This window comes from Zootoca vivipara, chromosome 4 (genome assembly GCF_965207765.1).
Source record: "Zootoca vivipara chromosome 4, rZooViv2.hap1.1, whole genome shotgun sequence".
NCBI classification, from domain to species: domain Eukaryota; kingdom Metazoa; phylum Chordata; class Lepidosauria; order Squamata; family Lacertidae; genus Zootoca; species Zootoca vivipara.
The window spans coordinates 48,469,441-48,747,778 of NC_142587.1; the positions used below are offsets into that span (position 1 = coordinate 48,469,441).

Genomic DNA, 278,338 nt, shown 5'->3' on the forward strand with positions numbered 1-278,338 from the left:
TCTCTCTCTCCTCCCAGGTGGGGACTCACTTAATAGCAATCTGCTACACTGGAGCTTCTTAAATTTAAACCAGTACAGTATAATGGAATCTATCTGTGTGATGCAGTACGTATAGCAAATAAGGATCTCTACCAGCCAGCCCAAGACTTAAGAGCGAAAGTTCCAACAATGTAGCACTTTGTAGCACTGATAGCAAAGAGGCTACCGGCTGATAAGAGATACTGTAGAAAACAAGGCAGTTGAGCAGCAATTAAAATGGTAAATGGTAGCAATTGTAGCAATTGAGCCAGCAGGAAAGCGGGGTGAGATAATCTGCTGGTCCTAACTGCTTCTCTTACCCACAAAATGTTAACTTTTAGCAGCTCCTAAACAGCGAGAAGCCACCGGCAGCGATCCCGGTACCAGTAAAAATCCTTAAAGGGGCAGCTCTACAGACAAGCAATAGAAAGAAAAAGAATCCTCACTTTTTAAAAGGTTTTTAAAAGGGGGGAAGGTGGGGGGAAGCGAGAGGTGGGCTCTGTGTGTGTGTGTGTGTGTGTGTGTGTGTGAGAGAGAGAGAGAGAGAGAGAGAGACACGCAGGGGAGAGAGAGAGAGAGAGAGACGCGCACACAGAGTCTCTCCCTAAAGGGGAAGGCAGCGTCTTCAATCGCCCCTCTTTTCTTCCTCCTGTTTCATCTCCTCCCCACCGCAAATGCCACTTTTCTCCTCTTCACTCACACAGCCTAGCTAAAAAAAAAAAAAATCGAACGGGAGGGGAAATCACGAGTCTGCAGCAACCAGCAGCTATGGCTCTTCGGTGCATTTTTACAAGCTTTTAAAAGAAATACGTGTCTTTGGAGCGACAGCAAAATGGGGAGAGATTTTTAGGGGGGGAGTTTGCTGGCGGGAGGGGGGAAGGGTCTATCACTATGTCTTATTTTCGGGTTATGGCTTATATCGCACAATTGCTTAGAAATCCTGCTATGTCTTATATTATGCCTACGTCTTAAAAAAGGAGAAACACGGTATTTGCAATGGGACCAATTGGAGCTTCCCTCCATTTTGAATAGAAGGCATTGTGGAGTGATTACAACTGGGAGCATGGTGGGGCCAAAAGTTTAGAGGCTCCTTCCTTCATGCCACAGTCTAGGACAGCCTCACCTGCTCCACTCTGCAAGGCCAACTACATGACAAACCAAGGTCATGAGGCAAGCTCATTTCTCCCTCTTCCAGGCAATCTGGGCAAACCCAGTCACAGAAAAGGGGCAAATGTTAACTAGATAACTCAAGGAAAGGGCATGGCGTGAGGTTTGCAGTTAAAATATGAACATGCTTAGCAGGTAGAAGCAGATTTTAAGCAAGTTAGCCTACATTTTTCCTGTGAAGTAAAAAATGAAAGAGTCATTGCTGCCTTGTCGCCTGGCATTTATTGACCATTCTAAACTGTGGACTGACGTGTAATTCCACGGTGTACAAAATGTTAAAATGTTGTGGCGGAATGGCAGGCTATTCTGAAGAGGATAAATGCCAGTGCATTTGTGATGTGCCCACCTGCATCTTGCCTCATCCCTTGCTGCTCAGTAAGCAACAGTGACCCAGCTGCCAGTAACCGACCATAGCAGCTCCATGCCACCCATTGAGCCACTTCCATTCCCCACCCCCACCCCGATAAAATGAGGATAGTAAAACCCACTTCTTAATCAGGGCGCTTATATAGATTATATGGGTAAATAATGGAGATAAGATAAAGCAAATTTGGACATGTTTGGCAAGGGTTTAGGGAACTATGGAATAGTAAACAAGGGACAATTAACTATAGACCTACACTAGGCTTCCTCAACCTTGGCCCTCCAGATGTTTTGAGACTACAGTTCCCATCATCCCTGACCACTGGTCCTGCTACCTAGGGATCATGGGGGTTGTAGGCCAAAAACATCTGGAGGGCCGAGGTTGAGGAAGTCTGTCCTACACTTTTATGAGAAAGTACTATTTGACTCAAAATGGCACTCCTATTATTAATCATCAGAGGCTCATTTTTCGTTATTTTATGTCATTATTGTTTAGAATAAATATTATTAACTGTCAAAAATGTACTTACATTAAATTTAAGAAGCTTTCTTATATAAATAGAGAGGACCCCAGCTGTTAGAATGCAAATTGTAAATGCTTTCTGCTCACATAATATGGAATATAAAAACTATTTTGACAATAAATAATGCTATAATAAAAGACCCACTGGCAATAAATTAGAAAGGGCTCTTAGCTCCTCCCAGCTGTTCAGGTTTATGGGTTTTCCCTTTGTTGTGACATTATAAATAGCATACCTTCCAGTTGAACAGCTACTGAGGAAATATCACTACCTGGGCACCAAACCACTTGCAACACCCACACCTGAAGCCTATCCAGGTAAACTAAAGCTATTTCCCCCTTTTCATAGGCCAGCTAAGCATTTGACCCAATGCATTCCCCTTTATTATCATGGAATAAAAGTTAGAAATGTGTTTGCTGTTTTTAAGAAATAGAAAGAGCTGCACAAGATCCTTCCTTCCTACCTTCTGTAGTAATAGGTTTTTATCAGAATGTTACCGATTTTTAGCACTCCTCAAATTTTATGAAGCTAAGGCTTGGAAATTTTATACATTTTAAAACTGCACTAATATATAAATACACACACACACACACCCCAGCAGGAACAAGGCCCATCGCCATGTGCTATGTAATCAGTGTTTGTGCCCCTGGTGTGAGAAAATGCTATGTAAATTGGTGTTCTACTGAGAGAGGGCATTAGCTCTGTATTTAAAAAGGCAAAGTTGGGCGAGATAATAGAAAGCAATGAATGAGCAAAAATTGCTATGCTGCTAAAAGGGCCTCTTTGCATTTGATCCAGAGTAATGAAGCCTAAGCACTTCCTCTGCCTGCTGCTGAGCTGCTGCTTCCTACAAAATGGTGACTGCGAGCGTCACAGGCCAGACTGTAGTGCTATTAGCTGCCGAGCTTGTCCTGACAATCACAAAGTCGTGACCCGTAAGGACCAGTGCTGTCCACGCTGCATCCCTCAGTGCAAGTGCCCTGCGTTTCTGAAGGAAGCTTGTATCCGGGAAGGCTACAAAGATGGCATCCTTCTCCTGGGACAGTCTGTGATTATTGACTTCGGGACGCGAAAGTGTACCTGTGGAGAAGATCATAACATTGCCTGCGTTTCCACTTGCCCGAAGATTTCTCCAGCTTGCAAGCATATAGGAAGACCCCAGGATGGCTGTGGAATGTGCGCTTGTCCAATTGATGGTGATAATTTTGTACCTGCTGGTGAAGTCATTGAAAGAGAATGTAAAATTTGTAAGTGTCCCCCAAATGGGGGGCAGCTTCAGTGCACCTTAACCCCTAAATGCTCACTAGGGTAAAAAGTGCTCTGTATCGTGGGAGCTGGGTGGTGGTAGTTCCATAGCATTCCTAAATAAGCATCCTGGTCTTTTAGGGAATACAGTAGTAGAATTTTAGCTTTGAGAGGGACCTTGGGGGACATCTAGTTCAGTGCCAGAATCTTAAAGCTACATCAGCTCTCATGAATGTCACTGAACTCTTCCTAACAATTTAACAGTTACATGTTTATGGTATTACAGGTATTTTAATAAAAATAATAATAAAGATTGGAGTTGAAATATGTTTGGATCCTTACTTAAATCATTATTTGGTTGAGGCAAATATGGGAAATGCTTGGAATTTTGGAAAATAACTGTGATAATAATGGTTAATAACATATTATATACAGAAATGAGGAAACCTTGTCATACCCAAATGGGATGCAATTGCTAAGTGGTGCCATTAATTGGTTTTCTGTAAAAACAAAAATGGCAAGGTTTTACGGTTTGGCATATTTTGATTATTGTTTTTTGCAATTGTTGTTATGGTAGCATGCTCCAACCCAGTGAGGGGGGTCATAACTAGCATGTATTCTTGCTCCATTCTCTTCACATTATCAACAAAAGTACAGTGTATGAATTGCTTGGGTATAATGGATAAAGGGAAGTTCTTCTCCGTCTGTCAAAAATACTAGAACTTGGCATCAAATGAAATTTCATTGTCTGGGGATTCTGAAGCAGCAAAAATATGTCTCCACACAACACAGAATTCATTTATGCAGTAGTAGTGATTATCATTAGGTGAAAGGGCATTAGAAGCGGATTCAACAAATTCATGGAAGACTTATCAACAGCTGTTTTGCATAATGCTAAATGGGGCCCTTACGTCAGGGATGGGGCATCTGTGGGCCTCCCCAGATGCTATAGAGTCCATTACCTAGTGGCCAGGACACTCAAGAGTTTGTTGCATTTCACATATGCTAAACTGAACAGCAAAGCAATCAGCACTTTAGTGGCACCTAGTGACAGTAAGCAAGTATGAATTCACTGACAAAGGGGGAAAGCACATCACCATCCATGCATTCCATACAATGAGAAAATGCCAGGAAGAGAACCCCCAAATGCTTGTGGGCAATATATCCAAGTACAAAACCACAAAAGTAGCTGCAGATATTGAATGCATGCACTCATCTTAAAGCTGCTGCTTATGCATCCTGCTTCTGAGTTAACAAAATGGGTTCATAGCAACACGAAAGACTACAATCCTTCCCCCCCACCTTCTATTGGTTTCCAATATGGACTGCTCTTGGCTAACTGGATTGTTTTTCCCAGTAGCACCTTAGAGACCAACTAAGTTTGTCATTAGTATGAGCTTTCGTGTGCATGCACACTTCTTCAGATGCACACGAATAAGTGTGCATGCACACGAAAGCTCATACCAATGACAAACTTAGTTGGTCTCAAAGCTGCTACTAGAAGGATTTTTTATTATTTTGTTTCGACTACGGCAGACCAACATGGCTACCTACCTGTAACTGGATTGTTTTTATTACAATACAAGGACTCTGCCACCCTGCTCTCTCTTTTCCCCTACTTGACAATCCCTCCACAAGACACTTGCTTGCTGAATCAATAAATCATCCCAGTGTCTCCCTTCTGTTCTGAAGTCTGGTCTGCAAGTGTTTTCAACCTCACCCCCAAGTCCATGCCTTCTTCTTCCCTTTCCTTTTGTGCAACCTCCACCTTGTACACAGACCTACCCCAGGGTCATCTCCTGCATCTACTAAGCACCATTGCAACTACTAAGCACCCTCTTCCTGCTCCACCCAATTATGAAGCCACCCCTGCTCCTTTATCTTCACCCCATGCCTCCTTATCCCCTTTCTTAGCAACCCTCCTTTGCACTCTCCCATTTTCACCTTCACCCTTTTCCCTCCCTCGGACTACCCCTTCCACACAGAGCACCCCCATTTCCATACCAACCTCCTATTCTGCAGCTCCCTTTGCGCAGACACACAATTTTCACCACCACCCTTACAAACTCCTCTTTGCATAGAGACAACCCCCATTTCCATGCCTCTTCCCTCCTATATCACACTTCTGCATGTGTATGTTACTGTATGTTTAAGATGAATAGACTCTTAAAAGCAAGGCTGTTCGTTTGTTCAGCTGCAGAAAGTTAAGTGATGGATGTTGCACCTGTATGGATGTTTGCTTGATAATAAAATGCCTATCCTAGATTACTGCATTGAATTTGGAACTTTGGGCTTATCCACACTTCCTCTTGCGGAGAAAACCGTTCTTTAGTGCTCAATTAGCGCAAACAACAATTTGGGTTTTCCCTGGGTTGCTAAGGAGTGGGTTTTCCCTTGGGAAGAAGCAGGGCAAGGGGGAAACTGCTTGGACCTGTGCTTTCTAGGCACAGCACAAGCAGAAGTGTGGATGAGCCTTTTGTGTAGTAGACAACACATGGTACCAGAAATGAAATGAAATTTGAGGACTCTTACCTCTCACTATGAGGCAGCTGAGTGGAAGAAGGGAAGGATTGAGTAAAACAGGGACGCAGTGGCACTGAAGGGGAAACAAACAATGGCAAATGTCTGAGTAGGGGAAGCTGAGAGGAAAGAAACGGTGGTCTAAAACAAGGTTTGAGTACAGCTAGAAGCAAGTTGAGAATGACTTTGCTGTGCTGGCTTTCTGACGTTGGCTTCTGTATCATAACCATCTCTACTATTTCTCCTTGGTAAAGTTTTTTTAAAACAAACAAAAGAACAAACAAACAGATCCCCCAGTTGGGTCAGCACGTTGATGGACTAGTGCAAATATAGTATTACAATGTTAGATAAGCTATCTATGACAAAGAAATAATTTTTTAATTTTTTTAAAAAGCAAGGGCATTTGATTCTCAGTGATGTATCTGCACGAATGTTCAGTAAGCAGTGACTCTCAAGTATCTTAGTAACATGCCCCATAAGAGTATTTTGTTTCAATATTTTATCCACATGGCTACTACCATTTCTCTTGGGAGTCAGTATTCTACAAATATTGTGCCTGAAATCATACACAGTTACCTAGTGGTGTCATTAAACTCACTGGGGCTTAACTTCTGAGTAGATATGCATAAGATTGCCCTATTATGATCCTAACTCGAAATTAAAAAAAAATAGCTTGGGATGGGGTAGGATCTTCTAAATGGTCTTTTGAAAGGACTTAAAAGTTTGATATCCCTTTCACTTTTATTTCATAACAACAAAAAGAGGAAATATTTTGAACTACTGGTAATTCATTGCATAGCTTTTCATTAAGCTTGTCTACAATTAAAAACACAACATTCCCAGATCAGTAAGAATGTTGCAGTTTTGCTCCTATAATCTAAATAATGATGTGTAAAGAAACATGCAAAATATTTTCCAACTTAAAGACCTGGGGAAGCATTTTCAAACGAAACTGATGTACAAAAGAAAAACAAAATTGATATCTGCATTATAGAGTATTGAAACAGGAACACAGTAATGTGACAATTGACCTTAATTAAAGCAATGTGAAACTTTACTTTTAAAACACAAAGTGAAGAAATCATGCTTTGAGTTCAGAGGTTTCATGAAAAACACACTGATGAATCATAATTATTTTGCCATGCTGGTTCAAATATTTCATTAAATGACAAAACAAACTGAACAACTAAGTTAATCAGAGTTTAGATTTTAAAGATTGTCAGTTATGAAGATAAAATATTTCCTGATACAACTGAAGACGCTTTTTCTTTCTCTGCCAAAATACACACTCTACTAACAAATGGCAAGTACCCAAAACAGAAGGATTAGATACTATAACTTTTTTAGAAATGGGGCTCCAATGACTTATTTTGCAGACAAAACCCATAATCATTCATCCCATGTAGGTTATGGACCTCAAAGTCTGGCGTGCTTGCCTTTATATTTCCTGCATCAACAAATCAATACTTAAATATATGCTGTAAAGAGTTTACTTTATATAATGCTGTTATCACAGGCAGATAAGTACTTGTAACAGCAGTTGTCATTGACCTATATAATAGCCACAATCCGAAGGAGTTGGAACCACACACAGTCAAAAGCCTTTTCTAGTTGTCACTGAAGCAAATGTCTCCTCAAAAGGTTAAACAAGTTTAGGAAAATGTAATTTGGGTTTGGTAAACACAATATACTTCCACTTGTAATGACATTCCAATCATCAGTAACATCCAATATGTTTCAAAGAGAAAGTAAAGCACATTAAGTATTGAGAAGTGGATGCTTAGCACATTTCTACCAAATGTGATACATATAACTGAACACACCATGATTGGCTGATGCAGCCTGAATCTCATCATGAATCCTGGATTAGTGGTCCACTTCTGGGTTCCTTTGTAGAGATAAAAAGGTAAAGGGACCCTGACCCTACCTCATTAAAGTGATACTAACTTTCCTACAGTTGAACTGGAAATCCCAAAACATCTTTTGTACCTTTCTCTTGTACTACAAGAATTTTAAAAACATGCCCTTTTGACCATACATGGCCGGGCTACAGTGCTATCCCAAAAACACATCTCAAGCCTTCTGCCCTGTTTTTGCACATTAATGGCATAGCAGGCATACAGCTAGTTCTGGACACCTACTGCAGAGTTTATTTTTCTTAACCGTGTGTGGCATTCAACTGAGTTTTACTCAGAGGAGACCTGTTGAAGGTAAGGACATGATGACTAAGGTAGGTTCATTCGTTTCATAAAGTTAGACTCTGAGTGAAACTAGAATACCATTCTGTTTTGGTGGATCAGTTTACCATCTCAGGAGAAGGATGCCAAAACATACACCAGTCATAAATAATAGCACCATTATAAGACACATCAAAGTAAACTACACTCATACATCTAATGCGATGATTGAAAATGATTACTTAGCTCGCATGTATTTGGATACCAAGTTCTTCCTAAGTCCAGCAATGCTTTTCCAAACACTTCTGTGGATAAGAGAAAGTTTCAAGGTATCTGGGCAGAGCTTCAATTTCTAGCTAAGTGCTGTTATAACTGTTCCAACCAACTGGAATGAAACTAAACAAAAACACAACTCAGCAAGGAAAGGCAGAGCATTTGCCACCTCCCAGTTTCAGGTATATCAAGAATTTGCTTGTGCTGAAGGGTGGAAGACCCATGTCCAGAACTCAGCAGAAAGTTGGAGTTCAAACCCAGAATCATCAAACTGATACCCATCCCCATGATACTGATGATTTGCTTAATGTGGGATTGTTTTGTCTTCACAGAAGTCACTGCATATTAGTTAGTAACTCGCATGCTCCAAATTTGACATTTCTAGATCTGTTAACCATGGCTGTGAGAACAGACATGTGCAAATGAATTTGACATTAATATATATATATTTCAGAGGCTATGAAATAAATGAAGAATGGTTTGGTTTCCTTTTGTTAAATAAGCCTGCATACAGGGGAGGCCTCTCTTTGAAATTCAACAGCATTTGGCTGATTTGTATTTTAAAAGGGCATACAGTAGCCAATATAAACTCATGTCATGTGGAAAATGCTTTGCGCAGTAAACTGTTTGCAGGCAGGTAGCCCATCACAGTAGTTTTAATCCCTACAGCCCAAACTGAGGGGGGAAACCCCAAAAGGGTGAGAGCAGATCCAAGTGTGAGCTGCAACTGCACTCTGTCTTGTACTTAAAATTGCAACAGTCTACCACCTGCAAATATGTCTTGGGTACTCCATTCTGCATACCTTTGCCCCAAATCCCCTTTACACTTTCAGAAAGCCAACTTTTGCTCTGAATTACATTACAAGCATTTCAAGTCTAGGCGTTTTACAAATGAAAAGAAAATGTTGCTTTGGGTCTTTCTCTTGCTAAAACTTTTTAATATCTGGAAGAGAGTGGAAATATGCAGATAAAACAGGGCAACGTTTTTGTATAAGGGGGGAAAAGGGGGAGTTGTATGAAGTGCTACTGAAAAAAGTCAAGAAAGGGTGCTATCCTAGGTAACTATTTTAAAGCCAATAAAACACAATGAACAAACTACCATTGAGCTATGGTACGTTCAGATGCACAAATGTTCATTGCATTTCATTAGTTCTTTCAGTGGTGGTGTTTAAATGTTGTGGTTTTAACGAGGCTTGGTATTATTCCTACATTATACTAACGTTTCCCCAAACAAACCTCTTGTAAACATTTTTTCACATCTTAACACTGTTCAGAAAATTTCAAAAAGCCTGAAAGAGAAATTATGGGTTAGCCCAATTTTCACACAACTGTAAAAGTGAGTGTGGTGTCTATCTAGGCTTTTTGCGAAGAGCTTCAGAACATTCTTGATCTAAGGTTGTCATCTCTCGGCTGTCTGCTTGCTTTGTATTCGTAGCTTTCTAAGGCTGTATTTTTCCTCCCCTTGTGAGCCTATGGAGATCACAGCACTCTTGTCAAGCCCTGTCTGCTGCCTTGCTTATCTGGTGATCAGGAGAGTACCTATGGAATATGAGATAAAAATAAGACATATACTTTGTAAAGTGGGTCTATTTGAGCATTAATTGTAGTAGTGTGGTTGTCAATGAAAAAAAACCAACACTTCTGTATAGTAGGGGCTGGTTAACATAACATCTCAGATCTTGTGCTGTCTATACCAGTGCTAAGCTACCTGGAGAGGCAAATAATGATGGCGTAGAGACATCACTCACCCAGGCCATGCTTGTGGGGAATTGATTATGGGTCATAAAAGAACCTCTATCAAGTAGATAGAGCCATGCTGTCACCATAACATTTGGATTGGGTCTGATATAGCCTGGTGGTAACAGAATAAAAATGTAATTTGTTCTTCCCAACGTCAGACTTACCTATACAGGAAAATAGGGCTTGTTGAGAGGTGCCAACTCTTTTTAAAGCCCACCCAAAAACCCCAGGGAAACAAATTCTTTGAAGGGTTTGTTGAATCAGGACTTCCAACCAAGTTAATTTATCACATTCAGCTGGATATAAATCTGGATTTTGTTGGTGCAGATAACGTCACCCAGTTCCTCCAAATAACTAACCAAGCCCCCAGGGCCTGTTATCTAAAGCAAGCAACGGGAAAATACCAACTCCCAGTAGTGTCAGGGCAGTACACACAAGACTATAAACAAACTCAAGAGGTATGGGGTGGGGAGCTAATGACATTTATGATGAAGGCTAATTTATCATCACTATTTTTGAGTGTTGAATAATATAGTTAGTATGTTGAAGCATTGTTGAGATTGTGCAAGTAAGGTTGTGCTTCAGAAATTCATTTTTATCTTAACCTTATCACATACTTTGGCTATAAAAACAACAAAACAATTGAGAAGTGGCAATAGTGGGGGGGGGGAAAGATATATCACAGTTCAGAGGCTAATATCCACATTCTGTCAACAGATGCGAAGTGTGTACTGCTATAGATTTTATCTTGATTATAATGCAAGATTGTGGGTTTTTACTCCCTATGGATACCGATTTATCAAATCGCTTGAGAAACAGGTTTCGATGTAGACTGAAATGTAACATTAATTTATACGGAATACAAATCAATGCTTAACAATAACCAACACCCCATTAAAGACTAGGTCCTTCGCACATCACCACTTTATGCCACAATAGGCTGTACCACTATGGGATAGCAGAGATCCATAGAATATGACATAGGCATGTTTATTTAATTTGGACTGTTTTCATAACCTTCCAAATAGGAGTACTAAACATTTTTCTCATGCTCAATACAGTCATCATCCCAATTCTTAGAGAATTTATAAAAATATTTTACTCCAATAACCTGATAAGGTAAAAATAAGTGTTTTATAGCAAATTATGAACAGACTCACTAGCTATGAGTAGAGATGCTAAGTTGCAATCCAGAAATCCCTCTGGTACCATTAAATCTACCACTGAATTGGGACGCTCACTGCTTCTTTTGCCCATTCCACTTCCTTTGTTCCCCTCCCTGCCATCTCAACCCCACATATTTCAAGTAGGATTCCAGCATGCCACAGGGCAGGTGGATAAAACGACAAGTAGCAGCCGTGTCAGTGGCAAATTGCAAAGGTACAGGGGGACTCTAGGGTTTCCACTGACCAACTAATACAGAAATTGAGTTCATTTTAAATGCCATACATTCATTACTGACTCACACGCTTCCACTTTCTTTTATGTGTTTTGTTGCCCATTTCATACTGGCAGGTTTTTTTTTAAGGTGCAGAAGCATCTTTCAAATCTACATGGCTAACTTCATAAACAAATCCCAAACACTAGTCTGACATGCTTTACATTTACATTGTTAAACCACCTAGAGTAATCGTAAAATGACAGGACTAATTGCATAACTCTCCAGGAGACTGAAGTACTTTCAAATTCTCCCACCAGGGCAATTTCATATGTCACAAAACTGCAGCAGAGATGATGATAGACAATAGCAACCATTGAGTAAGATGATGATTGTGTGATGGGTATATATTTAAACCCATGCTAATGTAAAATTAACTCACCCGCGAGGCATCCATCATCTTTTCCCCAGGACTGCAGTTCCATGACCCCCCATTCCCTAATTAGGGGAATCTGGGATCAATTTTGTGAGTGAAAAAATTACCCTGAGAAAATAATGGGGTGATTATGTTTTCTCTCTCTCTCTCGCTTAAATTACTAGAATTTCAAAAGCAAAACCAAAAACAACACATTTGAAAGAAGTTGCTGCACCTGTAAAGACACTCTTTAAGCCGACTATGAAATACAAAAAGTGCACTCTTCTATATCTACATATAAAACATATTAGAAATAAAACTTGTGTAAAATGTTTGCTGTGCAAACTATAAAAAGTCAGTCAGTCTATTGTTTTTCCTATATATTTAGGCCAGATTCTCTTGCTTCCTATTGCAGAGAATCACTGTTATCCAAGACCAGCCCACTGATGTTTGTGGTTGAGAGGTCTGCGCCGTCATCTTCAGTGCTGTCCACAGATTCATCCTCACTTTGCCCTGCCATCATGACTTGTTGAACAGCCAAAGTAGTACCATCAGACGAAAGAGATTGCAGACTGTCTACATTCATGTTGACTGGGGCTGTAATTGTTACAACGGCTCCTGAGAATGGAAAGGAAAAACAAGGGTCCAGTTGGAACAACAATTCAATTCTTTTACAAAATCCACACTTCTTATTCTGAAAAACCTATTAATGAAAAGCCAACAATCTGAAAATTAAGAGTGAATGAAAGTTGAATAAGCTATTTGAATTATCTTTCTCCATACAAGGAATTTTGAAACAGAGATGTCAGTTTTAGTCTATTGAGATTTCTGAGTTTTGAACATCTTGGAACACATTTCTCATTTATCTTAATAAACAGTGGGTTTGTACTTTTAAAATTGGGCTGCCAATGAAAAGCAATTCCAAAGCTGTTAACTTTTAAGGCTACAATTCTACCGTGTTTCTCATATTATAAGACATGTCTTATATTTATTTTTTCCTCAAAAAAACACACTATGGCTTATTTTCAAGGGATGTCTTATTTTTTTCCTTCTCCTCCTGCCGCGGCTATCATTGCTGCTGCGCCTATCACTATGTCTTATTTTCGGGGTATGTCTTATATTCCTTGAATGCTTAGAAATCCTGCTATGGCTTATTTTATGGGTATGTCTTAAAATATGAGAAACAGGGTATATACAATTACTTGAGGACAAGCCCCAATGAACAAAGTGGAACTTGCTTCTGAATAAACATGTGTGAGGCTGAAAGTGTGTACCAGACACAGGCATGTTTAACCACATTGAGCCATTACAGACCTCTGTTTATATGAATGGTGCCGATACATAGGAGGGCAAAATAATCCAATTTGGCACATGGATTATGTGATCCACGAAGAACTGCTGCTATGCTAAGGGCATGTTCCTAATTGCCTGATCAGTGCTGATGGAGGGAGCTACAGCTGGGTAGAGGTGTCCCTCTACTAGGCTCTGGTGAGCTCCACTGGCTGCAGAGGCCCATGCTGAAAGCACAGCTGATTGGGCAGTTACCACTGGTGGTAACTAGTGTAGATCCTCCCCAAACAGGGTGCTACAGTGCTGAAGCAGGGCTGGGGATGAATCTGGTGGATCCTCAGCAGGCCGACTGCCGGAAAAGAGGCCCAATTCAGACCCACCCCCTGCTGCACCAGCCTGGAGCTGGCATGGCAGAAAAGGAAACTGCCCCCAAGTCTGCCTTCGACAGTGTGAGCAGCAGCGCTTCAAGTTGGGGGTTAGAATTGCTCTGAAATCCATTTACTTCAAGGGTTTATTTTTACTAGAGAGATTGCACCCCTTTCATTGATACAAACTACTTGCAAAATTGTCTGACTCAGGAGAGTCTCTAAAACATCCAGTTTGCAAAGAGTAAATAAAGTAGCTGAGGAATCTGCTCACCATCTGACATTGTAAGTTCATTTGATTGATGCTGAGCTACTCCTGATGCAATGGAGTCTGGCCAGAACCTTTGAACTGGTCGGTTTTGAGCTGTTTTCTTCTTTGTTTTTGGAGTTTCAGAACAGCTGGAGTCCAACATTGGCTGAAGAATTCGTCTTCTAGCATTGATAAACCTAAAATGACCAAAAATGAATCTTATGAACACATCCGTAAAATTAGACTCTCTATACCTAAGTCCAGTGGTAAGCAGGAACACAAACACACACACTTGGCTGATACAAAGGAAATATGATTCTGCTGCCTTTGGGTGTGGTAGAGAGTTCCCTGCAGGGAGCTTTCTGGTATACTGAAATTTAGTGCTTAGCAGGATCACCTCCATACATTAGTCAATGTGAAGGGAGGGTGATTCTGCTTGGCCCAGGTGCTCCTTGTTTCTCCCGTCCTGTCAATGGAGAGGAGTGGGGAAACAATCACTTTGCCAATCCTTTGTTCAGATCTTCCCAAAGCACAGAACATGGGCCTGATAAAGTGGTACCAAAATGCAAATCCTGCACAAGGGATTCTCACAGCTGGGCAGGACAATACACCTGTCAATCATGTGGCATACTCACTTGTCAAGGATGATTCCAGTAAGGATCTGGCCCATGAGCACCTCTGCCCTACATCAATCACGTCCAGTTTTAGTGTTGCATAGAAGCCCAAAGGAAAATGCTGTATATTTCTATGTGACTTTTCAATATACAGTGGTACCCCGCAAGACGAATGCCTTGCACAACGAAAAAATTGCAAAACGAAAGCGTTTTACGATTTTTTGGACGACTTGCAAAATGAAGCCGTCTATGGCCGTGCTTCGCAAGACGAAGCAGCCTCATGAGTGGAAGGGAAGCCGCCGCCGCTGCCACTGCTGACCTTTAGGACTCCGCGAGTGACGTCCACGGCCGCCGCTTCTGCCTCCTGTGGCGGCGCGGCGCTCATGGCGGCCTCCGCGGCTCCGGCCTTGCCCTCCTCGGCGGCCTCCGTGGCTCCGGCAGGAGCAGCAGCGGGGATCGCCAGGCGGCCCTTGGCGGGAACAGCAGCACCACCTGAAGGAGCGGATGCTGCGGCGGGAGGAGACCCCGCGACTCTGGCCTTGCTTTCTCCCATCTCTGTAAATGGCTTCCGGACTCCTTCCAGACCCCTGGCCCTCCTCCTGCTTCCCCCTTCCCAGAGCCTTGAAGACTTCTGGCCGTGGCGGGTGAGTCGGCGCCTTTTTTTTTTTGCACTTCTTTTTTCCCCATAGGAATGCATTAATTAAATTCTCACTGCATTTCTATGGGAAACTGCGCTTCGCAAGACGAAATTATCGCAACACGAAACGACTCGTGGAACGAATTAATTTCGTCTTGCAAGGTACCACTGTAGGTGAATTACGTAACACAAAAAAGTGGCATATTCGTTGTATCTTACCAGTTGTTAACCTGAAGTAATGTCAGATTGGTTTGTGCTGCTATCTGTTTTTTCTCATCCTCTGTTGGATATGGATGCTACAGGCAGGAAAGGGGGTGGAAAAGGTATAAGAACTTGCTTTTTGACTCTTTAAAGATATGCAATAAGCACAATACAAAAATCTGCAACCATAAAGCAAAATGAATACAATTTAGTGCAGGATTAATTCTATGCTAATTAGATCATTTCTGACCAGATAAACTAATTTTTGACAACACACATCACAATGATTTCATATGTGTAGATTGAAATTTTCATTGTTTTATGTAATATGCTGATTTTATGACACCAATTACAGATAATGATTTATTACTCCAATAATGAAAGGAACATTATTATTTAGACTGCTACTTCTGTGAACTTGAAATACTCACTGCTATTACAAAAATCAACGCATTCTCATCCCTAGTACTCCAAATTCTATAGTCTCTGGTGCTAGTTCCCATAAAAAATTATTCACAGGAAAGGAATTGAAAAAGACTGCAAGGGAAAGGAAATCTACAATAACTTCAAGGATTCTGTCACCTGCAGGGATCTCCATACTCTTTTTACTCTGTATGTTTTAAGAAACCCTTTAGTCTCAATTTTTGTTGCTATATTAACTTTTATGAAATCATAAAATGAACTAGCCAGTTTTCCCCAGATGTAATGAATTCCCCCCCCCCCCGATTTCTCACAGAAAATTTAAATTCCCTATCTTTTCAGCATATTAGCTGGCAGACCAATCTTTGCTGATATCCCTGATCCATTCACAGTTACTGGCCCAGTTTAGGCATAACTGATAAAACAATTAGCAATTGGGTGCAATATAAACTGAGATTATCAAAATGCTTAGCACAGTAATAGAAGTAGACAGTAAACTGTCAAGCATTTATAATGGGTACATTAAAAAACATTCCCTCCCAGGAAAAAAAGAAGGCAAGTGAACATCTTTAACCTAGCTCTGTGCAAATCTAATATCCAGAGAAGTCATGAAACTTAAAAGAAAGCCAGAAAGGGCTTCAACATCAACCTTCAAATGATAACCATGTTGACCACCACATGATTTTTTTTAAAAAAGAATTAACAATATAACTTTATCCTTAAATGTCCATATGGGGGAGGGGATTATTCTCCCAGCTGTCCTTGCTAGACAGCATGATCCCTGGGGAACACAGCATGTGATAAAGCTGGATTTATCACATTGTGTCATATGGTAGGGATGAAATACTGTGCGGAGGTAAATAAAAGCATTACCAATTAAAAATCTACAAGAAATGTAGCTATTTCTAGTACTATCTATAATATACTTAGCATAGTAATTCTAGTAATTTATCAGGAACTGTTAAGAATTAATACAGACCCAATTTTTTCTCCTTTTAGTATCATAAGATGTTACGCAGTACAGTTCAAAAGAGAATAGTGGACCACATATTACATTTAGCCATGTAGAAAATTCAAGCTATTTTAATACCTTTGGATGAAGCCACCATCACTGGTAGCTTGATACATATATTGCTCTATCTGCTAGAGCTGAAAACACCGCTTCCCAAACCGTACAATTTGAGGGGATTGAGTATAATAAATTTGATCACAAGTACATGGACTGTGGAGCATTCCTGTTGAGCGTTCCTCCCCTACCTCCAAAAACATACAGCCAAAGGAACTGAATTCTTTACAAATGTACAAATAACATGTGAATTAAGAATAAAACCTGTAAAAACTTTTGTCTGATCTTTCAGATCATAATGTAACTGACTATGCATGTAGGTATTACAGGAAACATGTGTGACCCTAAGCTAACAAGGCCCCTTTTGAGAGTGTGGAGTGTATTTAGTAAGGCAATCTGCACAAAGAAACATGCTGCTGCATTCTAGCCCCCTAGGAACTGTACAGATTAACAGAGATATAAATACATCCCTCAAAGGACTACTGTTCAAGGGAGCACAGGATTAAAAAAAAAATCCTCAGCATGATGTAATAAAACCAAAAATATCTCTAAAATTTAAGATCACAAGTTTATATAATAGACATCTAATGAATTTGGGCATGGTTCAACTCTAATATACCAAGTTAATATATTCTGAGTAGGTCTATAGCAGGCACGTCCAACAGGTAGATCACTGGACGGCTATGGTAGATCTCAACAACTTTGGCTCCCCTAAAAAAAGCTCAACATTTTTTACTTGAACCCCCAAAAAGGGGGTAGATCACTGCCAGTTTATAACTCTGTGAGTAGATCGCAGTCTCTTGGAAGTTGGCCACCCCTGATCTATAGAAACTGGATAGTTAAAAGCTTCAGATTTCCCAAAACATTTCCCTCTCATGCGGATACTAGCAGAAATTATCAGAACAGTAGTGGTTCCCAAATCACTGTGATCAACCTTACCCCTATGTGCTGAAAAAGCCAAGACCTCATCACATTTGTAGCATGCTTTGGAAGAACTCCTCTTTTATTTTTTGATGACCCGTCATCTTGATGCAAGATGCTTAAATCTTGGTTTAATTGTAACTGGAGCTGCACAGAGATTCAGAAGTAGCAGGCAGTTACTAACACACCATAATATTATCATTTTTAAAAAAATAGTTCACTAAAATAATGCTTATAATATAAAACAAACCTGTGAATTCTGGATCCTGATGGTTCCAGGTGACAAAGCTTGTGTCACTACTTGACCTTGAGGCGTGACCACAGTCACTGGCTGATACACCGTACCACCTTCAAAGAATATTATAGCAATATTACACTACAGCAAAGGCACAGCTTGATGATAACATTTTCATGTAGATGTCATTAAACAAAGAAAATGATAATTTACACAACACACAAAACTTTAAAACTTTGCTATAATTTTAACTTCGCTATAATTTTATAAAAGCGTTGTTGTTGTTGTTGTTGTTTAAAAAAGAACAGACAATTGCATTTGATTCACCTTTCCATACAGTCATTATTGTGAAGAGGCTAGGCCAGCTGGTTGCATAATAATTTGTATTTAAATAATATAAAATAATGTATTCATCAGCAGCCATTATTATTATTATTTATTAAATTTGCATACTGCCCTTCATCCAAAGATCCCAGGGCAATTCAAAACAGAAAAATAGAAAATGAGGATACAAAACACTTAATAAAACAAACATACCACATGGCTGCTTCAATAGGAGAGCCATAAACCTGGTCCATTTCATTGGCTTGGCCCCCTCCCTCTCATAACTACAGTCATACCTCGGTTTAAGTACGCTTCGGTTTGAGTACTTTCAGTTTAAGTACTCCGCAGACCCGTCTGGAACAGATTAATCCACTTCCCATTACTTTCAATGGTAAAGTTCGCTTCAGGTTAAGTACGCTTCAGGTTAAGTACGGACTTCCAGAACCAATTACACTCATACGCTTAAGTACGCTTCAGGTTGAGTACTCTGTGGACCCGCCTGGAACGGATTAATCCACTTTCCATTACTTTCAATGGGAAAGTTCGCTTCAGGTTAAGTACACTTCAGTTTAAGTACTCTACGGACTGTCTGGAACGGATTAATCCACTTTCCATTACTTTCAATGGGAAAGATAGCTTCAGGTTAAGTACAGACGTCCAGAACCAATTGTGTACTTAAACTGAGGTACCACTGTATCTGCTTCAGTCAACCTGGTCATTTTATCAGTTATTTTGTATGCATTTGTACAGAATGTTCTCCTTTTCCTCATCCTTCCCCATCCCCCCCTTTTTATACCATGTCTACCTGCTTATATGCCATTATTTTAAATTGTAAATGACCTTGACTGCATAGGCAGAAAGGTGGCATATAAACATAGTACGTAATCAAAAAATCATCTCAAGAATTCCTTTTCTTAGCCACTTAACAGACACAAATTACATCTGCAATGAGTGCAGTGTTTGAATTTTTATTCAGCGCTTCCTACCTGCAACGGTTGCCATAGTTACATTCCCCTGCTGCAAGGCTGATGCAGGTACCATAATCCCCTGGGGACTGAGTGTACCTGTGATGGCACTTTGAATTGGCTAGAAATAGTAAACAACAAAAATTACATGAACTTATAACAAAGGATGCTCCTATCACTTTTAAGTTGAAATGGTACTGTACCAAATATGAGATGTTCAAAACATAAACCCGATGAGGATAATGATGATGTCATCACTACCAACCAGTATGATCAAAAACAGTGATGAAACTAATATGAGAAGGAAATTCAATGAAAGGAGGTGGTAAATAACCTAGATATTTCAGTTTGACAGTATGTTGTGTTTATATTTGGTTTTCCAAATGTGGGTTTTCTTCTCCACATTGAACCACCTATCAGAATATAGAACAGATATGAAAATTCTGGATCAGAAGTAATCCAGCTGACAGTGCTTATCCCATTTAATATTAGGCTAGTCACATGCTACTGTAATCAAACTGTTTGTAAAAGAGACAATTGATAAATTTTAGTCAATTGCCTACATATTTAGGAATTGTTATTCTACAATAATTTAGAATATCCCAACATTTCTATTAAAATGGTTATGCAAATATGCTTATGGCTGCAACCTGGAAGTACGTCTTACTGAACTCATTGGGACTTCAGAATAGACTTGTTTAGAATTGTGTTATAAGTAAAAAAAAATATGGCAACCACATGTACATTCAGAATATATATAACACTGTATTGTTGGGGATGAAATTCTAGCCCTTCTAAAGTTAATGGCATGAATCCTCACAATTAAACATGGTCAATATTTCATTCTTTCCACAAAAAATGTAAAGTTTCAAGCACTTAAAATTTGAACTTTTCAGATCTTTTACAAACTTAAAATTTATCTAATAAATTCAGCCAAATCCACAGGTAAGTCTAGATGACAATGCAATTTACAATTAGTACACTGACATGGGGCTGGCATGATGGATGCAATGAAACACAATGAACAAGTTCAAAAACATACACCAGTATCTTAATATTAATCGTGATTAACTTAATTTATGCCATGGAACTTGTGAGCAGATGTTGTCTGACTGGCTTCTAGGAGAGCTCTCACGGTATGAATGGTGCTAAAGTTTTGAGAGGTGTGCTCTGAAATTATAGCGGTACTGATAGCATTTTATGTTCAAGGAAAAGAGGGGGAATGAACAAGATATGAAATTATCTACCAACTTCTGTTCCTCCAGTTACTAGCAATTCAGTTTCAAAAATATAATACTTCTGTGTAGCAGTTGTTGGTTTTTTACACTTTCCAATAAATTAAACAAAGCAGAGTATGGACACATTTTTCATTATAGGTGTTATGTATAGGAGGGCTCATAGCTCAATGATAGAGCAAATATTTTCCAAATGGTTCCAGGCTTAAAGTCTGGTATCTCCATAAAAGGATGTAAAGTATCAGGTACTTGAGGCCTTATAACAGACTCTGCCAAACAGAGCAAACAATTCTGAGTCCAAGAGATCTGAATTCGTCCCCCTCCCCAGCAAGACAGATAGGAAATGGAGCATTCCGTGACTGACGTAGCAGGTGAACAGCTACTGCTGGGTCCTTATGAGCATGGAATGCAGGCTGTGGGATGTGAGGAGCTTTATTTTATGTCCTGAAGCCTTGTGTATGTGATGAGAGAGCAATCACAGAACCCTATTTCTACATACAGATCACCCCTTGCTTGGATTATCTACAATGAGATGAACAAAGGCAACCCCAAAATTAGGCTAAGGAGGTAGTGGCAAAGAGGTGCAATGATAATTGTGTCATTTTTGCTCTACTGCTCACATTTTCTGGTGACTCTTTCCATGAAGACAGCTGCTCCAGCAAATCCAAGCTATCTCTATCATGTTTAAAGTTGCTGGACTGCAGACAAAGAGTTGATAGATTATGATCATTCTTTAAGAATTACATTTCCATGTACGTGACTACTAAGAAAAAGGGAGATCTTATAATCTTAACAATATCACAAATCCTTAAAAACTTCTAGCTTGCCAGTCACAGATCATCTATTTGTAAATTGCATGGTTTATAAATTCAACCAATATTAACATAGTAATTTATATTTTATCTACTCTTTCTTTCTTTGTTTTTAAAACTAATCTTACCTATCCTGAGTCTTTGGGATAACGTAGATTATAAATCAAATAAAGAAAATATATTTCAGTTAGCATGAAAGGTACCTGGGGTTGTAGAGGTGAATAAGGACTCCCAGATTCTCCACTTAGCAGAGTTTCACTGTTCATTTTCGTTTTCAGACAGGCAATATAGCGACTACAGAAATCCTTACAGAGCTCATTAACTTTTTCTAGCTCAAGCAGATGAATTCGTAGAACCTGAATTGCCTTTACCATCTAAAAGAGGGAAAAGAGAAAGAATTCAGAGATAAGTAAAAATTCAGAGATAAGTAAAAAATGAAAACAAATATTTGCATATGTCGTTTACAGTTGCTCAATATATGTTTGAGCTACTTTTTTTGCTTATTTTCAAGAGGGCTGTTTATAATTATTGTTGCTTTCTCCTACCCAGGGAATGTGGGAAACTGTGTACTGTACACTGTTAATTGGTTGCACAAAACTGGGGACTGCCCACAGCATGTATAGGCTATATAAATGCATTTTTCTACACAGATCTGATTTGTGCAGATTATAATGTATTTAGTCCATCTTTTCCAGTTTTTTTCTTGTACAAGGCTACAAGTTTCCAATGAACAACATGCAGAGATTTTCACATACCCATCTTCCTTATAATAAGTAGGTGAGCTTATCAGAGATAGCAATATGCATTATCTTCAAGTGTCAACTCAAGTACAATCAGATGTGCATTTGGCACAAAGCCAACCACTCAATTTATTTTACTTGTTAAGAAAATGCAGCCTCAGAATGGCTTACACTTACGGAATAAAAAAATACAATAATTAAAACATAAAATTACAAGATGATGCAATCTACAATCAATGGCAGACGAAAATGTGGGAAAGAGTCAGGAGTAATCAACACTAAAAGCAGAAAAGGCATAAAAGAATAAAAGCTCTGAGTAAAAAGGAATCACAAAGAGCACAATGAAAATCCACTTGCACAACAGGACTTCTGGTTTCTCATCTTTATCCACTGCAGCTGCCCACACGCCCCAAGAATCTTGGGTGGATTTTGAGGCTGGGTGGAAGGATAGAGGAAAGTAGAAGCCAGGTGCATAGCTAGCTGCTCCGGCACCTGGAGCGGCAGGGGTGGGGCGATCCTCCCACAGGGGCGGCGTGGAAAGCTGCCCACGGAGTCCGCCTGGCGGACGCAAGCCCCCATTTTGGGCAGCACGGGGCCCCGTGCCACTCCCAGGAGAGACACGTGGCTTGGGTGTGATGCAGGCCAAGCTCTGCAGTAAGTGCCACACCCCGCAGTGTGCCATTTTATCACCCCCTCAGGGATGACACCCGGGGTAGTCCCCCCCCCCACTTTCTCCACCCCTGGTAGAAATATTCCACAAATGGATGTTCACACAAAGGAGAGAGTTCAATAAGCAGACTGAATCTCTGAATGGGTTCTTTGCCTGGTCACTACCTGCCTCATATCAGATGGCAGTGGCACCAGGAGAAGGGGCTCTGGAGATCAGCTCAATATTCAGGCAGGACCTCAGTTATCAGAATCAGCAGGCACAAAATATCATGAAGTTTCCACTTAAGGAACTACATGCACAGCAAAGAGCCAATCAGGGTTCTTTCAAGCAACATATTAAATCAAATGGTTTGTTGAGATGTAAGCCACAAATCCCAGCTGGGTGGGAGGGGAGAGAGAATGGAAGGAATTGAGGAGAGTAGTGGAGGAGGACGAGATGGTTGGACAGTGATGCTTGGACAGTGTTCTCGAAGCTACGAACATGAGTTGGACCAAGCTGCAGGAGGCAGTGGAAGACAGAAGTGCCTGGCGTGCTCTGGTCCAACCAGACTAAATGACTAAACAACAACAACAACAAGTGGAGGAGGACAGCAAATTAAATGCAAACAACCAAAACCCTACAAACAAGAACATCTGACTCACTGGAAAACGTATAGCTATATCAAAAGAGTCTCATGAAGCAGACAGATTAACTACAATCAAACAACTATGTAAAAAAAGAAGGTAGCCGAGTTGATAATTTGCTATGTGATGGAGGAGCTTCTGTCAGTAATACTGACAGGGAATGTCTGCTGCTACTGAGGGCTGTAAATTTCAACTTCTTTTAGTTGACATTTCACAATCCAGTTTTCTCAGTATCAATTTACTTTTTTCAAATATAAAGATTTTATAAATAAATTGAAATCTTCTCTAAAATGTTTTTACTTACTAGATTATCTGTTTCTGGATCTTCACAAAAAAATGGTTTTCCTTCCTTCTCCTGCTTCCTAACAAAGTTTTCAATATCTACATCAAAACTTGCAGACGTTGTGCCTTCTGATCCTTGTGTGGATTGTTCACATTTTTCAAATAATAGTGCTAATAAGGGGAACAGCGGATGTCTAGGAATAAAAAGACAAGCAAATTGTAGGTCTGTGGAAATGTCTATGTGCAAGTCAGTTTGATGAAAAATTCTGAGCGATCTGCACATTGCATACATACAATCCTATTATTTTAGATTATTACATTATTATTACATTTAATATAATAAAATTACATTAGCAATTGCTATGCTAGGATTCGAACTGAATATACTGTGATCTCCCTTATTTGCTCTTCTTATTAGCATGGATCAAATACTGCTAAGTATAGAATCATTTAAATATCAATGTCATCACACAGTTTGACGTAAATGATACTGATGGGTAGCTTGAACTATTGGGTCTCACGTTTTTATTAAGCTTAGTTCAAATAAAGACCCTAAAAGGCCTGAAATTTAATACAATTGTATGTTTTAGAATAAAAATTATCTAGTAGGGATGCCATACTTTATTTTCTTAGATTGTAATGATGTAGCTCTAACAGAAAGAAAGTTTAGACAAATATATAAAACTAAATAAAAGGACTATAAAAAGCTTTGGCGTGATATACGCAACAAACTTTGGACTAGGCACTAATTCAATACTGGTATTAGGAAGGGAAAACTGAGCAAGTTCTATTTGACACCTCCTAAAACCACAAATAGGAAAACAGCATTAGTACAAAGTAGCACCTTTTCCCAAGTCAATGAATGGGGGAGCAGTTGCCCCTACAAATCTAAAGAGAATATTCTAGAGGACTCTAATCCCACCCATGGCTTGGCTGGTGAGGAGGAAAAGATGCATCAGCCTCAAGATCTTATCATGTCTAGAAGAGTGTATGCCCCCTTCCACATGTTCCATGTCTCCTACACACACAAGCATCACCCCATGATTTGAGAACCACCCCATGACCTACTAAAGAGAATGATACATTTTACTACTAGGAACAGCTCATCTTGTGAATACTGCTACCTGTAAATAGCCTGCTTATCTGCATCCATCGGAGTCTGGGACTCTACCGGGGAAGGACTCAGTCCTCCTGCATCTGCTTCCAAGCAGTTTGGATCCTGCTCAGTTTTTAATTCTGTTACTACTTGCATCTGCTGGAAAAGAAAGATGCTTTATATTGCCAACAGCATAGATTCACAACTAAATGGTTCATTTTCTAAGCAAAGAGAAAGCCAAAGGCCTAGTAAGTTGCCAGAAGGTTGGTATGACTTGGCAACCATACAAAAAGAACAAGCATTTAACAAATAACTCATTTAATCCTTGCAACATTTGGAGGCAGGAAGATAGTAGAAAGGTCACTAGAAGTTTGACTCCCATTAGTAGGTTTCTTTTAGTCAATTGTCTGTTACAGAATCCTGCGTTTCATAAGCCAGCTATTTTTGGATAAAGCTGCATATACACTGCTTCAACAAAAATCACTAAGAAATCAGACCTTGAAAACATCTGCAATAGGCAAAATGTCATTTGCAAACAGAAATTATCATTAGAAATAATTCTGTATGCTACACATTTACTTGAAAACTCAATAGAGCTCATTTCCAATTAAGAATGTTTAAGATTTCAGGCTTTATTTTAGCCTCTGGGGTGCATATAATTCTTCAGAGATATTGCAAAGGAAGAACCATTTCACAATTATTGAATGAAAACCATATAGCTTGATTTTTAGGTGTTTCAATATTAAATATTAAATGTTTCACAGTTTGTTCTGTACTGAATACATGTATAAATAAGGACTTTTGTATATATGTTAAAGAGTTTGTGGAAAAAACACGAGAAAGATCCAATATATCTAGTTTTTGATAGGAAGTTGCAGTTTATTATGAATTAGTCTAGTCTTCAGTAAGGTCAATAAAACAATCTAACTGTAGGACTACGGTCACAATATTGTCTTCTATCCATGAAATCTGGGGAGATACTAACTCCTAGCTGCAGCTCTGCACTATCCCCTCGTACTGCTGTGGAAGACCTGGATAGGTTAAAGGACTACTGCTTCACAATTCACAAAGTGAACATTAATGTTCAAATGCTATTACCCATCTTGCAACAAGCTGAATGATTTGAAAAATTAAGAGATAGCTAAGTAAGTCATGAAACCATTAAGAGTAATGCCAAATGAATGCAAGAAGGAGCTATTTGGGCGCTTTTTCTGGAGTTGCTGAACAAACCCAAGCATATATAAAATCAAAAGTAAACTAAGGATGGAATCCTATGCATTCTTACCTCAATAGGACTTACAACTGAACATACATAATATATATGATTGCATTGTAAGTAGTTTACAAATTTCAGGGGATAGTACTATAGTCACTTCCGCTGTAAAATCAGAAATACTGTATATATTTTTTAAAAAGGCATTCTAGAATCACCTAGAAATTTGCTGTGATATGGTGGCTACCATAAACATATTTTCCCTAAAGTCAACTGATACAACTAAGCAAGTAAAAAAAAGACAACATAACCTCATCAGGTGCCTAGACACTTCTCCCCACCCTCACCCCTCATTTATTCAACAAAATAACTGCTAACTGTCAAAATACCACATAGATAAGTACAACATTACCGTGTTTCCCACATTTTAAGACACCGTCTTATTGCTTTTTTTCTCAAAAAACCACAGGGTGGCTTATTTTTGGTGGCATGTCTTATTTTTTTACGGTATTACGGTTTTTACAGCACCTTAAGGTCTTCTTGGCTGGGCCAGGCTGCTGGCTCGGGGCACTGCTGGGCACTGCGCGCCATGCTGCTGGGCTGTCTGAGCGCTGCTGGGCGCTTTGAGCAGCTGGGCGCTCCGCGCGCTCCAGCAGCCATTTCCGGGTGGCGGGACGGCGGCGGCCGGGTGGAGGTGAGGCCGCTGGCTCTGGCGCTCAGCTCCGGGGCTGCTGGGAGCTCCGCGCGCTCCAGCAGCCGTTTCCGGGCGGCGGGACGGCGGCGGCCGGGTGGAGGCGAGGCCGCTGGCTCTGGCGCTCAGCTCCGGGGCTCCTGGGCACTCCGCACGCTCCAGCAGCCGTTTCCGGGCAGCGGGACGGCGGCGGGCAGGTGGAGGCGAGGCCGCTGGCTCTGGCGCTCAGCTCCGGGGCTGCTGGGCGCTCCGCACGCTCCAGCAGCCGTTTCCGGGCGGCGGGGCGGCGGCGGCCGGGTGGAGGCGAGGCCGCTGGCTCCGGCGCTGCTGGGCGCTCCAGCAGCCGGTTCCGGGCGGCGGAACAGCAGGTCTCCTCCGGGCGGCAGAACAGCAGGTGCGGGTGGAGGACGCTGAAGGCGACGTGGCTATTGGTGGCTCGTGTGCTCCATGGGGGGAAGGGAGTGTGCGCCGCCTGGCCAGCCGCGTCTTGTTACTGGTGATGCCGCGCGCTCCGGGCTGCGGGTTGGTAGGCCTCCTCGGCCGGTCCAAGCAGAGACCCGACTGCTGGCTCGGCGCTCTGCCTGGCGCTGCTGCGCGCTGCGAGCGCTCGGTGTTGCAGCAGCCGCCGGGAGGCTTTAGAGTAAATGCCCTGAGCAGCATGAATTAATGCTACTGGCAATCAAGCAAGGGAGGGGAACTTTTTTTGGCTTGACAGACCCGATCTTTCTTCCCACCCCACACAGTGTTTGCAAAGCAACAGAGGCCCGGCCGCTGGCTCAGCACTCCGCCCGCGCTGCTGCAGGCATGGAGATACACTATGTCTTATTTTCGGGGTATGTCTTATCTTTTGCAAATGCTTAAAATTGCTGCCCTGGCTTACTTTATGACTACGTATTAAAAAGGGGGAAACACGGTATATGGTTGACAACCCAAGTGGCTAAACAAGTTCAAGTTCGATAGCAACATTTAGGCAATATTTCACAAAATAATTGTTTGTGTACATGTGTGTGTGGGAGAGAGGCTAAATGACAAAACAATATAAAACCTGGTTCAGCAAGTTTAGAGCAGAAGCTCAGAGGCTGAACACATGCACTGTATGCAGAAGATCCCAGCACTGCCAGTTAAAAGCATCAGGTAACAAATGATGGGAGCTATCTTTGTCTGACACCCTGGAGAGTTGTCTCAGTCATAATAGGCTGCACTGGGCCTATTCTGGCATGCTCTGTGGTATGCTCTCCCCAGGAATAGATGCCTACAGTCTTCCTCATTAATCTTTAGGCACCATGCTAAGACCTTTTTCTTTATCCAGGTCTTTGCTTAATTAATGTTATCTCCTATGGTGATGCTTAGCTTTGAGTGGGGTAGGTAGGACTTGTCCTTATTAATATAATGCTAGATAAGCAATTTATGTACACTTTGTATTGTTCATAGTTTTATATTTTTTCTGGTTTTGAATTGCTTTCATGTATTTTACACTGGCAAGTCACTTTGAGAATTTTTACCGTATAGAGCAACTGATAAATAATTTTTGCTTCTGAAAATTCCGTTGTTTCTTACCTTACTAGGAAGCAGCTTAAGAGCACTATAAAATGGGCAAAGGGCAAGCCAGTGGCATGACTTAGGTACCATATCAAAATAACAGCAGAGGAAAAGTAATATAGATCGGACAGTAGTTTCATGTCTTGGGCACCATAATTATTTAACATATTATTTTTACCTGCTATGATGCACTTCACATTTTTCATTTTTTTATTTAAAAATGTTCTTACTTGTTGCCCATCTTGATAGTTGTCTATACTTAATGTCTGCGTTGCCATCATGGTTACTTAGGGTTCTTATAAAGTCAAATCATCATACCTTAGGGGGAAATCCAAAAAGGTTAGTATTTTTACAGGATGTTATCAAATACAAAATACATAAGTAACATCTGCATGTGCAGCAGCAGAATAGGGGGCAGAGGGGATTGAGAATGCAATCACATGTATTTGCTATGCCAACCTAGAAGATCTCAGGAATGCTCTCAAACCCTTTTTGACAAAAGCAGTCAAGATGACTATTTAAATCATATTTGCCAGAAAAAGTAATAAATACAATAAGGTTAGCCACTTGCTCTTGCTCTTTATCGTAATGAAGAGTTGCACAACAAACGCGCAACTAAAATCACAAGTTAGTGGCACGAAATAAATGATCAAACTTTTATATATGAATTTCATATAGTGGTTTCACTAGCAAAAATAAAAATGTCAAAAGGGACAAATGAAAGCAAATGCGACAAATGAAAGCAGGACAATGAACAATGCAAACCCATTGTGAAAAATTTTGTTTTTCAAAATATTCCCTCTTAAGGAATATTTGATACTGGTCGCAGTCACAAGACCAGATGGCACATACCCTGAAGTTAGATCTCTTTTTACATTTGGAGGTTATAAATAAAGTTGAAAATCATCTAGTAGCTGCGCTAAGGAACAATTACGATAATTTTAAAAACACATGGAATCTCTCACAAAGGACACATATTTTTTTCAGTGGCTGCAACAAGGAATAGCAACTATAAAACTCCAGGCATTTCTCACATAGAACACATATAGCTTTCTTCTTGTGTATATGCTATCTGGAGGTGGTGTCTCTTTGTATGCCAAAGAGAACATTGAGTCCAGCAAGCCAGAAATCCCAAAAGGGGCAGACTCCTCCACATCATCATTGTGGATATTACTACGGTAGGCCCCATTAGGAATTTGGTACAGTGAGCTGCTTCTTTTCTTTCATACACATGTCAAGCAACTTTCCCTAATGTGATGCCCTACAATGTTTTGGAGTACAACTGCTATCAGTCCCAGCCATCATGACCAATGGTGAGGGATGATGGATGGGTGTTATAGTCTAAAGCAGGCATGCCCAAACTCGACCCTCCAGCTGTTTTGGGACTACAACTCCCATTGTCCCTAGCTAACAGGACCAGTGGTTGGGGATGATGGGAACTGTAGTCCCAAAACAGCTGGAGGGCCGAGTTTGGGGATGCCTGGTCTGCAGGAACAGGTTTGGAAAAGTTAATGTAGCACAACCTGTGTAAACTGGGCTGTACAAAAATACAGCCTGTCATCAGTCGTTTCTCCTTCTACAGGGACACTTTTTCTCCTGCTACATATATCTGTGTACAATGTAAAGCTTGGTGTACAACCTGGTTCACAGAGTCCCTATGGATGAAATAAGCAGCCAGTTTAAATGTGTGAATCAGCACACAGATGCAGGCATACATAGCCCTTGAGGATATACATGTGAAGATATATAATCTGTGCACTAAAAATGGGACGATCACTCACATGATGCATCAGATACTGCAGAAAACATGCAGGAGATGCAACATGGAGACATTTTACATTAGAAGAGCATAATTTGTTCCCAAATTACTAACTGCAACTATGCTGGGAGAAGTTTCACCTGAAGAATTTCTGATGGTCAGGTTTATCTTCCTTTGCTTATTTTCATATGCATTTTCAGCAACAAGCAGAGAAGCCTCCATTTTTCTTCCCTAGGCAAGCAAAATAGCATAGAAAGCAAGCAAAAACTTATCATTCCTTTGAAAACTCACTCCCAACCCTGCACACACACACATTCAATGCAGATAGGAGTGGGCAACAAGCAGAAAGTTGTCAAATTAGGAGCTACAAAGAGTCTCATATGGAAACAATCTACATAAAATACAGGTTGTCAACAACAAACAGTTCTTGTAACAGGGGCTCTCAAGCTTTACAAACACCAGGAAGTTTCATTGTATCAGGCTGCTTTCATTGTATCTATCAATGTGTAAAACATAATCTGTGGCTCTCATGAGCTTGTTTCTCAACCTGTTGATTAAGCATGGTCCTGAAAGTTCTCAAACTTTAGAGATAGAAAGTAGCTATCAGAACTACTGTGTCTACCCATGTATCGTATTCATGCTGTTAGCTCATTCACCAGAAATATATGTGAACCAAATGCCCCAGTTCTTTGAGTTTTGTTGTGGAAATGTACTTCCAACAAATCAATTTTGGGGCAGATAGGGCTCTGTTTAAAAATATATATACACGCCTAAATTCTCAGGAAGTAGCCTTTCATTTACTACCTTATTCTGGATTAAAGAATGTAATGGAAATACGTAAGATCATGAGAGAAGAGATTCCCAAAGGAATTGCAATCTATTTTGTTAGTAGCTCTTCTATTTTCGGCAGTCTACCCTGGGGACAACTTTGGAAGAAATCTTGCCATCCTTAGTGTACAGTTTCAAATGGTAGTTTCAAAATGTTACTGGCTACCATAACCAGTGTTTTTAATGGGGGTACAAGGGGATACACATACCCCTAATCATTTTGTGAATCTAAGTTTGGCCTCATTGAGAGGCAGTATTTCAATGAGTAGGAAAATGAGAGTACTCCTAAACATTTTTTTAGAAAAAAAGCACTGACCATAAAAGATGAAAACCCCTGGGCTGGTTCCAGGGTGAGGAATTTCCTCAGTGATTGAGCTGTTTTTTTTAAATAATTTGCCAGCAAGGAATGGGTAACTGATTTCATATTTACTCTATAAGAGTTACGGTACTTCAATCACAATTTACTAAAAGCAAATGAAGTCTCAACTGATACATTAAACTGGTTCCATAACTATATTTTTTCCTAATTTTCTGTTCACTTGGAGTTTTTTTCTGATGACAGTCCCTTACCTTGATAGCAAACAGACATGTTCACACCAAAATGATTTCCACAGTAAAAAGCTGATTGCACAAAACAACACAATACTATGGCATTCAAACACTAAATTAGGAATTTGAACAACTCCTTACTACTAAGTATTTTGCCCCTTAACATTATTCTAGGAGACTTATAATAGCTTTGACTTTTCAGTGGGGTTGCTCTAGGATATATGACCTGCAAAATGCACTTTAGAAAAACTGTTAAGCGTTTTGCCACTTTATATTTCACTAGGGGTTGCACCCCTGCTGACTCCACTTGCCAACCCCTTAGAGCATCCCCTTCCTATCCCATGCAATTACTACGGTATGATCACTTTCCACCTTCCCAAACCCATTTCTGAAGCCACTTTCCCCTTCATTTTGAGGTTCCCTTTTGCATCCATTTTCACCTTCATCTCCCCACTGCCTTTGTGCACCCTCTTGCACACAAACCGCCACCATGGTAACCTCCTGCATCTTCCTCTTCCCACTTTTACCTTCCATCCCATTATGAAGCTACCACCCCCTTCTATTCTTCAGACCCTTTCATGTCCCTGCTTTAATCTTCAACAGCTTTACCATACCTCTCACTCCCTTGTTTTTACAACCTTTTACACCTCCATTTTCACCTTCACCCCCTTCTGCCATGGTCACTGCTATTTTGCAAACTGCCTTCTTTTGCTCCCCACCTCATTCTGCATGCAAATCCAGGATTGTAATGCAGTACTACTAATTCTCCAAATGGGCACGATGACAGCCTTACAGTAACACAAATTATTAGAACCGCTCCCCAAATGCGAGCTTTTTGGTGATGTTGGATGTATATGTACTCTCTTTTCACTATGCAGAGGTGTAGCTAGGGGAGCACTGGGCGCCACACTGCGGGGGCAGCACTTACCATGGGGCCTGCAGCATACCTGAGCCAAGCATCTCTCCTGTGAGTGACACAGTGGCTTGGGCACCTGCAATCTGACCACAAATCTTGAATGAAGAGATCAATAATAGCAGAGTGTAGAAATTTAGATATGGGAACCAAGCTGTGCACACATTATTGCTGAATCATTTCAGATATCATAATTGGCATCAGCTTGGCCAATCAGCTTGGCCATCCACATATACTTGCTGAACAAAGCAGTAGCAATCCAAATTAAAATTACTTCTTTCCAAGATCTAATCTTGCAAGTCTGAAATTCATCAGAACTTAAAGGTCTAGTACAATCATCTAGTACAATGCAGGAATCTCAACTAGATCACACATGAAAAGATGGCCATCCAACCTCTGCTTAAAAACCTCCAAGGAAGAAGAGTCCACCACCTCTTGTGAGAGTCTATTCCACTGTCCAATAGCTCTTACTATCAGAAAGTTATAACTGATGTTTGGTTGGAATATCCTTTCTTATAACATGAATGCATTGGTTCAGGTCCTAGCCTGCAGAACAGGAGAAAACAAGCTTGCTCCATCTTCCATGTGATAGCCCTTTCTATATATTATGTTGGAAGCCACCCAGAGTAGCTGGGGCAACCCAGTCGAATGGGTGGGGTACAAAACTATTGTTGTTGTTGTTGAAGATGGCTATCATATCTCCAACACTACAATTCTGTGATTCCTCTCAAATCTTCTCTTTACCTGACTAAACATATCCAATTCCCTCAACTGTTCCTCATAAGGCTTGGTTTCCAGACCCTTTATCATGTTGGTTACCCTCCTCTGCACACATTCCATCTTGTAAATATATTTCTTAAATTGTGCTGCCCAGAACTTGACACACTATTCCAGGCATGGTTAGGACTATTACTTCCCTTGATCTGGACACTATACTTCTGTTGATGCAGCCTAGAACAGCATTAGCTTTCTTTGCTACTACATCACACCGTTGACTCATGTTAAGTTTGTGGTCTACTGGGACCCCTAGAGCCTTTTCACATATAGTAATCCTGGTGGCCTCCATCTTAAATTTGTACAGCTGGTTCTTCCTACCTATGTGTCCACTCACCGTTATGGAGGGAATCCTGTTTAGTTTATTTTTTATTATATGCTTAAATTCAGCATGTTGCCACATCTGATCTGAGATCTACCTAAGTGTAGAACCTTACATTTGTCCCTAATGAAATTCATTCTTTTAGTTTGGGCCCAGTTCATGAATCTGTTAAAGTACGGTAATCATGAATCCAGATTTTATATTCAGCTGTATTGCCTACCCCTCCCAGTTTGATGTCATCTGCAAATTTGATGAGCACCCCCTCAACACCTTCATCCAAGTCATTTATAAAGATATTGAATAATGGACCTAGAGAGAACCCTGCGGCCCCTTCCTTGTCCCTTTTTTTTCATGAAGAGGAATCGCTAGTGAGCAGCTACAAATTCACCCAACAGTTACCACGTCCAGCCCACTTTTTAATAGCATTTTTTACAAGATAACAAGCTGGCAACCAAGGTAATTGGTACAGATTTGGTGCAATCTGATCTGACCTCCCTAGCCGCAACTAGTAACAGGGTAGCCATATTTTGCACTGCTGAAGTTTCTGAACCATCTTCAAATGCTGCCTCGTGTAAAGTCCATAAACATAATCTGTACTGGGTGGTACAAGAACATGGATAGTGAGTCAAGTTCTGACCTCTCTAGATAAGGTCACAGTTTGTATACCAGCCTAACTGGTACTAAGGTTATGTGCATACTGGCAACAGCAACACCAGTCTCATTTCCCAGTACTGTACAGGAACATCTTTTGCAAGTATTTCACTTGGCTCAATTTATATGCAAATCTGAGCTAGTTTTGCATACCAATCTTTCAGAATCTAGTGTCCTTGAGAATGACTTTATTCTCTTTATTTATGTGACCAAATGTCAATGTTTACTTATTAAACTCTGTAAATATTTTTGTAATTTGATTCACAAGTCCAGAATTAAATATCCTGAGAATCTTAGTTTCCCTCAAAAATAGGACATTTCTGTTAGGTTTGCAAATATAGGCTTGAAAGTATACAGTATAGACAATTCTTGCTGACATTGATGGAACAGCTGAACAAGACTGCCAGAGTGCATTTCAAATGGATTTCTTAATGTGTCTACCACACTCCCCCCCCCCAAAAGTGACCAAGAAAATTACGCAAAATTAGCAAATCTGTTACATTTGTTTGATTTATACATGTAAAGAGATCAGCCCTTTTTTGACACAGAATATACATTTATTTATATACAGAACTCTTGTATGTATGTTGGTTTAGAACAAAACATGCATACTTCCACTTATACCACAGAACTAGTAAGAATTGTAGACAAGGGCAACACAGTCAGTTACAGATCATCAGGTTGGTGAGGAAATTTCTCCTAGCCCCTGAATTTGAGTGCCTGCAAATCAGCATTTATCCTTTAAAATGTGGTGCTTTTCTTAAATCCCAGCACTGTAGTGTTACATATACTGCTTCCTCCTGGTTTTTCAAAAATGAATTGAAGGTCTGCCCAAGAGGGGCTCTGAAGCAAATTTTTCTTCAATGTGTTTTTAAAAGACAGCTGTTACCATTTAAATTTAAATCATTTTATTTCTTGGTTTCTTGCCTAATGCATTTGAACACTGGAACCTGAACAGGGTTATAAGCAATGACCTAGTGCAATAATAGTGAACTGGCACTTCATGATGTTTACCAACATCATAATCAAGCTGAGCCTGGAGAACATGATCTCACACACTTTTTTTAAAAAGTGGTACTTGCATCAAGGAAAATGTCATACTTTCCCAGTTCTGTCAGAAGTTGGCACTTGCACTTTCAATGCCAGTTCCAAAGATATCTTCTCCCATATACAGCCAAGTAAAAAACTGCTAACATTTACTCAGGGGACAGGTGGATGATCTGTTGTTTTAGTCCTTTCCAAAGGGTGTATGGGTGTATTTACGTCTCCACCACTATTTTTTTTATGTGAAATACATATTCCCGGCTTTCGTTAGGATTGAAGGCAGGTCACTAAGCAAACATCTGGGGGAAAAGGCTCAGAAACCAGGAGGCGGCAAAACGCCTCACGTTTATTAGCAACAACCGGATTACACATAGCGACAATTCCCATGGATTTTCCCAACACTTAACAACGCCGCGTACCCGCCCGCCCCCCTCCGCCCCGGTTTGTGAGGTGAGGAAAAGGAGGGTTGTTTGAAACGACGACGAAAGGCTCTTCCCTCACGGAAAGGGAGCCCGAACCGCACTCGAGGAAGCAAACGGACGCGCGGAGCGACCACCAAGCAGCTGCCACAACCCCCCGGCTCTCCCCGCCGCTTCCAAGTCCACAGCGCAGGAATGTCCCCGAAAATGGCCCCCTTTTAAATACCGCCCTCCGCGCCGCCTCGCGCCACAAACAGCTGTTGCCCTTTCCCTCCCCCCCCATACCTACTCCACCCCCTGAGGCGCGCGACACCTTCCCTTTCCACGGAGCGCGCGCGCGCACGCGCCGCCTCCTACAAAAGCCAACGGCCAGTCGGCGGCTGTTCCAGAAATTTCCTCACTCCCCCCTCCCTTTCCTCGCGCCTGCCTGCCGACGCCCCTAACACCCCCCCCCTCCGGGTAGGTTACGGTGCGGATGCCCCCGCCCCGCTATTCCGTATGGCGGGCTCGCCTCCCCCCCACTCTGCCCACATCCCCGGGCCTGTTTGCGCGGCGGAGCCAAGACGGCCGACAGCGGCGGCGGGCGCGCCGTGATGGATGGCTGGCTGGCTAGGAGCAGGTTTGAGTGACAGCGCTTACCTGGGTGCCAATCTTCGTCACACTGACAAGCGGCTGCAGCAATCGGGACCCGCACCGCCGCGACGCGCGTCACCACGCACATACGGCCTCATCCAATCGCCTGCCGCGCCGCGCCGAACGCCACCGCGCTCCACCAGGCGTCTCATCAATATTCAGCGAGGGAGCGGGGCACGTCGTGTTTTTAGATACGCCCACCGCGACGCACGCCTCGGTGAAGGGGCGGAGCGGTGGCAAAGGTGCCGCCCTCTCGGGCCTCTGCGCGCGGCCGCAGCATGCTCATGAATACTCATGAAGTGGGCGGGGGGTGCCACGCACCTCTTTTCGGACGCCCTTTCCCGCTTCCTTTAGTTTGGCCTGGAGGGACTCGGAGGTGGAAGGGGCGCCGCGGGTGGGGCGTCGTCGGCAAAAGGCTCCGTCCCTTGGGAGCCATTTAGCCCACAGGCCGAAGCCGCGCGTGACGTCAGCTGCCTTTCCCTCAATGGCCGAGGCGAGCCCCGTGGGCCGGGAACGAGATGCGAGGAGAGCCCTTGGCTGACCAGTGCCTTTAGGAAGCCGGGATGAACTCTTCACAAGGAACCCGCGGCTTGCTTCGTGTTATTATCTCACTTACCCCCTACGTAAGAGGTGGATGAGCTCTAAAACAGTAAATTTTTAGTAAAAATGGGAGAAGCAAATCAGGCGCACATCTCTTTCCCCCCCCCCCTTTCCAGTATTTTTCACTTTCGGCTTCACTTATTGGGAAGAAAGCAGCCTCGCACTGTCGGTTGTGACTTTGCCATTCTTTATTCGGATCGTGTTGCTCATTCGGAAGCAAGACCACTGAAAATGGCAGAAGCGTGGAAGGATTGCGGCCCATCTCCTGAAAACGCTACTCTTCCTTTAAACAGATAAGAGGTAGCTAAAGGGCTGGGGAGCTATACATAAACTTTTAGGGAGCTTAAGTGAGAACAGGCATACTAGTTTCTGCTTCTGATGGGGATTTTTATATTTTAACATTTTTGCATCTTGGCCTTCCCCTATAAAAACTTGTTAGAGAGAAAGGTTACAAACGTAAGAGTGAGTGAAAGCGAACCATGGGAAACATCTCTGGAAGCCAACCCTTTGCTACTTTCGCTTCCAGCCTTCTCTGGCTTGAAAGAAGGTGGGGATAAAAGAAAATGCACATCCTTGACATGTTGTATACCTGGCCTCTTCAGTTGCTGGTTTACTTTCCACTGAATTCTACAAAGTGAGCACCCCCTCCTTAATCTGTGCTCATATGAAAAAATAGGCTGTTGCCCACAAAAGCTCAATCACAACTAGTTATTCACAGAGATGTGTAAACTACAAACATTTGGGACAAGTGAATAGGGATCTACCCACTTATATAAACATTTAGTTACTTGTTTGCAGGGTCAACAGACTGTTGCCTACCTTGAGCCTTCAGGCATAATTTGGGTAGATTAATAAATAAATCATCTAATTTCCTTTCACAATGGCTGCCGTTTCATAAACGTTGGGACTTGAGAGTATATATTAGTAGGCTTGGGCTGCTGTGCCCAGCTGTTTATTCCCATTAAAAACAATGCAACTGTGTTGGATGTTTAAGGCTGTGGGCTAGCAATCAGGCAAACTTTTCAAAATAAAATTGATAACAAAACTTATATGTTATGTATTAAGAAATCTAAACATTTGTAAAAGAAAAAAAATACTGTTGCACCTTCAAGACTAGACAACTTATTGTGCCACAAGCTGTCCACAAGACTCTTTCGTCAGATAGAAAAATTAGTGCCAAACGTTTTACCACTTGGCTTGGAATAGGCCCGGTAGCTTTACAATGAGTCTAGTGGTGCTCATGCTTGCACATGAACAAAGCCCCTTAAAGGGAACAGGTAAATCTTTAAACAGGCAGAATTAGAGAATTGCATCCAATGATAGCTTCCAGCTTGCAAACGTGCTTCCTGTGTTAGGCAAGGCAGTTGGGTTTTACTCACAATTTTTACCTGGTGCAGCCCTTTGGCTCTCCCAAAACCTGCTCCTGGGGGTTGGGAGACCCTTTGGAGCAGTAAGGGATCCGATAAGGCATAAACAGAAGGCTACAATTGGTAGTGAGAATGAGTGAAAATGGAGTTCCTCTCCTTGCATCAGTTGAACCGTTTTATTATCACAAAGCCACTATTGGAAACAACCAAGAGTATTTCTCCACAAATTATTGTTGAGCATTTATTTACTGTTTTATATGTTCAAGGGCATTACCCCCAAAAGTATGCAGATGATTGCAGACTTTGTGATAGATGAAAAATTATAAATGTGTAGGTACATGGGAGTAACAGTTGTTCAGCTAATCATCTTTAGACTAAGGTAGGCAAAACCAGCTGGGTCTTTAGACTCAAGGAAAACTTCAGTATGGCAGTCAGCAACCAGCCCTTGAGAAAATGTTGGGACTAGAGTCAATATTCAAAAAAAACATTCTTATTTTAATTTTTGTGATGACTTATGGATATAACAATTCTATTGTAATGTTTCTAGGTATCGCACAGTGTTGTAAAGTATCAGAGCAGGTAGCATTTCTACAACAGAGACAGAAAAAATAAGGACATAAAATAAAAACATAGCCACTTTTAAAATAACTCCCTGTTGGCTTAACTCCCAGCCACCAAACACCCGTCCAAATAAAAAAGGACTGGCATTGCTTTTGGAAAATGCTTGAGCATTGGCGAAACTCCAAAGGAGAGGAGAAGCAGTTGCTGTGATTGCCTCTCCAGGTGTCCTTGACCTTCATAGGTTTTGTACAGCTGATATTGCAATAAAGGCCATCTTAGTAGGTCTGAATGATCAAGTAAAAAAAAGGGGGGGGCGAAAGAGTTAAGTGCAGTTTCTACTTAGCTAATGGTCGCAAATTTTCGCATTTAAGTCCTGTTTTAAAGCTTTTGAGCCTCCCTGAACTATTGGGATATTAATATAAAGTGCTATACAATCAAATATCTACTGGGAGTAGATACATTAATCTCAGTTGGTCTACTATGAGTAAGACTTAGTTGGATGTCACCCATAATAATTCACACATTTCCTCTTTATTTCAAGTCTCTTGGTCACTCATGTTTAACAGGTGGTGCTAACAGCTGTTCACCAGTGCCACCTTGGTCATACAGTAAATCCGGTACTTGCAATACCTTCTTCCAAATTTAGAAGGAAACCACCGTGTCTTTTGATGAGGGCTGGGGAGAAAATAGTTCCACCAAAAACTTTGTGAAACAGATCCAGTGTCATGACCCCACCACCACCAAAAAAAAGTATACTGCTAATTAGTTAATGCATTTTCTTAGGGGCAAGTTCCCTTTAACTCAATTGTTAACCTCTGACTCCCCTACAAATTATAGCATGGGGCACCTTTTAAGCCTTTGGGTTTGCATTTTTGCAATACATTCCCTTTTTAAAAAGAAAGAGTAAAAAAATCAAGTGTAAAAAAGGTTTCTCGTAGTATTTCAGGTTTAAAAACAGGATTGCATGGAATGGTACATTGTGTCTTTTATTCTTTTTTTAAAGTCTTCAATCACTGCCCTTTGTTTGGAAGGTATTTAACTGCACTTCTCAAGTGAACAGTTGTAAGGACAGTCTAAAAGAATTTTCCTTTAGATATTCAGTGGCTGTCCATTATATGTTACTTATTCTGCTTTAGATTCTTTTCTCTAAGCATGTCTGCCTACTTCTTCATGTTCTGGTAATAACACAAGTGACTAAGGATTTAGCTGAAAGTACTAAGGGAAACTTTCCCACTGTAATTCTGGTTCTATTCTGGAGAACAAGCTGCTGTCTTGTCTGGTAGAGCAGTCAGAATAGCATATTTTTAACTAAAGCACGAAAGAGCCAAGTGTGAATAATGGGGTTACTATGTAGTCATGACAGCAGAATGCTGACATGATACTCGAGAGCAATGGACATGGGGCCAGAGTTTCACTAGAAATCATGTATTTTACTTGTTAATTACTGAAGGATTCCCATGAAGGAAGGGAGAAAGAAAAGGAAGGATTAAGACACAGTTGATCAGCAAACTTCAGTTTCTAAGGAAGAGAAAGGAAGTTTGCAGCAAGGCAGAGAAAGATTTAGACTGAGTAAATTATTTAAAGAGAAGCAAAAAGTTATTAGCCATTCTTTATTCTGTCTGAATCTCAGAAAGGAGGCTGTTTCAGGGAGGCGAGGATGAACATAGCATGTGGTTTACTGCCATTTAACAACAAAAAATCATGATGAATTGAAACAACCCATTTCAAAGTGAGTGATGTGTATTATAAATGATCAGCCTCATTCTGAGCCAGCACAGTTTTGATTGGCTTAAAAGACTGTGTGACAATTGCCTTCCTCCCATGCAATAAACATAATGGCTGCAAGGTCCACATTTTAAATTGGGCCAGATTAAAGCTGGTAGGAGTCCTGGGGTACAAATTAAGTCCTTGTGACATACAACAACAAAACTTCATTTGCAGTAGAGAAATATACTGGAATGCTGGATCTAGATCAGAGATGGGGAAGCTGTGCCTCCACAGATATTGCTGGGCTACAGCTCTCATCACACCTGACTGTTGGTCATGGTAGTTGGGCCTGAAGAGCGTGAAAGGATCAGACTTGGAGGATCACAAGCTCCCCATTCCTGGATAAAAAGCTTTATTCTGCTTCCAGTTTCCTCCTAGCTCCACACCAGCTCAAAGCCTCTTCACCAGCTACGTTTAAAAAAAAATCACTGAAAAATGCTGTAGTGAAAAGAAAATATTTTATGGCAGATTCTTTCACTCTCATTAATATATATCTCTTTCTCAAATTTTCTGTATTGCAATTTCAAATACTCACTTTACAGCCTTAAAATATCAATGATTCTTTCACTCTTCTGGGCTACGGCATTGCTATGCTTAATTCTGCTAGAAGGTATTCTATGGATAGAGGAACAGCAGCTTTTCTATGGCCCATAAAGAGCCAGAGAAAGGTTTGCTGCATGGTTGCCTTGGTATGCGCTACAAAGTGCTTAATCTAGCCCTTAACTTGTCTAAATTGAGGGTCATTTGGGCAATCTTTTTTTGCAGGCTTCTTGATTACAAAGGAACTTTTCCCTACGCCATGTGAGCTTCCTTTCTTCCTGTTCCTTTGATCTTCTCCAGGGTTGAATAGGAGAGTGAACACTTCCAGATGAACAGTGGGCTTTGTTTCCTTAAGGTTACATTTAGGAAAGTTTGAAAGTTGCTTCCTGGATTGAGGGAAACTCGTTGTGGCACAGCTTTAGGAAAGTTGGGCCAAATTTTTAGATACACATCGCATACACCGCAACATACTGGCAGCACAATGACTTTGCTTCTACACAATAGGGGAGCAAAGATATACCGCAAGAACTCCCTTTTAGCCATAATCGTTCTTCTGGAAATCCACTGATTTCATTCTACCAGGTTTTGTGGGGGGGGGGGAGACCACTCCAAGACCCTGTCCAGGAAGCTGACAAGAATTATTTACTTTTCATGTGGATCCCGTGATAATAGTTGTAACATGTTGAGTGGGCAATTTAATGGCCACATAACGCCTATGGCAGGCCTTTGTACAAACTTATTGGAACTGTGGGAATTCTGATCACAAAATGGGCCTTCCTATCCATTCCCTTTTCCCTTTGGTGTTGTGTGTTTTAGATTGTAAACCTGTGGGCAGAGACTCTCTTGTTTTAACTGAATGTATGTAAGCGCTGTAGGAAAGCCTTTTTGGCTGAAGTGTAGGGCACAAATGCTAAAAACAAATTAAAAGGGGCCTCTGCTGAGCAAAGTTTTCCTCTATAGTCACTTTCTCAGTCAAGCTGTTAAAATAACAAGAAAGAGTTAACTGTCTTGCTGGTCTGATACAATGTAACACAAACAAAGCATTTTGTCAGGTCAATACTAATATTTTCTGGCTCTTACAATTCTGTGCACTGTAACATAGAAATACACATGGGGAACATGTTTGGCTTTTCCTTTGAAGTCAATGGATGATTATGATAATGATTTTAATTGAACCGGAACTATAATAAAAGGGCTTTTACAAGTTTGTAAATAAAAATGGAGACATGTTCCCATCGTGTATGACATTAAACAATTCTCTTTCCTTTGGATTAATTCTTTTGTGGGTGAAATGTTTTGGTTTGAACTGTTTGTCTTCTATAATTTTATTAATTTCATTCATTTATGAAAAAACAACCTCAAAACTGTTTACAAAAAGAATAAAACGACATTATCAGCAAAAATAGTTTAAAACTATTTAAAACATTCAGAAAATGATTAAAACCAACAAGCTGAAAACAGGTAAAAACACATGTCAGTATTTTGCATATATGGGTAGGTTTAGGCGAATAAATTGTATCATTGTTTTGCAACATACCATGCGTCCATATAGTGAAGGGTGTGCACGAGTGCTTGTGAATGAAAAAAATATAAAAAATTCATCCTCAAATATTTGAAGGGCTGTCACATAGATTATGGGAAACAGGGTTTTCTGTTGCTTCAGGAGGTAGGCTTCAAATTGCCAGAAAAGTGTTTTTAGAATAACTGTTAGTATGAGTTGTTTGTCAGTGAAGCAGACTCTTGGAACATGGTAGACTCTCTTTTGTTAAACATTTTAAATCAGAGCTTAGATGGCCACTTGAATGGCATATTGGAATAGTGGGGTATTTCCTGCAGTGATAGAGGATTGGGCTAGCCCAGACATAGGCAAACTCAACCCTCCAGGTGTCTTGGGACTACAACTCCCATCATCCCTAGCTAACAGGACCAGTGGTCAGGGCTGATGGGAATTGTAGTCTCAAAACATCTGGAGGGCCAAGTTTGCCTATGTCTGGGCTAGATGAGCTTCAAGGGCCTTCCCTCTCTTATTCTGAACCTATGAGAATCATTTATATTGACACCATTGGTACGTGAAATTCCAGTGGCTGCTTTCTTCATGCCTGGAAGACACAATTTCCCCTGCCACAAACCTGCACCAAAACGAGTTACTGTAGATAATGCATCCTGAGCCCATCCCATAATCCTCTTTCGCTATGCTACACAGTAAGTACCATATACACACTCCATCTCAACCAAGTAATGCTCCAATGTGCTGTCAAATTCCTTCGTGCTATAGGAAAACCCTTGCATTGGAGTTAAAAGCATTTCCCGCTAGAAATACTTTTCTGCTTGAGACTATATTGAAATGTGTGGTGGATGCCTCTATTCATTTTGATGGGGAAAGCTTAACAGTATGTAAATTATTTTTGACAAACACTTTATTTACACAGTCACTAATGTTCTATTACATTAGTGTGGAAGTGATGTAATTAATTTTTATGTTATCTATGTAAAACTGTCCATTAGGTTCAGGAACCTAATTATGTTGGGAATTACGTTTGGTCTTGATAAATGTTCTCGAAAGAATAAAGAACAGAATCTTAAGACCAGAGTTCTCATGCATTGCAGTGCCTGGTAAGGGGAGCTGGGAAAGCTAAAATTTCCACTCTGAATTCCAAGTGGCATTGGGGAAGATATTCGTTCAGCCCTGGCACCTCCAAGCAAAGGCTCATCCATTTCTGGAAGGCATGGCTAGATCAGGCATCCCCAGACTTTGGCCCTCCAGATGTTTTGGACGATAATTCCCATCATCCCTGACCACTGGTCCTGTTAGCTAGGGATCATGGGAGTTGTAGGCCAAAACATCTGGAGGGGCGCAGTTTGGGGCTGCCTGGGCTAGATGGATCAATGGTCTGCTTACTTTAAGCCAGCTTCCTATGATCTACCTCCTGGTCTCTGTTGGCTATAAGTGTGGAACCAGAAGTAGTGTGCTTGCATTTGAAAGATCAAAGTACCATTTTTTTTTGTCCAGGGGGGGGTTGTGGGGGGGACTATTACGCCCTAAATCCTGAAAGAACTTTCTCTACCCACAGCAGCCATGTAAGAAAAACTGGGCTACAAAAACCAGGAGAGTAAAGGAAGTAGGCCAAGTCATGCATTCAGTGAAAGTTGTGAACCACTTTGGAGCTCTAAGAAAACAAAGGCACATATAATACAAAGCAAGTGATAAAAAGCTTGATTTAAAATAATTAATGGGTATTACACTTGTCTTTTTGGTTCTGGGGTTGGCAAGTTGTTAAATATAAAATCTTGAGAATTCCTAATGGACAGGGTTGCAAATGGGTTTTTTAGTTGATAAAGCTGGAATCAAGTATGCAGCATAAAATTTATTCTTTTTATCAAAATGTAATATGTTAACTTACTTGGGTGGCATTTAATATGTAGTAGAGATGTGAATGAAGTACTAGTGTCAGAATAATCAACTCGGGGGGTGGGGGGTGGCCAGAAAGCCTTTATTTACCGTTAATATGATTTTGTAATGGTTGCCCAGATAGCACAAATTATCTGAGCAGCTGTGAACTTGGTTTATTTTGTCAATTGTAACCAGTAAGTTCCATAAATATTACAAAATATCTGGAGTTGTAGTAATAAAAGTCATATTCTGCATGCGCTGTCTTGTGCTAATCGCAGCAGAGAATTCAGTTGTATTATACTGCTTCTGTCTCTAGGGTTTATTTCACATAATCCTGCTTTATGAGCAATATAAGTGAAAACAGTCCAACTCTCCCACTCCCCCTTTCTGCTATGCTGCTCCTTGTAACTGGAATGTCTCTGCTCATAAAAATAAATGTGCTTCTGCTTCCTGATATATTTTATATATGAGAAGATTGAAACAAGCCCACTCACAGTGTGTAATGTTTAATATTAAATCATTCTTATTGATAACCCCCCCCTCACTTTTTTGGTAGGAAGGTTTCCTTTAAACACATTCCCCCCCCCCAAAAAAAATATATATGCTAGAGGTAGTATTCTTGGTAGTGACTTTGGAGACTACAAGTACTCAGGTGCTCAAAACAATACTTTGATAAATAACCTTGAGCCCCGTTCAATAAAGCTGCAGAATACCTTTCTCATAATGCTATATGCCAAATTTTAATGTTACAAACCCTTTCCTATTAACCTTGTGCATGGTGTAATGTGGTTTTAAGTGCCTCATGTTTTCACAGAGTTTGAAATAAGAGTGAAAAATATTTCATGAGCCAAGTGTGCCCTTCAAGTGTGTCCTTCAAAGGTAGATTCCGTAAATATGGGTTAATAAGCCTCTTCTCCCAGGAGGAGGAAATATAGCTTTAAAAAACTTGGTGGGATGAAAGCTTCCTTATCATTTCTTGTTTTAGTTTCTCCTCATTAGCCCGTTATTGACTGTGGTTCCCTTCTTGGGAATATCAAAACACGTTACGCTGCCAAAATTCATTGGCACCAACCGACTGAGTCAGAGCCTAATGCTATTACAAGGCCTGCAACAGCTGCAACAGCCATACATCTGCAAGTCATTTAGAAATGGGATAGAAACTATCCATTACATGGAATTGTACCTTATATATTAGTGTATTACCGCTAGCAGTCTTTCAATGACAATATGAGTGAGCCTCTCACTTTTCTAATTTAATTATATGCAGTTGAATAAATATCTGATACTTCCAATAGGCAATATATCCTTAATAGTTCCAGTTAACAGACCTTGGATATTGCCCAAGCTTCTGGGAACTTTACAATTTATTATGTAACCCCGGGCGTTCTATAAAAGGGGTCACCAAAGGAAATACATTTTCCTGCAGGTTTTCTTGGGCCAATCCCCTTCTTTGGCCGAGAACAGTAAGCAAACTCCTCGCCTCTTCTCTAATTTAATCCTTCCTTGTGCCACATTCAAGTTGCTTGCCAAAGAAATTAATCAAGGGTGTGCGGATTTCAGTCAATTTAGCTACACAAAAGCCAACATGAACTATTAAAATTGAATTATCCCTTCTACAAAATGGATGCTAGGCAAGGGAGCTCCATACAACCCCAATGTTTGGCACGCAGTTTCTCTCTTCTAACCTGAGGAATGAACTAGAAATCTACATGCTACAATGCAGTTAGTGCCACTTCCTATGAAGCAGTTGAGAGGCCATTAAAAAAGGCACTGTGAGCCAAAATGAGGCTCACTTTCCCTCACAGAACTGCTTTGCAGCTGTTTTTCTACTAGCAGGGCTGAAGTAACCCTTTCAATGGGGGGGGGGGGTGGACACTAGGTGAGAAACAGTTTCAGGGGTACAAGTATGGGAAAGGCTCAGCAGCTCCTCTCCTCCTCTCCTCTTGGCATGCTGTGCTCTAAACCTTCCCCTGCAGTGTTGCATCCTGCTGTAAGAAATCAACAAAACCCAGATTGTAAATTGTCATGATGCTGTACTGTCTGATTCAGCCCATACCAAATCTCAGCTGTGTGTCACTGGAAAATCTCCTGCTGCGTGCTCTCTGAAGAGCTGCTCCACCGCTTGCACTGACTGACTTGCTCCTTGCTGAAGCATTGCATGCTATTAAGAGACAACCTTTTGCTTACAAGTATCTAACTATTCTGCATCACTGGGACACTCATGTTTTTGCACAGAATCCTGGCAATTACATCTTGGTATAATTCTGAATGATAGATCTCTAAGCCCCCACTAGGCTCCCAGAAATATTGTCGTTCTGGGGGGAATTACTGGGCAACCGGCCTAAGTCAGGAATAGGGAAGCTGTGGCCTTGCAGATGTCATTGGACTCCACCTCACATCAGCCACAGGCACCACGGCAAATGGTCAGGAACAATGGCGATGTGGCCCCCCAAAACATCTGGAGGGCCACAGGTTCCTCATCCCTGGCATAAGTTTATAATGTAGCTTCAACCTTTGCTTTCCAAGATTGGGCAGAGGAGGGTAGACAGAACTCATTTTCAGACTTCTCTAATCATGTTTTGACTTGAGCGTGTATCATGTTTTGGCAATCTATCTGTTACAGAAAAACTTTAGTTTTAATATCCTCATGAAGTGCAAGCACATCTCTGTCTCTGTATAATTGCACTAATCTTTAAAAGTCCCAAACATTACATTGATTGTAATGGGACTAAAGATGTAAGAAAAAGTTTCCTACCTCAAAAGAGCTTCTATTTTGTGGGTATGGCAATAGACAACAGATGGGGAGAGAAAGAGGAGTGGAAACCCAGGCAGTCAATTCAACAGCTGCAAAACCATTCCTAATTTCTTTTGTAATTTTGATTAATTTTGAATTAAGTATGAAAATAGGGAAGCTTTTAGTTTTTATCTTAATTACTGCATTTCAATAATGCTCTCACTACCACTCAAAACATCAGACTCTGTTCATCAACTGCCTACGCAAGATTGCAAGACATTTTAAAGTCTACTTTGAACAGAAGGCAATTAAAGACCGCTTGCAATTGGAAAGTCTAGGAAATTGTTTTCCTACTCAGTAAGCTTCCTGTGTGCATATAGAGCCCAAATTGCTTGCTTTTACTGGCAATTTATTTTCCTTGGTGTGATATAAAACCAAAGCATGCATATATATATATATATATATATATATATATATATATATATATATTCTAATCCTAAAACAAGTGGCAGAATGTATGTAATAAAAATGAAAAGCACATTAACATTATGTATGGCTTACTCGAGCAGCAAGGAAGTCCTCTAATAGGACTTTGGACCAATGCATCACTTTAGAAATTAAGCTACATAATTGAAAAATTTCAGAGAGAGGAACAAAAAGGGTGCCTGTTTTATAGATAATTTTAAAAGGCACAAAGATACCCAGCCAAACTTCTATTTAAAATGCCATCTATTTTTAGTTTAAGTCCAGAACTCCAACAGGTGCTTACAGAGTGTAAATTTAAAAAAAAAACCAAGGGGATTTTAAAGACTTAAGGACCAATGGTCCAGGAACATTCCCGAGCCTTGGAAAGAAGCTGAACAGCCCTCAGTTTGCTTAACCATTAATCATAACTTGCCACATTATTCAGACAAAGTACTGTGGTTAATCTGAAATATGGGAAATTTAAAACAAACCAACTTAGTAACTATGGTTTGAAGTTGGCTGATTTGAACAGAACTATTGTTAATGTTAACCACATTTTGTTGGTCCAAATGAAGCAATAAACCAGTGTTAGACAAAACTGGAAGCTTCTAATCTCTTCCCAATTGTGCAGAATTGGAGCATGCAAGCTAATTCCGGTTTTAACAATAGTTTGTACAACATGGAACAATGAGACACAAACAAACATGGCCGTTGTGTAAGTTACCTCAGGCATGGTTGGGGAGGGGAACAGAAGAAAGGCAAAGTAGAGATATAAAATTTAAATGCTAAAGGAACACAGCTCTAAAATCATGTCCATCTCTCTCAACACATAATGCATCTTATTCACTTGCTGACACATGAACAGTTGTAGACACATGCATGCAAGTTGGATCCAGAGGTAGCCATGCTTAATGTAGACCTGCTTTTTCATGCAGATGTGGTATATGTTGTTGCTGTTAACGTTGCTGTCTGATCTTTGACCACAGTAAAGATAAATTGATTGATTGACCCTCTAAAATCAATTGGACTTCAGTTAGTCACAACCAACTTATCCCACATATTTCAACAGGTCTACTCTAAGCTCGAATAAAGCTGCAGTCCTAACCCCACTGAATTCTATGGGATGTATATCAGAGTATGCCTAGTTAGGATTGCAACCTAAGCCTGGAGTCAACTCACATATGGCATCTGCTTTGCTTTCAACTAATAATGAAACACTTCAAATTAGTCCCACTAGGCCAGAGTTATAGCTACCTAAAGCTATATGTGGCTAGCAGAGTCAACTAGCTAACTTCATATTCTTCTTCATCTTGGTCTACATATTTCTAAACACAAGCAAAAGAAGTTTCATTATATTAATTTTTTAAAAAGAAAAAATGAAAGTGGAGTTTTTAAAGAGGTTTTTCAAGGGTTTCCAGAGGTTTAAAGCAGGCATCCCCAAACTGCGGCCCTACAGATGTTTTGGCCTACAACTCCCATGATCCCTAGCTAACAGGACCAGTGGTCAGGGATGATGGGAATTGTAGTCCAAAACATCTGGAGGGCCGAAGTTTGGGGATGCCTGGTTTAGAGGGTGTTTGCAGGCTTTTTAGACAGTGTTTCAAATATATGCATTTCACATAAATGCACGATGCCTCAGAACACAACTCCCCACATAAACTGGGAGTTGCCTGTATTGAGAATGCAGTATTATTTGCCTTATCTATTTGAGTTTAGTCTCAATTGATAGGTGATCTGAATGGATTTCCTAAGCAGGGATTTTCTAGATAATTTAAGCAATGCAAGTGTGCCACTGAGAATACACAGTGGGATATTATTGTTAGAACTAAAACCTGATTTTGTAACTTCTCAAAGGGGCTCCGTGTGTTTAAAAAACTGACAGCCAGCAAACTCATTTGCAGCACTTTAATTGTAGCATGGATGTTCCTTCATTGTCAGAATTAATTTGTTTGTGCATTTCCACATTTGATTCAATGTCGTGGAGATACTCTCCCAGATGATGGCTGAGGCAGCCTGAATTTTGCAAGCTGAACGTCATAATCCACAAAGGTATATGATGTATAATCATGGTGCTGCAGATTCTTGTAGGTAGACGTGTCAAATGTTTCTGGAGCAGTTTCAACTGGCGGCTCGGCCTCTATGAGGAGAAAATATACTTGTGAAATCAGAGATAAAATAAACACGACATTATTTCTGACCGAGTCAGATTTCATGGAGATTTCTCAGACTGTCACTGGAAACAGCAGCTAACCACTGATATTTTATGAGAAATAAAAAATATACTTGAATTTTAGCATGTAGCAATCAATGCCTTAAGTTACATAAAATAAAAAGTACACATCTAGCTGCAACTGATTTTGCGAAGGTTAGTTTCTTTCTTTTAATATTCTCAGTCAGGAAAACTAATGCCAAGATTCAAAACAGGAGCATGTGCGTGTGAGACTATCCCACACATGCAATTCAAGCTTCATTGTTGATTTGTATCACAACCATTCTCACTGTTAAGAGTGTCTTTCTCTGGCAGCAGAAGTGCTGCTGTGAAAAACAAGAAAGCACAGCTCATACTACTACTAATTAATAATAATAATAATAATAATAATAATAATAATAATAATAATACCTTGCCCATCTGGCTGGGTTTCCCCAGCCATTCTGGGCAGCTCACAGCACTGGTCTCCTCTGCACATCATGTTCGGTTTTGGGATCAAGGGCTCAATGGTTGAATTTTTGCAGATTTTGAAACTACTCCACCATTTTCTACTTACAATGGAGTATTCAAAATCAAAGAGTTTGCTTTTGAACCTAAATCTAATTAAAACTTTATGAAATTTATATTAAAAAGATGCTTGCCTTTCGCCTCCCTCAGAGGAGTATTTAGCTCTCTATTAAGTTCACAAAATCCATAAGATGTTCGTCCTTCAATAAACTTCTACAAAAACATTACACCATGAAACACAAGACTGGTGCTCCTTTAGCTGTAACATAAAAATTCCTAAGGAAGGACCTCCCAAATTGAGAAATTGAAGACTATTAGGACCACAACTAGTTTATATGACTTGATATTTTACTCAACGTTGCATTCTCAGTCATCTGCCTTTAACAATGAGCAATGTATATTTTTAGATCATTATTTTTATTTTTATTTTAAGATATACAGAGTCCCCTCTATGCTCTGTATTATGCCTTGGTCGGTAGGTGGAGGACATAGAAAATAGAAACAGCAGAAAAGCTTGCACCTAGTGTTAGAGAGGCAAAAGATTTTGTGCATAGCCAAGCACTTGATTGACAATGGGAAAACTCAGCATATGTTGCAGCCTCTTCCTCTGAAATCAATAGGACTTTAAAATGTTTATGCCCTGTATAGAAACCCACACCATATTTGGCTTTTAGTTACACTGACATCAGCATGAAGTGGTTCCACTAACTTCCACTGAATTACAACTTGACAATTAAATACGGCCTGCTTTAAGGTTTCATGTTTCACCAACCTCCCCTTCCTCCACGCTTAATTGCAGTTATCTCAATTTTTCCTGGGCTACAACCAAGTAGAAATGAAAGGCTCAAAGCATTCTCAGTGTATCGTCTCGACAATGCTTCTTCTATGTCACCACTGCCCTCTGCTGGATACACAGAAGCCCAAGCATGTGGGAAGCTTCACAATAATGGTGTGTGAAGGATGTGAGGGCTGTGACATCGGTCACCCCATTGATCGCCAGGGTTGATTCGGCTGATCTGGTTGGCTAGGAGGGTGTCCCCTCCCTCCCAAAACTGTGCGCTCGGTGGAAGAGGACGACCATCCCAGATAGGAGTGTACCGTTCTTCGGTCAAGGGTATACGATAGCTGCGCTCCCCTGCTACAACCTCCAAACAAGCTCAAAGTCCACAATAATGGTGTGTGTAAAATTAGCACTCAATTAAATAGTTTCTTCCAGTAGGCTTCCTTACTTTTCATGCCATGTAGAAGTCACCTTTCAACTGGCTTGAGTATTATTTTCTCTGCCTTGTAGAGTGACAAATTATTGGGGAGAAATTGTTTTAGTTAAAAAAAAGATTTTTAAAGAACAAGATGAGTGTTCTACAGAATACAAGACAGAGAGAGAGAGAGGAAGGACATAATGAAGAACATGGTTTGAATGGGTGAATTTATCCAGTCTTGAACATATTTGGGGGGGGGGAGGGGAGAGAGAGAGAAGAACCGATTTCTTGTTAGGTTTCGGTGTGTTTTGAGACCAAAGGGACTTCCTCCTAGTCTACAAACACTACAAGACCAAATGTGTACGGGAGTTCCGATAGCAGAGATATATTACTAGGGGAGAACATGTGAGAAAGGCATGTGCTGTGAATGTCCCTTGTTGCTAATGCTGGTTTCCAAAGCAATATCTTTGGTAGCCTGAAGGCAAGAGCGTCTCCATCATTCCTCTAGTGCCAAAGCTAACTTTTGTTCCTTGTGATCGCATCAGCACAGCAGAGCCGGCTTATGCATCTTCTACAAGAGAACTGTGAAAGAAGGAAATAGACAAGAGTCAAGAGTACTGGAGGAACAGACAGTCCCAGCAGAAAATCAGCTGTTAAGCCTGAGGGCAAGCGCTGGGCAGAAAGAGAAAGAGACTGCAAAATAGATTGCTCAATAGCCTCATTGTGCTTCTAGCAAAAGGGGGCCAAAATTCCGATTTTGATAAGGCAGCCTATTTGCACTCAGCTCATTTTGGCTTTGAAGGACCTCCCTTCCTTTTATTACCTTTTAAGTATTTCAGATGGTTACAATCATTGGTACAGAAGAATGCTGTGAAAACACGTATGTACTGCTTTCTCCCACCAACAGTCTAAAAGCCAAGGAGGAGAATCAAAGAAAAGAAGAACTAGGCAAAGAACGCATCAGCAAAGCAGAAAAGTCTGCAAAAACAACGGCATTAAGCTCTAGGAAAGAGCAGAAGAGATTCCAGAATGTTTTCAATAATGTCAGTACTCAAGAGCACAAGATATTTGCTCATAAGCAGCCCTCAGCCCCAACAGCACGTCAGTGTGGAACAAACAAGATAAAGTGATACCCTGTATAGTGCTTTGTTGTTCAGTCTGAACTCCTGCTTCCAGGGCAATCTCCTCCTTCACTGTGGTTTCTGCCGCTGGCACTCTGCCATCCAAAACCTCTCCTTGTGGCACAGCAGCACTTCTTCCTTGCATGTCAGTCTTTTGTGCCTCCTTTGCCACACTTCCCCCCTGTCTTGGCAAAGTCAGATTTTGAGCTGCATTTTGTTGAGGCACTGACTGAGTTCTAGACAATATACTTGAAGTTGCTCCAGGGGGAGATGCTTCAGGGAGAGATTCCTCCAGCTGCTTAGCTTTGTCTGCCGGCCTCTGACTCTCTGCAACTTTTGTTCCAACGTTTGTGCTCTTTAAATGAGCTTCTTCGTGTCTTCGGTTTGTGGCAGACTTTGACAAATCTGACCATAACAATTTGTCACCGGCTGTTGTCTGATGCACCTCCTTTTGATGCACGGGGATTTCTGTGAATCCAGGACTATAAGGGAGCTTCTCAGCTGCTTTGCCTTTGACCTGCTCTTGGGGAAAGTGTTTTTCACTTGTTATCTTTGCTTTCTTCGTTCTATCACCAGAAGAGGGGGGATCTCGACTTGGAAATGATACTTTGGTTTTTATGGTATCTTTGAAGGCGGAATCTTCCTCATCAGAATCAGAGCTAGAATCTGACTCAGAGCTTGAGGAAGAGGATTTCTCTTCATCTCCCTTCTTCTTCTTCTCCAAGCCTGCTGTTGAGGAAACAACAGACTGTCCCTCAAGACAAGGAAGCTTTGCTCTCTGAGGAAATTTTACCACAGTTTTCTTAGCCAAGTGTTTCCTCAGATCTTCATCTTTTAATTTTACAGCAGCATCAGGCTTAGTGTTAATTATGATCTCACCTTTATCTGCAAATTGTGGAAAAGAGGAGACAGCTTTTAAACGACATTCAACTGTTGTTTTCACACACTCCTTTGGTGCCAATTACATCTACAAAATGGCAAAGAACAATATCATTTTGGAACAGACCCATTAATATGGAATTCTACTTAATAGTCGTGAAGTTATCGGGTATAAACACCAGTCTAGAAGCTCAGTTTCCATTACACACTGCATTTCATATAAAAATGTCAAAAAGTGTCCTTTGCTTGCAGAAGTCTCTCACAGGAACATGAAGATTATTTCCTCCTCTTTGTGCCACGCTGCCTGTGAACATCATTTTATCAGAAACGCTCTGTTCCAATTTCTGAAATGTGGATGAAAACACTTTCCTATCTTCTCGAGTGCATTGGGAAGAGCACACTTAGCAGTGTGAAGAGTATATTTAGCACTGCAGTATCTAAGTACCTCAACTACATTCAACACATTTTGTGAGACATTTATTCAAACAAACTTTCAACAGCAGCAATATAATCTGTTGGGAGTGCGATCTGATCCTCCTATTTTATGGTTTTACATGGAAAAGAAAACATTTGCCTTTTTCAGTATTTGTTTGTTATGCAGAATGCATATTTTGCCTTTCAGTAGTGCTTCCTAGAGTAGGACCTTCCCTTGTACTCAACATTCAGAAGCATTCTGCCTTTATACACAAGTTTAACCACCATTTATAGACCTATCCTACAGCAATTAATCTATTCTTGTTAAAAGCCACCATCAGTATTTCTTGTGGCAGCGAATAGCATACATTGGTTATATGGCAACCTCTCTTGTTCACTATTAGAAATACTCATCAATGAAAAAGATGTAGTGCTTATGCAAGACCTTAAGGAGACAGAAGGAAGATTTACTGGCCAAGGCTCCCCCGATATGTTTTGCAGACTTCATGATCTAGGAAGTGCACCCAAGATTCCTTGAAGAAAAGGGGAGGACCACATTTTCTTTTGACTCCTCTGTAATATGCTGGGTGTATTTCCTTGATTTGTTACCAGTTGTCTGAGCACCAATTAATCACAGAAGGTAGTATTTTGGAATCACTTAAGTATGTGATCATAATGCAGGGAATCAGTATGTTTGGATCTTAGGAATAGTAAAATTAATTCTATTCTAAGTTGTTCTCGCACCAAGAGCACTTAACAGAAACCTTAGCAGAGAGTGCCAAAAGACATTAAATAAGCAAGACAGCATAAAACTAAGCCATGGTAGTATACATGCTATGAAGTTCAGACAGCTAAGAAATAATGAAATCATCAACATGGAAATGAAAACTGACCATCATTAAAGACTGGGAAAAACAGGACATTACTGTATTTAAAAGCATGGTAGCAGAATTATTCATTTTCAGATTATTGATAAGTGAAGTTAGTGTTGAGAAAATTAATTAGGGACTGAACAAAACTTGTAACTTAAAAGTCAATGGCCACATTGCAGCTACTTTCTAAGTAGCAACATTGAGAGCACCACAGTTCTCCACACTTAATTCTTGCACCCACACATACTCCTCAAGTGCTACTGAATTTGCTCCAGCTGAAGAATTATCATTGTCATTGATAACCAGACTGATTTATTGTAAAGTGGTTTTCAAAGAGCTTTTAAGGATGCAAAGGATGGTATGAATAACAAAGGTGCTTACACTCCCGTCAGAGGAAAATACTAGATACCAAACTAGCATTTTCAATTCCACTAGCATCAGAAAAGCAACATCTGCGTAATTCCATGAATGACACTCACGAGAAATTGTTTTCCTTCTTCAGTGCAAAAGAACAAGTATACTGCACACTCTTCAATCTAGAATATGCAGACTACTCCACCACAGCATGAGGAGCCCCAGGGAAAAACCAGGATGTGTTTTTCCCCCTGTGTCAGTTTTTACAGGTCACTCTAACAAATTTGAGGAACCAGGAATAATAAAAGGTGTAATAATTCCTTTCAAGGAGGCAAGACAGGGAGTTTACAGCCCAAATACATGTACATTTAACAGGACAAGAGTAAATTTTTAAGAGTGTTAAAAGAAGAAAGATACATGTCAATGGTTTGTTGCACTTTCCAAACTCTAAATACTCTTTTGTATGTTAAGATACCCTAGTAATTACAAGTTAATAGTTATAACAGAGTCTGCAAGAACAGAAAGTTTAGCCAAGCACAGCTACTAAAAAAACCAAAGATTACACAAATAAGCTTGGATTGTGTGTGGACCCTGCCGTTTGTATGGAAGCAGTCTAAATTCAGTGGGCAGTAACATACAACAAGGAAAATGTGTTAAAAAGCTTAAATATACTGGGTCAAAGAGAATCAAACTAAGGTAATTGAATTTCCCTAAAGTAACATTTAAGAATGGCAGATGAGACTACAGTGGTACCAATACCCTTCTCAAATTGCAGAATAGAAAGTGATTTTGCTACTGTTGGTCAATTTGAGTTCACTATGCACGGAGAATTCCATCAGCAACTGCTAATAAACAATCAAGGAACCCAATAGTAGGGATTTTCCAACCAAATGTGTAAGTTTTATATGTATATATTCTGAAACCTATTTTAATGGTTTAAAGGTTTCACATCTTACCGTGTTCAATAAAACAAGCCCACTCATGTATTTCACAAACAACCATGTGTCATTATTCTCATACGTTGTCTCCATCTTCCCTAAGAAAAACACTGCTGAGGGACTCCCAACATTTTGACCATAACCTTACATTTATTGGAGCTGGTAATGCTGTTAAATATTCCCCTGAAATGATACAGGTGAGGCATGTGATGAAAATTTACTGCAAATAAATAAAAATCCAATGAACTCCTGGGAATGGGATTGATGTAGTGAGAAATGTGAACTTCATCGGGTTGGCTTATTTCCTTGTGCTCTGCTTTCCTGTCTTCCATTTGTTAGACATCATTAAACTCTACAACAGAGATGAACCTAGCCCTCCTGGAGCTGTTGGACTCCCAACTCCCATCCGTCTCAGCTAGCAGAGTAACCCTGTTCTAATGGCTAATTATAGAAAACGTACCCCCCCCTTAAAATATCTGCCTTCTGTCTATTATACTGAAATTGTTAAATGGAGTTTAATAGGTTGACAGCTGCAAGTATTGCTGCTTTGAATGTTTTAATCCAGGCATGGCCAAACTTGGCCCTCCAGATGTTTTGGGACTACAACTCCCATCATCCCTAGCTAAGAGGACCCGTGGTAAGGGATGATGGGAACTGTAGTCCCAAAACATCTGGAGGGCCAAGTTTGGCCATGCCTGTAAATTAATCTCTTAAAAGTTCTTAGAATAATCCAATTATTTTAGAAATAAACCTTGATATTTCAGGTGAACAACCTGTGGCATGCAATCTTTAAAAGTTGCTTTACAAGTCCTCCACAGAATACCTAGAATACAGTAATAACCACTAGATACAATTTTAAAAGTCTGAATCTTAACATTCTGCAGACTATTAAAACTAACAATAGTTGATCAATATTGTTACAAAATGTTATGCAAACCATCTTATAACTTGCATAATTAACAAAAGAGAAAAGGTACCTTACTTTTTTTGGAGACTTCCTTAGCATCCCCTGGTTTGGTGCAGAGAGAAACAGCAGGAGGTACACTTCGAAGCCCCCATGCTTGCAACTTAAAAGTCTGTAAGGATTAGAAAGAAGTAGAAAATCTGTAATACCCGGTAATTAGAAAGACACTTGATTTAATAATGTCATTTATAATTACCCAGGCTACAAAAAGTATAAAGCACGATGTAGACAAATATGACTAAAAATTAGGCATATATGTACAGCAGTTGTGATAAAACAGACCACTCACTCCCTGCAATTCCTTCCAGAGCATAAACTGTGCAAAGTAAGAAAACTATGAAATCTGAAACGTTGTCTTAACTAACAAAAGGCTATGTTGCTACATTTGTACCAACATTTGTACCAACAACTATTCACACAGAACATGCACAAACTTTTAGAAATATAAAAAGACACCCTTACTCTCAAACAAATATTTGTACTTCAGGTCCTAGGCATATATATCAAATGCTTATGCATACCTAGTTTTTTCCAGCTTCACTTAAAGGGACATAAGCTTGGTACAAGTAAATGGACTTTACTTTCAAATAAGGGTTTTGACACAGCTCTGTGCAGATGAAACAGGTACAGTGCATATAAATGTTTATTATTATTATATCTGGAAATGGTTACGGATGCCTTGCAATTAAGTGGAATGTTAAAACTTGGTGCTAGCACACTGAAGTGTGCTTCTTTCTCCTGCTCCAAATACAGAACTGATTGATAAGTGAATGTGATGTACAATTTGGGGTGCGGGTGGGAGAGAATGAAGACAACAACAATATACACCTTCTGCATCATTGTAGAATATTACATTAATGTAGGTTAACATCTAATAAAGCCACCATGCCTTTTGCCTGGGCTGTAAGCAACTTTATTATACCAGTGAAGAAATTATTGGTAGTCCAAATGTCTAAAAGTGGCAAGTATGTCACTAAAGAAATACTCACTGCAGAATTTATAGCCTTAAACAACTAGAAGATTTAAAGCTTGCATCACAACAACCTATAGTTTCTAGCACCTGTTAAACAGGAATATGAACACAGGCTAACCATGTCAGTACTTGCACTACTATTATTTGGTTTGTTGACTGCTTGTTACTCGAAGGTCTCCAAGTGACCTACAACTCTGCTATAACAAATATGTTATACCATAAAACAGAACAACCAGCAACAACCCCCATAATAGCCACAGGAAGCTTTGGCAGCATACTAATAACAAGCAATATCATCTTAGTCTGTCAAAAGCCTGGGACAAAAGCTAAGCCTTTGCCTGGTGCCAAAAAGATGTCACTTAGCCTCCCTCAGAAGGGGACCAGCAGAAGAGCCTCAAAGATCTATGGGTTTCTTGTATTGGGAGAGGCATTCCAGAAGATACTGGAGTCCAGATCAGGAAAGAGCTTTATAGATAAAAACCATCACTTTGAATTGGGTTTGGAAGGATGCAGGCAGCTAGCAAATTTGGAACAGAATTGGTGTTATATTATCTGTTCTTATAGACAAATTCATGGCTATGTTCTCTCTGAATAGCAGTTGCTTTGAATCACAAATGGGCAGAATGTTGTTGTGCTCATGTCCAACTTGCAGGCTTCCCTCAGGATTCTGGACTATAGCTGTGCCACTGGCTTGATCCAGTGGGCATGTCTTCTTGTTGTTGTTGTTTAGTCGTGTCCGACTCTTCATGACCCCATGGACCATAGCACACCAGGCACTCCTGTCTTGCACTGCCTCCCGCAGTTTGGTCAAACTCATGTTGGTAGCTTCGAGAACACTGCCCAACCATCTCGTCCTCTGTCGTCCCCTTCTCCTTGTGCCCTCAATCTTTCCCAACATCAGGGTCTTTTCCAGGGAGTCTTCTCTTCTCATGATGTGGCCAAAGTATTGTAGCCTCAGCTTCACGATCTGTCCTTCCAGTGAGCACTCAGGGCTGATTTCCTTCATGTTGCCTCAAATCCATCACCAGTTGGGCAGGCACATTCTGAACTAACTCAAGCTCTGAACATTTTCAAAGGCAGCCCCACATAAAGCATACTGCAGTAATCCAGACTTCAGGTTACCAGAGTATAGATTACTGTAGCCAAGTTATTCCTATTGGATAGGTTTGCAGATACGGCACTAGCCTAAGCTGATAGAAGGAACTCCATGTGGCGGTGTGTGTGTGCAGGTCCCACCAAGGCCTCTTGGGAAGTTTAAGATTTAAGGTTATAAAAGCAAGAGCACATAGTCACATGCTCTGGCTTTGCAACCAGAGACCCTTTACCTACATATGCCAGGCTGAATTTGAGATGTTTTGGATGCAAACGTGGATGCAAACGTCACCTCTGAGTGACAGCCTCCTCCTTTCACTATCAGTAAAAATGCATGATAGCGTGAGAAGCCAAAATCAAAGACGCAGCTAAGAGTTTCCCCATGAAGTTACAGCTAAAACCCTACTGGCATCATCTTAGGAGTAAGTCCCACTGAAATCAGCAAAACGTACTGCCAAGTAAGCATGCACTGACTCAAGCAGCACAACCCGGAAACGTCAGGTCAAATCCTGACACACACTGTTATAATAATCCACGGGCACAAACATTATAAACGCCACTGTGGCGACGGAGCGGCCAGCCCGAAAGCGCCTCTCGGATCTTCACCCTCGGTTACCTTGAGCACGGCAGTACGGCCGCAGGAGATTAGCAGAAACGTCGCCATTTCGGCGTCCCACCCAACCCCGTCCCTGCTGCAACCTCCGCCCAGGAGGACAAAGGTCCCGCCTCCGCGCTATCTTGCTCCGCCCACATTTCCTGCAGCATCCAATGAGCAGCGCCCTATGGAGGCTCTTGTGGCTGAGTAACGGCGAGGGAGAGGTGGGGCTTCTCGTACCTCAACTGGGGAGGAGGGGCCTTTGGATGTCCTTTTCAATGAGCCCCGCAGTGACGTCACCAGCCGGCGACGACTGTGTGGTTTCCCCCACGCGGGTCTGTTGTCGGGCATGGAGGCTACTGACCCCGCTGGGGTTGCGGGTTCTTCCCCGGGGCTGGCGGTCTGCGGAGACCTGATGGTGGTCACCGGTGGAGCCAAGCTCTTGGCGGCCCTTTACAAAGAGCCTGGGTGAGTGAAAGCGGGCTGAGGAGCTGCTCTTCAGCCTCTTCTAGCCTCGGTCTCCCGTCGTCTTGTCTAGATCTCTGCTGAGACTGCAGCCCTAACCGCATTTACCATTGAACTTACTCTGAGTAGGCACGGCTAAGATTCCGTTGTAAGGCAGCGACTGTGTGAGAAGGTTTGTGGTTGGTTTTTTTAACGGAGTGTGTAAAGCGGTAACCGCGTTCACCCTTTAATTCTGATCAGTTACTTCAAAGCTGCCCCCCCTTTTATACTCACAGTGGGTCAGGATCAATAACCGGTGGCAGTGTGCACACAGTATCACCAGGCAGCTGGTCAGTGTGCATAATGCTGAACAGCTTAGAAAAGTTGAGTGGAAATAGGCTGAATTGCACAAATAAAATGCTGGTCGGATGAAGAGGGTGGACAGCTTTTCCCCAGCCTTATAGGTTTAGGATGATTGAATTTACATGTTTCTTCCTGCTAAAAAGGTTCCAAAATAGGTAATGCTTTCAGGAGTAAGAGTAATCAGAGTGTGCATGTTCTCTGCTTCTTATTTTCTGCACATTATCTGCTTTGGAGAATGTATTACCCACTGCTCTTCTGAAAATATGATCACTTGGGTTTCAAGATATTATATAATTAGCTGCTTTATTTTGAATCAGCTACTCCAGGTAAACAGTGTATTGTCAGTGTTGACAATAGGTCTCCAGTCCTATTGTTTTCTACCTTCCCATGGTTACCGTACTACCTGATCCCTCTTAATACAGGGATTCTATAACTGAACCATGAAATGGGTAAACCAATTTAACTCAATGGGATATACTTCTGAGTAGACATGTATAAGGCTATGCTATAAGGAAGCTCTGTATCAGTCTCTGGCCAATAAATAATAGACCATTTAATTATACTGTACATTTACCGTACAGTATAGAGGTGCTGACATCTGTGGTAATAATGCAGAAGTTTGGAAAAAACCGTGTAAAAGATACTTTTCACAAAAGATTCTAAAACCTCTCTGCGTTTTCTGCCCTAGTATTTTCCAAGTCTATATGTTCCAAGTCTATAAAATGAAACGGAAAACCTCATTAATTTTGAAATTTTACTTTTTAAAAAGGCATGATAAGTAAGATGTGACACAATTGGTGCTATGCTTATTGGAAAATACTGATCTGACATAATTATATAATTTCCAGGAATGATGATATTTTCATTTATGACTGTTCCACAGCAAGAGAGAAGCTTCAACAGAATCAAGGGTAGGACTGTTTAAAATTCCCTTAATCTGAAGTAGAAAATCCATTTATTCAGCAACTCTGTTGAATATGACATTTACATCTCTTAGAGTTCTGGTTGTTTGTGGCTGAAAATAAATGTTGCCACTACCACCAGTGTCACGTAAAATACAAAAACAAATTGAGGAATACAAACTACTTATATGCAGTAGTGCAGCTAAGTGATTCTAGACCTTGGACTCAATAGTCAGGTATGGGATGGGGTTTTAAATGGTCATGTGTTTTTCTTCAGTTGTGAACTGCATAATTTAACATTTCTCCCTTCCACCACCATTCCACACTTTACAAGTGTTTCCACATCCCTGATCAGTTAGAGAAAAAATACCAAGCAAAAAACTCTTTGACTAACCTAATAATAAAAAGTGTGCTGGGCATGTGCAGTTTGCCATTTTTTAAAAAACTCTGTTAAATCATAGCACCTACACAGATAAAATGGTGCTGGCTTCTGCTGCCCTGATGCTCAGTGCATTTACCTGGGAATAAGTACTGGTACTGTTCTGCTATTTTAAAAGTAAAAATAGTACAGTGAATATCTGCAACCATGTATATTCCTGACTGGCTGCCTCCTAGCCATAAAATGTTTTTTAAAAATAAGAAGGAAGGTCTTTTTGCTGCTACCTTATCATCTGCCACTCTCTTAAGTGGTCGTTTGGGGGTGGGCTATAGAAATCTCTATTTCGACCGTGAGCTCTGCCTTCACCATTGTTTATAGGAAAGGATTTGGTGTGTAAAGTTAATTAAAAATCTGAACTTACTTAATTAAAAATCTGAACTTACACTAGTGGAAGGAAGGATACCCTCTGAAATAATAGAAAACATAATTCCATAAAGTATCCATTGACTTAATGGTACAGATACTCTAGTAAATAAACACATGTTGTATTGATAAAACCCACTAAATAGCAATTCCTGTTCTTAGCAGTTTGAGGTAACTGGGTGCAAAACGTCTACGTCTTGAATATTTTTTTCCCTTTCTTGTTGTTTTTAGAGATGACGGAAAGTCAGCTGGTGAAGCAAGTAACGATATCCTTGCCTGCACGTTTTCTTCATCAGGAACCTACTTTGCTCTGACTGATGACAACAAACGACTGATCCTTTTTCGTACGAAACCGTCTTGGGAATGTCTGAGTGTAAGGTATGAAAAGGAAGGCACTTCAGGAGAAATATTTGTACCCAAATATTAATAAGAGCTGTTTTAAAACAAACCTCTTTACATTTCTTGATCATTTTCTGTAACTGATCAGATATGTTTAACTTTACTGATAGAAACTTTACTGATAGAAAAGTTACCAGTTATTGGTGTCCTTCACTTCCTCTAGTGCAGGGATGGGCAACCTATGTTGTTTGGTCAAAGTCACTCAGATCTCCCTTGTCCAAGTCTAAAACTCTGTCATTACACCTCACCTAGTTCTTTTTTCAGTTCACAAAAGGCTTAAGTTAAATTGGTGGTTAAATTTTGGAATGTTTTTAAGAGAGTAAATAAAATCTGGTTTTAGCCTGCTGTGCTTTATCTTTATGCTGGTTTTAGCTGCCTTCTATTTGTTTGCTTGGTTGTAATTATTTTATTTTATGTGTTTATTGTAAGCCACTGAGAATTAAAGCTGAAGAACAGGCTCGTAACATAAGTTAGTAACTTTATTGCACTACATTGCAAGTTGTTTTTGAAACTCAGGTGATTTCACAATCACTTTGTTCTTTGTCATGAAAATCCTCACTAAAATGTGCAAGATTTCACAGGTACCCGATCATGAATTCTCTATATTGTGACTTTATACATGATATCCATTCTGTAATTCAGATAAAAGGGGCCCCCACCTCCCAACCAATTTATTTGGTGTCAGAAGTTTATTTATTTATTTTTTAAAAATGTTTCTATACTTCCTTTCAGCTCTAAAAAGAGCCCACATTATGGGTGAAGGTGTCAACTTATATTCATGTAAAAGGGACAAAGCAAAGGAGTCCTTTTTTTGCTATTCCAGTGTGTGGTGATGGGATTAAGAGTAGGGTTAAAGTGGGGTTAAGATTAAGGTCAGGTTAAGAGTGATCATAAATGAATGAATGAATGAATTTTATTCCTAGGATTTAGAACTGTGCTACACGCATACCCTTTTACCCCTTCCAGAAAAACCGAAAGGCAGGCTTTCTAAAATTCTGTAGCTGCAGTGCCTTATTTCCTCTGGCTACCAATAACCTTTTTCAGATACTTATTAGTAAGGAGTCAATTCATATAGATTTGTTCTGGTCTAAAATTTGTGACATGATCAAAACATATTGTTCATTTCTTTCAGTTTCTGCATATCTTCATGCAAATAATGTGGCCATTACATCTCTGGGAAAATGCCTTCCTGGCCCCAAATTTAGCAATCAGAATGTGATGTGCAAACATAATTTAGCTATAAAGGCTAACCTTCCAAAGAGGAAGTTTTGACCCTGTTTGTGTCGATTCTTCTTTCCAGGTCTGTCGTTAGAAGATGTACTTCCCTGATTATAACAGCAGCAGAAGATAAGATACTAGTTGCTGACAAATCAGGTGATGTCTATTCGTACTCAACAACAGAGCCTGAAAATGCAGGAACAATTGAACTTGGTCACTTGTCTCTTCTGTTGGATGTGGTGTGTATGCAATTCATGGCTCAATACCGTCTTTGTTTATTTAAAGAAGAGTCCCAAGCGTAAATATACAGCCCAGTCCTAAGCATGTTCATTTTAAATTAATTTCCCCCAGAATTCATTGGGTCTGCACAGTTACAGTGGAGAAAGCTCAGTGAACTCAACAAAACTATTTTCAACATAAACGTGTGTTCTGTGTTTGACTATTCCTTTATATTGTTTTGTGAACCACCCGGAAGACTTGGTTTGAATGGGTTTGAATAGTATAAAAATGTTTAAGATATCTAAAATAAGTTTGGGTTGTAAGCCTTTTGTTAAATATGAAGTTTCAGCTAGTTCCTTTGAAAACAATGAATGATAGTCAACTAAGTTTTACTCAGAGTAATCCCATTAAAATTAAGGGACCTAAGTTAGTTGTGTTCATTATTTTGAATGTGTCTGCTCTGAGCAAAACTAGATAGATAACCAGATTATTATCATCTTTGGTTATCACTTATTTAAAACTTATCCAGCTTTTGCTTGTGTCATAAATTTAACCAACATTTTTATGTTTTGTGTGGCAGGATTGTCAAGAACCCCTAGTTTTACTGCCTGCAGTGAGTAAGGGCATCTTCAGGGGACTCTTACTCACTTCAGGAGACCTTGTAATTTGGAAGAAAATGTAGTTCTTTCTGTGTGTCACAGTGTATTACAAATAAGCACAGACAAGTGTGACTAAACAGGCCAGCAAAATGTTCAAGACTGGTAACTTTTGTAGACTTTTTTCCAAGTCTTGTCAATCCGAAAACAAAGAGATCAGAAACCAAACTGGTAGGTGTGTACTTATTTTCCATATGTGTCTGCATGCCACAAAGCCTCATGGGCTGTTTCATGGTGACCTGTGTTGTGTCATTAGGCGCTGAGTCCCGATGACCAGTATATCCTAACCGCTGACCGTGATGAGAAGATACGAGTTAGTTTGACTAGAGCACCACATAACATTGTGTCCTTCTGCCTGGGACACAGAGAGTAAGTGCAGTTGTAGAAAGCCTGCAACGTGAGGGAAAGGGAAGAGTGCCCTGTTTATAAGGATGGGGGGAGACGGGAGGTAGGAAGACATATTTTAAGCTCAATGCTACACAGCAAGCTAGCCAATGTGCCCTGCCGATCTTGATGGACCATGACTCCCACAATCCCTATTGGCCATGTGTGCTGGGGTTCATGGGATTGGCTGGAGGGCACCACAATGGCTACTCTTAAGCCTGTCTGAGAAGATTGTAGATTCCCCCTAACCCACACTAAGAGTTTCAAGAAGAGCCTGGACAGGTCGTCGGCAATTGCTCTCTAAGCCCAAAGAGTTGGTCTGGATGAGATGCTGCATCCCTTGTAGCTCTTGATTCTGTCAGGTAAGGACAACATTAGGAGTTGAGCTCCCACTTACACAAGCTCACGCAGTGCGGCCTTTCCAACTCTCTATTAATCAAAATTCATGTCAGGTGGCTTTCATTACTGAGTACATTTGGATACTGCACTACAATCTTCCCCTGTCCCAGAAAACTCTTTATAATGCGCTGCTCTGGCACTTTTTCATCGTTTGGGTTTTCCTCTTTCTAATCTATTTTCTAAACAGTGATACTGGTAGTTAATTGGTTAGTGTACATTTTTCCTGTCCTAAAAGATAACATAGTGTAGAGCCTTCTGTTGCTAGGGTTTCACCTCACACTTTATTACTTTTTGCTTGCGTTAGAAGTGTACACCACAAACATTGAACTTTTATTTATTTTTCCCCCTCCTAGATTTGTCAGCAAAATATTTGTAATACCAAACTATCCAGAACTTCTCTTATCAGCTTCTGGGGTATGTATGTTGTGTGAGGCATTTTACATCTGGAATTTTAGTAGGCTGCTTACACATTTTCCTCCCTTGCTGGGACTAAAATACTTCCTTTTCTCAACACTTTTCTGGAACGGGAGCATCCTTTAGGGAGGTGAGGAGGAAGTTACCAACTTTTCTAAGTGCTTTCTTAGGATCATCTAATCCTAATTGCCATAGTAAGGGAATGTAAAATGTAACTACAATGAATGTTCACAGAACACTGCTGCATTTTTGTGTTGGGTGGTTTTGCCATTTAAAGTTGAATGTATTTAAGAATAGGCCTTTTTCACTTCGTAGAGTAGGACTGAGGAGCCTGTGATCTGCCACATGGGTGCCCGACTACAACTCCCATTCTTTTATTTTTATTATCACTATTGCATTTCTGTCCCATATTTTCCTCTAAGGAAGTAGCATAAATGGTTCTCTTCCCACTTTTATCTTTCCAACAATCCTGTGGCATTGACCCTGGATCAGTCATTGTCTCTCAAGTCAGTGAGCTTCATGACTGAGTGAGAATTTAAAGCCTGGCTCTTTGATCATCCCTGACCATTGATCGTGCTGATAGGAGCTGTGGCCCAACAACATCTGAGGGGCCTCAGGTTTCCTATTCTGTTAAGAATATGTGCATACATGTATGGTTGTCTTCTTGACAGAAGTGGTGTTAATCAGCCTCTCTCTCTTGAACTGTACCCCCTTCCCCAGGACTGTACATTGAGGCTCTGGGAATACAAAAGTGGGAAGGAAGTGCACTGCTGTCATCTGAATAGTTTGAGTACATCTGAGGCTCCCCCAAATGAGAAGGTAAGGTTCTGTGAACATGTGAATCTCTCCCTCTCTCTGTGTGTGTGTGTGTTTGCATCTTTCCAGGCAAACTTGCTTTCAAACTGGTATGTGTAGGTGAGGTGAGAGTAAGTTTTAAATTACAGAAAACCTAATCTCAGAATGACAAGGAGGGCTTTTTGTAGTTCTGCAACACAATGTGTAAAGCATCACAAAAACATTTTGGCCACCTTTCTCCCCAAGGTTACATTGAGAATAAAACCACTGGGCTGCTCTGAAACGCTGTTGGTCTGGAGTGAAATAGCTTTGGGAGTTTGCAGATTTACATATTTTTTAAAAACGCTTCAGAATCTATTTCATCTTCCATTTAATTGTCAACTTTTTTTTTTACTTGAATTGCTTTGAATTGATGATATGAAGTAGGCGGTTTTGTGTCTACATGAACACACATTGCAACCTTACATGCTAAAATCGCATATCTCTCTTCCTAAGGGGCATGTGGGCTGGTGCTCCAAGGGCAGCAATTACATCCAGAGGTGGAGGTGGAGTTATAATGTGGGAGGAAGGCAGGCACCCAACCCATTAGATCAAACTGTGGCTTCCTGTAGGTCATCATCCAGCATTAAGTATCCAAGAAAAGAGAACCAAACATGCAAACAAAAATCACAGGCAAAAAATAAACAGAGAACTAATTTTGAGAATATTACAGTTTTCTTTTTTTTTAACCTCACACAAGTATAAGGTTAGATTATCCCAGCATAATAATATCTAGGAAAGCCGGGCGAACCCTGAATTCCACCCTGAGAACTTCCAGTCTAGCTAAGGCAGGTAATTATTTTGGCTATAGGCTTCCCTTATTTGTTGCACTGGTGCTGGGTGTTAGAGACAACTTTTTGTTCTCCCCCCCCCCACTTTTGCACACTAGCATTTAACATATGCTCACGGGCACCTTCAGTCTTGCAGATTCATTCTTCCCTTTCACCTGCCTGCCTTTGATTCAGGACAAGAATGTGGAAGGGGGCTGGGCAGTTTGTCTGTGGTGTGCAACTCTCGCTGCGAATAGTACTGCATTCTGCTTTAGATTAAGACTTTAGTCCTCGGGCATTCAGAATAATTTTGGGGGACTCAAACCGGGGTGGGGAGCATGACTCCTGGCCTCACCTCCTCTCCCAACAGTTATTCTCTACAGGAGAACTGTACATAGTTCCTAGTTGTGGGAAGGATTCTAACCACGTTCAACTAAATCCAGTTAGAAGCGCCCCCCCCTCCCCGGATCTTCATGCTCAACTTGGAAAGGAGAAGAGAGGGCTGAGATACGCAAACTCCCTATCCAGTTTGAGTATGGACCTGGACCTTTGAACACCTGAAGAAGGCTTTTGAATTTGACATGAAGGCTTTCTCTTTGTTACCTTTGTTTCTCTCCCCCCCCCCCCCCCAGAAATTCTCTTGCCTGTGCAGTTCTAATCTCATCTCCTTTTCCCTCCTCAGAAATATGCAGTCTCCAGGACGGCCTATTGTTGTGAAGGAAATTACATTGCCATTTTATATGACTGGTAAGAGGAAAAGAATATCTAAAATTACTGTGGAAGCAACACCCAAATTACATAATTTCATTATTAGGCATGTCAGATATCTTTTGCTTTAAAATTACCGTGGAAGCAGCGTGGTCATGGCCTTCGAGAATGTGGATTTTTCTTTCTTCATGATAATGATATTTTGCTTCAATAATATTAAGCCCGTCTGAATTAACATAGTAAAATGAAGTTTGTTTTGGTAGATGCTCCCATCACTACATTACCTTTGTTGTATCCATGGCATGTTTGGAAATCTTTCCTTAGAACATGGGCAGTTCTCCTGCATCTATCTGAGATGTTTGCTGCCATGAACTGGACATTCTTGTTGGTCAGGAAGAACCACAAAGGGGACCTTAGACAATTGCTTATAGGCAATGTCTATGGCACCCCTATGACAGGGATGGGAAATCTTTGGCTCTCCAGATGTTGTTGGAATCCAGCTCCCATCAGCCCTAGATCAGAGATGATGGGAGATGTAGTCCAGCAACATCTGGAGCCCCACAGATTCCCCATCCCTGAGGTGATCATATTACATGCATTGGCCAAGACCGGAAGGAATCTGTATATTTAAGCCTTATGTGAAATTCAGGGCAAATCAACAATCATTTTACACAAGGTCTCTAAGAGTTTTGATTGACACATTATAGTTTTTACCTGCTAGGCAATCTTGGCATGCAAAATTTGCTCTGTGACAATGATAGCCCTAATCATTATTGATCATTTCTGAAAAGTCTTCCCACAGTTTCCATCTTCCAGCTTGACCCCGAGGCTCAGAAACTCATTCACAAACAGAACATCCCCTTGATCTGCAAAGGCTGGGCCATTGCATTTGAAGAAACGGGGCGGCTCTGGATTCTGCAGGAGGACATGCAAACACCTCTTCTGTTCTATCAACCTGTGAATGGACAGTGGCAGGTGAGAGGAGCTTTCTGGTTACAGCTGGGCTTCCCCTACTATAAAGGTAAAGGGGCACCTGACCATCAGGTCCAGTTGTGTCCGACTCTGGGGTTGTGGCGCTCATCTCGCTCTGTAGGCCGAGGGATCCAGCGTTTGTCCGCAGACAGCTTCCAGGGCTATGGTGTCTGGCAAATAACTTTGGGATACTCATACAGGAAAAGAGCATTGAAATGGAGCTGGCTTGGGAGTCAATTATTTAATATCTGTGCACATTAGGCTAGGTAGCACTGGCTGAATCCATTTGGCAACATCCTTTAACAGTGTTACCAGTTTTTAATAAACACACTCAAGCTTGAGAAGAACATGGTGCAGCTATGGTTGCCCAATCAAATAGCATGTAAATAGCATGTTTCTTTTTTATTTTTATTTTTCATGCTGGTCAGCAGCCTAAGGCACAGTGCCAGAGCTCAGCCTGGTGATCAAGGCAACAGTGACATAGGGCTACTTTGGTTTCTTTATCTAAAAAAAAAACCCGAGTGGAATGCCTGTTCCTTCTTTTGTTTTTCAGTTTCTCTTTGTGAAAAGATTGGGGGGGGGAACCACACACACACACTGTTTGGGGGCAAATCATAGAAGATTTTGGGAGCGCTGTGCCCAGAACATGGTTTCCTGTATGAGAATCGATGTGCTTAATATAGGGATTTCAAGAGGTTTCCTTCTTTCCTTTTTTCCAGTCTTCTACTGAAGAGAGAGGGTTGGTTAAAATGTCAAAGTGCATCCGTGACAACTGGGCAGCGTTTGAAGGTAAGGCGGTTGAGTATAAAGGCCAAGAAGACACCGTTTAAAGTGGGTGTCAGGGTAGGATTTGAGGAGGGTGCATCTCACAGCATTCATAAAAAGTAACTTTTTAGATTTAACTGCATAAGAGCCATGTCTCTTTGAAGAGGCTTGGTTCTGAGAGTGGAATTTCATGGAAGTTCACCCATCCCTGCTGTCAGCTGAGATTTGGTATGGTGGGCAAGCTTTTGGAGTAATTATGTGAGGGAGAATGGGGGGGGTGTAAAGGGTTTTAGCCAGGGTGCTATTATTATTATTATTATCATTATTATCATTATTTATTTATTTATTTATTTCTATGCCACCCTTCATCTGAGGATCACAAGCTGGTTTACAATACAGAAATACAAAAATACATATAACAGCAAAGAACAAAAACAGTAACACCCCCCCCCCCCAGTTTAAATGGCCATAGATTGTTTTAATTGGCCAAAGGCCAATTTTAACACAGTTTGAAAGTTAATCAGGAATTCCCAAGTTGAGAAAATCTGTAATGATGAGCAAGCACCCCCCAACTTGCCACCCACTACAGAAATTTGCAATTTATAGCAATTTGTCTTACACCAACTGCTTGGTCCAATAGGCCTAAGCACTTGGACTGAGTGTACATTCCCAGAATCCTTTGCAACAGGGTGGGGGTCATGTGGCAAAGATGCTAAGGTTCCTCAGCATTGTGGAAAAGATTTCCCTGAAGGTAGAAAGTACTATACTTTGGTAGCTGGCTCATTTTTGGTTTTTGTTACATGCTGCCTTGAGCTGTTAAGGTCAGGTGAGATGAAAAAAATCCAGCTAATCGATAGTACCCACAAAAGAACCATTGAATAATGTGAGAACACAGCAAAATAATTTTCCTAGATCTCAAATTATAGTTCCATGCAGAGATCCTAAGTGTATCAGCAGCTGGGGGAAAGGGGCTAATAAGATTACAGTGATTATTGCAGCTAATTAGCATAAGGGAGCTTGATAGTTGAGTCCTGTTCCAGATGCTTAATTAGTGTCTTTACCCCTATAGAAAAGGTAGTTATCTTTTTACTGTCAAAATGTTAATAGCTCTCTGCCCCCTCCCCAACTTTAATAGTCCTTCAGCAGACGATCACAATTTCTCTTCTGTTGTGAGATGGTAGAGGAATATTTAAACCTTGAATGCATTATTGTTGGGGGGGAAATCTAGCACAGCCTTAACGTTGTCCAGTGAAGTGAAAAGGCTAATAGATATGTAGATGTTTTTGATTATCTTCTCTACTGATCCAGAGCAGCTTCTCTTATAACACATTTGATATCAGTGGGGGTAATGGGCAGTGTACTAATTAATGTCATTTAAAAAAAAACAACCACGATCACAGTTCAAGGCAGAAAGCCAGGACCATGGCCTGATCTAACAAAGCAATTTTTTTTTACTTTCTTAGTATTTGTAGTTGCCTATTTTCTCCTTCTCAAAGCACCCAGTGCCACTTTAGTACTCATATTGGCTTATTGTTGGTTGTACAAATGCAGATTTTTAAGGTTTTAAGTCTCCTCTATTGACTTGCACAGAAAACAGACCCTCAGTGCGTGGAAAACATATGCCTATGAGCCTGTTCCAATTCTCTCTTCTACAGGCTCCGTTGGCAAAGAAAGTTGCTACCAAAATCTCTACAAGGCTTCTTTTGATAACATGGCCATTTACCTCCAAAAGAAAGAAGAGAGACTTCAGCAGCAGAAGAGTAAGAGAAAGGACCCACAGCATGAATCAAATGGGCAGACAAAGAAACTCAAAACATGAGCAGCATCCTTGTTCAGTGCAAAATTTGGTTGTGACTTGCAATGCATTGGAAGAAGCTGGTATGAGAACTACGGAATCACTTGGCACACTGAAGAACAAGCTGGCTTGATATTTTCCACAAAGTGCAAATATTCACACGACTAGCCTTATTATGGTGACACTTCCTAACTTGTCAGTGATAAATATGTCCTCTGCAAACTCTAGCTGCTTGCCTTGACTGTCAGCGTAGATACCATTGGGTGATGACATCGTGATGCATGGCGAGGAAGGGGACACACTGCAAAACGTGCTCCTCCAAGCTGAAAGCCTTTCTTGGTTCTGCTTTCGTACATGTGCCACATAAGCCATAGTGTGTGTCAGAACCCTCTGTCAAGTACAGGCCCCTAAAGCTCACTCAGCAATGCCTACCTTACGTCCTTCAGTCCTCCTCTGTCCAGAAAGAAGGTGGAGAGCAGGAATGGATGGAGGAGGAGGTTTCCAGTCACTTCACAAGTCAATGGTGGTCGCTCCATGCTGCCCTGTTCCCCAGCGGGGTCTGGGGAGCTCACTGCATCCCACTGTGCCACGCAACCCTGGAGTTTAGCCTCCCCTTCCTGTTGGAAGCAATCCCTTTGACTATTCTAGTTACTAGCTAAGGATGTACATTACCAAAGCCAAAATATCCTTGGGTAATTCTCAGAGGTCACCTTTCATGGGGTGACTTCATTGTGCAACAAATCATAAATGTGGAGTCCCTGCATAACCACAGTTCTGCAGTGCATTTAAACTGGTGGAAACACAATATCTTCATAGTGAAGTTAATGAATTGCATTATAGTGTTGGGACGTGGTTGGCACTGTGGTCTAAACCACTAAGCCTCTTGGGCTTGCTGATTGGAAGGTTGGCGGTTCGAATCCCCGCGACAGGGTGAGCTCCCATTGTCCCAGCTCCTGCCAACCTAGCAGTTCAAAAGCACGCTAGTGCAAGTAGATAAATAGGTACCGCTGCATCAGGAGGGTAAACTACGTTTCCAGGCGCTCTGACACTCGTCACGGTCCTCTGTGCGCCAGTAGCGGTTTATAGTCATGCTGGCCATATGACTCAGAGAACTGTCTGTGGACAAACGCTGGCTCCCTCGGCCTGAAAGCGAGCAACCCCATAGTCGCTTTTGACTGGATTTAACCATCCAGGGCTCATTTACCATTACCTTTTACCTTACTTTGTAGTGTAAGATGAGTGTAGTGACTTACTGGACCAAAAGTGGGATTCCATTGCTGGAGTTGTCCTTTGACAATGGGGCGATTTTCTCTAGAAGGAATCTGTCTGATAGCTGGATGGGTGGGTTTGTTTGTTTGTTTTTCGAACTAAATTAAGGCAACCTTTTTACTATGGGAAAAAGTATCCATACTTTTGAGATGTGATTTAGACTGCAAGTTGCCAGCTTGAGTGTCTTTTTTATATATAATAATAATACAAAGTTAAAGGATTTTATTTCATAGATTCTGTTTTAGAATGTGAGAGGCACTGAAGTGTTCTGATACAGTATATACCATATTGGCATACAAGTGGCATATCACTGAATGAATAATATACTGTAAACAAGCCGTAAAATGTGGCAGCCGCATTCTGTCGCCAAGAAGACTCTGCCTGTTCATCTCAGCTGTTTCAAGTTATTCAGAATTCCATTTCATAAAGTTGAGACAGTTACAGGTAGTGATTGCCCCAGCTACTTTTGAATGGCATTTCTCATCAGGAGGCCTGTTGAGAACGAACCTGGGAACTGCACATAGAACAATCAAGGAAAAGACGAAAGAAAAGGCTGTAGGTTTGATGAGGCTCCTACTGGCAATATCTAATGGGGCAGGGTTTCCAGACCTGGATCAAAGCAATTGCACAAGTGGTTATGTGCATGCAGCATATCATTGCGGTGCCTTTTCTCGAGCAGTAAATTATTGCCTTCCACGGTGCTTCTGAAACCAAAGGGAATTTTGATGTTTGTAATGTTCACAGAATCTAAACCCCCACAGGACATGCGCAGCTCCTGGTTTGGAGCCATCCAAGTGCTTGAGGTAGATTCTGCACTCAACTTGCAATTGTTACACAAAGCTTGTCTACACAAACAGTGTTGGACCTTAGCCTGTTAAGTTTTCCCTAAGTTTCAAGCAGCATCTTAAGCAGAGGTGAATGAGAGCTGTGGACTGCCAGCACCATTACTGAGCTGATTAATCATTGACCTCAATAGGATTATTTTCTGGTTTATGAATATTCCTGGTAATTTAATGCAGTGTTTATCAACCTGAAAGTTGACAATGATGGAGACAGATCCACTTCACTAGGGAGGGCGTTCTTCAAATGGGAAACGATTACTGAAAAGGCCCGGTCATAGGTCACTGCCAACTGGGTTGTCCTTGGTAATGGCACCACCAGCCACGCCTTACCTGCAGATCATAGAGTCTGAGTTGGCTTTTCTGGTCTTAAGTTCAGTTCTCCACATTCCCACATCAGTTTATGATTTTCTTTAAAAAGCCTCATGAAAGTCCAACATTTCAGTGTGAATTTCTCCAAATATACGCTGTTTGGGATGTGTATGTTTTGCCTCACATACACATGTTTGCAAAGCAATTTCCCCAAATATAGTGCATTTTTGTATGTTATTTTCATTAACGTATGCACGCTTCCTAAATCTGTTCTGCAGTTTCCCTCAACCCTCCAGAGGGGGTGTGGAAAATGGACAAGTTGCATTACATAAATGGAAACCCTTGAGCTAACGGAACTACCTGTACTTTGTTGAGGAACGCCCACAACAGTGATTTAACCTGTGAACTTTTAAAGTAACAGCTGGGTCTTGTCTTTCTGAAAACCATGGAAGATACGGCCAAGTAGCCCTTGTAGCCCTTGTAGTCCAGTAGCAATCTGCAATTCCTTTTATTTGCTGTGCTCCTGGCAAAAAGTAGTCTGTGTGGTATCACAATGAAATATTGGAGTGTCCCAGACTCCTTTGTTTGCCTCGTAAGAGTTTTCATCATAGCTGCCAAGTTATCCCTTTTTTACAGGGATTTTCCCATATGCTGAATAGGCTTCCTCGCGAGAAAAGCGAAAACTTGGCAGCTATGGTTTTCATCAAACCGCCTGGGAGTCCTGTTCCAGATAAAACCTATGCCCAGAACACTCACCCAAACAATTGTCACATTTTGTGCTGTACAAATTGGTGCATGTAATCAGAAGGTTCAGTTATAAGTAATTGTTCCCTTTCCTTTGTCCAAACTATTCCAAATGAGATTGTCATCATGAGGAAGGCTGTGCTCTAAAGAAACTTCAAATGGCAACTTAAAAGGGTCTATTAAAGAGTCTGTGACCATGTTTTGGTACAGCACACACACTTTTTCTGACGCTTCCTGTTTGTGTCAGAGCTGCTGCTTCACTCACTGCTTACGGTAGTTACACACCCACATTCTGTGAGGCAAATAGGTGGATTCTTTGTTGGGAAGGATAAAGGAGAATATTTCCATGCTGGTGCTCTTTGTTCTTTTCATTGTTAGGTCAGTGCTTTGTGTGCTTAAATGAATATAAAGCACATGAAATATAGTAGATGTTGCATTGTTTTGAGCACATGAGTTGTAATTTATTTACTTTTTAAGATTCCAGAATGTATTCATGAGAGAGAGAGAGAGCGCCCCAGGTGCAATATATCAGAAATATATTTCAGATGCAGTACAGTACTAAGCCAGGGAGTTTTATCTATGTAGACAGGTTCTCATTGTGTGAAGAACCCTACATGTGTAGGACAGGCTTCCTTCTACAGGTGTGCCCCCACTGCATAACTTGTGGGTGTGATAAAGTACTGTAGTTCTACTCCTGCTCCATGGGAACTGAGTGACCCAAGTAGGACTTATCCTCTGGCTGGGGGGCGGGGGAGGCTGTTGTCCCTCAGGATGCTGCTGTTCACCATTGGGGGGAAGAGGTTGAATGAGTTCTCCAATGCTACATATGCACAAACAGTATAAATGAATTTTCTTTTTAAATGGAAAGAGCAGTGGCATGGCTGCTTTTCAAGCTATGTTTTGGGGGGAGAAATACTAGTAGGCAAGCAGTTCTCAATAAAACATTCTAACCATTCACATAATGACGCAGGTTTGGGAAAGGAAGTTCACTGCCAGTGACGACACCGGCACTGTCCAATAGGGTCCTGCACTCATTTAACCATGTATGCTCCAACCGTATCTATTGTTGGTGTCTGTTTCTGTTCAGTCACTGTCCCTGCTTTATCTTAGGGGAAGATGTTGAGGAGCCCTTTCTAAAATGCTCTTAGGTGGCTTTGACCAAGTCTTTGAGGAGCTCTATGAAATGCTGAAGTAACAGGGATTTCTTTTTGCTGTGTTTTTTTTACAGGTGTCGGCTTTCCTTGAGAAAATCGTAAAAGGATTTCTTTGGGGAATTAGATTGGCTTGGAAACACTAAATAAGTTTTCATCTGGCACTGGAGTAGTGTAGTGCCAGAGTGTTCTACTCAGAGTTATGCTCACACTTCTTCGAATCAATCCATTATTATTATTATTTTAAATTTCATCTCTAGGAGAATGCAGGTGCTTCCAGACAGGGGCCTCATATTGTAAATGAGCTGCTCAGATCTGATTTTCTGCATGCACATTTGGCTTCCATGCATTACTGTTTTCCCGGCCCTCAATATTCATTAGTATTCTGCGGCTTGCTTGCCATCAACACCCCTGCCTGGCTCCCTTTCAGCACTGGAAGTGGGCTGGGGGGAAACAGCTGAAAGCACAGTATTGAGTAAGGCAGGTGCGCTCCAGTTTGTATAAAAAGTTGACCTATCCCACCCTCTCTTTATAGCCCAGCTCATGTTAAACAAACTCGCGCACGTCTGATTGGGCTCCCAAAGAGACTTCCGAGATCTGATGTGGCTCTTGTTGATTGTTCGTGTGACAAAGAAGAACCCCTGAGAGTATCCTCAGCGCGAAAGACAGCCGAAGAAATAGATTGGATATGGATTACCTTATAATAGGTTTTTAAAAGCCCGCGAAGCATAGAATTAAGCCTGATGTATTTATGCGCGAGGCATATATTAGTCTGATCTTCAGCGGCATTTCAGTTACTGTCTCTGCTTCTGCAGCTGCAATTTAGCCCTCAGAAGGATAAATGCTGGCAATTAATTGCAGGTGCAAAATTGTGCATGCTGTAATGGAACAGAAGGGAGCCGCTATCACAACAATAGCAGCAGTTGAAAAGAAAACTGCAGACCTAGTTTATTTTGACTGCTTATGTTGGTTCCATCACCTCAGTTGCTTTTTGAGCCCGGCATGCATTTATCTCCCCAAGGGCTTTGGGAGATAAATACATTTCAGGTTAGAAAGGATGCGGAGGACGAGAGGCAGCGCTGTTCACTTTCACTAGTGCAGGCACAAAACAGATAACAGGGGGAAAACTATTTTCAAAGTACATACTGTACTGTGCAGGATTCATCTAATACACCACACCAATGGAAGCATTGCGTAAGGACTTCAGCTTGCACAAAGGGATTTCTCCCCCTTGGGCCCCCCCTTAAATTGGCTCTGGGGAGGATGAGAGGACCCCCAGAACAGAGCATGGGGGAAGGAGAGGGGGGGATCATTGCATGTGGCAGATGGAACAGTTGTCATGATATGGAATTCTACTCGGTGTATTGTATTAAATGTCAATTTAAAACATAAAATGTATTAAAGCACTAAAAAGTGTGTGTGTGTTGTGTGTAATGAGGTGATTCGTAGCAGTGGATCGGTCCCATAAACAAGCTTTGCCAATCTGGCGCCCTCCAGATTGCAACTCCTATCAGCCCAAGTCTTTAGCACATTCATACTAATATTATTTATTGATATTTATGGTATCTGTGGGTCACTTCCCATGAGACATTCTCAGGCAATTTGCATTAGCAAATCTGCACTCCCAAAAAATCTGGAGGGTACCAAGTTGGAGAATGCTTCCATGTAAGAACAGAAATGTCAGACTGGGAAGATCTAGAAACATCAGATTTCATAATAATATAGGAAATCGCTGCTGCAGAGTGGGCCAGAAGTACATATAAAGCTTATTCAATGCACATTTAAAGCACATGGCACCCTGGGAACTGTAGTTTCCCCACCACAGAGCTGCAATTACCAGCACTCTTAACAAACTGCATGTCCCAGGATTCTTTGGGAATGTGCAGTGAATAAGCTTTAAATGCATAGTGTGACTCTGCCCTAGTGGGATCATGAATACAGTTATTATGCTGTGCCTTATATGTCAGTTTTCATGTCAGTGTATTTTCATCTACTATTCAAAAATAGGTGGGTGAATTTCTCATTAAAAATCTGATTCCTTTCCCTGATTACAAGCCCTTCTGCCACCATCAGGTGTGGCAGCAGGTAAAATTAGACCTTTTTAAATACAAGGACTGCTCATATTTGTTTATTCAATAGTATGAGCTGCTATATCAATTCTCTATGTCCATTGATTCTCTCTTTTTGACAATAAGAAAAAAATCACAAGAAAGAAGAGCAAGAAAAATTATATATGCCAAGGGAAAAAATAAGCAAATATATATATATGGCTGAGCATTATCCTGGAATGATGTAGTCCAGTGATTTATAAATAGGCTCCATTTAAAAATAAATAAATAAAGTGCTCGTCTTTCTTTGCTTCTTTTCATAATATGTTAAATTTTGTTAAGAATTGCCTAGATTTGATTATACCATTTTATTATACCATTGTATAATAGTTTAGAAGACTGGTTGTTTTCAGTGCTGTGCAGTGCTTCATCGGCCATGATTTTATTCCAGTCTGAACTTTAATCACACAGGTGTTACTCCTTGCAAAGAGTACTGGAAAATCCTCTTTAAAAAAACAGTCTTGAGGAAGCCCATTTTCACTTTGCTCCATGTGCTTCCTCAGCCAGCTGCACGTTTCAAAGCTTTGGCTTCAAACTGATTGGGATACTCAGCCCCACAAAAGGAGCCCTTATCAAGAAGAACACATGTTACTGTTAGTTGGCTATCATTATACACCTCAAGCATTTTTCATTTTACAAGGAATCTCCTGCTACGTGTCACTTTCCAATAACGACTTAAGGGGAAGCACAATGTTTCCCTCTGGTTCTCCTTCCCACCCACCCCTGCATTGCTTGTTGACGGATGGCTTAGCAGCTTCCTGTGTTACCCGTTTGGCATAGGAATGCAAAATCAGGGCTCAGTGGTGTGAATAAAGCAGCGACCTCTCTGTCCACATTGAAAATGGGAATCTTGTATACGGAAATCTGTCGTATTGCACAAGCCCCTTGATTGCCATTTCCTGCAGTTTGGATATGTGGGTGCTGGTGATTCCCTCTATATATGTGAATTGTGGGGCTTGGGTGCATGTAGGATGGACATCAGATCCACTTGAGGAGGAACGAGAGTCTTTTTCATACATTCACTGGGCAGCTGAGAAAAGGATCATGTCTACTATTCCTAGTAATATGTTCCACACTTTCAGCAGAGTGGTCCTCCAGATGTCGTTGGACTTCAGCTCCCATCAGACTCAGCCTGTATGCCAGTGGCCAGGGATGACTATAGTTGTAGTTGAGCTGCATCTGCAAGGCCACAGGTTACCAATGCAGCTGGAGAAGAGCCTATACATGGTAAGGCATCCTGATTTTCCAGCTGTATGGAGCCTGGGGTGAGCTCCCTGTAGGTTCAGTGAATAAGTGACTTCAGCTGAACAGTACTTATCATGGTAAAGGTAAAAAGGTAAAGGACCCCTGGATGGTTAAGTCCAATCAAAGGTGACTATGGGGCTGCAGTGCTCATCTCGCTTTCAGGCCAAGGGAGCTGGCGTTTGTCCACAGACAGCTTTCCGGGTCATGTTTACCTTCCCGCCGTAGCGGTACCTATTTATCTACTTGCACTGGTGCACTTTCGAACTGCTAGGTTGGCAGAAGCTGGGACAGAGCAGCGGGAGCTCACCCCACCATGGGGATTTGAACCGCCGACGTTCCGATCGGCAAGCCAAAGAGGCACGAGTAGATCCTGTGGGACAAGTAACTTGTCCTTTGGTGACACGGAGGGCTGCAAAGGGATAATGGAGGTGTATGCAGACTAGCTATCTACCACAATGGCATATGTGACAGCTGACAGTAGCGATGGGCAAGAAATTTAATGTTAATAAGAAACTACCCAAATCATGCTTCCCTAATTCAGACCAATATGCAAACCGAAATGCAACTATCCTTCAAAAAAATTTATTTCTCTGAATTTTGTGATAGAATTCTCCCACCCATGTGTACAAAAATGCACATATAATTTAGAAATCCATCGTATTAGGAGGAAATGATAGCAAAAATGTGTATATCAAATTTTTTTTAAGGTTTAAAAAAATACTTTATTGAAACGTTTAAAAAATCATTACAACAGAAGGCAGACAACCTTTCCTCCATTGTCATAAAATCAATGTGTATATCAAATTTAAAGCCTGCCTGTTGATAGCTTGTTGCACAACCTTTTTAAGATGCAAATATTTCAGTGAGGGGGAAAGCCATTACTGTATTACTGCTCAGCAAAAAACTATTCAACAGTTAAGATTATAAGAATCTTATAACAAGCTCACAGATTGACAGTTCTGTCTACACAACTGCACTATAATATGATATAATCAGCTTATTCATTTGGGAAGCAAATCAACCTTCTTTAAGCAGAGATGCATTATCCATTAAAAAAAAACAATGTGTGGGGAGTTAGAACTGAAATTATGGAAAGGAGAAAATATTGATGACCTCTTCATGCTACTGTGGCACTAAATTGTGTGAACATGTTTTACATGCCACCTAATGATTGCTAGGAGCACTACTGGGTCTGCTAAGGGCATTAATGGAAGAAATCCCAATTAAGCCACTTACGCAGCCTACAGCTGTCACTTCTCTCCACTTGACAGGTTCTAATGTTTCCCCATTAAGGAAAATGTCAACCAAATCCAACCAAGTCATACTGCAAACTGGAACCCACGTAAATGAGCCCTCTTGTAAGAGACTTCCATTGCTCCCTTGTGGGCACACATGCCTTTTAGCTAAGGGACAATAGTAGTTGTAGTTACTGTATTTTTTTGTGTATAACGCGCCCCTGTGTATAAGACAACCCCTATTTTGGGGGCCTCCAATTTAAGAAAATGGGGGAGATGGCCCAGAGTTGTTGAGCTTTTTTGGGGGTGGGAATGCCCAGGTTTCTCAGGGGGGATTGCCCAATTGCCACAGCAGCAGCCAATCCACAGCCGCCCTTGCCGCAGCCACCAATCACACACACAATCGCCGCTGACAAGCTCCTGCTAGTGGCTGCAACCAATAGCCCATTCCCCATCTGCACTATCCATGTATAAGACTACACACACACACCATTTTGAACATTATTTTACAGTAAAAAAAACCCAAAACCCTCGTCTTATACATGGAAAAGTACGGTAATTTTATTTCTACTGTACTAGAAGCCAATGAGAGCTACTGCCCACTGAACTGGTAGGGTGGAAGGCCTACTGCTTATTTGGAATAAGTGATATTTGTGCTTCAGCTTCTCTTTCCCTCCCTCCCTCTTTCCTTTTAGCTCTCATGCAGGTGCTCACACGGCACTGCAGTATGTAGTGTTTGCATTCGAACTCCCCTCTTTAATCAGCTCCATGCACGTCTGTCTGGCACCTTTTGTATTTCTATCTCTCTCTTTATACTTGACATTAGATCCATCCAATCTCTACCACTTCGTAGATGTAATGCCAGAACTGCTTTTTCAACCAGAATTACCAATGTCTTATTTTTGTAACAGCACAAGCAGTAACCAATCTTTCTATTTTGTAATAAACTGTGTTTTCTTTGATTCTCAGCTTTGAATGTTTGTTTGGATAGCTAATTCCCCACTGTGCACTAAGTCTGAGCTAATGATCTGAAGTCCCATGTTCCTCCTCTCCACATACATTGATTTGTATACTAGGATGGCAATAGCAGTAGGGACATTTGATTTGTATACTAGGATGGCAATAGCAGTAGGGACATTTGACAAATATCAGAAATACAACCATGCTGAAGACAATATCAGATTTATTCTACTTCTGTTTGAAAAAGAAATTACAACAGTTTTGAATAATAAATTTTGTTCACTCAATGAACAGGTGCCTTCAAACAGCATGTAATAAACTAGAGATAGTTCATCTGCAGCTTGCTTCTTCAATTGCGTGAGTCAGGAAGAAGAATGCTTAGAAAGTTACTAGCTCTGCTTAAGGATGCCTGTCCACATCCCATGTGGATTTCAGAGCAGATCGAACAGTATTTCTGGTCAACAGAAATGGATCAAAATGCAGTAATGGACCATCTCCCAAAATACATATTGGAGAGCTATCACCACCAAGAAAAAAAAACATCTACACACAAACAATACAAGAGTAAAGGTTTGCTGTTCCAAAACGTTTTGTCACACTTAAAGGTGGCACGATTATTATTCAGTCCTGGAGAGCCAGGTGTTAGTCACTGAGATCCTTTGGTAAGGGAAGCCTGAGTGTTAGCAAGATATCTCCTGTTTTGCATGGAAGAAAGTCTGAGCACCCACCTACACAATTTCTTTTAAAATCCAAACTGAGATTCAGAAAGCAGCTCTGCAGCTCACAGGCATATGGCTTGGGTACATGTGCCCTTCAAACGGAGACACAAGCTTCCTTAGATGGCAACGCCTTCCTTATGCGCTACTCTAGATTTATAAACTCACTTTAAAAGCAACCTAACAAAAGCCTATGTAGAAATTACAGTGCATACTCCATTCAAAACATATACATACATGAATAATACATAGAGGTTGTTATGTACTGAGCTGAATCCTAGAACAATAGGATTCAGAATCAGCGGGAGCTACCCAATCCAACTCCAGGTGGAAGTGAATCCGCAACCTGATTGGCCTGCTGGAGCAGCCAATCAGGCGGCTGGCAGAAGTGAATCTGCTACCTGATTGGCCTGTAGGAGCAGCCAATCAGGCTGCAAGCAAAAGTCAATCCACAATATAATTGGCCCACAGGTGTAGCCCTGAAGTAGCCAATCACGCAAGGCCCATTGTGTAAATAATGTATATAAGCAGATGGTTTTGGGAAAAGAGCCATTCGTCTTCTCTTCTCCTCCTTGATGACTATGAGCTGAATAAAGAGCATGAAATTCACTCTTGACTCCGAGTATATTTCACTGGCGACGAAGGTGGGATCCTGCTGAGCTGACCGCCACCACGCACTGCACCGCAGCACCGCCACCTGCTGCACCGCTGCATCGCACCGTGCATCCAGGCTTCAGCTCCAGGACCCAAGGAACCCAGAATGGCAACCGACAGCAGCTTCTCGCCATTCAAACCAGCATCAGGAGACTGGGAAGGGTACGCCGCCCGTTTCAACTTCCTCCTGCAAGCGAAAGAAGTCACCAACGATGCCATGAAGAGGGCGACATTCTTCAGCGTCTGTGGAGAGGAGACGTTTGAAATCGCCCGGGCTCTCCTTGCACCTAGAGATGTCGCTACCGTCTCTTACAAAACAATAATGGAACGGCTGAAGGAGCACTTCTCACCACAGCCCTCGGTGGTAGCTTGCCGAAATGCCTTCTACGCAAAACGGCAAGCCCCGGGGGAAACCATAACTGGGTTTGTGACCTCCCTCCGCCAAGCCGCCCGGTTATGCAACTTCTCAGAATTGGAGAACATGCTTCGTGACCGCCTCGTCGGTGGCCTGAGGGACGAGATGTTGCAACGACGCCTCTACGCCAAAAAAGACCTCACGTTCCAGATTGCTCTGGAGGAAGCCCTGGCAACCGAAGCCGCCGAGAGGTCAACGCAAGAGGCACGACCGGCCCCGCCATCCCAACCGAGGGTCTACCACGAAGACCTCACCGACGAATCCGAATCTGACAGGGAGGAAGTACACCGAGTACAGCGGCGCACTCAAGCAGCACACACACCACAGCAGCTTCGACGAGAAGGAGGGAACTGTGCAAGCTGCGGGGAGAACCACGAGAGGAGGACCTGTCGTTTCCGCAACGCAGAGTGCAGGCAGTGCAGAAAATTGGGACACATCGCCCGGGTGTGTCGGGCTCGACTCACCCGTCGACAAGCATCAGATGACCGACCCAGGAGCCCCAGGTCACACGGCACCATGCACCAAGGCAACTCGACGGAGATCACGGACTACCAGGTATTCCAGTTGCCCCATCCCAGCACAGAGAAAATTTATATAGAGGTACAGATAGAGGGAGCCCCATGCCGCATGGAGCTGGACACGGGTTCAACTCTATCCATAATCTCGGCCCGAACATTAAGGGAACTGTGCCCTAATGGGGGTCCCAAACTAAGGCCGGCCCCATTCACCCTCCGGGACTTCCAGAAACGTAAGGTCCCTACTATGGGGGTGGGGACCTTCAGGGTGCAATATCGAGGGCGAAAGCAACAATTGGACTTGCTGGTAGTTAAGGGCCCCTACGTTAGCTTACTGGGACTGGCATGGTTTGGACCTCTGGGGCTAGCCGTTACCGGGGTGAACCGCACTAGCTTACAAGTGGACGTGGACGCCATATGCAAAGAGTTTCCAGGGGTTTTCGATGGGGCATTGGGACGATATACAGGACCCCCCATTGCCCTACAGCTAGACCCCGCTGTACGACCCATCAGGCACAAGGCCCGCCGGGTCCCGTTCGCCCTGAAACCCCGCATAGACGAGGAATTGGACCGGCTCGTGGAGCAAGGAGTGCTGGAGCCGGTGCCCAACGCCCCCTGGGAAACTCCAATTGTCACACCCGTCAAGCCTAACGGTTCGGTCCGCATCTGTGCAGACTACAAATGCACCATAAACAAGGCTCTCACGGCCCATGCATACCCAGTGCCAGTGGTCAGCCATGTCCTCGCCACCCTGGCTGGGTCAAAAATCTTTGGCAAACTGGACTTGGCCCAAGCGTATCAACAGTTGCCTGTGGACGAAGCCACAGCAGAGGCTCAGACGATTGTGACGCACAGAGGGGCATTCAGAGTAAAGCGGCTGCAATTTGGCGTTAGCGTGGCACCAGGCATATTCCAGAATCTAATGGACTCTCTCCTTAAAGGGATTCCTGGTGTCACCCCCTTCTTCGATGATGTACTGATCGCCGGGCCCACACCAGAGGAATTTGAGGACCGCCTCCGCTCCGTCCTGCACCGTTTCCAGACGGCGGGCCTCAAGGTGAAGCGGGAAAAGTGTTTACTGGGAGTGCCGCAGGTGGACTTTCTGGGATTTAAGGTGGACGCAGAAGGGGTCCATCCAACCGGTGACAAGGTACGGGCCATTTGTGAGGCCCCAGCGCCCAAGAGCAAGCCCGAACTTCAGTCATTCTTGGGACTATTGAACTTTTACCATGCCTTCCTTCCCCATAAGGCAGCGGTAGCGGAGCCCCTACACAGACTCCTAGATAAAAGGGCCCCTTGGGTGTGGGGCCAGCGACAAAGGGCCGCATTCCAGGCAGTCAAGGACTTGCTCGTCTCGAACTCGGTCTTAGCACACTTCGATGAGAGGCTGCCAGTGGTGCTGGCATGCGACGCCTCTCCCTATGGCATCGGCGCTGTCCTGGGACACCAACTCCCGGATGGAAGAGAGGTGCCGGTGGCATACTTCTCCCAGACGCTTGCTGCAGCCGAACGAAACTACTCACAGATTGACAAGGAGGGTCTGGCAATCGTGAAGGGCGTAAAAAAATTCCATGATTTCTTGTACGGGCGGCCCTTTACCATAGTGACTGACCACAAGCCGTTGCTTGGCCTGTTTGCCCCTGAGAAGCAGACCCCCCAAGTGTTGTCTCCACGTGTCCTCAGGTGGTCAATTTTCCTTGCCGGCTACCAGTATGCACTAATCCACCGCCCTGGGAAGGCGATGGGCCACGCAGACGCCCTCAGCAGGCTACCACTACCAGAAACAGGCCCCGACCCAGCGCCTGCGCAAGAGGTTATGACCCTGGAGCTGCTTCCCGACCGACCCATTCAGGCACAAGAAGTTGCGCACCATTCCACAAAAGATAGGGTCATCTCCCGGGTCCTGGACTGGGTGTGGCGAGGATGGCCCAGCAGCAGCCCCGGGCCAGAATTCGCTGGCTACACAAACCGCAAACATGAACTGTCGGCCCACAAGGGGTGCCTGTTATGGGGAAGCAGGGTTGTTGTTCCCCAGCCCCTCCGCAAAAGGGTCCTCACAGCCCTACACGAGACACACCCAGGGGTAGTGAGGATGAAGGCCCTTGCCAGGAGTTATGTGTGGTGGCCGGGGATTGACAGAGAGATAGAGGCCTGGGTCCAACACGGCCAGACCTGCCAAGAATCCCGCCCGGATCCCCCAAGGGCCCCAGTCCAGCCCTGGGAGTCCGCCCGACATCCATGGTCACGCTTGCACGTGGACTTCGCTGGCCCCTTCCAGGGAAAAACATTCTTCATAGTGGTGGATTCCTACACCAAATGGCTGGAGGTCGCACTGGTACCATCCACTTCTACGGCGGCAGCCATCCGGGTACTACGTAAGCTGTTTGCGACCCACGGGCTCCCTGACACCCTCGTCTCGGACAATGGAACCGCATTCACGTCAGAGGAGTTCCAGACCTTCACAGCGCAGAACGCCATCCGCCACATCCGCTCAGCACCATTCCACCCTGCCACCAATGGCCAAGCGGAGCGCATGGTGCGGACCACCAAGGACAGCCTCCGCCGCATGACACAAGGGGACTGGGAATACCGCCTTGCCGCATTTCTTCTAGCACAGCACAGCACCCCAAGCACAACGACGGGCCGGAGCCCAGCTGAATTACTAATGGGCCGGCGCCTTGCAACTAGACTGGACCGACTTCACCCCGACAGAGCTCAGGATGAGGTAGTGGTGGGGAAAGGCAGGAACCCCCGGACATTTGTGGCCCAGGACCCAGTGTATGCAAAGAATTTTGGGGCAGGCCCAGCATGGGTACCCGCCACAGTCACCAAGGTGACCGGTCCCGTGTCGTACGAGGTACTAACGGAAGGGGGGCAATGTTGGCGCCGCCACTGCGACCAGATACGGCGACGATTCCCAGGAGGAACCCGGGAGGAGAGCGGGACAGAGGGGTCCCAAGGGGACAGCAGGGCAGTGAGGCCTGTAGAGCGAGAGGGGTGGGCAGAGGAAGCAGAAGCAGTAGGCACAGAGGGGCGCCCCGAGGCTGGAAGGACACCGGAACCAGAGCTACAACCTAGTGGTTCAGTGGCGCCAGACCAGACAGCCCCGGCACAGCCAGCAGCCTCGGAACACGAGCCAGAACCAGAACCCCTGACCAAGGAACACCCCAGGCCACAACGCACACGGAGGCGGCCAGCAGACCTTGGGGACTACGAATGCAACTTCCCGGGCAGGACTGGAACTTAGAGGGGAGGGGTGTTATGTACTGAGCTGAATCCTAGAACAATAGGATTCAGAATCAGCGGGAGCTACCCAATCCAACTCCAGGTGGAAGTGAATCCGCAACCTGATTGGCCTGCTGGAGCAGCCAATCAGGCGGCTGGCAGAAGTGAATCTGCTACCTGATTGGCCTGTAGGAGCAGCCAATCAGGCTGCAAGCAAAAGTCAATCCACAATATAATTGGCCCACAGGTGTAGCCCTGAAGTAGCCAATCACGCAAGGCCCATTGTGTAAATAATGTATATAAGCAGATGGTTTTGGGAAAAGAGCCATTCGTCTTCTCTTCTCCTCCTTGATGACTATGAGCTGAATAAAGAGCATGAAATTCACTCTTGACTCCGAGTATATTTCAGAGGTGCAACGGGATTTCTTACATTTCTCCCAGAGCAAATCCAAGGCATCTTTCATAAGCCACACCTTTCGTTTTGCGTCTTGTGCTTTACTTTCATGTACACTTCCAACAGGATGCTGTGGAAGGCATACATGACCATCAGTTGCAACAAAGGATATCTCCCTTGGCTCATATTTGAATACTGATGTGTCTCTAGACTTTGGGAGAACTAAGAGCATAGAAGGGGCAATTTCACCAGATGTAGAATTCCACAGTCCTTTCTTTTGTACAATCCTTCTGTGGGTCTGAATGTGGAAGCTCAGGGAACCCTAGTTACTGGCACTCAAGTCCTGTCCCTGCCAAAGGTTTTCTAGGGGACCTTGCACAAACCAATTACAGTCGTACCTTGGTTTACGAACTTAATCCGTTCTGGAAGTCCGTTCTTAAACCAAAACCATTCTTAAACAGAGGCACGCTTTCCCTAATGAGGCCTCCCGCTGCCGGTGCCCTTCCACCATTTGGATTCCGTTCTTAGACCGAGGTAAAGTTCGCAAACTGGGACACTACTTCCGGTTTTGTGGAGTTCGTAAACCGAATCGTTTGTAAGGAAGACTTCTTAAGCCGAGGTGCCACTAGTTTCTTCATACCTGACGTTCCTTTCTGTAACCTGGGAGCAACAACCCATACCCATTTCAGTTGGATACCTTGGTCCCAAACTCTCATTGTTCAGTATTAAAAGGGCACACTGTCAGAATTAACCTTAGCAATTCCCATCCAAGCGAAATGGCTGCCAGCTTTTGTCCAATAAAAGCTGCCATGTGAATTTAAGCACTGTATTAATCTGCTCAAGTAGGTCTTGAAGGCCACATGCAAAAGTTTTTCCTAGCTCCGCATCTCAAGACCCTTCTAATTGTGGAGGTTTCAGAGATTGAATCTCAAACTGTAAGCATGGAAAACACATGCTAGTAGTCCCTCACCATCACAGGCCCTCTCAGGCACTGGGTGTATGGTATATTCTCTACAGTAAAATATAATAATTACAGAGCCTTCATTAAACAAATCTCAGTTGCACATAGCATCTAGTCAAATCTAGACTAGATTCTTGCCAATGTACAGTACATACCTCAGGTTACAGCCGCTTCAGGTTGTGTCTTTTCGGGTTGCGCTCCACACCGAATCTGGAAGTACCAGAACGGGTTACTTCCGGGTTTCGGCGCACGCGCATGTGCAGAAACACTAAATCACGCTTTGCGCATGTGCAGAAGACCAAATCGTGACCCGCACGTGCGCAGATGCACGGACGCAGGTTGCGAATGCTGCAGGTTGCGAACGTGCCTCCCACACGGATCACGTTCGCAACCCGAGCGTCCACTGTATGTGTAGGCAAATATAATGCCAGTTTATCAGAGTTTTCGGTTAGCTGGTTATTTGAGATGCCCCATTCATTAAACCAGAACATGATGCAGGAAATGTAAATAAAGTAAATTTAAAAAACTTTTGAAAATATCTTCTTTGTTGAAGCATTAGCTATTTGTTACATTTATACTCCGCTCTTCCAAGAAGGAATGCAGATTAGCATAGCTCTGGTTCCTCTGAAATTTGAATTCCTATCCAAGCAGTTTACAGTGCTAGACCTGTCAAGCTTTGGCAACAGGAACTGCTTCATGTTCATAACATGCCTGGGGGCCCTTTTCAATTCTCTCAGTGCTCAGGGATAAGGTAACTGGAAACCTGTCCCTCTAGGACCATCATCTGTAGGCTACCCCTCAATTACCGACCCCAAAACAAAAGGGGGAACAGCATATGCAGAGAGGGACTAGGCCAGCAGGGCTGAGGGATTGGGCGGTCCCTTCACTCTCCCTCCTGAAGGGTTTTCTTGGCCAATAGTTGCTGACCAGAGAAGAGAACACTAAGCTTCTCAGCTTCCTACTGGTTTTGTCAAATCCCTCGGCAAGGTAACACTTCTAAATCGTACACAGACATATTGAGATACATTGTTGTTACCTTAACGGTACACAAAACTACATTTAAAAAGATTTCTAAAACAACTCGCTTAAAAAGCACAACTTTTCCCAATACATCTCCATATGACAACCTGAAGCAGTTAAAAAAAAAAGACATATAAAATCTTCAAAAGAGAATAATTACAGCAGCCATTTTTTGGTATAAGAATATATTATTTAGAAGATTACTTTTTCGTTTAAAAAATGTACAACAGCAGAGATTCCTTATTGTCTGCATCCATAAGGATAAATACTAGGGTTCTTTTTTATATATAAAAAAGGAACTTGGAAAAAGTGCTTGTGGCAGTGTCAGCTGTTCAGTCTCATCCTCCGTCAGTGCTGTGCAATCCCATGATGCTTAGCTATACTTGGCAAACCTCTAAAGGATCTTTGTGTCCATTATAATGCTGGAATTAAAATACAAACATTGTTAGGCCCAAAGAATGAGGTCTCATCCACTCGGAATAATTTTTGGCAGGGCTCAGACCTGCTGATTCAGCACACCTTTCAAGCCACACACACAGCAACTGTGGTAATCCCTATTTGGCCACATTTACACCATACATTTAAAGCACTAAGATACCACTTTAAAGAGCCATGGCTTCTCACAAGGAATTATGGAAGCTGTAGTTTGTTAAGGCTGCTGGAAGTTGTTGAGAGACCTTTATTTGCCTCACGGAGTTACAATTATCAGAGTGCTTTTAACAATCAATCCCTCTTCTTAGGGAACTCTGGAAATTGTAGTTCTGTGAGGGGACTAGGACTCTCCTAACTACTCGAGAGTGCTATCTCTCTCTCTCTCTCTCTCTCTCTCTCTCTCTCTCTCTCTCTCTCTCTCTCTCTCTCTCTCTCTCTCTCTGCTTTTCATTACTGGTTTTAATATTGTATAAATAGTTGGTAAAAATGCATTACAATTCTATTTTCTTTTCTTTTTCACAAGCATACATTCAATATATTGCAGAGATATTAGCTGGATTTTTTTTAAAAAAAATTGCTGAAAATACCTCAAGCCATAGGCAATTTTCTGTATAATGTTTTAAATGTTGTCACCATGTTTCTTAATGTGAAAGTATCCTTTAAAGAGGGATAATTACCCGGATGTGCCTTGCCTTTGCTTTTCACTTCTCCTTGCTTCCAATTGCCAAACTTTCGTTCTTCTTCTTCTGTAGCTAGTTAAGAGTAGAATGGAATAATTAACAATGGCAGCCATGAGGCATCTGATTTGTCAATATAGCAGCCACCGAGTCATTGACACAACCCAGAAAATATGATCACCAGTGCATGAAATCTGTTCGTTTCAGTGGAGTTTCCTTACAATGTCCCCCATAGGATCTGCAGCACCAGTGGCTGGTGTACAGGAACCATGTTTTCCCCCTCTCTGGTTGTTAGTTTCCTCTGGGTACCCAACACATGTAGACACCAGTGGGAATTCATGAGAGGGTGAACTGCCTTTGGAGTAGGTGAGGCAAAACGGGGAGGTGCTGCTCCTGTCTCTTGCCCCACTGCTGAAGCCTGACTGGATCTGGTAAGATCTTGTGGAGCTCTCGTGAGATGGGAAGAAATGGAACATGATTGCTATAAAAATCTAGCTTGGAATGAAGCCAGATCAATAAAGCTAAGAGAATGAAAAGCCCATAGTGAAAAGATTACGAGGGCATCGTTTTGGGCCAATGCTGAAAAACTAAAAGCAGGCTTGTCTGTCAGTGGCTAGCTTACCCTCTGTCACTCAGAAGGACTGCTCTGTCTTCATTCTTTGCCACTGCAATCCAAAGGCCATTTGACTGCCTCAGCAGGAGCCACAAGCACTTGACAAAGGAGAGGTATAATTTTCCCTGCATGTGTTCTGCTTTGCATGCATCATTTTCCTATTAGTTGCCTTATTACCAGAAGTGCTGTGCTACTATGCTTAAATGAACTAATTAATTCATGAAATTTTTACATCCCTGTTTTATTGGAATCGAAGGGAACCTGTGGTGGCTTCCTTCCAGAGGGCATTATAGCATTACACATAAGAATGTAGGAATCTTTGCTTAAGCGTGAAAATCACAAAGCCTGTTTTATCAAGCACAGTTGTAAGTGAAGTTAGAAAATCTTCTCATGTGTTCTGTGGCGTATTCACACCCAGAACCAGCTATACCCTTTGGTTCAAAAGTTCCCATTACATTAGATCTGTTCCTCAACTTACTATTAAGGCTGTACTCCTATGTACTTATTTGGAAGTAGGGATGGGAAGAAATTTGATTTGGTTAGGATTTAACATAAACCTACCAGTTTGCACAATATGTGACTAAAGCACAGCTATCCTTCAAAATTTGCACTTTTATAAGTGCACATATGAATTTTGTATTGCATTTCTTGAAACAAATAATGCACACAAAAATGCATACGGTATATTTGGGCAAGTATGTGCAAAAATGAATATATTTGTGAAAGTGGCATGTAAAAATGTGTTGTATTAGGAGAATTCTTGCAAGCAAACCCTCAAAATCCTGGTTCATGTAAGGGTGTCTGCGTGTTGCCTTTTCAGCCCAGCAGTTGTCCTTGTTAATCCCACAAACAGAAGCTTGTCTTACCTCTTTCACAGCATCATCTATTTGCTTCAGCTCCTCATAGCGATCCCTGGATTCCCAAAGTGGTTGGAGCAATACTTCTTCAACCTCTGGGAAAAGCTAAAACAAAGCAAGAAAGGTAAACTGAAATTGCTTTCCAATAACTATGTGTTTCGAAATGAGAAAAATTCAGCATGCTAACTGTTATGTACTGAGCTGAATCCTAGAACAATAGGATTCAGAATCAGCGGGAGCTACCCAATCCAACTCCAGGTGGAAGTGAATCCGCCACCTGATTGGCCTGCTGGAGCAGCCAATCAGGCGGCTGGCAGAAGTGAATCTGCTACCTGATTGGCCTGTAGGAGCAGCCAATCAGGCTGCAGGCAGAAGTCAATCCACAATATAATTGGCCCACAGGTGTAGCCCTGAAGTAGCCAATCACACAAGGCCCATTGTGTAAATAATGTATATAAGCAGATGGTTTTGGGAAAAGAGCCATTCGTCTTCTCTTCTTCTCCTTGATGAATATGAGCTGAATAAAGAGCATGAAATTCACTCTCGACTCCGAGTATATTTCACTAACATCGTATAAATGAGTTATTAAAAGCCTGGAATGTTAGTAACCACACACACACTCCTATACAGGCTAATGGCAAGTTTTTCCTTGTGGTGGATTTGCAGCTGGGACTGGAAGACATAGCCTTCCATCCCTTCAAGTTGTATTTTACTTGTAAGCACCTATGAGATGATTGCTAATCACACTGGGTGTTTCTAAACAGTTGGTTTTTTTGTGGGTGGGTTTCAGTTGCATACCAGCAAATCCAGGTTGTGCAATTAAAGTGAATTTGGGACTCTTGCACCCCTCAAAAAAAACTATGAGAAAATGCACTTGATCCAAGGGCTTTTGAACAATCAACTTCTTTGACCTTACCTTTGTTACAGTTTCAAACATTGGGATAAGAACAAACTTCAGGAAGCCTATCTGTGCTGTAGGTTTGGTCACTTTGTCTCGGTCCATGAAAGGTGCCACCGGAAGGCCTTCGGACTTTTCCCGGTCACTCTAGGACAAAGTGTAGCAATGCATTAAGTAAATTCAAACCCATGGTCAATATTTATCCAATTTGGAATGATATAATTGTGATTATGTTTTGACCTGTTTATGCTGTATTATTTTAAAGATTTTTTAAAATATATTTGAAAGATGTGGTTGAAAGATTTTCAGACCCACAGAAATTTGGGGTGTTGGAGGAAAAGTGGGAGAGCGGCAGAGACAGCTTCTGGGGGTTCTCGACAGGGAAGATGATATGCACCATAAACACACTTATCTGGAAGTAAGGCCCATTGAACACAGTGTAGGATTGCTCTGCAAATGAATGAAGGGCAAACTGAACATTCTTTCATCTTTCGCTCTTTCTGCCATTATGCAATGGCTTTCTTGGCTATATTTTAAATTTCCCACACTGGGAACATGTTAAATCAAGAAATAATAGAACTGCCTTTTTGTGCTGCCTATCACGATCAAGCCTTACTTGGTGTGATGCCAACTGCCACAGCTTGTATATACACATCGTGTTGACAGATTTGAGAGGGCAAGTGGACTGCTACTTTTTCCCTGTTACTTCCTGCAGTCATCTCCAAATGAAATCCGGTAAGAAATGATAAACGATGTGGCACCATAAGGTGCTTTTTTCCAACACTAATGAGATTGTCCTTTTGAAATGATCACAGCGCTTTCTTTCTGTTCCTTTTTGCCTTTCTCTTTTAAAAAAACCCCCAGCTTTTCAGTTCTAATAGGCTTAGTCATGAATGGTTCAAAGTCACAGATATAAATAATCCAAACTTAATCTACATGGTGCTGCTTATTTAGCTGACTTTTTTCTACAAAGTCCTTGCCCCTGTTTGGTTTCGAAATGGTTTACATGCTGAGTTAACACCTAAAAACAGCCCTGTTAGAGAAAATAGGCAGGGATCTGGTAACATTTGCATTTCTGGGCTGTGATTGCCCTTTTAGGCTACAAATTACAGTCAATTACAGTCACTTTTATTCAAAGTACATCATCAGAATGACACACTTTCAAGACCCTGCTGAGAAAGGGTCTTTCATCTTGGTGGACCTAGAAAGTCAGGCATTGTTACTGGATAACGTTTAGCTCTTGTTGTATTGAAACATGAAATACTATGGCAGTTCCACTGGGTGTACCCTTACCTGCATAAAATACTCCTCTAATAAGCAGTCTACCCAGGGCTCTGCCACTTCCATTGGGCGAACTTCATTGGAGATATCGCAGCATTTGATCAGGACCATCTTTAGCTGAAAGGAGGAGAGCATTTTACAGGGTGGTAAGAAATCTGTCATGTTTACCTGCACTTATTACCAGGCAGTGTTTCCTTCATTTCGCAGTGAGATGTCAGCACTGAAAATAAGGGCACCTCCAGCCTGGCGTTAGGCTGTGATTATACACAGCAATAAGCTGTTCTTGCTATTAAAGTGCATTTGTACTGTATTTGTGCTGAACTTTCAGCTCCTACTCCTGCTACATGACATGTCCTGTGACACGCCCACATTGGTGCCTCCACACTGGCATTGTTTGACTCAGGCTGTTGTTCCTGACCCCCCCTTTGCCCCCCCTTAACATCTGAAAACAGAGAATATTGTCTTACCTGGGTCACATGCTCCTCATTTGAATAATCAAACTTGTCCAGTATTTCTTTGAAAGCGTCCAAAATTTCAGCGTGCCTTGCCATGTCTGTTGCTAGGATTAATGTAATCATCCCCTATGCGAAAAAAAAAACCAACCAACAATATTGTAAGACATTTATATTTCTTGAGGTAGAAATGCCACTACTTCACCTATGCCCCCCCCCCACTCCAACAATTTACCCATTTAACAGTTTTGTACCAAGTTCTCACACTTCTTTTTGGACTCTGGGAAGATGCTGGGTGGGGAGCAGGAGAAAACTCTGAGATAAAAGCCAAGCTGCACAATTGTTTTGTCTTTTGGAAAGGAGAGACACACTGAGAAGCCTCAGTTCAGATGTTCTCTAGAACTGTTCTTAGCCATGCAATGGGATACCTGTGGGCTTAAATTGTCAAGCTTTTAAGTTTTATTCCCCACAGCTAATAGCTGCTGTGTGTGTTCTAGATTGGGGCCAAGGTGCAAGGAGGGAGAGATAAGGCCTTCCTTACTATGCCCCTGATTCAGAATTGGGAGTCCCAAGGTTGCTTTTACAAAAATGAAAACATTTTGTGTTTAAAACCAAGAGCTGCTGCAACATGGGCTGCAACATTGAAAAAACATATTAGTGTTCTTAGGCAATTTGATCAAGGCACATTGGTGGGGAAAGACATTTATTTTATTTATAGGTAAAAGGTAAAGGACACCTGGACAGTTAAGTCCCGTCAAAGGCAATTATAGGGTGTAGCACTCATCTTGCTTCAGGCCGAGGGAGCTGGTGTTTGTCCATAGACAGTTTTTTTGGTCATGTGGCTAACATGACTAAACCACTTCTACCGTAACGGGACACTGTGACGGAAACCAGCATGGAAATGCCGTTTACCTTCCAGCTGCAGTGGTACCTATTTATCTGCTTGCACTGGTGTGCTTTCAAATGCCTAGGTTGGTAGAAGCTGGGAGAAAGCAATGGGAAAGCACCCTGTCGCACAGATTCAAACTGCTCACCTTCCAATCAGCAAGCCGAAGAGGCTCAATGATTTAGACCACAGTGCTACCCGCGTCCTTTATTTTATTTATATCCTGCCCTTCAACAGGTTCTCAGAGCTTTACAAAAAGTTAAAGTACTTTTTTTAAAGAATCAAAACAAGAACACCAGAATACCACAATATAAAAGAGCAATTTGTGACCATGATACGGGAGATGCTTATTTCACCAGGTTTGGCTTATTTTCTCAAACCACAACCAATACTTAATTTCTAAAATAAGAGATGTTGAGGTTTAAGACTGCCTTTCAATTTGACCTAATTATAGATTTTGGGGGTCTGGTTGTAAAGGTTTTGAATGGTGGCAATCACTCTGGACAAGCTCATAGGCACTCTATACACTGTACTTCACGTTTGCTCCACATGTCTCATGATCGAACCCAGGCATTTCATTAATAATAGCAGGTGCTCTCTGACAATACTGTAATGCACATTGACAGGAACTTTGCCACAGCTTTCTGACCCATACCTGCCTAATCCGTTTGAACTGTTCCTTATCAACGTGGGACAAAATGTTGCATTCTGGCTGCGCAAGGATCTGGAAAGCCACTGCACAGTGATGGTTCTCCAGCGGGGAAATGTCATTGTAGCGCACAGCAAGCTCCGTCCGTGCATTAATTTGGTACCTAGTGTGAAGGAAACACATAGAAAGAAATACACAAGCAGCCCAAAGTGAAGGTTCTCATCTGTAGTTTGAAGGCAATTTGAAATTTGTGGGATTCTGAACTCCTAGATGTGAGAGCGTCTCCCACATCCAAATGAAGTCTTTTTTTAAAAAATGAGACAAATTCCAGAGGTATAGTCATATTAGTCTGTTCTTGTAACAAATTTTTGTGTGTGACAGGCCCAAACTCACAAATTACACTACCCTGGGGAGGACCGAACCACTTCCTGCTAGTACTGAACTTTACATTCGTAATCATTCTTTTCACACACAAAAAGGATACATACGTGTTGTTATATCCTGGGTGATCCAGATCATGACACACTGATGCAGTCATTAGTATTAAGATATCCATTTGAGAAAGCTTTACCTAAGCAGGAAGAAGAAGAAAACGCAGCTTCATAAATTCAAACAGCTTTTATAATAAAGAAATAATATCTAACATTTCAAAATGTGCGGTTCTAACTAGGGTTCAGCACACAGTTTAATAACTGCATGCATTGCAACTTAGACTAAATCTATAATGACGACAACAGTGAAGTCTTCAACCCTGCCTCTGATGAATAATTAACAACAGGATGGAATAGAAAAATGGGAGTTTGCACAATAGTGGATTAATTTAATGTCAAAGGTTTCTCATCTTGTAAGAAATTATGCCAAGATTTGTGTTAATTATAAAAAGCTATTTATTTGGGCATTTCATGCACTACTTGAGCTTGGAAGAGAAGTGTGAAGAATAATGGCTTAGGGTCTATTCTTTGCTTGGGATAACAACCAGGGCCTACTTGAATAAATAATGCCAGTTGATTTTAGCCATAGACTGCTTTTGGTTGTCTTGATTATAGTCCACTTAATCTGTCTATGAAAATTTGACCTCCACCCAGCAGAGGTAAGAACCCAAATATTGCTTATATTAGCAAGGGTCAGTTTCCTAATATTGTGTCCCATGGGGCAGGGAGGGGAAAGACTACCCACAGTCAAGCTGTTCAGGTTTGGATCGTCACTAGCTAGACACCATTGCCAGTTTTGCTGTACAGGGGAGGACGACATGAAGGCCAAAGTTCCTTGCCTTTACCTTCCTACCAACTTCAGCAAGGGCAGAAGTATCGCCTTGGTATCCCTTCCTCCGACTTAGGTGCAAGAAGAAGTTAAGGCACTTTGTCCACACTGAAGCTGGATGGAAGAGGAAGCCAAGATAGATAAGTTAAATATGCCGTATAGTATTGTCATTTCTAAAAAGCAGCTGCAGGGAGCCCTGATTCCGAGGTGGACAGTGCAATGGGATCGATTATGCTATTTGCCTTGGGAGTTAACAGCTATGGGCACAAGCAGCGGCTAGGGGGCGGTGCTCATTGGGGAAAATGGCACAGGGCAGGACTTCATCCCCCTCTCCCATGCCATGGTTCTGATCTGGATCAGGGTCCACTACTGCTGCCATTTAAAAATCTCTCTCTCTCTCTCTCTCTCTCTCTCTCTCTCTCTCTCTCCATACAATGCAATCATGCATTTGGGGTCTCATCGTTAAATCCGTGGTTCCCAAGGTGGGGCACATGCCCCACAGGGGGGCAATCTGATTTTTAAGGGGGGCGATTTGAGAACGATAGTGAATGGCCTTTTAGGTTTCCTCCACGTGAATAGGAGTTCACAGGGGATGGGCATCAGGATTTAAGAGATGCTTAAGTGGGGCATGGCCAAAAAAAGGTTGGGAACCACTGAGTTAAATGTATTTCAAACCTGGTGGGGGCTTCACTATGGGGTGGAGCCCAATCAGAATTATGCTGTGGGCCTACAACCTCTCATGGAGCATTCCATGTTTACATATTCAGGAACTCCTGCACTTGCCAAGATTTCTATCTATGTTTCAGTTTATAGAATTGTAGGGTGGAAGGGACCATGGAGGCCATCTGGTCCAACCCCTGCAATGCAGGAATCTTTTGCCCAAAGTGGGGCTCGAACCCATGACCCTGAAATTAAGAGTCCCATGCTCTACCTATCGAGCTATCCTAACTCATTTCATTCACCCTTTGGTTCTCTTCTCAAATGCAAACAGATTAAAAATGGTAGCTTCCCTGGCGCAACTACATGTCTTTCAATAATCAACAACCATCACTTCTGGATAAAATACGTTATTACAGGCAGAAGTCTATTGATTTCACAATGCGTGGGGGGGAACTCAAGAGAGAGATAGCCAATGCAGCCAGAGAAAGACACACCTGGAGACTGCAGAGAGTGATCATGCTGTACATCATCTGGGTAACACAGAAGCAATGTCGGAAATTATGGAATGGATTGTTTCTGTAATTGTCATGTATACACAGCTGAAAACAAAAAGGGAGAAATTTATAAAGAAATTTGGCATTTAATCTCAGTTTTGGACACTCCCCCTCGCATTGGCACTGTGACCTCCACCATGTAGTTAAAGAGTTAAAATATTGATGAAAAGACCAAGTTGTGTTCTCGTTTTGTTCCTTTCCATGATATTGTGTGTCAAGGCCCCAAGGTCTCCCCCATTTGCTGAATAATGAAACACATGGGCACCAGTATTTTAGGTTAATGGGTGAATTTAGGCCACAACTTTATTGGTTACAGAACAACGGGGGTGGAGACGCTCCTTCAGGTATACAGGACCGAGGCCGTTTACTGCTTTAAAGGTCAGCACCAACCCTTTGAATTGTGCTCGGAAATGTACTGGGAGCCAATGTAGGCCTTTCAGGACCGGCGTTATATGGTCTCAGCAGCCACTCCCAGTCACCAGTCTAGCTGCCACATTCTGGATTAGTTGTAGTTTCTGAGTCATCTTCAAAGGTAGCGCAATGCAGTAGTCCAAGCAGGACATAACCAGAGCATGCACCACTCTGGTGAGACAGGGCGCAGGCAAAGTTGCCCATTAGGTACTATAATTGTTGAATGATTTTTCAGCTCATTTGGATGTTGTTGTGAATGCAAGCTAATTTTAATTAATGGATACAGCTCAAAGCAAAAGTGATGCAAATTGATGTGAGAAATGGAATGGCTTATGAGACAACTCAGGTAAAGAAGTCATACTTTTGATGATAAAGTTCTTGTTGTTATTACTGTTGACACTAATGATAAATGTTGCCACTTGACACCAGGCATTTTAATTTGGATACAACTGTTTATTGGGTTGCTTATTTAAGTTTTTTGTTTAAAGAAGGAATTGACTGATGTCAGTATTGGATGGTGTTAGAATGGCAATCCTTTTATTCTAAGAATAATATGTATTCTATATACTTTATGTGTTAGACATGTGTTCGTTATACTCTGCTTACACATTTTAAAAAATCTTTGAATATATGAGACCACGTGCACATTTTTTAAAAAATCACAAATATTTTAAATCCCATACAAGTTGCTCTTTAAATCTTACCAGCCATCGCTTCAATGTGATAGGGTTGATGTTAAAGTCTTTCACTAATCCTAAATCATGATACATATGTTCTAAACAACTCAGCATCTGCAGGAGAAAAGAAAGAATTCTCCTATTATTACATTATTTTCACTAGTGTACATCACAAACACATCAGACACTTAAGTCTGTGACTTAAAAGCACTGCTGAATTCATCTAGAATGCTGAATTTAGAAATGGGATGCTTAATTTCTGAGGCCAAAAATTGAGGTTTAAAAACATAATGATACATTGTTCACCCAAAGCCTTTAGGAATGAAATCTAACCATTACAGAGGATACAATCCCATATCTATAAAAAAAACTGAGGCAAAACTATTTCTTGTTTTTAATGGAAGAGAATAATAGAATTTGGCCACCTCATGAGAAGAGAAGACTCCCTGGAAAAGACCCTGATGTTGGGAAAGATTGAGGGCACAAGGAGAAGGGGACGACAGAGGACGAGATGGTTGGACAGTGTTCTCGAAGCTACGAACATGAGTCTGACCAAACTGTGGGAGGCAATGCAAGACAGGAGTGCCTGGCGTGCTATGGTCCATGGGGTCACAAAGAGTCAGACACGACTAAACAACTAAACAACAACAACATATGGAAGGGACCATGAAAGTCAACTTGTCTAACCCCCCTGCAATGCAGAAATCTTTTGCCCAAGATGGCAAAACCCACAACCTTGAGGTTAAGAGTCTCATGCTCTGCATACTGAGCAATTCCTATTTTAGCTTCATTTGTGACTGAAGGACCAAGATTCCCAACCCAATCACTTGCTGCACGAAATAAAAACCTATAATTCATTTTGCTCATTAATCCATTGCAAATCCTATGAAGACTTTGAATCATACTCAGTAAGTCAGGCATGGTGAACCTTTGGGCCTCCAGATATTGCTGAACTACAATTCCCACCATCCCTAGGCATTGCCCATGCTTGCTAGGGCTGATGAGAGTTGTAGTTCAGCAATGTCTGGAGGGCGAAAGTTTCTCTGCAACTGCTCTAAGTACAAAGAAGAACAGTAGCAGAGATCATAGCAGTTGGCAACAAGCATTCTAAGCCAAGCATTGCCTAATACTTGGGTGTCATCCTGTCGTTTCTTTAACCTTGCATTCTCCATGCAGCAAACATAGCTGTGTAGCTGCACAGACCAGCAGATACAGAAGGAAAAAAACTATTTTAAGACAACAAACATAGGCCCTGTCTTTCTTTTTTCAGTGCTGAATTCTGGTCAGCCAGCATTTGAGCCGAAAGTACACCTCCTTCCCTGCAGTCCATCACAGGCAACACTACTATATTTTTATCCTTAGGAGGGCCAGAGGGAGGTAGAATGCAAAGGGCTAATTCTTAAGGCACTTTACGGAAGACTGTTGTGTTCTTGCTTTGCACTGTAATGATGCAACAGGGCTGTGATCTATAACACTATTAAAAATGCACCACACAAACCTGGGAAAGTGGTAATGTGAATTGAAACACCTCATATAAACTTCAGATAAACAAAAAGGTGAACCTATCTAAATGAGGCTGTGACACTGTTCACCTAATGGCTTATGCAATTGCTCCTGAGCATAAAGATGACATATGTTGTGTTACTAGCAACTTGTATCTAATTACTGTATGTGATTTGCTGTCTGTGCCACCAATAAGACAATCTAGTAAAACGGTTTTTCTGTTTTCTATGTTTGTATCTAAAAATCCACATGCAATTGTGTCCCTTCCCCCAACTATTTTGGAAAAGATGTCATAAAAAAGAGAGACAGCTTTGTTTAACTAAAATTGTCACAGGAGAATTGTCACAGCAAACTGATCCTCCTGCAAACTCATCACAATTAGAAAAACATGAACGATTATGATGAAGCTGCTACATCAGTTTTGGAGAGCTTAAAAATAAAAATATGTTGCACATTCCACTTTTCCATGAGTTGTTTGCATTCTGATGATCAACCAGCATAGCTCTTTTTGTAAATTTATCACAGAGTCATTCTGGTTAGAAACACAGCAACAAATAAGGCAAACGGCACTAATCTAGCAAGCCTTAAAAATGAAACACAGTGAAAAGAATATACAGACTTTTCATTTTCATTGATTTCCTGAAGCCAACTTTTTATTCAAATTAGTACAAATCAGATTTCCCCTTTCATTTGCAAAGTGAGTCACTTTTTTGTAGTCCATAATTAGCTAGAGAAAGGCTTTTGGGTGAAAAGACATTCTCAAAACCAAGTATACTTCAAAGTACAAATGATAATGGGAAAGACCTCTGTTATAGAATTCTTAGTTGAACCACATTAAGGTAAAAAAACCTGATTGGATTAGTAAATTGTGCTTTTTGCTTATCTGCTGTCTGAAGAAATTTCTGCTTTACCTATTTTTTATTATGTGAATGGACCTGGTTTTGAGATACAGTAGGTGTCTACTCACATTATGGTACTTTTAACATGCTCTGCTGCTCTGATTAGTTCCAGTGCTTAGCATCTTTTAGGTTGCATTTATTTATAGAATAAGCCTTCTTAGAGTTTTCATTTCTTTGAAGAGCATTTTGTATTTATCTGTACATTTTCATTCCAGTATCTGTAACAACCATGTCTTGGTTCCAGTTCTCAAATTCTCATAAGAGTTCCACAGAACAAACATTTACAGAACAAGGGGTCAGGAATCTGTCTCCATGGGGTAGCATTACCTCATTGGGCTCCCATAGCCAGACGTCAAAGGTCGGTTTCCTAAGAGCTTCTATGGTCTCCTGAGAAAGCATGTACTGCAGAGAAAATGAGGCATTGTTATGAAATACTATTCTCAACAACACCCACTTCGTATTTTCTCTTGTGGGCCACCCATCTTCATGACTCAGCTCAAGAAATTCAATAAGCAAGTAACTTACCCCCTGTGTGGGATTTCATTTGAACCAGAGCTAACTGAGAGTGCAGTTCAGGCAACAATCCCCAAATACATGAATTATAACAGTGTCTTTGCGGTTTTGCACTGTCTAGCCCAGGGGCTTTTAATTTCATGACAGCAGTCACAAAATTAAAAGACGCCTGCTTCTTGGGAGAAAAGCAATGACAAACCTAGACAGCATCTTAAAAAGCAGAGACATCACATTGCCGACAAAGGTCTGTATAGTTAAAGCTATGGTTTTCCCAGTAGTGATGTATGGAAGTGAGAGCTGGACCATAAAGAAGGCTGAACGCCGAAGAATTGATCCTTTTGAATTATGGTGCTGGAGGAGACTCTTGAGCAGGGGTCAGCAAACTTTTTCAGCAGGGGGCTGGTACACTGTCCCTCAGACCTTGTGGGGGGCCGGATTATATTTTGAAAAAAAAATATGAACAAATCCCTATGCCCCACAAATAACCCAGAGATGCATTTTAAATAAAAGGACACATTCTACTCATGTAAAAACACCAGGCAGGCCCCATAAATAATCCAGAGATGCATTTTAATAAAAGGACACATTCTACTCATGTAAAAACATGCTGATTCCCGGACCGTCCACGGGCCGGATTTAGAAGGCGATTGGGCCACATCCGGCCCCCGGGCCTTAGTTTGGGGACCCCTGCTCTTGAGAGTCCCATGGACTGCAAGAAGATCAAACCTATCCATTCTGAAGGAAATCAGCCCTGAGTGCTCACTGGAAGGACAGATCCTGAAGCTGAGGCTCCAATACTTTGGCCACCTCATGAGAAGAGAAGACTTGCTGGAAAAGACCCTGATGTTGGGAAAGATTGAGGGCACTAGGAGAAGGGGACGGCAGAGGACGAGATGGCTGGACAGTGTTCTCGAAGCTACCAACATGAGTCTGACCAAATTGCGGGAGGCAGTGGAAGACAGGAGTGCCTGGCGTACTGAGGTCCATGGGGGTCACGAAGAGTCAGACACGACTAAATGACTAAACAACAACAACAACAACAATGCCAGGGGCTTAGTGTGGGGGCCACAGGGGGTGCTATGGTTCCAGGTGCACATTTTTTGTGGGGGCATGAACCAGATGTCCAAGCACAGCCTAGTCCAGGGCTCATCTCCATCCACCAAGGGCTGTGTCAGCTGGGCAGTATGACCCCACTTTGCTCCAGTGGGGGTGGGGTTGTTCTGGTGGCAGCGAGGGTTGGGCTGGCCCCCGCACCTGGCACACAAACCGTACACACCCGCACTCACTCTAGGCACTGACAACCGACACTGCACCCTTGGTCCTTCCCCTCACCATGAAGTAACTACAAGGAGCTTGAAAAATATAGTATTAGGGCCAAGCGAGATGTGATGCTAAATGTTACTTTCAAGTTCCTCAGTTCTTAAAATAGCAAGTGTGTGTCTCCTTACCACTTTGAAGTATGGCGAAACGTACCCCATTGATCATCTATCAGCCCAGACATACTATTTGGAATAGGAACTCAACATATATTTTTTTAAAAAAAATCAATCAATCAATCAATCAATCAATCAGGGAACCTTCTTTCATAGATATGTGACTTGTAATTGATTTGTCCCTTTAAAGTGTTTGTGGGAGGGGGTGATGGGAAAGTTTTGGTTTTTTTATGTTTTATTCTGCATTTTATGCTGCGAAAAGACATAAAATCTTTGAATGGAATGAAAGGCAACATACAAATTTAATTAATAATAACAATAACAATAACAATAGAATAATAATTTGTTGATTTAAATATTTTATATAAGCATGGAAGCAATGGAATCTAACCATCACCCGTAGCAAAGTAAATGGAAACTTTAATAAGAGATTTTCTGGAGAAAATCTAGGAAGCATTTGAGTAGAAAATGTTCTCATAATAAACAAGGGATGGAAAGGATATTTTTAACTAACATGATTATCTGCTCTGTAAAACAGAATTTTGAACTTTTATGTGTTGCAGTTTACCTTGGGATAGGATGGAACATCCCTTCGGGGCACCAGCCTCTTGCTCTCATCCAGGAAGCTGTATTTACAGGGGCAGTTGGTCCTGTGTACAAAACAAAATCCCTCTTTACCTTTCCTCCCCAAGTAAATATGGATAAACTAGTTCCTTTGACGTCTACTATCACGTGAGATCAATTTTCAATACCAACCAACCAAACAGTTTTCACCTTTGGATCCACAAAGCAAAATCAGAAATGCTGCAGCCGTGCAAAATACTATTATACTGTATTTGAAACCATGGGACACAATCTAGAGAAAGCTGGCCGTTTCCACACATTACACTAAAACTCTGGATCAACCGCGTCTTCTCCTGTAATGTCGTATTTGAAGGGAATTTGCACATCCATTCATAAGGGATCAAAGCTCTTGGGAGATGTTTCTACCAGGTATTTTCAGACATGAAAATGCTCTTTAAGCATAAAAGGAAAAACATGGTCAACCCATACTGAACATGCAGGAACTCATTTTTTAATGTTGTTATGTGAAAAAAGCAAAACCATAAAATACCATAATAATCAAGAGATGTATACAATGGAGGAGCTTCAAGCTCTGGTGGGGTGGTGGTGGAGAGCAGGCAGGGGCGCGGTGTGCATCCTGGGGGTGTGGCACGTCGCCTGTAGGGGCATGGCGCTCAGCACGGGGGGGGGGGGCAGCTGTGATGGCACCCCAGCAGGATCGTGCCGCCGGGGGCTGTGCGCTCCCCCTGCACCCGTTCCTCCGCCAGTGGACATTATAGCGCATTCTGCACAAACCTATGCACTTCTACTCGAAAATAAGTTTGACTGAGTTCAGTAGGACTTATTCCCTAATATAACAACGAGGAGTCTCAGGTCAAGGGGCCAAATGTGACACTACAGGTCTCTAGCCCTTTGAACTTTTCCCAGGCCACACCCCTTCCCCTTAGGCCACACCCCTCACCAGCCCTGCTCCAGTCCCTCGTGGTGCTTTTGCCTGGCAGGAATGCACAGTATCTCTGAACGGTGACAATGCCTCTTGCAAGTCCAGATAGAGGACACAGAGATGGTGCTGTGTGTGTAGAAACCCAGAGAACAAATGATATTACTCTTACTTTTCTATAGTAGGCTACATTCCAGTAAGTAGGCTAAATTTCAGCCACTTAAAAGTTAAAGTGGCTGAAATTTAGCCTACTGGAATGTAGTTTACTATAGAAAAGTAAGAGTAATATCATTTGTTCTCTGGGTTTCCTGACTTTTTGCTGAATTATGAGACTGAAATTCTATAAGGCACAGCTTTCCAATCACCACATCTCAAACCTGAGGGACAGGGAGCTATACAGCTCAAATTTCTGCCTGTCATGTGCCCCTTGAAGGCATACTAGGCCTGTTTAGAACCTAGTTGGCAGTTGGCAACTTTGTCATCTTCTGTTGGTTAGGGCTAGGCATGGAGACAACTGTCAATTTCAGTTTCTCAAAGTTTCTCATTTTTCCACATCAGTTTCTTTTTTAAGTCCTCATTAGAATCTCAGTATTTCAGTGTGAATTTCTTCTAATATGTATGTTTTTGTATGCAATTTTGCATTAATATTCTCATGTATGCAAAGGACTTTCCCGCAATGTAATGCATTTTGTATGCTATTTACACTAATATATGCACCATATGCCCTTTAAAGTAATCATATTTTTTTTATAAAAAAACCAACAACTTTACCCTAGTATATGCATATATGGATTTTTGGCTGGAGAACTGCAATGCAAAATTTGGAGAAGTGTTGAATCCAAAGGATGGCTGTGTTTTGGTTTGAATATTGCTTCAAAAATAGTGAATTACTGTAGGTTCACCTTTAAATGCAAACTGAATCATATTTCTCTCCCTTCCCCAATTAGAGCGCAGATGCATTAAAGAAAACAGAGAGAGCATTGGAACAAGAGAATCCAAAATAGAAAAACGAATGCTCAGCATTGTGTATCGGAAGTCTTTCAGTCCAACTCTTGGTACGAGTATTTGCTTAGCAGCTCAAGGATCAAGACCCTTCTGCAGTAAGTCAACATTGGCTTATGCCGTCACTTCAAACAGCTGGAGCCATGTTGCCTAGGAAACTCAAAGCTACTTGTAATTTTAATCACTAAATTCTACGGAGGTCTTCCTTCAGGACGAAGGCCACACACACAGAGCACATGCTTTTCTTTTCATGCAACGGAATAAATGAAAGGCCCCCAGCAATCTGGAGTATACTGACAAGGTTTGTTGCAATGTCTCAGGCCCAGCTGTTAATGCAAAAGCCATCTGCTTAGGCTGGAAATGGCAGTGGGTGGGATACAGTGCAAACTTTAGAAGTTGTGATGTTTTAAGAATGTGGTCTTAGCTGTGAAGGTGGGGAGCTGAGAGGAGAATATGGCCAGTGTTTTACACTGACCTTTGTGAAACGGGAAGAAAATATGGAGTGTGGAAGTGGGTGTAAAGTGAATGCCATTTAGAGGGGCATAGGCCAACACCTTCTCCTGAAAGCAAAATTATACCTGCTGTCAGACACAGCATCATTTTTTCTTTTCTTAAGCAAAAGGCCCAGTGGGGTGAGGAAGCGAACATGCCGTACGACAAATGTGTGCACTTTGGCTTATTCATCCCCTCAAAGCTTCAAGAAGGTTGGTGGAGTACAAGTTGAACCAGTAGAATCTGAGCTGAAATTACGCTCCACTTGACAGGTAATAATTAGGGGTGAAGGAACATCAGCTGCAATCGTGTGTATCTTTGCAAAGGAAGGCTCTTCTAGCTGCTTAGAATAACCAGCTAGATTGAAACCTGTGGCTATTGATTCGGTGTTTTGAATGAAAGGGGAAAGGATGGCCCTCACTTATAGGCTAGCACAAGACTCATCTCCTGGATCAGTCTAGCAGCCCCCTTGCTTTTTCCTGTGGTGCAGCCTCTCTTATATCCCACGTTCACTTCTCAGTCACCTAGTGACCTCTTTTCTCAGGGTATTGTCCAGTGTGGGGTCCAGATTCTGTGGGGTCCATGTACAAGATGCTCGTACCGGACTCTTTCCTCCTGGTGTCGCCCCTGCCCATCCACATCCCCTCTCTTTTGAGTCCAATCTGCACCTGGAAAGAGAAGGCAAGGCAACAAGAGGCTGCTGCACTCTTTCTTCCACCACTCGCCGCTCACTTTCTCAGAGAAGGCAGGCGAAAAGGCAGTGACAACAAGGAGGAGGAGAGGGTGGCAGGGAGCTCCAGGGTGGAGGCCTCAACAGATGCTCAATGAACCTGACACTGTTCCTTTCTCATTACCAGGGGCAGCTCATCCCATTTTGCCACCTGAAACCTCTCCTACTGGGATTGTGTGGCTGGTGCTTACAGATTCCAGTAAGAGCTGGAGGTATTCTCCAAAGAGAGCATGTGGAGGCCTCTCACAATATCTTGCTGGAACCTGGAAGCTGCCACAGCTGCTTCTCCTCACTTCATGGGCGGCAGTGGTATGGGTTGGTGGGTGGGTGTTCCCACAGAGGTGCCCCTCAGATGCGGCTGCCTCATGGACCTGCTTATTACATCTCTCTTGTTTCTCCCCACCCTATCCTGCATCCTGTCAGTAATTTTCAGGAGGCACACTGCTTGTACTTTGAAGCCTCTCAGAATTACAGGCTTTGTTATTTAATAAATACAAAATGTAAGTGACTCAACTGTGTAAGCCCTGGAAATACTGATGCAAATAAAAGAAGTTGAGGAGGAAGAAGGGTTAGGTGAATTTTGAGGTAGCCAGGTTTTGGAATTCTAGAGTAGTCGAGTTTAGCTTCTGCTAAAAGGAATTAGTAGACAATATTAACAATGCAACTTCATTATTAGTTTCTTTCTTTGAAGGGAAAAGCAACAAGGGAGAAACAGGTGGTGAGAAAATGTCAGGTGTCCAAAAAGGGAAAACTGAAGACTTCTTCTCCAGATCAAACACACACACACATGCTGTACCTCTTTAGTAGGAATGATAGAAAAATATAATTTTATTTTCATTTGAATGAGGCAGTATCTAATTTGCACTTCTCAAACCAGTATGTGAACCAAAACACAGTTGCCCTGCAAAATTCTCATTATTCAAAATTTTATGACATCATTCTCCAACCAAAATGTATAAGCATGCATTTATTAAGGGAAAGTGCACATAAAATGCATAAATTAGTGAAAGTAGCGTACACAAATGCATTATATCAGTAAAAGCTGCTTGCAAAAATATTTATATTAGACATGTTTATAAATAAATCTGTACTAAAATGCTGATAGAAAAAGGCATATTGCTGCAGAAATGTGGAGAAATCAAGATTGGAGACGTAAGAAAGCAAGAGAAACTGAAATTGTCCATTCCAGCTCTATAGTGAGATATAAACAAGTAACACTTTAGCAAAAGCCACCTGCGTCACTGATGACATGAAGAACTCCTTAAGCACCCTCTGCATTGTGAGCGTGGACCACATCACAGCACTCTAATTCCCAGGTTTTCCTAGTGGAAGCTTGGACAGTTAAGCAGGCTGAAGTTTGCAGTGCTGCCATGCCTTTGCCCAGCAGTTCAGTACCAGCCTCCTGAACTGTTTCTATCTTCTTTTCTAAACAACTTTAATCCTGTATTGGCTGCCGACATGCTGGCTCTAACGTGTCAGCGACAGCGAAGCCGAAATGTCCCAGCTGATGCAGCCTGCCCTTGACAAGCTATGATTGCTTCTGCTCCTGTTTAATTGCAGCTCCAAACTAGGTAATGCATCAGATTAGCAGACTAGCTTCTTCCGCTGAAAAGGAAATACCTCATTTTGGGGTTAAAATATAGCATGCACATCCTTGCATAGCACAAGACCATAACAAGAGGAGTTGCTGTGTGTATATTGTGATATTTCCTCAGATTACATTTCATATCTGAGCAGGTCTGTTTAAAATCAGAGAGCCTCTTACCAAACAAATGTTTTTCTTGGCAGAATAAGTTTTTGTTCTACACATAAAACTAAGGCCAGAATTCTTTATTGCCGGATGGGTAAACATAGGGAAATCAAGATGTTAATCTCTCTAGGAGAGTTATTTTCCCAGTCATCTGGCATGAGCTTGTTTAACCATTAAGTCGCCATGTCTGCTTAAATAAAACAAGTATCATTCATAGATATGTATTGCTGCACACCACCTTCGGTCTCTGAGTGGTGCGAGATTCCAGGGGTTCCTGGCGCTTATCCAGGTCCTGTGGTTCCCTTTAGAAATGCGGCACAGCAGAGACTGCGGTGTCTCTTTGATAAATGGTTTATTTAAACACATATACAACCTGAGCCAACGATGGAGGGGCTCACCCCAAAAAGGTCTTGCTTCTCCAATAGGCACAGCCTTGGATTCCAGAAGATAATCAGCCATGGCTCTCTCTCTCTCTCTCTCTCTCTCTCTCTCTCTCTCTCTCTCTCTCTCTCTCTCTCTCTCTCTCTGACTTTCCAGCCTGCAGCTTTTTCATCCATTCTAGCTCACATCACTCAACTCTCCACTCTGGCTGTTTGTCTTTCCAACAAACATACCGTTGAGAGAGGGAGGCCCAACCATTTGTTCTCTAGCACAGAGACACTACCTTTGTTCCCTTAATGACTCATACTTACAGACCATTACCAGGCTTGCCTGGCTATTCCAGCAAAGGAACCCATGCTGGATCTAGGAATTAGAAGGATCTAGCATACAGCCTACCTCCCCCCCCCCCCGCAACTCATACTACTACATGCTGTTGGACTATACAGCTTTTAAAAACAACAACAACCCCAGACCATCAAGCATTACAAATTAGTTTATTAGGCTGCAATTCTATTCATACTTACCTGGGAGAGTAAACCTCACTGAACTCAATGTGATTTACTTCCAAGTAAGCTTTCTTAGGATTACTGGAAGAGTCCTAACGCAGGAATCTCTCTGAGGAGGCTGCTTTCCTCAAAGACCAAAGGAAAAGAAAAGAAAAGCAGGATTTACCTGGTGCTTCTCGCTGCCATTTCATCCCTCATCTTTTTAATATCACTCTTACACTTTTCAATCTCCGCTACTTTCAGTCCTTCCACTGTCAACAAAGTGAAACAACAGGAGGGTTACCATGGAGAAGCCCGAAGGATCTCATTTCAGGAACTGTGCAGATTTTTCAAAAGGCACCGAGCAGTGGTGTTTGCCAGTGACTCAATGGTCCTTCTGTCCGAAACCTGTTCCTTTGCAGGCATGGGTGGCAAACATCATAAATCATTAAAACTGACAAGATTTTAGGAGATTAAAAAAAAAACCTCGCAGTTATGGTACCTACTGTGAGCAGTAGTACACAGCAATATTTAGCTGTCTTGCTGTTTTTCAGAGTCTCTCTCAGAACATGAATAGATGGAAGTGCCTGACAAAGCTATTGCAATGATATGTTAACAATAAGAAGAGTTGTAATTGTATTGTGACAAACGTGCTTTGCTGGGCTTAGAGCACCCTATTAAATGAACAGGTGACATGAAAGAGGAAGCTGTGAGAATCATAACCTAATCTGGGAACTGGGAAGTAATTTCAGTTCTTGATAATTACTTGAAAATATGATGCGGTTCTTTAAATATCAACCAGGGTTTGAAAACAGCACAGGAAATCCTGTTCCTGTGTATGTATGGCATAGGGCAAAAAGTTTGACTTGTTATGTGTCCAGGTGGCAAAAAATGCATTTCATGTTGCCTTGAAAGCTTAATACTGTAGAATCTGAATACATAAGTGGCTTTTTTTCTGCTATCTGGTTGCTGAAGGACTTAAAAAATGGCACTTCATTAAGTGTACACTATACTCAGTAGGATAATTTCACAGCCTGCTTGCTTGCTGTGCTCAAGCTGATACCCAGGAAACTCAAGGAAACATATAATTGTTTAATTGGGATTGGTCATATTAAAATGGCCAATATCCCCCTACTCCCATGTGTTGTGGAACACAATATGTCGGTTTTATACATGATTCTAGGTAGTAATGACATGTTATGCAGTATTTTATACTACTGGCTTTCGTACTGTACCCATCTACCTTATGTGTGAATGGCCTATGGCCCAAGCAGTAATAAACTACTACTACTACTACTACTACTAATAATAATAATAAAGAGAGGCAAATATCCTCTTCCTCCCATGTGTTGTGTAATGCAAGTCAAATGAAACTGCTCCAGGGGTGACATTAAGCTTTCATATTTGTCTGAAAAGAAGAAGCTTCCATAATACATGCAAATGTGATTGCTGCATTTGAATAGGTGAATGGAGAAATGAGAAATGGTAGTGTGTAAAAAGGAAAACATGTCTGAATGAGTTAGGCTTGATTGAAATCAAACTTGATTGCTATCAAGGCAAGTTTGCCATCAGTATGTCAGTTCATTTTTCACAAATCCTCTGCTTTCAGGAATTATTATTACCTCTTTAATGAAGTGAAATTTATTTAACTCACCCCCCACTTTTAAAGAGGAATGCTAAAGAAGAGCAAGTTGTGAAAGACTGTGGGAGACATCAGCCCCGTTTGCCCTTATCTCTAGGTCAAACCATGGCTTTGCTCAGTGCAGGGAAGCAGCAAAACCACCAAAGTACCCACAATCTCATTTTGGGGAATCAAGTCATTATACATTTCCACATGTAAATAACAGTAGGAGAGGGCTGTATGTATGAAATATTGTCTGCTGGGTGTCCTTGCACTGGATTCTCCTATGCAAACTATATGGAAATGAACAGAGGTTATATATCAACCTATTACTGATACATTGGGTGGTATTCAACCAGGGTTTACACAGAGCAGACCCATTAAATTAATGGCAACAATTAAATTAGGTTCATTCATTTCAGTGGGATTACTCTCAGTAAAACGTAGCTGAATACCACCCAGTGATCTCCACTGTGTTTGTAAACAAAATGTTTTCAAAAGATTTTCCTTTTCATAGTGCTAAACTAATCTCTTCAATTACTTGCCTGCCTGTCCTCAGGCATATATATACTGTGTGTGTACTAGACATTTGAGGAGAGGCTTGATTTTTTAAGAAAGCTAGCTCATGGAATAGCAGGTATTAATCTGATGCTGAGATGTTCTGATACCTCAGGGGGCTAAGATGTCTGGTGCAACTCCTAGTAGAGACATAAACTTAGTGGGCAGAGACTCGGAAGACTGTGTGACTTGTTAATGTAAACTGCCAGGCTATGAACTATGCCACATTTAGCAACCAGGAGATTGTTGAGGAAGCTTTCTCCCTTTCCCCAATCTCCCTCTCTCTGTTCTGTCTGCTTATATAATGATTATATACATATAATCATCTAGTCCCCCTACTTCCCACAATGGCACTGGAAAGCAAGATGTATAAGGTTGCAAACCTGTCTGTGCTGTTTGTTTGTTTGTTTGTTTGTTTGTCTCTCTCTCTCTCCTCCTCCTCCTGCATATTCAGGGCAATAGGCTACCTAATACTTACCTGGAGTAAATAAAAAAATTGTCCAGTAGCACCTTAGAGACCAACTAAGTTTTTTCTGAGTATAAGCTTTCGTGTGCATGCCAATGGTTACCACCAGTTCACTGAGAACTTCAAAGGAAATATATAGATGCTTTGGCAGCACTTGTGGGGTGGGGTTGGAGGGAAGGCTTCAGAAAGCAGCCAGCCTATGAAAAGCAGGTAGGAGTCAGGAGGATTATATTTTTGCCCAAAACCTTCAATCTTGATCTACTGCATTTTTTATTTTATTTTTTGCCCCGAGAAGCAAAAAATTATTCCAAAAATAAAAGGTCATTACAGGTTGAATCTACACTATTACCCCACAGTGTGCCCAGTTGACAACAGGTAAAAGAGGTGTAAGAAGTCCCAGAAATAGGGCTGTTTGTGTGCATTCACACTTGACCAATGGCATGATGGCTGAGTGTATACCAAGATGGCAACCATCAGCTCCTTATGCATCCATCTGGGGGAAAGTGCAGGGAGGAAATGATGAGGATAACCTAACCAAGGTTATGAAGTATGAAGTATGGCAGGTTATAGAATAAATCTAGATCAAAAGCAGCGTGCTTTTGATAACACCTGCTCATCAATGTTGTAATCACCACTTCCTTCTGAATAGCCTAATGAAAGGGAGGATTTTCAAATGTGCATCAATTAAAATTTCTGGGTGGCAGGATGTAGTAGAGCAGGGGTGTCAAACTCAAATTCATTGGGGGCCGCATCAGCAGTTTGGTCACCCTCAAAGGGCCGGTTGTGTCTGTAGGACTATGTGCCCACTCTTTATTATCATAAATTATTGTCACTGCATTCAATTATTACTGGTTTTTGTAATAATGTAAGCTCATTCCCGCCCCCACGCGGATCACATTCCTGCTTCGTGGCGCGTGTGTGGGAGGGGATGTAAACGAGGGAAATTTGAACAAAAGGTGGGGATTGACGGCTTCCGGGGGGGGGGGGGCTCAACTAAACCTTCGGCAGGAAGGAGAAAGCCACTGCTGGGATTAAAAACCTGCAGATGGAAAGAGGGCTTCCCTCTCCCGCCCTGCGCACACCCAAACCCCGCTAGGCAGGATGCCACACGCTGCAACCCACCCCATGCTTTGGAGAGGGGCAGGAACATGCGGTGCAGCGCCAACTCCCTGCTTTGCTTTTGCATCCTCCCTCCTCAGCGCCAGAGTCCCTTCCCCTCGCGCTAAGGGAGGGCAGCGGATTTCCTGAGGAGGAAGGCGGCGGCAGCCCCAGCGGACGTGCATCTTCGCCTCAGAGCTTCTCTTCCCCCCACCCGCGCTGTTGTCGTCTTCGCCGCCGCCTCTCCCTACCGGGACTGCAGGCAGAGGAGGCTTGAAAACCTCCCCCCCCCAAAAAAATTTCCTCCCACCTACTCAAACCACGAGGCGACTCCATCTGGAGCCCTACATCACGAGGGGCTGAGAGGAGGCGGCGGCAGAGCGGGAAGAGCAGGAACCCGTGCCGTCGTCGCCGCCTCCCTCCCGGCCGCCCCCCGGGGAGCAGCTCCACCGGAACTGAGAAGCCAAAGGGCGGCTCGGGGGTGGGGGGCAGAGCAAAAGCCAGGCACCCTCCCGAGTGTCTATGAGGAGAAAACGGGGGAAGGGGGAAGAGAAACCCGGCTCCATCAAGAGAGCGGCTGTTGCACTTCGCCTACTTCCCCCTCAGGCTCACTCCGCATCCCTTTCGCCCGCTCGCTCGCCCACCTCCCGGATGCAGCCGAGGAGAGGAAGGGAAGCGGCGGGCGGCGGCTCCCCAGTGCCGCCTCACTCGCTCTCGGAGACAACAGCAAAGCCCGCGCTGCTCTGTCCCGGCACCAACTTTGCCGGCGGCGCCTGTAGGGCTTTCCTACCTCCTCGGCGGGCTTCCTCCTCCTCCTCCTGCATCTCACTTCCCCGTCTGGCCGCTGTGCCACCGCCTCCCTCAGCCTCATTCGAAATTGAAATTCCCTGGCCAAGGCGGTCAGCACGGCTCCAGCGCCCCGGCCTCCGCCTGCAGCCTCGCCCCCGGTTTTGACCCTCGGCCAATCGCAGGCTCTAGAACTACTGTCAGCGGTTATTGTCAGAGGCGGCTACGCGGGCCACATGACGAGGTCTGGCGGGCCGGATTAGGCCCCCGGGCCTTGTGTTTGACACCCGTGTAGTAGAGAATCAATCTGGACTGAAAGCAGTATGTTGAGGAGAAGCATGAACAATTCTGGACTGAGCAAAATGCATTTTTGTGCTACAAATGGGCAGTCTTAGGAGCACAGCTCCTAAGAACATCACCCCCCCAAAAAAGTAGGAAGAAGAAAGTAGAGGAGGCATAATTCAAGGAGGATGTATGCGTGTTGTAGATTGCTACATTTGCCAAGCATGCGCAGGAGCCTAAACCTGGTCTGGGGACTTGAGTCTTTCCAGTTTAATGGATTGGATTGATTTACAAACTGGGTGCAATTACAGGAGGTGGGTCTCTATATAATTCTTTCCAGATATTCCTTGTAACGGAATGATGCAAAACGTAAATTGAGACTTTTACTTTAACGAGTAATTCTATATTTTGTAGATTCACCCCTCCCTCTTCAGTATAGTTTTGTACCTCACAAAAGATAAAAGGCAGGAGGAATGGTCCTAATGAGATATATCTGTACCTCCGGGGCTCAGCACCGTCTCAAACTGACACAAAATTAATTCCAGGTTTCAATTGCCTATGGTTTTTTTTTTAAAAAAAATAAAAATAAAAATACTCACATTCAACTCTTTTCTCCAGCATTGCCAAGTGATTAGCTACGTCGGTTTTCAGATCATCAATTTTAAATACCCTGGAGAGAGAGAAAATTAAACAGGAATGTATGCACATCTTTGATAGCTGTACAATTAAGTGACTTTATAACAAACCTGAATTCTGTTGATGGGGAAAATATTAATACTGTATAAAACTCAGACTTTGAATCCATTTAAATATACATTATTATTATTACTATTATTTTTAAAAAACCTCAGTAAGTGCAGATACCCCAGTAATAAGTTGTTGCTTTGGTCTAGTAATCAGCTATAGGCAAAATTATTCCAATACACAAATAGCAGAATTCCCACTGTGCTAACAAGCTATCCCCATAAAGGGGAATCTTGATCTATGTGGAGTTGCTTACTTTAATGGGATGTAAAGCTTCCCTTCATGAGATACAGTAAATGAGGTAGCTGCTGACCTCCATTTCAGAAGCTCTGTTTTCCCTGGGTTTCACACACGGGGTGTGTGGGCTAGTGTGTCTATCTTTACATTTCTAAAGATTCTGTATGTGTAAATTAATGTTTCCTTCCTTAATATAATAACCTGATCTTTATTCCAGCAGCATTGATTATATTTTCTCTGTGGCTTCATTTATGTTACTTTACAGTATTTTATTTTGCAATCATGTAAGTGGTTTATTAAGGAGCTAAGGAGTTGAACACTCTTATTTAGTTAGAACAATGCTAGAGATTTTGCATCCCTCTTACAAAATGCAGCATAGATGAATTCTATTTCCTTTGTTACAAGATGTGGAGGGGAGGGGAGTCCAGCGAATTCATTGCATATTTAGTCACTGGAAAATCCCATTGGGTTCTGGATTGCAACCTTCAATTAATTCATCTTTCTTTGCTTGACTAGCCTGTATAAACTTTTTAATGACTCAGGCATACCCTATTCACTCTGCAGAACAATGGGAGAAAAGCTGGTGCATTTATCCCAAAGCAAACTGTTTGGGGACTGCAGTGTTGAAATGAATGCAAGAAGAAGTATCATTACACTAAACCTATTGCATAAAATTATTACCTGGAGAATTGCTCGATCACCTGCGTCAGCAAATTCTGGAACAGTTCCTCTTTTTCTATTAAAAATATAAAGTAATGGGAGACTAATGAATGTAAAATGGAGGATAGCAGACCTATTGCAGCTTCCACACCGACAGGATTTTTAAAAAATGGCATATTTAGCAAAGAAAATAAGCTTGGCTATCCTCATCCAATCCATACTTGCAAAAAGTTGCCATTGTCAGTCTAGTATCCCAGGTAAGTAGGTATAGGATTGCAGCCTAAATTGTGCTCTGAAGTATGAAGATGGATAGCCTTTATAAATGGCGTTCTCAACAATATAACCACAGGCGTTAATTTTAGACTCATAATAGTCACCTTAGGGGGGAAAACCCTTACACCATATATGAATATTGCAGGTATTCTTGGAGGGTGGGAACTGCACTAGCCTTTCTTTTTACCCCTAAAAGAAACAACTACCTTAAAGCACAATCAGCAAACCTTTATTATGCCAAACTTCCAGTTAATCTGAATTCAGCATATATTCCCCCAAACCTCTCTATACGGCAGCACTCAAGCTTATCCAAACCTCTGATTAACCAAATATAAATGGCTTATAGGTAAAAGAGGAGGTGCTCTATCAGCATGCGATGAGGGCATTTCAGAAAGTAACAGCAATTTCCAATATGCAGGGAGGGGCATCAATTTTGCTTTTCCATTCAAAAACACCCTCGTAATGTGCTTTTAAGCACTGCAGTTTGATAGTCAGTGAAATACACTTTTCATTCTCAAGTGAATACATGGCCTTATTCATTAATAGTTACACATGCTTATATTTTTAAAAAGGGTGAAGGGAGAAAGGAGAAGAAAAATGTTCCTCAAATTATTCTCTCTCTCTCTAAGTAATGTATACGTAAGCACCTGTAGGAATAAAGGTATTTAGTACTAGGCAGAGTGGGAACAAAATCTACTACACCTACCAGTTATTTGTTGAGATAAGAAAACTAGTTTAGCAGAAAAAAGAAATGCACACAGGGTTCTGTGAATACTATATTAGATTGGGACATGGGTTCAAATTATGGTACTATTTATATGATGGTTGAATCTGGTAAAGTCATTTCTCTCCTGCCCTCATTGACTTGTTCTATAAAATGAAAACAACAACAGCCTATTTCAAATTATTGCTGTGAGGCTGAATTAGATGAATGTAAAGTATAGCCATATTATGCCTGTGCTTCATTCATTTCATAGACGTATATGCCACCAAATTTTCCAAAGAACCTCAAAGCAGCTAAGAAATCAAAATTCACAACTATATTAAAACCTGACATATTCCTGGGCCGCCTCCAAACTGTTACTGTATTGCAGGAGGGGTTGAGTCGCACATTGGCAAATTTAGATTTGTGCAATTAGAGAAGATTAAAGTGGTCTGGAATTCTTAAGCACAAAAAACTACTTTTTAAAAAATGACTTTTGAAGTAAGGAAAGTGATGTGAAAATATACTAGAAAGTGTGGAATAAGAATTAATTTATGGGAAGTTGTATAACCTTCGTGCACCCAAATCAGCATTGCTGCTCAGTAAACAGTAGATACAGTGTGTCCCTTGTACAAGGCTTTGTTCAAACAAATTGGAATGCAAATTCAATAAACAGGACCTGGTTACGAACTTTAAACCACTTCATGAATTGCTTATAGGTAAAAGAGAAGGTACTATATCACCATGCTATGAGGGCATTTTAGAAAGTAACTGCAGGGTACCCGAACAATCACCCAGTTTGTATTCGACCAAGGCCTATGCAGAGTAGACCCACTGCAATGAATGAACCTTAGTCCTGTTTATTAATTTCAATAGGTCTCCTCTGAGAAGGATTAGTGTTGAATACCACCCGCTACCTGTACTCAAAGGTCTTCAGCAGAGCTCTCTTCTGAGGACCTCCACTGTCTGAACAAAATAAAAAAATTCCTTCCAGTAGCACCTTAGAGACCAACTATGTTTGTCATTTTTTATTTTGTTTCAGCTATGGCAGACCAACACGGCTACCTACCCATAACTATCCACTGTCTGAATTAGTGGTGTGCCAAAACTCGTCATCTGATTTCTCAAAAATGCCTTCCCCTGCAAAAGAGGCTTCCATTTCTCCGTTTCCATTCTCAGGAAACTTTAGAATTCCTTTATGATTTTGGTCAGTGCAGCAGGGTTAAACTTACTTTATCATTGTGAAGTGGTTGGGGATAGAACTTTCTATTAAACATTTTCCCAGCGTTCTGCAGCTTCCCCAACTTCTTGTACTTCCTGATCTGAAAAAAGACCCATGGCAGAAGGTACTGGAGGATGTTTTCCCCACTACAGTACATACATTGGAGCATGGGAGGCTGGCGAAGCTGGCTACTGAGTACCTGAGATATGTGCACTCATAGATTTTTGCCTTTAAGGGATGCTCTTCCTTTTATCTTTAAAATATATCTTTCAACCCTTAAAGGTAAAAAGACTTCACTTGAAAAACAATGAGCAGTCAGATGCACAGGAAGGAGCCTCCCCACCTTCCCATGCTTATAGGAAAGCCAGGCTGAGGCTCAGACTCCTGGAGAGAGGATTTATAGAATGAAAGAAAGGGTCCTCACAAACAGCCCTTGGCAACCTTGAAAGTATGGCAAGCACAACAAAAACCATACAGTACCTCCCACCCAGGATGATTTCACCAGAATCTTCTTTCTGATAATTTTCGAATGCAGTGTTGAATGTCAAATAATAAAAAGTGGGAGGGATTTCTAACGCAGCGTCAGTTTGAAGTACAACAGATGGCTAAGAGGAAATAAACCTCCTTGACTGTGGCACCTTGCCCATGGAGTGCTCTCTGCAAAGAAACTTATCTGGCACTTACTTCGATGCCATTTTCGTGCCAAGGTAAAGCCACACTTCATTTTTTTCACAGACTTTTTGATTTGGTTTATTTTATCTCTCAGCTGATGATTTGATGCTTCCCATTCACAGACTTTGGTGTTTCTGTTTGGTCATTTATAGGATATTGTTCATTCATTTTAGTAGCTTTTGTTTTTGTTTTTAATTTTCTTTAGCGCATGCTACCTTTGTATTTCATTTTGAAGTTAATTTGTTTTGAAGTGTAGGGTAAAAGCAGCAGCCCTAAAACAAATAAGAAAAATAATAAAGACTCTGTACCAAGGCAGTGCAATTCTATGCATGTTTGCTGATAAATAAATTCCATTGTGTTCAATGGTGTTACGTGACTGCATTCAGATTTACAGCTTATTTAGGATTTCAGTCCCAATCACTCTTGCTACACAGTAAGTTCCACTGGTGGAAAAAAGAATGGGGGCTTGCTTCTGAATAAATCTGCTTAGGGTGGCACTGTTAGAGAACCAGATAATGCATAAGAGCCATTGGCTTCATTGAAAAACATCTTTCAAAATGAAAATAATCAGGATTAGAATGGAGGTATCGGCTAGGAACATGGCAGCTCTTCAGATGTTGAACAGGACTTCTGATGTTTATACAATACTAAGGCAGAAATGGATGAGGAGAGGGGAAGATAATTAAACCTGCATATTCTGCACCCCATCCCCCAAACTCAAAAAGAAGAGAAACAGAAGAAGGAAACTTATAATGCCAACACATCAAACATATGGCAACCAAGCAACAGCACTTTAGACAATGATCTGGAGATTTTTACAGATGATAACTGACCATGTGCCAGCAGCGGTACTGCACAGATTTATCAAGAGAAGGATATTACCTTGCTTCAGATAAACTGTAACAACAGGTGCTTGTTTAGATGAAATTTAAGGGTTCCAAGGAGTACAACTCACCCTCAACATTTGCTTTATCCTTAGAGGATTAATATGTAAATCACATTGCTGTTTCTCATCAGCACTGATCCGACCTGGGCTAAGTTGCTGTTTAACAAAGTTTTGGGCAACTGCATTTGAAATACAGTGCTTTTTGTGGTGCTGAAACATGCAGACTGGACTCATGAATGTACCCAAACACATAGGTAAAAAAACAGGTCATATGAAAATGTTGCAGCTTTAATTATTATTATTACTATTATTATTATTATTATTATTATTTACTGTAGCCTTTGAGTGCTCCAAGATTATACTGCACGCGACCCCAAATGGTCCCAAATAGTGCCCTCTGCTCCCTTATAGTGCCAACACTTGAATAAAATAAAAATAAATAAAAATAAAATCTTGCAGCAAATCTCAGTCACTATTTTCTGATTTCATCTATCTCCCCATCACAGTGCCCCAAAGCAGTTCACTTCATCCTGCTGTATGGCAGCCCTGGCCTACTGACCCTCAGTTCTCCCTGCACAGTTTTTTTGGGGGGAAGTAATGGGGAAAAAACCTTTGGTTTGCTTTTGCAAATGCAAAAGAGGTACACAAAAGCCTAACTGTGTAACAATCATATTTTAAAATAAAAAGACCTAATAAGGCCTCAGAATCAAAAGTGTTCATGCAAGTTTCTTCAATGAGAGCTCTGTATTGTTGCATGTCAAAACCAATCTCTGAGTGTTGTGAAAGCCCAGGAGTTCCAGGCACTTAGGTAGGTACCCAGTGTTTCGTGTTTGCCTTTGGAATGAAGCACAGCAGAGACTGTGTGGCGCCTTTATGATCTAGGGGTTACTTACAAATATATACAACCTGAGCCTATGATGGAGGAGTTCATAGCACCAACACCCCCAAAGGGTCTTGTTTCTCCCGTAGCCACAGCCATGGATTCAAAGGGACATCGAACATTTCTCTCAAACGTTGCTCAGACTCCCCTGCTTGTTGCTTTGTTTCTCCATCCCATTACTCCCTACTCTCAGCTTCTAACTCACATTGCTCTCTTCTCTAATCTCTGGCTGTCTTAATTAGCTCTAACACTTGTTAGATCCAGGGATTACAGTGGTCTGGCACAAATTTTAACACCCTAAACTTTGATTAAATATTACACTTACTGAATCCAGGGAAATGTCCAGCAACCATAAACTCCTATCTGTATATTCATTGTCCAGTACAACCCAAAAGCAGAGACATCACCTTGCCGACAAAGGTCTGTATAGTTTTAAGCTATGGTTTTTCCAGTAGTGATGTATGGGAGTGAGAGCTGGACTATAAAGAAGGCAGATCGCCGAAGAATTGATGCTTTTGAATTATGGTGCTGGAAGAGACTATTGAGAGTCCCATGGACTGCAAGAAGATCAAACCTATCAATTCTGAAGGAAATCAGCCCTGAGTGCTCACTGGAAGGACAGATCCTGAAGCTGAGGCTCCAATACTTTGGCCACCTCATGAGAAGAGAAAACTCCCTGGAAAAGACCCTGATGTTGGGAAAGATGGAGAGCACAAGGAGAGGGGATGACAGAGGACGAGATGGTTGGACAGTGTTCTCGAAGCTACGAACATGAGTTTGACCAAGGTGTGGGAGGCAGTGGAAGACAGGAGTGCCTGGCGTGCTCTGGTCCATGGGGTCACGAAGAGTCGGACACGACTAAACGACTAAACAACAACAACAACCCAAACTTCCTTTTGCTGTTCCTTGCTATCGCAGGGGATTAGGAAACAAAGGTGTGCTGCTACTCAGGTTCTCTCAGTTGTGTTTAGCAGTCCTGAAAGCCAGAGTGCTGATGTTTTGTTTCCAATACCTTTGGTCGGAAAGTTATCTGTTAGATCTATTACCATGCCATAGAAATAGCTTGGACTGTTTTGGTTTGAAGTGCTTTCATTCAAGTTTCAAATGCTTATTCTTGCTCCATTTTCCTCACTGCATTTGCAAAGCCAGCGAAGTTTAGTGCCCCACTGCATACCTATATTATCTTTGACTGCAAGACTGCCGGTAGAATTTCTTCTTTTTAACTCAATCTTCAGACAGCACCTACGGTAGCTTTCAAGGTCCTTTATAAATAATAATTACTGTTAATCATAAATATTATGATTTTTTAAAAATTACAGTTGCTTGCTTTCTCCTTTCTGGTCCTGCAGTTGTTATGAGAATTATAAGGTCTAAGATATAAAATAAATGTTCATAAATGTACCAGGCAAACACATACATAAATATATAAATCTCATGTCTGAAACAGTACAGGAAAACAGTCCGAAAGCCATTTTGACTCTTTCAATGACCTCAAATATTCTGCTGCATTTTGGATGGAAATGGGAAAAGCCTCCCCATTGTCTCTGTGCTCAGAAATCCTGCCTTAAGGGCACATTTGTGTATGAATAGGGTCAGCCTGTGACCCGGACTCAGGAATTAAGTATTTATCATCACAAAAGAATGGTCAGGCTGTCCAGGTAAACCCATTAACAGGTTTCCTGCCAGACAGGATTCTGCTGTAGACCGCCTCTTCTGTGATGCATGTATGATGTATTGGGGAGCAGTCTTGAGCTACAGGGTGGCAATTTCAAAAGTCAATATAAGGGCTTGCACACCATTGTTCTGGGTTCCTCCTCCCTCCTGCGTGGGGGCGGGGAGTGAGCACCCTGTTGCAACAGTTTAATAAAGATCAGGCTTACTAGTTGCTTTGCTTCTCAATATTCTCTGATTGGCCTCTGTTATTTTCTCCTACCAATAGAGAATCTACATAAGGACTCTTGGGTACCCCATAAGGGAAAAGGAGCAGTTTTTTCTTATAACACAGTGCAATCTCGCTCTGTAATGTGCCCTATAGGAGGGAGCAAGGGACATCCTTGATTTGGCCTTTGCTCCAAGTGGGAAGGGTGGTGGTCTGGAAACAGGAGGGCTAGATGCTGCCCTATTGTCATGGTCAGACCACTTCCTGGTAAAGTTTGGTCTTGCATCCTGTAGCGGAAAGGGACCACTTGGGATGGTCTGCTCTTGGAGGTTGATAAATTCGAATGGATTTCTGATGGCTCTGGGGGGACATTACAGTGGCTTGACCAAGTGATCCTCTCAGTGCTTCTAATTCACTGTAGAACAGTGAGGTTCCTAGGGCCGTTGACATGATTGGGACCATGGATTCCTCCTCCCTCCTGCATGGGGGCGGGGAGTGAGCACCCTGTTGCAACAGTTTAATAAAGATCAGGCTTACTAGTTGCTTTGCTTCTCAATATTCTCTGGTTGGCCTCTGTTATTTTCTCCTACCAATAGAGAATCTACATAAGGACTCTATACAGGCTCTTGGGTACCCCATAAGGGAAAAGGAGCAGTTTTTTTCCTCATAACGCAGTGCAATCTTGCTCTGTAATGTGCCCTATAGGAGGGAGCAAGGGACATCCTTGATTTGGCCTTTGCTCCAAGTGGGAAGGGTGGTGGTCTGGAAACAGGAAGGCTAGATGCTGCCCTATTGTCATGGTCTGACCACTTCCTGGTAAAGTTTGGTCTTGCATCCTGTAGCGGAAAGGGACCACTTGGGATGGTCTGCTCTTGGAGGTTGATAAATTCTAATGGATTTCTGATGGCTCTGGGGGGACATTACAGTGGCTTGACCAAGTGATCCTCTCAGTGCTTCTAATTCACTGTAGAACAGTGAGGTTCCTAGGGCCGTTGACATGATTGGGACCATGGATTCCTCCTCCCTCCTGCATGGGGGCGGGGAGTGAGCACCCTGTTGCAACAGTTTAATAAAGATCAGGCTTACTAGTTGCTTTGCTTCTCAATATTCTCTGGTTGGCCTCTGTTATTTTCTCCTACCAATAGAGAATCTACATAAGGACTCTATACAGGCTCTTGGGTACCCCATAAGGGAAAAGGAGCAGTTTTTTTCCTCATAACGCAGTGCAATCTTGCTCTGTAATGTGCCCTATAGGAGGGAGCAAGGGACATCCTTGATTTGGCCTTTGCTCCAAGTGGGAAGGGTGGTGGTCTGGAAACAGGAAGGCTAGATGCTGCCCTATTGTCATGGTCTGACCACTTCCTGGTAAAGTTTGGTCTTGCATCCTGTAGCGGAAAGGGACCACTTGGGATGGTCTGCTCTCGGAGGTTGATAAATTCTAATGGATTTCTGATGGCTCTGGGGGGACATTACAGTGGCTTGACCAAGTGATCCTCTCAGTGCTTCTAATTCACTGTAGAACAGTGAGGTTCCTAGGGCCGTTGACATGATTGGGACCATGGAGATTTCAATTCTCCTTGGTATTTTGAGGAGCTACGGTTGAAGGAGTGGGCTGGATGAAGGTTGAAACACAAATGCGGGAACCTCGCTATGAAGCTGATCCAACACATAATAGGGGCACATAATTGTGCCCACCGTGTGGCAGTGAGGTCAGCAACGAAGTCATACTTTGCTGCATCCATCACATCCCTGAGGAGTCAGCCAGCAGAGTTGTTCCTTGTGGTCTAGTTACCCTTGCGGATTAGCTACCCTGCACTTGAGGCAGATTCCTGGAGCACATCATGACAGGTTTGCAAGACGCTTTGATGAAATTTATATGGAGGATACATTCTGAGACAACATTTTCATGTGCATGTATCTATTAGAATCAGCAAAATAAGTAAATAAATAAATAAATAAATATTAGTTGCTATTTCAGAGAGGCAGGCTTTCTTAAGGAAGGAATAGGGTGTGCACAAGGTTGCATTTGTACAATAGCTTAGGTAATAATTTCTGACTGCATGGAAGGCATTGCAAGTTGGTCTTGGAAGAGCCAGAAAGCATAGCTGCCAAGTTTTCCCTTTTCTCGCGAGGAAGCCTATTCAGCATAAGGGAAAATCCCTGTAAAAAAGGGATAACTTGGCAGCTATGGCCAGAAAGCGCTTCAAAATCATGCACAGACCACAGATATTTATTTATTTTTAAGGAGAAATGCCTCTGCTGAATCAGAGGAAGATTGTATCTCTAACAGTAGCCAACTCTGGGAAGCTTCATGCCTCCAGAATATGGTAACCAGAGGTATATAATATATCTTCTTGATATAAACCAAAGACAATAGACCAGCAGTTTCCAAACTGCGTTCCATGGAGCACTTGGTGCTCTGCAAAGCATATCCAAGTGCTACATGAAGAGATTGGAATGAAAAATAAATAAATATGTGCCTTTGGCATAAGGACGACGATAGTGCCCTATGACAAATTTCTCTTCCAAAAAGTGCTCTATGACTCAAAAAGTTTGGGAACCGCTGCTATTATTGCCGCTGCTTATTTTAGAGAATGTGATGTGTAATACAAAATTACTTATTACTGATTTTAATTTGCTTTTAAATATTAAAAGTCAGGCCGCAGTGTTCTATGTAAGAGCAAAATTAACAGCTCAAGTAAAACTCAACCATATTTTGAATGCTACTAAGCCCAGATCATAATGCAAGGATAAAATTAAAGTAGCAATTTCCTGCATTTGTTTTCTCTAGTCTTAAGGGGTGGGGGGATACTAAGAAGATATTCATGAGATTAATACACAGTTGAATGATCACATATCTGATGAATTATTGCATTCTAATATTTAAAAATATTCCAGTTGGCTACAGCTCTCATTAAGGCATGTCTTCTCTCGTTGTACTGATATACATAATAAGGTATATCACTCTGTCCCCCCCCCCCTTTTGCAAATATTTTATTTTAGCTACTACGAACCTCAGAATTGGAATAATCAAACAAAGCTTCAAAAGCACAAAATCAAAGTAGATCCAAATGCAAATAAAATACAAGACCCTCATTGCTCCACTTTGTTTCATTTTTGTTAAGCAATTCTAAAATGCAGCAAGCAGAACAGTAAATAGAAAGACTGGTTCTAGATAAGTAAATAGCTTTCACTTTTAAAAAAAGAAAAAGCAGTTTAAACTTCTGCTGGAAATCAAATGGCTGAACTCAAATAAATAATGTGCTTAAGAAAAGCATGAAACTTTTCTTTCCGCTTACCGTTCACACACAGCAGAATGTTATACACAGGCCAAAGAAGAACAAACTCTGAACCCGGTATATCCTGGTTTCATTGCCTCTCAGAACTTTCGCAGCAGCTGAAGCTTACAAGAAAGTGACAAGGTCCTATAAAAAGAATCCACTTTAAAAAAAAGAAAAGAAAAGAAAGGGAAAAATCCCACCCCTAGAAGTACTACTTTCCCTCCCTCTCGCTGTCAAAACTCACTTAAAGTACTAGGACATTCTAATCCAGGGAACAGCCAACTGCAGCCTGATGTTTATAGATGTAATAAAAGAATGGAGACGTATGCTTTTATAACCCCACAACACAGTAAAGATATATGACTAGCAGTTCCTCTTGTCTTAAAGAGACAAAGGTCCCTTTCCCTTGCATCAACAGTAACTGTTTACTTAATTTCTAGATCTCATATCACTATCTGTGAAATGGGAACAATCGTCCAATGATTGCAGTCTACTTATATTAAAAATATCCTTTTTTTATTTGCAGAATGCTCTACAATTTTTATTGGCATCACTCTCAAGCTTCTCTGGGAATTATAGGGGCTGCCAACTTTTATTTTCCTGGCAGGGCCCCTCTTGTGTATTTCCCAAAGAAGGGAGGGTGATAGTGATCTCGCTCATTAAGGTTGCCAACTTACAGCTATGTAAGAAGTGGAAATTCAGCAGGTGCAGCTTGAGGTAAGCTTTGCCACCTGAATTTCTACTTCTTTTCCTATGGCTGTTAAAAGGCACAGAAACCCTGCCAGAAAAAGTTGGCAACCTGAATTAGCTAGATCACTATGTATTTCCCCGTCCCCACATATAAATATAGCTAGGAAATGCACTTTGATTTGTCCAAAGAAGCATGATCAAATATAATTCTTTGTGCCTTTGTCCACATTAGGTCCCTTCAAGGTGGCTTTCAGATTGTTGTTGTTGTTGTTTAGTCGTTTAGTCATGTCCGACTCTTCTTGACCCCATGGACCAAAGCACGCCAGGCACTCCTGTCTTCCACTGCCTCCCGCAGTTTGGTCAGACTCATGTTGGCAGCTTCAAGAACACTGTCCAACCATCCCGTCCTCTGTCGTCCCCTTCTCCTTGTGCCCTCAATCTTTCCCAACATCAGGGTCTTTTCCAGGGAGTCTTCTCTTCTCACGAGGTGGCCAAAGTATTGAAGCCTCAGCTTCAGGATCTGTCCTTCCAGTGAGCACTCAGGGCTGATTTCCTTCAGAATTGATAGGTTTGATCTTCTTGTAGTCCATGGGACTCTCAAGAGTCTCCTTCAGCACAATAATTTCAGATACAATACAATAAATCACAAATGACATTGAAATAACAAAACTAAAACTTATCACAAAAAGAGAAAGATCAGGAACAACAAGTCGCCTAACACACCCTCTAAAACACTCTTCAGCCCACATAAAAATTACTATCAAAGTCCAAGCCAATAGACTAAAACCGTAAAACCTAAAAAACAATAATGTAAAAGCAAGAAGCATTATTAATAAAACTGCTCAAAGACAGCCCCAAAGAAATGGATCTTCAGGGGTCACCCTCAGTGGAGCCAAGCACACATCACAATGGATGGGACACCACTGAAAATAGGAGCCACCACTATTATCCTGTCAACCCAGGAATAGTACCTCAAAGTTTTGATGGGACCCTGGGGGTCATCTAGTCCAACCCCCTGTACCGCAATAATATGCAACTTTCTCATATGGTGAAAGAGCAATTGCCAAAACAAATCTAATAAAAGGGGCCCGAGGCTATGCACAAAGAGGGGGTAGGGTAGGGTAGGATTAGGGTACTTTAGCTGCTGGCTACAAACTGCCAAGCCCTTAAGCAGCAGTTCAGCCCAACACAGGACTGCACGGCGATCAGGGAAACAAAGAAACCAGGATTAGAGTGATTTAGCTGCTGGCTAGAAAGGGACTTAGAGGGAACCTTTACGATGCAAAAACCAACAGAGGTGACCCAGCAATCCTTCCCTGTCCCAGGGAATGGTCCACACTGAGGATGAACACTGCAACTCCGCTCTCCGCTGCCGGCTGTTTTTTTTGCTGCGTGGGAGCTTCCCCCCCTTTTTTTGCTTCTCTAGGGAGGGGCAGCTGCACCCCCCTGCCCCATGCTGGGTACACCCATGGAGAAATGCACTGGAAAGTGCCGGATAACACATGCTTTGACACAACGGCATCTAACCTCTCCTGCTAAAGGGTTCCAAATGGATGCTCCTTAAACAGCCAGCGTGGTCTAACCTTCCTGCAAACAAATCAGGATGAATGTGCAATCAACATGTCATCTGGAAGCACCATTGGTCCAAGTTCTATGTATGTATGTATCGTTGCTTAGCCAATGATAGTATGTATCATTGCTTAGCCAAACAGCACTATCCATAGACAGGAAACAATGTGTGGGAGATTTGCTCCTACTTCCTACTTGGCAGGCCATTCAAATGGAGGGCACTTCTCAGAGGAGTCTGAAAGATGGACTAACTACATGTTACATAATGACATGATAAGCAATCATATTCTGTGTTTTTTTTCTTTTTCAAAACAAATTATCATAGGGGTCTCTCTCTCTCTCTCTCTCTCTCTCTCTCTCTCTCTCTCTCTCTCTCTCTCTCTCTCTCTCTGTGTGTGTGTGTGTGTGTGTAATAATCAGAGCACAGCATGCAGGCAAGGTAAGGTTTCAATCTTCCCTTTCTACCTGCAGTCTTGATAAAAATCCCTCCCTTGACAATTTGCATTATGAACAAACCCTGAGTGGTGCAACCACAGACAGGGCCCTATCTTGCATTCCAGCCACTCATCCCTCAGATGATGATGATGATAATTTATTTATACCCTGCCCATTGGGTGACTCCCAACAGAATATTAAAAACACAATAAAACAAAAAAAATTAAAAACCTCCCTAAACAGGGCTGCCTTCAGATGTCTTCTAAAAGTCAGATAACTGTATATTCCGGTGTTTAAGACGACTGGGCATATAAGATGACCCCCAACTTTTCCAGTTAAAATATAGAGTTTGGGATATACTCGCCGTATAAGAAATACGACCCGGCGTATAAGACGACCCCCGACTTTTGAGAAGATTTTCCTGGGTTAAAAAGTAGTCTTATACACAGGAATATACAGCAGTTGTTTATTTCCTTGGCCTCTGATGGGAGGGCATTTCACAGGGTGGGTGCCACTACCGAGAAGGCCCTCTGCCTGGTTCCCTGTAACCTCACTTCTCGCAGTGAGGGAACCGCCAGAAGGCCTTCGGAGATGTTGGCAGAGCACACAGGAGAGCACCCCCTGTTGAGCGTAATGAATGGTCATGCTTAGATGAGAGATGGTGGCCCTGCAGGTGCCCAGGGCTTTAAATATCATAACCAGGACTTTGAATGGAACCTGGAAATAGCCAGGAGGTCCATGAAGCTACTGCGAAAAGGGTAGTCCAAGACTTCTGCCTACCATGTTCTGAAGCTGCTGAGGTTTCTGGGCACTTCTCCAAGATGACAGCACTACATGCAGCGCATTGCAGGAATCCGGTTTAGATGAAACTAAGGCACACTTGCTCAAGACTGTGGCAGAAATTGCGATGGGAAAATTCTTCTTCTTTGCAACAGTCTGTGAGAGTTCATACTGCAACAACCCACTAGCAGCCGGCAGTAATTTTCCAGCCTATAGTCCCAAGTAGTATCGTCACCATCTGTAGCCCAGTAAGGCGGAAGATGGATGTTTTTATAACCTCAGAGTTCAGTAAATATTTATGACCAGCAAAGATAGTGTTCAAAGCTCTGCTCTGGAGGACAAGGAGTGATGCTGTTAGGTGATTCCTTATGCACGTATGTCATGCAGTACAGAAGCATTTTGTTACAGAAAGGACACCCAGGTCAATAGTGTGATCTATCAGACCATTGCTGTAACATACAGTGAAGTGCGGGTAAGAATTAGAGGTAATGATAATAATAATAATCTGTCCTCAAAAGAAGGATAAGAAGGCCTTTTGTGCCAACTTTTAAATACCTTCTGGAAAGTTTTCTGTTGTGCCAGGCCTGCGCAGGCAGTTAAGAGTTCATCTTCCCACAATGGTTTTTTAATTTTAAATTGGTTTTTCAACTTTTTACACTTTGTAAACCACTTGCGTACATCTTATGGCTTAGCAGATAAACAATTTTTTATAAACAAACAAACAAAAAGCAGAATTTTAGATGACTTACAGTTAAAATGTTCCTATTTCAGCTCACTTCGAGGGTGCACCTAAAAATTATTTCACCACTTTTTTGGACCACAGTTGTACAATATTTTCAAAAGCTTCTTGTTTTCTTTTTCTTTTTGCAAATGCAACCACCCCCACCCCACCCCCACCATCTGCAATATTCTTGAGTGAATTTTGGGTGATTTACTGGACTGTCTGCTAATAGGTTACAGCTGCAAAGGAAAACCCAGAATTTCCAGTGTGGGTGTCTTTTGCACAGTCACTCCCTATTGTGCATGTCGTACTCTCAGCAAGGTCTCTCTAGTCTGACGTCAATGGGAGCTCTTCCCAGAATGAGTGCATAACATTCAGCAGAGGCCCATGCTGTGGATGCAACACCTGCAGTGTGGGAACAAAGCATATTATCCGACCTCCCTCTCTCAAAGGCCAACTTACGCTAGCCTTCAGATTCGGCCAGCAAACGGATGTATGCTAATTCTGCAAACAGAAACTTTGCTCATAATAAAGATGCGCTCCAGAAAGTTCAACAGACAGTGCAGAATAGTGTGGGTCAGATTCTACACCCCATTTCAATAGTGCAAGGACTCTCGCTAGCACAACAGAGTTCCCCACCTCCACCCCCCCCAACATCTCCACCAAATTTGCTCAGGATAATCGTCAGAGCAGTGCATGGGGGTGGGGAGAAGGAGAGGGGAGGGGAGATTCAGGGGAAGCAGAGGTGCTTGAACTGACTGAACAATCTCCTTAATGTTACAATGAATATGAATTAGGGATGAAAGTTCAGTGGTAGAGCACATGCTTTGCATGCAGAAGGTCTTGGGTTTAACCCCAGATTCTCCAGTTAAAAGGATCAGCTAGCATGTGATGGGACAGACCTGTGCCTGAGACCCTGGAAAAGAGGCAAGAATGGACAAACAATCTGGTCTATCCTAAGGCAGCTTCCTATGTTCCTCTATAAGTATAGTTCTATGCAGGTTTTCATTATACTGTACATGCATTGTAATGAAGCGGCACATACCTCAAATGCTCCTGAAGGTCTTTCACAGCTACCTTTGCAAAGAACCACCTGGAATAGGTTTGTAGGGAACAGACTGTAGCTGCAGCTGGTCTGATTAAGGGACTGTGCAGAATTGCACTGTTCAAGAATACAAGAGAAAGAAGTATGACTCATGGGCAAAACTGTCTCCCTGCTTCTTATGTTATCCACCCTGTGTGGAGGGTGTGGAATCAATGGCTTGTGCTCAGGGTAAGCAGTTGTAAAGGAGGACAAAATTTTCCACCCTTAAAGAGTCCTGTGGGAGATGGGATTTTGACAGAAGTGAGAAAACTAGTCCCTGTTGAAATGGCTTCTTCTACACAACACAAATTTGCCTTGACTTAATTCGGAATTGGATTTTCATTTACTAACTGCCTTGCAGAATATGGAGAAAAGCTCATTTGTTTCCTGAGAAACTCTCCCAGCGTATGACGATGGCACATGCATGCTGCATGCATGCACATTTAATTATTTAAAATAATTAATTTCTAGACTGCTTACAAATTTTGAAGCAGTTTACAATAGTCTAGAACAGGATGCTAGATTAGATGGGCCATTGGCCTCACCCAGCAAGCTCTTCTTTTCTTGCAATAAAAAGATCAAAAGTCTAAATACATACATCAAAACAAAATGTAGCCACAAGTATCCACCATATAAAATTACTGAGAATTAATGATCTATAAACTAAGCAAGCATCCAAAACACACTACAGTTGATGCCTCCCAATTAACCAGGTGGGGAGAGCATTCCAAAAGTAGGTGCCACCGCAGAGAAGGCCCGTTTCCACTTTGCCACTAGATGGCACTCTGCAGGTCACAGCATGACCAAAACACCCTTTCCTGAAGAGAGCCAATTGTAAATATAAACACCCACACTTTACACAAAACTCACATGAAGGTTTATGATCCAGATTTTGATTTTGATTTTGCAGGAAATGACTGGGAAATTGGCTCATATGGAGATGTTAATCACCAAATGGCTGCTTAGTTTGGCAACACAGTTTGGCCACACAGCTGTCTGTGAGAGTTTCATCAAGGTTAAAGAGCTAACACTAACGAATGTACAGTATATATGTGCGCAACTGCCTTTGAAGTTTGCATAGATTCACAGTGATCATCAAGATTAAGGGGCAAAAGCAAGGGCGTCTGTGCATATATCCGCAAAGCAGGCTGGACAAATAATAACTACTCAGGAAAATTATGCTTGACCTGTGTCACAGCTGAGCATGACCAGCTGGACAAATTCATATTACAGATGCAGTGATTGTGAACAAACTTTGGCAGACAGATACAACCGGGCAGTGTGGACCAAGCGTCACAAAACAACTCTCTATACCACTAATGCCCTACCCTTATCTTCTGGTTTTCGTTTTTACCACTCCTTGGGAATGATTCACTTGGCTGGGTTGAGATTCAAAAAGCCTTACTCAAAAGAGCAATCAGGAGACAGGCCAATGGAAGTGTTGTATACAGTCGCCCACCCCACCCCCACCTCCAGCACTGTTGTGACAAATCTTAAGCCTTGTGAGTCAATATGAGGGAGAGATGTGTGTTCTGTATGGAGATGAAATTGCCAGCAAAACATTCTTGCTTAATCCAAATGTGTCGTGTCTTGACATAATTAGACAATTTAATCTTGGTGTCAGATTGCAAAAGTGGCACAAGAGCAATAGGGCATGTCTTTAATTTGTAAACAAACTCTGTGGGGTTTCCTTGAAACTCTGTAAACACCATAAATTGGCTCAACTATCAAGAGCCATGTTCCCAGTGTCTTACACAAGCCTCCTACCAGAACAGCTGTATAAATCTCTACTGATCCAACATTCCTATTGAGGTCCCTGGAGATAAACTGTCAATTATTTGATAACTTTGCATGCTCACTGGAAGGGCATAGACATGACAACTGATAGCTGTAGACAAGGATGCTTCCAGGTAAGATGAAGAGACTATGACATGCGCTGGCAATGTGATAGGAAGCCAATGCTTCACAGAGAAGTAGTGATGAATACTTCAGTCTCTGCCATCTCTTACCTCATATCCTATTAGGGAACAAAGAAGGTACAGCCATTTATTCTTGTTTCAGTTCAAGTATTTTTTGGTTAGGTGCTGTTTCCTAAGCAGCAGCAGCAACAGCAACAGCGTGTCCTGTTTTGCCTCTTGGGGAGAAATGGGAAGTGCCACCCTGCCCTGCCACTGGTGGAGAAACGGCGCAGGCATCACCACTGATTTCCAGTGAGATCACACCAATTTCCAGTGAGATTTCACTGAAATTCCGTGAGATCATCATACCCCACAATATCTCATGAGATTTTGGCGAGAACTTGCTGGAAATCAGCACCAATGCCGCACTGCTGCTTCTCTGCTAATGGAGGTAACAGGGCGGGTAGTGTGTCTCAAGGGTTTCCACTGCCTGAGGCGGCAGCTTCACTCCACCTCATGGGTGGGCCGGGCCTGTTCCTACAGATCTTTCCACACCAGCAGGGCTGGTATTAAGGCAACTGTTGGGCACCCGCTGAAGGCCACAGTCCTGCAGGGGGCACACCCCCAAAGCCCCCTGACCCTGCTTGCTCTTGTTGTTGCTGCCTGTTCACCACCTGCCTTCTTTCTGAAGAGGCACACAGTGACAAGGGTGAGAAGGTGGAGCGGCACTCCTCACTTGAAAAAGGTTTTAAACAGACACCCAAAAGAAAATGTTTCAATGGTCATGTTGCTGTGGCAGCTGCTCTTCCCACCAAACCCCTTGCTTCACCATGACTAGATGTGATCTCCCATCCAGAAATGGGAAAGAATGAATGAAAATATAAAGGAATCAATTACTGAAAGCACTAAGAAGACGTAAACAAAAGAGGCTCAACAAATGGCGAGGCATTACTATGGAGAATAGCATTGCTGCTGTTTGGAATTATTATTATTTAAAATCATTCCACAAGTACTTCTGCATTGGAGTTGCCTCCATTTTAATTGAACATTTTCAGTTTTCTCCCCTTACATGGGTAGTTCTGTGGAAAGGCCTGGTGCAATTTAACTGCTTCTGAAATGATAACTCTCCTTATGAAACACTACCTCTGTGGCTTTCCCCTTTGCCATCTGTTTTCTTTCTTAGCTTGCTCCATGCCTGCCAGCTTTTGTGATTTTGTTAGGAGCCATCAGCATGTAGGTTTCTTTCCCTTTCTCAGCTGAAATCCCCAGAGTCTCATATTTCCTCTTGAAGTGTACCTTTTCAGCCCTTAAGTTTGAAAACACAAGTGGCAGCAGTCTATACCTCTGAATACCCAAAAGCAAATATAATGACCCTGATTCACAGAAAGTTAGTTCTGGTGGTCCCACTGAAGTTGGTGGGACTTAACTGATTTATTTTCTCTGGATTGGGGACAAACTACTGTAAAACACAAATTTTCTTACCAAAAACCCCTCAAATGTTTTAATGATCATCACTACTATCATCAGATAATTACTTTACCCACCAAAACTACAAATCACAGTCATGAGAATAGTGGATTCATCCATTCCCACCTAAACCATAATTATCTCTTCTACAATTGGGAGTTTCTTTCACTTTTGCAGTTTCGGTTATGTACCAACACCTAAAGGGTTGATCCACGCTTTACATTTTGAACTCATGTATGACCAACATCCAAGTTCAAGTGGCGAAAATAGCAACAACACCCTACAATGTGGTACTATGAATTGTGAATGGCACGTGAGTATTTAAATGGTTGTTTACTAATGCACTCAACACTAATGGCTTTGGCCATGAGCAAAGGATTGGGCTAAAATTCTGTGCTTCTTGCATGGAAAATGCAGCCATTTAAATATGTGTGTGCCATTCACAATGATGCAACTGGATGTGGTTTCTTTTGCCATGTGAACTTGGGTATTTTTGTACTTGAGTTCAAAACAGAAATGCTCCAGCAAGCTTCATCACTTCCCAATCACCTGTCTACTGACTATTTTTCCCGTTTTGTTTGCACAAAGTTTTCAGGAAGGATATGCAAAGTTGGCTACTTTTTGAGCACTTGTTCTGATTTTTTCCCCACGTTACATTCAGCAATTGTTATCTCACACTTTCCACTGTTTCCCACTCACTTTCCTGATTGCGAAAAGCCTGAATTTTGGAGGAAGTTGGTTCGATGTGCAAGACAACCAAATCCACTTCAATTGTGAAATCTGAATTCCTGGTTTGGGGAATAGCAACAGCCTGGACATGCCCTTAGTTGCAAACATTAACTTCAACAAAACTTAGGTGCCATTTACGAATTGCAACAGTGCTGTGGGCACTGCTTTTTCACAAATTCATTCCATGGGTACCTGCTGTAGCATTTAAACACTGGCAACCAGATTTTGTGTTTATGTGTGTGCCAGTTCCGAGGGCCTTTCCAACCACAGTACTATAGAGCTTTAGAAGTTATAGCAGATTTATGGGATGATACTATGAAAACATAGATCCCACAGCAAAAATATGATGAGCAGAGCTAAAACCAAGGAGATGTAAGTGAAGTCTTCTGTTGATTTAAAAGCACCTAACTTATTCTGGATTAAATCCTCTGTAGGACGTGGGTGGCACTGTGGTCTAAACCACAGAGCCTAGAGCTTGCCGATCAGAAGGTCGGTGGTTTGAATCCCTGTGACACGGTGAGCTCCTGTTGCTCAGTCCCAGCTCCTGCCAACCTAGCAGTTCGAAAGCATGTCAAAGTGCAAGTAGATAAATAGGTACCACTCCGACGGGAAGGTAAATGATGTTTCCGTGTGCTGCTCTGGTTCGCCAGCAGTGGCTTAGTCATGCTGGCCACATGACCCGGAAGTTGTACGCCGGGTCCCTCTGCCCGTAAAGCGAGATGAGCGCCACAACCCCAGAGTCATCCGCCACTGGACCTAACGGACCTAACGCCACTGGACCTACCCCTTTACCTAGGTGAAATATTATTCAGAAGTCCATTTAAATATGGATTTACAAACTTGAGAAACATGCCAAAGTTGGTTTTGGACAAAATAAAGTTTACCTGTTTGTTGCCCAGTGGTCACAGGTATTACTTTGTATGGAGTTCTGCAAGAGACAAAAGGGAAGTTAAAGCAGGCATTTTCAAATGATGCACGTGTCATGAAACACGTGAAGAAGGGCTGCTTGTAGAACTGGTTATGCTCAGAATTTAATTAGGGATAAGAACATACATTTCACAAAGACTTTCCCGCTTGAGTGCCAGAGGCTCTTGGCTGTGTTCAAGCAGTGTCGACAGCACATGCAGCCACACAAACATTAATTGATCACTGCAGCACATTCCCTGTTTGAGCACAAGGAATAGACTGGGAAGAAAATGGTGAATAAAACTTGCCGCCTAAGCAACTGCAGTGGGGCAGGGGAAGTAACATGACCAGAGCAGATGGTAAGAAGCCTGGGAAAATTATGAAGAGCTTTGGGAAAAGAAGAGCCTTGGGCTATGCATTAATGAGTACACACCTCCAAAAATGTCTGTGTGCAGAATAATGTTTTGGTTTGCTTCTCCTAGTAGAAGGAGGATTAGGAAATGTGAGTCTCCAGAGGAAACTGAATGGGACGGAAAAAAACATTTTCACAATAACTGGTTTTTTTTTTTTGCAGCATTTTGTTCCACAGATATATGCTCTAATAATCCAGTCTATTCTAACCACACATGCTGTAATCATGCATATAATTTTAAGGGGGGAAAATAAATAAAGGGACCTTAGAGCTGTATTAGTTTTAGGCCACTTACAGATAAATTGTTAACAACAAATGAGCATTTGTCCTGATTTGGTTGCACAGACTTTGTGGGGAGGTGAGATGGTATTGGCACATGGTTGAACATTCATTTTGATTTGTTAGCAGTGAGGTTACACAGCATGGTATCAAGAAATTTTAATCCCACATTTTCCAGTGTATTTCCAGTGTAATCACTTTCCTTATTGCATGTGACCGTTGCTATTTTGAGATGAGATTCGATTCGATCTGGAGAAAAACTCTTAATAAATGTTTGTTGTCTTCCATTGCATATTCTCTATGCCTTACATACAAAAATAAAATAAAATACTGTAAAATACAACTGAAAGAAAATTTAAAAATTCCTTCCAGTAGCACCTTAGAGACCAATAAGTTTGAGAAGAGAAGACTCCCTGGAAAAGACCCTGATGTTGGGAAAGATTGAGGGCACTAGGAGAAGGGGACGACAGAGGACGAGATGGCTGGACAGTGTTCTCGAAGCTACGAACATGAGTTTGACCAAACTGCGGGAGGCAGTGCAAGACAGGAGTGCCTGGCGTGCTATGGTCCATGGAGTCACGAAGAGTCGGACACGACTAAACGACTAAACAACAACAACACAAGTTTGTTATTGGCATGAGCTTTCGTATGCATGCACACTTCTTCAGATACACTGAAACAGAAGTCACCAGACCCTTATATATAGTGAGAGGGTGGGGAGGGGTATTACTCAGAAGGGTGGTGGGAATGGGTGATTGGCTGATAGGTGTGGTAAACTTGTTGACGACTGTTAACAACTGCAATTGGTCTTACAGGAAAAAGCAAGGGGTGAGATGGCTAAAAATAGCTTTATCGTGTATAATGAGATAAGAATCCAATGTCTCTATTCAGACCAGGTCTCTCCATGGTTTTAAGTTTGGTAATAAGTTGCAATTCAGCAACTTCTCTTTCCAGTCTATTTCTGAAATTCTGTTGTAATTAAAATACAACTGATAAGTAATACCATTATTCTTCTGGACTTGGTTTGGTTATAGGAAAACATACATACCTTTCTGAGTTTGCTGGCATGGTAGGATCAATGGATACCATACAGTCATCTACTGTGAAAAGTGAAATGGTTGTGTTCCTGGAAGACAATGTTTAAAGCTATGTTTATTTAACCAGTCTCTTGTGCCACCCCATCCACTTAATTGCAAGTTACTATCTTTGTTTTGACAAATAAAAGCAAATGTTGCAACCTGGGAGAAAGAAAGAAAATGGCTAAGATTATTTAAGAGAAGAACAAAACCTAGTTTGGGAGTGCCCAAATGAAGCGACCCCCTACAGGCCTCACCCTGACCATTCAAGAGTGTGGAAGAGGCATATGCATGTACAGGCAGTCCCTCATTTAAGCACATTCAATATGTGCGCTGAACCTGGAAGTGACCCGGAAATGTCATAAAGACATCACTGAAATGTCACTAAAAGGGGGCAGGGGTGGAACGGGGTGTTTGCAGGCTTTTTAAATGGGTTTCAATCCTACGCGATTTCACCAAAGTGTGCGGTGCCTCGGAATGCAACCCCTGCATAAACTGGGGGCTACCTGTACACCTTGATACATATAGCCTGCCTTCTGCACTAGCACTGAATGCATGGCTGCTGGGAGTGTGGCTACTCCACAAGCGGCACATGGCTTGTGGACGTGTTCTTATTACCACTTCCTGCAGTTGTTGACTGTATCACGGTTCATCTGTACGCTTCTAGTGACATGGATGAAAATGAGAAGGTAGAATTAATATATAGTGAGCAAATATATATATATCCAATGAGATAGTCCGGTTCATTACATGGAGCATTTCTGCTGTAAAATTCTGAAACGGGATGTCTCTTTGATACTTGTCATGAACAGCGATACCTTTTGCATTGCTTTGTTACTCTGAGTGCTCCCTCTCTTATGATACAGGAAGTGGCGAAAGAGGAAACGCAGGTGACTCGTATCTTTTTTCACATTTCCCTGTAATGTGTAATGAGTAAGCTTGAAGTTTTTCCCTTTCCTTGCTTCCTATAACAAGCAGGAGAGGTCTTCTCAGAGGGATAGGCGACTAAGGGATAAAGTGGCCTCGGGTCACCCCAGCTGGCCTCGAAGAGAGCTCCAATCCTGACCCTCACATATTATGAAACTTAGCTGCTTTCTCCTATGCGCATTCCTATTACAGTGGTACCTCGGTTTATGAACACAATTGGTTCCGGAAGTCTGTTCATAAACTGAAGCGTTCATAAACTGAAGCGAACTTTCCCATTGAAAGTAATGGAAAGTGAATTAATCCGTTCCAGACGGTCCGCGGAGTAAGCGTTCATAAACTGAAGCAAACTTTCCCATTGAAAGTAATGGAAAGTGGATTAATCCGTTCCAGATGGGTCCACGGAGTACTTAAACTGAAGCGTTCATAAACTGAAGCATGGGTGTAATTGGTTCCGGAAGTCTGTTCATAAACTGAAGCGTTCATAAACTGAAGCAAACTTTCCCATTGAAAGTAATGGAAAATGAATTAATCCGTTCCAGATGGGTCCGTGGCGTTCATAAACCGAAAATTCATAAACCAAGGTGTTCATAAACCGAGGTTCCACTGTAGTAATAAACAAGGACAAAGGTTTCTTCAGCTTCTTTCAGTTTCACTGCATCTGCATTGTCTGTTCATGTGTAAGCCTGCTTCTAAGAGGCAAAACTTCATTTCTGTAACTTATAAAAAATCTACACCAAGGTATACTGCATTCGCTTTAGTATGGATAATTTCCCAGTCCCTGCTAGCACCTTCTCTAGCACACTCCAGAATGCTTCATCACGATGCATTTATTATTTACAAAATGCCAAAGGTATGTCTGACATTGCAGGTGAGCCCTGATCCCTGTTTGACATGTGAGTATAAGAGGAGGAAGCAGAAAAATGAAAGATGGCTCTTTGAGATTATCTCCTCTATTTTCACACGGCATGAGTTTTCTTACATCAGACTCTCAGTGTTTTGCCACTTGGATCTCTACGGGGTTTAATGTTCTGGATAGAGAGATACTGTGATCTGGAACAGATTCCACTTGCCCTATATAGTGGCTTTCACGTAGGGAGGGTGTTATGGAATGCCAGTCAGATCTCTTTCACATTTAAAACAACAGATTGAGCACCGGTGCATTTGGGAATTGATGGCATTATAACCATTTTCTCTGGCACTTGCAAGGTCTCCAGAGAGGAGTGTATTTGAGCATCTGCTGAGCATCTTTCTCTTGCTACATCCAGCCCATGCATATCTAGGCCAGGGGAAACTGTTTTCTGGGTCAAACATTGTTCACAATTGCCAGGCAGGTTAATCCTGGCATCTCTGAGTTGACGAACTGAAATAAAGCGTTGAATCCATGCTTGTGAAAAAAAATGAATTTCTTCCTGGAAGGCTTAGATGGCTGGCTAAAACCTCTAAGGCAACATAGCACAGGTTGATGATGTGCTTTGACCTACATTGATGGAAGCAGAGAGCAGCAACAGTGAGGAACGCTGACTTGATTGCACTGCAGACTTGCAAAGCTTTATACTCGGCTCTACTTATTAATGCAAGGGCAATTTATGAATGGTTAACATGGGTGACTGAATGTTGAGACTGTGAACAGCACATGTCTTAAGGCAGGGCTGGCTGTACCACGAGGCAGAGAGAGACAGCTAATTCTGAGAGGTGGAAAGCGGCTAGAAAGGTGTGCCATGTTGTCTGCCCTGCAGCCCTAGTATGGCCAGTGCACCAATGAAGCGATCTGAGGCGACCTGCCTCAGGCGGCATGCTCCACAGGGGGTGGGAGATCCCGACCTGGCCTCACCCGCAGCTTGATTCAGCTGAAAGCCAATGCCAAGGGAAGCAACAGCAATGCCTCATGGAACAGTCCCTTTTCACCATGTCTCTGACACTCGCCCAAAAGCAGACATTCCCGCAGAGCGGTGGCATTGCCACTGGTCTCCTCCCTCCTCAGCAATGGCACATCTTACCTCAGGTACCAAAGCGCTTTATCTTATAAAGCGGGTTGTGAAAGGGCTGGGAAGAAATCTCTAGGTTTAGGGGATGGGCTGGTGCTAAGCCAGAGCTGAGTCATGGGGGGCGTGGTTGTAATGATGTAATAATTGATTGGCAGGAGGGCCCCTATTTAAGCTCAGCGTCTTTCACTTTTGGCCACTCTTGCTTGATGTTTGAATCTCCCTCCCACCCGCCGCTTTCTTTTGCAGGTTGTAGCCTGACATTGCTTTGCCTTTCAAGGGGTTGCCTGTTGAAGGGGCCCAGTAGGAATTTTGCCATTTGGCTGATTGGCTGTTGCCACTTGGTTTTTGCCTACTGCTTAGCAAATTGTCACAACTTGTTAGGTTGGCGGTTAAGCTTTTGGTTATTGAATTTGGTTGGAGCAGAGGTGTGGCATCCACATGTCTACCCCCCTTCTTAATGTTGCTCCACATAGAAGTATTCCGTTAAAGGAATCCTGGGGCTTTCGCTCTAGTCCTTACACCCCCGCCATAGGCGGGGCTGGGGGGCCATTACAGAGCACGAGCCTTGGGGAACATTCTTGGTCGAGAGGGGGGAATGCCTGGGCACAGCTACCTCCTCTCCCATGGGTGTTTACTTGACTTCCCTATACGCATGGGGAAGTCGGAGCTGGTCCTGTCCCAAGTGGACAGATGATGTGAGTCCTGTCCCAGGTGGGGCAGATGAAAATGGTCCTTCCCAGAGAAGGAAAAATGGTTAACCAAAAGCCTAAGCCAACACTCAAATTAAAATTGTATTTAAATAAAGTTGTGGCCAAAATAATGCCAAAAACCCAAACCTAAAATATTGTGTCTGTTGTGAGTTATTAGGGGGGAATTCTGTCAGCCTCGTCACACAAAAGTTCTCTGGCTGACCCTACCTTAAGGACATTAGAAGACCACTGATAATCTAGTCACCTGCTTGATTCTGTAACAACATTATTAGTCATTTAGAAAACCGTACGTTACTTATTAACATTTTACATGATGTTTATCAATGAGTCTTTAAGGTAAAGTATGGCTCATTTCTAACTGAATGATCCAACCCTCAGAAGGTTCCATCAGTGCAAGTTCTATTGAAGTGAACAGTAGCGGGGAAGGCAAGGGAGAGGCTGAATGGCTCACCCTTCAGCTGAGTCGCTGCTCCACACCAGGGTGGGGAGGAATGGGGAGGTTTTGTCAACCTTGTCACCTCCTTGTCATCCCCAGCTCTTGGTATCCAGCAGTAATTCGGCTGGGGAGTAATCAGTGCAGCCCCCCCCCCTGTGCCATCTGCTATGGCTTCTGCCACTCTAATACAGGGACGAGGGCCATGTAGGACAGCACTGCTGTCCCAAAACCACGATGGAGGCACAGGCCAGATCAGCGACCCTATTGGAGTTTTCCACATCTAAAGGAAGTTGATGGCAGACTCCTGTTGATGTCAATAGTGATGAATGGCTCTGTATTCCATTTCTGTGCACATTGTTGAGAAGATGGAGATATGTTTGAGAGCCAACAGAAGTAAGAGAACTATGCGATGGTGCTATGTCCTTGATATACAAAATAAGGTCCAGGCTTAGTTCTCATTTCAGAAGATGAAAATGATGTTCCTGCTCTCAGAGAGGGAAATTTTTTGCCTCACCCGTGCTTTTGTGCTTGAGAGAGAGACTCAAATTTATTTACTTATTTCACAACTTTTATATAACGCTTGATTGTAATAAAATCTCAATGTTGGCTTCTCTCAAGGGGAGTAGGCAGACACATGAGCAGGAACAAGACAGTCCAGACAGGGCCAGCACAGCCATTAGGAGGGGTGAGGCCACTGCCTCAAGTGGTAGAAGCCCACGAGGTGTCACCCCTGTAGGTGCCCCATTTCCCCACCTTCTCTGCCACCAGTGGTGAAGCAGCACCGAAAACATGTGAGATCTTGTGGAATGTGAGAGATCTTGCATGTTTCCAGTGAGATCTCATGGGAAATTAGCACCATCTCATCCAAAATCAGCGCTTATGCCACTGCCACTTCTCCACCAGTGGTGGAGCAGGCAGGGATGAATGAAATGGACAGCCGGGAGATGAGAGTTAGAGGCAGGAGAAGCTGCAGGATTGGATAGTAAAGAAGAGAGAGATCGAGATCACGCTGGCATAGAGTCAAGGACTTCCACATCTCCTCTTCCTGTCCCCACCTCTTCTGCTCCACTTTCTCCCAGGACTGGTTTGTTTTGTTTTTTTTAAGATGTTTGAGTATTATTGATAAGTTGTAGGCTTCTTTTGTTGGTTATTGAGTAGCAGAAAAACAGCATATAAATGTGCCATTGTTCTAATTTTAAAGTTATTCCAAACCATGATACCAGAAGCTCAGATAGAATGCATATTACTGAACATGAAAGTTACAAACATGTCTAAGATCCAGAGTCTAGAGTTGCTTCTGGGATGTCAGTGTTTTGCGGGAGGGATTGAATGGCATTCAGGAAATGTAGATTTGTGGATAAACACGAATTAAAGCACTCCGGTGCAACAGAGCCACTTAACTCCCCACCCAACTTTTTGCGGTTACAAAAGTGAGAGGCAAATGTACTAAAAAGTGTGGGATAGACAACTGATTAGTGGGAAGACATATAACCTCCATAAAAACAAGAACAAATGCTCCATAAAGGTCAAACATTGCTCCATAAAAGGTCAAACATTGCATAATCTCCATGTAAACTTTGTGTAGGCAAACAGGGTGAATGCTCAGTTAACAAGTCATCTGGAGGAGCTCAAGGCATAGCTGCCAAGTTTTCCCTTTTCTCGCGAGGAAGCCTATTCAGCATAAGGGAAAATCCCTTTAAAAAAGGGATAACTTGGCAGCTATGGCTCAAGGAAGCTATAAAAGGCAGGAAGGGCTCCATAATAGCACCCAAGTGGTGGAGCTGTCACTCCCGTCAGGTGCTTTTGACTCCTTACCTCCTTTCCTTTTCATCATGCAGTAAAGGTGCTTCTGTTTTGCTTCTGGTTATTTGAAGTTATTTGTATATTCATTTAACATTTTGTAAGAGGATGGTATACGGGACGCGGATGGCGCTGTGGTCTAAAGCCTAGGGATTGCCTATTGGAAGGTCAGCAGTTCGAATCTCTGTGACGGGGTGAGCTCCCATTGCTCGGTCCCAGCTCCTGACAACCTAGCAGTTCGAAAACACGTCAAAGTGCAAGTAGATAGGAAGGTAAACGGTGTTTCCGTGCGCTGCTTTGGTTTTGCCAGAAGCGGCTTAGACATAGCTGTCAACTTTCGGATTTGAAAATAAGGGATCAGCAGCCTCACCTGTCCCAGGGACAGTCTACGGTATATCTAACAATCCAGGATAGCAGCAGGAAACGGCATTGGAATAAGGGAATTTCCAGCAAAAAAGGGAAAGTTGACAGCTGTGGCTTGGAATAAGGGAGTTTCCTGAAAAAAAGGGAGAGTTGGCAGCTATGGGCTTAGACATGCTGACCACATGACCTGGAAAAACTGTCTGCGGACAAATGTCGGCTCCCTCGGCCAGTAAAGCAAGATGAGTGCCACAACCTCAGAGTCGTTCGCGACTGGACTTAACTGTCAGGGGTCCTTTACCTTTACCTTTAAGAGGATGGTATAAAAATGTTTTTCTATAAATATAAATAAATGAATGTATTGGATTGCTGTATATTATATACCTGATTGTTTTATTCTGTTTTATTTTATCTTTTATGTTTGTGCTTGTAGACAATAGCAAGACACTTAAATTTAATGACAAATTTGATCTCTTTATCATATTTTCAGCATTTAGATGATCTTCTCTTCCTGCTTTCTGACATCATGCTATTATCCCAAGGGACATTTGCTCAGAGCTCTATCAGGAGTTCGGTCTCCTTGGAGTTTTATGCAAGTATGTTGTTCTACTCAATTAGTTTTTATGTTGTGCTATTTGTGGTTGTTACTTAGATGTTTTTTGCTTGTGGGTACCATTTTTGAGACCAAAAGGAGAAGAATACAGTGTTTTCAAATGAAACAAGCAAAGCAAGTATATTTACATTATATTTTCCATGCTGTAATTTCATTGTGAGATTCCTATTTTCTTCATTATTATGAAAAGGCCATAGCTAGCATGATACCCAACCAATTCACACTCATAGTACTCCTCAGAATACTCATACTCAGTTGGGGTCACTCTAAGCCTTTTTTTGAAATGTAACACAAGTAGCATTCATAAAAAATAGAACTGCATTGGAAAAATATTTACCTTGGTAAACCAGTTGCAATACAGAAGAGTTCCATGATATCTCTCGAGTTACAGTATTTACTGAAGGCCACCTTCCAAAGGAAATAGAAGCAATTAAGAGAAAATGAAGAAAGAGAACTTCCAAAGGCAATCTTATTCTATACCCTGTAGATAAAGCATTAATTTACCTAACATTTTTTCATTTATTTGATTTTTCATAAGACTGAATATAATATGGTTCCTATTATTTACTCTCGCAAGCCTTTTAAGTTCTTTTATATGGCTATGTCTGAGAAGAGAAGAAGTAAATATAGGGCAGTTTGATAATCCAAGCCAAACTTTAGAAATAACATTAATAGGAGAGTAAAGTTGATCAAATTGTCATTAAGTTGGTGCATCTGAGCCCCACCAACTTGAATTGCATAATTTGCATGGTTACAGGTAGGTAGCCGTGTTGGTCTGGATCGAAGTAAAATAAAAAAATTCCTTCAGTAGCACCTTAAAGACCAACTAAGTTTTTATTTTGGTATGAGCTTTCGTGTGCATGCACACTTCTTCAGATACAGTGAAATGGAAGTTTCCAGGCACTTATGTAGAGAAGGGGTGGGGAGGGGTGGGGATGGGGAGGGGGGATCACATAATTTGCATGTGCACACATTCACAAGTTAGACACAGTAAACTGCTGGAGGACACAGAAGCAATCTGTAATTTTTGCAAGTTGGTTTTATCTATGCAATAAATGAACAAAATCATTTTATTTCATATAGGCTCACAAAAAAGCACCAGTGACAGACATGGCAGTGTTTTTGCGATATAGATTAGCACCACCAGAGATATCAGGCCACTAACTCAATCCTTTTGTTCCCAGAAGATTTGAATCCTATGTGTAAGTGAAGCCATGCTGAAGAGGGAAATTGCATGAAAGAATGTGAAGGATCAGTCAATCCTGAGGTAGAAGTGTTTAGCCTGAGAGAAGGAGACAGATGGATCAGTCCAATGACCCTTCTATTCCAACATATTGTTCTCATGGTAGCCAACCGGATGCCTAGGAGAAGCCAACAAGCAAGACCTGAGTGGAACAGAGATCTCTCCTCATGTGATTCTTGGGAACTGGCAGTCAGAGGCATAGTGGAGAAGATCACTGATATAAAACTAGTTAAGCTTCTGAGGTAAAAAAAAGTTGAGGGTTGTATGTGCTGCCAAGAAACAGCGGTTCTGCTATAGTTGCTATGAAAAGGGAAGTACCTATAGCCTCGAAGGGGGTTAAGCAGCACCATTTTTCTATTTTAAAAGTGCCAGAACTCACCATGAACACGTCCCTATTTCTCTTATAATGGCAATGGCACCTACCTGACAGGTGCCAGAACTCACCTGAGAGGTGCCGGAACTGAGTTCTGGTGAGTTCCCCCTGAAAAAAGCCCTGGGTTTAACATTATAATACTTCTGTACTGGATCGGGCCTCAAAAGTGTATGGAGTGGGTGGGTGGTGAGGAAGGTGAGTCACTGACAAGTTCAGCAGAGAACATTATAATTAAAAACCAGTTTTTCCTGAAGTTATCTACAGACATTTGCTCTGGAGCTTTTGTGACAGCCCAGTCCCCATTTTAGGCAGAATTTGCTATCCAGAGGCACTAAGCAGAGAAGGCTTAAAAATACAAAAAACATTTCCATTCCTGTCTCCACATGCCTCTCATAATGTCTTACCATTCTCTGTAATTTCATCTCCCATTCTTCTTGCACCCTCAATTTGTAACTTATTCCCCCTTCCCCCCAAACAAGCCATTCCTCCTCCCAGGTCCTTTTGACATTCCTTTCTTTCTCCTGTAATAGCTTTCGCCTCTAATCCCATTTTCTATTCCAAGTTTAATTATTTTCAATATCATATTATAATTTAATATTAAACCTTTATCTCCTTCAATACCTCCTCTCACCCTTCCCCCTCAGAGGAGAAACACTGGATAAACCTGTTAAGAAGCTAAACGAGAACAACAGCAGTGACATCTTGTGCCTGCCTGAACACATTCCTTTCATTCCCATTAAAATATTTCTGATGTAAAAATAAACAAATAAACAAATAAACAAATAAATGCAAGCTCACATGGGCTTCATTTTTTAAAATCAATTTATTCAGGACAGTCCATCTCTAAGGGGCATATCTTTCTCAACAGAAGGTTTTATTTTTTAAAAGCAAAACCTCATTTTGAACAAATGGGCTGTTCTGGTTGTTACAGAGGCAGGTTTCTGATATTCCTATCTAGTTACAGTCATAAGAAAAAAAAAGAAATGTTTTATTTTTCTTTAAATAACTCAAATACAAATTTTCCTGCAATCATAGTAGAAGGAAACATCCCAGCGGACAGTGGTATGAGGGACTGACAGAGCAAATGAATAAGCAGACCAAATGTTACCAATCAGCTAATGGCTGGTGAATGCAATAAATTGGGATCTGATGTTATTGCTGTTGAACTCAGGATGAACTTCTGAAATGTGCTGGGCCACTGAGCCTTGAAATCAATTATCATCGAACAGAATTAATGCAATATAAGTGGGATGTGGTAATATAATTGGGAACAAATGAAAGTCAGATAGTTAACCTGGTTAATTAAGACCAAAACTGGAGGACATAATGAACTTAGCATCTGTTTTTCTTTCCCGAAGTAATCAGAGGCGAGAGCTAAGCCAAATCAAGGCATGTAATAAATATATGGGATGCTACTGCGCAGTTTAATGAAAGTTCATTTGCCTTCTCCAACCCTGGGGTTTTGCAAATGGCCCAGTGTGACAACCCGGGTCCCACTCTCTCTTACTATCACAGCGACACAGGAATCCAGAGGGGAAAACACCCACCCTCTTCTCCTGCCGCCTCAAAAATAAACCCCTTTTACTAATGGGTTTCTAAGTAAGGAGAACCTTCCAGCCTGCGTGACCTGGTACCTTAAGGAACTCTAGGCTGTCCCACGGAATAACCTCTTGCCTCCAGTAAAGGGTCTCCCTCAGTTGGATTCCCCACTGCAGAAGTTTTCCCTATGCACTCTGGCAACTCCTTGGCACCTCAGGTTACCCTTCTAAGCCTCCTCCGTGTAACTTCAGGACACAAACTGCCACCTCCCTGCCTGAGGTGAGTTTTGCCCTCTCTTGAGTCACCACGGCTGTGAGTCCTGGTACCTCGCTGGAAAAATAAAGACGGACCTCTTTTTGGCAAAAACAGAGATGAAGTTTTATTGTGTTAAAAACATAAGTGATTCTTTAACGTGTCATTTATTAATTAGCTTTGTTCCAGTTGTACAAAATAAACTCAGTCAAACATTTAACTTTAAGTTTTCCTAGCCTCTTCACTGTCTTCATACAAGCCACCTCATAACACCTCACCACACCTTCCTCCCTCTCCCTCCTAACTGACCAAACCGACACTCCCTCCTTTCAAACCGGGCACAGTCCCGCCCCCATCAGAGTTCTAAGTCAGTCAGGCTGGAGGTGGGTTAACTCTTTGCCAGCCGGGCAGAAATAAACATTTTAAAAGTGCTTCAATTTGTCACACCCAGGTAAGCAGCATTATTCATAAAGCAATTTGATAAGCAGCTCAGGATATGAACTGCAGAATAATAATTGTTGTTGTTATTATTATTATTTATATAAAAAATAGCAATCTGCTGTAAAGGGGCTGTTATATTCCAAAAAAGGAAGCACCCACCTGGAAAAGGTTGCTGTGCTACTTTCAGTACATAGCTGACCCCAAAGAGAAATAAAACCTTGTAACTGCTTTTCAAAATGAGCATCTACACTGCAGACTGGTCTAGGAAGTGTGAACCACAATCAGAGGAGGACTTTGGTAATTTTTCATAATATGGCGCCCTACACACATGAAGTTACCAAGTGACCATTGGGAGGGGCACACCACTGGTCCCACCCCCTGTGTCACGCAGCTGGGCTCTCCCCAATCCCCTAGTGTCTGCAATTAAGTGTGGGCATCTAATGAGCTGCCCCCGTGGACAAGCATAAGTGCTCCAAACAACCAGGACCCATTAGCACAGTCATCCTTGTCAGAGGGCAACACTGGGACCTGGGCAGGGGACATGGTCCTTCTCCCTGTTCAGTGTAGACCCACTTTATATGTATAAGTCACAAAGTAGTTAAAAAGTTGTTCCTTAACCCTTTCAGAAGGGAATCTCAGAAATCCATCCCACTCCACAGCTTCCTCACGTTTCCTACTTAGAAACAGGATAAACAGACGAGATTGGGCGTGTCCAGGGTAGAGACATTGCGCATACCTTTAATAAAAATATTTTTAAAAGAAAAAGAAAGAAACAGGATAAGCAGGACAGCTTTCCATGTCATGTAAACAGAAGAGAGACTGGCATATCCTTTTGCATTCTAGGTTCATGCAAGTAAGAAACTCTTGCATCTCTGCATCTTACAGCTGCAGACATCTGGGGGTACTTGTATCTGCAGTCTGTGTGGGTTCTTGAAGAAATGCTGCCTACATTCTCCTTTTGCATTCCCACTTCCCATGGCATTTTTGCAATCTGCCAATTACTCACATAAGAATTTTTCTATTATCATTTACAGTATACACTAATTGCCTCTTTAAGCTTGCAAATAGGCTGGAAATGGGAAGGGAACATGCTGCACATTTCCAGGCAACTTAAGAGCATTTTACTGGTTTGGAGAGACAATACATTTCTGTTTTTACTGGTTAAGATTACTCATGTGCCCAGCCCTGGAAGCATTACCTCCATTTTCATTGAGCTACATATGCCCTAAATTGTGTCGTTACATTCCGTATGTGGTCCCTGATTGTTTGGGATCACTCTAGTCATGAAACTCTAATTAAATGTCACAAAACCCAAAACCTGTTTTGCAGATGGAACAGCTGATATTTCCATTTCAAACTCTCCAAAACAGTTAATGAAAACTTGTGCTGATTTTGACTGAGATAATACATAATTCTGATCAGAAGTCTAATTCTGAAATTCTACTGAGCCTAGGTCAGGATTTGGACCTGTAGCTTCTCTCTCTGCCCATTTTTAATTTTTAGAAATAGGAACCGCTTCTATATTGATAATATATTTTCTGTTTTTCTATATTTTCTAGAAGGGGGTTTATCTAATTTACGATATCCAGATTGGAAACTATTGAACAGTATGCCTCTAATAGTTGCTTGACAAGATGAGATGAGAATCGTTATCATCACATCCTGCTTCCAAACATTTTTGAGGCATCTGCAGCTACCGGTACTTGTAGTTGTGATGTTGAGCTACATCAAGTGTTAGCCTGAACTACTTCAGCAATTCTATCACTAGCCAACATGCTACAGCATAGATAAGCTAGCCCAAAGGTTTGTTGAAAAGTAATTATTTTGAACTAATATTTTGTCCTTTGCTCATCTTCCTCAGCTACCTCCAGCTGCCTTCAATATTTACCACAGCCTTTTGAAATAGCCATGCTGCTACCATTTGTTTTGTTGTTATTCCTTGAAAACATCAAATACCTAAAGCATCACATTGTTTAATTCAGTTTTAGTCACACCAAAAATATGCCTTTGAAGCAGGACTGGTCCAATACATTCTGCCACCTGAGGCAAACCACAAAATGACACCTCCCCCCTCCCCCACACTCACACCAGGGAAGAATGGGGAGGGAAGATCTACATCAGAAACAGAGGTGGAGTGAAGATCAACACTGGGGATCAAATCAACCTTACTTGATGGCTGAACTGGGAAACAAAGACCATAGCAAGGGGAAAGGGGTCTTCTTTGAATCACAATAGATGGGTGCAGAACGCTGGAGGCCCCAGAGGACAGCCCCCATCATCTCATCCCTGGGGATGGGAGGAGACTATTTGCTGATTGGATGTATGTGGGGAGGCTGCTGAAGAGGAAGCAGATCTGGCTTCCGAGGAACACATGGTAGCAGCAGGCAATACTTCCCTTGGAGGCCGGATCTGTAGCCCCTGGGGATTCTGCCACCTGAGGCAGTCACCTCACCTTGCCTCATTGGCAGGCCAGCCTTGCTTTGAAAGAAAGGTCGGCGGTTCGAATCCCTGCGATGGGGTGAGCTCCCGTTGCTCGGTCCCAGCTCCTGCCAACCTAGCAGTTCAAAAGCACCTCAAAGTGCAAGTAGATAAATAGGAACCGCTACAGCGGGAAGGTAAACGGTGTTTCCGTGTGCTGCTCTGGTTCGCCAGAAGCGGCTTTGTCATGCTGGCCACATGACCTGGAAGCTGTACGCTGGCTCCCTCGCCCAATAATGCGAGATGAGCGCCGCAACCCCAGAGTCGATCACGACTGGACCTAATGGTCAGGGGTCCCTTTACTTTTAAACTCAGTTTATATTTTTTATAGTCAAGTGGAATTTATGAAATAAATAAATTTATGAAAGTATTTAAATACTGCTATATCATAAAAACCCCCAGAGTGGTTTATAAGAAGAATATGCATATACAGTACAATTAAAAAAAACACATCAAAATTTAAAAACAGAGGCCACCAACTAACTAACTGTTACGGAAAGATGTTTTCTTAATTGACGGCATAAGCTTGGCAGCAGAGAAAAGTTTTCAGCAAACTCTTAATGGTTAAAACAAAAGGCGCCTGCTGAACAGTACCATAGGCCCTTTTGCTCTCCCACTTTGGATAATCACTTAATGAATGCAGGCCTGCATTTCTAATTCCACTCCTGGTATTTACATTCTGTTTTGACAAGTGGCTATTGAGAACTATTTAGCCCACTATTCCCCCCGCCTTCCCACCAGTCTTGCCTGCTTACTGGTATTTGTAATTTTTACCTATTTTGCCCTTCTAATCATGGCAGAAGGAGGGCAACTCCTCTGCTTATTTGTTTCTAGAAGTTACTATGTTGACCTGCTCTTTTTTTAAAACAAAAACAAAAACAAACATCTTATCATGCCCGCTTTCCTCTCTGCCATCTAACCCATACTCCCCTATTGGTGGGGCAGAGGGCGATTATTTTTCTCACGCTTTGCACCCCACATTGATAGGAGGTAGACACAATTTGTCTGGTCTCGCAGACAAATTGTGTCTGAGATGTCAAATTGTGTCAAATTGTGTCAAAGATAGATCCCTGAAGAGTTATAGGCAAGTTTCAAGAGTCAGCCAATACACCCAGTCACATTCTCATCTTCCACTGTTGGTTCCCAAAAATCCACTTCTTAAATACCTATCCAAAGTTCCCAACACACCCATTTATTGTTTTTGAAATGAAGGTTAGCAGTGGGGCCAATAAGCAGAGCCTTCTGATGGAAAAGGAGAACAACACCTACTCCTATTCATAGCTGCCAAGTTATCCCTTTTTTTAAGGGATTTCCCCTTATGCTGAATAGGCTTCCTCGCGAGAAAAGGGAAAACTTGGCAGCTATGCTCCTATTAGAATGTCACATTCCCTTTGTAAATACAGTGTGTAAACACCATTTTAATTGGTCCGTGAGTAACCCTCTAATTGGATCCATGCATTCATAGGGGTTTTATATACAGTATGGTATTTATATACAGTATGGTATTACTCATCTGTAACCCTCACACATGCTCCGATGCCCATGCCTTTTGTAATGTATGAAGTGCTGTGATTTGCAGTTTGCAGTGAAATCCTTTCAAATATATGGGACAATGGCACAAGGGGGATTTTGCCTCCCTGTGGGGTCAAGTCGAAGGATAGCTTAGAATTCATTTAATGAGCTCCCACCAGCAACCACATTCTTTGGGAGATGAAAGTTCAAGTTATTTTAATTATATCTTTATGCAGGGAGAAAAATAATCTCCTGCATTACCTCTAACTGAACCCTGACTAAATGAGATAGAATCTGCCTCTCCTGACTTCCCAGCATAGCTGCCAAGTTATCCCTTTTTTAAAGGGATTTTCCCTTATGCTGAATAGGCTTCCTCGCGAGAAAAGGGAAAACTTGGCAGCTATGCTTCCCAGATTCTGCCTCCCCCCCCCCAAGCATCGTACAGATAGAATTTCACCACTGATAAATAAAATGGATAACATCTAGACAGCAAGTTCTTGTATTAGACTTTCAGGCAACTGTCTATCTTCCAAGTCCTTCAATAATATAAGTGCTCTTCAGAGAGTAATCTTGGAATAAAGCCAGATGCTTGTGTGTGTTTTCACTCCAAATTATTATTATTATTATCATTATCATTATCATTATCATTATCATTATTATTTTCTTTTGTGGGGTGGGGAGACAATTTAAAAAGTGTTGCATGAAGGGTTTTTCAAAGTATATGACATTTTGTACATGGTAGGAGGCATAGAATCAAGATTTTGGAATAAGCCGGCAATAAGTTGTTTTAATGCTCCAGAGTCATTCTTTTTAATTGAATTCAGATACTTCTCTCTGCTCATGATAAGGAGCTGATAGTCACAGAGAAATCACTATAGATACAAAGACCAAACATTAAAGAGGGATTGACATTTTGCTTTTTGGAAGCCTTGTACATATTAGACAAAAATAACAATTAAGAAATTTCTATGTATCAACATATATTATACATGCTTAGAATGAAGGATGATCCAAGGACAAAGGACAAGTTGGTTCAAAGCAGTACTTCTGCCCTCACATAGACCTGGCTATGGCTTGCAATGGCCAGATAAAATCCAGATTTGTAATTTTTTTTTAAAAAAAATTGCACTTAGGGGGAACTATCACGGTCCCACTATCACGTTTGTGGGATGCTTAAAATGTATTGATGAGGGCAACTAGGGCCAAATCACATGACCAGCATGCTAATAATTGGCCGCTTAAGTTCATTTCTAGATCCAAAGATGCTTGAGGCAAATGGGCCATCTGAATTGTTTCTCATGAGCAGAACCTACACTTTTGCATCTTCTCATCTTGCTTTGGAAAGTTTAAATGAGCATGCAAAATTGCTGCATCTCTCTGTGTATGATCAAAATCTGCCAGGTACAGGTACTAATTCAGAGACAGGCGTGAAAGCGTTTCCAGTCCCTAGTGGACGCAGATACCATGTCGCCCCTGCAGCCCAGCGAAACAGGAAGGAAGAAGCACTGGGAGGCAGCACCCCTGACCATACAAGCAGGCACCTGCCATCTGATCTACCTCACCAAATGCCCAGGACCTCACAGTTCTTTTCTGAGGTGCCAGAGGGACCTCAACAAACCACAGAGCACCGTTTTTGCTCCTTCTGACCAGGACATAGACTGTTTAAGGACTCCTTCCTTACCAAGGAGGGCTGGAGCTAAATTCAGACACCATGGTCTGTTACAACATACAGGAAATCAGTTCAACTCTGGCATTTGTTGGAGCAAGTTGTCTACTTTGGTCCATGGTTTCAGCAAATTCTTTATCCTGATAACCTAGATACTCCTCTTAGCTGTCCTTCAGGGGCGGCACTAAGGCAAGGCTGGGGGCGCAGTGCGCCAGGGCGCCAGGGGGACACCGCGTTGCTGCACCCACGGCAGCCGCATTGCGTCCGCCCACCAGCCGCGCTGGGAAACCGGGGGGGGGCGCTGGAGGGATCTTTGCACCATGGCGCCAGGGCGCCAGGTATGCTTAAGACGGCCCTGCCCGTCCTTCACCAGATTTCCTGCGACCACCCAGTTGTTGGCTTCTACCTGCTGCTGTCTGCTTATCTTTGCAGTTCCAGCCTACCCTCAGTGGACTTCATTTGGATTCTGTAGGCCTCAAGCAGACAACCCATTATAATGACCGTTGGTGAAACTGAAGCAGGAAAGAGAAAGTTGATACTGGTGGGATATAGTAATGCTGTCAAACACCCTTATGATCTTTCCAGATTGTTTCTTCCCTTCATCTGAGAAATGTGTTACAGTATTTGTGGAGAATCCAGACGATATTCCCTAACCGTGAAAATTGCATTTCCCCTGCAGTCAAGACTGTTCTGCTGAGTTGTTTCGGGAAAATGCAATCTCCCTCCTTACTGCAGATATTGTAATTAATAGGGTTTGTGTTTATTAATCAAAATAATCCTGCCCTCTCTTTTGGGTCAAAGGGCCCCCGAAGTGACTCACAAGACACCAGAAGAATAAAGGGAAACATCATTTAAAAACACCCACAAACTGCAAAGCAGCATTCATACAACCACAGGACTAGTGGTTGAGATTAAACCAAACCAAAAGTAAAACCAAAAATGCTGTTGATGATATGCTAGCATGTCAACAAAGAACAGGCCAACTGGTCTTCCTGGAAAAAGTGAAAAGTCTGTCCCTGAATCTCCACCAACTGAAACTATTATGGTGATAGGTGAGGGTGGGGTGGGGGCTTCTTCTGATGACCACAGTGAGTAGGCAGAATCGTGGGGGAACGGGGAAGGATGTGCTTTCCATTTCCTGGGTACCACAGCCACTTATAGCTTTCAAGGTAATTTCCAGCACTTCTTGTGCTTGGAAATGGACTGGAAGCCCGTGAAAATCAGAGTCTCATGTTCTGTAGGATGGGCCCCGCTAAAACTCTACGCATATTCTGCGTCAGCTGAAGTCTCCAACATCTTTTAAGAATGTGGATCATCATGGTTGTGAGAGTGTCCTGTGCTTGGAACCTGTGACATCATAACACCTTATTTGGTATAAACTGCTTGAGAAGTATGAATGTACACTGCCAGGGTTGCTAAAAGTCATTCTTCACCTATTCTCTGCCATTTTAAAAGGCAAGGCATTATTATTAGTCCTTCAGTTTTTGTTATTTTTCCATGATCCCTTGCCACTAGCACCCTTGCTATTCCCCCTACTCTAGACCCAGCAGCAAGGCTTTCTCCTGAGAACAAAGCTGCCCCCAACCCGTTCTATTACATGACAAGTGTTCTATAAAACTATAGAAAAGGGCTAGTCTGATGAACACAGCTGTCTCTGAAAAGCCCCCCCCCAAGTTGCATAGCTGTAGCTGTATTAAGGCAGAATAGGAGAGAAGATGCTTACCCTAAAATTAGTCCTTATGGCTAATTAGATATTCAGAGGAAATAGGCGAACAATCCATCTGCAATTCCCTCTTTCCGGAATGACTTGGAGTATACAGCTAAAAAAGTAAGGCACTTTGGCTTTTTCAAATCATTGCTTCTTGTAAAGAATTTGGGATCCCTCTGGCATCTCAGGTAAGGCGGCAAACCATGGACTGTAATTTTAGCTTGCAGATTTAGCTCCTTTGTTAACTTTGACACATTGCTAACACCACCACAACTAAACCAATATTTAAAGTTATAATAGAAGTTTAATGTTGTGCTTGTGAGTACACACACACATATGCGCGTGCATGAATATGCATACAAGTCACCTTGAGAGTATTAAAGGGCATGAAAAGCAGACCTTATTTTCGGAAAGCAATTCAGTATAATTTTAATATACTTTCCTCTGCTCTAAACTACTTAAATCATTCGAATGCTTGGATCTTTGAAAGTGTGTATTTACATTGTGAACTGCTGGCACAAGAACTGGCGCTGGATCTCCAAACTCCTCTGTAACTTTGCATTCACATCTCTAGTAGAGCACACAGAAACTGTAGGAACAAGCGAGGATACACACAGTCACCCCAAATCTCTGCTATCCTGAAACCAGAAGGCTGCTCTCAGAGTTCTCCTGCCATTTACCACAGTCATTTGCAAAATGAAAGATTGTGCAGAGATGGACTCATTCATATTTCAAGGCTGCTTCACAAAAGAGAGGTGACAGATTTTCAGCTAAATGAGGACGCAATCAAAGCTCACAGCATAGAAAAGGAAAGCAGCAGCAGCAGCTGAACAGTGATTCCAGTTTAATGCAAATGTGATCGTAGCGACAAAGAAACAAGGAGTGAAAAGTACCTTCTGAATTCTTCCACCGATATCCAAATACACGTACTTGGGCCGGTATGTAGATGAGCTGGATCCCATCTTTTGGAAGACTTGCTACCGTGTCAAGACTTTTCTTGCAGTTCTGCGAGGTTAACTCTACAGCAGGAATCAGGTCCAACCAAGCCAAGCAGAGCCACTACTGCCGGATGCATTCGTGTCTTTGCTTTACTCCATTCCAGTGCCTCCAGCTACAGCAGTCCCTCATCTTAACAGGCATGCATTTCCTTGTGCCTCTCTGCCACCTCTTTTCCGTTTTGTTCATTCCTGTGAGTCCAGCAGCAGCCATGGACGGGAGAGAGCCAAGCCCCAGATCCCGTCTCCAAGTGCCCTCTTGATTCCCATAGCAACTCTCTTTGGCTGCAGAAGCCTCTAGGCAATCAGTGTGTGTGATGCTGTACTGCAAAGTAGGCTTTGATTAGCTGCTTTTGACACAGAAGACAAAACACCACTTAGGATTGGGGGGGGGAATTATCTTTATTTATCCCACAGTTAGCATCAGTAATTTCCACGCTGAAATTTCAACATCCATCCTTTTAGCAAACCTGTTTTTTGAATGTACGACTAGCTCCCAGCTGCATTAGTTGTTGAAATCACAAGGACACACTGTAGCAGGAGCTGGCATTACGCTTCCTCCAATTAAAACAGATTCTTGTATGCATACTTCTGTTAAAATAGTTCTGTGTCCCGGCGGCAGGGGAATTAATGATACAGTGATATCTAAGTATATTATCTTTAATTTCAAGGTTGGAACAAACAGGATAGAATACTCTGTCTCCCCTTCCATTCCAAATTAATTCCGAATGCCATCTGCTGAATGTCACTAATGATCTAGATTACAGTGACTGTGGGCTGTAAGATGCTCAGCTGTAGGGCAAACTGTAGGCTGGTTTTCTTGGCTTCTACATGAACACAACAACACACCCCAGTCAGGCAGGCTTGAAACAAGGACTTGGGGAATCAGTACATTTATTGACTTGAAGATCTCAAAGTCTAGCTGATGATCCCTATATGCCATACGTCTGGAATAGAGTTGCCATACGGCTGGAATTTCCCAGACATAGCCAGTATTCAGCCCTCGTAAACAGCGTCCAGGAGAAAATCGTTGGAATGTTTAGGAAAATCTGGACGTACAGCAGTCCTGTCGGTAGTGTAGATTTTGATGAATTTCATTAAAAATTGATGAAAAACTTGATTTTTCTTTTTGAGATTTCACAAAAAAATGCTCAACAACTTTGGCAAAAACAAAACACAAACCCAACCACTACCACGCAACAACTTATTTGTCCAGATCTTCACTTTTTGAAATATGGCAACTCCACTATATAGTTGACAATTCCTATATAGCAGCCGTCTCCAACCAGGCAGCCTCCAGATGTTTGCAGCTGTAACTCGTATGGTTCCTAGCCAGCACAGCCATGTTGGCTGTGGCGGATAGTAGTTGTGCAAAACAACTGGAAAACAAGGTTATAGGAAGGCTCCTATTAAACATCTGTTTGATGTTTAAAATATTGTTTTCTTAATTTTGGGTTCAAAACATAGGGTCTTATACATGGGGGTGTCTTATACACATAAAAATACAGTAATTGTAAGTGACAGCAGGCTGAAGAAATTAACCCTGAGCCTTCAGAGTAGCTGCTGCACTGAGGGCCTGATCCTGTTAGCAATAAGGGTTGTTTGTCAGAACCATTGATTACTAACAACAACAAACAACCCTGTAACATTCTTCACCCTTGGATTTGTAAACATGAAGTAAATCTTGAGTAGGGAGTGACAACAACTGGAGAAAGATATCTTATGCAATGGTTTAATGAGGATTATTTTCTCATCCCCCTGTCCCCTTAATTCATCATGTAAAGCATAGTTGATACTTCAGGGAGGCAAAAATTTAATAGCATTCACAGGGTCGGATTTAGGTTTCATGAGGCCCTAAGCTACTGAAGGTAATGGGGCCCTTTATATGTCCAGCTGTCTTTTGTCAACAACAAATTGTCGCTGTTTTTTGTGTTGAATATATGCTATATGGTAATTTATGGACCTAAAGCCATTTGCACATAACAAAATATGTATTTTATCAAAGTAATTTATATAGAAATGAGCAAACCAGTGATATTTTAGGGAGCAGGCTGGCAGGCAGGGCCCATTACCAGTACTTACATCACAAAACACTGTTGCTGTATGTAGGTTTTATTTTATTTGTTTTTTTATCTTATATTTTGGAAATGTACATACAGTTGTTTTTCTTTAAAAAAATTTGGGGCCCCCAAGAGAGTGGGGCCGTAAGCTATAGCTTGTTTCGCTTATACGTAAATCCGGCACTCGGCAGTCATAATTCATAACCAAGTTGTTGTTGTTTTCTTTATACTTATCTATTTATACTTATCTATTCTTTATACTTATCTATTCTCTTCCCCCTGCCCTGTCCCAGGTTCAGAGTACTACCACATTTAATCGGACTGCAGAGGACACTCTATCAGGTAGGTGTGACGTGAAGAGGGAGTAGTTTTAAGATCAATGGCCAGCTGAGAGGGCATTTTGGAGATCAGGGTTGAGTTGGAGGGAAGAGGTGCGTGATTTCTGGAGTCAGAATTTAGTTTTTAGCAAATAGATTGGCTTACTTCTGAGCCAGTTCAATCCAGACCAGGGCAGCTCACCTATCTCTTACCCCTCACACACACATACCCCAGCCACAAACAACTTCAACCTACCAGCTTCTTTCCCGTGCAAACAAAAGTTTGTCTGTGGCCCACTTCTTGTTATTTCTTACTTCAGCACTTGTCTCCCTGTATCCTTTTCACTGAACAGCCACATGTCAGCTGTGACATTCATTAAAGTGCTGTTTCCACACCTCTTTTCTGGATTAGAATTTGCTGCATGTTTGCTCCTTAAAGCACAATGTCTCGCGAGTGTTTCAAGTCAAGTCAACTGGAGCCTTTGGCAGAAAATATGAAGTGGAAGGCAGGCTCGTTGTTATTTTCAAGCCTGTACTGGAGCTGCAGCTTCCAGGAAGGAGCCAAACACCCAAAGTATCTGAAATACAAGCATGCATGCCTCTTTCAGAAAGATGAAGGGCTCAGCATCCTTTGAGCACATGATTCCAGGAAGCTCAGATGCGTCATAGCACAGAGCCACCTTCTGGCTAAAGTACACACTAAATTATAAAATATAAATCAAACCCATTTTCTCCCTGCTGAAATGGGGCCTTTGTCTGTCATCTAGCTTCCTCTGACACTTATAGTTCTCCATTTCCAATTTCCTTTTCTCCATTATACTTCATGCTCCTGTCTTTCTTTTCTGAATCTCTCTTCAAGGAGCTGCCACTTGGCTTTTCCTTATTTAAACCCTAAAGACTTGTTTGCCTTTATTTCCTTTGCTCTTCTAGTTTAAATTAAACTCTCTCAGACTATGGTCAAACAGCTTTTGTCTGAGACAATAACAAGGTTACAACACACCTTTTCTAGCTCTTTCCATTTAAAAAAGTCAAGTGTTTAGCTACAGAAATTTATGCACGTCACCTTAAGGCACAGCAGCACTCAGGGTTCAGATGATGTTGATGTTGGTTTTCAGTCTTCATGAAATGTAAATACATTCTAATTTGAAAGGACAAAACTGCTTTTTATCAGCTCAAATTTATTTCTGTAGATAATTTCATAGAATCATAGAATCATAGAGTTGGAAGCGACCACAAGGGCCATCCAGTCCAACCCCCTGCCGAGCAGGAAACACCATCAAAGCATTCTTGACATATGCCAGTCAAGCCTTTGCTTAAAGAAGGAGACTCCACCACACTCCTTGGTAGCAAATTCCACTGCCGAACAGCTCTTACTGTCAGGAAGTTCTTCCTAATGTTTAGGTGGAATCTTCTTTCTTGTAGTTTGAATCCATTGCTCCGTGTCCACTTCTCTGGAGCAGCAGAAAACAACTTTTCTCCCTCCTCTATATGACATCCTTTTATATATTTGGCTATCATATCACCCCTTAACCTTCTCTTCTCCAGGCTAAACATACCCAGCTCCTTAACTGGTCAATAACATCATCTGGTGGCAATCATGACTTCCAAAATCTGACTTCTGCCCTTCAACTTTGCTGGTTTTGCTATTATTATTTTATTTGGGAATAATAAGGTAATAGTCTCTCATCTTGTACAGTATACTTTCACAGTATTTGCTCATCATTCCCCCAGTTGATTCTGGTGGGACTCTGGTTACCTTTTATGGAGAATCCAGATAGTATTGTTGCCGAAATTGTTACATCCTTTTTAAGTAGCTGGTTTACACAACACTGTAAATCAAACTATGGCTTAGCACAGGCATAGGCATAGGCAACCTTGGCTCTCCAGATGTCTTGGAACTACAACTCTCATGATCCCTAGCTAACAGGGCCAGTGGTCAGGGATCATGGGAGTCATAGTTCCAAAACATCTGGAGAGCCAAGGTTGCCTATGCCTGGCTTAACAACATCACACAAATGTGTGATGTTTTACTGTTGCAATGCTGCACTAAGGTGGAATCTACACACATATTAAAAATGCTGTGAAAATGCTTTTTTAGAAAACTTTTTGAAAAATACATTGAATTTTGCATAGCTCACCTTCGCCATCTAGTGCCACATTTGTGTATTGAACTTTACAACACTTTTAAAACGTTTTATTTGCAGCTGTATAGCTGTACAAGATTTGGCTTAGGGTGCTTTCAAACTGAGAGCTGTGGTTAAGCTGCATATTTCTTTTTTTTTAAAAAAAAATGTAAATCTCTGCTGGGATTCTCTCACCAAAGAGTACTTACCCCAAACCTGCATCTTGGCATCCAGATCCAGGAATTCTCCTTTTATACACCTATTTCCCTTTACAACTAACATGAAGAGTTTTGTAAGTAAACCATTTTATGACTTACCGTACATGGAATCTATCTTTATTCTATAGAAGTGGAATAGAATGGAAATAGCTTTTATAAGGTGGCCTTTTGGGACTCACTGGAAGGGCACATTCTAAAGGTTTTATAGTCCATATTTCCACACTCTTCTTTGCTGGAGGTTTTGCACTGTTAAATCTCTGCTGGGGTTCTCTCACCAAAGAGTACTTGCCCAAAACTTGGGTCTTGACTTCCAGGATTCCAACAGAGAGGTAGTGCTGGATGTTATAGGCAGTGTATAGGCAACGGGGAGACATGGTATATTAAGAGAACGGGGTGTGTGGAGGAACTGCCTTGCACCACCCAAAATCCTGTGCTGCTGATGGCAGAGATTTCCTTATTACTAATCTTTGCAAGCTCGTCTGGGAGCCCTTTATTATTTGGCTGAAGAGCCAAAGAGTACTTTAATTAAATGACTACATAGTGCTCATTTTGCACAGATCAGACATGTTTGAAGAGAAAGACATCCTGACCAGCTCTGGGAACACGGTCAGGATTTTGGCACACTAGCCTTGTGTTTCTGGGAAATCCCAGCTATAAGAATTGTCTGGACTCATTTTATAAAAGCAGTGGAAGACTTAACAGACAATTGGAACTTTCTACAGGCTGCTGGCAAGCAAAATTCTAAATTGAAGGGGGGGCTGCTGGATTGCTCCGAGATGACAGCCAAGAAATGGAGAAACTCGAGTTCCTCCGTTAACCAAAGGTTGATTGACCCTGTCTGGCAGGAAACTGGGAACTGATGGTGACACTTTGTGCCTCAAAAAAGGGAGAACAGTTTTCTTTTCAGAGAAAACTCTGTATTTTCCTGTGTGCTCCAGGAAAAACGAGGCAATTTTGTACCAAAATATAAGGTAACATTTCAGAATCACAGCTATTTTGTTCTAAGCAGTTTCCAAGCGCAATGACAATAAGGTTCTGTCATTTCTTTTTAGAAAAAATATAAAATTACTGGAAACTTAATGGAAGAAATAAACCATTTCATAATAAAACAGACAGCAGCTGTCCAATGTTGATGCTTCATTGACACACAGTATCAACCTGTGGAAAGTACTATTTTGGAAAACCAAGGTGCTGTTAGCAGCTGAGCTCATTGCCCACAACTGGGAAAGTAGCTTGGCTTAAACAATTTGAAGCTCTGGACGGTTGATTCACTTCTCTGGGACTTGTCCCTGCACATGATAGCAGAAGGAGAATAAAGTATGCTCTCTTTGCATAATTCATATTGTTCATTGGTTTCAGTTCTTCTTGGTGCAGAATCAGGATTACTTATGAGCAGAGGAACATGTTGTATATATTTCAACTTATTCAGCACCCTCCCGACTTTTCTAGGTCAAACATCCACTCCCTTCATTGTCATCTAGTAATGTAGAGCAGGGGCAGGGAAATGCACAGCCAAACGATGCCAGTGCGCAAGGCATGTTGCACTTACAGAGAGGAAAGGCAATGTGGTGCTTCCACTTTCGCCAAAGTACACACAGCCTTTCTGCAGATGAGATACTCACTCATTTCTTCAGTGACTAGTCAAATGGAAGCGAACCAAAAGCTGTAGGGGACAAATAAGGCATAGTGGGATGAGCACCCGTTGCTCTTTTCCTGTACCCCTACACCCCTCAAGCTCATGTCCTTCCACCCATCCCAGTATACCTGTCTCCACCCCCATTGTTCAGCCCGGACACTGAGGGCCTTCTGGTGGTTCCCTTCCTGTGAGAAGTGAGGTTACAGGAAACCAGGCAGAGAACCTTCTTCATGGTGGCACCTGCCCTGTGGAATGCCCTCCCATCAGATGTCATGGAAATAAACATCTATTTGACTTTTAGAAGACATCCGAAGGCAGCCTTGTTTAGGGAAGTTTTTAATGTCTGATGTTTTATCTCTTTTTAATTATTATTATCATTAATTCTGTTGGGAGCCGTCCAGAGTGGCTGGGGAAACCCAGCCAGTTGGGCGGGGTATAAATAATAAATTTGTTGTTGTTGTTGTTGTTGTTGTTGTTGTTCAGCTCTAGTGGAGACCCTCTCCTGCCTCGCCTAATTTCAGAGTCTGCAAAACACGGACACTGCAGGTTACAAGGATATGTGTGCATCTATTTCATACGTATTAAAAATGTAGCTGGGGTGAGGAACCTTTTATGGCCTAAGGGCCACATTCCTTTGTGGGGAACCTTCTGGGGGCCACATGCCAGTGAAGGGCAGGGGTAGAGGTGAAAGTATATAGAAGACTATTCCAGTCACACACCCAGCCATCCCTTCATCCAGGCGAGTGAGTAGCATTATTCCGTTCAAGGACACATAGCAGCCAAATAGAACTACCTGAGGAGGAAGTTTGGCCTGGGGAGAGTCGCAAGGATCAGGCAGAGAGACCTGAAGGGCCCCATTTGGCCCTGGGCCTGAGCTTCCCCAGTCTAGCTGTAAAAGGTGTTCCCCGCTAACTTTTTAAAAGCTATTTTCAAAAGTGACTAAAGAACAGATGAGGATTCTAATACCACATTCAGAAAGAGTCTGCCAGCTTATTTGCCACTGTCCCAGATCCTTAAAAGGAGAATTGCCTCAACACAATTTATGAGCATAGGCTTTCTGTGGGGGAAAAAACACCAAACCCATTTACCTTACAAATACACAGCTGGACTCTATCAACCAAAGCATAACCTATTAAGAATAGCATTTGCAGTATGCAGGCAGACAGCATTGGAGTGGTAATAGAAATAAGCAGCATGCAGTTCTGGGGTGATGTGTCACTTTAGTCTATTAAAACCATCACCCTCAAGGTCTTGAGTTGATCCTGGAGTTATTACCAATTGCCTGAAAAATGTAGTTTTTGCAGCTTCCAAGACGATAAGAACAGGAGAAATGGTTCAAGGTGCTGCAAACTGCCTGTGAAATATATCAGCAAATGGATCTGGGGAGTGAGGGGAGAAATATAAGTTTGGAAAGGAATTTCTGAATTCCTTTCTGAGATCTGAAGCATCATTCATCAATTTTAAGGGGAAACCACCACAAATATGAGCTGCATTTACCCCATCTCCCAAATGTTGTTAAGTGTTAAAAAGAATATACACGCAGGTGCCACACTTCTCTCTGTTATTGGGATGATCTCACGTTAGACCACCTGGAACTCCCAGTCATCTTCAGTTTGCCTTGACATCTGTATGTGAAAAGTATGGGACGGGGAGGACAACCAGCTCTTCACCCCTAATTTGATCATACCTTTGGGCTCTCATCAATGAGGATGTTTAATGACAAGGGATATAACTGTTGCAGAAGAACAGTTGTTCACTGGTGTCTGAAGAACAAGCTTTAGACATGGCTGCATCGTATAGATAATTTTCACTGCTGTGCAAGATTTACATTCACTCATGAGCTCACTGAAAAGGTTACAGAGCATGTTAGCTGTAAACATGATTTCAATAATGCTGTAAACATTATTTCAAACAACTTTGTTCTATGGAGGCATACATCATGAGAAAGCTATCGAATGTGTATGCTATTAAGATTTGGCGGGTTGAATGGCTGGCTTGACATTTTACGCTTTTTATGTTACAAGTGATTGAAATAAGTGGGACTTCGTTGGCTCTGCAGTTGAGGGCAATTAAGGGTCTTCGCGCATTAGGACTAATACAAAAACAGGCTTAATTTTAAGTATTAACAATTATCCCAGTATGACGACTGAGATGAGTGAGAGAGGCAGCAGCATTCAAAATCGAACCATCACAAAGAGTGATGAATATTCAAATGAGAGTTAGCTTGTATGGAGAAATTCAAAGAGCAGGAATCAGATTGTTCCCTAGAGATATTAAAGAGGAATATCAGGGGCAAATTAGATAGATTTTAAAAAAGAAAAGAAAAGCAGTGATTGGTAGCAGAAGAACGTATTTTCAGCTTGTCGGTTGTCACTTACCATCCTTTGTGCTGGACAATAAGTTTGAAAGTAAAGCTCGAGAGGTAGGCAATGCCAGCCTCCTTCAAGGCAGCTGTATAAGGGCAAAAATCACATAGTTGGGCAAGAGTGGCTGGACTGATGGCTTGAAATATGTTGATGCTGGATCCTTTATATTTAAGTCCCTGATGTTACAGAGTGCTTTAAATATGGCATCTTTATAAAGCTCAAAGCAGATGATGATATCACATGGTGCTTCACTAATTCTGCTTCGGCCTCCATCTGCTATTGAACAGGGGGTATTTACTGTATATGAATTGGGCCATATCTCCCCCCTGCTTCCTGATTTCTGGTAGACCTCCGATTCAAAAATGTTTACGTCTGTTTCTGTCTGATGGTTCCTCAAACTTCCATGGCCTTGTGCAATAATTGTATTTCAGATTGATTAGTGCTGGCAAGATTTGGTGCTTTATTAGCAGTTTGAGAATGCCTTTTAGTTGATTAGAAAGGCCATCAAATTTCTGTGCAAGTGATGGAAAAGCATTGGTCCAGTCACACTTTAGGGCTTGGCGAATTCTTTCTATGTAGGCATCTGAGTCGGACTCCATAGCTGCTGCCGTTTTCTTGCCTTTTTGCGAGAGACTGTTGCCTTTAGGCATATCAGTGTCTGAGGCCTCAGATATTGAGCCTTCAATTTGCTCTTTTAAATCAAAATGTGCAAACTTACTTCTAGGTCTTTTAAATCCTTGAAGCATTATTACCGTTCCTGGTGTGTAAATTTTTTGCTAGTTTCAAAGCCTGTGGTTGTCCGTCAATGTGATTTTCACTGCGTTGTGTTCAGAGACATAAGATTATGCCAACATTTACGTAGCTTTGCAGCTAGTCATGTCCCAACCCCACCCCTGTAGCACAAGAACAGTGTGTTGATTGGGAGGCAGGGAGGAGAGGAAGAAAGGTTTCTTTTTTTAATTCCTTCACTTTTCTGCCATTTTCCTACTCAAAATCATTCTCACACCCCACCCCTGCTGTGACACTGGGTAGAATATATAGGGTGCATCTATATTTTCCTTTGCAGGGAGAAAAAGCTGTTCAGGAAGGGAAATTTAGAATAAACAGCGGGACAGGAAAGTATTGAGCAGCCCCTATCATTTCTCCACTCAAACTGTGCTACTCAGCAAAAGAAAAATAATTATTGGGAGACTGCTCTTGTAACTTCCATATAACATCTGATTTGGTCACAAATTTAGACAATTTTTAAAAATACATATTTAATTAATTCAGTAGGACTTATCAGAATTAGCCCTGAGTGCTCACTGGAAGGACAGATCCTGAAGCTGAGGCTCCAATACTTTGGCCACCTCATGAGAAGAGAAGACTCCCTGGAAAAGACCCTGATGTTGGGAAAGATGGAGGGCACTAGGAGAAGGGGACGATAGAGGACTAGATGGTTGGACAGTGTTCTCGAAGCTACCAACATGAGTCTGACCAAACTGCGGGAGGCAGTGGAAGACAGGAGTGCCTGGCATGCTATGGTCCATGGGGTCATGAAGAGTTGGACACGACTAAACAAAAATTCAGAAATGAGTAGACTGTGTAGTTTGTCAGGTATGGCAAGGTAACAAAGATGCACACAGCATGAAAACAAATATTTAAAGGTGACCTTTAAACTCCAATAAATGTTCTTACTGCAAGCCCTGCATTTGGAAGGGATTGTCATGGAAGCAAAGCTCCTGAGCAGAACCAATACCAGCAGGGGCTGCCTTTAAAAGCTGCTTCATGGCTGTTCCTTTGCAGCTATGTGTATCTACTGCCCAACCATGGACATCTTATGACATCTTATGATGTCAGATGTGAGGGGGGGGGCCCTCCACCAGGCCAAATTTGGCTTACAGGTCTGAGATTTCCCATGGCTATGCTTACTCAAGTTGTACACATAACTATGAAAACCATGGCTATTTTAAAGTAGAAATTTGCCATATTGAGCAGGGAAATGAGGATACAGAATGTAGGACTTTAGAAACATCCACTAATTCTGTCTTACTTAACTGATAATGGGATGTATATCTTCATGTAAGCCTCTGCCTTGTGGTTCAAGTATGGTGTACACTGTATTAAGTAAGAAAACAATTCTTGGAAAATAGTTAAGTTTATGAACTTTAATAAAAACTAAACATAGTCCTGATGGTCCAAAAGGGGGAAAAACTGGATTTTGAACTTTTAATAAATAATCAGTAACAGTATACATATTGAAAAAATACTAAAACCATTGAACAGCATGTAATATGAGTCCCTTTTTAAATAAAATAGTTCTATTATACATCTTTGCAGACCAGAGACAGACTTTGAATTCTCTGGAATTCAAAAGGATGAACGGGGGGAAAGTACTACAACAAATAGTTAACACTTGTGCTTTTATGGGATAAAATATACGTGTTTTTCTTTCTTCCTTTGTAAATTTATCTAAATTATTTTTAAATATGCAATTTGTATACAAATTGAGACTTTTGCGTTGTAGAAAATATTGCGACTATTCCAATTGTCATAATGAAAACACTCAGTAGAATGTTTTGGTCCCAATTATTGAGTGACTAAGGCCTCATATACAAATTAGGGAGTGACTAAGGCCTCATATTCTGCATATACAAAATGAAGGGGGAAATCCTGGATTGTACAGTTTAGAGTGAGCACTCTGGGATGGTTGATCCAAAGCAATCTTAACTCTCCAAACCAATCACAGGCCACCAAATTTGACCGGCAGTTTTAGAGGAGACCAAATATGCTACACTGCTTGTGCTTCTTATTATAATACCCTCAACAATTTTTTTCAAAGCCTTATAAGACAAGGCCTGCCATAACTGGATTGGCTAGTGACCCTTCTTTTTAATCAGCATTACCCAGATGTCTAGATGGTACTGCTTATTAAATAAATAATAATAGGAAAGGGTACTGTTCTCCAGTTACTGACTCCATGAGATTAGGGTCAGAAGTAGGGGACTGGACAATTGCAGAGTAACGACCATATATAACCGGCACTTCAGGTTCCAACCCATTAGATACAGAATAACATTGTTTTGAAACTGTACAGTGCGGAAAGTTAATTGATTATGCTGGATAATAGGATAACCTGCTTTCTTATAACAGAATAAACATCAGATATCCAGCAACAGCCATTCTTAGCAAGATCAGACAGAACATGAAGGACACTTTGTTCAATGTTTTGCTAATTCTTCTTAGCACACTGCAAACAAGCACCTAAAGTTAGCTCCATTTCCTTTAGTTCTGTTTGCATTCTACTTTTCTTAAAAAATGAAACCAATCAGATCACATAAAACTTACTTCAGACAAAATTAGTATCAAGGCGCATTTTCTTTGGCTCAGTTAGTCCATAAAATAGTTAACAGCTCCTTTCTTTGAGGACACTCTTCTTCCTGAGATATTGGTACATGTGCAAAATAAAGAGGGAGGAGCGGAGATGAATTTTGAAACCTTCTTCCCATAATCGTGCAAATCTGTTCAGAAAATGCAGCTCAAATGCAAAAAAAACAAAACAAAACCTCAGCAACAAAAAATCCACAAAGACCAGGATCCAGAGAAATATGTGCAACTGGGATTCCCCACCCCTACTTCATTTTCAAGCACTGCAGCCTCCTTCTTGGTAGTGGGTCATAAATACCGGTAGGCTCTCTGGAACACAGTCAAAGTCTTTAAAAAGCAATCATTTTAATTTACTTGTTTCCTAAAATTCAGTGTTCTTTAAACCTACAAGAGAATGAAAGATATCAGCAGTCAAGAAACAAGAGTTGATACATCTTGAAAAATAGTAATTACTACCTTCAAAGTAGCAAGCCCCACCACCACCTTAATTGCCTTTTAGCTTTCCGAGTGACATCTCACAATAGCTCAGGGCAAGGAACAGTTGTTTCAATTATATATAATTATCTATAATGGTCTTTATTCATATTTAATATATAGATTCATAAAATAAAAACAAAAAAATAAAATCAATAATCAATAAATAAAACAGCTAAGACATTTCTATGCCCATTCCTGGCCGCTAAAAGCTTAACTAACCAAAAAGTGGTGTACAATAGCTTTTTGAAAAGGTACTGTTATCACACTGGATTAGGGCTAGTGTAAGGGAAAGCCCTTCTCGTCGTTCTTCAACAATTAGTGGTTACATATACCGCAAGTCATTTAGAGCCCAAGCTCCCTAATAGCATAAATGGCTATATTTGGCACCCTGAAATGCGCTCGGAATGAAACAGAAACTTTGTGCAGTAGAGTATTGGTTTTATAAACTCCTTACTGTCCAGGCCTATCAAGAATCAAGAAAGTGTGCCTCAGACCAGCTGCAGAATCAGACATGGACACAGTCCAGTTCCACTTTAATTTCACACGTTTGTAATTTTCCTAACATCAGTGGTAGGAAAGTATTAGGTGTATGGATGAAAAGAGAGTGATGTGCGCTGAAGGAGATGTTTGCTGCAGCAACTCCTGCTGGCAAAAGGCATTTTAAAAACTGGAAGTAGACCGTGAGTATCTATACCTTTTCTAGACCACAGCCTAGGAAGCAAAGAACTTGCAATTTAAAAAAGGGCGACAAATACCATGAAAACAAGTATCAGAGATATTCAGACTCATCTTATCTGCTCTTGCAAGACAAAAAACTAAAAGATTTTAAAAATAAAACATTTTCAAACAATTACTTGAGAAGCTGATAAACAGTACAGAAATCCAAACATAGGAAAGGAAAGAAAATTGCCACGTTGTTGTTGAATGTAAAGATATGTCAGCTAAATATAATGTAAACATCATGTATTGGCACACAGGAAGTTAAGCCAAAACTTACAGGGTGCGATCCAGACTACATCGAAGTTCATTTCGTATAAGGCGGAGCAAGAACTGTATAGATAAAATAAAATAAAAACAGTGTCAAGAGCAAAAATGGCACCAGACATGAAGTCTTCATGTAAATAAAGATGGTGTCTTAAAGTGAGGGACCTGACAGCGCTCAGGCAAAAGTGAGGACAGACTGGAGGGAATGAATTCTCCTAGGACGCTGACAAAAGACCATGGCAGCTTATGCCACAATAATTTTTAAAGCTTTTAAGGTGCCACAATACTCCTTTGTTGTTGTTCTTGCTGCAACAAACTAACATGGTCACATCTCTGTAGCCGAAGCAAAGAAATGAAAGGAGGTACTTGGGTTACCTGCATAAAAGTGCTGTTTATGGATTAGTAGGAGATTCCCATCTTCTAGTATAAAGGGGCCAGGATGCACAATGGACCTAATGTTTTCATATGGGAAACTTGGCAAACAAAGGTCTTTGGAAGTCCCTAATTTAAACAACTGCCAAATATGCAGGATAATGAACCATGTTACAGATGCTTCAGGTTACAGACTCCGCTGACCCAGAAGTAGTACCTCAGGTTAAGAACTTTACCTTAAGAAATTGCACGGTGGCGGCGCGGTGGCAGCGGGAGGCCCCATTAGCTTAACCTCAGGTTAAGAATGGTTTCAGGTTAAGAATGGACCTCCGGAACAAATTAAGTTCGTACCACTGTACAGAGGTACCAGAGGTACCACTGTATTATGTCTGAGGTCAAGTGTAAATGTAAGTTCAGAGAAGCAAAAACTGTAGCCGCAAATTGCTGAAGAGCCCAGTAGAGGGAGCGCAAGCCTATTGGGAAATGGATTGATGTGCTAACTGGGTTATCCTTACGCTATTCTGAAAGGGTATCACCATCATTTCCTTAAGTAACTAGGTTTATCTCTCTGATATAACGGAGCTGTGAGGGAGAGACCCAGTGCTTTTTTCGGTTGGGGGGGGTGCAGTGGTAACATTTTGTGAATCAAAGTTTGGTCTCATTGAGGGGCAGTATTTCAATATGAGTAGGGAAATGAGAGTACCCCTAAACATTTTTTTAAGAAAAAAAGCACGGGAGAGACCCCAGAGTAGAGTGGGTAAATGATTACTAGAGATACTAGGTGTCAAAGTAATAGACAACTATCTGACTTTTAGAAGACATCTGAAGGCAGCCCTGTTTAGGGAAGCTTTTAATTGTATTTTAATATTTTGCTGGAAGCCGCCCAGAATATTATTATTAATTATTATTTTTATTATTATTCACAAGAGCTTTGTGTGCATGTAATTTAAGAACACTTCTGCAGCAAAACACCTGCTGAGCTGACTGCAGCTGTCCCTGTTGCCATCTTTGTTACACCAGAGAGGGTTTTGCTCAGAGATTAGCACTCTGGGAAATTGTACACAGGGCTGAAGGTCAAGCACTTGGTTCAGCAGCGTGCTAGACGCCCATGAAAAACCATTTAAAAAAGAGGAACAGAAAGGAAAAATGAATCCCTTCGTGGTGCCACCTGCTTAGCAGAGCCTACAAAGGCAGGCCTGGAATTTGCAGTGCCATTCCCCTCTCCTTCCACGAGGAATTGAGAAGGGAAAGGATTTATTTTTCTTTCGACAAACTTTTAAACTAAGTTTAATGATGGCAGGCACACCGAGGTCCTGCACTGTTGAATTTGGCTTAGCCACTGCTTGACTAAACAGGGTGCCTGCTGCCACCACACAACGCTTAAAACAGTAGCAAAGGACCCCTCCCACTCCCTTCCCAACACCATCTGATAAGTTGTGGTAGGTGTGGGGGGAAAGTGGGGCAATCAAGGGAATGAGGTGAAAGCAGACAGCAGATGTGAGGGACCAGGGTAACAGGCGCTTCAGGCCTCTTCAGGGCAAACTGCCCTAGGCTCCTTGAAACCTAGCAATGCAATGGTCCTTGGTAGTTCATTCTCAGCACTAAATTCATTTGACGTGCATAAGTACACAAATCGTCTGCATCTTCTGCAATAATTCCCAAATTAGAAACACTGTTCTCGAGGAAAAACAGAAGGATTACAGTGGTACCTCGACTTACGAACGACTCGACAACCGAATTTTCCGACTTACGAATGGGGCAAATGGAAACCGCGGCAGTTTTAGATAGGGTTTTTTCGACTTACAAATTTTTAGATTGGGTTGCTTCGACTTACGATTTTCCCCCGTTTCCAATGCATTCCTATGGGAAATCACGTTTCCAATGGTGCTTTTCGACTTACGAATGTTTCGACCTACAAAGGTGCCTTTGGAACGGATTAAATTCGTAAGTCGAGGCACCACTGTATTATGCAGAGCAAAGTCAAAATGAGAAAGCGGTTTTTTTAAATTAAAAAAAACCCAAACAACATTTTGCCACCCTCCAAAAAGGACTGTCCTCTCAGTAATATTTCAGAAGATGGAGCTGCAAACAGAGATGAAAAGGTTCATCAATTCAGGGTGTGTGTGTTTGGGGGGAGGGAATTATTGAAACCCTTATGTATAAATAAGGCTTGATTTTACAAGTTGGATTCAATGTTTTACTCTTGAAGGAACCATTTTAGTCTCTCTAATTCCCAAAATGTGAAGACACAAAAAAATTACCAAAGCATACTTGCAGCTCCTACCCTTGCATGTTAAAGGTTCTATCTTTGATAGTTTCTACTAAAACCAATATTACTATGGTAATCTAATGTTTTTGTAGGGAGGTGGTGGTTAAATATGAATAATTATTAAGTGCCAACAATTGCATATTTCAGCTACTTATAGGATTTTTATAAAACTAACTGAATTAATCCTCAAGGACAAAGTTTACCTTGCAAGATTCCAGTTAGGAATAGTTGCAGAGAACGTAAACGATTCTCTCAAAGAAAATTATGATTTTTTTGACCCTGGCAAGGTTGGGTGTTAACATAACTACAGTGGTACCTCTGGCTGTGAACAGGATCTGTTCCGGAGGCCCATTTGCAACATGAAAAGGCCGCATCCTGAAGTGCTGCATCTGCACACACGCGTGTCACAATTTGGTGCTAATGCACATGCGCAAAGTGCAATATAGCGCTTCTGCGCATGCACGCGCACCAAACCTGGAAGTAACCCATTCTGAGACTTCCGGGTTCGGCGTGTCCGTATCCTGAAAAGACGTAATCCGCAGCGGACGTAACATGAGGTATGACTGTACTGATTTCACACTTACAGCGGCAAAACAAATTATATCCCTTAATGGTGTCTATGTAGGAGGCTTAGAGAAGTTCTAACAGCAATTGCTTCAATCAGCTTGAAATGTGAATAAAAAACCTATGCTGGCTGGACAACTCATTTATATTCAAGTGCCTCTTTCCCACTTTCACTTTTGCATTAACAGTAGCCAGACATTTATATATTAAAAGCATGAGAGATGCTCAAAAACAATTTAAACCTCACAAGTGGAGACCAAAGCTCCCATTCTCTTCATCTATTTTTTAAAAATGAGGTCCATCTCCCTCCCCATGGAGCTGAGAAAATCAGAACAAGTTAGCTCAACATCATCACATTTATTTTAGGAAACCCAATCATATTAAAATTAAGGAGTAAATTTGATCATGTAGACTACAGCATAGTACCTTAGTGATAAAAAGCACTATAAAAGAGTGATATACTGTGTAAGTTGCACTCCTGCTTGGAAATATAAATCAAGCCATATGGGAAAATGAGACATTAAAAGTATTAAATAGAACTCTACACAGCTACTAGATTCTGTCTCAACATCAAGAAGAACTTTCTGATGTTATGAGTTGTTGACTGTGAATGGACGCCCTCAGAAGGTGGTGACTCTCCTTCCTTCTAGATCTTTAAGCAAAGGTTGGATGGTCATCTGTCACGGATGTTTTAGTTGAGATCCCTGCATTCCAACTCCACAATTTGACGATACTATGAAATCAATGCAGTCAACGCCTTAAACTGAACTCTACATTTTAACAAATGAGCCCACAGGACACAGAAATATGGTACTATTCCATACTTTGACTTACTAGCAAGGCACACGCATCTGCTATCATCAGCATATAAAATACATTGTTCCAACCAGAAGGAGAGAGGAGACCAGCTAACAAAGGTCCCAGAGCAGCACCTAAAACACAGTACACGCGGGTTAAAGCAATACAGTGCAATACATCTGACAGGCTGCATAATATTTTATACGTTCCTGAGATTTCAACATCGATGACATATTTGGAAGTGGCTTCTAGGTATGTAAGCACTGCTTCATGAAACCACAAATATTCCTCTTGAAATGGGATAGGACAGAGGGCTCATCCACACTTACTTTTTGCTCGGCATTTCTAGACAGAGGCCTGGACTTTACAGGTCTTACCGCTTTTCTTTTTTGGCCCTCTGCTTTTCCTGTGAAAACCAGTTATTTACCGCTGAATCGAAGCAAATGGTCAAGCCGGATTTGCCTTTTGCTGCAATTAAATGGTAAAGATGGGTTTTTCTGGGGAAAGCGACAAAGCGGGCCTGGGGGGGGGAGCACTCTGACATGTTCCAGGAAAGTGCTTGGATTCAGGGGCGTACCCAGGATCAAAACTAGGGGGGGCAAGGGGTGGGCCCAAGGCATGGGAGGGGAGGGGCAAGGGGCGGGGCCAAGGCACAGGAGGGGAGGTGCCACAAAGTGGGGACGTGGGTGGGGCTACAGAGCCCAGGTGAAACTGACTCCAGTCTAATAACACCAAAAGGGGGGAAATCCAGGGAAATAATAAGGAGGATCAGAGAAAGGTCAGGACAAGCAGCTATAAAAAGGGACATTCTCAATGAGCCTGCTGAGGACCAGCTGTGGTTACGCAAGAGCAAGGACAAGGCATATCCCATACTACGCACATGGGCACTCATATTATGAATGAACAGCATCCTTTGACAGCCTGGCACCTTCCACGTGCTTTGGACCACAACTGCGCTGCCAGAGGCAGATGGGAGTTGTAGTCCAAAGCACACGGAGGGGAATCAGCTTAGCAAAGAAATAAATTAAAGTTTGCCTGCTTTTGCCTTATCCCATCTTTTGCCTTATCCCATTCTGGGCTGCATCAATAGGAGTATAGCATCTAGATCAAGGGAAGTAATAGTACCACTGTATTCTGCCCTGGTCAGACCTCACCTGGAGTACTGTGATTCTATGATTATATGAATAGTATTGAGGGAATGGATGAGGGGGGGCAAACTGCAAGTTTTAATATTGTTCCATGCCACCCCAATATCCACAACAGTGAGATTCCAGGGGCCCAGGCACTTACCCAGGGTTCATATTTCCACAGTGGAGATAGCGGTGTCTTTATGATGTATTGCTTATTTACACATATTTATAAGCTGAGCCTACAATACAGGCGCTACATAATTATACTTTGTCCATAATAATTTTCACACAACCATCTTAAGAAATCAATCTATGCCTAGGTAAGCCTGTATAGGATAGCAGCCTGAAGCACAGAAACTATCTACAGCCGCTCCTTTCACTTGAACCCCTCACAGAAATCCTGTAGAGCTGGCCTGAAAGGGACCCCCAGGGTCATCTAGTCCAACCCCCCCCCCCCGGTAATGCAGGAATCCTGCCCACAGCAAGACCGACCCCTTTCATACGTCCGGATTCCTGTAAGCCTAGCAAGCTGAATACACCAAGGTCCGGACTCTTCTGCCCTGCGAAATGCAACCCAATTGTCTGAATGGTGGACAATGTCAGCAAAACAAATAGGCAAGTTTGAAGACATGGCAAACAGTGGCAAAGTTCATTATGAGAAGGAGATGGAAAGTTATATCCCTCCTAAAGGAGAGAAGAAGAAGTAAAAGGACTCCAATTCCCCCAAAAGTCCACCACCTGCTTTCTTCCTGTTTTGTTCTGAGCATCGCCCAAAGATAAAAAGCAACTGTTAGGGCAAAATTCTGGGTGCGAGAATGCTCAGCCACCCAGCTCATCAGGCAAGGGCCTGTGGTCGTTGCAGAGTATAAAAGGAAGGAGTAACAGCAAGGTTTATTACTGCGCAGCAGGTTCAATGCCAGACTGAACACCATGAACAGGGCTGCAAGAACTTTTAAAAGTTCCCACCACCACCCCATAATGTACATCGAAAGCATCATACATACATCACTTGTGACAGGGTAAAACGTCAGAAAAGGGGAAGGGGCAAGGGGCATTAGCATACAGGTAAACAGGAGGTAAACAGGATTAACATACGGTAACAATGCACGATGTCCCAGAACATTGTTAAGCAAGTACCAGTAAGTATCTGGGAGGGGATCCTTGAGTACCTGGCCGGGGGGGGGGGGGGACAATGGGTCCAGGTGTGAGTATTGCCTCTGGCTTCGGAGGGTTGGGAATGGCAGGAGATGGTACCTGAATGGATTATGGATATGCAGAGGAGCACCACCCTGGCTACCTGACCTCTTGCTTAAAGGATTATGGCTGTTCCCTGCATCCCTGAGAGCCCTTGGCCAGAGTAGCAAAAGGGGGTTTCATTTAGAAATAAAGATACACTGTATTCATTCATAAAGAAATATGGTTACATAGAGTCTCAGGCAACAGAGAAAGGGTAGGAAAGGGAGCCTTTATTACACAGGGCTTGATCTTGAGGGGGTTCGTGTTGGTGCGATACTAGAGTGGTGTTGTAGGATCAAATGGGGTCCCCTTGAGGGCATTTGTGCCAATCTTGATTCCCAAATGAAGCCTCGTTTGGGTGCCCCCCCCCCATAAAATTCCCTAACAGTGACCACCCAGGTTTTTCTATTGGTGAGACAGCAAAGAAACTAAAAACCGTAATACATAACAACATAAAAAATATCTGTTGTCAATGCCAACATACCATCGCTTCCAATGAAGCTACATGCAGACTCTTTATAGCAGGGGTGGCCAACTTCCAAGAGTTAAAAACTGGCAGTGATTGATCTACCCCCTTTTGGGGGTTCAGGTTGAGGTTGTTGAGCTTTTTTTTAGGAAGGAAAGCCATCCATGTTTTAGCGGGTTCAGGTCAAAGTTTAGCTTTATTTAGGAAGGAAAGCCCTGTTTTGGGGGCTTCAGGGCAAAGATGTAGAGCTTTTTTTAGGGGAGCCAAAGTTGCTGAGCTTCTTTGGGGGGAGCCAGTGATCTACCACAGACGTCCAGTGATCTATTAGTAGATCATGATCTACCTGTTGGACATGCCTGCTTTATAGCAATAAAGGGGTGCTGGCCCTTTAAGGCTGAAAGAGAAAACTGAGACATCCATGCCCCCCCTTTCTAACACACATCTTTTAAGATCACATCACACAGTGGCTGCCCAAACAGCTTGGATGATAAAAGACACAAAGGAGGGAGGACAATTGGGAAAGATATAACACCATTGCATTCCCATGCCTTCCAAGCCTCCTTATGCAAAACCACCCAGTTAAAACGGAACTCCTTTCACACCTCATTATCGCTGGAGGTTTCATTAAACTGATAAAGATCCCCCCTCCCCAAGGACAAGAGTAAAAGCTGTGGTGCCGACCATTTGCTACCTGAAACAAGGAAACAAATTGTATCTTAAATACTGGCACAGGAGCTTTGGAAGGCTCGCCCTGTCCAGCCTCCTCTCTTTGCGCGCGCGCGAGAGAGACTTCAATCCTTCAGCAGCCAGCTTCAAGTTCTCTCTCTCTCTCTCTCTCTCTCTCTCTCTCTCTCTCTCTCTCTCTCTCTCTCTCTCTCTCTTCCCCCCTCCCTCCCACCGCGATCCCTGGGAGGAACATCAGAGTGAGTGTGGTGTTTTACGTACAGTGTTTTAATCCACACCCCAGCTCTTCCAATTCTGGTTCTCCATTCCCCCCTCCTTGTTTGCTCTAGTAAGAGCAGCAGCAGAATGAGCTGAACGAGCGAAGGCTGTGGGGAGGCAGCCCGGGCGAGCTCCAGCAGCAGAGTGTTGCGCTCTCTCCCCTCCTCTCCCTCGCTGCGTCCTTTTGCTTCTAGAGAGGGGCAGCTGCCAGCTGGCTTCTAGAGTAGGGCAGCTGCCCTAACTTGCCCCATGGTGGGTACGCCCTTGCTTGGATTTCCATTGAAAAATAACTGAGGGGTGATGGGCATAGATTTCCAGGTCTGCACCTACACTTAGAGTCATTCTACAACTACCGGTAGAACCATCAATTGAACTTTTGTTCTTAAGGCAGATATTTTGGGAGTGAAAGCTTACCTACTGAACCTGTTCCATCAATGATAGCTGTAACAGTGGAGAGTGCTTTTGCATTTCCCTTGAGACTTTTATGGGTACCCTTTAACAACAAAATGTTCAAATCTTAATAATGTTGGCACAGATAGTAGCAATATTAGCAATCATTTCTCATTTATACAGTTCCTCTTTTTTGAGCTCCTAGGACGAAGAGGTGGAATATAAATGAAATAAATAGTCTTTGTTTCACAAAGCTGAATGGGTGGATCTGGGGGTGCTCAACCTATATCAATCGAAACTAGATATTACAACAGTTTCTCTTAAATGCTTTTGCATTTGGGCCATTTCTGATGTTCCTCTATCTTGAAGTATAATAATAATAAAAATTTAATACAATCAAAGACCAGCAAGAAGGATAAATAAAACATCTTTTCTGAACTCCTTCTTAAAACCATATACTGGAACTTGCATTAGGTCAAAACAGGAGCCTTTCCTAGCTACCTTCTTCTCAAATTGTTTCCTATTGGATTATACAGATACTGGATACACCACCATAAGCCCAGTTGTAGATTAGTGAGGATCTTCTTCGAGGGGCCATTCAACCCATACACTTCAAGGCTAATGGAGAGAGGAAGTCATGCTGGCCTATGGTTTCTGTCCTTCTCTAGAACATTGTGCCTCTTCCTTTCATGTGTCCCTGTTCTTATTAAATTGAAAATGACTAATACATTATGAGAACTAACATGAACATTTAAGACAGATACATACTCACCAAGTCAGCTGAGACAGCTGTTGTGATCAATGCATAAGGGCCATTTACAAGAGCGCCACTGATGAGCAGCATAACTTGAAATGAGATTAAACACAACAACCAGATTTTCAGAATTTGTGCTTGCTCTAACAATACATGAATGGTGAAAGATCTATTAATCAATGCACATTTATTTCAAACATACGAGTTATGAAATTATAAACAGTGGAAGCTCTGTCTTCCAAAATACCTTATAAGGTAAAAAAAATGGTCAGTAATAAATAGCCAGTAGATTGTTCTTGGTGTATATTTGAAACGAAAGCATGGGAGAAGTTACGTAACAGAGGGGACTGGCGTTCTTATCCTCATTTGACTTATTGGTAAAACTGAGCTGACAAGCAGACATTCAACTTAACACAGCCTTGGAAATAAAGGAGGAGAAGGCATGGATAACAGAAAGAACTGGGGGGAAATAAGAGCAGAGTGTTGTGTCATAGTCTGCATAAGATACACTGCTGCCATATCTGCCCTGCCTTGCCTTCTGCCACATTTATTTGCTGATTGCGAGGCAAATGATGGCAATCAGTCCTTGTACTTGTCTCTCCCACAGTGAGAACAAGCACAGAACTCAATAACTTGCTGCTGCTGCTTACTTTGGACCTTAGTAGAACCAGTAGGCCTCCAAATGCAAAAGAGAGGCACACAGTGAAATCCTATGCAAGTCTACCTGAGGTTAAGTCCCATTAGGTTCAGTGGGACCAGCTCACATGTACGGTAAGTTGGCAGAGGATTGCAAGCAAAGGATGCTATCTGCAAGCCACTTGCTGCTGAACTGTACTTCTGAGTCTGTCAGTCCTGAGCCCCAGTGGCTAATTCCTATTTGCTACTAGTGACTAAGCAACTCACAAACAGCAACACTGCAACGATCTACTTACCATATTAGACCCCTCCAAAGCAGTAATTACTATTTAGGTATACTAAGTAAAACTATGGCTAAATATTATCTGTACTACTTATTTCCAGTTCCAGATTGTCAGTCCCAAGTAAGGGAGTAGGAAATATCTTTTAATGCAGTGGGGAAGAAAGAAATGGAAGTATATTTCGTCTGTCCCCGTCCCCGTCCCCCCGGACATTCATATGATGACTATCAGTTGGCTAGAGCCCCTCTGCATATGTGTTTTGAGACTACAGTAAGGAGTTCATATACCCAAGACAACATGCACTAAATTAAGGGAATAGAGCTAATTTCACTATCTCCCATTAGCTTTTGCAAATGGTAAGTTGTTAGCAGAGAAGCAATTTAAGCTCCAGATCACTGATGTTGCTGTGATTGATATGTGAGATTGTGCTTCATGAGCTACACTGCTCCCACAAGCAGATGATTCTCGATTGGGGGGAAAACCAACAACAACAAAACAGAACTGCTCTGTAAATACCATTAGGAACGACCATCTTAGACCTATGTTCAGTACTTATATTTTATAATATATTATGAAATACATTCCCAGATATATTTTTAATCATCCCAAATAGGTTAAAAAAATAACGCTAGAAAACAGAGAACTCACCTATGGTGGCCTCAAAGCCCATTTTACTGATTGCTGAAAATAAGTATAGCTAGAGTAGACATAAAGCGACAGTTAGCTCAACTCATCATGAAACTTTAACTTTTCAATAACAAGATCATTTGTCTTTGCTGGGTATCAATTAATAAATCTGCATTATTTTTGCATTGTGGGACCTACTGGCATAGACAACAGGCCTGACAAAGCGACTATGGATCTCTGCTATGTAGGAAGCAAGGCGAGTTCTAAGATTTTATAATAATTTTCACATTAGTTAAGGCTAATCCTTCAAGGCGGAAGGGAAGGGAATCTTATGTTTCAGTGGGGAACAAAGTCACTTAAACAGTTACAACATCAGAACATTAAAAATCCACCCCTCCATCGCTAAACCAGCACCAGCTAGCAGACACATCTAATTTTATCACTGTAGTTGAGACAACAGGTCATACCGTGGGTGCTGCAATCAAAAGCATCATGCCACAAGTTGTAGCTCTTTTCTTCAGTCGGTCTGATATTATGCCTGCCAAAATTCCACCTGTGGAAAAAGATTAGGGGAACTGAACATATAAGAGAGGACATGTTTGCAACTACATTAGATACTACCCATAAAGGGCACCCTTTTGTTTTCTTAAAGAAGTGCCCTGCATATGTTTATCGCCAATAATTTCTACAATGTAATTGATCAAAGTGGAATAGATAAGAAGAGCCTGCTGGATCAGGTGAAGGGCTCATCAGGAGAACGGCATCCTGTTCTCACAGTGGCCAACCAGATACCCGTGGGAAACCCACAAGCACAAATGCACAAAATGTCCATCTCCTTTTTTTAAGAACACACTCCTGTGGTCCCTCAGAAAGTGTCACAGGGACCTTAGGAATTTTCAGGTCTTCTTCTCCTTCAGGTCTCCTTCATCCTTCAGGGGATGAAGAAATAAGTTTGAATTCGCAGGGGGATATCCAACCTCGTAAGGCCCCTCTCAGCTACTGCGGAAACCTTGACAAGCCTTGCTTTATCAAGAGGTATCAGTTTGGTCACTGAAGGAAACAGGATGCTAGAGTAGACAAATATTTGGTTGATCCAGCAGGGCTCATGCATTCCTATTTTTTTCCTACTCTGTACTCTTTCATTAAGTAATCTTTTTGTTCTGAAGGTTCCAGCTACCACTTTTATGCGGAATGCTCCCAAATCTATTTTCCTCATAGTCTCTTTGGTTTCAATCTCTACATGCCCACCATCATTTCCCACTGGACCTCAGCACAGACATACATGCAATAGTGACATCCAGACAAAACTACCATAATGCACTCTACATGAGGCTGCCTTTTAAAGAGGTTTCAGAAATTGGTTGGAGCCCGACACTCAAGTCTGAACTGAAAATACTGGTGTTGACCTTTAAAGTCCCTATCAGGCATGGTTCATCCTTGGATACTTTCAAATGGCATTAAAAACCTCACCTTTCTTCAGGGCTTGTTGCAATAAATTGTGGTTTGGCTGGAGATCTGATAATCTTGTCTAATTCTGGAAGTTGCATTATTTAGTACTATGTTATATTTTGCTGGAGTATTGTTGGTTTTGATAAACAATGGGTTCAGGTGATCAATATATTCTAAGCAGTGTTAATTGTATTTTTTTGTCTGTATGTTGATATAGTCTGTAAATTGCCTTGGAAAGAATGTTATTTCTGAAGGGCGGTATATAAATTTGTTAAATTAAAACATTTCTTGCCAATGTCTGAAACAGAGAATAGTACAGTAAAGATAATACTCTTGTTTATTCCTGACTGTTAATTTCAATCAGAAGGCAAGGCTCTCTTGGTGGTCTCTGCTCGGAATGAGGAGTACAAGGGCCTGTGAATAGGCTTTTTAATTGTTCTCCCCACTGAGATGTACTTTACCTTGACAAAATAAAAAAATTCCTTCAGTAGCACCTTAAAGACCAACTAAGTTTATATTTTGGTATGAGCTTTCATGTGCATGCACACTTCTTCAGATACCTGAAGAAGTATCTGAAGAAGTGTGCATGCACACGAAAGCTCATACCAAAATATAAACTTAGTTGGTCTTTAAGGTGCTACTGAAGGAATTTTTTTATTTTGCTTCGACTCAGACCAACACGGCTACCTACCTGTAACTTTACCTTGACAGTGTACTTGTTTTGCACATTTCTTTCATAAGGCTTTAGAGGTGATGGGTGAAGTCAGTTTTGAGTATGATGGTACTGCTATATTAGTTATGTAGGTATTTAGATGTGAATTGGTTTAAATATTGTATTACATTTTTTTGTGCCCCACCTGCTACAAAAACCATCATCTGCTTAATATTCTCACTTTCTCAGCTCAGCAGCTCACTTTGTCTGACCAGTTCCCACCACCTGCTTTTCTCCATAGCTCTTGCCTCTGTGTTTAAGAATATCAAGTCAATTTAGAAACATCGATTCTATGTGTGAAGTTTTAAAGTATCAAACACTAAGTTGCAAACTTACCAAAGATTCCTCCAACATCAAATAGTGTGGATAGATCGCCTGCTCGTTTAGCATCAATATGTTCTGTCAGTGAAGGAAATAAAAAAATACAGCAGGAATAACTTAGATTTTTTTCAGGAGCCACAAAACTGGCTGACTGCCCCCATATGTGGGGGTCTTGCGTTCATGATGGAAGAAAGGCAAGATATAAGTTTAACAAGTTGGCAGGCAGCACTAAGAATTAAGGTTATATATTATAATGCATACAAAATAGGTATCTGTTCCAAGTTATTCAGGGCAAACTCAGATGTGGTGTGGGAGATCCATGACTAGTTGTGTTTTGTTTTGATAACTAGCAGCCCTGTGGGGCAACTTTCAAGGCTGCAAAAATGGTGGTCTGGAAATGGGTGCTTTACTCTTTCCCGGTGTAATTCACCAACTTCCAAAGCTGCTATTAGCAATTACATGGTTGGAAGGGGGGATCTTGCTTGATGTTGCAAGGCATCATTGCTATACTCTGCAGAAGCAGCATTTTGCAAAGGATAGTAATGATGCCTTGCAAAATCAAGCAGGACCACCCTCCCATTACATCAGCTGATAGGAGGACGCAATCATCATTAGCACTGGTTTTGTGTACACAAGAGGTCTCTTTGGGTGAGTGAGAGACCCAATTACTTGCTTTAACCTCCGATTATCACTGTGAAGGGGCGGGGCTCCACTGGGAGGAAGGGCAGGATATAAATTATAATAATAATAATATCCACCTTGAAAATACTCTCCTCCCTTTTGTCAGCCATTCATTCCCGCTGTAGCAGGAAGGTAAACGGCGTTTCCATGTGCTCTGGCTTCCGTCATGGTGTCCCGTTGCGCCAGAAGTGGTTTAGTCAAGCTGGCCACATGACCTGGAAAGCTGTCTTAGGACTAATGCTGGCTCACTCGGCCTGAAAAGCGAGATGAGCGCTGCAACCCCATAGTCGCCTTTGACTGGACTTAACCGTCCCGGGGCCCTTTACCTTTTTACATTTACCTTACTTTGGAATACGTTTATCTTTATGTGGATCACATACACAAGATTCTTTAAACACAGATACTTACCTACATTTGTGATGTACAATGGAAGCCAGAAAAGAAAAGTGTAGCTGACCAGTTTGGCAAATAACAGGCAGAGAGAGAATTCTACAACTCCCTACAAAGAACGGAAGATAAAATAATTTTTAATTCTTATTTTCTTTTAAGCATACCAGTAGCATCAGCACTGAAATGGGGAGTATTGATCAGGGGCAATTGATGCAGCTATTACCGTATTGGCCTGCAAACAAGACTCACTTTCCCCCCAAATGCCAACCGTGAAAAGTTTAAGTGCGGCTTATATTCGCGACCTTACGGTATGCAGCCAGGAGCACGGCCAAACAGCACCAGGAGCGCTTAGTCCCCCATCCTCCAACCCAAGGCCGGGAAGGGAGAGAGCAAGGAAGGGGAAAGGCCATTGGCAACGCACTGTGGCTCCCCCCCCCCCCAGTATGCAGCTAGGAACAGCGAGGAATGGAGCAGCTTATATTTGAATATGTTTTTCCTTTTTCCCCTCCTCCAGTTTTAAAGGTGCAACTTATATTCAGGTGCGGCTTATATTCAGGCCAATACGGTATTCATCATTTAGTTTCTTAGTCATTTTATACCAAAAAGAAATTTCTCAAAATGACTTAAAATAATATACAAACAGAAAAAACAACTAAAAGGCAAATTTAGAAAGGCATACAAAATCACTAACAGGTTAACTCAATCAGCAAAATACTGAGTAAATAAAAATGCCTTAGGCTGTGTTTCTGTGGGGAGAGCATTCCACAGATGAGGAGCCACAGCTGGAAAAACCGGTTCTTGGGTAGCTGCCCTCCACATTTCCATTAGATGAGACACACATGAGCCCTTGCTGCAGACTGTGAGGCCCAGGCTGGTTCATGGTTCAGATATTGCACACAACCAGGTACTTCTTATTGATGCATTATGGTTACAGGTAGGTAGCCGTGTTGGTCTGGGTCGAAGTAAAATAAAAAAATTCCTTCAGTAGCACCTTCAAGACCAACTAAGTTTTTATTTTGGTATGAGCTTTCGTGTGCATGCACACTTCTTCAGATACAGTGAAATAGGAGTCCCCAGGCACTTATGTAGAGAAGGGGTGGGGAGGGGGTGGGGATGGGGAGGGGAGGGGGGATCACTCAGAAGGGTGGTGGAAGTGGGTGATTGACTGACTGATAGCTGTTGATGACCGAAAACGACTGCAAATGGTTTTGCATGAAAAAGCAAGGGTTGAGATGGCTGAAGATCGCTTATCATGTATAATGAGATAAGAATCCGATATCTCTGTTCAAACCAGGTCCCTCCATGGTTTTGAGCTTGGTGATAAGTTGTAATTCAGCAACTTCTCTTTCTCTTATCTGAAGAAGTGTGCATGCACACGAAAGCTCATACCAAAATAAAAACTTAGTTGGTCTTTAAGGTGCTACTGAAGGAATTTTTTTATTTTATGATGCATTATGTTTTGTTTCCATGGCATGGCTACTGCATAGCTGCCAAGTTATCCCTTTTTTAAAGGGATTTTCCCTTATGGTGAATAGCCTTCCTCGCGAGAAAAGGGAAAACTTGGCAGCTATGCTACTGTCACTGGAGAAGCTGACACAGTAGAAGTTGTTACTATTACTATTACTTTCATCTACTGAAAAATATAAGGGCCAAGCCTCAGTCCAGATTTGAATATGGCAACGTATACTCACAGGTATTCGCAAAGCTCCAGAAAAACTTATAGCAGACTTCCTGTTTTCAGTTTCCTCACAGCCTCCATTGTTAGGATTCAGTGACTTGTTGCACTTCTCATAGTCAGGGAGCAGGCAGTGCTTCTCTGGATCCTACAAAAGACCCCATCAAGTTCAATGAAGGCAATAAACCAAGCCACTCATATATTAATGCACTGTTAACATGAAATAACTTTGCATTTTAATAGGTTAATTGGAACCGTAAACTACTTTTGAAACACCAATGGCTGAAGCAATTTAAACTTACTTATGGAATCACTAGTGGTTTTCAGCCCGTTTAATAACGGGCGCTAGAATCCTGGGGTTCGGAGAAGCGCTTGCGCAGCGCTTCTCCGAACCCTGGGACCTGTCCTTGCTGTCGGCGGCAGGGGGACAGGAACGGAGGAGGAGAAAGCGCTGCTTTCTCCTCCTCCGTTTCTCTCCCGCAGCCGCCGACAGGAAGCAGACATCCCAGAGTTCGGAGAAGCGCTTGCACAGCGCTTCTCTGAACCCTGGGACCTGTCTTTGCTGTCGGCGGCAGGGGGACAGGAACGGAGGAGGAGAAAGCGCTGCTTTCTCCTCCTCCGTTCCTCTCCCGCAGCCGCCGACAGGAAGCAGACACCCCAGAGTTCGGAGAAGCGCTTGCACAGCGCTTCTCTGAACCCTGGGACCTGTCCTTGCTGTCGGCGGCAGGGGGACAGGAACGGAGGAGGAGAAAGCGCTGCTTTCTCCTCCTCCGTTCCTCTCCCGCAGCCGCCGACAGGAAGCAGACATCCCAGAGTTCGGAGAAGCGCTTGCACAGCGCTTCTCTGAACCCTGGGACCTGTCCTTGCTGTCGGCGGCAGGGGGACAGGAACGGAGGAGGAGAAAGCGCTGCTTTCTCCTCCTCCGTTCCTCTCCCGCAGCCGCCGACAGGAAGCAGACATCCCAGGGTTCGGAGAAGCGCTTGTGCAGCGCTTCTCCGAACCCTGGGACCCGTCCTGGCTGTCGGCGGCAGGGGGACAGGAACGGAGGAGCGCTTTCTCCTTCCTTCCTCTCCCCCAGCCGCCGACAGGAAGGACGCGTGCACTCTCCCCCCCCTGCCTCCTCCAACCGCCGCTCCTCTCACGGGCCAGGGAGGGTTGTGAGGAGGCCTTCGCCGGCCTCCACCCTCGCTTCCCTGACGTGCCCTGCAGTGAGGCGGTGTCCGGCGGGAGCGGCGGTTGGAGGAGGCAGGGGGGGGAGAGTGCGCGCGGGCAGTCTCTGCTGTCCAATCCCTGTATCCCTGGGGCACATGCGCAGTACCTCAGGGACACACGGGACAACTGGACGCAGGGACAACTTGGACATTATTATATAGGATGTTACCTGCCGCAAGACCAATTCTCATATGACATATTCAACTCGACAAAAATGCTATTATGTATGGATTTCTTCAAGCGTATGCCATATGGCCTCATTAGCTAGTACTTTCTTAGGGGAGGTCTTTCCTCAGGATATTAACAGAATTAGCCCCAATTCAAGAGGTGTTTTCTTAAAGGAGGAAACACACTAACTGGACAATGGGACATACCAGCTCCATATGGAGGTAGGTCGTTAGATAATGGGTTATGGTGAAGCAGTATCTAGGCAACATCTCATGCACAGTATTTGAAAGTGCAGGGTGATTAATAGGAAGCAAATCAGAATGAATGAAGGATGGATGCTCATTTTCACACCCACAAACAAATCAGAAAGAACAAAACCCCAATAAAGACTGGATGCAATCTGAGCACCCCATAAGCTTTGTGCCTGCAAATCAGAATGAATGCTGAACAAACAGGCCGTTTGGAGGAGCCCTGAGTCTGCAGGAAGGAGTGGAAGACCTTGGCCAAGGATAGTTGCTACTGCTCACGTTATTATGAACTTTCTTGCCCAGGCTTTTGTGCATAGAATCTGTGTACCCTGCTCTCTGTGTGCAGAGAGCTAAATCATTATCCACATTTGGGTGGTGCTGTTAGTTTTACAATCAATAAGATATTGCATAAGCCACTGTGCAATAAATCTTGCAAAAAGGAAGATACTGCTAAACTTACCACTTGCACTGCTAACTTCAAGCAAATAAATACATATTTACATGCCCTCCAACATCTCGCAGGATAAGACAGGACCACTCTTGCATACACAAAACACCCCTCTTCTCATACTAATGATCTATTATTACTCCTTGCTAAAAGCTGCTGTCTAAATGCTACTCACCACACCCACATTTCTCTGCAATGCTTTCTAAACCACATGGACTGTATTCATAAGTGCCCTCTGTTAAAACTTGAGAATGCATTGCTTAAGTTCACAATGAATTTGTTTCTAATTAAATAAAATAGCAGAAACTGAAACACATTCACTGAAATTAACTGTCAGGATATTCAGTTGCACAGGGCTGGAAGAGAAGCTTATGCACATGTGCATATATACTAACATTCTTTTAAAAATACATCTTCCAAATCTTCCCAAAGGCAGAAGAAGGAACAAAATAGAAACACTCATTTACCAAGGGCAGAAAACAGAAGGTCACATCTGTCTCTCATAAACAGGGACAGTTGGAAATTATGTGATTAAGCAAATGTTGTTTCAGGCAATCATTCCCCCATCCCACCCAAAGCATTAAGGTAATTTGCTTTATATATGAATTCATGCAAGAAAAATCTAATTATGAAAGTATTTTTGATTTACCCAAGATAAGCTTGTTTTCTTAGCGCTTAATTCTGGTTTCTGAATGGTGTATCTATCTGGCCCATTCATGTAACTTTTTGAATTCTGAAAGATATTTTTATAAGAGATATTAAGAACAATACTACTACAATCCTACTTGAAAAACAGCCTTATTAAAGTCAATGAGGCATCTAAATAAACATTAGGATTAGGCTTCAATCTTTTTTCTCTTTTAACTGCAATGACAACTGGAAAGCTTGGTAATACATAAACTCAGATACTTTCCCTTATACTGCACATGAGGCAAACATATTTAGCCCGTTCATCCTGGCCCGTGTGTTTTTGTGTGTGTGTTTCATGAACACTTCCCTATTTTCCACCCCAGATTTTTTTGGGGGGAGGGGGTCACATAGGTTTATTACGGCAAACTAGTGCTTTCAAGCCTTTGAGGTGTACAGTAGTCTTTCAAGCAGAAGGTTCAAGAAAAAGAGGGGAAATGAGATTTTTTTTCCAGCTTTCACTCTGAACCAGCTTCTTTTCTCCTTTATGTACACTCACTATACCCCACACATGCTGGTTGAAAACTAGTACAGTGGTACCTCTACTTACGAATAACTCTACTTACGAATGTTTCTACTTACGAATGGAGCTCCGTCCGCCATCTTGGATGCTGTTTAGATAGGATTTTTCTACTTACGAATTTTTAGATAGGGTTGCTTCGACTTACGAATTTTTTCTCCCAATGCATTTCTATGGGATTTGACTTACAATTTTTCTACTTACAAATGTGCGTTCGGAACGCATTAAATTCGTAAGTAGAGGTACTTACGCATTAAATTCACGCATTAAATTCGTAAGTAGAGGTAAGTAGAGGTGAAATTGGAAATGGAGAAAATGCAATTAATGAGTAATTACTTACACTGGATGATGAACTTGTACAGTTTGCATCCCTAGGATCTGAAATAACACAACAGAAACACAGAAATTCATGGATATCTTCCAAGCGCTTGTGGAAATGTTTATGGTTTATTTTACAAAATGCTGCTAGCACACAATATCTAAAAATGCACCCAAAAATGCACCTAAAATGCATAATTATCATGAAAGCAGGCTTCTGACTAGATGCAAATTTTAGTAACTGCATTGTGTCAACTCCAAGTTACCCATAATCTTGGTTTGTAACCAAACCTGGAGGTGAGGATAAGGCTGCAGAATCACATACACATTCTTCTGTTCCATTCATCCACTTTACCCTGCATGCACACTCAACCTCTTTTTTTTTTAATACAGCACAAGCTAGAGGGTTTTTTGGGTGTGTGTATGGTCTATGAACAATATTGATCAATTACATTTATCACATCCCAAAACCTGCTCAGTTTTGCATAAATTCATTTCAGAACAGGTACTGTACTTACGTTCAATAAGAAACAGGAAGCAGACAATCCCCATTAAAGCTATTATAACGCCAGGCACCACAAAGGACAAACCCCAGGAGGTAGACACCCAATAGCCAGCTATTAGAGAGCCTAAAATATTCCCCACTGAAGTGTGCGAGTTCCATAATCCCATGATCAGTCCTCTCCTATAATAAACAAAGGAAAATGGTCTGTTTTAGAACTTTTCATCAACATTCATTTTATCCAGGTGAGACATTAGTGCATTTAAGTTTTCAGTACTTGAAATATTTTGAGTTAGGGGATGTCTAGGTAGATTTTGTGTTGGCTTCTGATGTGCTTTCCTATGTATGCAGAACTGACCGAAGAATTTGGCCTGCCCAAGGTGAAGGACAAGATGGTAGCTCCTGATTCCCCATTCAGATGTTGACCAGCATGGCAACCAATTTTTACTTTAGAGCTGTTGGGATAGCGTCCTCCACCACACCAGAGAGTAGCAGGCTAGGAAAGAGGGTTCAGGGCAGGCTAGGTGGCACAACACAGCTGTGACCTCCAACATCTTGCCATCATTCATTCACCGCTCTGCCTGGAACCCGCTTGCTACCTGCTCAAACAAAAGCTGCAGTGCAGCAGAAGGGCACCTGCATGAATTGTGTGAGCAGAGCAGTGCCTGCTAGCGTTTGTGGCTTATGCTGCCTGCCTCTCTGCCCACTTGCTTAGACAAGAGCATTTCTAAGCAGCACTCCCTGTGACATATTGGAAGAAGGCAGGTAGATGAGACCAGCCCAGGTCAGCAACAAGCAAGCAGCCAGAGAAGCATCTGGGAGCTACTGAGTTATGTGAGTTACTGAGTTATGAGGCAGACTATCTCACTTAGTTTGCAATGTGTCCAACCCCACCCAAGACAAACAGATTATAAAAGATTTACCTTCCTTTCCCAAACCAGTTGCCAATGCAGGTAACCACACTGGGCCAGCCAGTAGTCTGCACCAATCCATTAGCCATCTGAAATTTTAAAACTTTGCAATAGTTATCTTGAAACAACTGTTTCGCCAGATAATGCTGTATGTCCAAGAAGCCAGCATAAAAAATAATATTCAAAGTTGTGTTAAATATATCAGCCAAACACAAAGCCTAGACAATCCTCATTGTTATATATTCTTTGTTTCCTAGACAGCAATGTCAACTCCCCCCCCCCACTTGCCAGTCCCAATGGTCGCAGGTGAATAATGACCACCCATTTATTCCCAAATGCTCTAGAGCAGGCTTCCTCAAACTCAGCCCTCCAGATGTTTTTGGCCTACAACTCCCATGGTTCCTAGCTAGCAGGACCAGTGGTCAGGGATGATGGGAATTGTAGTCTCAAAACATTTGGAGGGGTGAGTTTGAGGAAGCCTGCTCTAGAGCACTGTTCCCCAACCTGTTGTTCTCCAGATGTTTTGGATGGCAACTTCCATCAGCCCTAGCCAACATAGACAATGGTGAGTTGCAGGGAGTTGCAGTTCAACACACCTAGAGGATGCCAGATTGGGAAAGTCTCCTCTAGAGGAGTTTCCACAGCTTGTGTGCCAGCATGAAAGAGAAGATATAGACTTCCTAACAGTTCAACACTTAGTAGTGCTTTCCCTTGCCAAAACACATTTTAAAGTTCCTGACTGTGTGTTGGCAGCTCCATTTCTACTTGGCCCACACATGATGTCACAACTAACATCACATGTGAGGCAGGTGGGCATGGATTAGGGAAGAAAGCTTCATGGGCCAAATCTGAGCCGCTGGTAGGTCAAGATTGGCCTGCAGGCCAGAGGTTCCTCACCCCTGCAGTATCCCTTGTCACAGGAGGTACTATGGACAGGCTGTCATGGGAAACTAAGTGGATTTTTAGACAGTTCCCAAAAGGCAGTTCTTTTCTTTTGTCATGTCTGAAAATTCCAAGTGAGAAAAGAAACACAGGTGGGCCTACCTGAGCCACGATGTAGAACCACAGGTTGTGTATATTATAGAAGTAACCAAATCCAAACATAGCAGTGAAGAGTCCGCTGGCAAACATCCCTCCAGTGAGATAATACCGGATAGGCAAACGTTCACCTATTATGCCACTTTGAATTCAGGCAAAATAAAAAGGGATTGATTTTTGAAGCATGCTGAGCATATACAACCCTTAAAATCTGAAGATATTACATGGGCATTTGCATGTTAAACTATGGTTAAAATCCTGAAAATGCAAAGTTTACCAATAAAATTGTAGTAGCACTGTAATAAAAAGAACAATTTGAGAAACTTTACAAAGTTGAGTTATTGTGAGTCGTTTGTATTCAGTTTTCATATTTCAAGCCAAACCTTTTGGTTTGTATTCAGTAACAAGACTCGAAGTCATGAGCTGATAGTGCTCATCTGAAATCATGATCGATTCTTCTCAGCCACAGTAGAGGTAGGATTTGAATTTGTTCCTTTTTAAGCAATTTTGGTGAGCTACTGTAATAGGGAATATTCTGTACTCTAGAATCTACATTCCTAAAGCCTAGGGCACATGGTCTCCTAAATTTTATTCTCCTCTTCAATAATTCCTTCCTCCGCTCCTCAAAAGCTTGTAAGCAACTGAGCCCAGTAGAAGATCGGAGATTAAGCAATCATATATTTACAACTTGAAAGCATGAAAAAGGATTTTAAAAAGAGTAAAAGAATTTTACCTCAGATACATCCCAACCGCATAAGCACATAGGAATGAATAATCCAGGGCTCCCAACAACTGTTTGTAGTTGCTCTTATCTAGGAACACATGTTTGTTAAAGTTCATAAGATTGAATTTTTAAGGCACAAATAGCCATTAAAAAGTCTGAAAAATACATATTCAGTCTCTTTGCAACTTCAAAGAGGGATTCTAGCAGGTTAAAATGATAGTTTGCTACTTAAGCAAATTGTGCTTAATGCCTGCATGGTTTCTACCATTCATGAATAAATTGTTCAGCTTGATATAACGGGCATTCATTATAGTCTCCAGAATTATACCAGGTCTTTAAAAAGTGGAACATCTTGCACAATACAAGATTTATTTTCACAGGTGAAGTTTCAAACATGCCTGAGTCTCCCACACTGTATGACAAAGTTTGGGCATTCTTTTCCCCCATTGCCAGCCACCCCACCCCACATATCAGTTCCTATGTGCAGGAGTGCACAGAACTGTGAGGAACTGCAGAACAAAACAATACAATTTTTTCCTTTAGATTATATTCCAGTTAAATGGGGGTGGGGGGAATAGACTACTTACCAAATGGCTCCCAACCACAGCGTGACTCATTAGCCATTTTTTTAACAGGCTGAATCTGGATGGCATATTCTTTGTAGGTGTTATGCTCAATAACTTGTGGAGTATTACAATGCTTATGTAGTTCTCCCTAAATTAAAGTAATAAAATTAATCTAACAGAACGCCTCATTGCATAGAACCAAATAGACTATTTTTACTTTACCAATATTTCAAATCAGGGCCAGCCCACCTATGGGGCAAGTTGAGGTTGTTGCCTCAGGCGGCAGATCTGGGCCCGAGGAACATACTGCTTACTGCCACCGCCACCTCCTCTGTGCTTTGATGTGTTCTCCCTACTGTGCCGGTGGGACACAGAGGTGCAGGTGAGGGCACAGGGCAGGCAGAGCAGCAGCACAGGCCCAGAACTGTGAGGGGCTGTAGTAGAGTGTTTTGCCTCAAGCAACAAAACATCCTGGGCTTGCCCTGTTCAAAATAGGTCTTGCTGTTTAGAGATGTTTACCAGTCAAAAGGCTTTCTTTCCACCTTAAAAAGATTTGAATAATAGCCTCAATGAAATCCAGCTTTGCATGCTTTTTTTTAAAAGAAAATTTAGTTATGTTAAGAGACTGCAAATTTCCATGAGGCCTCATCCTTCTTATGGATAAGCAATAAGAGACAAAATTTGACAGAGTATGACTCAATCACTTGCATGCCTCGAGTCAGTTTTCCATACAGTAAAGCGTGGGACTAGTAAAAGGAATCAAATAAAGGCAGAAAGTTGTCCACATAAGCAGATTTTAAATAGAATAATAGAACCATGCTAAGCTCCAGTCAGGAGCAGTGAGGCAGTGTGGCTTGGCCTCTGTATCCAAAGTTGGAGAGGGAAGCTATTTCCTTCTTTTTCCTGTACCAGCTCCAGCCTAGCTGGAATGGTTTTGTTTCGGATACAGCAGATCCAGGGCAGCCCTGCTCCATTGCCTCGAAGAAATGTGATACAGGAATATTTCAAAGGTTGAGAGTATATATTATTTTAATAGTCTAGGCTATATATAATTACATATTGTTGTCCAGGAACACTATAACTGTCATGTTGGAGGATTGGTTGTTCCTGTAGAGCAGGCATCCCCAAACTTCGGCCCTCCAGATGTTTTGGACTACAATTCCCATCTTCCCTGACCACTGGTCCTGTTAGCTAGGGATCATGGGAGTTGTAGGCCAAAACATCTGGAGGGCCGCAGTTTGGGGGTGCCTGCTGTAGAGCATTATTTGATTGCTGAGCAAGTCTGCAGAAATGATATATTAGAGCAGGGGTTGTCAACACAGTGCACTCCAGATGTAGCTGAACTGCAGCTCTCACAGTATTTTTTCATTGGTCACATTGGCTGGGGGCTGGGGCTGATGGGAATTAGGAGTCGAACAGCATCTGGAGGGCACAGTATACTTATTCTTGATCCATTCATTTTGTTCCTTGTACAGTTCTAGTGGCTGGATGAGGAAGGACTGCAGAAACATGCTTGTGCTTAGAATATTAGACTAGAACAGGGGTCAGCAAACTTTTTTCGCAGGGGGCCAGTCCACTGTCCCTCAGACCTTGTGGGGGGCCGGACTATATTTTGGAGAAAAATATAAACGAATTCCTACACCCCACAAATAACCCAGAGATGCATTTTAAATAAAAGGACACATTCTACTCATGTAAAACACCAGGCAGGTCCCACAAATAACCCAGAGATGCATTTTAAATAAAAGGACACATTCTGCTCATGTAAAAACACCAGGCAGGTCCCTTATGTAAAAACACGCTGATTCCCGGACCGTCCGCGGGCCAGACTGAGAAGGCGATTGGGCTGCATCCGGCCCCCGGGCCTTAGTTTGGAGACCCCTGGACTAGAATCAGGGAAAATCAGGTTCAGATCCTCACTCTGACAGAATGCTCACTGGCTGACTTTGAGTCAATAGCACTCTCTCAGTGCAAGCTCCCAGGGGTAGGGAGTGGTGAGGATAAAATGATAAAGGGGCTTGAAAAAACTTTGTATACCATCCTGAGCTCCTTGGCAGAAGTGAGAGTGTAAACAACAAAATAATAAAACAGAAAGATTGTGAATTAGCTAGGACAGAGAAAGCGAATGATGAGTAAAGATTAGGCACAAATTGGATCCCAATAGAATTGGTTGCCATGGATTGAAATGTTGAGCCTTAGCAACATAATTATGGTTTGGGTAGGAATTTGATTACCTGTTTTGAACATGAGGAGACAGTCTGGCAAAATCTGAAGATTGAGTGCATACTTATTTTCAATTTCACTGCACTATAAATGACACTTTTGATTTGCCTTTGTACACATAGCCTTTGTATATTTTCACAGATTGCAGGCATCTTGACATCTACTTATAGTACACACAGTGCAGAAGCCCTTGTAGAACTGGATGTTCCATGTGGGCTCTCAATCATTATGAACATTTTAATGTCTTTTTATTACTGTACAGCATGTCACAGTTTTATTGCTGTATTGTAATGCATACTGTAACAACACTTTTATGTAGCTTAAAAATGTATACTTCCTTGTGTGATGTCAGATATGTTAGAAAGATATTTCCTTGTTACTTACCTTAACTATACTGATTGGTTTCCTTGATAAGTGGAAACTAGCATACAGCATAAAAGTCAGGACAAATGTCAGAGCCCTGTACCTGTGAACAGAACAAACATTTATAATTCCATTATTTGCAGCTATATACTTGCAATCATTTAGGCTGTTCCATTGTTATATCTAGTTTCTGTTTTTATTTCCAATATTTACACTGATGTAGAAGCTAAATCAAACAAGAGTGAAAGGTTAACTATAATAGGTTAAGCACTTTCTGTTTATATTGCACAATGTTCTAACCATGCAAAAAAAAAGTACTGAGATGAACAGTAACTATTATTAATGAGGCTGGGGTGATGAGGTGGGGTGCTAGGGTGATCTTGAAAGCTGCTACACGGACACATCTCCCACCCCCAGCAGTCAATTCCTGGCAAATGTCAGACACAACTGGAATCAAGCCCAGAGGTTGTGCCAAGAGGCAGCCACCAATGCTGCTGTGGCTGGTTGAGTCAGAGCAGCTCCCAGGAATTGGTGGCAATTGCTGCATAGCAGTTCTGGGTGGTGGGATAGCCAGATGATAAGCACGGCTGCCAGCTCTTCAATCTGCTTCTGTAGCTGTACCTTTCACAGAAGCTTGATGACCAGAACATAAATGTTGTCACCTGCCAAACTCCATGCTGTGGAAAGCTTCGCCTGGCTTCTTTTGCACATCATGGTATTGTTAAAGGTTTAAGAGAAGGCCAATTTCTTTCTGGTCAGATGACAAACCTAACCCTAAATATACCTGGGTTCAAGGAGCGGGAAGGGGGCTTGTCAAAGTGGAAACGTGTCCCATAGCTATACTGCAATATTAGTTAGAAATAAGTATGTGCATGTGTGTGTGTGTGTACACACACATACACACCCTGCATACACACACACCCCAAATTTGAACTTCACAATTCAGTTTAAAGGAGGACATTCCTCTTCCCGCCGAGACCACATAACACCGGTCCTGAAAGACCTACATTGGCTCCCAGTACGTTTCCGAGCACAATTCAAAGTGTTGGTGTTGACCTTTAAAGCCCTAAATGGCCTCGGTCCAGTATACCTGAAGGAGCGTCTCCACCCCCATCGTTCTGCCCGGACACTGAGGTCCAGCTCCGAGGGCCTTCTGGCGGTTCCCTCGCTACGAGAAGCCAAGTTACAGGGAACCAGGCAGAGGGCCTTCTCGGTAGTGGCACCCACCCTGTGGAACAACAATTACCAGACCTTTAGAGAACAACAATTACCAGACCTTTAGAAGGCATCTCAAGGCAGCCCTGTTTAGAGAAGCTTTTAATGTTTGATGGATTTCTGTATTTTAGTGTTTTGTTGGAAGCCGCCCAGAGTGGCTGGGGGAACCCGGCCAGATGGGTGGGGTATAATTAATAAATTATTATTATTATTATTATTATTATTATTATTATTATTATTCCCAAACACAATGCAAAGCACAGGTATCCGTTTTCATTTTTTCAAGCATAATAGTACAGAAGTACCTCGGAAGTTGAACGGAATCTATTCTGGAAGTCTGTTCGACTTCCAAAACATATGAAAACCAAGGTGCGGCTTCTGACTGGCTGCAGGAAGCTCTTGCAGCCAATCGGAAGCTGCGTTGGATGTTCGGGTTCCAAAGAACATTCACAAACTGGAACATTCACTCCCGGCTTTGTGGCATTCGGGAGCCAAAACATTTGAGTCGCAAGGTGTTCGTCAACCAAGGTACGACTGTAGTGATTATTATAATGTAAAGTCTATACAGAAATACACCTTTAAGCAAAATGCATCGCTGTTCATTCTTATTAGAACTTAATATTTGAATTTAGATTTGTTTAAGAGAACGTCAAAGCCTGACCAGGCCAAAGCAATAGACTATAACTTACCACTGGTCTCTTGTAAAGAAAGTGATCAAGCGAATCCCAGGTGGAAGTTCAGCCATTTACTTGAGTATCAGCTTCAGATGTTTATTATTCAAGTGCTTCAGCTATTGGTTTCAGGTTTTCAACAGAACCAACTGTCACATTGATTAATGTCCTTTACATTTCCCCTTTGGTGTCACTGACCATGACTATGAGTGGCTGATTCGTCTTCCTAGTACATATTTTTATAAGAAAAGTGTTACTGATCATGCTACAACAACATTTCTCAGCTACGGTAGTTATGAGAAGATAACAAAAGAATGTAAATTTGAAAGCGATTATTTCAATGCAAAGCATTTTTTTTAGCATTTTCATGCTAATATAAGAAATAAAGAAAACAGAGGGAAATAAAAACATGATTTGAAAGAGATGACCATCAGAATCACCCCTGTATTAAAATCTATACAAGCAACTTGACAATCTTTAGCCAAGCAGTAATCTTGCCCACTGCTTAATGAAACCAGGATAAACATGCCCAAGCTGTGTTGACCTGGGCATCATAATTCTGGAGCCAGTTTCTCAAGGCAATATGTACACATACTACAATCCCAAATTCCAGCTTCATTGTTAGAATGTTCACCTAAAACCCTTTGAACTGTTCTCTATGAACTGCAAACCTGTTGCCAGACTACATTAGAAAATTTCAACTATATGCATCTCAACATATGAATTAAACGTTTACACTTACCCCATAGTGTGTAATACTTACAAACCTTCCAAAGGGTACCGTACTGTATGTACAGTAAATTAAGAATAGAACCCATGGTACAACACAGGGATGGGAGGAGGCAGAAATGCAGTCATTTAGTCAGGTTGGCATTTACAGTATTAGCTATGGAGGTTAAGTGGCAAGAGAGCAGGTGTTCCGGATGTCTCCAGCAGACTTGCCTTAAAAGTGGTGTCAAGGTTGGGGTGTATATAAGAGACTGCCCTCAAAATACTTTGCAAACTTGTCACAACAGAGTATGTTCCCGAAGCTGGACCTTTAAATCAAACTTTGCACCATTCTATTAAGCACTGAGAAGGGTTGCAAACCAAGCAATGGAGTTGCTGCAGGATTAGAGTTTAGAAACTTTTTTTTAATTATGTTGTTCCTGAGGTCTCCAAAACCATCTTCTGGAAGGAAGAAATATCAAGGTAAAACTAAGTTGTTCAGTAGCACCTGGTATTCCTTCAGATATATGTTTACATGTAGTAGCACTTGAAGATTAAGACCATGCTAGGCTGCACTTTACAGATCTAGTTGCCTTAGAGGCAAAATGCCACAAACTCTGCTGTATGGAATTCTTTACAAGAGACAGAAGTGCAAACAAATCAAGTGTCAAGTGAATAACAGTTTCTCTCTCACAACAGCATATAAGTAAATTCTAAGCAAGTTGATAGTCTACACTGCAGGGCACGTACGTACACAGCCTCACTGCTTCTGCCTTCAGGCTAGCACCTCTTACCAAACTGAATCCAAGAGTTTGGATTTGCAAACACCAAGATCAGCGAAACATATCTGAAAAAGTACCCTTTGTTTTCATCGCAGCTCTTCAGGAGGATCAAGCTGGTGAAGTAATTGTATCATAGCTGAATAATAGTACTGCAGATGCATGAAAATAAATGTGCAAGACATGTGGAAATAGTGCCATCGATGATAGGATCTGTTAAGCTCAGTTGTGTAACCAAAGTTCTTTAGAAAGATATCTTGAATATTCTAAATGTATGGTCATCTGTCATAAGGCACAATTATGCAAATTTGTTCAAGAACAAATCCATTGCCCTTAAGCTTCTTCTGGGTCATGTCTCCTGGCAAGGGAGTGTCCTCTGGGTGATTTCCACATGAATACAACTTCCACCTGCAGTATGCCAATAGGTGGAAGTGAAATCTTTTGGCCCTGCTTGAAATACTTTTGCACCTAAAATGGCACCTCCCACGACAAAAGACTAACATTAAATGACAGTTTGGTGCTCTTTAATGGAACCCCAAAGAGCTATAACTCAGTGATATAGCAACTGTCCCTGATTCAATCCCACATCTCCAAGTAGGTCTGGGAAAGTCCCCTGCCTGAAATCCTGAAAAGCCACTGCTAGTCCATGTTGATGATACATACTGACCTAGATGGACTAATGAGTCTGGTGACTTCTGTCTCAGTGTATCTGAAGTGTGCATGCACACGAAAGCTCATACCTATGACAAACTTAGTTGGTCTCTAAGGTGCTACTGGAAGGATTTTTTTATGGACTAATGAACTGACTCAATACAAGACAATTTCCTGATTTTAGTACCACTTCACTACAGTGGCTCGCTTACTCATTTAAAAAAACTATACACTTTGACCATATTGGGACACTTAACCTAACAATAATACAGAAAAAACACACAAATAAAGCAGTCATAAAATCAGATTTTAAAGGACTGAGGGGGGAGAGGGGTGTTGGGGTTTTGTTGTTTGCCAAGAAGGCAAGTGAAGTTCCTGGGGAGGGGATTGTACATAAGCTTACACTGAAAGGGAGTGTGTGTGTGTGTATTTAAAGGCCTTCCTTTTAAACAAACTAAAGAGCATCACTGTGGGATGCCTATGTCTACTCAAAAGCAAGTCCCATGAAATAAATAATTATTATTATTATTATATTTCCGCCCATTTGGCTGGGTATATTCTATTTAATAACAGAATATTAAAAACAAGATAAAACACCAAACATTAAAAACTCCCCTAAACTACATGGGATTAATTCCAAGGGGGCTGGAGTCCAACCGTTGGACTAGATGACTATCGGGGTTCCTTCCAACCCTACAATTCTGCGAATGCGATTCTGTTCCTAGGTTATAAGCGGGCATAGGCTTGCAGGCGGAGAGCCTAACGGCATTAAGTTATCTGGAGTCTGTGCCACTCGCGCGTGTGCGAGAGTGACGACACAAAGCAAGATATCCCAAACGCGCTCGCGCGCCCCAGCCTCCTCCTCGTCGCCCCCGCTTTGATGTCCATCAAAGGGGAACTCCGTTTCCAGGCGTCTCCATCGGCGGCAGGTGCATCACCGACAGAGCACACGCTGCTTCCCCCTCAGGGCTCAGGCAGAAAGGAGTTGCCTCCTAGCCGAACGCGCCCCCCACCCCAAAGCTCCCGCCTTCCCCTTGCTCGCATTGTTCCCTCTCGGAGGGTCCCACCTGAAGGGACGACGACAACGACAACCGTCTCCTCACCTCTACAGCTCTCTGGCGCTCCGAGTCGGATGCACCGTTTCCTGGCAGCCTCGGCAGCCACTTCCTGGTCGAGGCGCCGCTCCCGGGCGCGGTCTTGCTTCATTCAAGCCCAGCCAGTTCTGGTGCGCTGCTACAAATAGCGACAGGAGAACCTGCTCTGCTCGCCGCCAGGGCCGCCTCCCTCTCGCTCTGACGGCAGCAGCTGAGAAAGAAAGGCGCTCCCAGGCAGGGCTCGAGGCGGCAGGGCTCAAAGCTGCCGCCAGAGAGAGAATCCGGCTTCCTGATCATGAAACCGTATATGCCTCCTCGACTTAGCCACACCACCAGGGTTTCCTGTGAACTGGTCTAGCGAGGGAAGCTCATAAGCTTGCCATTTTCTTTAAAGAGATTGCTGGCCGCGTCGACTTGGCAGCTGCCTGGCAGGCAGAAACCCAACAGGGGCAGCTTTCCAAACCACGCCAATTAAAAATGTCTGTCACGAAGCTCATGTCTGCAAAACAGACGGCAACCTTTGTTGTTGTTGTTTAGTCGTTTAGTCATGTCCGACTCTTCGTGACCCCATGGACCAGAGCACGCCAGGCACTCCTGTCTTCCACTGCCTCCCGCAGTTTGGTCAAACTCATGTTCATAGCTTCGAGAACACTGTCCAACCATCTCATCCTCTGTCGTCCCCTTCTCCTTGTGCCCTCAGTCTTTTCCAGGGAGTCTTCTCTCCTCATGAGGTGGCCAAAGTATTGGAGCCTCAGCTTCAGGATATGTCCTTCCAGTGAGCACTCAGGGCTGATTTCCTTAAGAATGGATAGGTTTGATCTTCTTGCAGTCCATGGGACTCTCAAGAGTCTCCTCTAGCACCATAGCTCAAAAGCATCAATTCTTCGGCAATCAGCCTTCTTTATAGTCCACTGGTCCATTGGTCTAGCTCTCACTTCCATACATCACTACTGGGAAAACCACAGCTTTAACTATACGGACCTTTGTCGGCAAGGTGATGTCTTTGCTTTTTAAGATGCTGTCTAGGTTTGTCATTGCTATTCTCCCAAGAAGCAGGCGTATTCTAATTTTGTGACTGCTGTCACCATCTGCAGTGATCAAGGAGCCCAAGAAAGTAAAATCTCTCACTGCCTCCATTTCTTCCCCTTCTATTTGCCAGGAGGTGATGGGAGCAGTGGCCATGATCTTGGGTTTTTTTGATGTTGAGCTTCAGACCATATTTTGCGCTCTCCTCTTTCACCCTCATTAAAAGGTTCTTTAATTCCTCCTCACTTTCTGCCATCAAGGTTGTGTCATTAGCATATCTGAGGTGGTTGATATTTCTTCCAGCAATCTTAATTCTGGCTTGGGATTCATCCAGTCCAGCCTTTTGCATGATGAATTCAGCATATAAGTTAAATATGCAGGGAGACAATATACAGCCTTGTCGTACTCCTTTCCCAGTTTTGAACCAATCAGTTATTCCACTGGAAGGCAACCTTAGTTATCCATATTATGCCAACTCACTTCAAAACTTCCCTATCAGCTTGCAAATGCAGGACATCTCTGAGGTGCCTACGGCAGTGACAACTGAAACGACCGTTCTTCTGAACATGTACAATCTTTTTCTCTCGCTGCTAACCAAAGTCAACCCAAATATATATGAGATTGCATCAGTGACTTTTAAATCTTCTAAGTCGAGTATGTGAAATGTTCAACTACTGAAGCTCAGTGTTCCTGTAAGTTTCTTTTTAGCTCATAAACTAAAAATACTAGCTTACTGCTGCTGCTGCTGCTGTTGTTATTGATACAGTGCTCCCAGAATATACTGTTTTTTTTTACAGTGTAAGTATAAACAGGACAGAGAACAAGAACCCAAGTGTACGCATGTTTACTCAGAAATAAGTCTTGTTTAGTTAAATGGGCATTACTTCCTAGTATGCATAAGAATGCAGCCTAAAGCTGTAATCATGCACAAATTTCCTTGGAGTTGTACTATTAAGTATAGAGGGGCTTCTGTGTAGATATGTATCAGATTGAATCCTAGAACATAAATAGAATTTATGGTCCATGAATAAACAAGCAAGCAAACTGGCTTCAAGTTACAAGCCAGGAGATTCCAACTAAACATCGGAAAGAACTTTCCAACAGTCGGAGCTCTTCAACAGTAAAATGGACTCCCTCAGGAGGTTCTGGACTCTTGTTCCTTGGAGGTTTTTAAGAAGAGGCTGGATGGCCATCTGTCATAGATGCTTTAGTTGAGATTCCTGCATTGCAGGGGCTTGGAGTAGATGACCCCCAGGGACCCTCCAACTCTACAATTTGGATTCGATGAAACTGAAGACTAAAATCCTATGCACACTTATTGTGGCGTAAGTATCACTAAATGCAGTGGGATTCACTAAGAGCAAATATAAAAAGGTTTGGCTACGTGCACACATTTTATTCTAAAATCAATGGAGCTTGAGTACTTGTTTTTTCTACATAGTTCACACACACAATATAATTCTCTTACACATCATTTTGCTCCTGAAAAGTGCTTTTTGAGAAGCTGGTTTCATCCATTTATGCAGGAGTAAGTCTGCATAGGATTTTGCACTGGGGTAGGTGGTTTGTAGTTTGGAGTGCTCTTGTTCAGATTTCAAGACAAACAGCAATGCCTTCTTCCAGACCACTCCATTCCGTTCCCACCCCGGTTTTCCATCCTCAGCAAGCATGGTCACAGCCAAGGATGATGGGAGTTTTCATTTGGGCCAAAGGTTGCCAACACCTGATTTAACTGGACAGCTACACGGAATGAGAACCTTCTGTTCTTTTTGTTTACAGACATTATATCAAGAATACAAACTATAATATTCTGTAATTCATAGTCATCATAGTTCTTGGCATTTATATATCACTTACCCTTAATTATTAACATGCTTTAACATTTTCTCAGCAATCCTTGAAACAATTCTACAATGAAAGACAGTTTTATTATGCCAATATTATCCCTGGGAGGCTAATAATAATACTGTAATAATAATAATAATAATAATAATAATAATTTATATCCCACACATCTGTCTGGGTTTCCCTAGATCAAGCACCTCTAGGTCATACCATTCTCTCACGCACAAGCACTTATTAAATAATTTGTTGCTTCTTTTAGTCTTAGAGCACAGAGACAAAATGAGCTATGCTCACATATAGGAAAAACCATTTACCCAAACCACATTGCTACTCTTTTCTACTAATATCCAAAAGCATTATGGCATTCTGATGTATAAATATGAAGACTGTAAATGGGAATATATCATACAATAGGCCAACATTTATTTCCATGCAGATGAGCTCATTGCCAATTATTACTGCAGACAAAGCTGTTCCTATCTTTTCAATTTACAGTCATACCTTGGGTTGCATCCGCTGCGGGTTGCACCCTTTCAGGATACGAATGCAGCAGACTCAGAAGTGTTTACTTCCGGGTTCTGCCACGCGCACATGTGCAGAAGTGTTCTGCGCACTTCGCGCATGAGCAAAAGCACTCTATCACGCTTTTGCGCATGCACTCTATTGCTACTCGGGTTGCAGACTTTCGGGGTGTGAGCGGCACTCCGGAATGGATTGGGTCCACAACCCGAGGTACCACTGTATTTGTGATGTGGACATATTATACCAGGAATGAACAACTGGTTCATTTATCCTTTAAAATGCAGGATTGATATAATTCACATATACTCATGTAAACATGTTGTAATCAGTTGGCAATACTTATTTGGACATGCCACCCCACAAGTATGAAAAATGATTAGACAACTGGGCCAAAGCAAACAAGATGAATTTTAACAGGGAGACATGTAAAGTTCTACACTTGGGCAAAAATAAATAAAAAATGAAAGGAACAAATACAGGATGGATGATACCTGGCTTGAGAGCAGTAAACAGTGTTGAGAGAGTCAACAGTGTGATGCAGCTAAAAAAGCCAATGCAATTCTGGGCTGCATCAATAGGAGTATAGCATCTACATCAAGGGACGTAATTGTACCACTGTATCCAGTTCTGGGCACCACAGTTCAAGAAGGATACTGACAAGCTGGAACGTGTCCAGAGGAGGGCAACCAAAATGGTCAAAGGCCTGGGAACAATGCCTTATGAGGAACGGCTTAGGGAGCTGGGTATGTTTAGCCTGGAGAAGAGAAGGTTAAGGGGTGATATGATAGCCATGTTCAAATATATAAAAGGATGTCATATAGAAGAGGGTGAAAGGTTGTTTTCTGCTGCTCCAGAGAAGCGGACACAGAGCAATGGATTCAAGCTACAAGAAAGAAGATTGCACCTAAACATTAGGAAGAACTTCCTGACAGTAAGAGCTGTTCGACAGCGGAACTTGCTGCCAAGGAGTGTGGTGGAGTCTCCTTCTTTGGAGGTCTTTAAGCGGAGGCTTGACAGCCATCTGTCAGGAATGCTTTGATGGTGTTTCCTGCTTGGCAGGGGGTTGGACTGGATGGCCCTTGTGGTCTCTTCCAACTCTATGATTCTATGATTCTAGGACTGCAGCAGAAAAAACTGTATTCCCCTTCTCCCTTTCAGAACTAAAATATGTATTTCTGAAATAATTAAGTCCTCCATGTAGTGGCAGTACTAAAGTGTTCTGCAATTTCCTGTAACTGCTCTCATGACTCTGCTAAATTTATATTTTCCCAAGTTGCTGCTTCTAAAAGCATAAGAAACCCGTCCTAACATCTTTTCCAATGTTGCTTTTAAATGATCACATTTGTTTTACTCTTGACTTAACCTTCTAAGGTTGTTTTGAATACATACGTACAAATATGCACCAAAGGTAAAACTGGAGTATTTTCTAATAATTTAGAACTGGCTCTACATGAAATCAAATTAATTGACATCAACATATAAAGTACCACTTTTGGATTTCAACAAGGCAGCTCTCATTTTAAAACTGGAATTTTAAAAGCTGCAAATACCACTTGCTCGACCAGGAAGACACATTCTAACGCCATTGCTGGTATCCACTCAATGAGAAGGGCGTGTGCTGACCTGTTTCCCCAAATAGACCATTATTATGCACCATGAATTGACTGGCATGCCATGGACTACACCCCAACAGCAAACTATGCTAAATTGTATTGCTACCTCTTGTGAAAGAAGCAGCATCCCCTGATAAATCCTTCCCAAAGGCAGTAGCATCAACACCCCACCCCCCACATTTTCTTGAAGCGCGGATGGCCCACCAGACGCCTTGGACTACAACTCTGCCCAGCCCGGCTCGCACGGGCGGACGTCGTCCCTCCTGCGCAGCGCCGGGGCTTCCCTGGCCAATCGGGAGAGAGTGCGAGGCACGGTTGCTATTAGCGACCGCGCTCTCGGAGCTCCGCCTTCTGGGAGGCCGGGTGAGAGGGGAGCGGAGTCCAACGGGCGAAGCCGTTTCCATGGTGACAAGCCCGGACTGAATCATGTCGGATCTCGGCTCGGAAGAGATCGAAGAAGAGGCCGAGAATGATTTGGGGGTCAGTGTGCGGGGAGGGGGGGGGAGGAAGATGTAGGAAGGGGGGCGTGTGCAGGTTAATCGTTTGGGTCAGAAAAAAGCCCAAACGCACTTACTAGGAAGTAAGCCCCATTGAGCACATTGGGACTTGCTTCTGAGTAAACATGCCCAGGTAATACCATTTTCTGAATGAACTCCCCACACTCTTGAGTGGAGAACTTGTGGAGGATTTTTTTTTTTGGCAGAGAGTTTGCATTATGGTAGAAACAGTTTGGGAAAGGTAAAACACCAGTTTCCATGAAGCAAAAAGTGGAACCTTTTATCATTATTATTACTGGGAGTTTGATTCAGAATCTGATCCGCAATATGGAGACAAATGATTGTCTTTTAGTCTTCGACTTTGTCCAGCCATTGTGAAAGCCTCAGCATCCAAATTGTGTGGATGCGAAGGAGCCTTATGCAAATGCTTGGTTTACACGATTTATTTAAAATAGAGGAAATGGAATGGTGAGTTATGGAATTTGAGATTTTGCAAAGCATTCCAGAGAGAACGCTGTTGACTTTTAAGCTCTTGCCTAAGGTGCTTACTTGGCAGAAATCAATATAGAAATAATTTAAAAACAATAATTGTATGGCTAGAAGAAATACTATGCATGGAATGCTGCACTGACAGAAGAATCTATACAACAATGTCTTAAAATTATTCATATTAAAACAAAAGAGAAAACTATTCTCAGGGTATCTTAAGGACACACGGGGCATTTCACCTGCAGTTGAACTTAATAGGACTTACTTCTGAGTACACATGCATAGATAGGATTGCACAGAATTTCAAAGAAAGAGATATTTGCAATATATAATAATATGTATTTTGTATTCACCTTGTTTTTTATGAGGAGAAGCCATAGCTAAGTAATAGAGCATTTGCATGCAACAGGTCTTGGATTTAGGCCCCCAGCATCTCCAGTTTGAAACTAGAGAGCCACTGCTATTCAGTTTCCAGATGAGTGGATGTGTTTGTCTGTTGTAATAAAAACAAGAAAGAGTTTTGTATAATAAACAAATTTATTATAGCATAATATTAGTCATTGTTGAGGTAATACTGGATTAATGGTCTGACTTTGTAAAAGGTAGCTTGCTTTGTTGGATGACCAGATGCAAAAGAGGACAGGGGTCCTTTCCCTTTATTAATTGTGTAGAAGGGAATGGCGCAGGCATAGTTTACATGACAAGCTACAGTTGAAATTACTGCACAACCTGCATATACCTGCTGAAATCCTCTCTTCTACTACACAGCTACTAAGAGTGAAGGAGCCCTCTCCTCTTGCTTTCAGCTACTCTATTCCTCTCTTTATACACAAAAGATATAAGTAGACTTCAGTCATGCTGACTCCTCTGTTTTAGCTGAATGACAACTATCTGATCTCATTTAAGTAGGAATATGAAGGGGAACGCAATGAAGCTGGTGAACGGCATGGACAGGGAAAGGCCAGATTACCCAATGGTGATACCTACGAAGGACAATATGCAAATGGTAGAAGAAATGGGCAGGTATGACTTATTTTGAAAAGCATTTGCCAATTCTCTATACTAATATCTTAGCCTATAATCCAAACAGCCTTTGCTGTGGGGTGGGGCTAGACTGGGCAGACTCCCGCCTATGAAGTCTCGCCTATGAAGTCACACCAGTATCACTCTGATATCACTCGAGTCACCAAATGGGTGGAGAGACACCTCAAAATAGAATGTTCCAGGGACAGGAATTGGAGTCAAGCCAGTACAGGGACCTCTAGTTTCTCAAGGTGGCCCTACTACCGACATTTGACAGGATCAAGGCCAATTCAGGCCTAATTGCTATGCCAGCTCCAGACTGTTACAGCCGTTTGTTTGCTTCCCCTGCCTTTTTGTGAGTGACAGGGCTGTAGATGGACCAGTGATTCTATCATTGCCCAGCTCGGGTTTGGATTGTCTTGAAACTCATTTTATACTTCTTATGTAGTGGCATTGGGGACCCAGGTGGCGCTGTGGGTTAAACCACTGAGCCTAGGGCTTGCTGATCAGAAGGTCAGCGGTTCGAATCCCTGTGACGGGGTGAGCTCCCGTTGCTTAGTCCCAGCTCCTGCCAACTTAGCAGTTCGAAAGCACGTCAAAATGCAAGTAGATAAATAGGAACCGCTACAGCGGGAAGGTAAACGGCGTTTCCGTGTGCTGCTCTGGTTTGCCAGAAGCGGCTTTGTCATGCTGGCCACATGACCTGGAAGCTATACGCCGGCTCCCTCGGCCAATAATGCGAGATGAGCACGCAACCCCAGAGTCGGTCACGACTGGACCTAATGGTCAGGGGTCCCTTTACCTTTACCTTTATGTAGTGGCATCATCCACACACAGGAAGGAAATGTTAGCATATTTGCAGAAATATTTCTTTAAAAGTAGGAAAAGTTCTCCGTAGAGCAGGGACCCCAAAGCATCCAATGGGGACTGAGCATGCTCAGTAGACATGTCATGCTGACTGATGGGGGAACGAGGGCAGTTGCAGTTTCTGCTTGTTTAGTGTATATTGGCCATTTTCATAATATATATGCTTTAGTAAAACAACCAGAGCATGAACAAGAAGTCTCTATAATGTATATGTTTCAGGGATTGTACAGATTCAAGAATGGTGCACGCTACATAGGACAATATTCTGAGAATAAAAAACATGGCAAAGGCATCTTTTATTATCCCGATGGATCCCGATATGATGGTAAATTGTATTTTCTCTATTTGGATTTAAATGTGAAGATTTAGTGAAGTGTATCCATTTGTGATCAGGTCCTGCTTGTGAGCTTCCCATATGCATCTAGCTGGCTATTGTGAGAACAGAATGCTGGATTAGATAGGCCTTTGGCCTGATCCAGCAGGGCTCCTCCTATGCACTTAAGATAACATGAAAGATATAGTGGGTGAATAGAGAAATGCCACAGTGAGTCCACTCAATAGGTGAGTTGGCTGGGGCACAATGGTGGGCGTGAAAGCACAGCGACACAACGTATGGTCTTGTGTGAGTGCCAAATGCAGATTAGCAGAACCAGAATGTTGCCTCGCTGGGCCAACAATAACTGCTATGATTAGATGCTGGCTCAAGTGCAATCGGCAAAGCTGCTATGTGAAACAAAGAATGAGTAGAGTGAGGGATGTTGAATCAGCTTCGCAGAACCCTAAAAGCCTTCTATCATTATGGAGCAAGTAAACAATAAGGAGGAGAGTAAACAAAATGTGTGGTGGTCAGGCTCCCCTTTATAGAAAAGATAGGAGATCTACATTGCGAACATGGGCATTGTGGTGAGAAGAGTGAGAACTTACTGTTTTGATGAACTTTGCACACATAATATTTGAAATAATCTCTCCTAATAAACATATATGTAGCTTCTTTATAACACCAGACCATTGTGTGTCTAGCTAGTAGAATGTATACTGGTCACACTCTTATCCAGGACATTTGTATTTATGTGATCAGTTACTACAGTTATACTGCCTTATCACAGTACAGGATTAGTTTAGTTCAGTTTGCTTTAGATTTCTCAATTGTAATCAGTAATTTGTGTTTTTAAATATAACATTATATAAATACTGAACACTTTCCACCATGATAACAAATGTATTATTTGTAATCAAGCCAAATATTAAGTACTCTGGCTTATAAAGAAATGGATACAAAATAGTGGATATGTTTCTATTGTGTTCATTGCAGGAGAGTGGGTGGAGGACCAAAGACATGGAAATGGCATTTACTACTATGTAAATGGAGACACATACGATGGAGAGTGGTTCAATCACTACAGGTTGTTCAACTGAAACTTTAGGTTTCTTTTACATTTTTGAATGAATGTTTAGGGAAGTTTTTAATATTTAATGCTGTATTGTATTGTTTTAACACTTGATTGGGAGCAGCCCAGAGTGGCTGGGGAGACTCAGCCAGATGGGCAGGGTACAAATAATAAATTATTATTATTATTATTAATAATAATAATAATAATAATTCTGGTGGAATCTGAAACAAATGTGTAGTGTATCCTCACCTCTTAGGAGTCCTGTTGTTCAGGGATTCTAGCCAGCTTCGAACAGGAGCCTTGTAGGCTTTTCAGGGAGTTAAAAGGGTATTTCTATCCCTGCCTCCACTTCACATCCCAAGATCTTCTTCTGCTGTGCTACATAATGCTAGAGCAGGCACGTCCAACAGGTAGATCGTGATCTACCGGCAGATCACTGGACATCTGTAGTAGATCACTGGTAGATCACTGGCTCCCCTCAAAGAAGCTCAACAACTATGGCTCCCCTTAAAAAAGCTCAACATTTTCACCCTGCAGCCCATCAAAATGGCACTTTCCTCCTCCCTAAAAAAAACCACTCAAAAACTTTGACCTAACCCCTAAAAAACAGCCCCTCCTCCTCCCTGAAAAAAAGCTCAACAACTTTGACCTGAACCCCAAAAAAGGGGGTAGATCACTGCCAGTTTTTAACTCTGTGAGTAGATCGCAGTCTCTTGGGAGTTGGCCACCCCTGTGCTAGAGCACTGAAGTTTGAGGCTGGCTGACAGTCCTGAACCTCAGCATTTTATTGCTGTACTAGCTGGCCTGGCCACGCGTTGCTGTGGGTCATCCCTGTGATTCCCCCCACCCTGTCCCGATCCATGACGTATCCCACCCCTCCTCCCTCCAACCCCCTGGCTCATCCCTGTGTTTCGGTAGGACACCCTTCCCTCTGTTTTCCCTGGGGAGTGTTGTCCCTTCTTCCCTGTATCGCCATACATTGGCCCCTGCGCACGCATCGTGAGCATTTTTATATATTTAGATTAATTTTTTGGGGAAATAAGAACATGAGAAGCAGAAGTTATTATTGTTTAATTTTATTTCTGGGGTTGTCATTTATTTTGGTGGGTATTGTATGATTTGGGCGTTGTGTGTGTGTGTGTGTTATTTGGATTTTCTAATTTTGGAGTAGGTGACCCAGAGAACCTAGAGAACTACTTTAATAATCCCAACCCGGGGGGGGGGAATCAAATAGCGAAGACCCACAGCCCCGTAGCAACAGAAAAATCCAGGAAGTGGCAAGGGGAAGGTAGGAGATTTTAAATGGGGGGGGGTGCACAGCAAATATCCGAGGACTTAAACTGGGGAGAGAAAGTGCATGGTTGTTTTTTTAAAAGACGCAGAGGCTTGCAATCAGTCATAGTATAAAGCGTAGGTTAAAAGGGGCATGACTGCCCTTACTTAAAATGGCCGCCGGAGCCTCGCATGTGACACAATGCCCGCTAAATTTTATAGTAAAAACCCCTTGCCATGCCCCCAAGTGCGTTGCTGTGGGTTATCCCCCCCTGGGCCTAGTTGGGGCCTGGGGGCCTGGCAGGGGCCTACATAAAACAAAGGCTGTGCTGCAGCCTTTGATCCATGTGCTTGCCCTCTCCCCACCCCGGGCCTAGTGGGGGCCTAGCGGCCTGGCAGGAGCCTACATAAAACAAAGGCCGTGCTGCGGTCTGTGACCCGGGCACTCACCCTTTCCCCCCCAGGCCTAGTGGGGGCCTGGCGGCCTGGCAGGGGCCTACATAAAACAAAGGCGATGCTGCGGCCTGTGACCTGGGCACTCACCTTCACCCCCATGCCTAGTGGGGGCCTAGCAGCCTGGCAGCGGCCTAGGGGTCTGATAATGGCCGCCTTGCTGGTTTCAGTTGCTTGGTTGATGATGTCATTATTTGGTTTGTGGGTGTGGTGTAGATTTCACAGGAAGGGAGGGGGTGTACTGTGGGAGGAAATCCACTTGAGGCACTGTTTTACTTTGTTGAAAAACAGGTTTTTACCAGTGGAGGTGTGAGATGTGTGGGTTTTTTTCCCCTAACAACACTCGGGGAGTGGCCTGGATCGTTGTGTCAAAATTTCAGGACGATCGGTCAAGCAGTTACGGAGAAAAGTGGAGCCCGCACTTTCATGATTTTTACATTTTTATATATATATAGATGTCAGGTGTGCTTTCTGGAGAATGTGAAAGTGAAAATGTGCCCTTTTCCCTCTTCTTCCTCCCACAATGTCCCCAAACAGTACGGTGAGGAGAGTTTTTTAGTTTCTTGGCAGTCATCCTTGGCAGTGGAGTTTAAATTTGGTGCTGAATCCAAGAATTGGTTCCATACAAAATACTGGAAGAATTTGGGATTTTAGCGTAGCTGTGATTTGACACCTTTTTGCTCCAAGTTCCTGTCTTACAGGTGAATACACAAGTTCCCTCTCCAGACAATGAGATTAGTTGCTCTAGTGTTTTCTTCTCTTTCTTTTTATTCTCTCAAACCTGAAAGCTCCAAGTTTCTTGTTAGGTCATTTTGGTTCCTCTGCCCCCTTGCTTTCAATTTGCACATTTCATTATTCCAAATCCAATGGGGCTTATCCCCAGGTAACTGAATATAGGACTGCAATTTTAATTTTTAGTTTGTTGTTTCCCCTAGAAATCAATTCAATAACCGATTTAAATTGGTTATTTAAATGACTTTGATTTAAGAGCAGGTCCACACCTCGGTTTGCTTGGCTCCTTTTCCCTGAGAAAATGTGCAGTGTCCTGCTGAATCATACGAAACAGCAACTGAGTTATCTGCAGATGGTTGTTTGTTCCGATTCAGCAGTAAAGAATGGGTTTTCCGGGGGAAAGCTGCAGAGCAAATGCAAAACCATTGGGACCTGTGCCTTGAAAGTATGGGACAAGTGGAAAACGGAAGCGGAGGTTTTGATGAGTGCTTAATCCAGGCATGTCCAAAGTCCGTTACGGGGGCCTAATTCGGCCCCTGTGGCAGTTTATTTCCGGGGTAAAATCCCCCCCAAAGTTCAATCAACAACTTCAATCCTTAAAGAAAGCCAACAACTTTGGTCGGCCCTCACACATGTTCACTTCATCAGATCTGGCCCTCTTTGAAAAAAAGTTTGGGCACCCCTGGAATCAGTACAGCTTGCGACAATCGGAGGAAGATAACTTTGGTGTCCATAATGAAGATGCAAGGTTTCCGCCTGTTTAATGTGAAACTGTTCTTTGTTTCTCCATAGGCATGGGCAAGGTACATATGTGTATGCATTAACTGGCTCTAAATATATTGGCACCTGGGCAAATGGACAACAAGAAGGAGCTGCTGAACTTGTTCACCTAAACCATAGATACCAGGGGAAGTTTGTGAATAAAAATGTATGTATGCTATTGTATTGATCTGTTGATATTTTGGATGTTATCTTTCATTATGTGTGCTGTTCACTGAACATATTGAACATATTTATTATTTATTGTTTTGTTTTATTTAACTGAAAAGATTCATATGCTGCTTAATTGTCAAAAATATAAACAAATGGGGTAGGCAGTGTCAGTGTGGAAATTGGTTTTTAAAATCTTCACTTTTTGAAATATGGCAACCCTTTGTTATAGAGTGATGCGGCATTAAGTTACAACAGCAGCAAACAGTCGCTATGGAAATGGGTTGTCCAATGGGGCCCCTGGGGTCAGGGGCGAACAAAGGCGTCATAACACCCAGGGTGGAGCGTCACTACGTAGGGCGCATGTGCGGCGTTGGTACGTATGACACATACCCTGTGTCAGGAGTATGGGCAGGAGTCAGGCTTCGCCTTGCTGACGCCTTGCTCCTTGACCCTTGAACCTTTGCCTTGCCGACGCCTTGCTCCTTGACTCCCAGACTTTCGCCCCCGCCTTGCTCCTTGACCCTGCGACTGCCTGCTGCTGGACCCTCAGCCCTGCACCTGTTCCTGCTTCTACACCACCATCTTGCCTCTGGTCCTGACGTCCTCAGCCAGGGCTTCAACCGCCCGCCGACCGGACTGTGACACCCTGCAGCTGTGAACGGAGGATTGCCCGCGGCTGTAGCGGCAATGGAGGGATCCCACTGCCATCTGTATGGCGCTTGAGCGCCGGCGCCAGCAAACCACTATGTAGCATGTGTGCCATTGCTACGTACAGTGCATGTGTGACGCCGTACATAGCAGTTTGCCGCTGGCACCGGGAACCTCTGCTCGTGGCTGCAGCCACGAACGGAGGATCCTCCACATGTGGATGCGGCGGCGTGGTGGCAGCTCGCGCCACCACAAGCCCCTGGGGTTCCTTATTGCCACCCCCCCAGACATGGCACCCAGGGTGCACTGCCCCCCGCCCCCCATTGTGACACCACTGCCTGGGGGTCACCAGCCTGACACCTGCAATGCCAGACCTGTCACTATGAAAAATGGGTTGTGCGATCACCCACCCTCGCAGGACCCCTGGAGCCTGATCAAACAACACGTTTCCATAGCGACACTTGTGGTCTCATTGGGGTCAGGCTGGGTGACCCGTGAGGCCCCATCACCCCCCCCCGATTTCCATAGCGAAAGTTCTGGATTTGCAGGGGTAAGGCTGAGTGGCCCCTGGTGCTCCGTTGCACAACCTGTTTCCAGAACAACGTTCCCGTTCCCATAGTGACGGTCCTGCCTTGCAATGGTCAGGCTGGGTGAACCCTGGGACCCATCGCACAACCTGTTTCCCAAGTGATGGTCCTGAGCTTGCATGAGTCAGGCTGGGTGACCCTTGGGTCCCCAACCTACAACCCGTTTCCATAGCAACGGTCCCGTTTCCATAGTGATGATTCCTGCTTCACAGTGGTCAGGCTGGGTGACCCCTGGGGCCCATCACACAACCCATTTCCCAAGCGATGGTCCTGAGCTCGAAGGGGTCAGGCTGGGTGACCCCTGGGGCCTGGACGCACAACCCATTTCCTGAGTGATGGTCCTGAACTCGCATGCGTAGGCTGGGTGACCAGTGAGGTCCCAACGTAAAACCTGTTTCCATAGCAACGGTCCTGTTTCCATAGTGATGGTTCCTGCCTCGCAGTGGTCAGACTGGGTGACCCCTGGGACCCATCACACAACCCGTTTCCCAAGCCATGGTCCTGAGCACAAAGGGCTGGGGAATCCCTGGGTCACCAACCTACAATCCATTTCCATAGCACTGGTCCCGTTTCCATAGCGACAGTTCCTGCCTCTCGGGTCTGCGTGGGTGACCCCTGGGGCATAGTTGCACAACCTGTTTCCCAAGCGGTGGTCCTCAGCTCGCAAGGGTGAGGATAGGTAGACCTTGGGTCCCCAACCTACTACCCATATCCATAGCAACGGTCCCGTTTCCATAGTGATGGTTGCTACCTCGCAGTGGTCAGGCTGGGTGAACCCTGGGACCCATCACACAACACGTTTCCCGAGTGATGGTCCTGAACTCGCACGCGTAGGCTGGGTGACCAGTGAGGTCCCAACGTAAAACCTGTTACTATAGCAACGGTTCCATTTCCATAGCAACGGTTCCTGCCTCGTAGGGTTCAGTGTTTACCCTCGGGAACCTGTCGCACAGCCCATTTCTCGAGCAGTGGTCCTGAGCTTGTATGAGTCAGGCTGGGTGACCCTCTGGGTCCCCAACCTACAAACTGTTTCCATAGCAATAGTCCCATTTCCATAGCGACGGTTCCTGCCCCGCAGTGGTCAGGCTGGGTGATCCCTGGGACCCATCACACAACACGTTTCCCGAGTGATATCTTCAGAATAATACTATTTTTTGTTTGTTTTTTCATACAGCCATTGGGTGCTGGGAAGTATATATTTGATATTGGATGTGAACAACATGGCGAATACATCCACGAGGTAAACTACAAATGGTAACAACTGGAGAACCCATTCATTATATGCCTTAGACCTAATGAGTGACCGAACAATACTCCTGTTCAGAAATAGGACCTTTGCTGTACATTTAAGTGGAAGAGTAACAACTCTACTTGCTTACAATGCTTAATTCATATAGACTTGCATTCACCAGATGAGAAGGATAGATTCTCTATTATTTCAGCCAGTTGCTGTTAGGAATCCCAGGGATGCTTCCAAATAGCTGTTTGTTGAGCATTCGTCCAGATTTGTTCACATCTATTTTCTCACCATACTTTCTGCAGTATGATAAACAGCCACTAGATGGTGATAGCTTATAACGGCTGCACAAATCAGAATAAATGCCCATGGATTCCACACAGTACCTGCTTGCTATCCTCCCAACTCCTTTTGCTATGTTCACATAAACTCCTGGGGTTAGCATAAGAAATATGTAATGATACAGTTAGTAAGACTTGGGCACCTGTCCTTTCCAGCATGACTGGACTTTTGTTCAGTGAGTATTGTGAATGCTCAGCCTCCAGGATGAGGACCAGCTTCTTGTTATAAGTGTATTCACTTATTGACATCTTAGCTATATGAATGACTATCATAAGCTTGCTGTTTAGCTTTCAAGGAAAAGAGTATTACTCTTTTGAAAAAAATGATTAAATACTGCCTTTAAAATCTGTAACTCAAATCTGAATATTAATATATTTTATTAAGTAGTGAACTGTGAATTGTTAGTATTCAATTCTGCAAGAGTTGTTGAATTCAAGATCTGATATTAATGTTCTTGTCCCTTATTTCTATCCTGCAAAATAGGCAATGGCCTTCTGTACAGGGCTATGGGGAGGAATCGGCCTTTGGCAAAGCGTATTACAAACTATGGCTCCAGTTTTCCGAAACTGAAACATTCATTTTAAAAATGTATTCTACCCTTTTGTGAATCTTGTGCTACAAGCCTCACTTATTCAATGAATGCATGTTTCATTCTTTTCAACAAATTTGTGTTTTGTTTCTTCTTCTGCAAATGGAAGCTGTGTAGTGGAATTCATAGTTCACTTTGATTCCTTTTCCACAACTTGCTTAGCTCATGCAAACCAAAAGCAAGATAAGAGGAAGCAAAGAACTGCCTTCTGTGCAGAACTATGAGAAGCAACCAATCATTGAAGCCTTTATCTTCAAGCAGCCTAGTACAACAGAGGTGCCCTCTGGCTTTGAAATGGAGTGTTACTGCATGGTTTGCTTGCATGTGACATAAGTTAGAAAGGCATTTGAGGGTATGGCGGGCAGAAATTAATCCTTTAGAGCAGGCACCCCCAAACTGCGGCCCTCCAGATGTTTTGGCCTACAACTCCCATGATCCCTAGGCCTAGCTAACAGGACCAGTGGTCGGGGAAGATGGGAATTGTAGTCCAAAACATCTGGAGGGCCGAAGTTTGGGGATGCCTGCTTTAGAGCATTGGTTGATATTATATACCTCTAATTTGCATTTTAATATATATATATTTTAAAAATACAACTACTTATTCTTGCAATCTCTTGCAGACTTTTATTATTAATGGCACTATTGTGTTTGCATACTATGCAATATTGGGAGAAATAATTATTTGTGCCTTAGAGTTTCCAGATACCTGGATATATTGTTAGGTTATAGTGAATTTCAGGAGCAGTGCAGTAGCATGGGTAGGATGGTGGCAAGAAAGACTGATTGGGTGAGCTCACTGCGGGGATGGCCAATAGCATGCATACCTACATATTACTGGTCCTTTGGGAAGAATGTTTGAGAGGCTGTCCAATAAAGAGACATTAAAGGGATTCTGATCTGCACTTCTCATATAGCACTTTAAGAAAAAATATCAAAGCTGTTTACAACCTACATCAAAACATCAAATAAAACATTACTGAAAAAGTCTAATATAAAGTATACATTCAAAGCAACATAATTAACATGTCTAAAATACTATCTTAAAGATTTCAAACTAAAACATTGCAAAGGAGGTAAATACTAAATGCAAATTTTAACACAGTAAAGTTAGCAAAAAAAAAAGTCTTAAACATTTCAAAAGAAAGCATTACTAAATGAAATCAAATATAAAATGCACATCTAAAACAGTATAATTAACAAAAGAATAAAAGATTATCATAAGCATAGAACATATCTGCTGCTGTTGCTCTTAGGCTCAATGACTAAGAGACAGCTAAGATAGTCTTACAAATCGTACAAATGAAGATGTTGATAAATCTTAAGGGCTGCTTTGGATATAATGGCAAGTCATAGCTTCCTTCTATATGCACCTGCATAAGCCTCAAACCTCTGCTCCCTGCCACAAGGATGTGCTCAAAAGCTGTCACTTCAAAACTAATCACAATTTGCCGTTACACCCGATAGCAGAGGATGGTGTGGCAGAGCTGCCCTGCAAGCACCAGAGTTGCAGCAAATTACCTGGCTGGTGGAGGGGTGTGTGTGACAAGGTTGGGGCTTTGCGGTCACAGCAATGGAAGTGCTGGATTGGCTCAACCAGTGTGTTCATGCAGCCCAGCACTGTCCAGGTAAGCTGCTGCTAAACCAATGTTGTAAGGGCAGCTCTTCTCCACTGCACCAGCTTCTACTGACATCCAAACTTGGTTTTGTTAGAAAAGGATCTAAACCATAGTTTCAGGTGCATTCGGGAACAATAGCACTCAGTCTTTACCTTGATAAGACAAGTTTACACCATCATACATAAGAAAATAGCTAACACATAACAAGTAAACCCATGCTGGGCAACCCGGCCGGATGGGTGGGGTATAAAGACAGTCGTACCTTGGATCCCAAACGCCTTGCAACTCGAATGTTTTGGCTCCTGAACGCCACAAACCTGAAAGTGAGTGTTCCTGTTGCGAATGTTCTTTGGAAGCCGAACATCTGGGGCAGCTTCTGCTTGAGTGCAGGAAGCTCCTGCAGCCAATCGGAAGCCATGCCTTGGTTGTTGAATGTTTTTGGAAGTTGAATGGACTTCCGGAACGGATTCCGTTCGAGAAACAAGGTACGATGGTAATAAAATTATTATTAGTACTAGTAGTACTGTGGGCATCAGCCAAGTGTCTTTGGGGAGTGTATCCTGCAACTAGGGTGCCTGTGCCACAAAGCTCTGTTTTCTAGTCATTGCAACAAGATGGCAGAAATTGGAGAAGGGCCTCTCAGAACAGCTGTTTAAAAGCTGACATGTGTTGTAGTGAATGTCTATAGGAGAGGCTGGATCAGGATTCCTTCTGGATCACTTTGATGGGGCATTGGAGCAACCAAAGCTGTTAACAAAGACTGTGGTGTTGATGTGGGCCTGTGTATTGTTGCAGGTTGAAGGAAGTGTGTGTGTGTGTGTGTGTGTTTATAATGAAAAAGAAATATATTATGAGTTACAGGACTGGTCATTTCCTTTTTCATTCAAATCTGTATCCTGGATATTCATCTGATCTTCAGGAAAAACCAGAGGAAGAGGAGGAAGAAGAAGTTATGGGTCCATCTATCCCAAAATGGAAAGCATCAAAAATTACTGAACTAACACTCTGGGCACCTGAAGAACCACCTCCCCCTCCTCCAGCAGTAGAGGTTGCAATAGTTGAAGAACCAGCACCTCCAGGTTTGTATTTTGCTGCAGGATCAACCCTTTATTCGCTGAAGTGGTGCATCTACTACATTCATTTCAATGGGTCTCACATTTTGCAACATTAGCACAGTGAGATGTAATGTTTTATGATACTGCACTATGCAGGAGTTTCTAAATAAAATTAGGTCCAGGAGCATGGAGGATATATCCCACCACTCAGTTTGGAATGTGTTGCGTGATAATATCTCTGCATGGAGAAATTCGGAGACTGTTTGACCCGCATAGGTGATTGGAACTTTCTTAGATATAGGGCTAAGTAAATGCAATCTCCTGTGTGGCATGGCAACAGAGGTTTACAACACATGCAGACAGATTGAGGGTATATTCAAATACGGGGGGTGGGGGTGGAATCCATAAGAAAGCCCTGTTAACTCTATAACAAAGGCAGTAAAATGTTTTCGCTCAAGAGCCATATTCTCTTATGGCAATATGCTGGTGATGGGTGGACCCAAAGCAAAGTGGGGTTCCCTACACACTCTCTTTCATGCCCACACATGCCCACACACATCTGTTAACATACATTCATGTACATACACAAAATTCATATATGTCACACACATACATACCCTGTTTCTCCGAAAATAAGACATAGCCATACTTAATAAAAAAATAAGACATCCCCTGAAAATAAGCCATGGTGTGTGTTTTTTTGAGGAAAAATAAATATTATACGGTGTCTTATTTTCGGAGAAACACGGTATTCATGCATATACACATTCACTTGCTGGTAAATAAACTTTTTTATTTACAGTTACAATGACTGGCTTTCTCAAGCTTTCTTGCCATGAGTAAGCAGGTATTTGAGGAAGGGGGAGAGTTGCCACATGAGGAGAGGGTTCCTTGCTGTGACTCCCTCACCCCCTTAAAATCTCCTTCCCTCTCCCCCACAATGCGACTATGGCACTTGAAAAAAAACAAACTATCCCATGGGAAGGTTGGTTAAATTCCAAAGGTCTGGGTAAACAAGGGTTTTTATCTTGTACCTAAATGAGGCTGATGTGGAGGACAACCAAAAATAATTCAGAAAAGCTTTCTATGGAAAGGAAGCTGATGATGATCATCTTAGGACCAGAAAGTTGCCTCAGTAACTTGTAACCTAAATGAAGCTAATAAGCAGGGCAGCAATGTTTTTGTTCTTCTAACATTTTATTTTTTCTTTCTATTTTCCACGTCGGCAGATGACACTGCAACTGAAGCTCCTTCTGAAACTACTGAGCAAACTGCAGAGACAACAGAGGCCACTGAAGAGACAACTCTTCCTAAAGATACTGAGGAAGAAGATGAGGCAGCTAAAGAAGAGCCAGGTGAGGGCTAGTGCAGGGGTCAGCAAACTTTTTCAGCAGGGGGCTGGTCCACTGTCCCGCAGACCTTGTGGGGGGCTGGGCTATATTTTGAAAAAAACGAATGAATTCCTATGCCCCACAAATAACCTAGAGATGCATTTTAAATAAAAGAACACATTCTACTCATGTGAAAACCTGCTGATTCCCAGACCGTCCGTGGGCTGGATTTAGAAGGCGATTGGGCCCATAGCTGCCAAGTTTTCCCTTTTCTCGCGAGGAAGCCTATTCAGCATAAGGGAAAATCCCTTAAAAAAAGGGATAACTTGGCAGCTATGATTGGGCCAGATCCGGCCCCCGGGATACCCATGGGATACCCATGGTTAGCTTGCCTACCCATGGGATAGACAGAAGGTGCAGTGAGTGATTAAGCTGCTCCCTTGCTTGGACGGGATATTGACATCCTATTTTTTCTGGTACCTAGAAATGTACTGTCTTTGTACATAGAGATTCCATTTTGTTAGCATGGGCGATAGAGTTGACAAAAAATGTTCTTAGTGGAAACAGACACATGCATCACAACATAAAGCCATAGCTACATCTAATCCAGCAAGGCAGGTTTACCTGCTTGCAAAGTCCACACAGTCTAGTCCACATTGCTCCACTGCAGTACAGTGCTGCAAAAAAAGCAAAAAGCTATAAAGCCCAGCTGGCTCCCTCTGTCCAAGGCTGCAGGAAGGTGGCAGAGGGAGGCTCCCACCCTTTTCTGTCCCATTGGCATCAATGGGAGGAAAAATCACTACATCAGCTCCTGTTCAACCACAAAGCTGCACTTAGGATGGGGCATAAGATGCCCTGGCCAGCTTTCTGATACTGGTCTGGTAGTTTTTTAATTCTGTGTTTCTATAGTGTGAGTTACAAGCCTGATATTTCAGAAATAAATAATCATCACTGTTGTACTTCTTTTCCCCCCATTTCCGTTTTTGCCACAGCTGTCATACCAGAAGAAAAAGAGGAGGAACTTGAGGCCCAGGACTAAAGGAAAGAAGCGACAAACGTTGGATACAAAGAAATGAAGCTCAATCCAGTCAAGGTTAAGTTCCGTTAGTTTCAATTGAGGTATACTCACATGCTCAACTCTCCCATTGAAACTAGTGGGACTTAAAAGTAGTTGATTTTGATGGGATTGTGCTCACACTCCTTTGGCTGTGCACTTATTATCTGAACGGCTTCCTTCATATTTCAAGGGGCAGTAATAGTCTCACTGCTGTGACAAGAGGCAAAAGTCTGCCCTTCCTTCACCACTCACTTCTGCTCCACATCTTCTATCCTGTTTCCCTGCCGTCAAATAGGTGGTGGTGGTGCAGAAATGTGCCTTTTAAATTGAAATGTCTTTGAATAAAATATAAGTTTTGTTGTTATTGAATCTATGGTTTCTGGGATGTGTGTATGTGTGTTTTATATTAAATACAGAATGTAACTGAACCAAGTTAGTCTGTGGGCATTTTGCTTTTGCTTTTCTGTAAGGGAAAGGAAAACCTGCATTGACTAGATTGTACTTTTGACTTAAAACTGTTCTCTTACACATTTGATCCTTTGTTAGCAACACTCAGACACCTCCTTCTCCCTGATGCATTTCTTCCCCCTGTGGAGGAAATAAGAAGCTTCAAGGCTGCAGTGAGGAAGAAGTGCAGGTGGCTAGCTTGGAGAGACCAAGGGAGCAGAAGACACCTCATCTGGTTCCTCCTCACTTGGATGCCAAACACTAAATCAATAAAGCTATTTCCTCCACTAAAAACACATACAATTTTCCTTTGGAACTGCCCTGTTAGCTGTAATAGGGTACTCAGAAATAAACGAAGACTGGCTCATGTACTACATTTTTATCAGAAAAAAATAACAAAAAATACACATGGTAAACACAAATATATGTTTTTAAAACATGTTTGATACAAAACATGCTACATGGAGCTGCCAATAGATTTTTGCAGATTGGCTGCAATGAGCTAGGTGTATTCCAAATGAGGTTTTCAAACAGTTATGTCAAGTGCCTTCATTTTTGCTTTGGTCCACTAGATGTCATCCTAGATTTGCTATACAAGCGCTCTCAAATTCCAGATTTAAGAACAAATATTCAAACCTCTGTCAGCACCTGGTGTCATCATTCCAAAGTCAACAAAGTTACCTACAAGCGTTTATGGTGCCTCAGGACCATAGATCAGCCTGCTTGTCCTCAGCATTTTAATCTACTTTCATGCAATGGCTCATGGCTCCAAATCCTGATTTCATTCAGGCCAAGTGTGGCAGCCACTTCTGGCAGCTGAGTTTGGTTGCAATGAAAGGGCAGGCAATTGTTAGTTATTTAATTCATTAATGTCTCTTTATACTCCCAGGGAGAGACACTTGTGGGGTTTTCTGCTTTGGGTGTGTGCCATTTTCTGTTCTATCTCTGGCAGCCTTGGGTCAGCCCTGAGGCCATAGTCTGCTTCTCAGAAATGATGTATAAATCACATGTGAGATACTTGCTTTAGGGTTTTCCAGAAGAACATGATTATAAAACCCCAAAGAAGATGAATGCTTTGTTGAGAGAGAGGTCAGGGCCCTTATAGAGGAGGTACTGTGTCGATATTTTGGCAGTTCTCTCTGACCTGACCAGGGTTGAAATACTAACCAGCAGCAGAGCAGAAACCTCTTTACTGATATTCTAAGGCACTTCCAGACAGTCACAATTTTGTGAGTGGGATTCAAGAGCGGAATCATGTTATGCAACAAAAGTAAACTTGGAACTCTTGAGCAGCAAACCTGCTTTAAAAAAAATGGACTTTTTGCAGAAAGGATATGAATAGGGGAATGGACTGAAAAGTGTGGGATTGTTTGATGCAGCATTGTATAACCTTCCTACAAACAAATCAGAATGAATGCCCAGTAAACAGGTCATCTGGGAGCAGCCCTAGGCAGGTTTAAAATAAATAAATAAATAAATAAATAAATAAATAAATAAATAAATAAATAAATAATGGAGATAGACAGCTTTCCCCCAGAGGGTGACATGAGAAAGGTGTTGTTGAAGACTAAAATGGGGAACCTCCCATCAGCCCCAGCCAGCCTGGCCAATGGTTTGGGATGATGGGCATTGTAGTCTAGCAACATTTGAAGGCTTACAGGTTTCCCACCCTAGTCTAAGAACTTGAGAGAGGCGTAGTTGCCCATAATGTGCACACTCATTCCACTATTGCCTTCAGTAAATTGGTTTTGGAAGGGTTTTTAGTGTTCCGAAAACCTGCACAAACTTATTTTACCATTGGCAAGTACTGCTTACCGCCAGCTGGGGGAGAATGGAGGTTGCAGATCAGCGTTGGGCAGGATCCTTAGTCTAAGTGGATGGGGGATAGCCCCCCTCCAAAGGATCAGGTTATCCCCTTAAAGGGATCCAGGGAGAGGTGCTTCTGTCTGGATACCCAAGACAGGGGGCTGATGGGCCATAGCACCCCCAAAATGGTGACCTTGGAGGGGTTGCCTTGATTTAATGCACATCATAGGGCAATCCTTAACCTTGGTTAACCTAGCCAAATAATGAACTGGGCTGGTTGATTCAGGATACATACCCAATGCTTATGCATAAACATGCAGACATCTGTAATCAATAAATTTGGGGCCTATTTAAATCCCAGTTGGTTGTTTTGTGGTTATTGCAACTTTATTATGCCTTGACCCCACTGCCCATGGCTCCATTGTGTCTGGACCTGCAACAGTGGGTAAAAGAAATAGGTGTGTGGATCAAGGACACTTACCAGTAAGTCTTAAAAGCAACAATCATATGCCAGACCCAATCCACACTATACTCCAAAGTGACTGTTAGCCAGGAGCTGTCCTGAACGCTTCCCATCTGCTGTTGTGACAGAGCAAGAAAGGGAGAGGAAGACTAGGGGAAGATGGAATTTTGTCTGCAGAAGACATGCTGTCTATAGATGGAAGTGAGAAGGTGTGTGTTTGTGTGTAGAATGCTTCATCTTAGAATTTAAGTGAGGACAGAATTTAAAGTAGTCGTCATAATGATTTTATCACACAAATGCCAGCTCAGGAAATCACTTGCAGATATGGAACTGAAATGTGAAGTTGATCTTATCAGCAATGTACAGTTTTTGCAACAGCAAAAGCAATACTTTTATTCTTGCTTCATAAAAAAGAACTGTAAGGCATTTAACAGTTCCCGTATCTAATTACTGCTGCAGTTATTTGATGGAAGCAAGTGTGGGAATCAGAGGAAATTCCACTCCTCTTTATTACACTAGAAATGCAGTTAAAAGTGAAATGTGTAGATTTTATTTCTTGTTTCAAGAAAGACAGAAACAACAACAACAACAAAAACCATAAACACATTTCACGTAAAATGTAAAAGCCCATTCCCAAATTCTATTCCATTCCATTATTTGGCTATGACCAAGAAACAGTCTGCAGAGCAAGGTTTTGAAATAACAGCGAGATTCTGTTGAATCAGAAATACAAATCCACAAGTAGAGTGAATGAACATTGCTTAATGGTCCGGAAGGATGTGTTTCCAACTGAAGGCAGCATTTGCTCCATGGGTTAACATCTTGACTGGTGGCTTAATCATTTGCCATTTCTTCTCTTCTTTAAGCTCTTCACAGAAGCACATGCCCAGTGAAGGAATCTAGTAAAGCAGAAAAGATTTCAAGATGGTATTATTATTATTATTATTATTATTATTATTATTATTATTATTATTATTATTATTAGGGCAAGAAAGTAAGTTACCCCCATATAAGCCAACACCACCATTAGTAACTGAATAGTTTTCATTATCCAAGAGTGTTAGGGGCAAGTCACTTGAGACGTTTGAAAGCAACAAATAATGGCTCACAAGGGCTTGAAGGAGTGAAGGTTATTTAAGCAGTGTAAAGTGGCTCAGAGGATCTGATAATTATGCTGTGGGTCCCTCTTTCTTCACCAACAGCACCAAGGATATTGTCAGCCAAATTCTAGTAATTCTCAAGGGTAAGGGGGAAAGCATAGTTCACTTGACTCCAAATTAAAAGGATTAGGTATCAAGCGAGGGCAATGACTGATCTCTGCCTGAACTCCTGTTGTTCTCTTACCCACATGTGTACACTCAACTGCTTCGATTGACGGAACGGGCACCACTACAGGTGCCACATAATACCCATTCCACATTTGTAAGAACATTATTGTTTAGTGTTGCAGCACCTGCCCTTTGGAACTTCCTGCCTATTGACATCAAACAGACACCTTCACTGTACTCTTTTCGGTGCCTGCTAAAAACATTCTTCTTTAGACAAGCCCACACAGATGCTTAGAAAGCTAAGGTAATTTTAATCTGTTTTAATACTTGTATGCTTTAAGGTACGGTTATGAATTTTTCCTCAGTTTTCTTGTTTTATCTTTCTGTAAACCCCTTTGAGTTTTTGTTTTGTTTTCACAATCAAGTGGTGTCTAAATTTCATGAAATGAAATGAAATGAAATAAATATTGCTAGGTGAGCAACCAGTCTGATTTGACACAAGGCAGCTTCTCCTGTTTCTAAGAGCAAACATGTATCACACTATGAATGCAGAGCAGAAAGACAGGAAACTGCTTTAGACAGAATCAGACCACTGGTTCTTCTAACCCAGTACTATTGACTTTCACTGGCAATGACTCTCCAGGATCTTGGGGGGTGGGGGTGGGTTTCCCAGCCCTTCCTTGAGATGCCAGGGATTGAATCCTGAACTACCTGCATTGCAAAGGATGTTCTCTGCCACTGAGCTATGGTCCTTATGGCAAGAAAAGTCTTAATTTCTGATGATTATGCACATAATAGGGGCAAACAAGCCTGAAGAACCAAGTTATTTCAAGCCAGTGGAATATTGGGAAGTGACCTGGGAGACCAGGGTTCAGATCCCCACTTGGCCTTGAAGCTCACGGGGTGAGCTTGGGCAAGTCCCTGCCTCTCATCCTAACCTGCTTCACAGGGTTGTTGTTGGGATTAAACGAGGGGAGGGAAAACCACAAATGCCACCTTGAGCTCCTTGGATAAAAAGGTGGGATATAAATGCAACAGACAGGGAGGGCCTTACCTTTCGAATGAACTGGGGAAAGTCACCGCTCTCTCTGGCAGGAAGGCCCAGTAATGGTCGAGTGAGGGAATCTAGAGATGAGCCATGGCCAACAACCAGGATGGTGCCTATTGTTAGAAGTGGATCTTCTTAGAGTAGTTTATTAAGGTAGTGCAGGGGTGGGGAACTTCAGTGCTGCAGGAGCACAAATGCAGCCTTCCACATTTCCCTATCTAACCCTTTGGACTCTCCCCAAGCCACCCATCTCACTTGCGCTACTTTGAACCTCCTTGAGTGCTTTTGCCAGGCTGGAATGTGCCCTTGCGTTCAAGCAATGGCACTTGATTGCCTGGGTGAAGGCTAAAGAGGGGTGTATGAGGAGTGTGTGTAGAAACTAGCCTACAGTGGAAAGGTAAAATTTACATTCATTGTGCTGCTCATTTTTGCTTCTGGCCCCTCCCACCATTGCTATGTTGCTCCTGAAAGGTTGCTGAAAAAGGAATGCGACCTTCAGTCTGAGGAGATGATGATGATGATGATGATGATAATCTGGATCATCTGATTGGGTTTCCCCACCCCTGAAGGAGTACTAGTGGTGCTTGAGAACTTTCAGGCCTGCATATGTTCTAGCCCGCCTATATTTTGGTTGCCATAAAGGCATTTTTTAAAAGAGCAAATTTGTGCTTGTGATTCTGTCCTTGAAGATTTAAAGCAATGAAATCAAGAGTTACCATAGAGTTACCTTCGGTTGCACAGGAGCCGACAATCTGTTTTATACTTGCAGAGCATCTGTTCACATAGTCCTCATAGCCTTCGGATGCCATCAGAGAAGAAAGAGGAAAATGACACCTGTTAACGAAATCCACTTGGTTAACATTTGTTGGCTCGAAGGAAACGTTAGGCTTGGAACATTTGAATGCCATTCCAGGCTCCATCACTTAACCTGCTTGATGGTTTTAGGAAATTGTTCATTTAGAGCATGAGTGGGGAACCGTATTTAGCCAGTGGGCCAGATCCTTATCTCCCCCAACCCTGTATGGGACAACTTTGACAGGTAGGCAGAACCACTCACCGGATGTTATCATGATGGCAGGTGAATGATACCTGCCAAAAGTCAAAGGAGGTTGCTGTAGCTACTAAGCTGACTGGCAGTAACAACAACCTCCTTTAAGAGGCACTTTCAGAACCTTTGAAAGAGACTTGATGTAGCTGATCAGGAGTTATAAAGGGAAGCCCCTTTATAAACAAGGGGTAGAATCTATAGAACATGTGCTTCTGTTTTGTAATTGATTTGATGGAAGATAAAACCCCAAATATTGCTCTTAGTGCCTAAATTTCTATCAGTAGTGGTGAGAACAAGAGAAAAACCCAGGATCTGAAACAGCATCTTCAGGGACTAGCTTGAAATTGTTGTAGCTTTATATAATAGTTTTTATGTTACCCTTTGAATCTCTTTTTCTCTGATATTCTTGTGTTTTGGTCTATTGGCGGTAATAAATGGATTGATTTGATAAGGGGAACAAACAACAAAGAAAAGTATTTTTCCAGCAAGCCTTCCTCGCAACCTTATGGGATTTGATGAGCAAAACATGCCCTAGCTGCCTTGAGGTCACTGAAGTACAGAAGTATAGAAGTTGTTTGGATTTGTAACCCCCCCCCAAAAAAAACCCCTCTATAAGATTTATTTATTTTATGATTTTGTTTTATTAATTAATTTTCTATCCTTCCAAGGTGCCCAGGGGTTGGAAAATAGCATTGTTGTAAAACTGCTTTTTGATAAAAGGAGGGGGTGTGTGATTTTGCTAACAACTCCCTTTAAAGCTGAGGATGTTGTTCTGTGCTGAGTCATACAACAAACAGATAAGAGTTGTTTTCCCACCCCCTCCCAGAGCACACATATGGTCAGCCAAAGTCATTTTTTTATCAGCTGAACAATTTCCACAGTTGAATCATTTTGGCCTTTTGCCAAAAGGACTCCAAGAGGAAGCTACAAGACTACAATCGATCCTGTGCTAGTTATTGTTTCCTGTTCTGTTTGAGGTTTTGCAAACTGCCCTGAACCACAGAACCCCATTGCCACAGAGGGTTAAGAAAGAGAAGACTAAGCACGGTTGATGAAAGTGCAAGAATAACTACTTTTTACAAAGTGTGCAAACTTTTTGTACCTATAATATATGGTGTTATTATTGTTCAGAAATGTGATTAAACGTAGAATCTAAGCTGATTTGCTTCTAAAGTGTCTCCACTAACACCCATCATTGCACTAGCAGCAATTGCTCTTGATTCTTCCCAAGCAGTTGCTTGTTATGTGTTTCTTTTTAAAACGTGTTACCTTTACTTTGATATATTCTGCAACTAGCCTAGATCAAGGGTAGTTTTTTGGGGGGCGGGGTCTGATCTGGATCCACCAGCCATTTTTTCTTGCCTCTCTAAAGATCTCACCAATTTTAGCAGCAGTGGCAAAATGAAAATAAAAGAAAGTACACACAGTGCTAGGATAAGTGGGGCCCAGTGCTTGGATGAGGATACAAATCAACCCACCCCCACCCCCCGGATCTTCAGTTTAATCATTCAGTGAATGGAAGGGGGCATGGAGCAGCTAGGAGGTGGGGGACACAGTGTGCCTGTGTCTACGTGTCTGCCTCAGAGGACATACATGATAGAGTATTGGATGAGTAAGAGATAACATGCCCCTTGGGCAAATAAAGCTTAGTCATAGCTAATAAGGTAAAGGGGCCCCTGACCATCAGGTCCAGTCGTGTCCAACTCTGGGGTTGCGGCGCTCATCTCGCTCTATAGGCCGAGGGAGCCGACATTTGTCCGCAGACAGCTTCCGGGTCATGTGGCCAGCATGACAAAGCTGCTTCTGGCGAACCAGAGCAGCACACGGAAACACCATTTACCTTCCCGCTGGAGCGGTCCCTATTTATCTACTTGCACTTTGATGTGCTTTCGAACTGCTAGGTGGGCAGGAGCTGGGACCGAGCAACGGGAGCTCACCCCGTTGCAGGGATTCGAACCGCCGACCTTCTGATCAGCAAGCCCTAGACTCTGTGGTTTAACCCACAGCGCCGCCTGGGTCCCCAGTCATAGATAATATAACAACATTATACACTATAACGGAAGTACTATCAACCTCATTGATTTAAGGGATCTCGGTTTTCTCCTACCCCTCTCCCTGCAAACCCTAGTTGCAATGGAGACCAGACTACACTTCCCTTCTGCTGTCTAGCTTATTAAAAGAGGCATTGGTTTATTGCACTGGAAGAGCTTATTTCTACGCTCTTGTCTGCATACTGTAACAGAGCATAGAGTTGGCCTTAGGTGCCCAAGCCGAAGAAGACCCTGTCTCCTTGATTCAGTGAAGTCCCCTTATACCATACCACTTGCTTGTTCCAGCCACTGGTGCTGCCTCTTCAGCAGCAGCTTATAGATTTCCTTACAGTTAAGGGATATAGACATTTTGCTAATAAATAAGTTAAATAAATAAGGGCATCACTTAGACACACAGGACTTAAGAACATAAGAACAGCCCTGCTGGATCAGACCAATTATCTAATTCATCTAAACTTCTGTTTCCAGCAGTTGCCATCTACTGTAGATGCCTTCAGAAAGTACATAAGCAAGGCATAAAGGCAACAGCCCTCCCTTAATGTTTATCAGCCAACAATTGGCTTTCAGTTAGCCAGAAGCAAGGAATGGGTTTTCTTCTCTGGCTCCTAGTCCTAAGGCCAACAACACAAATGTGGGCTCTTGGCTTCTAGCTCTAGCAGAGCCTTGCTCTAGCAAGGAACACAAACAAAGGAATTATTCCATGCTTGCAGAGATAAATGAAGCATCCATTTCCAGGTCTGCCTTTCACAGGATGTTGTAGTAGCCACTAAACCACAATGACAATAGGAGCAAATAGAATTGGGCTGAATTTCTTAGAAGTTGGCTTGCAGTACTCCCATCTTGGGAAGGGATGCGGGGGGCGCTGTGGGTTAAACCACAGAACCTAGGGCTTGCCGATCAGAAGGTTGGCTATTCAAATCCCCACGACGGGGTGAGCTCCCGTTGTTCGGTCCCAGCTCCTGCCAACCTAGCAGTTTGAAGGGACATCAAAGTACAAGTAAATAAATAGGTACCGCTCTGGCAGGAAGGTAATCGGCGTTTCCATGCGCTGCTCTGGTTCGCCAGAAGTGGCTTAGTCATACTGGCCACGTGACCTGGAAGCTCCCTTGGCCAGTAAAGTGAGATGAGCGTCACAACCCCAGAGTCGTCCGCGTCTGGACCTAATGGTCAGGGGTCCCTTTACCTTTACCTTTACTCCCATCTAATTCCTGACTGTAGTATTAAATGATTAATACTACATCTGATAATGAATAGCGACTATCCTACCTGAGTGAGTAAGAACACACTTGCTACATTCTGTTAATTCTGATGACCATAAAGAGAAGTGTTTGGTTCAGCTCTGGGTAGTCACTCTTTCTTAGTCACACACATCACAACATTTAGGCACCATTCTGGAAACATGCTCATGGTTTGCCTCATGGTTTGGCAGCAGCAGGACTGGGGGAAGCAGTGCAGTGAAACCTGTACATTTGCCCATTCGCGCTAAGCCATGGTTTGGCTTATTATTATTATACAATAACTGGGTTTCTGTAACTGTAGTGCTTACTTGTATGTGGTATCTATACTGTAATTGGCCTCTGTCAATTCTCTCTGTGTCATAAAAGAGGGAACAACTGTGCTTATCTCCCACTTAGTCCATTCAAAGAGTCCAGGTTCTATACAAATCTTGGCTTTTTGTTCCAGCTGAAGCCCTGCAATGATCAAAGCCGATATTAAAACAAAGAAAATCATATAGAACCGGTTTAAGACCAAATCTTGCATTCAATAAACATTGCAAAAAGTCTTATGAAAAGTATTTATGTGGTGTGATCTGGAATAAGTAATGTCCCAGAGGTTAATTATTTTGTCTGTCTGTTTCTCTCCCTGAGAAAAACAGCTCTGTTCCCCCTCTGCAGCAATAAAAATGCCACAGTAAAAAATTAAGGCTGTGTGCACACCCAAAGAATCCTGAAAAAATGTAGTTTCCCCCAGTACATAACTCCCAGCACCCTTAACAAACAACAGTTCCCAGGATTTGCTGGGGGAAATATTTATTTATTTCATAAGATTTATATACCACTTGATTGTAGAAAAACCCCCTCATAATGTGCTTTATATGTATTGTGTCTACAGCCTCACAGAAAAACCAAATCCACTGCCTGAACTGGCTTTCTCACTCTGCCTGGTGGTAGAACTGGCCCTGAGAAAATGCTTCTCCTTCAAAATAGTTGAGATGCCAGCACACCACTTCAGCCTTGATTGGTTCCATACATCCCTTCTGTCAGAAAGGGTCACTTACCTTCTAATACATATTGAGAAGTTTGGATACAGCGTAGTGCTGGGGAAGAGTAGACACAGCTAATGACCACTTCCTTCTCGAGCAGGGCTTCTCCTGGGAATGAAGAAGCACAAAAAAATCCTCCACAAAAAGAAAATATGGGTGCAAAGCATGTTCATATGGATTGCGGGCGGGAGCTTTCATTCCCATATGCATTGTTTTGTGTTCTAATATACAATTGAAATGGATGGACTCATTCAGGGATGCTTTCTGAATTAAGAAGCAATGAAGAAGAACTACTAGAGTCTTTGTGGAAATTGAGTTGAAATTTATGATTCTCGTTAAACAATTCTGTAAAGGGTGCCATTGTATTGCCTGAAATATGTTCACGCCTATTTCTGTTCAACACTGAGCTACTGTTTGTCTATCTACTAGTGTTGCCCCACATTACAGCCCTTGTGAGCTGCTATGTTGTTGCTCTTCCAAAATTAAGCTGAAAGTAAAATTAAATGGAAGTTCCATGGCCCACACAAGCACTTCATAAAGTGCTATATTATCCAGTAATTCATTGCTGCCCTTACCATTATTACATAGAATGAGGTGGTCATTCTCAGCCTTAAAAGTGGTCAGCGGCCCCAGGCCCTTCCTCCTAAGCACCCCAGTCATTTCCCTCGGTTGGAGGAGAAAACTGTGTGCACCACACCATGTCCTGTGCTTGCCTAAGCCAGCTTGAAGCCTTCAGTTACAATGGAGAACACTTTCCCATCACCAGTGCTGAACTTAGGTTTGGAATTGGTGTGGGCATCTTCTCCTTTGCCTCAATATATCTTTGGCCAGCCCTGAGCAACGCTCTTCTCCATGACCAAGATCTTCCACCTGTTCAGCAAAGGCCCACCCAGATACATTCAGCAATGAAGAAGTTGCTTGTTTAAGTTTTGACCAAAGTTTGGTTCATGCAGGCTTCTGGTTAAACGAGATGCTACTTTCTGGTGAGAAATATTGCTGTCATTAATGAGGGTGAGATTATGGATTGAGGACACCTGTGTTATCCAGTATGAACTGGACTTAAATCCCTTCTGTTATGGTGGACATGCTCATTGTGGCTGGATACCTTCATGGTGAGATAGCACATCCACCTTGCATTCTGGAAAGCTATTGCCAGCATGGTCTCTGATTGACTTGGTGGAAAATCTGAACCACCAAGCCCTTCTGTCTGTTGTCCCAACTTCTGTTTAGCTTACCTATTAGCCTAGACTGGAAAATACCACAACATGATAAAGGAGGATCATGTTCAAAGTTCTTGATGCTATCTTTTCGATTTGGTAGACTGGTGGGGTAATTGAGGTCAGCTCGATGATATTTTCCTGGAACAAATTCAGAATGCTTTTTACAACTAATGCTAGAACTTCCACAGCAAATCTAATTTTATTTTTCTTAGGTTTGCTTTTAATCCATTATAGCCTAGGTGTCTTTAGAATGCTACCACTACTACAATCTCAGTTCCCCACCCATCCAATAGAGTCACTGAATCATAGAATTGTAGAGTTGGATGAGACCCCAAGGATCATCTAGGCTAACCCTCTGCAATGCCCAGATCCCAACTAAAGCATCCATGACAGATAGCCACCCTACCTATGCTTAAAAACCTCCAACGAAGGGGAGTCCACAACCTTCTGAGGGAGTCCATTCCATTGTTGAAAAGCCCTCACTGTTGGAAAATGTTCCTGATGTTTAGTTGGAACATTCCTTCTTGTAACTTGAATCCATTGGTTCAAGTCCTACCCTCCAGAGCAGGAGAAAACAAGCTTGCTCCATCTTCCATGTGACAGCACTTTAGATATGTGAAAATGGCTATCTGATATCGTCTCAGGCTAAAATACCCAGCTCCTTCAACTGTTCCTCATAAGGCTTGATTTCCAGACCCTATCTTAGCCTAAGTTTACTGATTTTAGAGTCTGATGCATAAGTTGCACAGCCCCTGAAAATGCTGCTTTATTAATTCATGATGAACCCATTTCAAACTCAAGGCAACTTGGGAACTCACAGAGAGATCATTTCCATTCTCAACAGGGTTTCCAGGGAGCAGATGGGCTAATCATTTTTGTTTGTTCATTACTGTTAATATGATACCTTACTTTAGGTCAAATCTGCTGTATCAGATCCCCAGCCTTCTACTTACCATCTGCATCAAAACACTGCTGGACCCAAGACTTCCCAAACACTTGATCTACCCTTTCTCCATGGCGAATAATCAAGAGGCCTCTTGGGACTGTGCTTTTCCCAGGGAGCTGGAAGAAATTGCATTACAACTCTGCTCATTAAAATGACAGAAACTTTTAGATAACCAGAAGTTTAAATGCGCAGAAGTATTATTTGCACCATGCTGCACTGGCATGGTCTCTACAAAATGGCACCTCTATAAATTTTAAGTGCATCAACCAGTGACACTGACATTCTTGTCACTGGGACAAATGGTGCAAGTTCAGATCCTGGTAAGAATGTAGGAATTTCCATGTTAAATCAAAACAATGTCTGGCTTATATAGTGTAGCAGGAGTGGGGAATATGTGGGCCTCTAGTTGCTGGGGAATACAGCTCTCATCATTCCTGGCCATTGGCCATGCTGGTTTGGGTTGATGGTAGCTGGAGTCCAACAAGATATGGGGGGAAACCACATTTTGTCCCCAGCAGAATTTAACCAGCTCCTTCTAAGAGGCTCACAAGTAGGGTGTGATATATGGCTAGCGGTTGCTAGATTCTGAATTTGGGGTTGCTTTTATGATAAATCCACCAAAAGATGACATAGTCTAGGAGTACAAAACAGTCTATTAAAGCAACATGCTTTCGCCCGCTGACTACAATAACTGCTTGCCTTGTGGAGATCTGAATATAATGCATAAGAGAGCCCTGAGGCACAGACAGGAAGCCTGCGATGCTCCAGATCAGGGGTAGGCAACCTAAGGCCTGTGGGCCGGATGGGGCCCAATCGCCTTCTCAGTCTGACCCGTGGACGGTCCAGGAATCAGCGTGTTTTTACATGAGTAGAATGTGTCCTTTTATTTAAAATGCACCTCTGGGTTATTTGTGGGGCCTGCTTGGTCTTTTCACATAAGTAGAATGTGTGCTTTTATTTAAAGTGCATCTCTGGGTTATTTGTGGGGCCTGCTTGGTGTTTTCACATAAGTAGAATGTGTGCTTTTATTTAAAATGCATGTCTGGGTTATTTATGGGGCATAGGAATTCGTTCACATTTTTTTTTCCAAAATATAGTCCGGCCCACCACATTGTCACGGTCCGGTCGGCGGGCGTCAGGACCAGAGGCAAGATGGTGGTGTAGAAGCAGGAACAGGTGCAGGGCTGAGGGTCCAGCAGCAGGCAGTCACAGGGTCAGGGAGCAAGGCAGAGGCGAAGACGAAGGTCTGGGAGTCAAGGAGCAAGGCGTTGACAAGGCGAAGGTCCAAGGAGCAAGGAGCAAGGCGAAGGCTCAAGGAACAAGAAGCACGGCGAAGGTTCAAGGAACAAGAAGCAAGGCGAAGGTTCAAGGAACAAGAAGCAAGGCGAAGGTACAAGGGTCGAGGATCAAGGCGTCGGCAAGGCACGGGTCCACGGAGCAAGGATCAAGACGTCGGCAAGGGTCCACGGAGCAAGGATCAAGACGTCGGCAAGGCAAGGGTCCACAGAGCAAGGATCAAGGCGTCGGCAAGGCAAGGGTCCACGGAGCAAGAATCAAGACGTCGGCAAGGCAAGGGTTCACGGAGCAAGGATCAAGAAGCCAGATGCAACCAGGCAGGGATAGCGTTGCTGTGGCAAAGAGCTGAAGGGAAATGCTGAGCTTTTATCCCTCCCAGCTCCTGCCACCAGGTGCAGTGAGGCATCAAGTGGCCTCACCTGAGTGACCACTCCTTGCCTCACGAGCACAAGCTGAGGTCTTCACCTGTGTGGCCACGCCTTGCTTCTCCAGCACAAGCTGAGGCAGGCCCCAGTCCTGCAAAGCACTACAGGCCCCAGAGCCTGACTCCTGCCCATACTCCTGACACACATGGTCTGAGGGACGGTGGACGGGCCCACGGCTGCAAAAGGTTGCTGACCCCTGCTCCAGATGTTGAACTACAGCTCCCATCACCCCTGACCAACAGCCATGCTCTGGGGGTGATGGGAATTGAGGTCCAATAGCACCCAGAGGGCCACAGGGTCCCTATCTCTTCCCCAAGGTTTTGAAAACTGGTTCACTTCTGAAAACAGAAATCCTTCTGCCTAGGCAGGTTTCTTTATGTTACACTTCATGTGATGTTGAAACCCCAAAACTGTCTAAAATTTTACTTGCGCAAACCTATTTTGTACAGCAGCTTTTCTTTCACTAGCATTCATACACACTCCCTAGGATGAAGACATTCAAAAGCCAGTTACCTGAAGAGGAAGCATTTTGCCTGCATTTCTTGGCAAAGGATTTGGGTTTTTCAGTTTATTGCAAGACTCATTTTTATTCTTAGACTGCAGAGTGAACATATATTCTCTGTAAAAGAAAGTTGGATGACAGTGACTGAGAGAGGGATAATAAAATAGTGGAGAAATCCAGGCTCACGCTTCTTTTTGAAACCAAACACAAAATCCACGCTATGTGACATTAAGGCCACCCCCAGGCTGACCAAACCCACTGACCTCTGCAAAGAAGGTTGAGCCCACAATGGTTTTCTGAATGACAATATGGCAGACTGTAGAAATAAATAATCTATGAATATAGCCAATGTATATTTGCTATATTGTGCTCCCAATTTTCTTACATGGTAAAGAGGGCAGCCTCTTAAAGTGCCACTTTCCTTGTGATTTATGGAGATGTATGGTGGTTGTGTGACATCTGTTTATTTACAAATATTCAAGCTGAGTGTGGGAGAAAAACAAGCAGTTAGAAGGACCTTGTTAGAAAGACTGTGTTAATCTCTAGGTCTGAGAAACTTAATGCTAGCCTCTAGAGTGCTTAATAAGTAAGACATGGCTAGTCTTCCAAACATCTTGAAAGAATGCTAGCTTCTAAGGCACATTGAAATATGATACTTGATAATTTCTAGAGCACTTAGAAAGACGGTGTATGACATACGATACGAAATAAATCCTACCCAATGATCTAAAATGTGGTCTAAACCACCATTTAAATCCATCTCAGCCAAATGAAGAGAACTACTCACTCTGAAACTTATATATATATATATGGTACCTAACACTATGGAAGCTGGCACTGTTGACACCCAGAAACCTCATCTAAATGTTGGAGAGGCTACACCTGCATAGGAACATACCTCCACATGTGGTGGGAATGCCCCAAAGTTCAATTGTTTTGGATATCGGTGTTGCAGGAAATCTCCAAAATAACAAAACAGGTAAGACTTCAGAACTAGCCTTTATTTCTATTATATGAGTCTGCACTGACATGCTAAACATAAGGGATCTAAAGTCTGGACCCAGTTCTATTCATTGGCTGTTTTGCTAATAATTCCTGAACTTAGTGCAGTTTCTCCAGCACTTATGCAGCATGGTGGAATACTACATTATTGTCTATTATACAGTGATCAGTCTGCACAGGGTTGACTTAATAACTAAAAGTGAAGGGTAATACAACTCAACTCTTATACAAGTGGAGAATGATATGGAATAGTTTGCACATATGCCATAAAAAATACTAACCTGTGTTTGACCCAGGTATCTGACTCGTTGGCTTTTTCTGTGTAATTTTCAGGAACAAATCCCCGGCACCCAGTTCTGTGGGAGATGCCAATCACCCAGCCTTCACAAACTTCAGTTTGCTTTGCCCGGTCAACATAAACCAGATCCCCAACTTTCAGCATCAGTTCATCAATGTTCTGAGGCTTATACTGGAACAGGGCCCTCAAAAGCTAAGAGAAATTGATTTTTTTAAAGAGAGAGAGAGAGAGAGAGAGAGAGAGAGAGAGAGAGAGAGAGAAAAGAGGAGAACAATAATGTGAGATACGTTTTGTCAGATCCAGGAAAAGCAGAGACATTCCGGCATCTGCTTCAACTATATTTGAGACATTGAATCAGTTTATATTTGTAACAGGAGAAACCTTAGAGCAGGCACCCCCAAACTTCGGCTCTCCAGATGTTTTGGACTACAATTCCCATCTTCCCCGACCACTGTTCCTGTTAGCTAGGGATCATGGGAATTGTAGGCCAAAACATCTGGAGGGCCGCAGTTTGGGGATGCCTGCCTTAGAGCTCAATGAAAGAGACGCTCACAGGCTTTACTGTTCATGGTATAACTGCAGTTATCTGATTATGTTAATATGATGTGTCATGGAAAACAGCTGCTTATCACAAAATAGGTTAAAAGCCTTTTTCAGTGGAGCAACTCACCAAGAAGGGTGGAACTGCTGCACTAGCTGGTGAGTCACTGTTGTTTCCTGGACTGGAGAGGGCTGAGGTAGTTGGTGCAGTGCAAATGCACTGACGAAACCAATCCAGCTCCTCTGTCAGGGCATTTGCACTGTACTGACCTCTCTGACACCTGACCCCTTTCCCTCCTGGTAAGCTACAATGATCCATTTGCCAGGAAGCTAACATAGAGGTTCTACCCCACACAGACAGCTGCTTCTGCCTTTCATATATTCTTCTCTGTATATTCACTCAATGCACACTAAAAATAGATCTCTTTTGGTATAAGGCTAAAGTGCAGCTTTAATTCAGAAAAATGGGTGGGAGTAAAAAACAACAACCAGGGATGGGTGAATATGTCATTTTTTTATTAATCTCAGTTTCTCACTTTTCCAATATTAAGTTCAATTCCCCACATTTCAATATCAATTACCATTAAAAAAAAAGTACTCATGAAAATTCACCAGCAATTTAGTGCAATATTCTCCTAGAAGACACAGATTTGCTTAATAAGTTTTGAAAGCAATTTCCCCTAATACAATGCCTTTTTTTTTGCATGTTACATTCACTAATATACGCATTTATACGCACACATATGCATTTTGTACACTTTACTTGGCTGGAGAATTGCACTGCAAAATTCAGAGACGTGCAAATTTGTGTTGTGGTTCACACATTGTTTTGAAAGTGCAAATTCCCTTAAATGTGAACTGAATTGAAATTTTCACCTACCCCTAGTGCTACATCTATCAGTGGTCTGAGAAACCCTGGCATAAACATTGTTAGCAAAAACAGGGAAATATTGGAATCTGAGACCTCTCTTTTGTGCAAAGGATCTGGGACTCTCCAAGAAAATTCCTGGCGTGCAAAATGACTTTTCAGAGTAGAATGCCACGTAGCCAGACTAAAAGAAAGGATATCTTTCTGTTTCGTAAATGAAATTAAAGTGATCCATTGCCAAAAGCTTATCACGAAGGTGAGCACTCTATATCTAACCAAAACAAACACCCACAGAAAGTTCTTTCCAATTTCAAAGAGTAATGTATCTAGTATGGGTGTTAATTTATTCAGAGAGTCTTCTCACATTTCTGAGTTGAACCACAATTTTAACTTGGGGACTCTTTAAGCTTCCAAGTGGCTTCAGCTGTCCAAAAGCACACATGAAAACCAAAACTAGGGAAATGTCCAGAGCTTGAGAGGGGAGGAGATGGGTTGGAGAGGTGACAGATAGTTCATTTTAATGGACAGGTCTAGCTTTTAAACACAGTGAATTATTTCCCCCAGACATTCAAATCATAGCAATGTGGAAGAGGGAATTCAACACTGTTAGTGTTTCATGTGGATTTATGCAAGTTAATAGAGATATCTCCCTCCAAATCCTAAGGTTTATGTCAGAAGCCCATCCCCCACCAACAAGCCTTATTTATTTATTTACTTATTTATTTACTTAATTTATATACCACCCTTCGTCCAAGGACCACAGGGCAGTTTACAGTATAAAACCACAAAATACCTAATGTAATAATAATAATAATAATAAAACATTTTCTTCCTCTTGGAATAACAAAGTCCTTCCTGAGGGATTGCACTTTCCCCAACCTAGTCTTTCCTGGGGATCCATGCCCCTTTCTCATAAAGGTAAAGGGTAAAGGGACCCCTGACCATTAGGTCCAGTCGTGACCGACTCTGGGGTTGCGGCGCTCATCTCGCGTTATTGGCCAAGGGAGCCAGCGTACAGCTTCCAGGTCATGTGGCCAGCATGACAAAGCCGCTTCTGGCGAACCAGAGCAGCACATGGAAGCGCCGTTTACCTTCCCGCTGTAGCAGTACCTATTACCTACTTGCACTTTGACGTGCTTTCGAACTGCTAGGTTGGCAGGAGCTGGGACCAAACAACGGGAGCTCACCCCATTGTGGGGATTCGAACCGCTGACCTTCTCATCGGCAAGCCCTAGGCTTTGTGGTTTAACCCACAGCGCCACCCATGTCCCCTCCCTTTTCTCATATCTACATCCTATTATTCCCCCACCCTGAAAGAGTAAAGCCTGCATTTGCAGGAGGACAACTGCAGCTATTAATCTGAAATTCAGCAGATGTCAACTCCTCAGATGGGGCAACATTGCTGGCAAATTCCATCCAGTACTACAGAAAATAAAAAGGTTATTTGCTTTTCTATTGTTAAAAAAATTAAACTTTAGAGGTGCTTTGTATCAAACCCCTGAACGTATCTGCCTACAATTAACCCACTCAAAAAGGGTTGCTGTGCCTGCAAATTTCACCCACTTGTGATTGGGGAATGGGGAGTAGAGCCATTTTTAGATACCCCATAATATTGAATTGTGGGTCGTAGTAGGACTTTGTTTTTAACAGATCTGATTTGATTCCAAATAATGAATTGAACCGGAAAGACACAGAGAGGATCCAAAACAGATCAAGTTACTTTCCAAAACTACAGATACAGATATAAGGAAAACCCTGTGGTCAGTGCACATTCTCAGTATCTTGTAGTGTACACACCTGGTAATGTACAAAGCGCATATCTCTGGAATACAGAACTGCTGTCCACTGGCAGCTTTGCTTAGAATTGACTGATTTCGCCAGTTGTTCCAAAGTCTTTTGATGGTGAGGGTAAAATTTGTTGGCCAATGTAAGATGGAGCTGCTTTGTTGAAGGTTTTACACAGCAATCTATAACAACAACAACAACAACAACAACAACAACAACAACAACAACAACAACAGTCAAATAGTATTGAAGGATGGAATTAGTTTTCACTCTTTTATTCCCAGAGTTGTATTCTATAATTTTTTTCATACTATGCTTTAAAAAGTCATTTTAAAAAATGCATTATAGCTCCGATTTATGGTGCAATCCTATGGGTGTCTACCCTTTGAATTCAATGGGATTTCCTTCCAGTTAAGTGGGTAGGATTGCAGCCCTAGTACATACAAGCAGTTACACACGTGCAGGCTTCAGTGCACTCAGAAAGCTACACACAAGAAGGGGCTGCCTGGTGCTGCTTGATGTCAGGGAAAAAAGACGGCCTTTACAATATGCAAACTCCTGCAGAACTTTTCGTGACACTGAAATGGAGAGGGCAGCTTCTCTGCTTACGTGTGCCAACATGAAACAGGGAAAATCTCAACAGTGGCAATGAGTTTGTCAAAGTAGTTACCTGCTAAAACGATAGCCTCTGAAGCAAAAGCTGCAGCAAACGACTTGAGGACATTTGCAGGGCCGTCGCTAACAAAGAAGCCAATGTAGGTGCTGGAGGAGTGTAGTGATAAGGAAATGATTGCCGGGAAGTAACCAGAAAACCTGTCGCCTGCTCTTTTCAAGGCTTCGTACAAGCCATCAACTTTTTGGTCTTCACACTGGAATAAAACCCACTAGTTACAGCCTTTCAATGGATGCCCTTGCCACAGGCAGATTCATAAACTGCACCATTTTTTACAAGTAGGATCTGCAACGAAACTCTGCAGTGTTAAGTGTTTAAGCCAGCCATTTCCTCTTCCAAAAGACTCCATTACGGTCATCCACACACCTGCTTTCCCACACACTCTCAAAATGTTCAGTTGACCTTTCAGGGCCACTGAGTATGCTAACCCCATATTAGCCAGTTTTAGCTCCCTCCCTTTAGAGTTTTTTCCCCCTAAAGGGTTTTTTCTTTTTTCTTTTGGCACTTCTGCAAATCTTGGAGCTTCCCCAGGTTGACTGATACCTGCCTCTTGTAAATCGGCAGTATTTTTTTGGCTAAGCAAGCAACAACACTCATTCCTGAACACTGGAAATAGATGAACAAGGCACACAACCAAGCAAAAATGGATGGATTAAAAAATGGCAAGCCCTGCAAATAGGTTCTGGGGCTGACTCTTGGCTGAAATCGAGAGACTTCAGTCATTGTCATCACAATAAATACTTTGTTCCCTCACCGTAAAGAATTCAGAAAGTGTGATGTGTGGGAAAACTTCATGGGCTTTGTTTTTCCCACATTGGTTTTTGCTTTCTTTCCAAAATTCCATCAGTGTGTCATACAAAGCACCCGTCGGGCACAAATAGAGGGCATATTCCTGAGGGATTGGGTCTTCCAGTGAGGGATCATTGTAGTGAGAATGCAACCTGCAATGTAGAGATGAAGTTATGAACTTATGACGGTGTTCTGCTAGAGCTGATTCATGCTTTATGTAGGTGGTACAAAGTGATCTCACAAGAAATTGGCACAGGTGCTGGCACTGCTTCTCTGGCAGTAATGGCAGGGCAGGTAAGGGACCCACAGGGGCTCTGCCTTGGGGGCTTCCGCTGTCTGAGGCAGCTGCTTCACCTCTCCTCGTGGATGTGCCGGACCTGATGCAGGGCATTTTAAACATATAGATTGCACCCACACTATGGCACCCCACCCCCAAATCCTGGGAACCATTTTTTTTAAGATTGCTGAGAACTGTAGCTCTGTGAGCAGTAAATTACATCTCCAACTCCTTGAAAGATTCCATCAACGGTGTCTCCGAATATTTTTACACATCACCTGGGAAGACAGGCAAACTAATGCCAGTGTACTGGGAGAAGCGAAGATCACCAGTATCGAAGCAATGATTCTTCAACATCCACTTCGTAGGACTGGTCATGTTGTGTGGATGCCTGATTATCATCTTCCAAAGCAACTACTCTACTCCGAACTTTAAAATGGTAAGCATAATGCTGGTGGTCAACAAAAAGAGGTTCAAAGACTCTCTCAAGGCAAATCTTTAAAAATGTAGTATAAACACCAGCAACTGGGAAACACTGGCCTGCGAGTGCTTCAATTAGAGAACAGCCTTTACCAAAGGTGTCATGGGTTTTGAAGACGCTCGAACTCAGGACGAAAGGGAGGAACACGCTAAGAGGAAGGCACACTTGACAAACCCTCACCATGATCAACTCCCGCCTGGAAACCTATGTCCCCACTATGGAAGGATGTGTGGATCCAGAATTGGCCTCCACAATCACTTACAGACTCACTTTTAAAACCTTGTTTATAGAAGACAATCTTACTCGGCTACGAGCGATTGTCAAAGAAGAAAGAAAGAAGGAAGGAAGATCTTAAGGGGTCGGGAAACTCCCCACCAGTTTCTTTTTTTAGCAGAGGTGGTGAAGACTAGTTGGGCCCAGGCTGTGGGAAACATTTCATTGCAGAATGGAGTGGTGTCCGCCATCCTAAAAGAGGTTATACTGCTGGCTGGAACTGACTGAGGTTGGTGGGGTAGAGCACCATTTGCCCTAACAGGCCAGCCACCATTGTCATTCCCTGCCTTGTTGCAGAGGAGTGGTGGGAGGCAACAGCTGGGGAATCCCCAAGAGAAGAAGGCTCAGGGCCAGGGGATTGATAGTAAATCTAACATACTGCCATACTGAATTTTCTCATTCCATCACTGAAATATATATTTGAGTTTGCTGCGATTTTGTAGCATCATTTCCTACAATGTCAGATACAGTCTTAGGGGGAAACCCCCCACCCCACCCCGCAAAAGATGGAACAATACCTTCTAATCCATGTCATTGAGAAGTACAGCTTTTACACACTCACCACTTTGCGGCATCTTCTGCTGTCTTTTGCCCAGTAGCTGCCAAAGCTTTTAGCCTGAGGAAAGTACAATGAACCCACTATGTGAGAACAAAGCCACAATCACATTTGAACAGTATGCTGCACTTCTGGTATTTGGCTGTGGGGAAGTTTTCTGAACATAATGGCTTACTACTGCATCAGCTAAATTTAGATTCTGAAACCAAGAATAAGGCTGCCTATCTTGTGTTTTAACAAGTTGTTAGACTTCCACCTGAATAAAGAAATTGTAGTTGATTCGGCAAAATGGGTTTTGATTCATTAACTGATCAGTTTTGCTATTCCAACCCTGCCAGACACAAAGAACCATGAGATTCAGCAAACCCCCAAAGAGACATGATGAGCAAAAATGGGATAACAGCAGTAGAAATGTTTGCTTTTGTAGGCCTCCAGATTTTGTAGGACTCGGACTCCCATCTGCCCCAGCCGGTATGGGCAACGATCAAGCAAAATTGAGTTGTAGTCCAACAACATCTTGGGGGCCCCATATTCCCCATCTCTAGTCCACAGAGGAGTTTACAATGGATAAATATGACTTTTGCTGAGACAGAGAAGTTGTGTGTATGTGACCTCTGCAGCTGGACTGACAGGAGGTTGAGAACGGCCTCGTGAATTGATAATAGAGATGGATGAGAAATCCAATTCATTTCATGTTTTAATAAGAAATGATCTAATTTGCACTTTTTGAACCAATACAGAATCTGAAACACAGGTATCTCTCAAAATTCATAGTTCCCAGAATTTTATGATTAAGTTCTCCAGCTAAATAATATATACTAAAATGCATACATTAGGGAGGAATGTGCAAAAAAACCAACCCAACCCATATACATTAGTGGAAAAATAACAAAAATGCATTCTATTCGGGAAAATTGCTTGGAAAAATGTATATCTTAATCAAAACTATATACAAACATGTGTTTATTAGAAAACCACCATAAAATGCTAAAGGATATTCATTAGGATTTTTTCCCCAAATAATAATAATAATAATAATTGCAAGTTGCAGCAGAAATATGGAGAACTGAATATAAGATTGGAAAAATGAGAAACTTAGAAAATCGAAATTGACACGTTCATTTACCCCTAGTTGATAATACTTTCGTTCTCACAAATTTGTCAATGACTCAATTGTCATTATGAAGAAAGAAGCACCCATTGTTTTGGTTAAAAGAGACATATATGACAGGGAAAGGGGGGTGCTTCTTCTCAGGTACAATCTCCATCTCCTGTGCTGTAGTGGTTTCCTTTGGTAAGCAATGATGTTAAAAATAGTTCAGGTTTAAAAATCGATTTCCTGTTTAACTGGGGAAACTTTTAGATCTATGTGAAGACTTTTTAATCAACTAAATGTTGCAGCCTTATATGCTTAAACATTTCTCCCTCTCTTCATGGTTTTGTTCCTGTGAGTTTAAAAGCAGCCTGACATGAAGACATTAAACTGGTGAAGCTTTCTCCATCACTTTACCTCCCTGAAATATTTAACCTGATTAATTTCTACGTGCCAGATTACCATTACAAAAAAAAATTGTAGAAGGCAATAGTCTCTTATAGTAGCTTAGAGTTGACTTCAAGTACATGTTGACTATTTGCTGAAGAAGAATTTTTGAAACAGGGCCTTGTCCTGGCGCACTTCTTCACCTGTCATATAAACTTCAAGAAATAAATAAGAAGAATCAAAGAAAAGAAAAGAATAAAAAATAATAATAAGAGACTATTTGAAAAATGTGAATCATTCGAACTATTAGTCCAACACAATTTTACTTTTGTGGCCAGAGTTCTCGCCTTCTACAATTTTTTGTGTAAGCTTCAATCAAGAACTCCAACTTCTTTAGATTACGATTACAGACACCATACCAGATCACTGAAAAGTGGCAAACCTGCAAAATGTTTCCATGTTGAATGTTGTGCATGCAAAACACTGCTTGTAAAAACACATCTCCATTCATATGAGAAATAAGCACAGCTACCCAAGTACTAGAGACACAAAGTTTCAAAAGGGATCAGAAGAAAATCCTGAGTGTGTAATTTCAGAACGTGTGTAACTTCTTTTCCTGTTCCTTTTTCTCATGTCTTTCAAATCACAAGCCATTATTTAAACTGTAAGCCATCTTGAGTGCTTTGGCAGAAAGACAGCCTATAAATATAGGCAGCACAGTAGGAAAGAATAAAAGCAAGCAAATGTGGCATTCAATTTGAGCTGCTCTGACACACAGATCTCATTTGGGAACCATAATTTGGAAACATATTGCACGGCTGCCGCTATCATAAAAAACAACAACAGTGAATTGCAGGTATACGCCCCTCAACATTTCTATCCTCTTTCAAGTGAGCAACATGGACTTACAGTTACGAACTTAATTTGCTCTGCAGGTCCGTTCTTAACCTGAAACAGTTCTTAACCTGAGGTACCACTTTAGCTAATGGGGTTTCCTGCTGCCGCCGCACCGCCACCACACGATTTCCATTCTCATCCTGGGGCAAAGTTTGTAGCCTGAGGTACTACTTCTGGGTTAGTGGAGTTTGTAACCCGAAGTGTTTGTAACCCGAGGTACCACTGTATGTGCATCACATGCCCACCGTAGTCCTTAGCAAGGTGCTCTGTGCTTTCTGCTGTTCCAACCACCTCAGCGTTTCCAGTGCCACAGAATTTTAAATCACCGCAAAAATGGTTACTGCTCCAGCTTGTGTAGAAGCTATCTCCAGCTAGGCCTCCCTCAGAATGCCACCAGGAGACATGACTAAGCACCATTAGTTAGATTAGGGATCTCATTGCAAGGCACCAGGGAAGGCCTATCTTTGAAAACATTGTGTAGAGAGCTTAGCTGCAGGTGCCACATAAATTATAAATATTAGAGTTATTACTATTAGCATTATTGTTAAGCACCCTGAGAGCTGAGATTCCCCACAGGAGTCATTTATTTCATAGTGCATTTATTAGTGGTGGTAGTAGTTGTTGTAGTATACAGCCCTATACCCACAGGTCTCACAACATAAAATCACAATATACCATAAAAACTAAAATTAAACTAAAATAAAACACCCCTCCCCCCAACTATTCCGGGGTTTCAGGCTCTCTTACAGCTCTTGCCGTGGCAAATCTGACACAACATGCAAGGGCAACGTAATGGTCAATACAATAAATCATGACTTTATGGTAAAACTATGCCAAATAATCTCCCTCAACAGGTTTGGCTGCAGAAAGTCTAAGCATACCCATAAGTCTCTTGTGATACCCAACCCAAGAGCCGAGCTTGCTGCAATACAGAAGGGGATGTTCCGTGATGTCGATGGCGCCACACAGTCTTTTAGCTTACAGATAAAACTTTGCAAACAGATCAGAGAGGGCTTTATGGCAATGTAACTCCAGAGGTACTCACGCTGTGTGTATGGGGAACTCAGCAGCCAAAAGAGGCTCCAGTAAGGACTGGGTCGTTCTGTTTTTGTACTTGTTCAAGATCTTGGCGTAGAGCGGTGTCTCGGCCTCCGCCATCTCTTCTCTTTCTCTTTTGGGAATGCATGTAAGACAAACACACAGAGAAAAAGTGGGGAGGCAGAGTCTGTGAAGATAAAAATCAAAACCTCAAAACCTCCTCCGATCTTTTTGACACAAGCTGATATCCTGTTTTCGCAGCATGTTGTAGCTCTTACAATTACTACTGTAAGCAGGCTGGAAGGGAAAAACTGAATACAACACACAGGACAGGTCCCACGTGAGCTGCAAATGTCTATATACTGCAGTCCTATATGTAATTCTGTGACATATATCAACTAACTATGTCTACATTTCCTGGGTCATAATTAATTTTTACTCCAAAGGAATACTGAGTCAACATTGATGGTATTCTAGTGCTGGATGTTTGTTTGGAGGCCTAGTGAGATATTAATTGCTTGTGTTATTTTATATGGGGGGTATTCCAATACTTTTTTATTTAGAAAAGACCTATTGAAATTAATTACTAAGTTATATGGGTCTACTATGAGTTAAATTTGGGACGCGGGTGGCGCTGTGGATTAAACCACAGAGCCTAGGGCTTGCCGATCAGAAGGTCGGCGGTTCGAATCCCTGCGAAGGGGTGAGCTCCCATTGTTTGGTCCCAGCTTCTGACAACCTAGCAGTTCTAAAGCACACCAAAGTGCAAGTAGATAAATAGGTACCGCTACAGCAGGAAGGCAAACGGCATTTCCATGTGCTGCTCTGGTACGCCAGAAGCGGCTTTGTCATGCTGGGCACATGATCGGGAAGCTGTACACCGGCTCCCTCGGCCAATAATGCGAGATGAGCACCGCAACCCCAGAGTCAGTCATGACTGGACCTAATGGTCAGGGGTCCCTTTACTAACCCTAGAAGTATCATCAAAGTATTGAAGTATCAGGGAACATCAAGTCTTCAAGTAGCAGAAAATTCTTTTCACTTGTCACGCCATATCTTGGAAATATCTGCTGGTTCAATGCGTATGACAGATGAAATAACTGCCACTGCTATCTCTCCAGTATTCCTGGAAGCACACCTCTTCTCTGTTACCGAAATGTTATTTTATCTAGGGATCATCTTCTAAGATGCGCTTTGCTCCACCCCAAGCAGGATCCTTTGAATCAATGAAGACAACCTGTCCCAGCCAAATAACCAGCTTCTTCTGTTTTTCCTGAAAAGAAAAGGCAAGCATACATGGTCAGAGATTATTGGCTTATGTTTGCAAATACTTCCACATTACTGATTACAGTTAATTAAAACGATTGCTGCCTTTTTACCTTCCTGGTCATTGGAACGATGCCATTCTAGGCTACCTGATACCTTTGGACAGGTTGAATTACACTGACGCCGGTAATAATGTCATCTGCTACAATGAATCAGCTAGCAATTCCGGATGAAAATATCTGCAGAGAGGATGGCAGGCTTTCTAGCTGGCTAAGCTTTATAATGAAAAGAGAAAGCAGTTGGGCTTGCAACAATGGTAAGTGGATCCCTAGCGGAGGGCAAACATTTCTCTCCTCTTTCTCTATCACATCCCATGCTTTGAAGAGCTGTTTCTTTTAGAGTTGTTGGTTCTCAAGAATGAGGCAGGAGGGAAGTTGTAATGGGAATTGTAGGGGTGTAAGAACACATCAATCTCAAGTGCTCATGCACAGGAGCTGTTCCTAGTGACTGTACCCTGTTGGTGCAATCATTAAACTACATCCTGCACTCCATAGGTGAGGAGCTGGTAGCCACCCATCAGCCCAGGTCATCATAGCTACTGGTCAGCGATGATCTGAGTTATAGTTAAGGATGAGCAAATATGCAAATTTTGACTTCTCTCAGTTCTCCCTTTCCCCCAATCATTCTGCCAGGCGCCAGAGGATCCAACCCCCCCCCCCCCGCCCCATGGCAGGTTGCCAGGAACTGATAAAACAAGGAAAGTTCTTACCAATGCTTTTTATTCAATGTTCACAGAGAGAGGTTTAGAATTGCAGTCTCTCGGAGTAATGGTGTTGCTCCAAGTGAAAGCCCACCCCTTCCATCACTCCCACTTCCTCATGAGTCATCGCTACTGGTGCTGAAAAGGGCCTTTTGGCTTAGAGCTCTTTGCTCTCCTACTTTCAAGGCCCACTGTGTTCTAGGAGAGGGGAGGACCTGGAATGCTTTCTAAGGACACTGAGTCCATCAGCTGTCTCCCCCCTTCTTCTTCTTCTTCTTCTTCTTCTTCTTCTTCTTCTTCTTCTTCTTCTTCTTCCTCTTCCTCTTCCTCTTCCTCTTCCTCTTCCTCTTCCTCTTCCTCTTCCTCTCCCATTATTTCCCAGCTTTTCTCTTCATCTGCCTCTGAGCTGTGACCTCCCTCAAACCCCTGTTGTAATTCTTCTGAAGAATCTCTGGAAGGGTCAGGCTGGAGAGGTCTCTACCACTCCTCCTCTGCCCAGTCCCTGACAGCTAACAGTTCTCCACATTGCCACAGCAGTTTGTGAATTTATTTATTTTTTAAAGTCCTCGTGGACATTCATAAGGATTTTAAGACAATTCATCCTGGAAACTCTTCTCTACAGTTCCAAAAATAGGAGAGGTGATTATAGATAGTCACTGGTAGGGGAAGGGCATTTGAGAGATGCTAAAAGGCACAGGCCACAATGCAACATCCTCTCCTAACGTTCCAATAGGACTATATGAATATACTTAGCTGGAGGAGCATATTGGCGTTGTGGTGTCAGGCTCTCCCACCTTCCAACTTACATCCCATCAGACTGCTTGTAGAGAGTTTTCTGGGTGCATGACCAGTGTATGCATGAGGCTTCTTGCACATGTTTGAATGAATGGGCACAGCCCAGGGAAGACTCTGCTACAATAGCACCTCTCTCCTCCCATTTGTATTCATTTAGCCCAGGGGTAGCCAATGCAGTGACTCCAACTCAACTCGAGATGACTCCAACTCTCACTAGGTCCAGCTAGCATGGCCACTGATCAGGAATGATGGAAACAGCAGTCCATGTACTTCTGGAAGGCACCATATTGGCTAAACTTGATTTAGGCCACATAGGCTGAAGTTAGGAGTCACAAAGCACACCTGATTCTATGTTAGATCATTGTGACTCTGTTCTCTGTTATCACGACACATTGTCCAGAGCTGCACATGAGGCTACGTTCTACCTGCTGAGCACTTGGTTTGAGTTAAGGCCTGGAAAATCTAAATTAGTAGTGTATGTATATGTGCCGCAGGAAATATCTACGAGCAAGAGTTGACTGGACTCAAGTTTGCTCATGAATCTGGTGGGCTTTCCAGTTTGACGCAAGCTGTGCTTTCTATGTATGCCTCTCATTCCAAAGCCTTCCCATGGAAGAGAAAAAACAACCACCACAAAATTAGACCAACGAACATTTCACTGTTCCTTCCACTATAGTGTCTATCAGGAATGCCAGGCTGAAATGTTCTTTTGTTGAATTTAAAAGGCTCAGTGAGTCAGATGAGAGGATTCTGTGTGCATTCCTAATTTAAATGGGTTGTTTACAGCTGTATTAAGGCACAAGGAAAGATCTTTGGCTCATAGCTGCCAAGTTTTCCCTTTTCTCGCGAGGAAGCCTATTCAGCATAAGGGAAAATCCCTGTAAAAAAGGGATAACTTGGCAGCTATGCTTTGGCTTTTAATGAAGTAATTTGTGTGACTCTTTTGGGGAGTCAAATTAATGACAGTGTAGCAATAGGGAAAGACAGAGCTGAGCAACACTTTAAGTCCTTGAAGTTTATCGACTAATGTTTTCTAGCCAAGGGCCAAACTTGACTGATGTTCTGAACTCTAAAACTCTGGGATTTGGAAAGATTCTGTAAGATGTTGGCAATGCATTGCATTGTATCTAATAGCATGCACCACTTTTCATAATCAGTATTTTTATCCCCCATATTACAGATTGTGGGTGGGGGCTAAGGCTGAGTGAGTATGGCTTACCAAGCATCACCTAGTGAGTTCATTCATGGCAGAGGCGAGATTCTGACCTTGATGATTCATAGTTAAGGGCAAAACTAGACATTAGCTAGATATGTGGCATGAAGCTATGTATCAAGTTTTTTCTTACTAAATTACAGGCACCAGGAAAGTAGAATGTGGGGAAGTATGGAGGCTTATGTCTTATCCCTTCCCAGTGCAATTGGAAATTTCCTTACTGGTTGCATGCAATAAAAGCAAAATGGGTTTTCAATTGACCCCCAGTAACTATATTTTCCTGGAGCAGCTTGAGTACTTGCATCAAGAAGAAAAAACTTTGAAAGTCTTCTTTTGGTAATTGATTTGACCTGAATTTGCATTGTCTTACAGTGTGTGTGTTGTGCTTTCTCTCTCTCTTTCTGTTGATTAAGGTCGAAGAAACAGATTCCAGTCCTGGACCTGCTGAAATTGTCTCCGTTGTAGAAGATGAACTGCCAGGATCTGAGCTCTGCTTTTTCTACAAAAGATTGTTCTGCCTGCAACAAGCAAAAATAGATCCCGGTGAAAATGAAAATGGTAAGAATGCAAGAAGTTCTGGGATCGGAATTAGGGGCCCTTTCTTTCCAAACCTCATTTAACCCCTCAGATTCAGGGAAATATTAAATGACTTATACCAGAGATGGGGAACCGGGGACCCCTCAGATGTTATTGAGTTCCAGCTTCCATCAACCCTGGCTAACATGGTTAATGGTGGGAGTTGGAATCCAAGAAAACATGCCCAGATCCGTATTTATTCTGGAAGGTATGACAGTGGTATGAACATCTGCCCTCATGTTGCCCTTTTCCGGGTCCAAAAGGACCTGTATGTCAGCAATCATGCGTCAATTGGACACACCTAAAATGGCTGCTGCCTGTATATATAATGCAGGGCATCAGAATATCAAATAGCACATCAAATAATGAATGCAGCTGATGCTATTTTGATTAGATGTAATTAGTGCAAAACTTAATGTTGTATGTCCTGTTCAGGTTGTGGTTTCTTGCTTTTTTATTATTCCAGGAGACATCCCGACACCTCCGTGCCATGGTTTAATTCCACTCGGGCTGCTTCCCCTTATCCTCGCCTTATTACTCACTGTAATCATAGCAGTTGCCATTGGCCTGGGAAGTGAGTACCAAATAACTTATTTATTAGGTTCTCAACTAACCATTCAAGAGTCTGCATTTTTTATGAGTCTCCTACTGAGAATAGGATTAACCTGCTGCCAAAGGTTGCCTATTGATTTTAAACACACACACACACACACACACACACACACACACACACACACTTTAACTCCTCAGCATGAGATCTATAAAACAGAGAGCAGAATACACGCTGCCAGAACATATCAGTTAGGACCAACTCACATGATTACTTCCAGTGTACTGAGATTGACTTCCAGCTGCCTGTGCAACATGGTGACTGGGTTCAGACCTGTGGCACATGTGGAACTCTGGATGGATGCAGCATTCATGTGGTAAAGGTAAAGGACCCCTGGACAGTTGAGTCCAGTCAAAGGCTACTATGGGGTTGCAGCGCTCATCTCGCTTTCAGGCTGAGGGAGTCGGCATTTGTCCACAGGCAGTTTGTGTGTCTGACTAAACTGCTTCTCTAGCAATGAAACACCGTGACAGAAGCCAGAGCGCACAGAAACGCCATTTACCTCCCTGCTGCAGCGGTACCGATTTATCTATTTGCACTGGTGTGCTTTCGAACTGCTAGGTTGGCAGGACCTGGGACAGAGGAGCGGGAGCTCACTCCGTCACGGGGATTTGAACCACTGACCTTCCAATTGGCAAGCCCAAGAGGCTTATGTGGTACATGGAGCTCTGCAGACCAGGCATCAATTCCTTTCTGTTTGCATCATTGGGACAACTGAATGAAGGAACATGTGATGGCAATTTGAGCCTGGACACTTTTAAACTTTCAGACCAGAATCCTCTTGGTCTTGGAAATCAGCTGGTCCAGCACAGCCAATCACGTGCCATTATCTGCTATTTAACCAAGTCTGAGAAATTCACCTCAGGCCACAAAGGAAGTGGGGGGGGGGAACTGGTCATAGTGTCTCCACCATTCCTCCTGAGCCTCCTCCCCACAATATATTCCCCTCTGTCAGAGGATAAAGTTGTGGGCACCACACAGCTTGCTCTGGGCCTTCTAAACTAAACTGTCACTTTCAAGTGCAGTGGTCATACATCTGGATACAGCATTCAGAAAGAGTGCCCTGGCAGAAATCACGGAAACCCGGACATATGGCAATCCATGCCAGAAGTCAAAATATTGGTGAATTTCCTTTAAAATAGCTCAAAAACTTCACTTTTTAAAGATTTAGCCAAAAAAGGTCAACAACTCTGGGCAAAACGAACAACTTTTGTGTCCGGAATTCCACTTTTTTGAAATATGGCAACCCTATCTTAGGTCTGTAATTCACAGATTCCCTTTCAAACCTTCTTTCAGCATGTTTATCTAAAGGAATATATCTTAACCGCTTTGATGCTTTATTACAATTAAGTGGTATATAAATTAATAATCACCATAATGATCATAATCATAATATTGCTGCCAAGCCAAGGATATGCTATCTTAACTTGATATGATTTCCTTTCATTCTGTCAGTTTACTTCAAATGCATTGGGGGATTCAGGTGCAGGTCGTCCTTTAGATGTATTGACCAAACAGCAAGATGTGATGGAGTCTTCAACTGTAAAGATGGAGAGGATGAGTATAGATGTGGTAACTTTGATTTGATTTTGGATTACACATGCTACTTCCCATCAAAACTTAGTTTTGATAAACTAAATCCAAGCTCTGTTTGAAACATTCCATTCAACATTCCCAGACAAAACATTGCTGCCTTCTTTTTGCATGAACAGAAGTTACTATTATTACCTTTCAATATGGCAGGACCCTGAGGGCAATTTCTGGGTCAAGAGCACTCCTGATCACATGTAGAGAAGGTGCATATCAGGAACAAAAATTATGCGGAATGGCAGAATGGCTATGCCACAAATAAATGTGTTATTCCTTGGATAGGGGTGGATGAATTTGTCAAATTTTGTTTCTCTTACTTTTCTCATTTTTTCCAGTCTTAAATCCAATTCTCCACACTTCCACAGAAATTTGGAGTTTTTTAAAAAAAAATATTAGAAATTTGTCAGCATTTCAGTGCACATTTCTCCTAATACATTTTTTGTATGTAATTTTCACTAATATAATGTATTTTTACATGTTACTTTCACTAATGCATTTTGGAGCATCTCCACCCCCATCGTTCTGCCTGGACACTGAGGTCCAGTACCGAGGGCCTTCTGGCGGTTCCCTCGTTGCAAGAAGCCAAGTTGCAGGGAACCAGGCAGAGGGCCTTCTCGGTGGTGGCGCCTGCCCTGTGGAACGCCCTCCCATCAGATGTCAAAGAGAAAAACAGCTACCAGATTTTTAGAAGACATCTGAAGGCAGCCCTGTTTAGGGAGGCTTTTAATGTTTAATAGATTACTGTGTTTTATTTTTCTGTTGGAAGCCGCCCAGAGTGGCTGGGGGAACCCAGCCAGATGGGCGGGGTATAAATAATAAATTATTATTATTATTATTATTATTATTATTATTATTATTATTATTATTATTATTTGCAGTTTTCCATAATATGTGCAGTTGTAGACACATCATTTGGAGAACTGCATTGTGAACTTCAATCCATTTTAATGACACAGACTTACACCCCAGTATGTGATTGAATCCCATCCACACATTCTGGATGCAACCTTTAAGGCACCACAATACCCTACATTTTTTATTTTTTATATGCTGTGAGAGGCCGACATGGCTACTTCTCTAGAACAATGTTTCTCAAACTTGCCATAATTGCGTAAGCTTTTGAGAGTTTAGTCTTACAATTGTATCCCTTCTCAGGTGAAGATACTTTGAGAGTAGTTTTAATAATATTATTTTATCCAAACTAGAGCAAATTCTGCTGTTTACCCTTCGAAACCTTTTTGCCTGCTTCAGAGGCAGCACTGCTCTAGAAGATCACCAAGTGCAGAGTATGTGCCAACTTGAATAAAATATTGGGGGGAGCCAGATAAGACCCGTCCCACATAATCGATCACGTGATGTGGTGTGCACATGCCCTTTAAATGGCAATGGTCATCAATTTTTGGGGGTGTGTGGGAGACCCTTAGGATTTGGCTTCTATAAAACAGAGTAAGGAGGGGGTGGGAGATCTCAACCTTCATGAGTTTTCAACTCTTACCTCTACTGATGAAATAGGAGCAAACACACAAAAACCAATGCCCAAATTCATCAGATCTCAAGATATATACACCAGTACACTGATTCAGTTGCAGCAGTTGTTTATTAGCTATTTACAGCCTTTCTCTCTGTATCCCAGTCAGACTGAGTGGCAAGAAGGCTGTGTTGCAAGTGTTTGCTTACGGAGCCTGGAGGACTGTGTGTTCAGAAAACTGGCAAGAAACCTATGGAAGAGTTACATGTAAATACTTAGGTATCTCAAGGTACTGCATAGGAAATGACCATGGAAACGAAGGATTCGTATGTCAAACTGTTGCTTGCTTTCAAAGGGAAGTCCATCTTTCTGAAATACAACCCATGTGCTAAAAACCAAGTTGGTTTCTCCAGCAAAGTGCTGATTATTTTTTTATTTTTATTTTTGCAGAAAGTGCATATTTACTACAAAACACTACTAATCAGTAAAGCCCCTGGAAATATAACTTTATGTTATGTGATTAGCATGCAAATGTTGTAAACAAACAAATTGCACTAACAGAACTTTGCCAAGAAACCGACAGGGTCTTTTTGTTGTTGTCCCTCTGTCACCTGCTTTTGACACAGGATGGCACTGGAGACTTATTGCGACTCTATGTTTCATTTACAAATGTAAATGTAGAGCCGAAGGGGAGGCAAGCAGCAAGCAGCCCTAAAATCAGAAGGCCTGCTACCCTATGTCAGTTCCACATTCCCTATCACAAGGGGACTTCAGCCAACTTTCAGCTCCCTCTCTGATTCTGCCCCTTCCCAAAGTGCAAACTATTTTTCATTCATGCATATTAACACCCTGGCCCCTTGGCTGGAGGGCGGCAGGCAACAAAGCAGAGATGGGCAACCTGCAGTTCTCCAGATATTGTTGGACTCTAGTCAGCATGGTGAATGGTCAGAGGTGATGGGTGCTATAGTCCAATAATATCTGGAGTGCAACATGTTCACTCCTGGTTGACTGATACCTCATTCAGATACAGAGATTCCCAATTATCTCCAAAATATCAGCTCCCTCTTGAGGAAATGCCAAACTATAATTCTGGGCTATACTCAAGCAATCTGAGCAAGAAGGTTGCCATCAGGTTGGCATGTTCTGACGACAGTCAGCGGCTGGATGGAATGCCACCAGGGAACCATGTGTATGTTGCTTTGGGTTCCATGATGAGAGAAAGGCAGGATATAAATGTGAATAGATAAATAAAACAACAGCAGGATGATCCATCAGAAGCCACAGTGGAATGTTTGTGTGTATTCATTGATTATCCGTTAGTTTAATACAGGGTTTCTTTAAAACTATTTGTAGTATTTCCATAAAAACTTTATAGCAAGCCACCTAACATTTGCAAGCCAGGTAGGCTAGCCATGTGATAGATGAAGTAAATGTTCAGAATGTTGCTGAATTTTCAAGGCAATTCCTGTTATTTACAGCTTTGTGAGTTCGAGGGCCTTCCCGGTGACGGCTATTGAAGAAGCGTTTCAGAGGCATTTTGTTGCTGCAGATCATTGGTTGTCTGCCGACCAGCTGACATCTCCACAGAACACCACGTCCTTGCGGTATGTCTCAGGTGCTAAATTCCAGAAATATACGTACGTAAATTTTAAAATACAAACTCTTCCGACCCAGTCCTGTTGGTAGGGCTGGACTGCAGTACACACCACCTTAGACCCTTAGACCCATGGCAGGGCCTTTTCAGTGGTGATTCCCCAGTGGTGAAATGCCCTCCCTTTTGAGGTGCACCTGTCTCCGCAATTATTCAGGAAGTATTGGAAAACATCAGTGTTTACCCAGGCATTCGGGGGCTGAAGAATACTGTTCCAATCTTACCACCTCGCCAATAGGAGGGAAAATGGGCCCCTTTTTCTTTCTTTTGTTTGGGGGTGGGGGAAAGGAAAAGGGAGTCTGTTCGTTTCCTCCCCATCCCAGCTTACCAGGCAGGCACACTGACTTCGGAAAGCGATTGGGGTGGTGGTGGCTGACGTCATGTCTAGGTGTCACACGCAGCAGCCCGGCTTCCATGGCCAGGGGCTTCTTGGCTTCCTGCCACCCCCATAGGCCAGGGGCTGCTTTCCCTCTGCAGCAGGAGAAGGAGGAGCTGCCATGTTGTTGGCTTGCATAACAGTGCCGTGTCTGAGCATTGTGTATGACGTTGCGATGTCAAACGTGATGCCCGAACAAACACTGAGGGGGCCCAGTTCTCTACTAACAAATATTGGGGGGAGGGGGCCAAAGGGGTTCAGCCCCTAGGAATTGGCACCTTTGGTTACCAGGTGGCAGGAAGTAAATAGACGAGTCCTTTTTTTCTTTCTCTCCCTTCCCAAACCCAAAGAAAGGAACAGGGACCCGTTTTACCCCTTCCCGCCATCATCTGGTGTGTGTGTGTGTGTGTGTAAGAGTGAACAACCAGTGCAGCAATGGGGAAAGTTGGGAAGGGAAAGAAAAGTTCACAGGACCCCTGGAGCCACCCCCCCCCCTCAAAACCGTTGCCTCATAGCAATACAAAGGAAGGGTGCTTTATTTAATTCTGGTTACAAATCGCTTCTTATAAAATAAATCAAAGCAATTTCATATCTTTAAAAATCAGCAAAAAATACCACCAATGATACTTTGTCATATATGAGAACAATTAGAACAATTAGAATGTAAAGGCAGCAGAAGCTGGAAGAATACTTTTAAGAAGGGGCTCCTTTTTTCTTTCTATTGAGACTTAACACATTGAACCTCAGTTTAATTTGATGGATGAAGTGGAAAGAGAGGTAGCAAGCATTCAAGTCTATCACTTTGTCTTCTTTTCATTTCAGAGAAGAGTGTGCCTCAGGCTATGTGATCATCCTAAAATGTTTGGGTAAGTGCTTTGAAAAACAGCCGAATGTAGCATCAGTTTGACACCAAGAATTGTGGGAGAATGTGCAAGCTAGAAGTTCGTTTGTGCAAGTTGAAATATGCAAGTCGAGATCATGGTAACTGCTCCAAATCATTTCCAGGGGGCAAATCATGTGCAGGAGACCTTCCAGTGGGTGAAAATTGACAGCAATTCTCAGAAATATCTCCTTTCTGTAAATAAAATTTTAGCAACTAGGAGAGAAAAATTATACAAGGGAGAACTGGCAGGTGAGTTAGAGAAAAAGAGAGAGTGATTTGGGAACACCCCCAAAGTAAGACAATACCCTATATTTCTCATGAATTCAGTCAAGCAATGAATATTCTTATGTGTCTCTCTGAGTTAAACATGACTTAGATTCAAGAACTGTGTCTTTAAAATATATGTGCAGAGAGACATAACTAGGAGTTAGCGAGACCAGCCCTACTAGGAGCTCAGGCCTGTGATTGTTGGTTTTTTATTACAAAAATCACCTGTTGACTATAGAGTGTATGAAGTATTTGTGTGTAGTGATGCACCAACACTGTCAAGGTGAGATCAAACACAGGAGAAGCTTCCCATCCCTCTCACACTGCAGCACACAGGTGTGTGAATTTTTTGCCCTTCCTCCTCACCTCAGCCTCACTCCAGACACTTCAAGTACTTGTGTAAAATGTAGTACTTTCTAATGTGGCCCGTTGTGCTCAGGGGCCTTTCCCCCAGGAGGGGCACCAATACAGCTCCTCGTGAAGGGCGCAAGGGACCCTAGGCACACCTCTGTATGTACAGCTCGTCCAGATAAGGATTCCTCGCTCGTGATCCCACTGATGCTACTTTCCCTTTTCTACAGCGTGTGGCGCTAGGTCCAGGTATGCCTCCCGTATAGTGGGAGGAAACGCATCGATGCCTCAGCAATGGCCATGGCAAGCCAGCCTTCAGTTTCAAGGATATCATTTGTGTGGTGGATCTATCATCAGCCCTTGGTGGATTGTCACAGCAGCCCACTGTGTTTATGAGTAAGTGCCTTGTCTTGTTCGCCATGTTTTTGCACCGCAGGTGCCTATTGCGTGGGTTGTTCCAATTGTCGACCCCAATCCCAGCTGGGCCACAATTGTGAAGTAAGTATCCTGCCCACATAGTACCAGGTTTTTAAATGATGCAGCAGTGCCAGGGAGTGAAGCCGTAGTGAGGTTTCTCACATGCGGCAGCTAGACTGGAGACTGGGAGTGGCCACTGAGACCATATAACACTGATCCTGAAAGACCTACATTGGCTCCAGGTACGTTTCCAAGCACAATTCAAAGTGTTGGTGCTGACCTTTAAAGCCCTAAACGGCCTCGGCCCAGTATTCCTGAAGGAGCGTCTCCACCCTCATCGTTCAGCCCGGACCCTGAGGTCCAGCACCGAGGGCCTTCAGGCAGATCCCTCACTGTGAGATGTGAGGTTACAGGGAACAAGGCAGAGGGCCTTCTCAGTGGTGGCGCCCGCCCTGTGAAACGCCCTCCCGTCAGATGTCAAGGAAATAAACAACTATCTTACTTATAGAAGACATCTGAAGGCAGCTCTGTTTAGGGAAGTTTTTAATGTTTGATGTTTTATTGTGCTTTTAATATTCTGTTGGGAGCCGCCCAGAGTGGTTGGGAAAACCCAGCCAGATGGGCAGGGTAGAAATTATTATTATTATTATTATTATTATTATTATTATGTGTCACTACTGAGATGTGTAAAGGGCACTATGTTAGGAAAAAGAAGGGCAATTTCTTGACACAGGAAGGTCGTGAAAAATCAGGTTTAGCTTCTGCAATAAGAGATGCAGTGAAATAGGAGCAGGTACAGATGTTAGGGCCTGGGGAGAAATTAATTTCAGTCCACGTTTTCATGATGTTTTTTACAGCAAGGTTCACAAATTGCTGCAGAAATGTGGAGAACTGAAATCAAGACTGGAACAATGAGAAACTAAGAGAACTGAAATGGCCAGATCCTTCTATCCTTGTAATGGTATCACTGAGGAACACCTTTAAAAAGACTAAAATAAAATAAAAAGCACTATCACTATCAATGAAGGAGCAGGGTGTTGCAATAGAATAGCCAAGAACAGGAGCATTACTGGATTGAAACAACAAATTCCTCAGGAAGCAGGCTGCGGAGCATTTGTTGTTGTTTAGTCGTTTAGTCGTGTCTGACTCTTCGTGAGCCCATGGACCAGAGCACGCCAGGCACTCCTGTCTTCCACTGCCTCCCGCAGTTTGGTCAAACTCATGTTCGTAGCTTCGAGAACACTGTCCAACCATCTCTTCCTCTGTCGTCCTGCTCCTAGTGCCCTCAATCTTTCCCAACATCAGGGTCTTTTCCAGGGAGTCTTCTCTTCTCATGAGGTGGCCAAAGTCAGGGCTGATTTCCTTCAGAATGGATAGGTTTGATCTTCTTGCAGTCCATGGGACTCTCAAGAGTCTCCTCCAGCACCATTACAGAGGATTACAGATGATTTAATGTAACATTGACCAAATTAATGTCAATAGGTGGATTGGATGCATCATCAGAACAAAAAAAAATGAAATCAGCAGGGTACTATTACTACTACTACTACTACTACTACTACTACTATTACTACTGCTGCTGCTGCTATTTTATATCCTGCCTTTTCCCCTGACATGGACTCAAGGCCTCTTACAGACAAAAATAAGAATCAATATTTTACTGGCAAGCTAGGCATTAGAAACTGATTTTTAAAATATTTGATACTAATAAGCATTGGTTCCATACCTGAAATTAATCATGGCTGAGTATATAAAAAAAATCCTAACAAGCTGCTATAATTATAGAAATGTGAATCTTTGTGAAATTCTAGTTATAGGTAGGTAACCGTGTTGGTCTGACGTAGTCAAAACAAAAAATAAAAAAATTCCTTCCAGTAGCACCTTAGAGCAGGCATCCCCAAACTTCGGCCCTCCAGATGTTTTGGACTACAATTCCCATCATCCCTGCACACTGGTCCTCTTAGCTAGGCATCATGGGAGTTGTAGGCCAAAACATCTGGAGGGCCGCAGTTTGGGGATGCCTGCCTAGAGACCAACTAAGTTTGTTTTGTGTGCATGTAAGAAGTGCGCATGAAAAAGTGTGCATGCACACGGAAGCTCATACCTATGACAAACTTAGTTGGTTTCTAAGGTGCTACTGGAAGGAATTTTTAAATTTTTTGTTCAGTGTAATTCTGTCATTGCTGGAAATGACTTCTTGTGCGAGAAGTCATTACTAACCCTTTCTCTTTCTAATGTCTTTGTTTCAGTTTGTACTTCCCAAGAGCTTGGAGTGTGTATGCGGGCTTTGTAATACTGGAAGAAGGCCCTGCTAATCCATATTTAGTGGACAAAATTATATACCATAAAAATTATAAACCCAAAACAATGAAGAATGATATAGCATTGATTAGGCTGGCCAAACCACTTGCACTAAATGGTAATTTTGAATCTGTTGCTATTTCTTTCTCTTTCCCCTCTTGTTCTGCATTTAAACTTAGAATTGATTACTGCTGTCACTAAAAATGTAATATTAATCTGTGGTAATCTGAATCAAGAACCACCAGTCCCACAATGATGACTAATGGAGATAACAATGATTTCTGATTTTAATTTTTATGTGTCTTTTATTATGTTTGTATAGTTGTAAACAGCATCATTTTTTAAAAAAACCACTGTGTACATTTTTTAAAAATGAATAAGTGCCGTATATTCTGGCGTATAAGACAATTGGGCATATAAGACTGTCCCCAACTTTCCCAGTTAAAATATAGAGTTTGGGATATACTCGCCGTATAAGAAATACGACCCGGCATATAAGACGACCCTCGACTTTTGAGAAGATTTTCATGGGTTAAAAAGTAGTCTTATACGCAGGAATATACAGTAAATGATCCAACAATATGAGCAATCCCACATAGCAACCTGATTTACTCATTTTCTTGGCATGTCAGCAACACTCTAAAATACACACCCAGGTTTTTTGGAGCGTGAATCCTCTTAGAATAACAAAGACTTCAGGATCTGTGCTGATCCTGAAGTCATTCTTCCATTCGTATGAAGGAATGTAGAACCCTTGAAAGTTAAAAAAAAACACTCTGCATGTGGACTGTAAGCATAAAGAATGAAGAGTGACCAGTTGGTGGCCCATGGGCCACAGCAGTGTTATCATACCCAAAGGGGTATCCTCAAAAGGTTGCCCATCATTTTGTTTATAAGGGAAATGAATTGTGTGAACAATGTCATATCTAGTTTGGTCCTAAGTACCAACAGAGTTAAGCAAGAGGCCCTGTAAGAAGAGCCCAGCTGGACCAGACTAAAGGTCCACCAAGGCTAATATTCTGCTACCCACAGCAGCCTCTGGGAAGCCCATAAATACAGCAAGAAGGCCATAACCCTCTTCTGCTGGTGTTTCCCCACAACTGGTATTCAGAGATATGTTGCTGCTTAACTTTCCACATGCAAAGTATGTGCTCTGCATTGAGCTACGGCTCTTTCCCCCCAAATTTGTATTTGCAATCACTGGCAGTTCATCCATGTACTTGGAGTCCCTGTCATGAGGATGGGCTGAGCCTCCCAAAGAACACTGGAATGGAGAGTGCTTATTTTGACCCATGGGTTTGTTTCCACAAACAGAAAAACCCACAGCATATTTATTTAAAATGCTGAGGAACATATTCCTTGTTCTAGCATAAGCTAATGCACCACTAACAGACCCATTATTTATATGATGAGGTAGAGTGAATAACCCAGAATTGGGGGGGGGGGAGAAGCAAGCTTGAATGCACACATTTCCAGTATTGTGTTTTGTTTTGTTTTGTTTTGAGGTGCATTTTCATGGAAATGGAGAACTACAGCGCTAGTCTATGTGCTCTATCACCCCTCGAAGTCTATACAGTAGTAAATTAACTGGATGGTTAGTTCAGATCAATACATGAAACTTCCTCTTTCCCACTCCTTGTTGCCTCTTTAGAGTTAGTTGCTTGTTGGCCACAATGAATCTTCTGAACAGTCATCAGTTCAGGCTTTGGTTGAATGTCAAAGCCTTGACATCCATAAGTGCAATACAATACAGATGATAGGAGTCAAGACACATTATGCAATTCTACTGCTGAAGTCATGTTTTAAAGCACATACAAAGCATACCCCCCATGAATTCTGGGCACTGTAATTCATTAAGGGTTGCTGGGAATTGTTACCCTGTGAAACTACGAGGTCCAAAATCCTTTGAGGAAGAGAATGTGCTTTGAATTTGCTTTAAAGGTGTAGTGTGTATTCAGCCTTTGCCTGGACCTGACACTACTATACGGGAGGCCCCCTGGAGACCATATTTAAGTTGCTCTGAAATCTCTGAAGGAAAACTGAGATATATAAACAAGCTCACATGACTATCAAAAATATGTATTATGAAACTGCTAGTTTGGAGAGCAGGTATTTCTTTTTACACAGGTAATATAGAGCCAATTTGTCTTCCTAATTTTGGAGAACATTTTCCAGAGGGGAAAATGTGTTGGATATCAGGATGGGGAGCTGCAGAAGAAGGAGGCAAGTATCTTAGCATTTGAATCTAACAATGTATTTTTTGATAACTGAAAAATTGCTATGTGTGAACAATTAATTCAAGAGATACACTTAATAAATACTTTCCCATAAGCAGACAAATTCCAGTCTGACCAAAATATGGAAATGGAGGTACTAACAGATGTGAAGTAAGATGTCATGTACAGAGACTTCTCTTCTTCACATCCGTCAGCTGGGCGTGAGAAGAAGCCCCAAGTCTCCATGAGACACAGTGGTTGATATCCAATAATAGTCAGAATAATGGGTCTACTCTGAATTGGACTAAAGTTGGATATTACCCAATAATATTAGCTTGATTGCTTTCAGTGAGACTTAAGCCCAGCTAAGATCTCTACAAAGTCTTAAAGAATTTCTGGGTATATTTGGGAATCCCTTCTTAATATATATAAAAATGTATGGGATTGAACAAATCTTTCAACTACAGTAGAACCTCGGATTTCGAATGGAATCCCGAAGACTGTTCAACTTCCGAAATGTTCAAAAACCGAAAACTCAATACGGAAGCCTCAGTACAATAGGGAAACTCGAAATGGAAGCTGCATGGCATGTTCGGCTTCGGAAAAGCATTTGAAAACCAAAGCAGTTACTTCCGGCCTTTTGGCGTTCGAAAGCCGAAACGTTCGACTTACGAGACGCTTGAAAACCAAAGTTCCACTGTATTTCTAAAGAAAACTAACTGCAGCATTGGTTGGCTGGCATTAATAAAATACGGTATATGAAATTATAGGAAGGTTTTTTTGTTTTTTTTGTTTTAAATGCATTTAAAAAGTAATAGCTAATCACATTTTATTTTTATTTTTTATTTATTTATTTATTGTTACGGTTCTTGACCAGCACACATAAATATGCAATACATAAAAACAATAAAAGAAGACAAGAATATCTAAAAATAGACAATAAGTATAAGTTTTAGCAATTGGTTAAAAGAAAACTAATTAAAAGGAGTATTACTACTTAGGGAGGTAGACTACAGCAGTTAATATCACTGGAGCCATAAAAATTCGGTCCAATCTAATTAGCAGTGTCCAAATATCCTCAGAACATCTTCAGGACTAGCTAAAGAGGATCCAATAGCTAATCACATTTTAAGATGCCATATCTTCGCTATCCTTGAAATGGAGAATTTAACTTCTGTCTTGGAACAGGTGATACGTCAGAGATTCTGAATTATGCTGGTGTCCCTTTGATTTCTAACAAAGTGTGCAACCACAGAGAGGTCTATGGAGGAATCGTGGCTTCGTCAATGCTCTGTGCAGGCTATTTACAAGGAGGCATAGACACATGTCAGGTAGGGGCATTTCTTAAAGGGAACTGTCTTAACTGAGCAATCTAGTGGTGGTGGTGATACTACCAGTATCCCAAGATGTAAAGGGCCTTAGAGGCAAAAGCAGCACTTTAATTCAGGCCCAGGAGCAGTCTTGGAGCCAGTGAAGATAATGAAGTATTGGCATAATATGTTTATAATGCCCAATCCCAGTTATTAAAAAAACTGGAATGAGCAAGGGGGTAGCTTGCTTGTGGCTATCATACAGTGAAGGGCAGGTTAAAATCTTTTCATCCATTCAATAAAATATACAGTGGTACCTCGGTTGATGAACACAATTGGTTCCGGAAGTCTGTTCATAAACTGAAGCGTTCATAAACTGAAGCGAACTTTCCCATTGAAAGTAATGGAAAGTGGATTAATCCGTTCCAGACGGGTCCGCGGAGTACTCAACCTGAAGCGTACTTAACCCGAAGCATGGGTGTAATTGGTTCCGGAAGTCTGTTCATAAACTGAAGCAAACTTTCCCACTGAAAGTAATGGAAAGTGAATTAATCCGTTCCAGATGGGTCCGTGGCATTCGTAAACCGAAAATTCATAAACCGAGGTGTTCGTAAACCGAGGTTCCATTGTAATCCATTTGAGGGAGTCAATGAGAAGGAGAGATGGGCATTCATTTGTACTTGCTGAGTGATTTAAATAAAATCCTAAACTTGAATCTAGGTATACTGGATTGCCGAATGACAACCCTCAAAGCATGATGCAGTCAATACATTTGCAGCCTTTCTCCATGGCTCCATCAATTGGTTTTTTAATGACTAACTTCTGCTAGCTTAAACATTATTAGCAGCTCTACCTAATTTTTCTTTTTGAGATCCAGACAAAAGCTTGTTTTCCTGTCTCTTTCAGGGAGATAGTGGGGGACCATTGGTATGTAAAGTTCGGAATACTTGGAAGCTGGTAGGAACAACGAGCTTTGGGGTTGGCTGTGCAGAAGAAAATAAACCAGGGGTCTACAGTCGCATCACTTCATTTCTGGATTGGATACATGAACAAATGGAGGTTTACTTTCCATTAGTTTCTTCACCCCAGCCTAACCTTGATAGTGGGGTCAAGGGGCTGTTATGCTTCTACCTTATCAATGGTTTCCTTAATTGAAACTTCTTCCCCCTGTTCCATACAAGTGAATGGAGCAAGGGGAGGCAATTTGCACTCCTTTCATGTATTGTATTATGTTGGTCGTAGGATCAATTGTTAAAATTCAGTGTTTATTAAGGGAGGGTGGGATCCTGGACCCTCAGTCCTAAACTGGGGGTGGGGGTGGGGTGGTTAAGTATGGGAAATATACAAAGATTTGGGCCAGCCCAGGAGACTTGAGCACCAACCCTGATAGGAGTGATAGCTTGGTCACACCCTAAATTTCTTTTGTTTGCCCATAGATAAGATAGAAAACTGGGTAAGAGTTGCAGGGCTGTGTTTTAGCATTTCCTGCTGGGTTTTGCATAGCAACCCTTTCTGAAGTTTGCACAGAGAACAGCAGGTATTACTTAATGCTCTTTTAACTGTGACATTTCACGTGGTGAGGGAGTGCAGAGTAGTACTGTATATTTTGAAATGCTTGGAGGGTATGAAGCAGCCTGGTATTGCAGTGAAGGAAGCAGAAGAATAGTCTGTCCAATTAAAAAGTGCATTCCTTTATGGTAAAATAAAACAAAACCATATCAGAGTCACATGTCTAGTGCATTATTAACATTTGTCAGCCACCACCTGTGAATGAGAATACAAGTTCGATTATTTGCCCATTTCCAGCTCCCATCATTCCTCACCTGTTGTTTATATCTCTCTCAACCTATCCTAAATACTGCCTTTTTTATAAAAAAACTACCATAACATAGTGAGTATATGGCTAAAAGGGCACAAAATAGGCGTCAATTATTATATGTCTTATTTTTCTGCTGTGAAAAGTGTGGATTTTGAAGTAGATTTCATAGCTAAATGCTTTTTTTCTTCCTGAGAAGCAATACTATTGACGTCTCAAATGGTGCATGCTTCTTTTGTATTTGTAGAGAGAAGAATGGAAGAGAGGAGGTTAGATCATTACCACACAAACTCTTCAGAATGTTTGTTTGGGACAGAGAGGACAATCCACTTTCATCCTGCACAGTTTTTGCACTTCCTAACAGAAGAGCTGCTACAACTATCTTTTGCACCCATCCCTTTAACATGCACTATGTCACAATGAAGAATATCCATGTATTTTGATGCTGTCACCCGGTTTTCAGGTGTAAGCATGCCTGCATGCCAAGAGTCCTTCTCTCCTAACCCACCTCTTCCTGGTGAACTGAGATGGAAAAGGAAGAGTCCGGATCGTAAGGCCAGCAAAGTGAAAAGTATGGACAGGTTTACTGGGTTTGCGGCCTGCCTGAAACAAGAAGATACAACCAGGGCAGGAAGGAAGTGCCCATCTCTCAATTGATGGTAGAAATAGTGTACGATGTTGGCTGGATGCATTGGCACTAAAATACTGATGGATTTTCTTTTGACCTTTTTTAAAACAATAATAATTATAATAATAATCACAAACTGATGTGGAAATATGAAGAACTGAATTTAAGAAAGAAAGAAACAGAGGAACATAGAAAAAACAAAACTGGCTGTTTTACCCATCCTTTTTTGAGCAGCTAAAGAGTTCTGATTTTTGGCACCTAAGCAATAGCTGAATGCAATTTGCGGTGGGCAGTGTTTGCCACCAATAAGAACACAAACAAAATCACATTGTCAGCTAGTGCTTGCTCCTTAAATTTTGTTGCATTTCCTGTCTCAAAGATCACAACTGCACTGCTATTTCACTCCTATGTATGTTTAAGAACCCCAGGCTCAAGTCTTTCCTTTCCACATACTGTTCAGCAGATTGGTTCAGTGTAAAACTAGGTGGGCGGAAAGGAACAAGGAACTTGATTTACTTTGAAAAGTCCTCCCCCCCTTTTCTTTGAATCCAGCCTAAGAAATTCTGTGAATCAATGCTTTTGATCGTTAACACAGTTATTCCGAGATTTCTAAATTACATATGGTGCCTTGTCGATGCAAAGGCACATTGTAAATAAGCAGATGTGCAATCATCTGATGGTGCTTGATTTATAGTCTTAGATGGCAAAACACTAGATTTTAGACATGTTGTAAATAATGAATAAATGCAAACATTTCGGTCTGATGGTGCTTGATTTATAATATTGGATGGCAATTAAAACAACAACAACAACTACAGGAGCTCTGTCATTTGTTTATGGGCATTCCATTATGAATGGACATCTTCCTTTTAACTGGGCATTTTGTGCAACCTAAAAATTATTGAACAAGTAGTGATCTAGGTTCACAGAGTATACCCAGGAGAAGAGCCACATTACACAGTTACCACAGGAAGTCTTTAGGGAATGAAGCAAGCAAGCAAGCAAGCAAGCAAGCAAGCAAAATAAATAAATAAATAAATAAATAAATAAATAAATAAATAAATAAATTCCACTCTGAAGCATCAAGGCAGGCTGTGATATGTTTAAGGCTGGAATATGAAAATTCATTCTAAAAATATAGCTTACAGATGGCACATTTTTTAATAGTGGGAGAATTGCACATTTATGGGAGAATCCTTACAGAAGTAGCACGTGAGAGAAATGAGTGTGGCATGTCCCAGAACATATGCACTATTCCTTAACTTATGTATAGTTAGATTGTAAAGCGAATCTACACTGGTTGGTTGTAAATGTTATAAAAATGTGACACCAGAGGGTGCTGTAGAGCAGGGAGCTTCCGACAGTGAAAAACTCCTTTGAGAGTTATATGACATTAGTTAATAATGTTTTTACAGATCAGTGTTGATCCAGATCCAGTGTATCGTCTCAGTATTTATAGCAAATTATAAAGAAGCTAGCACATTTCTCTTTGTTAAGTAATGTGCGAAATGGTGGAGTGATTTCCACCCCCTCACCCCCAAGTGAATAATACTGGTGTCCAGATCACTTGTTTGTTGCAGGGAGACTAGACAGCATTGTCACAGAGGTATAACAACAACAACAACAACAACAACAACAACAACAACAACAACAACAACAACAACAACAACAACGTATATTCCGGCATATAACATGACTGGACATATAAGACGACCCCCAATTTTTCCAGTTAAAATATAGAGTTTGGGATATATCCGCCGTATAAGAAATATTACCCGGCGTATAAGATGACCCCGGACTTTGGAGAAGATTTTCCTGGGTTAAAAAGTAGTCTTATATGCAGGAATATACAGTAATAATTTATTATTTGTACCCCGCCCATCTGGCTGAGTCTCCCCAGCCACTCTGGGCGGCTTCCAATCGAATATTAAAACAATACAGCATTAAATATTAAAAACTTCCCTAAACAGGGCTGCCTTCAGATGTCTTTTAAAAATAGGATAGCTACTTATTTCCTTGACATCTGTTGGAAGGGCATTCCACAGGGCGGGTGCCACTACCAAGAAGGCCCTCTGTCTGGTTCCCTGTAACCTCACATCTCGCAATGAGGGAACCACCAGAAGGCCCTTGGCACTGGATCTTAGTGTCCAGGCTGAATGATGGGGGTGGAGCTGCTCCTTCAGGTATACAGGACTGAGGCCGTACAATTTTCAGTGTGGTTTAAGAATCCCTCTTCCCAGTTTTGTGGGAATTGTAGTTCTGTGAGGGAAATAGGGGTCTCCCAACAGTTCTCGGCACCCTTAATGAACTACACTTCCCTTGATTCTTTGGAGAAGCCATGACTGTTCAAAGTCATATGATGTTGCTTTAAATATATAGTGCAGATTGGGCTACTGCGTCTCAGCCTAATTTACCATACAGGAGAGAACCATGTTACCTTGAGCTGATTGGAGGAAATATACAAGTAGATTAACAGTTTCAGAGCTACCAGCCAAAACCACCATGTAAAGCACATGACTGCATTATAGCCACAGGACGGTTAAGTCCAGTCAAAGGCGACTATGGGTTTGTGGCGTTCATCTCGCTTTCAGGCCATAGCTGTCAAGTTTTCCCTTTTCTCGCGAGGAAGCCTATTCAGCATAAGGGAATTTCCCTTAAAAAAAGGGAGAACTTGACAGCTATGTTTCAGGCGGAGGGAGCTGGCGTTTGTCCACAGACAGCTTTCCAAGTCATGTGGCCAGCATGACTAAACCGCTTCTGGCCACAATGGAACACTGTGACAGCAGCCACAGGAAGCATTTAGAAAGGGAAGAAACCACTTAAGCTAGGCATAAATTTCACAAGCAGTAACACATTAAAGGCTTCTGGTATAAGCCATTGGGCTTGTTAACTATTTCACACCCTAGAAAATCTCATGCAACAGTGGATGCAGGAAAGTAGATGAAAACATGTATATACTGACTGAAGGGGCAGTTTAATTCCAATAGATGCCCCAAATTCACTGCTGTGCATCAAATTTCTAGGGCAGCCACCAGAACTATCACATTTCTTATGGAGAGCAACGTACTCAGTCACCATCCCCACAAGTAGGGAAAAGGTGGGAGGAAAAAAGACGCACACTGCTTCCAGATAGAGTCTGGCTATTTCCTTAGCTATGCAAAGACCTGCCATTCAGGGCCATATATCTTAATCCTGCCAACCAGGATTCTGAATCTGCCAGGTGACACTTGTCTGACCTGCTTGACCCACTCTAGCAACCTCTTTTCATACCACTAATGTTCGCAGAGTTAGGGGAAATTCAAAATGGCAAAAGCAATCCATATGGCACACATGGGTTTATATAATACTGGGGATCTCTTTTCAACTGCATGTGTTCTACCTACACTGGCTCATCAATGAAAGGTCTACACAGGGTGTATGTTTGATCCCAAAGCTCACTCCCATGCCACACTGGATTTAAAGAGTAAATCCTGGAGCCTTGGGTGGAACCTGCCTATGTGTAAACAGCCTTTAGCAAAGTTTAATATCTGAACCAGTTTTCTTTTCTTTTAGAACTGCTATCAGGGAAAACCAGTCACAGTGAATGCTGCTTTTTTAGAATGGTCTAATTTTAATCAAAAAGAGATATCAGGAACAAGATTCCAAAAAGTATTTCCACCTTAGGCAAATACTCTATGAAACCAAGCCAACAAACACAGCCAATATATAAAACAAAACTCTCTCTGGTGTGGTTCTCATTTACAGATTCTCCACCTTCCTTTCCTTGAGGCCGGTCACAGACGCTGCAATGGAAAACAAAATGATCTGGGTTCTGGCCATTTTGACCATTGTAGGGCTCAGCAATGCCTTGCTGCGTAAGTGCACGCATTTTCAGTATTTCTTTTACCTTTATATTATATGAAAAATCAAGTAGCATACAACGAAGCTGCACTAACGGTGCAAGCCTCTGCAGTTCTGCTTGTAGCACTGCACCCAAAATATCAGTTATCAAAGGCGGGTGAACTTTCTCTTATATTTTGCTAGATCTGGCTGTCTTCATGGGGGCAGTACTGGAGAGCTATCTAGTAATGCATTTCTGTGCGATTCTAATAAATAAGACTTCATTCATGTTTATGTTCTAAGCCCCAAACCTGAAGTAGGAGTGTTTAATAATGTGAGAATATTATGAAGTTGGTTTTATTTTATTATAGGAATATAAAAATAGCTCACCCACATTTACTCTCCGGTTATTTCTAAAGGGGCAAGGGGGGGGGGAGATTTGTCATAGAGGGCATTTAGGATGTTGGTAGGTTTGCTCAGACAGGCGGAAATCAGGGACATGTGAAAGAACTGGAATTGGTGCCAAGACATTCCATGTGGCAGTGGATGGATGCTGTGTCTTCTAACCAGAATAGACCAGTATCTTCTGGCTTCTAAATGTCCATATATTCTAAAGCTCCTTTAACAAATATACAGCCCACACTAACCAAATTAGCTCATTAAAAATAGAATTAAAAAGAATGAAAGCTGGGAATTTGTGGCAGCTACTGAATCTTTTGTTATATGGCACATTATGGCATTTTTTCCCAGGTATATAAACAAATACACCCATGTCCAATGTTGGATATGTAATATCTCAAATAAAACCACGTGGTAAGCTGAATATGTGTCTGAAAATAAAAATTTTGGTTTATCTATATATCAGGTTTCCAAACTGATTTTGATCTTATTATTGCGCTCATAATAATCTAGCAACAAGCTTCTGATCATTAAACTTATGTTGCTGCCATGACAGGCCATTGTATTCTTCTTCTTCTTTTCTAGAGCAATGATAGGCTAGGTGCTTCTTTAAGAAGTTGTGCTTTCATTCTGAAGTGGGGGCTGTGTGTGTGGCAAACAGGGAAGTCTCCCTTCTTCTGGTTTAATATGCTGGCTGTTTGCCATAATAAACGTTGACTGACATTAAAGCAATGACTGATGAAAATACCAGGGTTACTTTTGCACTAAAACTATCAGTGCTATTGTGACTAGAATTGTAATTAGTGTGATGATTAAAAGAAGATCAAATAGATGTAATTGTTTTATTTAAAAAGCGAAGGAGTACATGAATTTATGAGGGTGCTTGGTGCCTATATAAAGAGCATTCGTGATCATCTCCCTCACAGAAAACAACTTGTTGATATCAAACTTTGCTTTAAATAGCTCCAGGACAATGCAATGTTCCAGCAAGATCAAGAGAAAATTGTGGCTACCCGGGCATTGGCGAAATGGAATGCAGTGCAAGGCAATGTTGCTTTGATTCAAACGTGGTTGATGCCCCCTGGTGCTTCAAACCCATCTCAATAGAAGGTTGGTATCCACAACTCTAATTCGTTTTTGGATTCCAGTGTCAAATACATTTCATCTGTGTGATTTTTGGCCCATAAAAGTACAATATGAATGTCTTGTTATAAGAGCTTAAATTATTCTAAAAGTTTTCATTAACGTAACCTTGGCACAAGGCAGGACTGAATCCCAAAATCAGTTTAAAGTTGTGCTAGTCTGCTTCTGAAATTACAAGCATTGGTGTTGTGCAGTGGCCTTGGGATGCCAAATACTTTTCTAATTTTTCTAATTTGCTATTTTCTAATTTGTATGGTGGTTCTCTTATAAAGCAGAAATCGCACCTGAGGGCTTGATCCTATAACAGATGCATAGAATCTAGGGTTGCCAAGTCACAACCTGGGGAAGAGAGCTGTATCTGAAGAGCTCAGCTCTGTAAACTGCTGCAGTCTCAGAGATGCAAAAATCACATTCCCCATCTCTCCAGCCACTCTCTCACACACATGTGCTAAATCAGCCCTTTCCCAAACAGGTGCCCTTCAGATAATAATAATAATAATAATAATAATAATAATAATAATAATAATTTATTTATACCCTGCCCATCTGGCTGGGTTTCCCCAGCCACTCTGGGCGGCTTCCAACAGAAAAATGAAATAAAATAATCTATTAAACATTAAAAGCCTCCCTAAACAGGGCTGCCTTCAGATGTCTTCTAAATATCTGGTCGCTGTTTTTCTCTTTGACATCTGATGGGAGGGCGTTCCACAGGGCGGTCACTACCACCGAAAAGGCCCTCTGCCTGGTTCCCTGAAACCTGGCTTTTCACAACGAGGGAACCGCCAGAAGGCCCTCAGTGCTGGACCTCAGTGTCCGGGCAGAACAATGGGGGTGGAGATGCTCCTTCAGGTATACTGGACCAAGGCCATTTAGGGCTTTAAAGGTCAGCACCAACACTTTGAACTGTGCTCGGAAACGTACTGGGAGCCAATGTAGATCTTTCAAGACCGGTGTTATGTGGTCTCGGCGGCCGCTCCCAGTCACCTGTCTAGCTGCCGCATTCTGGATTAGTTGTAGTTTCTGGGTCACCTTCAAAGGTACCCCCACGTAGAGCGCATTGCAGCAGTCCAAGCGAGATATAACTAGAGCATGCACCACTCTGGCGAGACAGTCCATGGGCAGGTAGGGACTCAGCCTGCGTACCAGATGGAGCTGATAAACAGCTGCCCTGGACACAGAATTGACCTGCGCCTCCATGGACAGCTGTGAGTCCAAAATGACTCCCAGGCTGCGCACCTGGTCCTTCAGGGGCACAGTTACCCCATTCAGGACCAGGGAGTCCTCCACACCTGCCCGTCTCCTGTCCCCCACAAACAGTACTTCTGTCTTGTCAGGAGTCAATCTCAATCTGTTAGCTGCCATCCATCCTCCAACTGCCTCCAGGCACTGGATACATTGAACTACAACTCCCATCAACATCCCAGCCAGCACAGCAATGCTGACTGGGGCTGCTGAGGATTGTGGTTCAAAACATCTGGCTAACACTGCTCTGGGAAAAGGCTGCACTAGATCAGGTTGAAAGGGAAGGATGGAGAAAACAGGTAGTTGGGGATTTGTGTAATTGGGGCAGAGATGGACAGGGCACAGGGCTAGGCTAGTCAGATGCAGAGGCCCCTGAACCTTTCAAAGTAGAGTAGAAGAAGGAATTTCAGGAGATGAAGTTGGTATGACAGCCGCTCAAGGTGTGGGAGCTCTATCTTCCTTTGAAGCTGGCCATTCCGTCCCCGATAAAGGTATCTGAGTAATATCTAAATAAAATGAGTAACATGACATCAGTCATGTTGCAAAATTCCCCCTGCACTTGAAAGCAGGAGACTGGGAAGTGGACACTGCAATGGCATCACACATCACAATGCAGATTTTGTATTAGAGGTTAAAAAAGATGAGTGGACTGCTCTTTTGAGTTGCAGCTAAGTGACCTGTTCTCATCACTACAAATTATATTTATTTTATGTTGATCATTTGGGAAATATTTGGAACGTGCATCAATATGTTTAAATGAGAATTTTTTAAAAAAAACTTTAGGCGAGAAATGCTCTGATGAAACGGATTGTGTGTCTGATGTTATTCTTTCACTTTCTCCATCCAGAGTGCGTATTATAAGGAAAGGATTCAGTGATAGCAGGAACCACTTCTCTACACGAAGAAGCTGTGCACAAGGCACTTCATCATCATGAACCTGTTTCTTGACAACGTTGGCAACTGAAATCCTGCGGAATTCTGAGACTAATTGAACCACTTAAACCATGCTATAGATTACTTCTTCTGATTCTCCCCCCCCCTACTGTTCACCCCTTTGCTCCTTCCCGAAGCAATAAATCAAAGCAAAAGTGTGCTGCGTCCTTAATTTCTGCTTTCCTTCTCTTTCTTTCAAATTCAGACATTTAGTAAGATGCACCCGCCCCTCATCTCTATACATGCCTGCCAAGTACTTCTCTGTATTGAAGAAACAAGCCTTTCCAATGCACAATTGTGGATAATTTACCGGTAGATCAAATGTGCTAGAAGAGCTGTTTTTCTAGGGTAGGGAAATCATTTCCCACTGTGGTCCTTGCTCTGTTCTGCCAGAGGATAGGCTCCTGTCTGTTTGATAGCACTGGCTCAGAAAACTGGCCACTCAGTGTTTACCAAAATAATCAGGCGCACAGCATGAACAACTTTGGGGTCGAGTCTGAAGGGCAGAATGCCATCATAATATACCACATGGGGAAACAGAGAAAATACCAGAGCTTTCTCAGAAAAAGAAAACAAAATGGTAAATTACTCTTTAACTGTGAAGGCTATTCCAGAGATGAGAGGGGAGGGGTGTGTGAAGCGATGTTGCTAAGGACACGAGATGGCGATTGCCTCATCTTTCAAAAAGAACTGCAGTCAAAATGGGGCAGTGGGCCAGAGAGGAAAAAATGCACACCACTTACTTTTACGTTTTCCATGAGTTTATGATCACTCCATGTGACAATGGCTGGAGAGTGAGGTTTATTCCAGGGGGGTCTTGGCTATATAAGGGATGAACTGTATCTCTTTCATGCATTTATCCCCATCTTTGCACATTTTATTGAGCTCAGACACCATTTATAGCACAGGTGGGCAATTTGTGGTTTTCCCAATGTTGCTGGATTCTAATTCCCATCAGCTCTAGCCAGCATAGTTAACAATCAGGGATTATGTGAGTTGTAGACCATCAATATATGAAGGACCACAGATTTCTCATCTTTGGTTTGTAGGCTATACTAGTGTAAGGCAGCATTAGCTCAAAGGTTGTTTGTTGCATCTGGTCTGGTATCTCCATACAAAATCATCACCTACAGAAAAACGCATCCTAATCTTGAGATGGAAGTGTAGAGTGGCTTGTGCTGCCATACCATAATAGACCATGCAGAACCAGCAGGACAAGTCGATCTTGCAGCAATGGATGATAGCTGAAGTTCCATTTTCAAAGGTTCCCAACAAAAACAATCAGGCCCAGATTTAGATGAAGAGAGGCCCTAGGCTACTCCACTTGTGAGACCCCTCCCCTCCCCACTCCACCCCACCCTCACAACTAGAAGAAAATGGAAGTGTTATGAACAAAATTGAGTGAAGCCAAGGATGGTGACTGGTATTTAAAATTCTGCAATTCACAATTTCTCCTCTAAAGAACATAAGATGTTATCGTTAAAAACCATGGTGATTTTTTAAAACTGCAATAACAAAAACCATGGTGATTTTTTAAAACTGCAATAACTGAACTTTGTAAACCTTTTGTGGAATAAGC

General features: G+C 42.3%; 8 protein-coding genes and 4 long non-coding RNA genes across 39 annotated transcripts; 6 read left to right on the plus strand and 6 right to left on the minus strand.

The window, feature by feature from the left end:
- The first annotated feature begins 2,336 nt into the window (after positions 1–2,336).
- Positions 2,337–3,643, plus strand: LOC148685937 (uncharacterized). The gene is made up of 2 exons (XR_015949559.1): positions 2,337–2,386; positions 2,868–3,643. It is a non-coding gene; the product is annotated as an uncharacterized LOC148685937 (long non-coding RNA).
- A 7,355-nt stretch (positions 3,644–10,998) lies between these two features.
- Positions 10,999–36,112, minus strand: PKNOX1 (PBX/knotted 1 homeobox 1). 17 transcript variants are annotated; one of them, XM_035115582.3, is made up of 13 exons: positions 35,905–36,001; positions 29,906–29,996; positions 28,237–28,324; positions 24,592–24,722; positions 23,490–23,661; positions 21,356–21,526; positions 20,961–21,038; positions 19,127–19,226; positions 17,832–17,929; positions 17,600–17,728; positions 15,193–15,269; positions 13,747–13,919; positions 10,999–12,435 (listed from the first exon to the last, which is right to left on the minus strand). In XM_035115582.3, exons 3-13 carry the CDS (start codon positions 28,285–28,287, stop codon positions 12,224–12,226), a joined length of 1,392 nt encoding a protein of 463 aa, XP_034971473.1. In that variant the 5' UTR covers positions 28,288–28,324; positions 29,906–29,996; positions 35,905–36,001; the 3' UTR covers positions 10,999–12,223. The 17 variants fall into 17 exon arrangements, with proteins under 17 accessions (XP_034971473.1, XP_088523982.1, XP_034971474.1 ...); XM_088667856.1 differs by lacking the exon at positions 35,905–36,001 and adding an exon at positions 35,551–35,635; XM_035115583.3 differs by lacking the exon at positions 29,906–29,996 and having other exon boundaries at positions 35,905–36,112.
- Positions 36,113–36,117: 5 nt separating this feature from the next.
- Positions 36,118–42,269, plus strand: LOC148685938 (uncharacterized). The gene is made up of 2 exons (XR_015949561.1): positions 36,118–36,798; positions 40,959–42,269. It is a non-coding gene; the product is annotated as an uncharacterized LOC148685938 (long non-coding RNA).
- A 6,945-nt stretch (positions 42,270–49,214) lies between these two features.
- NDUFV3 (NADH:ubiquinone oxidoreductase subunit V3) lies at positions 49,215–59,544 on the minus strand. Of its 2 annotated transcripts, none has more exons than XM_035116167.3 (4): positions 59,462–59,544; positions 56,799–56,892; positions 52,372–53,244; positions 49,215–49,460 (listed from the first exon to the last, which is right to left on the minus strand). In XM_035116167.3, the coding sequence occupies exons 1-4, from the start codon at positions 59,507–59,509 to the stop codon at positions 49,294–49,296; spliced, it is 1,182 nt and encodes a 393-aa protein (XP_034972058.3). In that variant the 5' UTR covers positions 59,510–59,544; the 3' UTR covers positions 49,215–49,293. The 2 variants fall into 2 exon arrangements, with proteins under 2 accessions (XP_034972058.3, XP_088523994.1); XM_088667868.1 differs by lacking the exon at positions 49,215–49,460 and adding an exon at positions 51,600–51,820.
- Positions 59,545–59,745: 201 nt separating this feature from the next.
- WDR4 (WDR4 tRNA N7-guanosine methyltransferase non-catalytic subunit) lies at positions 59,746–73,098 on the plus strand. Its single transcript, XM_035116179.3, has 11 exons — positions 59,746–59,908; positions 61,096–61,158; positions 62,183–62,329; positions 63,651–63,807; positions 64,700–64,812; positions 65,580–65,640; positions 66,361–66,459; positions 67,927–67,991; positions 68,744–68,927; positions 69,644–69,713; positions 71,345–73,098. The coding sequence occupies exons 1-11, from the start codon at positions 59,790–59,792 to the stop codon at positions 71,506–71,508; spliced, it is 1,242 nt and encodes a 413-aa protein (XP_034972070.2). The 5' UTR covers positions 59,746–59,789; the 3' UTR covers positions 71,509–73,098.
- An 8,455-nt stretch (positions 73,099–81,553) lies between these two features.
- On the plus strand, positions 81,554–87,882 carry LOC148685939 (uncharacterized). Its single transcript, XR_015949560.1, has 2 exons — positions 81,554–82,317; positions 87,284–87,882. It is a non-coding gene; the product is annotated as an uncharacterized LOC148685939 (long non-coding RNA).
- A 1,576-nt stretch (positions 87,883–89,458) lies between these two features.
- On the minus strand, positions 89,459–157,927 carry PDE9A (phosphodiesterase 9A). 3 transcript variants are annotated; one of them, XM_088667849.1, is made up of 20 exons: positions 157,477–157,927; positions 145,709–145,779; positions 138,513–138,590; positions 137,207–137,293; positions 136,752–136,795; positions 116,720–116,774; positions 115,657–115,727; positions 110,434–110,518; positions 104,471–104,552; positions 102,284–102,358; positions 99,582–99,668; positions 98,407–98,511; positions 96,481–96,563; positions 95,999–96,155; positions 94,473–94,586; positions 94,018–94,122; positions 92,743–92,871; positions 91,836–91,931; positions 90,357–90,431; positions 89,459–89,669 (listed from the first exon to the last, which is right to left on the minus strand). In XM_088667849.1, exons 1-19 carry the CDS (start codon positions 157,543–157,545, stop codon positions 90,381–90,383), a joined length of 1,644 nt encoding a protein of 547 aa, XP_088523975.1. In that variant the 5' UTR covers positions 157,546–157,927; the 3' UTR covers positions 89,459–89,669; positions 90,357–90,380. The 3 variants fall into 3 exon arrangements, with proteins under 3 accessions (XP_088523975.1, XP_088523976.1, XP_034971725.3); XM_088667850.1 differs by lacking the exon at positions 137,207–137,293; XM_035115834.3 differs by lacking the exons at positions 136,752–136,795; positions 137,207–137,293; positions 138,513–138,590; positions 145,709–145,779; positions 157,477–157,927 and adding an exon at positions 131,735–131,869.
- On the minus strand, positions 126,513–126,787 carry LOC148685940 (uncharacterized). The gene is made up of 2 exons (XR_015949562.1): positions 126,739–126,787; positions 126,513–126,638 (listed from the first exon to the last, which is right to left on the minus strand). It is a non-coding gene; the product is annotated as an uncharacterized LOC148685940 (long non-coding RNA).
- A 10,503-nt stretch (positions 157,928–168,430) lies between the features above and the next one.
- Positions 168,431–207,130, minus strand: SLC37A1 (solute carrier family 37 member 1). Of its 6 annotated transcripts, XM_088667851.1 has the most exons (21): positions 206,977–207,130; positions 204,748–204,798; positions 198,651–198,858; positions 196,768–196,849; positions 194,182–194,308; positions 193,604–193,682; positions 192,877–193,012; positions 191,845–191,921; positions 190,938–191,104; positions 190,442–190,479; positions 189,544–189,627; positions 186,835–186,966; positions 185,162–185,252; positions 184,088–184,150; positions 182,058–182,143; positions 181,612–181,660; positions 180,065–180,138; positions 179,317–179,395; positions 175,165–175,262; positions 171,139–171,191; positions 168,431–170,048 (listed from the first exon to the last, which is right to left on the minus strand). In XM_088667851.1, exons 3-21 carry the CDS (start codon positions 198,704–198,706, stop codon positions 170,033–170,035), a joined length of 1,587 nt encoding a protein of 528 aa, XP_088523977.1. In that variant the 5' UTR covers positions 198,707–198,858; positions 204,748–204,798; positions 206,977–207,130; the 3' UTR covers positions 168,431–170,032. The 6 variants fall into 6 exon arrangements, with proteins under 6 accessions (XP_088523977.1, XP_088523980.1, XP_034971422.1 ...); XM_088667854.1 differs by lacking the exon at positions 189,544–189,627 and having other exon boundaries at positions 206,977–207,129; XM_035115531.3 differs by lacking the exons at positions 204,748–204,798; positions 206,977–207,130 and adding an exon at positions 201,874–202,064.
- A 116-nt stretch (positions 207,131–207,246) lies between these two features.
- Positions 207,247–223,417, plus strand: RSPH1 (radial spoke head component 1). Its single transcript, XM_035115539.3, has 9 exons — positions 207,247–207,350; positions 208,766–208,879; positions 209,966–210,071; positions 211,059–211,149; positions 214,387–214,522; positions 216,937–217,002; positions 220,466–220,625; positions 221,831–221,956; positions 222,925–223,417. Exons 1-9 carry the CDS (start codon positions 207,297–207,299, stop codon positions 222,969–222,971), a joined length of 900 nt encoding a protein of 299 aa, XP_034971430.1. The 5' UTR covers positions 207,247–207,296; the 3' UTR covers positions 222,972–223,417.
- A 2,815-nt stretch (positions 223,418–226,232) lies between these two features.
- On the minus strand, positions 226,233–249,011 carry UBASH3A (ubiquitin associated and SH3 domain containing A). 4 transcript variants are annotated; one of them, XM_035116531.3, is made up of 14 exons: positions 248,737–248,867; positions 245,321–245,374; positions 243,693–243,879; positions 242,936–243,134; positions 242,278–242,447; positions 239,056–239,264; positions 237,784–237,889; positions 235,557–235,665; positions 234,619–234,741; positions 233,399–233,491; positions 232,667–232,811; positions 228,749–228,855; positions 228,028–228,134; positions 226,233–226,604 (listed from the first exon to the last, which is right to left on the minus strand). In XM_035116531.3, the coding sequence occupies exons 1-14, from the start codon at positions 248,847–248,849 to the stop codon at positions 226,467–226,469; spliced, it is 1,860 nt and encodes a 619-aa protein (XP_034972422.3). In that variant the 5' UTR covers positions 248,850–248,867; the 3' UTR covers positions 226,233–226,466. The 4 variants fall into 4 exon arrangements, with proteins under 4 accessions (XP_034972422.3, XP_088523971.1, XP_088523974.1 ...); XM_088667845.1 differs by having other exon boundaries at positions 242,936–243,149; XM_088667848.1 differs by lacking the exon at positions 228,028–228,134 and having other exon boundaries at positions 248,737–249,011.
- A 1,176-nt stretch (positions 249,012–250,187) lies between these two features.
- Positions 250,188–270,038, plus strand: TMPRSS3 (transmembrane serine protease 3). Its single transcript, XM_088668749.1, has 13 exons — positions 250,188–250,311; positions 253,136–253,336; positions 253,806–253,913; positions 255,405–255,521; positions 257,173–257,296; positions 258,486–258,611; positions 259,857–259,900; positions 260,766–260,931; positions 263,202–263,371; positions 265,381–265,476; positions 266,658–266,800; positions 267,686–267,838; positions 268,843–270,038. Exons 1-13 carry the CDS (start codon positions 250,188–250,190, stop codon positions 268,867–268,869), a joined length of 1,599 nt encoding a protein of 532 aa, XP_088524875.1. The 3' UTR covers positions 268,870–270,038.
- Positions 270,039–278,338: the final 8,300 nt, after the last annotated feature.

Bases quoted from the DNA above. Each gene is read 5' to 3' on its own strand.
- RSPH1 (XM_035115539.3), top strand. From the start codon at position 207,297: ATGTCGGATCTCGGCTCGGAAGAGATCGAAGAAGAGGCCGAGAATGAT. The intron at 208,880-209,965 runs GTATGACTTATT...TATATGTTTCAG, and splicing joins ATGGTAGAAGAAATGGGCAG to GGATTGTACAGATTCAAGAA. The intron at 211,150-214,386 runs GTTGTTCAACTG...GTTTCTCCATAG, and splicing joins GAGTGGTTCAATCACTACAG to GCATGGGCAAGGTACATATG.
- SLC37A1 (XM_088667851.1), bottom strand. From the start codon at position 198,706: ATGGCTGAACTTCCACCTGGGATTCGCTTGATCACTTTCTTTACAAGA. The intron at 193,683-194,181 runs GTAAGTAGTCTA...ATGTGTTCCTAG, and splicing joins CTGTGGTTGGGAGCCATTTG to ATAAGAGCAACTACAAACAG. The intron at 184,151-185,161 runs GTAAGTATCTGT...CTTCACTGACAG, and splicing joins ATTGTACATCACAAATGTAG to AACATATTGATGCTAAACGA.
- TMPRSS3 (XM_088668749.1), top strand. From the start codon at position 250,188: ATGTCATCTGCTACAATGAATCAGCTAGCAATTCCGGATGAAAATATC. The intron at 257,297-258,485 runs GTACTGCATAGG...TGTTATTTACAG, and splicing joins AAATACTTAGGTATCTCAAG to CTTTGTGAGTTCGAGGGCCT. The intron at 259,901-260,765 runs GTAAGTGCTTTG...CCTTTTCTACAG, and splicing joins GATCATCCTAAAATGTTTGG to CGTGTGGCGCTAGGTCCAGG.
- UBASH3A (XM_088667845.1), bottom strand. From the start codon at position 248,849: ATGGCGGAGGCCGAGACACCGCTCTACGCCAAGATCTTGAACAAGTAC. The intron at 235,666-237,783 runs GTAACTGGCTTT...AATTTCTTCCAG, and splicing joins GCAAAATGCTTCCTCTTCAG to CTCCCTGGGAAAAGCACAGT. The intron at 233,492-234,618 runs GTAAGCTAAACA...CTTCATTCCCAG, and splicing joins TTTCCAGTCTAGGCTAATAG to GAGAAGCCCTGCTCGAGAAG.
- NDUFV3 (XM_035116167.3), bottom strand. From the start codon at position 59,509: ATGGCGACGTTTCTGCTAATCTCCTGCGGCCGTACTGCCGTGCTCAAG. The intron at 56,893-59,461 runs GTAACCGAGGGT...TAATCCTTACAG, and splicing joins GCCGTACTGCCGTGCTCAAG to ACTTTTAAGTTGCAAGCATG. The intron at 49,461-52,371 runs GTATCACTTTAT...TTCTCCTCATAG, and splicing joins ACAACAAAGCACTATACAGG to AGGCCGAGCCGCCAGTTGAA.
- WDR4 (XM_035116179.3), top strand. From the start codon at position 59,790: ATGGAGGCTACTGACCCCGCTGGGGTTGCGGGTTCTTCCCCGGGGCTG. The intron at 59,909-61,095 runs GTGAGTGAAAGC...TATAATTTCCAG, and splicing joins GCCCTTTACAAAGAGCCTGG to GAATGATGATATTTTCATTT. The intron at 61,159-62,182 runs GTAGGACTGTTT...TGTTGTTTTTAG, and splicing joins AAGCTTCAACAGAATCAAGG to AGATGACGGAAAGTCAGCTG.
- PKNOX1 (XM_035115583.3), bottom strand. From the start codon at position 28,287: ATGATGGCAACGCAGACATTAAGTATAGACAACTATCAAGATGGGCAA. The intron at 21,527-23,489 runs GTAAGTAAAAAC...TCCCTCTTTTAG, and splicing joins ATCCAGAAACAGATAATCTA to ATGGTAAAGGCAATTCAGGT. The intron at 19,227-20,960 runs GTGAGCAGTAGA...TACTATTTCTAG, and splicing joins GGAAAGAGTCACCAGAAAAT to CCAATTCAAAGTGCCATCAC.
- PDE9A (XM_088667849.1), bottom strand. From the start codon at position 157,545: ATGGGATCCAGCTCATCTACATACCGGCCCAAGTACGTGTATTTGGAT. The intron at 136,796-137,206 runs GTGTGTACTCAT...TGTCTCTTGCAG, and splicing joins GCACACAGACATTTTTGGAG to AACTCCATACAAAGTAATAC. The intron at 110,519-115,656 runs GTGAGTATTTTT...CTTTGTTGACAG, and splicing joins GCTGGAGAAAAGAGTTGAAT to TGGAAGGACTGAAAGTAGCG.